This window comes from Phlebotomus papatasi, chromosome 2, assembly GCF_024763615.1.
Source record: "Phlebotomus papatasi isolate M1 chromosome 2, Ppap_2.1, whole genome shotgun sequence".
Classification (NCBI taxonomy): domain Eukaryota; kingdom Metazoa; phylum Arthropoda; class Insecta; order Diptera; family Psychodidae; genus Phlebotomus; species Phlebotomus papatasi.
Genome location: NC_077223.1, coordinates 99790629 through 100078986, shown reverse-complemented (window position 1 = coordinate 100078986; position 288358 = coordinate 99790629). Strand labels below are relative to the sequence as shown.

The following is a 288358-nucleotide window of genomic DNA, read 5'->3' as shown; positions in this document are numbered from 1 at the left end:
ATAGAGTATATTTCTTCTTTTGAAACATTAAAATTTTAATTAATTTTTATTGTTTTATTTAATAACGATTGCGAACTGGGTGCTGGCTTGGTGCTGGCTGTGATATCCTTGAATTGTGTGATGAATTGTGCACTGGCGGACTAATCCTTTTACTCGTTGAAAAATGTAGTAAAGTTTCTGTGAAAATTTTTTCCTTAGACCACAAAAGAAAATCCACTATTTCCTTTTCTTTCAAAGGACATGGAGGTTTAGCACTTGAAATCAACTCATCAACTGACATTACAGGAAATCTAATAAAGTAGATCAAATTTCCTAATTCCTGTCTAATTTTTTCTGAAAATTTTTTTTCGGATTTACATTTCTTTGTCATCATCTGCATAATGGCTCTATACAGCTCATATTCTGAACAAGCAAGGTACGGTGATTTAAGAATCATCTTCAAGATGCGTTTGTGAGGCTTTGAGTCATTTAGATTTTTTATAACAATTAGGGGATTTTCTACACAAATTTCCCACATTTTTTCATTTACGGCTTTAAGACCAAAATTTTCAATAAATTCATAATGATCGGTCAAGTTATCCCGATTCATGAAGCCCAGAATGAAGTCCATAACCTTGTGGATTAGTTCAAAAATAAAGTATTTCTTAGCAGCATAGAGAACTTCCAGATAATTTCCTTCGTAGATATCAATATGGCCATTATATATAAAATTGAGCATACTATTAAATGTATCAAATGTTATGTCTGCAATGGCTATTTGCTCATTTTTATTTCCATCAGAAAATCCGCTAGAAAACTGCTTTTCGAAAACTTCACTTATTTTCACAAGTTCGTGTTTCTCGGCCTTCAAAATAGATCCTTCGTTGTTTGGAAAAATAAATATTATGTTAGGTTGCGTTCCAAATTCCTTGCGATTTGAATTCAAATTATTGTTGCTAGTGACATTTGCTAAATTTTGTGATAATGCTTTCCTCAGCGCCATACTGATAAAAAATTTATTTAATAGATTTGTGCAGTTTTTTTTAGTGTGATTTAAGAAGACTCACTTATTTAATAGATTTTTAAATCAATTTTTAACGCACTTTCGCAAACTAAAATTTTAAAGTAGATACCAGTAGTCTCACAATACTAATTCTTTCAGTAATTTCTGTTTTACTTTTAATCACCCAAAGGCTATTTCGAAACTGATTCACTTTAAAATAATACACTAGGTTACAAATTATTGAACGGAAGTGCGATAAGATAAACATAACAAGAAAAATAACATCAAATAAATGATAAGATACGCATATTAATAAAAATATACCCATTCTCAGAATAAATAAAAAGAGTAAGATAAAAATCACTCAAGTGTCGATTAAGAATTCTTCATAGATAGAGAAAAAACTCAAGTGTTCGGCTTGAATTGTGGCTTGTGTTCTGGATTGCTTTATGCCCAACACACAATAATTTTTGTTTAGTAAACATGTTTTTGACATTTCAGTGAGAGTGAGTGAGATCTAGATCTAGTCATCTCGCTCATTCTCATGGAAAATTTTGAAAGCATGTTTATAAAACAAAAGTTATTGTGCGGTGGTCATTATATGTTGAATGAAAGGAGTGCCTCTGCAGGATTTGCAGAGTTTTTAGAATTTGTCACCTGTAGGGGAGACCGGGGTACTTTTAGCCAGCAAATGAGGCTTTTTTTTGCGTATGATTTGTGAAAAAATGTTAAGGTTTGTCTAATATTATTATGTTTTATAAGTAGCCTTAGGATATTGGCTGTATAAAACCGTGTAGTTCAAAGTTCTAAAATCCTTACCTTTTTCTAGAGAGGATAATGAAAAAAGTATGATACATTGGCTACACCTGCCCCGGCCTGGGTAGATACAGCCACTTTTGGGGTACTAATTGCCACCAGTTTCCAGACGAGATTTCAAACTGGAGATAAGGGAAGAGTACCAGCGATCGGCAGTGTTTCTCGGATCGTCAGGTTATTACAATATTGTTGCACCAATTCAAATGAATTTTTAAAAAATATTAGTAACTTTTTACCATTTTACTCTCAAAAGAATTCAGCGCATTAGCTCAGATTTTATTTATAAAATCAATTTTTCGTGAGACACTTCGTGACGATCCGAGGTACAAAGTACTATAGTTGCAATTACGCCTATTTATTATCAAATTATTGTAAAAATTCAAAATTCAAATGCACAAATATAGTTAACTGGATAACTAATATACCGATTAGTATAAACAAAAATACCAAATAGTATTTTGAGGCTTATATTTTCAACTAAATATCGAGCATGTCTCTTAACATTCCGATCCGGGGTGCTCTTCCCTTACCAAATATTGTTTCGCTTGATACACTGAAGCCCACTGATGCTAAATATGTCATTTAAACCTAAATAAAAAGGCATTTTTGTAATTACGGTAAAATAGATGAAAATATCCTGAAAAAATCTATTTCACAAATTTTTCATCCGAATGGCAATATTGTTTGGAATATCAATAGTACTTTCTTATTTAACAATTATCCATATATTAGCGAAAAATCATTGATAGTTTTATCCCGCCATAGAAGAGTGGCTACAATTGCCCCGAGGGCTGTTTCAGTGTTCATCATCTTATTTAAAAAATTGGATAATTATTATCCAAGTGAAAAATATTTTTTAATTAGGTTTATTAAACCAGAAACGAGGTAAAACTATGAAATCTTGACTAGAAACTCAGAAAACCAAATGCTGATCTAAAAACTGTACCATCAAAATTACAATTTTATACCCATTTTATAAAAATGCTTCTAAATTGTAGGATAACAGGATCAGAGTTATAAATATTTCTGGAAATATGGGGATGTGTTCCTACTTTCATTAAAAAATACTTTGCTCGATGGACATTTTAAGAAAAACGAGAAAAATCCACTGTCTACTTCTACCCCTGGCTATAGGTACCCCGGTCTCCCCTACTAACTATAGAACACAGGAAATATCGAGTCGTGCGGAACATCCGTCATTCGAAGATTGAAAGCCTTCTCCTACAACTTTATAATAATTCTTTATAAGCGTCCGTTATGGATCTTCTAGAAAATACATAGTTCTTACATTTTCAACATCGGTATTTTTGATTGACTCCAATCTTCACAAATAATCTTAGTTTCTTCTGTACTACCCTATTATTTCTTTTACAAAGTGGTACAAAAATTTCTTTCGAATGGTACAAAATATCCGTCATTGGAAGTTTGAAAGCCTTCTCCTACAACTGTAACAGTTTTCCTGTAAGATTAGGGGAGACTGGGGCAAAAAGTCACAAATCGAAAATTTTAAAATTCAATATCTTCCAAGATAAATAAGATAGCGGCTTAAAATTTTTTCCATAGATAGCCTCCATAGGTCTTCTTTAATGTCGTAAGTTTGTTAGAATTTGAACAAGGAATTTAGAAAATAAAAAATATCGAAAGTTTTAGCCCCATTTTTCAAATATTTTCCTAACAGAAGATATCAATTATTAGCTACTTATATTAAATTTGATGCACTGGTGAATATTTCCCAAACTATCTGGATATTCTTTGAATACGAATCCGCTATCTATTCTAGAATTTTGCAAAGATTCTTTTCTCCAGAAATCCTTTTATTGAAAACGACCACTTGGGGTAAAAAGTAACAAAAGCTATGGAGCAAAAAGTAACAAAAATCGAAACAATTTCTGATGTCAAACGGTGAAAAGAAACGATAATGCTATGTGTCGCCTCTTGTTGTTTGCATTGGTCAAACGATTTGCAGTATTTTGTGCGTTTTTTGGAAAATAGCTTAAAATGCACTTTTCTCGCTCAGATAGAGAAAACGGCGTTTTACAAAGATGTAGAAGAATAAATTTTCTATGATAATATGTCATCTAGGTATTTTACTTAAATTTACGGAATCCCGTAATAAAGCGAAACAAAAAGTGATAGTATCTCACGCCTGATACTATTTGCCCCAGCATTTTTGAGAATGATCATAAAATTACCTTTTAGAAAGCGGCTCGATAAATATATTTCCTTACAAAATAGAAGAAAATAACTTTCACAGAGTTGTGGAGCGGTAAATTTCCTATAAAACTGTGCTAATTAGAAATTTTGGAGGTGCTCGGGGAGCTTGTAAAAAAAATAAAATATCCATTTTGTGACTTTTTGCCCCAGTCTCCCCTATAATTTATAATTTTGATTTCTAATTTTAATAGGGTGAAAGGAACGTCTATTGACACTTTAAGAACTCGTGTCAGCACTTATTGACACCCTACTCTGTACCATTTGGGATATGAAATTTTAACATCTCTGTTTATAGTAAAAGGTAGGGGAAATGCTTCTAATTTTGTCCAGTTTCTTATTTTGGACACTTTGAGGATAACATTGGACACTAAAAATAAATTGATTAAAATGATGGATTTTTATTCCAATACTTGATGAATAATGAATTCTATCTAAATATTTGTCCTTTTTGGAATATTTTAACACTAAATACGTTAAAATTTGAATATGTTTTGAGTTGAAATTGCTTTGTTGAAAATTCAATGTGAGCAATTGCTTACGAGAAATATGACAGAACTTCGTGGCTTACTTCAGTCTTATTTAGATTTGGTGAAGTACTAACAAAGTTTGTTCGCTGTTTTTGAGTGATATTATTGAATATTCATTGAATATTGTGTTGATTCACGTTACTGATGATTTGTACATTTGACCTGAAGTGAGATTTGCCTTGTGAATTATATTTTTCATGTGAAAAATGGGAAATTTTTTAAGACATTCACCAGTGAGGTGATGATTCTTATTTTGGACAGGTGTTTTTCTCACGAAATTTCGTGAAGTTTTAGCTTTTGTGATGACTAGGTTGGACAAATGCCTGGAGAAATGAAGGAGCATCATCTCTGCGAAAGAGATGCAGTGAGAAATGCCTTGAAAGGCTCCCGGAAAGGGCAGGGAATGAGCGAATCCGCACGTACTTGGAGTACCGAAGTCAACTCACTTTAATGAATGATATGGAAAGTTTCTGGGCTTCTTGTGACATTCCACGTTTCCCTTACATGACCAGGAAGAGGACTTGGTAAGATTGGTTCATAAAATGAAGAACAATGGGCATCCTGTTGAAGCGGATTATCTGTCCAAATTTACAGACAAGTTGTAAAAATTAATAACCAAGTTGTCCAAAATAAGAGTCAAATTCACCTCTACATATCAATTCATTTTTAAACGTATTAAAACTAATTTTAGTAAAAATGAGATGATAAATAGCTTGCCAAGTTTCTAAACAATCCTTCTGAAAAGAGAGTAACAAGAAAAGTCAATTAGTATTGAAAATATGGCACTTCAAACTTAGGATATCGATGCTTATATGCAGACTGTCCAAAATTATAAGCACTTCCCCTATATTATAGAAAAAACGTTATATTATATTTTACCAGATACATTAAATAATTTTCAACAATTTGACAAAAGTGTCAATAGCGGTTCCCTGTCGAACAGACGTTCCTCCGACCCTACCATTACTTTGCTTAATTTTTTGATCTTTTTTTTTCTTTGAAAATTGGTTAAGGACTGCTTCAGAATTTGTAACAGTGTTGTACAACCAAATTGAAGCTTAACCAATCTTGCCCTATAAGAAAAATCCGGCGCGATCCAATGGAAATTCCATTGGTAACAGAATGGAATGTTCCACGTGTCCACTTGGTGAAATCCACCCTTTATCCCCCTGGATTCCCCTGTAGAAGTACATTGTAATTTTGCATTGGCGCGTCACGCAATTTCCATGGGAATCTACCAGCCTCGGTGGTGGTGTTATCCAGTGGAAATCCATGGGCATTCCCGTTGAAATTCTAAAGCTGCCGCATGGTAATTTCCACTGGTACTCTATGGGAAATCCATGAGTACTCTCGGAAAATTGGCCGGTATTTTCCCATGGGACACCAAGGGAATTCCTGTGGTAACTTCCGTACCTGAGAGGGGTAATTTCCACTGGTACTCCACTGGCACTCCATGGGTGATCTCGGAAAACCAGCCGGTATTTTCCCATGGGACACCAAGGGAATTCCTGTGGTAAGTTCCGTACCTGGGAGGGGTAATTTCCACTGGTACTCCACTGGCACTCCATGGGCGATCTCGGAAAACCAGCCGGTATTTTCCCATGGGACACCAAGGGAATTCCTGTGGTAAGTTCCGTACCTGGGAGGGGTAATTTCCACTGGTACTCCACTGGCACTCCATGGGCGATCTCGGAAAACCAGCCGGTATTTTCGCATGGGATACCAATGGAATCCACATGGTAAGAGCTGTACCATGTCATTCCACTGGCAGACCATTGCGTTGGCAATTCATGGATGTTAAGAAATGTTTCCTCTTGATGACTTGGTGCTGGAAGAGAGCGATGGCGATGCAACAGAAGATCCTCTTTTAGCACTATACTCTTCGAATGCGGCGAAAGTATTGTCATATCGATGATACTAAGAATCTCTTGGAGTTGACATGTCAATTCTATGCGACCTTCTTTTTTTTATGCCTAATGAAATATCTCCATTCTATTAAAGAATATACTTTTCTGTAAGCGTTCAGGCAATTTTTGTACTTCAGATTATCGTTCAAGCTTGAGACTAAAGTAATAACACTGGTCATATATAGCAGAGAACATTTTATTTCATGTATTAACTTCACTTTTTTAATAAAATTAAAAAAAAAATAATACATTTAATTTAAAAAAAAAATCTAATTAAACTTCAAATTAATTTAATGTTCAGATACATATATAAAAAATATTGACGTGATTGAAAAATTATTTACATTATAATGAATTACAAAAGAAGCAGGAATCGTTGATCACCTAGAAAGAAAAGTTGAAAAAAAGTAACCGTTACTAGCCACTCATCCAAATTTTCATGAGCATGACTTGATTTTTAGAGATAGGTATGCCTAGCTAATTTACGTAAATAAATGTGCACGCTGAAATTCCCCATTGACTAATAATAAATAATGCTGGCGCGACATTCCATGAAGGAACTGGGCCTTCCCGCAAGGAGATTTCTAGACATGCTATATTATTTTTTCTTGTACGGGATGAGGTTGCCAGTTCCATGCCCCGTGGAGTCAAGTGCAGTGAAGCTCACTGGATGCAATCCGAACACCTTTAACGCCAGAAAACTTCCTGGTGACCTAAAGGGGATTCGAAACCGGGACACTTGCATCATAGAGCGAGTGCTCTACCACTTGACCCATTGAGTGCCAAATATTCCATTGAATAATGGCTCTGAAAAATTACCCACAACATATAAAAAATACAAATATTTACGGAAATATAATTTTATTGGGATTTCTCTGAAATTTTGGTTCTTTTTTAGACCAATGGCTTCTCGCCGCATTTTTTTTTAATATTCCCTTCATTAAGGAGTTGACGACAAAGCCCTTTCCACGATAATGGATCGTTTTCTTCCACTTCCTCGCAAAATCCGCCGAATTTTCGGCTGTCTGGCCTGCTTCCTGAGATTTGTCTTCAAAATTACCCAGTATTTCTCAATCTTCCGGACTGCAGGACAGGTTAAACATCTTTCCCACAGCCTTAGAATTGGAATCCTTTGAAAAGATGATCGTTGTGTTTCCGGGACCTTGTTTTAGTACGTTGATGATGTTTGCCGGTTCGATGGGGAGCAGCCTAAGTTTTATAGGTTATGAAACCATTCCTCTTTTTGTTTTTATAGACCAAGCTCCATAAAAAAAGAATAATGCTGGAACCCACCTCTTTCCATCTGCAAAGCTTCTCAAAACACATTCATATGTTGTCTAATGATGAATATGAAAATAAATATGGCCTATACAACGAGTGATTCGGGATTTTCTGCCGTCTTGCCCGATGAGGTCGGTCTTGAAGTCGGTGGCAGCCGCAGATGTTTTAAGAGAAAATAAATCTATCTATCTATCTATAAAAAAGGTATATATTAAAGAGTAAAAGAGTATTTAGTAGAGTAAAATAGGAAAAAGGATACTTACTAAAAAAAAAATCAAAATGTTCACTTAATTTCACTTCGAAAGTACAAATCGACAGGTCCGGAGGCGTCGATAAGCTAGTGGCGAAAAAATGACATCGACGAAAAAAAACGAAGTCCGAATCCTTCTGAATTTGACTGCATATCATACGAATCGAAAATTCATCGTGCACACGCTACTTTAATTTACTACAATAGTGCTATTGTATGTTTTTTTTATAATTTGGTAGACTACAAATTATTAAAGACACTCACCTTACACAGCTTACGATTTAGACGATAGATAGATGTATGAGTAGATTCAGACGATTTCAAATCTCGCTGAGTATATGGCCCAGGTACTGCTGAAGTGTTCTTTGGTAATGGAATTGCTGGCGTTGCCTTCTTACGCTTTCTGCATGGCTTATTGCTGTCTTTGATTTGACCGACTATTTTGGCACAGGACTTCATCGCCTTATCGTGTATAATATGGTCTATAAAATATGAAAAGCTTATTTATTTTATTTGTTTATACAAATAATACAAATCCATTTCTATACAAGGAGCCCACATTGCTCAGGGCTTCTCTCCTATTTCTTCCAGAAAATCGTAGATATTGTATAGGATTTCCTTGATCATTTTATTGAATGTACCCAAAATACTAACGCTGATCAGATTATTCTTCATACTTTCACAAGGAAATCCCCTAAATTCTTAGGATTGTGTTGTAAATTTTCAGAAATACCCAAGATAAAAGTGTTTGTTGTAAGATTTACCAGAGAAGGGAAGCAGTATGAGCCTCCTTATCAACATGGGTGTCTATAATATATTTAACAAAATATACAAGAAAATCCCAAAAATCTCACGTTTTCTGCGGAAGCGCAGTAAAAATCTTCTGAACAATAAAATAAAATTAAAAAAAAAGAGAATATTTTACAAAATATATAAGAAAAATCTAAGAAAATCTTTGCATTTTTGGAGGAAGTAGGTAAAATCTCTTGTTCATTATAGCTTTCTTGGGTATTTTCAACAAAATATACAAGAAAAAATTTTGCATGACTTTCCGGAAAGCGAATAAACAGCAATAAAATGGATTTTATGTGCTGTTGAATTGTGAATATATAAGAAAAATCGGCGCGATCCAATGGAAATTCTACTGGTAACAGAATGGAATTATCCACGTGTCCACTTGGTGAATTCCACCCTTAATCCCCTTGGATTCCACTGGTGAAGTATATTGTAATTTTGTATTGACGCGTCACGCAATTTCCATGGGAATCTACCAGCCTCGGTGGCGGTATTACCCACTGGATATTCAAATATCTCAACTAATTTGGAAAATATTCAAGAAAAACTTGTGACTCAAAGTTGATTTGACGGTATTTTCTTTTCTAAATGGCGTCTTACCTTGTCAACACAAAGAATGAGACGGAGAAGATGATTTTTTTGTGTTTCGCGCACTAAATTTCTTTATTTCGCATTGAAAACCGTGTCACTTTATTTAACTAGTTCTATTGTTCATCCCGCACACTTGTCACTGGTTTTTCAAAGTTTTAATTGTATTTTTTTCACAAATAACTGCACAAGAACGAATTCACTACGACTTCCAGAAAAATCCGTGAGCAATGCGCGTGCGCTGAAATGGCGTTATTTACTCATCGAACGCACCATCGACTCGTCGATTACATTTGAAATACAGAGACCGTTGTGATAAATTCTTTCGATTAATATTAAAATAGACATATCGCAGAGTGAAATCTTTTTTTTTTTTTAATAAAATAGAACACTGGAACTTTCCATGGTGCTCCACACAAATTCTTCTGGAATTTTCCACCTGGAAGTAGGAATTCACCACTTTGAAGTTTCTATGGGAAAACCTTCGGAGTGCCCATGGTGATTTCCATCCATCACCAGGGAAAATTTCACTGTTGTTTCACTCATATAACCGTGGTGAGAAACCACAGGATTACCAGTGGATATTACCATGTGTATGAGTGTATATAACCGTGGGAGAACCAAGGGTCTTCCACTGGATGTTTACACTGGAATATTCCACTGGTACTCCACATGAATTCCTTTGGGATTTTCCATCTGAAAGATGGAATTTTCCACCTGGAACTTTCTACGGGAAAACCCTTGGACTACCCATGGTGATATCCACTCATCACCCTGGAAATTTCCACTGTCATTCCACTCATATAACCATGGTGGAAAACCAGAGGATTACCAGTGGAAATTTCCGGGGGTATCACTGAAAAATCCCTTGGGAAACCCCATGGACTACCACTGGATATTGCTGCTGGAAATTTCCACTGGTATTCCGCACGGATTCCATGGGAGTCTACCCGTGGTATATCTCAAAGGGAAAACCACTGGATTAACCCTGGTGTTTTCCACCCATATAAAGGGAAATTTCCGTCCTTATTCCATGCGGAACACCAAGGGTAAGAATCCAGGTGGAAAGCTAAGGGATCTCCAGTGGTTATTTCCATGGGCACTCATGGAAATATCCGGTCTGTCATCCGTGGCTGGATCCATTTCTTATAGGGTGGTCTAAGAACTCAATTCAATATCTGGAGATAAATAATCTATTGCTGAGAAGAAAATATACTTTCCTTGGTGACTTGGAGAAACAAAAGTGTCACCAATTGGAAAAGAAGGATGGACAGAGATGCGAAAATGTGATTTAATATTCTGTACAGACATTGTCTGGCTGTTTTGCTAAGGAAGAGTGTCAGAGAGTTCGGTTGTGTCCATTATTTAGGGATGTGAAGATCCAATAAAGCGATAAGATTTACTTCTTCGCCTTCAGAGGCTACCTCCCCCATCTCCCGGATGACCCCAACTGAGTGGCAGAAAAAGGTTTGGCCAGAGCATCCAAAATGACAGCACATAAAAGATGAATGAAATACGGTTAATATCAACACATCCCGTGGAAGGGATGAATGATCTCTTCCCAAATTTTTGGGGTTGATAGTCTCGCTGTCCAGTAGTGGTGAAGGTGAAAATTCTGAGGATTTCGGACAGAGAATGTTGTGCAAGATTCTGAAGGAGTTTGAGGAGGGAGAGTTCTTTCATAATTGATGGGGCTGGACAGCTTTTGGGCGAGAGTGTGAAATGTGAGTGTGACAAATATAAAAATGATCTCATTTTATGTTATTCTCTCCCATACTTCGCTCACAAAACAGTTCTCCAGTGGGAGTTGTGGGTGGATGGGGAGAAAAGTTTTCTCACCAGCCACATCACAAGGAGATAGATGATTACATTTTGCTGGTCGCTTTTCTCCAGGGAATGTCGACGACGTTGTCATCGAATGATGTCAGCGCAGAGGAAAAGAAAAATGAAACACAGAAAAACGTGTTGTTGAGATCCATCCAACAATATTAACTTCCCCATCCCCTAGCCTCCGGGAAAACTTTCTATCCTTGGGGTAGATTCGTGGGTTGAGTGAAAAACATCCCCCAAAGTACAGACCCTTCTCTGCCGAGACAAAAGACACTCCTCTGCGCATGAAGTCTCCAAAAAGGCACTTTCTTGCAATTTGTTAGTGTGAGAAGGATGCTCAACAACCATGTTTGAGAGACTCCTATCCTCGGGGAGAGAGCTCCTTGTGGGGGGTGTTTGGGTGGCATTTCTTGGTGCCGTCGAAACGATCAAACATGTCGAGTCGGTGACAGAGGTCAGAGAGTGACCAGAGAAAGCCAAATGGATGACACGATAAAGTGAAAAGGGATGTGTTTACAGGACAGTCAACACCCAAGGATTATTTTCATAGCTCCACTACATGGAGCACTAACTTCATTTAAACTTCCACCACATGTCTCGCTGAAAACTTACGAAAACAACTCCTGAGAAAAACAATTGATTCTGAAAATTTTATCTAGCGACATGGCGTCAATTCCTTATTAGAGTTGGAATTAAAGGAGGAACAGGAGGAAGGACAATGTTGAAAAATTATCCTAATTTTAGGATGCTTTATTATCTCTCCGTCTCAATACTATATTCAATTTATTTTTTCTTAAGAGTTTAAAGAAGTCAATATATGACATTAAGTAGGGGAGACTGGGGCAAAATGTCACAAATCGAAAATTTAAAAATTCAATATATTCCAAGATAAAAAAAAGATAGCGGCTTCAAATTTTCCATAGATAGTCTCCATACCCAATCCGCAAAAAATCACTCTGACTCAAAAATGACTGGTTTTTGGTGTACAAGAAATAGTCAAAAAGATTACTCCTAATTGGAATCTTAAAAATTAGTCGTATTCGCGTCGTATTTTGGTCACAGCATTACTCAAGACTGAATTAGTAATATTATCGTTATTTTACGGTTCTAAAGTTTACTCTACCATGCAGTAACAAAAGCGTCTCAAAACGACGGTCTCTTTCCGTACAAAAAATGACGCGCAAAAAATAATGCATGTGGCGTCCTTCTCTATACCGCATAGGTACGAAATCGACGTACGCACTTTGAATGAAGACGTTGAGTACACTTCACTACTTTTTATTGCACTACCACCGTAGACACTATTTTCTCAACAATTCAACACATTTTCTGTCGTTTTCTACTACGTTCTATGTAAATTTCTCTATTTTTTCCCTCATTCACTACTCACATTTGCGAAGATTTTTGCCATTCGACTATTGCTGAATGATGCATCCGACATGTTGAAAATTTTCCAACTGAATAGCAACAACACAAAAAAAAATCTTTTAAAATTTTCACTAAATAGGTCTTTTCGACACAAAATTTTAATCACAGGATACTACAGAAACTGGAGCAAACTCCTGAACCACAAAATTTCATTTTACAGAAAAATGTTTGTGTGTTTATCATGCAAAAAATTGCCTAATTTTCACTTAATACCTGTCGGCACTGTACTTTTTCGAATCACAACGCACATGTCTACCGGTAGAGCTTTTCCTCCCAATGCGCACTATAATATTGTTGGGAAAACACACGAAAATATCAATTACTTTGCGAATTTACTGCATTAAGTAATTCTATTTGCCATTTGACAAGTTAAATTACCCCTCAGATATACCTAGTGAGGGGAAGATATTTTATAGGGACACTGGAAGTTACTGGAAGTCGGCGTCATATTTTAGTCGTGAGCGAGTAATTTCAGAGTTATTATGACGCCAAATGACTTCCGTAATTACCGTCATATTATTCCCCACTTGCCGTCATTCGACTCTCTGACGACCGTCATAGGACCCGATTTTGGAATCCAGAATACATACATCCAACGGTAATCTTACTCCAAATTGCTATTTGGGTAGATCTTCTTCAATGTCGTAAGTTTCTTAGAATTCAGACAAGGAATTTAGAAAATAAAAAAATATTGAAATTTTCAGCCCTACTTTTGAAATATTTTCCTCGCAGAAGATATCAATTATTACCTACTTGTCTTCTAAAATTGATACACTGGGAAATATTTCCTAAATCATCTGGATTCTCTGAATAATCCGCTATGTATTTTAGAATTTTACAAAGATTCTTTTCTCCCGAAATTTCTTTATTGAAAACGACCACTTGGGGTAAAAAGTAACAAAAGGTATGTAGCAGAAAGTAACAAAAAGCGAAGCATTTTTTGATGCCTCACGGCGAAAAGAAACGTAAATAATCATGTAAATGTGCAAAAAAATGCTTGGATTATTCTGCTATGCATTTCATTTATTATATTAAATTAATATAAGTTTATTTATTTTTTATTAAAACTAACTAGTTGTAAAAAAATCCTACTATACAGCCTAATTTATTGCTAATTCTCCATAATGACACTAAAATAAAAAAAAATGATTTCAAAATTCCAATAGATAAATAGAAAATCGCATCCTTTAGATTAAAGTTATTTTAAGCTCCTTGTGAAGCATTTTTGCCAAAAATCCTCTTTCATTCAGAATTAATTTCCATTTGCTGTCTCAAAGTACACGACAAAAGCTCCATTTACATGAAGCTCTAAAAATTCCACAACTGATATTTATCTCTTACGCGCGGTTGTAATTTACATGGCTGTTTTTCTCTCACATTTTCATTTTGTACATTATTATGTTAAATATAAAATCCACGATTGAACATAGCTTATCTCTCAAGTCTTGTCCATATTTTGTGCCAATAAATTTCATAATATAATATCATCCACTGAAGCATTGAAAATAATTACTGGGTATTGGAATATGACTAATAAATTTCTCTTTTGAACGTATTCAGGTGCCAAGTGGGAGTTTGATGACAAATTTTGCCATCAGTGATTGTTTCAAAATACTAATTACTTTTAATTTCTCTAAAATTGACAATTCAATAGAATTTGGGCGAATTTTGAATACCAAATGTAATAGAAATTCCATTTATTAAATGCATGAATACCCCAGGAAACAAAATGAAGGAGGGATGATATTTTTTACGCTTTCATAACACGAAAAGGTATGTGTTAGCAAGAAAGTTTAGAAAATAGTAAAATTTAGGTAATAATGATGTTAAATTTACCTAATTTTTTTTTATTAAATAGCTTTTCTACGTCTTATGGTAGTGGGAATAAAAGAAAGGACAACAAAAGTAAATATTAAATAATTATTTCGTTCATGGTTATTATTACTTTATCTTAAAATTTCCCATTCAAATAATAATTATTTTCCAAATAATAATGGAGTGTTTCCTATATGTAAGCACTGATGGGGCGGATGGGGCTCTCTTAAATAAAATTAAAAACTTATAGAAGGAAATTGGAAAACTGGAAATGCCACCCATTTTTCACTTCATGAGAGTGAACCGTTCACGACAATTAATGCTGTATGGTTAGTTACCTTACTACCTAACAATACAACACAATAAGGATGGCAGGGATTGGATGAGTCAAAGGAATAAAGGAGTAGGATTGGTGGGATACGACCGTCGACTGGGTTGAAATGTTTCGAATAGGTCGTACGCTCTACATTTAAGTACCTTAGGGGGAAGTGGGGCTACTTTGAGCTGTGGGGCTACATTGTTATACGATTTTATCGCATATTTCTAATGGAAACTGAGTTTTAACTTGATATAATTTGGATAGACAAAATAATTGTGGATCTAAAAAAAATAATTGTAAGGAACAGCCTCATTGGGAAATAGGCGAAAAAGTCGTATAACAATCTAGCCCCACAGCTCAAAGTAGCCCCACCTCCCCCTATCTGTTTTTAATTTTAATTAAAAAATCATTTCTAATATTGAAAAATCTACCGAAACTGTATTTAAATTAAGTTTAATTAATACATATCTTGGTAAATTTTGGTACAGTACGACTCAAATAGAGTAAACTCCTAAAAACTTTAAACGCCATGAAAAAATCTGTAAAATTCCAGGTTTAATGTCAAATTTTTAAACTAAATTTGTTAAGTAAGAACTTGAGAAATTTTTTATTGAGCGAAATAGTATCTACAGCAACTAAAAATTAAGAATATTGCAGATATACAAGAATCAGATGTTTTGACTCTATCGGAGTCGTACTGTATATCCTATCCATTATATGTTTTATTAAATAACAATAAGTAAAAATAGAGAGAAAATATTAGGTTATCATTTATTTCACAAAATACGAGGTAGTTTTCACAAATTTGTGATATATGAAATGAAATGAAATATATGATATGAAATTTGTGGTATAAAAAAGAATAAAAAAGGATAATGAACCAAAAATGTAGTAAAATGAAATTAAGAATTTGAATTAAAAAAGGCGAAAAAAGGAATTAGTCAGGTTCATTTTGGAAGTCCTTTCGAATAATGTCAGGCGAACTACGCTTCTTAGGGGCATATTATTAGGGTAAATTAAGCTAATTCAAAACCTGCTGCAAATGGAAATTTTTCGCTACTCCAAATAGAAACGTCATTATTTTCATGATAAATACAGTACTAAATTATTATATTTATATATTTTCTATACCATAGTTTCATTATTTAGTTAATTTTGCTCCAAATAGTGCGAAAATCCATTCATATTCACAAATTTTAATTTGTTAATTTCTCATAAAAATGAAAAGTGTACCTTTTCACCATCGAATTTTTCATCGATCGACCATGTTTTCCAATGAAAAACACATTGAGGTGATAAAAATGTTGCACTCAAGAGCAACTCAACAAGGTTTTGGAAGTCTGTCGTCGCGGTTTCACTAATACTGTTTGTCTCCAATTAGAAACTTTCCTTGTCTCCATTTGGATTAATGTTTCCAATAGAAGCATTTTGCGCTCGCGCATTTTTCATGTAATTAAGAAGTTTTCAAATTATATCTAAAGAATTTTCACTAAACAGTAACATTCTAGAAGAGTCAAGGAGCAAATTTATGTAATTCTCTTCAGAAAAATATGAATTTATTATGTTGAATCTTCTGTCAAAGTTAAAGCATCTGGAAATGGTTTTGAATTAGGACATTTACCCTAGTATATAGAATCAATAAACAAAATAAAATTGATCAGAAAGCATTTCTAATCATCTCAGAGATGAATAAGTATGTTTTTTTTTTTGGAATATTTCACTTATTTTAAGCTTTAATAAAACTTTTTATTTTGTTTTTAGTTATCTATAGGGGAAGGCGCGCTATTTTCCGATGGCTCAAGCTTCGAAAAGTTATTTGTTTTGTCAACATGTTTTTAATGAATTTCACGCATTCTAATATTATATTTTAATAGCTAGTATTGTGCTTCAATTTTTTGAAAAAACCATGGGTTAAATCCATTAGTAATATAGAAAAAAATAATCTATTCGAAACTTAAACTCTCCGAAGGTAGTGCGCTTTCCCCTATATTTGTGAAGTTTGATTTTTTTTTGGGTAATTTACTGAAATACTAATAAAAACACTGACGTTTTTATGTCAAAGAAATTACTACGAAAATGTCGTAAGTTTTTGGAGTAAAAACTTCGTAATATTAACGTCAGCTTTGGACACATTCTTTATCATAAATACATTAAATTAGTCAATAAAATTTTTATCATCAGGCTAAAGTAGAAATTATTTAAAATTTACGTAAGTTTAGTTACTTATGGCGCTGGCACACCTTTTCAATTGAGTGAAATTCAATCTATTGAAATTTTACCTCTCACTCTTTCAAACTGAAATTAGATATAGTTGTCTCTGTCTGCTAAATGAAATTTGAAATTGAAATTTCAATTTCAAATTTCATTTGGCAGCCAGAGACAACTATATCTGATTTCAGTTTTTAAAGAGTGAGAGGTAAAATTTCAATCAATTGAATTTCACTCAATTGAAAAGGCGTGCCAGCGCCATTAGTACTTAAGTAATTTTAATAAGACGACAGTTTGTTCGTAATGTTAATGAACTAAGTTATTTATTCTAATATATTTTATTTTCAATTAATAAAAATTCGCAAAGTAACTCATCTTTCAATTAACCTTAAATACTTAAGATTGATCATTTAATTTTTTTATAAATATTTATTAGTTAAAAATAAGAGAAAAGTTTAATGGCGCTGGCACACCTTTTCAATTGAGTGAAATTCAATCGATTGAAATTTTACTTCTTACTCTTTCAAACTGAAGTCAGATATAGCTGTCTCTTTTCTTTCAAATGGAAATTGAAATTGAAATTTCAATTTTAAATTTCATTTGGCTGAAAGAGACAACTATATCTGATTTCAGTTTGAAAGAGTGAGGGGTAAAATTTCAATCGATTAAATTTCACTCAATTTAAAAGGTGTGCCAGCGTCATAAGCATTGAGATTCTGATTATTTCAATTTCAATTTGGTTTAGCAGAAATAATATTTGCCCTTCGAGCTGAAAACTTATAAGTTACCGGAAAATCAATGACAATAGCAAACTTTTCTCGCGTGATCACGCTGTTTTCTCCCTAGCATAGCCCCTAGAAACTGTTTTTTTTAATCTGTTTTTAAATTTCTTTTTATAGTTTCTCGCGGTAAATTTCCGGAAGCTTTTCTAAATTTTTATTTTTTTTCTATAATTAGTTTAGAGATTTTGCATAAATATTTAAATAAATATCGTTCATTTGAATATGTCATAACTTTCTAATTTGCTAATAAAATGTTTATGGGGTACAATTCCTTTGGAAGGCTTACTCATAAATTTGCATACAAAGTCGTGTCGGGAAAGTGTAGTTTTCGTGTAATTAAAGTGTTCATGTGTCGTGTAAAAAATAGTAAAGTGCTGGGAAATTCATTTTCATTAGTTGATGCTTTTTTCTCTCTCTCAGAGGTAAAAGAGAGGCTTGGTGAAAGTTACTCGATGAGATGAATGGGATGCCGAGGGCGGCTTTTTAGGGGAGGGATTGGTTAGAAGAGTGACTGTGGGGAGATTGAAGTGGATCAAATCGACATCACACAAACACTTAATGGCTTTTTATTCAATCCTCCCACAAGTGACGAAGCGCTATAATATCGTCATTGAAAATAAAGGATCCAATAAGGGTTTCTCTCTGTCGCACTCATTTTGCCATTCGTGGAAAAAGGAGCAACTACCAGGATATGGTGTATCTATGTGGAAAGCTTATTTGAGTCTTCCACTCCACTAAAACATCCATTGATATATGCATTTACTTACCACATACCCATCCTTCCCCAGTTTACTTCACCCCCCAAAACGGTATTCCTCCGATATTGAGTGGCTTTGAGCCTTGGATTAACTTATTCTGTATTTTATTACTCGGGGTGATGTTGTTTACACAATACACAAGGGTTTCAAATTGTATACTGTATGTCTCTCTCCTCCCTTCTGACAAAGGACAGGATGGCAAAAAAGCCCAGGGTTGAGGGCTAGTCTTGAGTGGATGGTGTGATACAAAATATATATTGAGAATAATAATGTAAGCTATTGGGGAAGACAGTGAAAATATCCTTGTGACACAAATAACACCCCACCAAAAGTACTGAAGTAATGGGCAAAATTTCTGGTTAGAGAACGGTGTTCACAGGATATTTCGATATGAAAGTATATAACCAAAGAATCTCCTCCACAAATAACATGAGAAAATTTCACCAAATTTCCCCTCAATAGACTTCCATTTGAAGTGGATACCAAATTAAATGTAATATCGTACCACTCTGCAGGATTCAGGCGATTTGTGGGTGGATTGTGGATCAAGGGGCTTCTCAAGTGGCTGTATTAATTGATATTTCAGAGTGGATGAAGTGGAAGAAGGTGTCTTACGAGGGTTCAAATGGTGTTGCAGATTTCAAAAGGCAAACAATTGAAAAAAATTTCTAGGTCTATTAGGAGGTGGAATTTGATTTTTGATAGGGTAAACCGGGCAAACGCCAGGGTATATTAACTATATTTAAGAGGCATTCACTATATTTAGGAAGACATCCATATTCACTGGAATTACCTATCGGTTTAATCTAAAAGGATTTTTCATTGGCATTTCTACATTTTTAATCCTTAAAATTTTTTTAATATAAATAGATCTAAAGGTAAAGGAAATAATACTTCCACTTAGTTTAACACATTCGTTGTCTAATAAACAAAATCACTCATTACTTCGTGACACAGATGATCCATTAAATTTCTAATAGGGGAAAGTACTCTGCCTTCGAAGGTTCATGCCTTCGAATGAAGTGAGTTTCTCTTATTTTTCCTAAGAGATTTACACAAATTTATCACATATCAATAAATTGATAATAAGCTAACAAATATTTAGTAAAAATGTGTAAGTCTCTTAGGAAAAATAGAAAAAAATCACATTATCCGAAGGTACGAGCGCTTGAAGGGAGAGTACTTTGCCCTACATCTAATACAGGCTTCAGACCTAAGGCTTAGCCATAAGGGAGACTGGGGCAAAACTTGTCAAAACGCATTATTTAATTCTTTTACGAGCTCTGAGAAAACTTAAACGTTTTATATTGTGCATATTCTTATAGGAAATTTACTGCTTTACAACATTGCAGAAGACTATTTTCCTCTATTTCGAAAGAAAAGTGATTTTCGAATCATTTTTTAAAAGTCGATTTTATGGAGATTCTCAAAATTACTGGGGCAAATTTTGTCAGTCTTCGGATAATTTGTGACGTTTCACTCTCGCAAACGTAAAAAATATCAAATAGACATATTTTTATAAGAAATTGATTCCTCTACAACTTTGTCAAAGATAATTTGTCTCTATCTTAACGAGAAATGTGCTTAAATTAAGCTAATCAGTATTGATATTTTCTGTAAGCCAAATATTCCAAAAATAGGGCTCAAAATTTCATTATTTTTTATTTTACATAATCCTTCCTCGAATCCCTTGAAACTTTGTAAGTTTGAGAAGGTTCATGAAGGCTATCTATAATAAAAATTTCGAGCCTCAGTCTCTTTTATTTTAGAAAATAGTGAATATTGAAATTTTCGTTTTGACAAAATTTGCCCCAGTCTCCCTTATGGCTTATCTTCTCTAATTTCTTATCAATCAAGATGTTTTGTAAAATTATCACTTAAGATTGGAAAATATGGGCAAGCCATCCATTAAAAATCCTTTTTAAAAATCAATAAACTTGGTTGGTACTTTGAATTTCGAGATCATCGGGAACCTGGCTAAACCTTAGATCTGAAGCCGGCATAATATTTTAAAAACCAAAAATTTCGAAATTTGCATTTGTGAACCATGTGAACTAATTTAAGTTTCGTTCCAAAATATTTCTACATGTCTGTACTAAATTTAGTACCTCTTTTAATTTATTTGTAGTTTGATCAATTTTAAAGCATAAAAGTACAAGGCTTTTAACTGTGACGATTTGAAATAAGAGATACTTTGCTAGTGATTTTTGGGTAACGTAAATGCGGGTGAATTTACCCTCCGGGCATGACTTTGCCCCCTTACTGTTCGTAAGTTTCTCTCGAATTCCAGCACTTAACAGATCCGATCGGATATTGTAAAATGAATCATAGAAGACCATCCGTTAGTACTAGAATTGGAGAAAAGCTTACAATTAGCAAAGGGATAAAGTTACCCGAATCTAGAGTAATTAAATAATTTTAGAATATTCTACATGTAAGTTTAGTACTCAAATGAGTATAATATCAAAAACATAAAATCACGTTACTAAAAAAAATTGCTTATTCTCTTGGAACAATTTTAAGACACCAAAATTCAGGGCATTCAATAACTGTATTAACATGTTATAAGAGATAGATATGTCAAGTAATATATAAAGCAATTAAACAAATTTCGTTCTCATCAGTGTAATGCAACTTGCAAGTTGGTCTTCAAAAACTATAAATTTGTATTAAAGGGTCTTACAACAGATTTATTTCCTTTAAAAAATTAGTTTAGATCTTACTTTATATTGGGTTATAACTTAAAATTAGAATTTCAATAAAATATTTATTTATTTTCCTCTTTTAATATTTTTTCAAAGCTTTATTCTCTAAATTTAATACCCGGAGTGCTAATTCATGTAAAATAATATTTAAAAATTGTAAAACTGTTTAATTTTGATTAAGAAACATTTTTGAAGTTTGATAAAATATTTCACGAAACTTTTATTGCAATTGCAAGTAAGATTTTATTAGTAGCTTTTATTAATTTTAAACAATTTTTTTTTGGTTCGGAAAACCAATGGACCAATCATACAAAAAATAAAAAAAAATACATTAAATTCACAATGCTTTTTATTTTTTAGTTTTTTTTGGACAGGGACAGAAAAACGAGTAGTTTTTGTTTTCTTAAAATGAAATTGGATTGTCAAGTTATTGGTAAAACATTTTTGGTAAGTAAATAAGTAAACTTGGTGAGTAAATTGGTAAATTTGTTTTGTCAAAAGTTAAAATTGGTAAGTAAATTAGAAAAATTTGGTAAGTAAAAAATCCATTTTGGTAATTAAAATGTAAAAATAGTACGTAACTTCCTAATTTTTCCTTAATTTACTTTCCTAACTTACTTAATTTAATTTCCTAAATTTACTTATTATTTTTATTTTTACCAAAATACTGACTAATATGCTGCAGTCTAAAATTGTACTTAAACTTATTCAGGGGGAAGTGGGGCACCGTTGAAATTCGAATTTTTCTTCTATGTTTAAGTGGAATTAAGCCATTATCAAAATGTAATTTAGCTTCGCAATATCATGATAAGACTCAATTTTATTTAAAAATAAGTGAAAACATCCCAATTTCAAATGTACTCCACTTTCAAAGTTGCCCCACTTTCTTCTAGATTGTTAACAATAGCAAAGTATTTTTTTTAAAGATTTCTCTCGATTGATTTAATTTAAGGCCTTAAAGGGTTTTTTGAAAAGCTATTGTTTTCGTATCTCCATTACTGTTTTTCCCTTTCTATCATTGCTTTATTTAATAATTATTTATTTTTCTTGCACTAAGGCATTATTGGTGAATTTTTAAGACTTATAAAAAATGTTATTATATAGGGTAAGTGTGCCAAATTTCGGTATAATTGCATGCAAGCGCCAAAATCTCAAGTTTGAAATGTAATATCTTTAATAGAAATTGATTTTTTTCATTCCGTTAACTTAAGGAGTGTTGCATAGAACCTTGTAGACAGTTTATCGCCTTTATTTACTTTTAAATCATTCTTAATACATTTTAAAATGAATAAAAATGTAGACATAGCTTTGGTGCCCTATTTCGGACACCTTCATTCTCATAGTTGCTTGTCCTTCGGGAATTCTTCCAATATCTTTTTCACGTCATCTCGTTTGTCGAAGCTACATTTTTTGTTATTCTTTTGCATTGTATAATCTCTGGAGTATGTAAAAACTAAAAATTTATAAATATTCGAGGAACGAAAAAGGTGGCCGGAATTGCAAGCTGGCCGGAATTTGACACACTTACCCTACTCTGATAAAAATCGCTCGTAAAAGTTTTGTAAAATCTCGTTGCCCCATATAGAAAAGTAACGAGATGTTTGGCTACCCCTGTCTCCATAGGGATTTTTGAAAAATCTTTTCATTTTCAACAAGATATCTTGTTGATACCGGATACTGCACATTTTTTACTAATAATATACAAAATCTTGTAAAATTTTTGTCAGTATTCTTTTTTTTATTCACCAAAAAATGAAGATTTTGTAGTCGGAACTGGTCTCTAAAGTCCTATTTAACCATTTCCTGTAGACAGCATACCGGCGTATAATTGCTATATATAACGCAAAGTATGAAAATCGTGATTATTATATCCACCAAATTGATAAACAATTTGACAGAAAATATTCCAAGACCATTTTGAGAGAGAGGGATAAAAATGAAAGAGAAAACGATATATTTTGCAACGCCATCTCTTGAGAAATTCCCATGAAAACCAGATTTTGAGAAAACTTTTACAAGAATTTTGTTAATTAATTTTGGTGGATTCGGTTTTAACAGGAAATCATGTTGAAAATAAAAAGATTTTACGAGAATCCCTATGGCGACAGGGGTAGCCAAGCATCTTGTTACTTTTCCATATAAATTGACTTATTTTACAAATTTTTTACGAGATTATTTATGAGATATTTTTTTCAGAGTACCCATAAGTTTTTTGATAGTTCAATTGTAAAAATTATATCTAACATTGTCTTGTTGGCCTTCGTAATAAGTTTAGAACAACTGTACTAAAATCTTCCAAATTGACTTTTATCGAATATAACGGTTAGTCGTTGGTTGAATTGTGAAACAGTATACAGTTATTTTCACAGCTTCTTAACCCCTTGGTTTGGGGGTGAAGGAGAACGAGGAGTGTTGCAATCGCATTTCACTCCCTTGGAATATTAATAAGGGCTTACGTTTTGTGGCTGCGATACAATTCACCCACGATATAATAAAAGAGGCAGGAAAAATGGGGGTGTAGATGGTCGACAGTGTATTTTGGATACTCTGCACGTAGCCCTGCGATGGGGGTTATTTTTCCTGGTCCTCTCACCAACTACCCAATGAACAAGTCACCACCCAGTGAGCGTGATAAGGGCGAGAGAACTTGTAAATGTATTTGTTTTTGGCGTGTTTTCACCATGATAACACCGAAAATATATTTTTCCATTGAACCACCATTCTCCCCTTATGGGATGGAAAATAACGAATGGAGGATTCCGTTGTATTATTTCATCGCGATTTTATTTAGATTTTTTTTCCCAGTTATTCAGGGGGTTGTATTATTTCACTCTTCACCATGTTATAACTTTTTTTTTTGGCTTTTGGAGACGGGTATTTTCACATAAAAGTGTCGGGAATATATAGAGTAAATTTTAACACCCCAGCTCAGGATGGAGTAGCACACAAAAAAAAAATTCACCAAACAGAAAATTGTGATGGGTTGATGGTATGAAAAAGGAAGATTTTTCTTGCTCATCCAATTTTTATTAACTAATTGGAATTTGTTGTGGGGAATTTTGATGGTTTTAGCTGTGGATTATGTGAGAGGCAGTTTGTGATTGAATTAAATGCATTTGAATTTTTTTTCTCCTCACCAACCCCCTTCACAATTTTTCATGTGACTGAAGAATTAATTTTACTGATGGACTCTATGGAGAAAATCCGCTTTCCAATAAAATCTTTAGTGATAATTCCCTGAAATTTCTCTGAGTAACAGCAATTGGTGTCTGTCAGTCAAGAAGTGCATTTGCACACCCCTTTGTCAATTCAATTTTTGGCCAAAAGAGAACATCCCTTTGTTGCTGCTCTCGGGGGTGTCGTATTAATTTTTCCAGTGTGTAATAACTTGTGTTGCTGATGTTTATTAATAATTATTATTATTTGCGACGGACACATTTACAGCAGTCTGTGCCAACGATGGTTGAATTAACCCCTGGAGGAGGGAAAAAAGACTCCCATTGAAGCATTAGGATGTGTTTAAATAATTTTCTGCGCATAAGGAGAGTAGTGTCTGGTGTTGATTGCAAAGAAGTGCCGAACAATGGGTGGGTGGGATTAATTCTGATACCATGCGATAAACATCAAATTCTTCTATTTCCACCATACTCAAATCACTTTCAGCAAATCCCCGTCTCAATGACACTCCAATAAATGCGAAATTGGATGCAGAATGATAGAAAGAGATAATAAATTAAATTTACGAAAAATTTGACATGCTCTATTGAAGGAAAATTTCTCTCTCATTCTTGAATAAATTGAACTCAGTGAATGTTGACAAATTTCTGACTTTTTATGTTTTAGCGAAATTGGAAATATCTTAAAGCAAAGGAATGAAATTTGTACCCACATTGAGAGAAATCCGAAAAAGTTTAAATAACATTCCGGAAATGTGAATTTTACCATGCAGTATTGATCCTAAATCGGTGTAAATATTACCCTTTCCAGGTGTATTAGGGGTTAAAATTACTCTTTTCATGTTAATTTTACCCCTAAAAAGGTGTAAAATTAACATTAAAAAATGTTAATATATTTTTACACCTAAAAAGTGTTAAAATTATCAGGAAAAAAAGTTAATCGCACCCTCTTTTTTTCTCAGTGCAGAAGAAAGATAAAACATGGGCTGTTGTTTCAATTGTACGCATGATACCGTTTCTCAAGACTCATAGTGAGTCGAAAACGAGTTGAAGTGCACATGGCAATTGGTTAAAATGAGTGGCAAAGACAATTAGAGTCAGTGCCCCTATAGCTCAGTTGGTAGAGCATTCGCCTACACTGAGAAAAAAAATCGGGGGTGCGATTAACTTTTTTCCTCATAACTTTAACACTTTTTAGGTGGAAAAATATATCAACATTTTTTTAATGTTAATTTTACACCTTTTTAAGGGTAAAATTAACATGAAAAAGGGTAACTTTAACTTCTAATACACCTAGAAAGCATAATATTTAAACCGATTTGGGATCAATACTGCAGGATTAAATAAACATTTCCGGAATGTTATTTTAATTTTTTCGGATTTCTCTCAGTGAGATAACGAAAGGCTCCTGCACTGAGAAAAATCCGAAAAAGTTAAAATAACATTCCGGAAATGTTTATTTTACCCTGCAGTTTTGATCCGAAATCGGTGTTAATATTATGCTTTTTAGGAGTATTTGGGGTTAAAGTTACACTTTTTCATGTTAATTTTACACTTAAAATGGTGTAAAATTAACATTAAAAAATGTTGATATATTTTTACACCTAAAATGTGTTAAAGTTATGAGGAAAAATAGTTAATCGCACCCCCTTTTTTTCTCAATGTGGTTCAAGCCTGGGTAGAGGCAGGAATTTTTTCTTGTCTCTATGTGGGTTAAATTTGTGGGTTGGAAATAACTTGTTATAATTGTCGTTCTCCGTGCTCGAACACAAAATTTCTTGTTATTTCATACCGAGCGAACAGAAGTATGTTCAATCACTTTCAGAAGAAAGATAAGGGGAATTTGCAGTGTTTAAACTAACGCATCTTTATGGGTAAAAGTAATACCTGATCTGAAAGGAAAACTCAGTCAATCAAGCAACTCAACCCGTTGAACATATGCTTACATGTTACTGAGTACAGAAAATATTGATACCTTACTGGATTTTGTATGTTTTTTTTTGGAAATTGTGTTTATTTCAAAGGATTGAGTTCTATAATCAGAAGAACAGTGAAGTGATTCGGAATTACTCATCGTGATGGGTAATATTAATACATGTTGTCTAAAAAAAAATCTAGCCAGTTTAGCAACACAGCATTCTTAACTTTACACGGAATTAAATAAAATTAACTTATATTTAAACTGAATAGGGGAAGTGGGGCTGTTTTGGGCTGTGAGGCTACGTATGCGATATTTTCACGTATTTTTTAAAGGAAACTTGGCTTTAACGTAATGCAATTAGCTCCACAAAACAATGACAGAACTAAATAAAATAATTGTAGGGCCCAACTTCCTTTAGAAATATACGAAAAAATCGTATATCAATGTAGCCCCACTGCTCAAAATAGCCCCGCCTCTCCCTAATACACTTAAATGAATGATATAGTAAACTGAAAGGATAGCTTAAATATTTAAGCAACTAAAATGATTTATATAAAAATAGAGTCTAACATGATCTAGGTGACAATCACTTTTAAGCCACGCCCACTTTCAATCTGTTACTAACAAAACTTCAGATTTGTTAAATGTTATGATTTTCTGGTTTTTCTTATAGTTAAACTTAACATTTTTCTGTCAGATTTAAATCTGATATTTGAAATACTACCATAATTCTTTTTAATTCAATTTTTAATACAGATGCTAGTGATTTGACTTATAATGTGTAAACTACGCCTTCCAAAAGATCTGTAACAAAATAAACAGATACAACAGATAAAGTTTGAAAAATATTCTAATTTTAAATTTGTTCAAGTAGTAGAAAAGATAAACGTGCTCTGTTTTTATAATTTTTATTAAAGCGCATTTTTAAAAAGGCGTGGTTTACTTTATGATATCTACACATTAAAGAAGCATAGGCAATTTGCTTTTATGGAGATAAATTTCTCCAGTGTGTATAGAAGCTATTACCAGGAAGCATTGCTATCCGATCTTTCTAAAATTAAAATAGGGTGAAAGGAACACCTATTGACACTTTAAGAACTCGTGTCAGCACCTATTGATACCCTACTCTGTACTATTTGGAATATGAAATTTGAATCCTTGTCCTTATCGAAAAACGTAGATTAATGAAAAAGTGCCATATTACTTACATTTTATTAGAGACATTAAATAAATTTCAAGATTTTGACAAAAGTGTCAATAGGGGTTCCCTGTCGATGAGGTGTTTATTAGACTCTATATGATAAATTGCATAGATATTTCAAGTATTTAATAATCTAAGGATACATCACTCACTAATTTTGTATAAGGCGTATTTAATTTTTTTTGTAATTCTATTCAAGTACCATTTTAAATTAATTTACTATTTTTAAATAATGCAATAACTACTGTGTATATGAAAAGTTCACTGACTGATTAAATTAGTTCAAAGTACAGTCTGTTTAGGACGTGGTCTATTATAACATGGCCTTTCGGTATTGTCTATGATTAAAATTTTTAAAGAATTTGTGCTAATGGTCATTTGTACGTTAATTAAAACATATAACAAAAAGAATCATTATAAGCTAATCCTTCTTGTAGCGACATTTTGTACAAGGCGTGGCCTATTTTTTCATGTGCAAGGCTTTTAATTACCTTAATCTTATCTATGTGATGACTGCTGCTTAAATGTTTTATAATATTACTGGGCAATGAAAGTCTCATAAATCTTTAAATTTTTTTCTAGGAAATATTATTTGGGGCGTGGTCTATTTTTCTTAACGGACGATGCTTTTCTATTTCGTATAAGACTAAAATTGATATAAAGCCTTTAGATAAATGGTGTTTTTGTAACGAATAATATATCACTGAGAGAAATCCGAAAAAGTTAAAATAACATTTCGGGAATGTTAATTTTACCCTGCAGTATTTATATGAAATCGGTGTAAATATTACCCTTTTTAGGTGTATTGGGGGTTAAAGTTACCCTTTTTCATGTTAATTTTACCCTTAGAAAGGTGTAAAATTAACATTAAAAATATTGATATAATTTTACACGTAAAAAGTGTTAAAATTATGAGGAAAAAATGTTAAACGCACCCTCTTTTTTTTCTCAGTGATCTAATAAAGTCGCATAATCCTTTCCAAGTATTATTTTTAAAATTAATGTGTAATTCGGGGCAAATTTTTAATGCCCCGGCTTTTAAAATAATTAAAAACATGCTAACAATTTACTCTACAAAATATTTCTAGAACTTTTAAATGTTTTTATACCTGAAATAGTATTTTCTAAGAGTGTTTTATATCCTTACAAAAATTTAATGCTTTAAGTATCCCAGGAAGCTGAGTCCAATATATACATTTTTATTGTAATTTGATTAACTTACGACACTCATTCGGATGTCGCCCCAACTTCCTTATATACGAATTTATTGACCAACCTACCTGTTCAGAAATATAATCCATATAGCAAATTTTCTTCGTGACACAAAAAAAAACATAATTTAGTGCTTCCACTTGAGGAAATATTGCCCACCTTTTGCCGTAAGAAATCAAAAGCATGTTCTTCGAATTACATTATTCCATCATGAACATGTTTATTGTCCGAAAATCTTTGGTGCTTTATGGTGATATTTTTTTTGAACGGCCATAAAAGCAAATACAGCTTGTCCAGTTGTGGGGTGAATTTGAGGATTGAGAAAAAGTGAAGCTTATGGGGACGAGAATTGCTGACCTCTGGTGAATATTCCGCAGGGCTTTTCCGAGCTTATGCTTGGCACAAAGTTCAAGGCATATGGGCAGGAGGGTATCTGGGATGGCCAAGAAAGAGGAAATTGGTCATGGGTCCGTTAAATCTGATCAGCGAAACGTATGGCAATGGGTATTACAATGTCGTTATATTTATTTCATACCACCATCACCTTCCTCCTTGGCATTTTGTCCATTTTCTAGAAAAGGCGATTGGTGTCCAACAGAAGGAGAAATCAATATGTCCATTCTATATCGGATTTATTTTTGGACTCTTACGGGATTTTGTTAGTCACCTTTTTGCGCCTTATGGAAAAAAGAATTTATATCAATTGTATTATTACGACACATCAATTCAGTTGCATCTGCAACCTCCAACTGATCTCTATTCTTCAGCACTTAATCCGATTTCATGTCATAACTCACAAATAAAGAAGGGTCCAGGGTATTATTTATATGTATAAAAAAAATCCAATATCCTCTTCCAAAATAACTAAAGTCATGGAGTTCCTGGAACGTGTTGTATCTTTCTTAAAATTGAGAAGAACAAAAACCAATAAAACTTTTTGCAATGGATATTTTTATGTTGGATGCAACAATGAGAGAAATTCATTATTTAAAAGTGTGGTCAATAATGTTGTATTAATATGAGTTCTGTTTTATTTAATTTTCTAATTTTATTGAACTTCTTTAATCGTGCCTACACTGTGAGAGAAATTCGAAAAAGTTAAAATAACATTCCGGAAATGTTAATTTTATCCTGCATTATTGATCCGAAATTGGTGTAAATATTATACTTTTTAGGTGTATTAGGGGTTAATGTTACCCTTTTTCATGTTAATTTTATCCTAAAAAAGGTCTAAAATAAACAATAAAAAATGTTGATATATTTTTACACCATAAAAGTGTTAAAGTTATGAGGAAAAAAAGTTAATCGCACCTCAATTTTTTTCTCAGTGTATAATCAAGGAGTACATCTTCTGAATTTGAATGTCTCAAACACCGAAAATGATCAACTGATCAACTAAAATTTTCGTGTTTGACTTATTGTCCGTCCATTTGTTGAATAGTATGCAATATCTTCAATTAGAAAAGAGACTCCTTTATAAATTTATTTTTAAATTATAAAATTTTATTATATACACTTGGACCATATCAATTTGAAAAACTGATTTCAAACCGTTTTTATTTTAAAGACACTATATAATATTTCCAAATATTAACAGTAAAACTTTAAACATTTTAAGAATAGTGAATTTTTACTGAGCGGGAGAATTTTGCTGTTATCGGAGAACTTTACTGTTTCCAAGAACAGTATAAGGGAAGGTACTCTCCCTTCGAACGTTCATGCTTTCGAATATGAATTTTCTTTTATTTTTCTTAAGAGACTTGTGCATTTTTATTAAATATTAGTTAGATTTTCATCAATTATTATTAATTATGTGAAATTCTCTTAGGAAAAATAGAAGAAATTCATATTATTAGTCATTAGAAGGCATGAACGTTCGAACACTACTGAGAAAAAACGGGAGTGCGATTAATTTTTTTCCTCATAAATTTAACACTTTTTAGGTGTAAAAATATATCAACATTTTTTAATGTTAATTTTACACCTTTTTAAGGGTAAAATTAACACGAAGAAGGTTAACTTTAACCCCTAATACACCTAAAAAGCATAATATTTACACAGATTTCGGATCAATAATGCAGGGTAAAATAAACATTTCAGGAATATTATTTTAACTTTTTCGGATTTCGCTCAGTGAAGGGAGAGCACTTTCCCCTAAATTTGCAGTTTACAGATACGGTAAAATTCACTTAAATTTTTAATCAATTTTATTTTTTTAATCTCTTAAATTTGTAAAGTAAATCATTATCCATCAGCATTTTCAACCGATTTTATCGTTATTGAGGTCGCAAACCGATGACATTCAGATTTTGGGAAGATATTCGGGTTCGATCTCACGGTGGTATAAGGCAAGATCCTGAATTAGACTCAGCCACCTTATCCTAGGTCTGCCCTGAGATCGAGGTATCCTCTCACTGACTTACATAGCTTTTCTGGGGAGTATGGAAAGTAAAGCAATTCTAAAATAAATTATTTTTTTTAAATATGGCTAAATAATAAAACAAAATGTCTACTCTTTTGAATTATTCAATCCAGAGCATTGAGCTTCAATCCAAAAGAAAATCAAAAGTTTCGAATTTTGCAGTAATTTAAAAGAAATATGTATTAAATTTTAAGAAATTAAAAAAAAAACTGTTTTTTATAAAGCTTGTATAATTTTAAATTTTAAAAAATGTATATAGAGCAGGTTTAGCATGATCTCACATCGCAAAAGTTATTTTTATTTAGTTGAATGATAAATTCAGATCCATTTTATATTTGTTCCATTTTATTTTTATTTTTTACTTTATGGCATTCTTTTGTGGATTTCTTTTTGTTTTTAAAATATCTATAAAAATAAATTTTCACATTTTAATTTATACTATTTATACAATATATCCATGTTTGCTTCCATTGAGAAAAAAACGGGGGTGTGATTAACTTTTATTCCTCATAACTTTAACATTTTTAGGTGTAAAAATATATCAACATTTTTTAATGTTAATTTTACACCTTTTTAGGGTAGAATTAACATGAAAAAGGGTAACTTTAGCCCCTAATACACCTAAAAAGCATAATATTTACACCAATTTCGGATCAATACTGCAGGGTAAAATAAACATTTCCGGAATGTTATTTTAACTTTTTCGGATTTCTCTCAATGTAGGCATTAGGAACTGACTGTCTTTTCTTTACAAATAAATCAACATATTTCAGCTTTAGGTACAATTAATGGAGTACTAATTTAATTATGTACAGTATTTGCATATTTTACGATCATCCCAATTAAATTGAAGGTACGTAAAATAACCAAGTAAATAACTTAATTTAACAACATTGGAAGTCACCTAAACTCTTCGGGATGTGCTAGTGCCTTCAATAGTTTAATGTTATTTCGAACCAGGCGATCAAATTTTTATGACTTTGAGAAAAAATGCTCCAGAATTAGCAAAAAACAGTGACAGAGTTCAGAAGACGAAACCCCATAAAAATTTAATTTAAGACTACTTGTGAACAAGTATTTTCTCAACTTTAATACCTTTTGAGAGATGCAAAAGAAATGGCGTCGAAAAAGGAGTGGAACTCAATAAAGCAATTGCAATTAGTGTTTTTCGCGTGAAAATGCAATAAAAAGGCACCTTGTGGCGTGCGGCAAATAAAATAAATTGGGACATTTGTTCAAATGAAATGTTTAATACATATTAAAAAAAAAAGAGTACCAGGCACTTCTTATGGCGGCAGTCATTAACAATTTTTTCTGCACAGCACTATACCCAAAGTCTAAGAAATCTAAGGGACAGGGAGGGAATGTTTTAGTGTGAAAAAACGCGAAAAAACAGTGACTTCAATATGGAACAAGAAAATGATCGCGTGCTGATTGAAATTGTTGAACCTCCATTAAAAAATGTTATTATTCTGCAAAAGTTTTCGTATGCTTATAATACTCCACATGTATCTGGCAATTTCCATCGTCAGTGAAAATGAATTGCTATTCTTCTTTGAGTCCAAAACAACACCTTTAATACCTGTTGTGATTATCTAAAAATGTGTTCAACACAGAAATTGCATTTTGGCAACGGTAAAAGAAATAATCCAATGCTTCTTTGAACATTTAATTGTATATTTATTCAATTGTTTATTAGCTTGAGCGTCTAAATCGGTGGAAAAAGAAACGAAGTTTGCAGAGAAGACATTATAAGAAGTTGAATTAAAAGATCAGCAATTTATCTCTCATAACTCTGTATGGCATAATCATTGTTAGGTGTCTCATCGAATATCCCTGTAAAAATGCAATCTGCACTGATTAGAGTGATATGGACATTATCAAAGAACTTTCAAGGAATAAAGCGTGGAATCGTTAGAATTTCCCCAACACTTGATATGATTTTGATAGTTTCAACTATTCCCGTCAAATAATTTCGTCAGATATCTTGCAGATTTCCGCAGAAAATATCTACACCTCTGCCGAAAATCTGCCGAGAAATCTGTAGATATTCCTACGAATTTTATTTGGGCTTGGGACAAAATTCGTCAGAAATTTTTGCAGATTTTCGGACGAATCCTGGTGCATACTCTAACGAATTTCTGTAGATATTTTGCCGATTTTCTGTAGATTTTTCTGCATTCCAGACTTTCCAGACAGCTGTGTCAGAAAAGATGGAATATTTTTCATTTAATTTTGTTTGCAAAATTCATTAGAGTTATTCTTGGTGATATCACAGTGTTTATATAAAATAAAGAATTCTGGGACGCCGTGTTATAAGTAGAGAATAGTGAAGTGAAAACTTTAAGCAGAGTTTCGACCTAAATTTCGTGTTTTTGTATCATTTCATAGGCGATTTTTAAGAAATTAGTATTTTTGTCTTGAATCTTTTGACTCACGAAGTGACTCACGACTTTCAAATTACAACCGTTGTAATCTTGATAAAGGGGTTTACTTCTACATTATAAGATAAATAAAATTTTAGAGATGCAAAAGATGCTATCGAAATAATTACCTCAATGGGGAAACGTTGACAAAATATCTATTTTTTATACGAAATACATGATGCAGAGGAAGAATTTCACTCGGAATCTACAGAAGCATTCACTATTAACATAAACTGAAACAATCTTTAATCTAAATTAATCAATTTCATTGAACAACATCAAACGGAAATTCTTTGTACCTTACCACAAACCACAAAATTGCTAGCAGCACAAGTCATCTGTCATATTTTTTGTAAGACTCTCTCCTGTAGATGGCAGATTTTATGAAATTTCACCGTAGTCTCCATCTATAATAGGCGAAAAAACGTGAAATTTCATGAAATTTGCCATCTTGTCTCCACACTGAAGTTTGTGTAATTTAATTTTAATTCAAATTATACCCAAAACTTTACGATTTATGTGTTATTAGATTCTAAAAAAAATAAATATTTAAAACAAAAACAAATTTCATTGCCTATTCGAAGATTAAATCCATAATTTTAATTAATTTAGTTACTTGGCCGAAGTTACACTCAAAACGGCCGATATTTGAAGCTCACCGAAATTCGGCACACTTATCCTACTTTTTTGAATGAACCAGTAAAAACAATAAAAGGCGTCAGATTTGTGTTAATAACTTCTAAAAAGAATGAATATTTAGAAGTAAAAGATATTTCATTGACTGTTCGAAGATTAAATCAATAATTTTAATTAATTGAGTTGCTTGGCCGAAGTTTCACTCAAAGTGGTCGAAATTTAAAGCTGGCCGAAATTTGGCACACTTATCCTACTGTATTTAAATACACCAGTGCGAAAAACAAAGAAAGTTGCCAGATATTAATAGGGTAAGTGTGCCAAATTCCGGCCAGCTTGCAATTTCGGCCACCTTTTTTATTCCTGGAATTTCCATTAAGTTTTAGTTTTTACATACTCTAGAGATTATACAATGCAAAAGAATAACAAAAAATGTAGCTTCGACAAACGAGATGACGTGAAAAAGATATTGGAAGAATACCCGAAGGGCAAGGAACTATGAGAATAAAGGTGGCCGAAATAGGGCACCAAAGCTATGTCTATATTTCTATTCATTTTTAAATGTATTAAGAATGATTTTTGAGTAAATAAAGATGGTGAACTCTTTACAAGATTCCAAGCAACACTCTTTCAGAAGAAAGAATTAAAAAAATCAATTTGTATTTAAAATATTACATTTCAAACTTGGGACTTTGATGCTTGCATGCAACTATGCCGAAATTTGGCACACTTACCCTATTATATATTAAAAAGTAAAATTTAAAAATAGTTTACATTCCAATTGAGGCAAATTTACCCCCAAATGAAATTATGTTTGAGACAGCAAAGAATGTGAATTTTAATTTCACGATATTTTTCTGACATAGAATCTGTGCCGGAGCAATTAGTATATCCAATTCCGCAGAACGAATGGAATTTCGCGCTGAATTTCTAATGAAAATTCAACAGCTTTGGTTATGGGGTGATGTGCTTGAATAGATTCCATGGAAAATAAGAATTTTCTCAAAAGATGGACTGTAAATTCCAATTCATTCATTGGAGACTCCAAGAAAACTGAGTAAAGCTTCCTTTTGACTTTAAATCTCACACTCAAAGTACTATCGCCTTTCCACATTATCTACTTATCTATCGCCATAATATAACATTATAAATTGTGCAATTTAATTGGTTTTGTGGTGCGGAAAATGTGAAAGAGACTGTTGAAGAAAAAAAAAGAAGTGTCTTGCCACTAAAATAGAGTTTCAGTGTTTCAGTACGAAATCCAGAGGAATGGCGAAAGACAGAAATATAAATGTTAAAGGAGAAAAATCCGATGGAAAACACAAATTCAACATTGATTTCATGTTCAGTCTCATGTGCTACATTCACAACTTTAACATTCTCCTTTAGCCTCCTCCCCTTCTAATCGTCTCACATTTTGAGTTAATTACCGTGGTGAATTCTGTCAGATTTTTCCAACATTACTATGCACAAAAGGCACATTCACCGCCAATCCGCCAAAGACATTGGTCACAAGTACCATGAAAAACACTTACGAGCACAAATGATACAAATGGCAACGAGAACTTCCAGACACGAAACTCTTTAGATTATTATTAATTAACGTATCGACTTAATCCATGCCAAACACAATTATCGATTGATTTTCATGTCAAAGTGCTCTTTTCATTTGCAATTTGATACATTCTTTTTGCATTGAAATTTCTCTTGCATTTTATTGCTTTGGCATAGAAAATATAGAAAGATATTGAAAGAAAATAGCAGGAGAGGAATTTTACAAAAGAAACTCATTCTCCTTGTAAAGTGGTAATCTTAATAAACTGTAATTAGTTATTTTAAGTTCTTTACAGTCTTTATTTATTTCAAAATTTAATATTTTGTTACACTTTTATTCATTTATATCCTTTTATTGAGCCCCTTCCACAAGTTGGATCATAGAAGGATCGTTACACTTAATTTGATAGTTGGTTTTCTTCGCTTAATTCGGTCTTTGAATAGGCCATACCCTATTTGCAAATAGAGCTCTAAATATCATTTAATTCTCTTGAGTTATTCTTATAATATTTATTACGCCTAGGGAATGAACCAGAACCAGAGTAAGAATCAATGTAAGATTTTGGTTTTGAAATGGACATTTTTTTTTTATAAAATGTACAACACAAACCGACGCCATATAGGGTAAGTGTGCCAAATTTCGGCCAGCTTTATATTTCGGCCAAGTAATTAAATGAATTACAATTAGAGTAAGTGTGCCAAATTCCGGCCAGCTTGCAATTCCGTCCACATTTTTTGTTCCTCGAATTTCCATGAATTTTTAGTTTTTACATACTCTAGAGATTATACAATGCAAAAGAATAACAAAAAATGTAGCTTCGACAAACGAGATGACGTGAAAAAAATATTGGAAGAATTCCCGAAGGGCAAGAAACAATGACAATGAAGGTGGCCGAAATAGGGCACCAAAGCTATGTCTAGATTTTTATTCATTTTAAAATCTATTAGGAATAATTTTAAAGTGAATAAAGACGATAAACTGTCTACAAAGTCCTAAGTAACACTCCTAAAGTAGAAGGAATGAAAAAAATCAATTTCTATTCAAGATATTACATTTCAAACTTGAGACTTTGGCGCTTGCATGCAACTATGCCGAAATTTGGCACACTTACCCTATGGATTTAATTTTCGAATAGTCAGTGAATTTATTTTGCTTTTAAATATTTATTCACTTTATATGTGACAGATTACTTGTGAGGATAAGTTTATAAAATTTATGGTAGTCTTGCTATTTACACTCATAGTGGTGGATTTTAAGTGTGTGTAGTCCGTTTCTGTTATTTATTGAATATTTATTTATTTTTTTAAGTTATTGACAGTTTGATCCTTTTTAGGTTTTTTATTGGACAGGATTTCGGTCAAAATAGGCCTATGGCCTAAGACCTGAGCAAAGGGATTTAAGGGGGGGAACAAAAAAAAAAGATCGCTTGTGTTTCTAGCAGTCTTGTGATTTGTGGTGAAATACAGAGGGTTTTCCTTCGACATTTTTCATGAAAATTGATCAGTTTTAAGTTAATAGTGAATCATTCTTTAAATTTCCGGTAAAATTTCCCAGCTGGATCCTGTATTTCGTGTAAAAAAGTAGATTCTTTCTGAGCATCTTTTGGGTGAGACAATGTTGCCAATTCCGGCAACATTTTTTTGATCTCCTAAATTTTTTATTTATATTATTTTTTTCAAATTCTGAGTTCTACAATGTCCTTAGAGAAAAAGCATCGCCTCTATGAAAAAGTTGATGTGGAATAGGCCTTGGTAGAGTTCAGGAAGGGTAAACTGCTGCGGAAATCTGCTCGTAAATTTAGGATGATAATGTAACCTCTTCAGGTCTTCAGGACAAATTACACGGAAGATCTCAGGTCTTGTGGGTCATATAAACGTATTAAAGTAAATATTTTAAAACTCGTTCCGTATGACGTTTTAAAATTTTCTATCCATTGCTTCACAAAAGGTGGTCACAAACATGGTGGCCGGTATTTCCCTCAAAGTGGCCGGAATACTACCCAAAGCAATGTCTATATTTTTATTAATTTTTCAATATTTAAGGAACTGATTTAAAGAAAACAAAGATGATAAACAAAACTTAAAGTTTCCACACAACCCTCCTGAAAAGAAAGTAACAAAAAATATCAATATGAATTAAAAATATTGCATTTCAAACTTAGGACTTTGGTGATTATTTGCAACTATGACGAAATTTGGCACACTTACCCTAGTTAACGATATGGGGATTCCGGAAATCGTCGGGAAAATACAACTCACTCTGGAAAAATTCATCAACTTTTTCCAGAGCTTTCGGCTTGGTGTTTAAGCCTTCATCAGTGGTCACGTCTTTCAAATGTTCTCTGAGTGATATTCATTCATTAATTGGGTCAGGATATTCATAGGGCATGCAGAAATGCAGGGAATGGGGGCACTTTTTTTTACAATGTTCTAGAATTTCTCTAACACTATTTTTCACAATTTTCTTAACTTTTCTTCTTTCTTTTCGATGTATCCAGCAGCTTGTCTTTCATAAAATCTTTTTCTTAAAAAAGAACAGTTTCACTCAAATGAGTTTTGAAAACTATTTTTTAGATTTCTCCTTTACTTTGAGGAAAATTTCTTAATGTGTGTTTTTTCAAAGTAAATTTGAAGGTGTTTTTGCTATACTAAAAAAAACAACATCTTCAAATTTATTTGTCCAATGAAATTATTTCACTTGGTGAGTTTAGAAATTCCCACTCCTCTTGATCATTTCCGTAGAATTTGTGAAAATTTCTAATAATAAATTTTAGAGCATTCAAAAGAAGTTACATTCAATATCATCAAATGTATGACTTTGTTTGATTTTGCTTTAACTAATCGAACTACGTTAAGCATCTTGCAAATTCCTCTTAATTGGTCTCCTTTTCCATCGGCATCAATTACATTTTCAGTGAAACATAAAAACACCTTGTCGGCTAAGCAAAAGCCTCAAATTAGCCTCACATGTATGGAATTCCCTTTTACTCTCAGGTAAATATATGAAGGAAAGTTTCTTTTTATGTTTAATTACCATAAGAATTTCCCATTAATGTTCCTAATTTATTTTATTCTTGTTGAGATTTTCTGATTATCTCACCCTAAGCATTTTTTATGGACTCCACGACCTCGTAGGAGAGGAAAATTTTTCTCATCACCCATGAAAATTATAGAAAACTTATTGCTGTTGTACGGTGAGTTTAAGCATTTTTCATCACGAGAAAATGGCTTTTTCCCTCGGAAATTTTGTGTATTACCAAGAGGTCTCTATTTTTTTTTTCACCAAGAGTGAGATATTGAGAGAAAAATGCATGCCATCACGCAATAGTTACCACTGTATTCAATTAAGGTAACACAAATATACTGTAAACTCCTTGTTGTGCATGAAGTCACCTAAAAATTCAACTAAAACTTTAATATGAAGTTTTCCTTCGTGTCAGAAGAGATATTTTCCCCGCCCAGCAATTGAAATTAATGAGGTATTTTGCCAATTACCATTAATATTTCTACCAGTGTAATGTTTTGTGTTTATTAGATTTTTTTTTAAATAGAAAATTTCACAGTTTCTTTTTTTACTAGAAACTTGAGTTGAAATTGTGCAACAATCAACTTGTGAAAATCAATAAAGAAAACAGAGTTATTGTACATATTTAAATTTTTGTATATTGTATGGTGCAATAATCAATTTAGAAAACTATAGTAGGAAACAGAAGTATTTTTTTTGTTTCTTTAGAAAAGTACAAAAATATTACACATGTATGGAAAATCTCCACTAGTGGTTCTTACATAAGTAAGTACATCGTCTTTGTTTTTTTTTCCAAATTTCTAGAATTTTAGAGTTTAGGACATACAAAGAATACAAATATTTCAGTCATATATATATTGATTTTTTCTAAAAGAAATTGATAAATAAAGCGATTGAAGTGCGTAATGCAATTGGTTAAGGTCGTGTAGCAAGTCAAACAGAGCATGTGGCCTCTAATAGCTCAGTTGGTAGAGCACTCGTCTTGTTAACGAGAGGTCTCCAGTTCGATTCTGAGTGGAAGCAGGAATTTTTCCTGACTCCACTGAGAAAAAACTGGATGATTTGAGTGTCACTTGCTCTGATTGACGATTCTCTGTACATAAATACAGTTAACATTGAACTAAAGTTCGTAAAATTCTTACAATAAAAGAAATTGAATAAAATTTTGAATCTTATGGCTCTCGTACACCTTTTAGATCAGAAAAATTTCATAAAGTCGAAATTAACATCCATTTCGTTTTTTAAAACTTTGCATATGTCTATCCTATTCTTTCGCACTCTTCTTCTTCTTCTTCTTTTAAACATCACACCAAATTAAATTTAGATCAGTCCAATTTTGAGACCGAAAGAGTAGACTTATGCAAATCTATTTAAAAAAACGAACGCGAATTTCGATTTCATGAAATTATAGCGAAATAAAAGGTGTGCCGAAGGCATTATTATTAAAGTTTTTTTTTAACATTAGACCTACCAAGATCCGGTCAAATTGACGTTTTAAAACTTTTTAAAATTTAACACATATATTTAAACGGTACAATGCCACTATCAAACTTTATGAATTTCTTAAAATATGCATGTTGTATATTTTTCAGTGTTTAAATTTTGTTTTTTTCCTCTTTTCCAAGTATCCTACCCTACCCCGGTCTGCTATTTGACCGAGCGCGCTAGGAAAAACGACCAAAAACAGTCAGTAAGTTTAGTGTTAAGTCTTTTTTTTGGTTTATAATACTTTTGTTTTGTTTATAATACTTTTAAAATACATTGATGTTTATTTGATTGAATATTTATTGCTTTCTTTTAAATGCTTTTTTTTAAATTTCTAAAATTGTCGAATTTGAAAAGAAATATTTTAAATTCTTAAATATTTTTGGTCTTGACTTTATTTTAATTAATGTTCCTTTATTTTAAAAATGTATTTCTTGGCTTGTTTTTCCTATAATTGTTTTATTTCCTATTTCGAAAAAGAAGTTTAAAAAATGGTTTCTATTCTCCTGTTTAAATTTACGATTCTTTTTGAATCGTACTACTAAAGTAATTTTAGAATTTGATTTTCTAATAATATATTTTTATACATTTTAATTTTTCTGAATTATTAATATTTAATATTTTTTCCTGTTCTTCTTTTAATTTGTAGATTTTTGTAATAAAACACTTTTTTTTAACTTTCTTTTGGGTTTGAGCTCAAAAGATTTTATATGAGACTGCTTAATTTTATTTCGTTTAGTAATTTTGGATTGGTCGAACAAATTTTGAATATGTTGTTTATTTTGCTACTCTATTTTTCTTTTATTCCATCTGAATTTATGTCGAATTAATTAATATTTATTTTGATGTACTGGGCTATTTCAGCCATTCTGTACAGTGTATATTGAATTGTTCAGTTTACAAATTTATTATATACGGTTTACAATGTTTCGTAGAAGATGTCCGTCCATTCAGGCGTCGAATTATGTCGAATTATGTTGAATTATTATTCGTCTTTTTGATATCTCATAGTTGTGCATGATTTTACATTTTGATTTTCTTTAGTTGGACTTATTCTTACAAATGGTTTTACTTTTCGGTAATTATTTTTATATTGTTAATGTGCGTGGAAAAGTGGGATTTTTTATTTTTTATTTTCAGTGGCAGAGTCTTTGATTTTTTGTTACTTTTCGATAGCTTTTGGGTTTTTAATTTATTAGAGAACTCCAGGGGGTTTGAGGGCAATTGGGGTATGATTTTCAGGTGTAGTTTTATTATAAATCAACTTGGTTATAATAAGGATTGAAAGAGAGTTTTTCCTGATGGAATAAATATAACATTTTCTAATGTAAAACAAATTCAAAAAAACTATGGCTACAGGCACTTACAGTCTCCTTTAAGACCTTGAACTTTTTCCTACACCTAATTCCTTCCCTTTCCTCTCTTTCTTCTGGATTCCTATAAAAATTTAATCTCTTACATTTCATTTAATTTCTTTCTATAAAATAACTTACTTCTTTTGAATTTTTTATCCCTTTTTCACTAATTTACTTCTTCACTCTTCTCACGCATCTAATTCTGAGCTTAATGAGCTTCTTTTGAGCTTTTTTCCCCTTTTCTATGTCCATTATTGCAGCTGCAATAATGAACATAGAATCTATGAATATTAATTCTATCTTACTTGACAAGTGCCTTTGTTTACTAATTCAAATTTGATAAATTCACTGAACAGTTAAAGTAATCGTGCAAAGTATTAAAAATGTGATTTCCTTTAATATTTGTAATAATTGATTTTCGTTGCAAAATATTCTTAAATATTTTAAATATAAAATCAATTGAAATAAATATAAAAGGTGTTATGTTATTTAACATTACACTGAGAAAAAAAAGAGGCTGCGATTAACCTTTTTTCGTCATTACTTTAACATTTTTTGGGCGTCAAAATATATCAACATTTTTTAATGTTAATTTTACACCTTTTAAAGGGTAAGATTAATATAAAAAAGGGTTAATTTAACCCCTAATACACCTAAAAAGGGTAATATTTACATCGTTTTCGGATCAATACTGCAGGGTAAAATTAACATTTCCGGAATGTTATTTTAACTTTTTCGGATTTCTCTCAGTGTATAGATATTTTGGATATTTTATTGTCTTCCCATAGATTCTATATCTAAAAAGGATTTTAAATTTGACAAATTTATTTTTTTGTTTGACTGATTTGTTATATTTTAATTATTTTATTTATTTTTTAATATTTCTACTTCCTCCTAAACTTTTCTTTTAAATTTGATTATTTTTAACTTTAAGGTTATGTCTAAGAATTTCAGTAATCTAAATAAATATACAAAAGTTTTTTTGTTTCGAATTAAGTTAATAAGGGGACAATTATCATATGTTCGAAAATTAATGATAATTTACATTAAACAAAATATGAAAAAAATAATTAAAATTATACATATTTAAATATTTAAATAAAGTTATTATCAGAAGTTGTCGTTAATGTCCAAATTAATCATATTATTTTATATAATAAATTATTTAGAAATTTACGAATATCGATGTAATTGTTATTCTTTTTCGTTGTAAAATTTAGGAAATAAGTGTTGAAACAACTCTTCGTGCGAGTTGAATTAATTCGTCGGATATCGATGTTTATTACTCTTTTTCGATGTAAAATTTCATCTCGAATGAAGTATATGCTAAAGTGTTTTCGTTTTGTGAATATATTTCAGTCAAGAGGTTTTTCGTGTGACAAAGTTGAAACATCAACTAGTAATATGCCTAACAGTGTTTCATGAAGACATGTGCGTGCATCATACGTGATATTACACTCGGAATATTGGGAACTTGAGATCAAGAAAATATTAATACACAAAATGATGAAATAAAAAAAAACATAAAATTGCAAAATCTATCCATTTTGGGATTTGAAAGAGTTATTTGAACTCCAAAAAAGATTTTTTTAACTCTTGGAACGAGTTATTTTCAGTCTTAAAAAGAGTTATTTACACTCTTTTGTCATGTAAATTTTAGGAAAAAAAAGTTCAAACAACTCTTCAGAATATTACACCTAAATAGAAGTAAAATCAACTCTAAAATATAATTAATCGAAAATCACAACAAAAAAGAGTCAATTCAACATCGATTCGAGTAAATTTTACTCGATTATTTTTCTGAGTGTACTATAAGGCATCCCCTGAACAGATTCTGTTATATCTCCAAATGGTGTTTTAGGGATGCTTCTGCCTGGCACGAGTGCAAGAATACTGAATGGATATTCTCAGGAGAGATTCAAAAGGATGGCAGGATTTATGCTCTATTTTTTAAAACAATGTGCTACCTTTGTCACAATTTTCCTGTCCCTCGCACACAAAAAAAACGAGCTGCAAAGGAAATCTTTTGGGCAATATCTCAGAAAGTACAACAGTAAGGGAAACGCCATGTTTATTTATTGCCCATTTATTGAGTAAATGCGTGCACAGGGGATAAATTTTGGTTGGGTGCCTTTTCAATCTCCACCCACTAATGGGAAGGGGGGCCTCGTTCTCTAACGCAAAAATGTGCCCATTTTGCTTTGGCGTTTGCTTTTGTCGTCGTTAGTCACGGAAACATCATGTTTTCTTGCTATTTGCAATATTTTTCAATGGTATCCCAAGAATACAATTCATATGTCACAGGTTTATGCCCCATCCACCCAACCACCTACCCATATACTTTCCCACCAATTTTACTCAGGAGAAGAAGAGGCCTGCAATAATTTCCAACCAAATTGAAGGGTGGTATTTTTCGACTTTAAATTTTGGAGTTTCCAATGTTTATGCCCTGCTCGGAAAATTGTTTTCCGCCATTCTTTCATCTCTTTCACTTCAACATGTCCAACAGAGAAAGGCCTCGTGGCTGCGGGGGTGGTGGAATGGGTGAAAAGTTAAAATTTTCTCTGCGCCAAAATATAAATTTAACTTATTTCTGCATCGATGCATGACTTATGCGAAATTTGCATCAATTCTAGAAAATATTGGATGTATTTTTGATGCAGTTTTAAAACATTCACCACTTCAGTTTGAAAATTTGTTGTTTCGGGATAAAATACCAAAATGTCATTATTATCAATTTTCCCATTTTGATTGCCATGTTCTGTTCCAAAAGTCCTGAGTAAAATAAATACAATAAATTTTACAGTATGCAGCAGGATGGGAGAAAAAAAAGGAGAACTAAAAAGGATGGGAAAATGGTCTTTTGTGGAAAGCAGAAGCCACAGAATGTCTTTCTCTATTGAATGTCTCCGGTGTTTGGGACTTTCTGTTTTTATGGAGTTTTTCGTGATTTATTTATTGCTATTGTTGACTCCACTTTTTTGCCTTTTTCAATTGAAAGATATCAGAAAAATGATGTGTGTTGTGCAACAATATAAATCCAATTTTTCTGTAATGTGTGTGGCATCGAATCAATACACAAGCTCACGGTAATTTGATTACACGGAGTATCATCACAGGGGTCTGAGAAAGTCAGTTGAATGGTCAAAAATCAGTTACAAGTAACGTTGATTAAGCCAGTAGGGGAAAGTACTCTCCCTTCGAACGTTCATGCCTTCGTATAATGTGAATTTCTTTTGTTTTTCGTAAGAGATTTACACTAAATTATCACGGAATTATCAAAAATGGATGATAAGCCAACTAATATTTAATAGAAATGTGTAAGTTTCTTAGGAAAACTAAATGAAAATGCACATTATTCGAAGGCATGAACGTTCGAAGGGAGAGTACTTTCCCCTAGGGGAAGTCTGTAATTTTCGTGGCATTGTCACGCGTGAGTTCGAAACCTGACAATTCCAATCGAGCTTCTTTTTGTCATATCATATGAGTTCGAAAATATATTTCACTAAATTTTTAATGAAATGACTTTACATAGTGGGTATAAGCCGACGTTAATTGCAATCAATAATAGGGAAAACCGGAAGTCGTCGGGACGAGATAATCACTCAGGGAAACACATCAACTATCATCAGAGCTTTCGGCTCGGTCTCCAAGCCTTCATCAGTGGTCAAGTCTTGCAATCAAAACGAGTCTCAGAGAAAGATTGCAAGACTTGACCACAGATGAAGGCTTGGAGACCGAGCCGAAAGCTCTGATGATAGTTGATGTGTTTCCCTGAGTGATTATCTCGTCCCGACGACTTCCGGTTTTCCCTATTATTGATGACTTTACATAGTAATATTATGCAAATACAGTCTGTCTTGGTTGATTTGTTTAAAAACATTCATTGTCATTTTAATTGACAGAAAACTTAAATATGTGACTTCTGACAATGTCACGTGAGCATAAATGGCAATGCCACGGTTACAGAATCGCATTTTCGAAAAAGCTCTCCTGAGATTCAACCCAATTTGTCATATGGCATTGCCAGAGCGTTGCAGAATTACCCTCCTGGACACATGTCTTTTTGTCTTTTGACATTTTACTATTTTTTTTTAATAAGTAATGGAATAATGATAATCAGTATTGATAATTTTTTTTAATATGAATTTCAATGTTAGTTCCATATTGGAAACACAAGTAGATTTTGATTCTAGAATAGTGTCTTGGATAAAAGGCAAATGGAACTCTCTATTTGCACAAAAATTTGTTGATGTTCGAAGAATTCAAATTCAATTTCGCATTTACATACTCAATTTTCGAATCAGCTGGGGAAAATTTATCAAATATCACACTAGAAAGCTCACAAAAGAGTTACTCAGTGATTATAAAGTGATTAAATAATGGGACAAGAACAGTAACTTACCATCCACAAATATATTCCTAGAAAAATTAGAAAATCTATTTGAAGAGACTTTTTTACTTCTTGATAATTCCTCAAGGTGGCTGATGCACATCTTGTTCGAATTTCGAAGTGCTCAAGTGTCAAAATGTGTTGGTCTCACTTTGTTGTGAGGAAAAACACTAAGCAACAACGTTTATTTTTTCTGTTCCATTATTTAATCACACCATAATTACTAAGTAGCTCTTTTCCGAACCTTTTTGTCCAATATTTTATAAATTTTCCCCACCTAGTTCGAAAATTTAGTATGAACATTTTTCGAACATCAACGACTTTTTGTGCAAATAGATTTCCATTTTCCTTTTATCCAAGACACTTTTGGAGAATCAAAATCCTAGCGTCGTTGTTCTGTTTTTTTTTCTTCACAATAATGTGAAGACTGTCACTTTTTGACACTTAAGCACTTCGAAATTCGAATAGGATGTACTTCAGCCACCTTGAGAAAGTATCAAGAAGTAAGAAAGTCTCTTTTTTGGCTTTACAAATAGATTTTCGAATGCCTTTTTTCTTTGCCAAACTCTACTTCTGTACCAAAATATTCCCTTCTTCCATTAATTTAATAAAGTAAAACCGAAAACAAATACGCAAAGACGGTTTGTGTCTTGACTAAATTAAATGAATCATTTTGTTCATTCGCAGCTTTAGTTTTTTACTCCAATATTTTCTTAGTTTAAAGGTAAATGAAAATCTATCTTTCGCACAATATTGGAAACTTTATGAAATACATAGTTAATAAGCTAGGTAGTAAATAAACAGCAAGAAAGTTATTCAATGAGTGAATGAAGTGAAGACTGACACTCGAGATATGTACTTCAAAATTCGAACAAGAAGCACTTCATTCATCACCCGGATGAAACTAGAAGTAAGAATGACTTTTGTTTGGCTTTCGAAAACGATGTTAGAATTTTTTTTTCTCTTTGGCAAACTCTGGTTGTGGAATGCTGATACATATTCCAAGACAGCAGGTAAAATAAGATACAATGCAAGGTAACGAATATTAATAATTTTACAATTATCATTTTATTAATTCTAAATTTTATTAATTATTTTCTTTTAATTTATTATATGTTATAAAATATTTGTATAATTACTTATATAATTTATATATTTTTATTTATTAAAAATATATAAATTATGTTTTTTTTTATTTTATCTTTTTGGTAGATTTACTGTCGACAATTAGCAGAAGAAGGTCAAGGTCACAAAATTTTTTGCCAAAGAATTTTGTGTTTTTCTGTCCTGAAAGTATTGCACCCCTTGACGCATCCGGAGGAAGTTCATCTCCTAATTATATCATTCTTTTCAAACTTTATCCCAGGTTTAATATACATACGCCTGGGCTCAAAATTACAAAACCGAAATTTCAAAATCTGTTTAGATGTGTTTTCTTTAGAGTTCTGTTGCATAGCAGAACTGAACTGTTGCTTACTGAACTTACTGTTACCATATTTGAGGAGCTCGGAGCAAAAAAACTCTAAGTTGTATGCATTTCCCTATTAAAATAGCGTTTTTTTTGCTTTGAGCTCCTCATTTAAAACAAAAGATTATGTTTTTTATACTAATATTCAATGTAGTCAACTCATGTATATCTTTACAATTTAAATTAAATTATAACAATAAAAACCTGAAGAAATTGTATGAATATTTTACTGTTTAAGCTTAAAGAGAGAGCAGCTATATAATCCACTTTTTTCAACTTATGACACGGCTAGAGGCCAAGCGGTAAGATGACTTCCGGTCTTCGACGACCGCCCTCCTCCTCAAAAGTCAACATTATCTAGGATAGCCTTTGTTTCTTTTCCCTAAGTCCCCTTTTTCCTCGCCAAAACCATATCCTATGACTATGGATGACTGCCCTATCCTTGGACACCTATGATCGAAAACCATTTCGATATCGAATTTTCGAAAAGCAAGGTTGTAGTGTAGGGCCTATTTTACAACCGATTTGCTTAAATTTGGTTTTTTTCTTGAAAGTTCTTGAAATTTCTAACCCGAATCCATCGGACTTAATCGGTCATGAATCGTTATTGTACCCGAAAATGATTTAGCTTTCTCAGATTTACTTTTATATGTTCGCATGCTTGTATCAGCGGATTATATAAGCGGAATATATCAAAAAATTATGCGAAAAGATAATACACAGATAGCTCTTTCTATTGAGTTCAAGCACTCAGCAAAGCTGAGACGCTTTGTCATTTATTGGTTTATCAGCGATTATTAAATAATTAAATTAAAATGAAAATTATTAGGGTAACGTTCATAAAACCTATATCCATATCTTTATCTTATATCCATACCTATATCTTATAATATTTCTTATTCTTAATATTATGCAGGTATATATAGACGAGTTTTTGCATAAATGTCGAAGATAAAAAAGGCATATCTTCTCATACAAGGGGTGAATTAGTGGCTCTCAGAATGGACCGTGGGCGACGATCGGTAAAATTTTGATCATCTGGTCCTAAAGATTTACAGATCGGCACATGTTTTGCTAATAAATCGACAGATTGGCACAATCTGGCCAGTAATCGACATATCGGTATGTTCATTAGCAGAAATCGGCAGTGATCTTAGCGATGATCTTAGCGAAGAATCAGCAGTTTTAAATGTCAGTTCGCTGTTATGAAGAATCACGTTCGTTTGAACTCGTGCAATAGTTTCCGAAATTCTACGAAATTTTGCGGAAATTCTGCAGAAATTCTTCCGAATCTTCAGGCCGGCACATTTTTTACGAAAAATCGGCAGATCGGCATGCGATGATCCATGAGCGGCACATTTATCTACCCCTTATTCCGATATTTGTTCTTAACGTGACAAAAAAATTATTTTAATCAAATTTATTTAATTATTCACTGTATTTCAATATTTACTTCACAAAAATCACAATATTCAATAAATTTTCGCGATATTTACAGTTTTTAATCAGTATTTACGAATGAATGAAAATACTACTAGCATAGGGGGAGGTGGGGCTACTTTGAGCTGTGGAGCTAGATTGTTATGCGATTTTTTTTTGGCTAATTCTAAATGAAGCTGGTCTTTACAATTATTTTATTTAACCCATTCAGTCAATGTACCAGAAATACTTGAGATATAATGTTCATATTTTGGGATTAGTTTCCTACAGATTAGTAGATGAATTTTTTGAAAAGAAAAAAAAATTATCTCAGATGGGGGCGCGGGGAGCCTCTGTCAAAAACACGTCTTTACGATCACTGAATTTAAATTCTGTGCATTAATTCATTACAAACTCTATTTCTCTAGATAGAGTGACTATCCAAGAACACCAATTGGAAACTGGAATTCAAATCAGGAAAGAGGCCAATTTTAACAAATTCGACGGGATGTCGTATTTTCCGTCCGCCATTTTGAGCAAAACTTTTGCATGACCTTCCGCGAAGCAAGAAAATAATAACAAAATGTATTTTCATCTCTGTCGGACTATTTTTCTCAAGTAATTGAATAACTAACGTTACTAAAAATCCATTCCCGACAGCAATTCTGATAAAAATTGCCCAGAAATAAATCATCAAAAATCACTCAATTTGCGTATGATGTATAATACCATGGTAAGGAATGGGTTAAATCCACAAATATTTTGTCTACCTAAATTACATCATGTTAAAGGCCAGTTTTCGTTAGAAATATGCGAAAAAATCGTATAACAATCTAGCCCCACAGCTCAAAGTGGCCCCACCTCCCCCTAGATGAGTTAGGAATTTAGGTTCGCTAATTGCTTATCCGGTAGTTAATATCTTGCACTTTTACCTCTTTCACGATGACAATTTTGTCATCGTTTTCGTCATCGATATTTGGACATTTTCTACATTTTTATTCCTTACAGTAAAAAATTGTCCACTTTAATCCGGTATCAATTCATTCTACATTTAATAAGATTTTACCTGCCCTACTCTATGTGATACTAAGAAATGTTCAACATAAACAAATACTGAGACCACCCCATGTTCCTAGTCATCTGTAAATCCAAAAAGCCATTGGAACTGGAGTAGAAAAGCTGTTGGGTTGATTTCATTGTTAAATGTGGTGCTGATTGTATTAAATAGATTTCTCAAAGATAGAAAAACGTAGGGAAGAAAACGATCATGGAGGATTTGAGGGTGAGAATATGAGAAAAGAAGGTATATAATTTCCTGGAGTTTCTCTATGGCAAATGTGACACTGAAATGAGGACAATATATCATGAATACAACTCCTTGTTTGACAAGGAGAATCATCTTAGTGCCTTCCTCTTTGACTCACATCATTCTTATCCCTTTTTCATCTTTTTTTTTTCAGGGATATCTTCTTTGACTCTTGAGGGAAGGTAAATACTAAAAATACATGGTGTGAAATCATGAAATTTTATCCCAACCGCCTTCTTAGAGTCCTGACCTCATGTCAACAGGAAGAAGGATTTTGAGAAACTTTTATTCTTCTATATATTTGGGTTTTCTGGGTCTAAGATAGACAATTTAATTGATTTTCAAAGGATTCTCTGCATGATCAATTGTGGTCCAAAATTAAAGGCTATTGATATGGTGCTGGAGATGATATAAATAAATGACTTAGTGGGACAGTTAAATCTTTAATACATGACAAAAATGTCTCTATCGAGGTTTCCAGAGGGCGATCCGGCAAAAAAAAAGATGCTGCATTGGGAATTCTTAGCAGGAGGTCCTCCATTTGTATCAAACGAAAACATGGTCAAGAATGGGATACAATCTGTTCCTTTCAGACGAATATTATTACAATGTTCGTTTGTAAATTTTCATGTCATAACATAAAATATATCAGTGTCTTTTTTATGCAATTCAGCAAAAATGTTGCTCTTTTTTATTTATTCTTAACCATCGTATTCATTGTCTCTCATTCGATCTTCATAAAATATTTGTATTGTTGAACTTGCTTTTTTAACTTGCACAAGAAACAATGCTCGCTAAGAATCTGTAAATAATAATTCTCTGATAAAATGAATTAGATACGAATGGGACGATAGGGAATCGCAAAAGAATAAAGTTTTCAGATCAAATTGAATTTATTCACTGAAAAAGAAAAGAAAGAAAAGAGAGCCCTTTCTTTTTCATAGGACGCAAGAAACACGAGTTTTTGGGAGAAAATCTCAAAAGAAAATCTGCCAGATAAATCAAAATCACTGAGGATTTTCCAATTTTTTTTTCGCATGCCCCTTACGAATCTTATAACCCAGAATCACCCCCATGTTTTAATAAAAATGTGATAAATCATCTCCATGCAAAATGGGGAGTGAAATCGAAATGTTCTATCGTTTGAATCTCCATTGACTTTCTGCCCTGCTTTTCCATCATCTTTGTCCACTTTCCATCGAGATAATATTCATGGGTATTTATCGAAAATTTCCCAAAAGAAAATGAATAAAATTCACATCCCTCAGTACTGATTTATTTTAAGGATTATTCCTCAAGAAACCTGAAAAATTGTCTCAAGAATTTACTAAATACAACTCCCAAAGCCTATCAAAATTTTATATTTCTTGTGATTGATGGATTTTCCACCATTTAGAGTCATTTCTCTCTCCAAAGGCGTTAACAGAATATCTGTGACTTGAATTTAAAGTAAACCCTCCCCATGGGATAAGTGGTCAAGAACCTGTGATATAAAAGGACCAAAAGGATTTTATTCACGAAGATTATTGACATGATTTCGATATTAGATAAAGTACAGGCAATAAATATGGATATTGGCTTATTTTTATTTCACAATGGGAAATGTGCAAATAATAAAACTTCCTTCAGGTAGAAATCCAGGAAAGCGTTTTACCTCAGTTGAATTTTTAAAAAAATAAAAATCACATTATAGAAAATTCGGAGGCATAATGGATATACTGCAGCCAATCTGTGCATTTTTCAGGATTTTAATGAGTCTATCTTTAATATAAAATTAGTATGCTTATTGGGAAAAAATCTTAAAGCAAAAAGCTACTCTAATATGATAATTGTGGACTTCACTTTATTCTATTTGTGGATAATTACCTCAATTCTTGTGTGGGTTCCCGAAAAGCTTTTTTATGCATTTTTCGCTGAGTGTGCGACTTTTGAGTTTTTTAAAAGTAAATCCATTAAATATTTATTTCCAGGAAAATTTTTGGAGTCATTATTAAGTCAGAGTTCGCGATGGAACTAAAATATATGATGAGATTAGTTTTTACTTACATGTCAGAAGTACTTTATATTTTTGTTTAATATAGTTGATTTGAAAGAGTAATGTTGTATCTAAAAGACCGATGGATAAGGGAGACTGGGGCAAAACTTGTCTAAACGTAATATTTAATTCTTTCACGAGCTCTGAGAAAACTTAAACGTTTTATAATGAGCATATTCTTATAGGAAATTTACTGCTCTACAACATTGCAGAAGACTATTTTCCTCTATTTCGAAAGAAATGTGATTTTCGAATCATTTTCTAAGGGAGCATCTAAACGGGGGGATTTTATTTCGAAACCGCCATTTTGACACAAAAATCCCCCACTGAGCTTTAGACCGGTGCATTTTTGCCTATCTTTCGGCGCTTGAAATCTCCCTCTTCGAAAGCTCAATTTATTTATGTGGGAATGAATTTGGAATTTGGAATGATTTCACTGGGAACGTAGTACCCGATCAGTAGAACAAATAGTATTATAGAGTTCTGTTCAAGGGAGGAGACGTGATGAAGTTGCATAGTACTGAATTAAACCATTTATTAAATTAAAAGGAGAGTTTTCCCTCAATATCCTCCTTTTTGAATCCTACATGGGGGCTCAACCGGGATGGGGATAGAATATTGCTGGGAAAAACAAAAAAGACGTGGAATTTTGAGGAGGCCGATAAAAAAAATGAGTGGAGAAAAACGATGAAAAATTAGTGAAAAGACGTGATATGAAGTAGAAGACGTGAAAAGAACAATTATAGGTGAAAAGACGGTGCAAAAGCACAAGAAGTGAGAACGAAGAGTTACGAAGACGAAAGACGGCAACTGCTGAAGAGTTACAAGAAGACGAAAGACGGTAACTGCTAAAGAGTTGCAAGAAGACGAAAGACGGTATCTACTGAAGAGTTACAAGAAGACGAAAGACGGTAACTGCTAAAGAGTTGCAAGAAGACGAAAGACGGTATCTGCTGAAGAGGTACAAGAAGACGAAAGACGGCAACTGCTGAAGAGTTACAAGAAGACGAAAGACGGTAACTGCTAAAGAGTTGCAAGAAGACGAAAGACGGTATCTACTGAAGAGGTACAAGAAGACGAAGGATAGTAACTGCTGAAGAGTTACAAGAAGACGAAAGACCGTAACTGCGGAAGAGTTACGAAGACGAAAGACGGCAACTGCTGAAGAGTTACAAGAAGACGAAAGACGGTAACTGCTAAAGAGTTGTAAGAAGATGAAAGACGGTATCTGCTGAAGAGGTACAAGAAGACGAAGGATAGTAACGGCAAAAGAGTTACAAGAACACGAAAGACGATAACTGTAGAACGAATGACGAAAGATGAGAAGCTTTAAGGAATTGGTTACTTGCCTTACCAAGTGTGGACTTGTGAAAGAATGTGAGAAGAGAAATTTGCCTTGCAATGGGAAGAAAATGGATCTTGCACGACGAATTGTGCAATACGACGAATTATTGGACTTTTTGACGAAGAAAGGACTTATCAATCAATGCGTGAAGAGAAATTTGTCTTGTGTTGGAAGTGAAAAAGAGCTTGCACTGCGCATTGTGCAACATGATGAAGCTTTAATTGATTTCCAGAAGAGTGAACTAAAGATCAATAAAGAAAAGGGTGTCCCAAGGATGCTTCAAATGTTGGTTCAGGACAAGGATGGAGACGAAACTCCAAATATGGAAAATACGAAGGAAGAAATCTTTGATGATGACAATTGGATTATGCAGATTCGATGTGACGAATATGTGAATGATAAGGAGAAATTGGTTGATGAAGATGAAACTAAAGATGTCTACGACGAGTGTGAAGATGAAACTAATAAGACGGAAATGACGAAAAAAGATGACTCTGAAGATGAGAATTGGATCAAACTGATACCATACGAAGAATATGAGTCTGAAGTAGTGGAAAAATTACATGCAGAAGTTGAAGACGAGATCGCCTCATGTTCACCAAAGAAGACGAGATCAAGAAACAGAAGATGCGAGCGTAAGGACATCTCAAATAAGATACAGCTGAAGACGAAACAGCGAAAGAATGGAAAAACTTTGAATATTTCAAGAAGGAAGGACACAAGACGAGTAATCTACCGAAAGGACACAAGATCGTTAAAAATTACCAAAATGGACAGAAGACGAAAGAAGAAGTGGGGAGTGATCTTTTCATGCTTGGGAATTGCTGTAACACCATGCAACGCTGGAGACTCGATGATTGCTTTTGATGATGATAAAAGTTTAATGAGGATTGACTCTGAAGTTGTCCGGGGGTCAACTTATTGTCAGGAAGGGCCGTGTGGGAATGAATTTGGAATTTGGAATGATTTCACTGGGAACGTAGTACCCGATCAGTAGAACAAATAGTATTATAGAGTTCTGTTCAAGGGAGGAGACGTGATGAAGTTGCATAGTACTGAATTAAACCATTTATTAAATTAAAAGGAGAGTTTTCCCTCGACATCCCCCTTTCTCAAATCCTACATTTATGTTCGAATATTTTGACATTTCAAACGATTTTAAATCTTGTTTTTGTATTTCAAGAGATGTTTTACTCATGAACTATTTTCAAAGTTATCAAGAGTCGAAAAACAGATGAAATGGGGACACGATATCGATCACTCTTCTGAATGCATCGTTTAATCTTCATTAATGGTCGAATTGTTAAACTTGATTTATAGGAAAATAAAAACTTACGATATTTTCTTAATTTAGCAATAATATTAGGATAAAATCCTGCGGTAGGACGGTTTTAATATAGAGGATGTGTGCCCCATCTCCTCTTCCTTATAAAGTGTTCGTCACCAAGCATAAATATTAACTTTACCTATCTTTAACAAATTCTTTGATTGTAAAACATTGTGTGATTGACGTTCGAAACATTTCAAAATAAAATAGAAAGTCTTCCAGACTATCTATTTTAGTTAGAGCACACTTGGAGAATTTATAACAGAGGATGGAGAAAATTTATCTTAGGCATGAACCACTAGGGGAGATTTCCCGAGACTCATCGGTGCATAGCACAGTGGGTTGCATTTCGAAATCCCCCCGTATAGAAGACGCCTAAAAGTCGATTTTGTGGAGATTCTCAAGATTGCTGGGGCAAATTTTGTCAGTCTTCGGATAATTTGTGACGTTTTACTCCCGGAAACGTTAAAAATATCAAATAGACATATTTTTATAGGAAATTTATTACTCTATAACTTTGTCGAAGATAATTTTTCTCTATCTTAACGAGAAATGTGCTTAAATTGAGCTAAAACGGTATTGATATTTTCTGTACGCCAAATATTCCAAAAATATGCTCAAAATTTCATTATTTTTTATTTTACATAATCCTTCCTCGAATCCTTTCAAACTTTGTAAGTTGAAGAAGGTTCATGAAGGCTATCTATAATAAAAATTTCAAGCCTGAGTCTCTTTTATTTTAGAAAATAGTGAATATTGAATTTTTCGTTTTGACAAATTTTGCCCCAGTCTCCCCTACATTCATTCATTTTCAACCGCTTATCCCTATTGGGGTCGCGGGCCCATGACATCCAATCTAGCAGCCCACGCCTGTCGGTCCTCCGCCACTTCAGGAAGATGTTCGGGTTCGATCCCGAGGCGTTCCAAGGCAAGATTCTGAATTTGATTCAGCCACCTTGTCCTAGGTCTGCCTCGAGGCCGAGGTCTCCTCACAATGGCTTGCATAGCTTTTCTGGGGAATCTTTCTTCATTCATGCGTTGAACATGTCCATACCATCGAAGTTGTGATCTCTCAACCCGAAGAAGCAGCTCCTCGACTCTTAGTTCCTCACGAACGGCCACATTCCTCACTCGATCTCTACGAGTGATTCCCTTTACCGCTCGAAGGTACCTCATCTCGGCAGCTTGTACTCGCGATCTTACCCTTTCGGTCATTACCCAAATCTCATGACCATAGGTGAGAATAGGAATGAACACAGCTTTGAAAACCGATAATTTAGCCGATCGACTAAGCTCGACCTTCCTCAACACGCTTCTGCCAAGCTCCCTCATTACTGCAGAAGCCTGACCGATTCGCGACGAGAGTTCTGCCTCCATCCTACCATCACTCGTGAATAACACCCCGAGATACTTGAACTTCTCCACCTGTGTCAATGAGTCTCCACTAACATGTAGAGTGCATTTCACAGATTGTCGGGAAATCACCATTACCTCCGACTTTTTGTCGTTCACCTTCATACCTGTTTCGGCACAAACATTTACAAATCGGTCAAGTGTGCGCTGAAGCTCTTCTTCGGAAGATCCAAAAAGAACCAAATCATCTGCATAGAGGAGATGGCTCACCCTGAAATCCCCAATACGAATCGCATTCCGCCCCCGACTGCGTTCCATAATCTTGTCCATGTATATTATGAACAACAATGGTGATAGAACACACCCTTGGCGCAGTCCAACACTCACTTGAAAACCTTCCGATTTGGATCCGTTTACACGAACACAGCTACTACAGTCTCTGTACAATGACTGAATGGCTCCTACCAATTCTTCATCCAGTCCGTACTCGTGCAGTACATCCCAAAGTTGTTCTCTCGGTACTCGGTCATATGCTTTTTCCAAATCTATGAAACAAGCATAGAGTGGAATTGCATACTCCCAAGCCTTTTCGACAATCATCCTCAGGGTAAAAAGCTGATCCGTGGTGCTTCTACCAGGTCTGAAACCGCATTGTTCCTCACCCAGTCTGGGTTCGACTATTTCTCGACATCTTCTCTCAAGGATTTTGGCATACACTTTGCCGGGCAAACTCAGAAGGGAAATTCCCCTATAATTGGAGCAATCTTTCTTGTTTCCCTTCTTGAATATGGGTACAATGACACCAACTTGCCAGTCCTTTGGTGCTCTCCCACTTTGCCAAGCCACCTTAAAGACACGCGTGAGCCAATTGACACCCGCTATACCCATGAGTTTTAGCATTTCGGGACGTATTTCGTCAATTCCTGCAGCTTTTCCATCCTTCAATTTACTAATCGCATACAGGACTTCACTCTCTGAAGGACTACTTTCCTCCCTGCCTTTACTCCTGGGTACGTCATCATCAGTGCCTTGCTGAGGATTGAGCAATTCTGAGAAGTACTCTTTCCAGCGATTTAAAACCTCTTCCTCTTTGGTCAGAAGATTCCCTTCCTTGGATGTTACTCCTTGGATGGAATTGCTCTTCTTCCCTCGGAGTCTTCGGACTGTTTGCCAGAAAGTTTTGTTTGCCGTCCTATAGTCAAGCTCCAGCTTTTCACCGAACTTTTTCCACGCCTCCTCTCTAGCGGCTTTAACTGCGAGCTTTGCAGCCTTTCGCGCCTCAACATAACGATCACGAGAATCAGAATCCTTACGTTGTATGTACAACTTGTAAGCCTTCTTTTTCTCTCCAACGGCTTCTTTTACTCCCGGTGTTCCCCACCAAGATGACCGTTTCACGTTGTTCGTCACATTAATGCGCTTAACGCCACAAGCTTCTGTAGCCGAGGCCAAAATGGCTGTTTGGAAGCAGGCCCATTCAGCCTCTATGTCAGAAGGAGACTGTGGAATTTGTTCAAACCTTTCCTGTATGCCCTTCACAAATTTTTCCTCAACGTCTTTCTTCTTGAGACTCTCCCACCTAATGCATTTAAGCACTTTGCTCTTACCCTTAGGTAGAGCGGGAGGATCTTCGTTGAGGTTAATTTTTGCAAAGAGCAGGTGGTGATCAGTTGACAGTTCAGCACTGTTAAAAACTCGAACGTCTTGGACAATTCTTCTATCAACACCGGGAACCAGGACAAAGTCAATTATTGACTTAAGTCCTCGTTTTGTGTCTTCCCAGGTGTATTTATGAATCTCCTTGTGCTGGAAAAAGGTATTCATGATCGAATAACCTTTGATTGCGCAGAAATCCAGCAACATTTTACCGTTCGGGTTCTCACTCTTATCCCCGTTCTTCCCAATCACACCCCTCCATGTCTCAGAGTCAACACCAACATGGGCATTGAAATCCCCAAACAACACAACTGAATCCGCTTCAGAAGATGCCTTATTCAGGACTTCCTCCACTTCATCTAGGAAAGCTGGGTACTCTGACGATGCGTTCGGTGCGTACACCTGCAACACCGCCAGGGAAGATCTCTCAAGTTTGATCTTGATACCCATCACTCTCCCACTGTGTGTCCAGACATCACAAACCCTGTCTGACAGCCGAGGGCTTGTGAGTATCCCCACACCCGCCTGTGCAGACATTTCCGGTGCCACTCCGGACAGGAAAAGTTGCCACCCTTCCTCAAGATCCACAGTTCCACTACCTCTTTGCTTAGTAGACGAAACACCAATTATATCTAATTGGAATCTTTTTGCTTCGCTCTTAAGCTCCTGGTGCTTCCCTGTGAGTGAAAAGATATTCCATGTAGCCATTCTGAAGTGCCGTTGTCGTCGTGGTAGGCTTGTCAAACCTGATGTCACTCCAGAGCCTCTTCCGTTACTCTGGTGCCCTCCGACCCCGGGACCAGCGGTTGAAGCAACAGCTTGTCCATTGTCTCGCGTAGGTCGTTTCCGGTGCAATCCGTCCGACATCCGAGGCTCTTTGTTGTGTTTTTTTGCTGACAGGTTACTGTGACAACAGGGTGCAAACCTGATGCACAGGCCTCCTTACCCAGGAGACACGGGTTTTGGGGTGGTCCGCGGTTTAGTATTCACTAAGGACTTCTCGTAGACGCAAAGATGCCGATACGTGCCTATAGCTATTTCCAAACAAACTATAGCCAGTTCTAAAACCAACTACAGCCATTCCCTATCCGCCACCTGGGACGCGCCCGATGGGTACCCCAACCACACGGGCAGTCTCCCCTACTCTGGATAAAATAATCTAGTGAACAATCTCCTAGAAATTTTGTGATATATTTGCCGATTTGTATGTAAAAATAACAAAATGTGAAACAAAATCACACTTGCACATTAAAATTTTAATGTGATTCACATTAATTGTCGCTTGTGAGCGTCCAAATATCTTATTTGTGTCTTTGAGTCACTTAATATTTGGGGTTTTTCTATTTATTGATAAAGAAGTGGACTTGACCTGTACAAATAAGTTTAAACTTACCTAAAGCATAAATATTTTTCACATTGAAAAATAAAAGAGGAAATCGCATTAATTTTCCGAATTAATGCTATAAATCAATTTATATCAAATTTTGCGGGCCAAGTCTACCTTTTTATCAACAAATAGATCAAATTTTGAATATAAAATGATAGAAACACACAAATTACACATTTGGACTCTCACCAGCGACAATTAATGTGAATCATATTAAAATTTTACTGTGCAAGTGTGATAACACAGTAATTCTAAGTGTTAACTTTCTATTTAAAAATACTTTGGCGAATTTTTAACGAAATATTTAATTTTTGTTGCGTAATTTTCGTGAACATTGTGAGATTAAATTACTCACAACTTTTGTGGATAAGCCCATTTCAGAGAGTTACTAGTAATTTCACGGTATTTACTACAAAGCATAAAGTTGTAAATATTGTTGGTGGAAGAGGCAATAAAGCTACTGTGGCAAAAAGTACTAACAAGAAAATGATGGTGATTAAGGAGATTCTAATATAAATCTCAGCCAAGGAGACAATTTTTAATAAGAACTCTTGAAGCATGAGTAAATGCACTTGACAATAAATTTACGTACAAATCCAACAGTGGATCATAAAGTGCTCCTCACTGAGCCACGAAAAAAGCATTAAAAGCTCCCATTTTAGCCTCAAGTGGCGTGTCACCATCAAAGCTTTTGCTTGGTGGTGACGAAAAATGAGCCAACGACTCATTGTGGATGCTGATGAAATTGCTTCATGTGGCTTAAGATGATTTTATAGAAATTTTTTACGCATCTCAAATCCACCCCTCTGGTTTTCTTGTGGGGCCAAAGGGAGTTGGGGGATGTGGCCTGTATGGGGGTGGTACAGCAAAAAAAAAGATATAGAAAGGAGACAAGGGGTCTTCCTTGAGATTTCTCTCCTCATTTCATTTCCACACCGCATGGAATTTATTCCATCAAGTGGAGGATGTTTTAAGAGCGTCGAATATACATGAGAATTTTCTCTCTTTTCCTTGTATTATGTATTTATTCGTCGTCATTATGTATGTATGAAGAGTGGAATCATTTGCGATGGGAGCTTTCAACCGTCGAGCCATCTCTGCTTCTACGCCTTCAACCTACCCCCGTCCGTGAAACCACCCGGAAAATACACACATATCCAACCCCTCGTGAAAGATCCCAATAAACGTTTTGTGAAGTTCTCTCGGTCGGTTGCTTTTGATGATTTCTCACCCAAACTCCTCTCCTCTACCCAGACTTCATCCAAGGGGCTGCTGGAGTATAACATAATCTTCGCATAGAGACATAAACGCCCTGTTTTACATATTATTATTATTTGTGCCTCTTGTGCGTTCCTCGAGGATTTTGATGAAATTCCCATTCCTTAGGCACTATGGTCCGGGGTGATAGAAATGAGATTTTTGGGGGGATGGAAATCGATTTTGGAATTTTTCTTACACCACCGCACCCAACAACCCGCACAATCATCTTGGTCATTTTCAGGTTTTCGGAATTCATCCCTCGTGCAGACAAATAATCTGGGAAAAAAAGGAAGGAGCCATCAGTTGGAGTCTCTTGAGGGATTTTCCTGGCATGTTTTCTACCTTGTAACACCATCGATTCCTATTAGGCGAGTTCACTATTTTTACCAAGTGGAATTGATATTGATGAGGCAATCGGATTGGCTTAGAACATTCTTCAATTCACCCACAATTCATTGATTTTTCTGTCTCTATTTTGCAGAATTTGATTAATTGATGCTTGAAGAGGTGCATTTAAAACATACACTATTTAAGTCTCATTTCTCTAGTGAATATGTTTGTGTGCCGAAATTAATAGATTCATTTAAGCTGATTTTTGCATTTAAAATATAAGATCAAATTGGTTAATCATTTTATGATTAGAGTTTTGGAATTTTGAATGAGAAAAAATTCCGTTCAAAATCCCGAATGAGTCGTAATGAGTTCTTATTATTAATCTTGTCGAGAATTGGAAGAATCTGCTGATCGTAGATCGCCCAGGAACGCCTTTTCCATGGTGAATACTTCTTCCATGCTCCTGAAGTTTTTTGGGTAAAGACAGTGGGTTTTATTACAATGAAAATGTTTTTTTCTGACATTCTGTTGCTTGCACCGTGCGGGATTCGAACTCACAACTTTTGAGAATCGAACCAGAGATCTCATCGCCCAAGACCCAAACGGTTTTCGTCTTGCGTCACTGAGATCCCCGAAATGGATCCTGAAATGACTGAATTCCGAATGAGTCGAAATGAGTCTTGAAGTGATTGAATTCCGAATCTGTTGAAATTTGCTAATATCTAAAATCCCAGATGGGTCGAAATATCGAATGGGGTGGAATCTCGATATAAACCTCTAGCCTTAAGACGGACTAATTTATATGAGCTTCAGATGTGAGACTTAGCCATATGGATTAATTGCTCTAATTTTTCAATAATCAAGATTTTTTGGAATTATTTGTCTTAGTATTGGATTATTAAGGACAAATGACCTATAAAATTCTGAAACGGCAATAAAATTTGTTGCTATTGAGGATTTTGATACCGTCGGGAACTGGGCTAAACCTCTAAATTTAGGGTCTGAAGACCGCTTTAATTCCGTAAGCGTAAGTGTGAGCTTAATTTTCCCTAATTCAATCTGTACTCTTCAATATATATTTTTTATTGATATGAGGTATTTTTAACGACTTTTATCAATTCTAAATTTATAAAGCGTGTCCGGGATTTAAATTCCAAGTTTTCGACATGATGATAGTCACAATAGGAATTGAGTTTTGCTTTGATTTTTTTTTTTTAACTTTTCAAGAGAATTGCGTCAGCTTTTCATTTCTGAAAAAAATATTGAAAAAGGTTGTGTTTTGGCTGAAAAAAGTGATAAAAATGGAGAACCTGCGCAAATTGATCGTGGACACGTACCTAAAGAATCCAAAAGCGAGCTATTCTGAAATCGAAAGGATCACCGGAAAGTATCCATCCACGGTGCGAAGGGTTATATTACGCTTCAAGGAACTCAAGACTGTTGTTCGAAAGCCAGGATGTGGCAGAAAGCCTGGAGCTGTAGACAAGAGGATGGAGAAGAGAGTGTTGGCGCTTTCCAGAAGTAACCTTGCCTTTCAGTCAGAGATGTGGGCAAAAAGCTGGGTATCTCCAAGAGTTTAGTGCAGAAAATCAAAGAGAATAACGGATTGATAACGTACAAAGCTCAAGCTGCTCCCCATCGCACGGACAAGCAGAAGCAAAGTGCCAAAACGTGGTCGATAAATCTGAGTGATCGAGTTTTGAAAAGCTTTCAATGATGCATTTTGATGGACGACAAAACTGTTTAGTTAATTAATATTTCATTTTATATTATTTTTATATAAAAATGAGACATGGCGAAAAGTGGTAATATTCTGGAATTGATTTTACCACCTGTCGCCATCTCTTTTCAATAGGTGACGCCAACTTCACTACGTAGATTCTCAGTTATCAAATCTGCATTGATTACTTTCTGAAATGGTTCTAGAGGTCCTATAATTTTATTCCTCAAATTAAAGTGAAGAAAAATCATTTAAAGTGAGTAATAATAAAGTGATCATGAGGAAGAAGAAATGTTGAATGTGTACTTTTCATAACATTTTCCGAAAATAATCGAGTTTGAGCCTTTCAAATGGGTGGCGATAAGTGGTTATAAAACTGGCGAAAAGTGGTTGAAAGTGGCGACGAAGTGGTTATTTTTGCATTGTTAATAAAAATCAGTTTTTTAAGTAGTCCAGCGTTAAAATGTAGGACTATTATTTCCACGAATCTAGAGCCAATACATCTAAGTAACTTTGTATCAAATTTAAGTTATCTTATAATAAGGGTTCAAAAGTTATAATAAAATTAATTCCTTTTTTTTCTAAACATAGCGATTAGTGGTTACTCCACCCTAATGATTTTCACTTAAGAAGTACATGTTGAAATTGTTGAAAGCGTTCCGATTTTGGGCGGTGTGTCCCCTGAGGTTGTGTAAGTCGAGTCCCGACTATAAATCGAATAAAAAAAAACGTAAAATAAATAAATATATCTTCTAAATATCAAAACAATCAGGAACATCAATATCAATAAATAAAAAACGCTTATGTCGGTAAATTAGGCTTATCTTTAGAGTTTTTTGTTTTTAAATGTTTTTAATAGTTGTTTAAAGTCATAAAGACCGAGAAACATTTCAAAAGCGAATGCAGGACACTAATAATAATAATAATAATAATTCTGGCACAACATTCCATGTAGGAACAAGGCCTTCCCGAAAGGGGATTTCTAGACACGCATTATTATTTTTTCTTGTACGGGATGGGGTTGTCAGTCCCATGCACCGTGGAATCAAGTGCAGTGAAGCTCACTGGATGCAATTCGAAAACCTTTAACGCCAGAAAAATTCCTGGTGACCTAAAGGAGATTCGAACCCGGGACACTTGCATCATAGAGCGACTGCTTTACCACTTGACCCATTGAGTGCCCTGCAGGACACTAATACCGGTTTAAATCGGTTTTGAACCGGTAAAAGGGGTAAAAGCATTCCATAAACCTTGTTCTCATGCCGAGTTTCGGCTTAATACCTTTTCTCAGAGAGGAGTTGTAGTGGAAAAAGTTCTGATTTTGTATGGGGAGTGCTGGAAGGAGTAGTGAGGGGAGTTGTATAAATACATTGTTAAAAAACCTTCCCTTAACCTTGATCCTATGCCAAGTTTTTGATTTCTACTCCTTTTTACAAAGGAGTTATAGTAGTAAAAGTCATTATTTTGTTTGAGCGTCTCGAGTGTAAGTCCCCACTTTATTGTAGGGAAAATCAAAGTGAGAAACTTGTAAATTTCTACACTTTCTATCTTAAAAAAAATTTTAGAATTTAATTGTTCAATGATTAAAGTTTTATAACAGCCTAACGCTTGTGATTGAGTATTGTACTCATGATTTTGAGCATTTGGTTAAGTCATTTAACCTATATCCAAGGAGTAATTTAGGTAACTCATTCCCATGTTTATTGATTAGGATTTCTGGTTTCTTGCACTTCTCGATGCAATTTTTCCGTGTCTCGAATTTAGTGACGCATTTCTCGGACAATTGACTAGGGTTTTTTAATATAAAGTTGGACCCCAGATTTTACTTACCAAAATAATAAAATAAATAAATAAATAAAATTGCGATGAAGATAAAGTATTATGAATAAATTGCAAAGTTTAAGGCTGAGTTATAGCATTTTCTTAAATTTTCCAAAGCCCCTTCAAACCTTGCCTTAATTTTCAATTTTCTTCCTCTTCCCGCGGTTCCATAAAATCACTCAATCACAAATCTTGGCTTGTTCTGTCTACACAAACGTGAAGATGAGGTTTTCACTCAAGTCACTTATTTATTCAATGAAATATTCATTGTGAAATAAGTTGGAATATCTTGAGGGAAAATCCCAATAGATTGGCGGTTTTATTTTAGCAATTTAGAGGTGGCTTCTATTAACGCCCTCCATTTCCTCAAGTCAATTTGCAATTCTGCAACTTGATTTTCTGAGAGCTATTTCGGTTTCTGTGGTATGGAGCCTCTGAGGTTTGGAAGGAACATGACCAAGACACAAGTATTTGGGGATTCTGTGATGAAAATGTGTTGAGGAAATGATGAGATTGTGGAGCCAGTTTCTTATAGGAGCCCCTCTAGAAATCCTATTTAATATGATTTCTTTTATTTCGAAGCATCTATAAACTATTATCTAAATTTGAAGAGTCATGCTAAACAATTCATACCATTCAACTTCCTTACCCATTGAAATTAACAACTTGATTTTTGCACATTTTCTAGAATTGTGCCAGGAAATTTCTTTTTCTGCATTTCTTTGGCATTTTTTTCCTTTTCCTGAAAGTCTGTGGAAGTCTGTGGGGGAGAAGATGGCAAAAGGCAAAAATAGTCCAAGAATACTTCAATTGAGGCATTTTATTAATGTTTATGAATGGCACAAATAACACAAGGAGTGTGTGTGAGGAGAAAGAAATGAAAACATCAACTGCAGATGTTTTAATTTCAAATGACTTTTCTTGGTTTCCTCTTGAGGCGATTACTTAAAGACGCTTTAAGATATTATATTTTATTTTTTTTATTGAAATGCAGTGAGAAGAGATTTGTTGCCCGCTGTGCTATTCATGTTTTCCTCATTCTCTGCCTGAAAAATTACACGATGAAGATATGTTAATATATATGAAATTGTTTGGTGCCAGAAATGACAGTGTCCTATTAAGCAGTGATCATTTAGGAGAAACTGTGATTTTTACGATAACAATTTAAATAAAATATGACTACAAAATTGGGGAGACAAAATGATTTTGCTCTAAAAATATGTATACTTTCATGAAGTTTAAATGTAATTAAATTGCTCCTTTTAGTACACTGAGAAAAAAAAAGAGGCTGCGATTAACTTTTTTTCCTCACAAATTTAACACTTTTTAGGTGTAAAAATATATCGACATTTTTTAATGTTAATTTTACATCTTTTTAAGGATAAAATGAACATGATAAAGGGTAGCTTTAACCCATAATACACCTAAAAAGAGTAATATTTACACCAATTTTGGATCAATGCAGGGTGAAATTGACATTTCCGGAATGTTATTTTGACCTTTTCGAATTTCTCTTAGTGTATGATAAAAAAGAATAATCTACTTGATTTCCGGGTATACTTATGCAATAAATAATTAAAAATAAATCAATACAAAGATCATGCTAATTTTATATTTAAAAAAATGCAATATCTTTACATAATTTTATAATGAAAAACAATCATAAAATATATCGGTACACACTAGCAATATTATTAATATTTAATATATTTAAAATATATTTTACATTAATTTGCATTTGAATTTTTAAATAAGTCCTATCCTTGGAATTTTTCTGATAAGACCTCATACATGGATGGAATCAGGGGTCTCTCGACATTCATTTTTCCATTCGTTTTTGTATAGGAGCACTGAAATCTAATGGCAACTTTTTACCTAAAGAGAATTGACTCATCAGTCTGATACATTTCGAAATTGTACATTAAAATCTATCAAAAAATACATATTTCATAATGTTCGCTGAAATAAAACAAGAATTACGAGCGAATTTATTTAAATCGCGGTGCAATAGGGTAGAGTCAGTACTTTTCGCCAACATTAAGCTTTAGGGGCCTCGTGAGGTGTGATATTTTCGTCAGACTAAAATGAATTTTTGTATAAAGATTTCTTTGAAGCAATATCTATCTATATATCTAGGATACGTCTCGAGAATTTTAGAGAATGCATTTTCCCCAATTATGCTGGTTTCAGTACTTTTCGCCACCTATTTTAAAACAAATTTCAATTAATTAAGAGACGTAATAACGTATTGGGATATTAGAACAGAACATAATATATGTGTTGAAATGCTACTTATTCTTAAATGCCTTAAATTAGTTGTTTTATATTTGGTGGCAAAAAAGTGCTTACATGGCGAAAAGGGCTGACTCTACCCTACCTGCAAAATTTTCAGAAGGAGAAGAAAAAAATAGTTTAACTTTTTAATAGGCTTGATGGGCCCTGGATGGAATACTATCTAACTATAATTAATTATGTTTTTTACTTTACAAGTGGGAGGGGTATAAATTTCTGGTACAAATTGGTCACGCCTTCTTCACAAAATAAAATGTAAATATGTGAAGCGATTCGTAAAATAACAACTTTTGCTCTTAAAAAAATATTTCTCTTTTTATTTAATATATTTAAAAATTGATTTTTGGTTTGTCACTATAATTTCTTTCTTTAGCAGTATAAGCAATACCAATACATTTTTTCAAAGATAAGATACTATTAAATAGTGCTTAATCCTCAGAAAAATTCGTTGTATATTTTATGCAATAAATCTGTAAAAAATTTATAAAAATATAGAGATCGCGTATTATCCTTTCAAAACAGAAAGGTCTGTCAGTGTTCACAAATGTTCGTAAAATGTTTGACAGTACGAACAAATGACAAAATTTTACGAACATTTTTTTGTGTGTTTAAGAATATTTACGAACAAATGTTTGTAAAAGTACAAAAAATGCTCGTCAAGTGATCATGTTACGAACAATGTTTGTGAAAAAAGTACAAACTTTTACGAACTAGTTTGTGGGTTATACGATTCACGAACATTTTGTAACTCCCCCATAGAAATTCACAAACATTTACATACTTTTACAAAATATTTTTTTCTGTGTAGAGTTACTGGCAATATCTGTGATTTTCACTAAAGAAACATAGTGTTAAAAATCAGTTTCTTTTTCCTTTTCTGTCTCATTGAGCATCCAATGCATTTCTTGGGTCTCAATTGCAAATGTGGAATAGATATGTCCAGGAGGAGAAAAAAGTGCGAGAGTTGGACGAAAAAGTCAATTTCAAATGTCCTTTCCATGCTCACAGGGTGTAAAAATTCAAGAGCCACGGGGTGTCCTAAAAACTAATTCAACCCCGTGGTGACTTCATCCCCTTTTCTCCTTCTTTCCAATGGGATCGACTGGTATAGCAGATAGACCACCAAAGTGAACAGTGAATCATTTAATGTCCATCAGTGGATGTCCTATTGAGAGCAATGGATGAGGAGCAGAAAGGACGACGTGGTAGACAAACTCAACAATGGGTGTTGGGAAGTTCAATGGGTGCAGGGACAAGGGCATCTTCAGGGTGGAAAAAAGATGCGGTTCCAAAAGGAATTGTCATCGTAAATAAATTCTTAAATGTTTGTTTGTTTGTAAACACACTTGGGAACATCGTTAGAGGATCCTAATGTGTCTTCTTCGTTTTCGTATGAAGAAAGACCAAAAAAAAAAGACAGCCCCTCATCCATTGAGACCCTCTTTTGAACACACTTTGGAGGAGAGAACTTTGGGCAATCCCACAGGGGTTGACAAACACTCTGGATATCCATTGAAAAGCGTAAAGGAAATAAAGAAACCAAACTCAATACAATGTAATAATATTGGAAGTTTACCGGAAATAGGATATGATAAATCATCATTTACCCCCTCCGTGTATTGCCACAGAAATTATATTTCAATTTATAATTTCAGGCCGCAATTTCAACAAAGTTTAGCATTTTGTGCACACACTGTGCATATGGCTTTATTTGCGACGCTCCTCTCACTTTTGGGAGATAAATAAATATGAAATGAAGGGCAGGAGTACCTTTGGAAAAAAATGCTACATTTGCAAAAGAGATGGCACAAAAAAAAACGAATGAGCAACATTCATATGCACAATGCCATGTACTACCTCAATAAATTCTTAAATTGTTCGTTCAATCAACGGGTGGTCGATGCGTAAATTCAATGGTGAGATAGTCTCTAAAAGGAGCGTGTTCAGAAAGACGATAAAAACGCATCTTTTGGGCACTTAGGGCTCCGCTAAAGGAAGGGGTGACTTGTGCTTCTTCTCGTGAAAGTCGCACTTTAACAGCATTTCCAAGAATATACTAAAGAAGCTTATGAACAATATTTTTAATACAAGTTTTCAATATGTTATACACGCAGGACAATTTGCAAAAAAAATCATGAGGTTATTCAATTTAGCAATTGCAATGAAAAATAACTAAAATTTAAGTTTAAAAGCATCAAATAGGGGAAGTGTGCCAAAATCCGGCCAGCTTGCAATTTCGGCCACCTTTTTTATTCCTCGAATTTCCATGAACTTTTAGATTTTACGTACTCTAGAGATTATACAATGCAAAAGAATAACAAAAAATGTAGCTTCGACAAACGAGATAAAGTGAAAAAGATATTGGAAGAATTCCCGAAGGGCAAGGAACTATGAGAATGAAGGTGGCCGAAATAGGGCACCAAAGCTATGTCTATATTTTAATTCATTTTAAAATGTTTTAAGAATAATTTTAGAGTAAATAAAGACGGTAAACTCTTTACAAGGTTCCAAGCAACACTCTTTCAGAAAAAAAATAAAAAAATCAATTTGAATTTAAAATATTACATTTCAAACTTAAGACTTTGACGCTTGCATGCAACCATACCGAAATTTGGCACACTTACCCTAAGTCTTTTCTCTTTTACGATTTAACATTTGTTCCTGAAAACCTAGCGGAAAGCATGCTATTTTCGGACGACTCAAGTTTCGGACAAATTATTTTTATTTCCCTATGGATTTCACCAAAATCTCTTTTCTGCAAAATTGAGGCATTGAACTAGCTATTAAAATATAATATTATAATGGCCCAAATTCATTTAAAAGACATTGAAAAAAACCTGAACTGTCCGAAGCTTGAGTTGTCCGAAGATAGCGCGTTTTCCGCTACAGAATTATAATCGAGCAATTAGTAGGGACATTTTGGTTTCTGAATTATATTTGTTCAAAGAGATTTTCTGATTTAAAAATTTGTCAAGGGCTTTAGATTGCTTCACCTGGCGTCTACAGACTAGAAGCAATTTTCGTCAAAAATTGCCTTTTTTAAAAAATTCTGACGTTTCTGCTTACAAGGATAGGGGAAATTATCTTTAAAAATGCATTTTTTATAGAAATTGCTCCTAATGTATAAAGGCCTTAACATTAGACATATTCTCCTCTCTTTTATTCAAGCGAAATTAGCTACGTGATATCACAGATTCCGTAGATTATAATTATATCTACAATTTGTTCTATGTACTATACCTTGGAAAGAAAGTGAAATATTTTTAAAATCCAATTTAATGGAGCATATTAAATAAGTTCGAGAAAATTTGCAAAATCGAAATCAACCAGTTGTGACAATCTACGATGTAAAAGATAGATCAGCAGTAGATGAAATCGTTAGGCCCGTTAGACCTCATGCCATTGGTCCTGCGAAATTTTGACTTTTCGGTATTTCGATCAAAGGTAAATAGTGTCCTATTTCCATGTCGTTGATTTTCGAAAGTTTAAACTAATTTTCGAATTTTCAAACTTAATTTTTGCACAAGTTATAAAAATTTATAAAGTATCACACCTTGAAATTGTAAGAAAAGTAATAATGAAATAAGAGTTTTCTTGGATTTTCTCCTCAAACGAAGTAAAAACAAATATATTTTGACACCTGGCGAATCTTCGAATTTCGAACAGGAATTAATTTGGCTACCATGTGGACAATCTGAGAAATAAAACTATTTTTTCTCTGATTTTTGAAACGGATCATGGAATGACCAGCTGCTTATGAAGAATTTTGGGGTTTTGAACCATTTGGAAAGTTAAAATGATCGTTTGATCTATAATTTACATAATCTATGAATTTTATTTTATTATCACAGCATTTTAGTATAAATAAAGAAAAAAAAAAGAATAAAGTCAGACAACCGGAAAACGTGGAAATAATTGGAAAAATATAATAAGAGAGTTACAAAAAAAATTTTATTTGAATTTAGTGGAGACTTAGGTAAGGTTTTTTGTAAACCCTTTAAGGACGATTGGAACACCGGTGTCACATAAAGAAAATAATTTTTTTTAACTACCTAAAGTTATTTTTTTCTTATGTCTGTACACAATTGTAAAGTAGAAGGTTGACGGAATCTAGAATATTTTTTGCTATTTAGCTATTTGCTATGTAGTAAATATTTAAGCTCAAAAATGGCGAATTTTTAAATACTCAAATTCATAATTGATTTTATTTACTTTTTATACTTCCAATTTTTTTTTAAACAAAAGCCTTTTGGCAATAAAAACTACAATACTCATACGTAATATTTTTAAAGCGAAAAATATTATTCATTGCTAGGGTAGCGACATTAGTTGTGGCCTCTGTCTTTACTTATGGCCTCCTCGCAAAAAACTTTACAAAGTCACAAAATGATTTTGAAAACCTCAAAATTGAAAATATTTTATAAGTTTCAATAGTATATTGCATGTTTTTTTGGTTTTCTGAATCGTTTTCTGACAAAAATGCGACGTGGCCATAAGTAGAGACAGGCCACAAGTAGTGCCATCACCCTATTGTCAGAAGAATTACTTAAATTTTTGGGCCATTTTGGTCCCTATCGTTCATAGAAGCACAAAATACACCAAATCAGACTCTGTTGGACTTTATAAGGTTAGAGGTAAGACTTATCATTATGTTTCTAAGTTTAATTTTTATTGTTTATTTTCAGTCCGTAAAAAGTGTATCGTCGTTAAAAGGTTAAATATGTATGTTTTCAATATTTTAGTGAAAGGCTGCTTAAGCGTGCCAGCAGGCTTCATTTAAATGTCAATATATTGATTTGTATGGGTAGAAAAACTGAAGCACTTGCTCAGTACTCAATGTACTTGAAAATTACATACTTCATTACTCCTCGCACAAGTATGGAATTTAAAATCAATCACTAATATTTCTCACATTCTGTGTCAGTCCATTATTGGATAGTGAACATCAGAGTGCAGAATTGTGAAAAAGTCCAAGTGCAGTGCAGTAGCAGATTTTCTCACCTGTACGTGATTCTTCCTACATATTCGAAACCTGATGAAGAGGACAACCATCCTCGAAACTTCATGAATAATTAAAGAGAAGAAATCAAGAAAGGTTTATTTTTCCGTTCACTATCTGCTACTAGGGGAAACTGGGGCACCACCAAACACGGGGTATCACCAAACACTAATTTTTATTTCTAAATTACTTGGACTATCTCGACCATTTCTTCAATGGACAAGCATCCCTATAGTGCCTATAAATTCCTATAGGCCTTGTCCTCAGAAGTCGAATATCTGATTTAAAATCGCAGTGTTTGGTGGTACCCCGTGTTTGGTGGTGTCCCAGTTTCCCCTACCGCTACAACCCACTAGCCTGAAAATTCCTCCAAAACAAATTTTTCTATTCTATAAAATGTGATTCTTATTGGAATAGAAGGGTATTTCACGCACATGAAGTTTCTTTCATGACTCGTTTAATAAAGGCTTATGAATTATTATCTTTAAGCTAAATACGACCAACTAGTTTTATTTGTAGCAGCACATTTCCCAATAATACTTTATTATCAAAAACTTTTATACTTTCTAAAGTCGTGCAAGAAGAGTGAAACTGCTTTATTTCTTTTGAATTATAATTTATTAAACTTTGCTAAAAAAAATATTAAATTTCTAATTCTTTTTTTCTTTTGGTATCTTTTTGAAATTGATAAAAATGATATTTTAGTAATTATATTTGTGAGGTTTGAAAATGTATTGAAATGTGAAGTTGCAAAAGGAAAATATGTAGATCCGAATAATTGATAAATGGAAGGAATAATAATTACACTAAATTTGTAAATTTGCATTTTCTGCATATGTAGTTTCATTTATCTATTTGGAAAATTTCAGTGAGAAAATTCCCCAAACCCTAAAGCTATCGAGGTGCTATGTTATATAACCATTGAGTTAATTTTGGGTGAAATATCTGTCAATTCATAAGCACATGGAAACCACCAATGGCAAGTTTCTCATTCACGGTAACATTATCACATATTAAACAGTACGATAAGAGCTGCTTTTCGTCCGTGTGGGGTAAAGTCTGTCGATTATTAATTAAATTGGCTGACTCGTCTGAATGGTTCGTACGATGAGTAATTCAGACGGTATAGTATTTGCTGAATATGGTTTCAGTTTTATTACATTTGTATTGCCAAACACTCGAGCCGTCTGTTTGTTTGCTTGATTGTACATCCCAGTGCATGGGACGACGTCAATCCGCTCATGGAGATTTTCCATGCTGAGAGTTGCATCCTCTGATTTCACCATCATCGTCACAGGAGACAACTCTGGGAGGTCAGAGGGTGAGTTATGATGTGAAAAGGATGGGTGAAATGCGACGTCCACAAACTTTTCAAGAGGAACAAACCACCCACTTTGAGTATCAAAATGGAATTCTACTCTAATGAAACATTTCATTTCCTCCTTGTCTGAGCATTCCCGACCACTTTTCCTCCCCGCGAACACTGCAAGAAGCCACAGAAACTTTCCTAATAACTCCAGCACTCTCCCTGGAGCATTTTCCTTTTGCCAAGGAGTCTTCATGGCAGACGGAAGAGTGGAAAAATATATTCCAAAAATTTCATACCATCTCACAAGGAAGATCCAACTTCTTGTGTCTGTCACGACAAAATTAAGCATCCAACTGGGGAGCCCCCCCCCCACCTTTCTCATAAGACACAAGATTAGGTCGAGGAAGTGAACAGATGTTTCATCCAGAGAAACATCCACGTCAAATGTTATTGTGATAAGTTGCATATTCCAATATTATTGCACCATTCTGTATTGACAAATTATTACGGAAATTTCATTTTATATAGAAGAAAAAAACCCTATATATAAATTATGGGCGAATGGACAATAAACGGGGAAATCGCACTACCTTCGGACGACTTAAGCTTCGGACACCACAATTAATAATAATAATAATTTATCATCTGCGGCTGCCGCCGACTTCACAATCGACTTCATCGGGCAAGACGGCAGAAAATCCCGAATCATTAGTCGTATAGGCCGTTACATAATTTGTACAATTTAATGAATTTAAGAAAAAAATACAATAATTATATATCATACAGTACAAATATGAATCAGTGAAATGCTTTGCAGATGAGAAAAGATAAGTCGCAGCAAGGACTCCTAAGAGGAGTACGTATTCGCTGCAGCTGTTTTGGAAGGATAGAATTAGGAAAGGCGGTAGGATTTTTCGCAATGTTCCTAATCGATTTGACATATGGCTTTTTTCAAAAAATTTTAGACATTGAATTAGCTATTAAAATATAATATTATAATGGATCAATTTCATTAAAAACTTATTGAAAAAAAATGAATTGTTTGAACCTTAAGTTGTTCAAAAGTAGTGCGCTTTACCCTATATAACTTTCAAAAATATAAAAAGTTTAAATAACAAATTAATTTATGAGAAATATGCTGTAAATTTTCAATTAGCCAATAATCAGGGGAAACTAGATCGGCTTAAGGTGCTATGCACAGAAACCAGCTTACTTATTTATTTATTATTGCTAATTATTAATAATATCGGAATACTTTATTACAATGTAATCTTATTATATTACTGTTGTATTCCCTGATGAAAGAACGCACCAAGTACATTATGTAGTGTAGACCGCCCAGGTGCGGCTTCCCCGTACACAGTAAAAACTTTTGGACACTGACCAAAATATTTGAACAAATTATTATTATTATTATTATTGTATTGTCCTACCCAACATGTTACTTTTAGTATCCTGGGCATGAATCAATAAATTTATTATTATTATTATTTTCTTTGGAAATTTTTTTTAGAACAAATATGTACCTGCAGAAGATATTTCTTTGTTCCAATATTTTTTCTTTACGGTTTTGTTACGAAATATAGTGACAACTGTGTTAAAGTCTTCTTTTTAAAACGGTTTAGATATGGTAGAATATCTAAAAATTTGAGTCGACTTCGTTTTATATAAATTTGTTTCTAAAGGTTAGAACCGAATATAGACATTTTGTTCCCATTGCTGGGAATAAACTTGTGTAATTTAAAAGATTTCGTCCATTGCGTCTTACAGTTAAGGCGTATACTTCAGTCGAGATGGATTTCGGTGGTGGAAGTTTGCAAGGAACATTAAATAAAAGTCAATTTAACAGTGTTTTATACAGACGCGTGCATTACAAAATCATTTGCAAGTACTGGAAGCAGGAGGGGAAGGGAATCTCGGGAATCTCGAATTAGAAAAAAAATTGAAACCATCAATATTGTAACTCGAAAAGTTTCACAAATTTGGCGTCCTCCTCGCTCCGATGTTGGCTTTCGGAACAAATTCGTTACTAATATTGGATGTCTTTTTGCTTCTCCTAGAAGATACAAAATTTGTTCCAAAAATGTTCTATGTCCATGAACAAGCTAATTTTTGGAACAAATTCGTTACTAATGTTGAGTATCTTCATGAGTCTCCAAAAAGAAACAAGATTGTGCCAAAAATTTGGGTGTCCGTGGACGAGCTAATTTTTGGAACAAATATGTTTCGAATTTTTTTACCGTGTAATGTGGATGCTTCTTCCATGATCCCGGAGTTACTTATAAAAAAACCGTTAAAAGACCTCCATGGCAAGTTCTCTTTTTTATATGGAGCTATTTGAAGCCAGCTCCTTTACTCAGCTCACAGAACTGATAGAGAAAAATTATTTAGACAGAAATGTAGTATATTTATCCCTCCACAGGGATCAGTAACTTCCAAGAGGGAAACAGTCTCCACTTTTAAGTTATTTTGCGTAACGGTTGCAAAAGCAGAGAAATTCCCATACGTGTTTGCACGTAAGAATGCGCTTTTGCTTCAACTTTATAGGCCACATTCCAGGGGGGTGCGTTAAAAGCCTAATTTCAAATTAAAAAAAAACTTTTTGTTACTAATTGATTTTTTTTGATTTATAATACCTTCGAGATGAGCTAATTACATTTATTATCGTCAAATTAAGAAGGAAAAAATTCAATAAATAAATTTGATGTCGCATATTGCAATTAAAAAATTATATGCTATGGTGATTGATTTGAAGGCAAGCAAAAATCACTGATGAAACACTTTAAGAATTCAGACCTAAGGCTGAGCAGTATGGCTTAACTTCTTTAATTTCTTCTCGGTAAAGAATTTTTAAAAAAATTGGATTTAAGATTCGATTTATTAAGGGCAAATGATCAATTAAATTCTGAAAAATCATTATAATTAATTGTTATTTAGGATTTTGAGACTTTCGGGAACTGGACTAAACCTCTAGTCTGAAGACCACTTTACTTACATTTTGTAAAGAAGCTTGTATTTTAACCGCCTTTGGCGAAAATTTAATGAACAGGTGAAACTCATTCGGCAAAAAAATAGTCTCTTGTAGTGATTTTTTTACTGTTGAAACGTGGAAAATACTTACTATTAGTCGAGATCTTGACTGTTTACGAGAGTTTTCCGAGTTCTCGAGGATTTTTTTGAATGTCATGAGTTCACGAAGGTTTCCTGTATTGCCGACGTGTTTTGAAAGTTTCTTGGGCTCCCGTAAGTTTTCCAGATTTAAGAAGAAACGCTGTCCAATCGTATACTGGTAAAAATAAAATGATCAAATTTATCGTTTTGCAAAGGATGGATCAAATTAACATGTTCTATTATGATAAATGTACATTCAGAGTTCGAAATTTGATCCATCCTTTGCAAAAGGATCAAATTTGGATCAATTTGATCCTTTTATTTTTATCAGTGTTACCGTACACGCTTCCGTCATTCATTCGAATTTATACCGTATAACATTACGTCAAATTAATTACTACACATGTTTAGTTTACACATTTTTCTGAAGTACATATTTGTGTAATTTTGCAAGAACAATCGTCATACTAAAGCAAGTCAACGATTCTTGTAGTCCTTGTAATCATTTTTTTTTTTACAAATATTACATAACACCTGATGCATAAGATTAATGAAATTGAAGAGACAACGGCGTTATCACACTTGTACATTAAAATTTTAATGTGATTCACATTAATTGTCGCTTGTGAGCGTCCAAATATGTTATTTGTGTCTTTGAGTTATTTAATATTTGGGGTTTTTCTATTTATTGATAAAAAAGCGGACTTGGCCTGCAAAAATAAGTTTAAATTTACCTAAAGCATAAATATTTTTCACATTAAAAATTTAAAGAGAAAATCGCATTAATTTTTCGCATTAATGCTATAAATCAATTTATATCAAATTTTGCGGGCCAAGTCTATCTTTTTATCAACAAATAGATCAAATTTTGAATATAAAATTATTCAAACACACAAATTACACATTTGGACTCTCACCAGCGACAATTAATGTGAATCATATTAAAATTTTAATGTGCAAGTGTGATAACACAGTTAAATTAGAAGGTAATGGTTCATATTCATTACTTTGTTAGTGATAAATGTTGGTATTAGGGGAAATTATTCTCCCTTCGAACGTTCATGCCTTCGAATAATGTAAATATCTTATATTTTTCGTAAAAGACTTGCATTTGATTATCACTTTATCAATAATTAATAATAAACTAACGAATATTAGAAATATGTGTAAGTTTCTTAGAAAAAACAAAAGAAAATTCAGATTATTCGAAGGCATGAACGTTCGAAGGGAGAGTACTTTCCCCTATTACGTTTTTTTGTGAAACTTTTTACACCCATCAAAAATATTAGTTAGAAAAAATTCAAAAATATCATAGAAATCAAATATTAAAATAAATATTGAATATTTCAGTATCACAATTCCATCATGTTTTCTAAATAACTAAAGCATTGCATGCATTCAAATTCCAGCTAATAAAAATTGGAATGAGAATATAATTCAAATTTTGATATTTATTATTTTAATATTTTAAAATGTACGTATTAGGGGTTTGGTGATTGAATTTACCTTTTAATAAGCATCTTACCACTGAAATATAAATTTGTAATTATAGTTGTATAAGCCCCTCGTTTTTTAGCGATTCTATAAAAGAGATTTCTTGCAAATCTTGGGTAATAGATTCTGACGGAGTCAAGCTGAATGGCTTCACTGATTGTGTACATTGGGGTTAATTCATAGAAGTTTTTAATCACAACACCAAACAGGATCTTCAACCCTGACTTCGTGATTAAATGACTTCCTGTCGGATAATCTTCATTTCAGTATGACTGATTGTATGTTCTTGTCCTTCTTTTTCACACATACATCCTCTCTCATCCTTCCTGTTCCTCCTTTCTGCATGCTAATTATTAATTTGTCTCTTGTTAAAAATTCATCACTGATCCGGATTAAGGTGGCCAGTGGTTGATGAGCAAAATACCACACAAAAAAAAAAGGTTGACGTCGAGGCTTCCATTTCAGCAAAGTTTTTATTTATTTTTGCGGCCAAAATCCGGGTGGGAAAAATTTCAGGCTGCACCACGAGCCATATGAAAGTTTTTGAGGAAGATGAAGAACCTAGTGCAAAAAAAAATCAGGAAAAATCCTTTTTTTTTGGGTATCCTGGGCGGATATTTCTTTGTGTAGAGATCTCCTTTCTTTCCCTCATTTACACATTTTAATACAATTTATGCAAATTCACACAAATGAACATAATCGTCTAATGTTTATTCAAAATTCGGATTAGGTTTTTGCCGTCGTGTGATGTCATTATACAAATTACATGGATTTAAGCAAGTCTCCGAGAAGTGTGGTTGCCACATATGAGTCTCGTTTCCATGTGTTTTAGATTTACTCCTTTTGATGAGATTGCCTGTTGACAGGATGTTTTTCGGGGTGGATGAAGTGGAGACAAGAACTCAAGAAGAGGAAGTTAATTCAATCAAATTTGACAAATTTTCAACAGACTTTTGCGGGAAACAATCTTTCAGGGGGTTGTGATAAAATGCCTTATGGAGCTTAAAAATGTTGGGAATGAATCTAAATAATAATATTTTTAACAATAATTTTCTATGAAATTCATATTTTTTGTGTTAACGAATAATACCGAAAGAAATTTCCATGATATAGTTATTAAATTTTCGTTTTAGTTACGTAATACATTATTTAGCTCATGCATGTACTAATTCCATTACCTAAATTTAACACTAAACCTACCGACCATTTTTGGTCGTTTTTCGGTCAAATGACAAACCGCGATAGGGTAGGATACTCAATAAATTTGTCTTGGAAAAGAGCAAAAAATTAAAATTTAAACACTGAGGAATATATTGCATGAATATTTTAAGAAATTCATAATGTTTGATAGTAACATTGTACCGTTTAAATATGTGTTAATTTTAAACCGGTCTATTTGACCAGTTCTTGGTAGGTTTAGTATTAAAAACCTCCAACGAAAAATAGAGATTAAGATTAAAAGGCATCTTAAAATAATTTAGATTTTCCTGAACACATTTTTTTAAAAATAAAACTGTGTTCTTATGTTTGTACTAAAAGAGTGTGTAATATTTTTTTTTATTTTAAATTACAATTATTTAAGAGGTTTCTTATTTTATTAGTTTTCAGAGAGTGTAAAAACTAATGATATCCGTAATATGTGTGTTTAGCACATGGATGTGCAAAATATTAATGTGTAAAAAATTTTAAGAAAGCATTTTACTTAAAGTAAAAGAAAATGAAAATAATTTAGCAAAGATTTAAAACCGTAGCATATGAATGCCCTATATAACCTTGAGACAAAGATTTTAATTTTTACTATAAGAATATAATTAATCTATGAATAAAATGCGAAAAATTTTAGTATTTAGCTAAGAATTAGGTGTCATACTTGTACTAAAAAAATCTATTTCTTCACAATTTAAATTGTAAAGTGTTTTTATGAATTTGGTTTATTTTATCAGTATTTCTATTTATTTACATTATTATTTATATGAAAATTGTGAATTCCATTGCACATTGATTTAGTACATGCCTGTACTAAATGATGAATTTCTATTTTTGCAGTTTTTTGGCTTTTTGAATATATGATATAAAGATGTTTCACTAAAAAAATTATAAATGGTTTAGTACAAATGTACCAAGTGAAGTATTTGTAGTTTAATTTTTTCAGTGAAATGTAGCTTGTATTTCAACAGTTTTTCTTCGAGCTTTTATTATATACAATTAAAATTGCAAATCCCATCACAGGTTGGTTTATAGCATACTTGTAATACAAAATGTTTATATTCAGTTTTTATATAATATAAGTAGTTATAACTATGATGTTTATGATATTTATGAAAAATTTGAAACAGTTGCACTGAAAGTATATTAATATTTCACTTTTTATTTAGAAATCTTCTAAATTAAGTGTGTAGGGGAGATCGGGGTAGAATTAGCCACGTATAGTATTAGATAATGGTATCTTATAGTTTGTCTTTGAAGGAATATTGAGGAAACCACTCTTTATTCTAAATATATAATTCCCTTACTGTTCATTGAAATATTTATCAGCCTCATACAAACATTTTTTGTACAAATTATACGCAATGAAAAATTTCATTTGGTGGCTAATCTACCCAGGTCTCCCCTACCAAAGTAATTATACTTTAAAGTAAAAGGATATGTATTTTTTCCTAAAAAAATAGAGATTTACAGTGTTATCATATAAGTTAGTTCATAGTGGAACCTGTGCTAAAAATATAATTTGTATGCAAAGATGAATGGTATTTTAGTACAAACCAGAGGGAAATTAATTAATTAGCAAGGGGGTGATATTTGGGTGAAAATGTGTACACCACTTCTAAGCACTTCCAATATTTGTATGGAAGAGGCTTTCGCACTTCCAAAACTTCGCAACACTCTCGAAAATGTTGCAATACTTCCAGCACTTCCTGCACTTGATGCACTTCTCATACTTAGAAATTAATAATTTATTTAATCTGATGAAAAATCTAATTAGGACAACTTTTAAAAAATCTGAAGATATTTATTTTTACACATATTTTTAACATTTTGTTTAATAAACCCCTAAAATGTTTTTTTCATGGAAGTCTATCACTTAGACCTTTCCAAAATCAGTCTAACATTAAATATTACAAATCCACCTTTTCGTTCCTTATTTTGTATATAAGTCATCAAAATCATAAATGGACTTTTTTGAAGACTATTTTTACTATTGAAGAGATGTAAGACACTAAAACCTTTCCAGTATATGCAAAAAGGCAAACAAACAAATTATGGAAGTAACCCCTGGGATACAACTTAACGACATTCACGATAAAGTCCCACGAATTTATACAATCATTCAGTACATACATATTTAAGATAAATTAGAAAAAAATAATAAAATTGATATAAAGTCAACTGCAATAGCTATGTTATTATTTGCGAGACACTACATGAATTGGAAATTCCTGTAAAAATTAAGAAAAATTATTATTCAACTGAATGTTTCCTCGGAAAAATTACAACAGAAGTTAAGCTATCATAAATTTGAGCGTATTTGCTCAATTTTATTGTCATAAAAAAAACTTCAAAAAGAATCAAACGAAAAAGACTTTATATTCGAGTACTCCCACTTCCAAAGACTTCCAAGCACTTCATTTTCAGCTGTACACCACTTCCGACCCTAATATCTCCCCCTTGTTAATTAGAAAATTCAAGGTCCATCCGAAACGAAGAGACATCTAATCATCGCTTAATCCTCAAGTATCAAGGGAAAACCTCTGAATTTTCCGACAGAATATTCATTGCATCAATATCTAAGATTGAATTTTCCACACCCTCAACTATAAGCAATAAAAAGAAATAAAAGAGATTTAAGATTCTGTTCTGTGCCTTGTTTGATTTGGATATTTATGAGTGACACACGTGTTGGGAATTGGTTTTTGAAACTCTCCAGCATCCCCTGCTACGAAGGGGTTCCTGTGCTAACATATTCTCTGTTACAAGAGTGCCTTAAACACATTTCCTCTCATCCAGAAAATTTACAAATGCCAACATTTAATAAATTTCCAGTATTGTGAAAAATTTGCAATCAATATTTTCACCCTTTTTATGGCATTTTGTGTCTATTCTGGAAGATAGTTTTTCGAGGGGTTGTCAATTGCGGAGCTGAGAAACTTCCTTCCGACGAATGGTACAATATTCTACCATTTCCTTCCTAATAAATCCCCATTTCAAAGTTGTTAATCAAGGGGGTGGTTTTCATTTTAATTCGCTGAATTTCGGTTGTGATTGTGGCTGTTTTTTACGCTTCTAAATTTCACACTTGATAAATTCTTCTTAGAATTTGATGGTTCTTTTGAGAAGGAATAGGGCTTCCCTCATTAATAAATCATTCTGTGAACAATAGGGTCGAGTTCACAGCTCTTTGACTTGCGATTTCCGTGTGAACTTTGCCAAAAACTCCGATTTAGAATCTCTTCTATGAGAAGCATCTAGTTTTTTTCGTGAATATTTATTGGGTGTTATTGTCTATCGACAGGAGACACACCTGATGGAAAAATTCTTGCATCGCGAAAGAAGTAGCTCCTCGAGAGATTTTAGCTGGGATTTGTTCAAAATCACAGCTACTGTAATAGTGGAGTTTAGTTTATCATTTATGATTGGGCTTGAACTTGATCTTTTAGGCAACATTTATTTGCTAAACAAATTATTAACCGTATTCAAATTAAAAAGGTCAGGTTAGGATATTTTGCGATCTAGCTATTTGAAAATATTCAGGACTGTTCTTAAATATTTATTTATTATCCCAAAATGTGTATATAAAAGTATCAAATTAACATGTTCTATTATGATAAATGCGCATTCAAAGTTTGAAATTTGATCCATCCTTTGCAAAAGGATCAGATTTGAATCAATTTGATCCCTTTACTTTTACCAGTATGTGTTAAACTCTCCCATATTTCCTCTCTCTGTCCCTTGCGAAATAGACTAGTTGTTAAAATTAGTGTGGCCTAATTGGTATCATTGCCTTTGTACTTTATAAATACTTTTTGGAAAAATTTTCTTGACCGTTTCTTTTTAAACATAGAGTTTACTTGTATGCACACTGAGAAAAAAGAGGCTACAATTAACATTTTTTCGTCATAACTTTAACACTTTCCGGGTGTAAAAATATATCAACATTTTTTAATGTTACACCTTTTTAGGGGTAAAATTAACATGGAAAAGGGTAACTTTAACCCCCAATACACCTAAAAAGGGTAATATTTACACCGATTTTGGATCAATGCTGGGTAAAATTAACATTTCCGGAATGTTATTTTGACTTTTTCGGATTTCTCTCAATGTAGTCTTAATTATAAGTGTGATAGGGAGTGTATCTGGTGTCCGCCACAGTAGAAAAGTGGTCACTGTCAAGAAGGTCCATATCGAGACCGAAAGCTCTGGAGAAGACCAAAAAAGTATTTTCCTTAGGGTGACTACTTTTTCATTGGCGAACACCGGATACACTCCCAATCAAGAAAATCGCGCCAGTTGCCATTGTTAGATTATAGTCTGTTGTTTAAAATACTATATAAGAAATTTATGAAATCGGGTACAAACCTTTTTTTTTAACAAATTCGAATGTATAAAAATGAAACTACACATAGGGTAAGAGCTCATAATTTTAAATAGTTCCTAAATTTGGACACTTTGAGGATAAAATTGGACACTAAAAATATATTAATTAAATTATGGTTTTTTGTTCAAATATTTCATGAATAATGAATTCTATCTAAATATTTGTTCTTTTTGAAAGATTTTAACACTTACTTAATACGTTAAGTTTATATACATCCAAGGTGCCCAAATTTACAAACAGTGTCTCCAAAATTTGAGTTAAATTCACTTCTACATATCAATTAATTTTTAAATCTATTAAAACTTATTTTAGTAAAAATAAAGACGATAAACAGCTTTCCAAATTTCTAACACTGTGAGAGAGATCCGAAAAAGTTAAAATAACATTCCGAAAATGTTAATTTTACCCTGCAGTTTTGATCTAAAATCGGTGTAAATATTATCCTTTTTAGGTGTATAAGGAGTTAAAGGTATCTTTTTTCATGTTAATTTTACCCGTAATAAGGTGTAAAATTAACATAACAAATTAACGTAACAAATTAATATGTTGATATATTTTTACACCTAAAAAGTATTAAATTTATGAGGAAAAAATGTTAATCGCACCCTCTTTTTTTCACAGTGAAGCAATCCTTCTGAGTAACTGCGTAGCAAAAATATTAATCAGTTTTGAAAATATCGCACTTCAAACTTGGAACATTGACGCTTATAAGCACCTTGTCCGAAATTATGAGCCTTTCCCCTAAACAATTTGTATGTTTAGAAAGAAATGGTTAGGGAAATTTTGGTAAGACGGTTTTATCATTTTATAAATTAGAATTTGTTAAAAAAAGTAGTTTTAAAACCTATTTTTAAAATTTTCTATATTGCATGTCAAAAACCAGATTAATAGTATAAAAGCTCCTTTTAAATGTTCCGAATGTAAAATATTTCGGGAACGATAATTTAAATATTTTAAAAAAAATATTTCAATATGGCGTTTCAAAATTTATTTAAAAAAATCAAACACAGAATTTCAAAAATCAGTTTTAAATCTGGTTTTAAAAACTTTTATCATACACCTAATGAAAGAACGGATGAGCATATCATCCAGCCCGACCATCCCGTACTACTAATTTCTCAAAATGTAAGAATTTTCCTGAAATTCTGTCTTGGAATTGTATATTTAAGACCAATTGACGTATTCGATTAAGAAAAATTGCATCAATTCTTGCTTCAATTCGTTGTTTCTAAAAAATTTCAAACTTTTGAAATTTAGATGAAGACGCCGTTTTTAGTACATGGAACCTAAAGTCCATGGAATTATTCATAAGATTCCGATAGTATCTCAAATGGAATTATTTGGAGTATTCTTAAAATCAGAAGGAATCATAAAATCTAATTTCTGTTGCATAGTCATGGATAACGCTAGAATTGCCTAAGATTGATCAGTAATTTATGGTCGAGTGTTCCTATTTCGCTGTATATGGCAACGTTTAAAATTTGCAAAATTCGAAACAGAAATAAACAGAATGACAAATGATATAATTGGGAATCACTGTATATCATTTTGAACCACTAAAGAATCATACACTTTAAATACATGGCAATTTCATGAACTAACGTAATTCTATTAAACATTTTCGATCTTGGTTTCCCCATTGTAGTCAATAAAGTACAAGACTGATCGCTCTTGTACGGTTTTATTCGTATTTTTGAGCAGATTTAAAAAAAAATATGCGCTAACCTTACCCTATTGTTATATTAAAATATTAGATTGTCAGAGTCGAAAACTAATATCTAAAAATCATCCATTTGAAAACACTTTAGAATCACTTGGAGTAATGGAATACCTAAAATAATTTTCAACCTCGTTTACCCCTTTAGTTTGGTCCAACTATAGATATTTAATTTTCAAAAATTGTTCTTAAAGTAGCGAAAAGTTTAATATAATTATTCGAATTCATTTACCGATGACATAATACAGATTATGATTATAATAGAAATTTCACATTATTAAGGTTTTTTAATTGCAACTAACACGATCAAAAAACATAATGTCGTTTTCCTGAGGTATTTTAAAGAAAAACACCAATTAACTCACTTTATGTGCATACAGTGTTTATATACTTGAGCTATACTTTGATTCAAGTAACAAGATTTTATCTAATTAAGCACAGGTTAGTTTGATTTCGAACATGAATCTGACAAGATTGAGTTTGAGAAATCGCCATGTGCTTCTTAAAGTGGCCGAAAAAAGTGATTTCGATAGAATTTTGAGTTTTCTACGGAAACACTTCTATCCGTACGATATTTTTAGCAAAGGAGGAACGCAATCGCGTGAGGATGAATTAAACGAAATGCGAGCCATTGATTCTGGTGGTTCAATCCTTGCTGTAACAGATGATGCTAAGAAGGAGTTGATAGGAGTGGCACTTGGAAAAGCTTTCAACGAAGTTGATGGTTTCCGAACTCTGAGAAGATTTCAAACACTTTCGAAAATCTACGGCAATACAAATAATTTGAATGGATTAATCTCTTTAGAAGATATGAAATTGCGTGCAGCTGTTTGCCATAGATTCGACTTGGAATTTGCTTGGTATTCATCTATAATTGCTGTTCATGAGGATTTTCAAAGACTTGGACTATCCAATCTTCTCATAGAAAAAAGCTTTCAGCGTGTAAGCGAAATAGGCTTTCGTCTGATCTTTGGAATATGTATTACTGGTTCGCAACAATTTCAAAAACCTAGTCACGGAAATTATGAGGGCCATCTCATTTACTCCACCAAACTTATAGACTACCAAGATTTTCGAGGTATCAATGTTTTTAGTCACTTTTCACCAGATATTACAGCAGAAGTAACAGCTTTTAAATTATCTTAAATTAAGTTTGAAAAAAACTAATCATAATAAAAGTTTAGTACATATTTTCACTATCCAAGGCAAGGTTTCCATACTACACAGGAAGTTTGATGAAGAAAGAGTTTCATGGATTTCCATCAAGTAATTAGAATTTATTATGCAAACCGTATCTTAATGTAGATTGGAAAGAAAATAATTAAATGGTGTGCTTATGTTGAACTAAAAATCAAGTTTTTGTTCAGCATTCTGAGAGTATCTGAGGTAATATTCAACAGTTTCGGTTTCGGTACTTCTTATGTTAGATAAATCGTCGGCCGGATTAGCAAATATGCTAACTGCATTTTCTTTGTGTCTGTATTCGTTGTAAACTACTAGACACAAAATAAATATAGTTAGCACAGTTGCTGAGCCAACCGACACAATACTGGAACATTTATTTCATAAATAAGAAATATATCAAATAAAAAAGCAATGGTTAATGCCCAGGACACAATAACTCTTGTTTAGTAAACACGTTTTTGACATTTCTATGAGAGTAAGAGAGACGTAGATCTAGTCGTCTCGTTCACTCACAGAGAAATTTTGAAAACATGTTTAAAAAACAAAAATTATTGTGCGCTAGGCATTATGCCCAGCGCATAATAACTTTGGTTTTGTAAACATGTTTTTGACTTTCCTATAAGAGTGAATGAAATCGAGATTTAGTCATCTCGTTCACTCTCACAGAAATTATACAGAAATTATGAAAACATATTTACAAAGCCAAAGTTATTGTGCGTTGGGCATTATAATGTAGTAAATAGTTTTATAAACCTTTCTATTAGAACTAATTCAAATTTTCGTGATAATATTTTTTAAAAAGGCTCTTCTATATTGTTCAATAATTATTTTTTGTCATATTTTGATAAGTATACTGTAATATTTTTTAAGATTCCGCTGCTTAATATGATTTAGATTTAGTAAAAATCTTTTCAAAAACGTGCCTTATATAACATAAATCATTTGATATGTTTTCGAAATATAATAATTTAGTGTATTATTTTTAATTTTTCAAAGATATGGTTGCATGTTAATTTGTAATACAAATTATTTCGCCATAAGGTAAATTTATCAAACAAATAAAATCGGTTTTATTTTTCAGAAAGTTCCAATAGGGTAAAGTGATACAAGTTGTACATAGTGTTACAAGTTGGACAATTCGCCGGTACAAGTTGGACAGGGATTTTTTCTTGATAAATACAGTACTAATTTCTTTTAAGCACAAGGAACCAAATTATGAAACTAAAGCATTAAAAATATACAAATAAAAAATGAAGTACTAAATTTATCAAGAAAAAAGCCTTGTCCAACATGTACCATGGTTCAACTTGTACCACTTCACCCTAAGCGGTTTTAGTCTTATTTTTCAATTTATATACATAATTTGTTATTTTTTATTTAAAACTATAATCGTGATTCATAAGTTAATAATGTAAGTTTTTAAAAATAAAATTTGATTAAAAAAACTAATGGAGTTAAATTTTTAAGAATATGACAACCTTGAAGTCTTTTATTTAATTCTAAAAAAAGGATGTTCCTCAGATAGGTTTTCATACACTCTTCCTTTAGCAAAAGTTTTATAAAATTCCGAGAATCTCTATTCTGTTTTATTTTACGATTTAAATATTATTCTATATATGTACTTAAAAAAATAAGAGAACCTAATTCGTTATTAACGTATTTTGAATTTCTAAAATTCATTAGATGTATTATGTTTGTCTCATTAAACGCCCAAAAGATTATAAAGTTTCAAAAATTAGATAGTGTTATTTTTTAATTTGAATATATTTATTTATTTCTTTTATTTGAAATAGAGTTAATTATTGAAATCAAACGAACATTTTAAATTAAAATATATCGGAAAATCCGGGGCAAAATACTTCAAATGCAAGAAAGAAAAGTTTCAGAATACCACGAAAATTAAATTTAGATGTAAAGCATAATTCTTACTTTAAATTTGCAGTTAATTCGTAATTTGTTTCTAAAAATAAAATACTGGGATCTCTTGTTATGTAAGGGAAGTTATTGTTTCAAATACAATTTTTCGGTCTTGTTTTTTTCGGAAATTCATGCCGAAAGTAAGTATGCATCTGAAAATTTATCAAGTAGTTTTCCTATGTATACAATGGGGTTGGTAATTCGATTCCTGTATTTGGTTAATATCTCGGATTTGAAGTTCGAATCTCTTTCAGGTCACCAAAAGTGTTCCAATATTAAAAGAAGACTTTATTGTCATTTCTAGGATACCATTAATTAAGTATGAATAAGTTCTTAACTCAATAACTTAATTTTTGAGGAGTTGTAGCTGTTGTGAAAAGTAGCAAAAATAATATGGCACAATTTAGTCTTAACACTAAGTATACTTAATTTTAACTTTTGGGAAAGTACTTAATTAAGTTGTTCGAATTAAGGACATGAAAAGTACTTTTAACTAAGCATTTTATTAAGCACTTCCGTCTCAAATTCTCTATTACAGAATCCACTTTTGCCGTCAAATGACACTATTATAACCCAACACATTCATTCATAAGGACTTACTACAGTGGGACCTCGATAGAGTCAACTAATTTTTTCAGAACTGTTGACTCGAATCTTATCATAATATTACCATGTCCTTACATAAATATGTTTTCTTGTGTTCAAAGTGTTACGTTGATACACAAAAAGACTGGTATTAATTTCGAAAAGATCATAATAAAATAAATAAAATATTGTTAGTTCAATAAAAAAAGAAAAGTTTACTCTATCGGAGGCAATTTGGGTCCAAGTTAAGACTATCGAAGTGCGGAAAAAATAGCTGTTGCCTCTACTGGAGATTGATTCTATCGGAGGTTGACTCTATCGAGGTCCCACTGTAATTACTTGTTAAGGACCTTTTTTATGTAAATGGTTGAAGTCCTTATTTAAAAGCATTGATGAGGCTTTTGATTATAGCATTGCACAGTATCAACTAACCTTGCGTTGGCCGAGCTTTTATGATAAGCTTCACAATACCTACTTCCACAAAGCAGAAGATCAACAATCTTGTTTTTCAAAAACTCTAAATCAAAACTCGTGTTAAAGAATCATAATTCCCATAAACTAAAACAAGCTTCTCACTCGCTGTTGAAAAGTCCCTTGGGGAAGAACATGTTTTGCAGAATTTTTGGAATACTTTTAGTGAATCTCCCAGAGAATTTTGCCACACCAGAAGGTTCTAGACAAAGGATGGTATGGGCAAAAAAGTCCTTCATTTCAGTCTTCGTTGGTGGGAAATTGTCTTAAGAAAAATGGTCGTTTTTGCTACTTTTTGATCTACAAGTCGCATTGATGGCATTGATCGATTGTTCCTCCAAAGTGGCAAAAGTTTTACTCGATCCCGTATCCCATGCGATATGGTGTCTTATCTCCCAACCTCACGAAGGTGAGAGGAGATTCAGAATAAAAAAGTCACCCAAGACGAAACGGAAATAATAAGCTATAAAACATGCCGCTTCGGACTCATAGAAAGAACATGCTTAAGAGTGTTGTATTTCTCTTTTATATAATTTTTACTCAAAGCCAGCATTAGTAATACAAACGGCATACTTTTGGGCCATGGCTATCAATTAAAATAAATCTGAGTTTGTTTTCAACACCAATGAATTCTTATTCCCTCCACCTTCGAGACATCCCGTATTTCCTCTCCTGATTCTTACCTTTCCTCGCATTAATGAATGAGTGTGTGCCAAAAATATTTACGACTGTCCCCATGCCATTTTCAAACTGTTCTCTTGTCTTGCACCTTAAGCTCCTTCCACTTGGATCTCTCTTATAAACTTGATTTTTGGGTAAGAATCAACGTCAACGAAATAAATTAATTTTAATTGGATAGATATGAGTAGCTCTTCCACCCACTCAGACTCTTGTTAGTCACCGATCTTCAATCTCTCCTTCTCTCTTTGCTTCATTTTCACTGCATGGCTAAGGGGTTAATAATTAGGATCTCTTGGGGTAGATATAAGAAAAATAATATTGACAGAAAAAAAAATTACGTAGGGTAAAGTGGTAGAAGTTGGACTGTGGTACAAGTTGGACAATGGTACAATTTGGACAGGGCTTTTCGTCTTGATAAATTTAATACTTCATTTTTATTTGTATATTTTTAATGCTTTAGTTTTATAATTTGGTTTCTTGTGCTTAGAATCAAATTTTGTACTGTATTTATCAAGAAAAAAGCCATGTCCAACTTGTACCGGCGAATTGTCCAACTTGTAACACTAATTCCAAATTATACACTTTACCCTATGTAAATAAGTTAGATAAATTTCCAAAATGAGAAGATAAAAAATATATACAGTTGCCTTCTTTCGGAAAGAAATACTTTCCGGGAAGTAACGTACACAGTAATAAAAATTAACACTATTATAGTGTGTAATCTTTCACACTACTATTTTATAGTGTTAAATTTGGAAAAAGTGTTTCATTTAAAATTGTTTAATTTAAAATTGTTGAATTTCAAGATGTTGAATTTGGAATTGTTGAATTTAAAAATTGTTGAATTTGAATTTTCTTTTCATTTCGAAGATTTTGATTTTTTTTGCCTTTTTAGACATTTTTATTGGTTTTACCTGTTACTCGGGATCCCCTAATGCGAAATAATTACATCTGATGCTCGGATCTTCACGATATACAAATGCATATAAATATTTGATGTTCTATATGACTTTTGCCCAATGAAAAGCATCTCGACTGAAGTATAAGTCATAATTGGAAATTCAACAATTTTTACACAACTCTTGTTTAAAAATTCAACAACTATTGCATCAAAATTCAACAACTTTTGTTTAAAAATTCAACAACTTTGTTTAAAAATTCAACAAATTTGATTGAAATACACAAGGTTTCACACTATAATAGTGTTAATTTTTGATCATGTGACAAAAAATACCATAAAGTTGTGTATTTTTTCACACTATAATAATGAGAAAAAATAATCATACTATAATAGTGGTAATTTTTGGATTTTTTCAACAGTTTAAAATTCCAGAACATTGTTGTAAAATTTTCATGATTATAACAGTGAGAAATTTTACACAGATCGTAATTAAATAATTAATTTATCCGATTTCACACTATTATAGAGTTAAAATTTTACACATTTTCAAATTAAACAACATTGTTGAAAACTTTTCAACTATAATAGCGGTAATTTTCAATCACATGACAATAAATTACCAAAATGTTGTGCATTTTTTAAACATTTTTAAATTAAACGTCTAAAATGGTCGATTTTGCACTATTGTAGTAGTAAAATTTTACACATTTTTTACTGTGTAAGAGAATCATTTAATTAATTAATTAATTATTTATTTATTTATTTTCTTTTTGTAAAAACTATAACGTTGTGCTGACAATATTTTGTTTTACTAAGTTTTACAGATGTTTTAGGAATTGATCCTTAAACTATTTTGCAATGCCATTGAAATATTTCTCAAAATTTTGAAAATTTTCATCTAATTGTGAATGATTTTCGTAATTTTTGACGAAACTTATTAATTAAAAAAAAAACTTAATTTGTTTAGAAATATCTTCGACGTTACATTATTGTATAATATTTTTTAATCATTAAATAAAAATTATGAAATTTAACGAAATGTCATGAAATTTTGTAAAATTACAGTTTTTTGAGGTTTAATAATACAAAAGAAATTTTAAAGCAACTTTAATAGTTTTTAAACAGTATTTCGAGCAACCATAGTTTCTTATACTTCCGAAATACCTGCCAGATCCCTCTAAAAAGAACTTGATAGCCTCTTAGAACTCAACGGGAAATTTATACACTGTGGATGGAATAAGATAGAAAACTCTCGAATCTTTTGTACTTTTTCATGTAGCAGTTCTTTATTTTTTTTATTTAGTCACACCCGCCCGCGCTTTTTGGTGCAACATCACATTCATTTCTTTTTCGCCACCTTTATCACCCGCCACTTGGTTGTTATTTGATTTGCCACATGGTGGTTTGGGCTCCTTGTCGATTTGTGAACACTGTGTTACCTGCAATTGTAAGACAAACGCGATGCGATTCACAAACTTCTTTTTTTTTTGCCCAACATCCTAAAGCAAAAAAAAAGCATCTCAACACCTCATTCTATTGCAAAATATATGAAACTTTATTCCACTGTTTGAATTTGCAATAAAATAAAGTTGGTACCGAGGCTGTCTCTTGTAAGGCACACTGAAGCGGATGCAGACGATGCCAAAGAGATACAATCATGTGAGTTTTATTGGCGGGAGGAACATCTTTAACACTGTAGCAAATTTAATTCATTGAGAGTTGGCTTTTTGATGGGAAAAATCAACGGATTAGGTAATTTTTTATTGCTCGAACTCCACAGAAAGAGGGATATACATTGATCCCTGAATTTTTGACCAAATGAAATTTTAATCTTTTACCGCTGAGGAATTTATTTTTTGATATATTTTCAAGAATACAACGATTTTTGAAATAGTAAACGTCATGGTCTTTGTCCATGTAGTCGTTATCAAAGCGAGAGACTAAACGGTAAGAAACAGAGACTTGGCATTTTCGGAATAACCCACCATAAAACCCATCTTAAGTATTATTCAAATGATCCTCACTGTTCCGTTTTATTTTTAAATAACTTGTGGAGTTTAATTTACCATACATTTCGTATATAAACGAACATGACCTTGAATTATTCTTTTTAAATATTTTTAAAGGTCAAATTGCCGTTAATATTGATCGTGAATAAAGTTTCTGCACAAGTCTATTTACGTGGTTAACGTAGTTGTAACACTTACGGGAATTTTTGATAGATATCAATCTAAATATGTACGTGGAAGTGTAACTTGCTTTTTTAATGTTATATGTACTTAAACTCTAGAGATCGATCTCTTCTCCTCTCAATTTATTCGGGAATTATCCCGAATATGTGTTTAATTTTGCGTACTGTCGAACTCCCTATCTTTTCTCCATCCGATCACTTTGTTATAAGTCCCTAATCAGTGCACTAATGTCTCTTTAATTTTGTGTAACAGTGCAGTGGGAGGTGTCCAGGTGGAGCAATTTTATTAAACGTTTTCGTTTAAAATAAAATCTTAATAGAGGTTTTAAGATGTTACGAGAAAAACTTTGCATTCCAATAATAATAATAATAAATATAAACGGAATATTAAGCAGATACGGATTCATTTAAAAGGTCTTGGTATTCTGCACAAATTTTCACTTATTGCAACAGATTGTGGGTCAGTAATGGTACTACTAATAATCATTTTTTATAAGAAATTCAATTCAGGTATATTCCAAGGATTAATTAATTTAATTAATTTTCAACTGGTTATCCCTATCGCGGTCGTGGATTTAGAGGGTATCTAACTTTAGCAGCTTACTCCTGTCGATCCTCCGTGATCACAAAAACGTTTTCGGGACCGATCAAAAGAAAAGCTTGAATGTCTGACAAATCTGAATCGGTTCCAATTGGTAGTGAACTGGGAATGAACCGGTTATAAACCAATGAGTAGTATATGTTCGAAAATCAATTTAATGACTCTTAAACTATTTTGGTTTGTAGCGATTCATGAATTGATTCAAATCAGTTAAGAACCGATAAAGGGCAAATAATGTAAAAGTTTTTTTTAAAGATATAGTATCTAAATTGTAAATTCGAGCATTCTGCAAAGCATGGCACGCTTTGCCACATATTTTTATTTTGCACGTCATAATCAAGTCATTGCGACTTCAGAACTTGGTCACTAAACTTACATTTATGCAGACGTAGCACTAAAAACGGTTAAACAACATCACATTGTCATGTTGTGCCTTTTGGGATGCTAATAGGAAAATCTTTACGATATTCTTCGACTGATTATCGTGGCACTTTTCCTCATAATTTGAACTTCTAAAGAATTTTACATATAGGGTAACGTGTGGTATTTCGGGACACATTTTAGCACTTTCAAATTTTAAACAGTTTAACGATTTCTCAAATTATTTTTTTCTTTATTAATATAAATATTTATGTTACTTGTCCTATTCGGAATAGAATTATTACCGAAAAATGTTGAAAAATGCATTATTTTTTATACGAAATAGCAACACATGTCAAGAAGTAAGAATGGTATATTTCGGTACAATATGGTATTTCGGGACAGATAAAAGTGGCTATTATGCAAATAAATTTCACTGAGCCTAATTATTTACCTTCGAGTAGAAGGTCCGAACTTCACTCTTTTATAAAAAAAAATTATTTAAATTTCACTTGTAAAGTGGCTTAAATCGAAAAAAAACTCAGCACTGTTTGTGTTGATATCTGCAAAATTGACGAACTAAAGATTTCGCAAAATGTGGAATGTGATACTTACAATTCACGCGTATTTTATACTTTAAATTAAATAAAAGTTCAGAAATTGTATGTGTATCTAATACGTAAAGAGCTTAATATTTCATATAGTACTTAAAAATAATAAGAAAATAAATATGTATATGATTTTTTATGTGTCCAAAAATACCCGTGTTATTTGCCGAAAAGCACCTTAATAACAATTATTATCACGAGTTCGAGCATTTCGCAAAGCTTGGTCACTTTGTCATCTGTTTTTTTTTGTGTGTGCTTATGCTTAAAATGGTTTTGGAGAGAAATCACATTGATTTCTGTTTGTATAGCAAAATGTATAAAATTCCCCGTTTAATTAATTAATCACTCATTTAGGTAAAGTTGAAAACATTCCAACTTAGAACTAACTGATTCATTTTAAGTGACTTTGTCGTGAGAAAGTCTGGACAAGGGTATACATAATTGGCGGGAAAAGTTCTCAACATCAAAATTTCTCATATCAATAAAAATTTCACAAGCTATACTTTGGGATTATTTAAAGTGGATTTCTGCTTAAATCACACAATATAACTTTTATCCAAAATTAAATATTAACCCAGTGCGAGGTAAAGTGAGATTTTTCCCTCGGCAGAAGCTGAGAAAAAAAAGAGCTAACATCCCATGAAATATTTACATTTGCTTTACTTTTTCCACCATCATTCTCGCACTCTTTTGGCAATTTTTTTTTACGAAATATAAAATATATATGTACCAACCGACAAAAAAAAACATATTCAAATTGAAAGGGACAGATAATCCTAACCGGCTTATGTAGGTGAGATTCTTAACGTGAGATAACTCGGAGTGCATGCAAATTCGATTTGGAGCTGAAGTTGGGAGACGCCATTCAGTTATCTTGAATCAAATTCGTGAAATTATGCAAATTTTGTATTTAAACCAAAATATCAAGGATTTGAATGAACTGATAGAAAAGTGATATATGAATGAAATGTAGACCAGAATGTTCTCTATAATTTTGCTGTAGAACTTGAACTCATCGATTACTCAGAAGCCAAGATAAGCGAGGTTTTTTGTTTCTTAACTCGTTTTTTCATCCAGAGTGCCCCAAGTAGTCATTTGTTGAGCTTCAACTATTTCAAAGAATTGTTGTATTTTGTGGGACTTTCCATTTAAAACCCTATTTTAAGTGTCTTGGTGGAGTAGAGGCAGTCAAATTGGCATCTGAGTGATTTCGAAGCGTTATTATGGGAAAAATCAATTTTTTCACACTTAAACGGCAAAATCGGAGTGATAGCGTAGTCTGAGCGGAAAATGATGTATGGACGAAATGTAGAGACAAATGTGTTCTACAATTGTGTCGAAGTAATCATCAAAATCGGTTTAGCGACAGTCGAGATAATTGAGGTTATGTGATATTGAAATTGGTTTTTCGACTGTGGCGCCCCTGGTGTTGGTCCCACGAAGTTCAAATATTCTAGAAAGTTGTAGCATTTGGTGAGATCTTTCGTTTAAGCCCTCACTCATCAAAATCGGTCACATAGAACCGGAGATATGATTTTTTGAATTTCGTGAACTTTGACCCCTCATATCTCCGGTTCTATTGAAACCACAGCGCGCATACGCACCATTTTGGAAACGTCCTAGACTGGACTACAACATACTAAAATTTCATTAACTTGCACAATGCCGTTTTTGAGAAAAGTGACTTTGAATTTCGATGAATTTTGACGCTATCACAGCGCCACCTGTGGTGACTTTTTGAACTTCCATCTGAAAGTGCTCATCGAGACGAAACCAAAAAGGTAAAATTTAGGTCGATATGTTAATTAGAACCGGAGATAGAGGCCGGTCAATGTTCGAACTTTGACCCCTTATAGCTCGGGTCAGGGGTTATGGATCGACTTAAGGTTTTTTTTGTTTGATAGGTATAATCAACGGCTACAACATACTAAATTTTCAGCCCGATGCACAATGGAATTTTTGAGTTATTTAACTTTTAAGATTTAAAAATTTTCTTTTTAAAAAAAGCGCCCCTAGCGGTGGTTTTATGAACTTGCGATGTTAGAAGGGGAAGTGGCATTTCACGAGAGCTTTCCAAAAAGCCCTCACTTTTTAAATTCTGACAATTAGAACCGGAGTTATGGCCATTTTAAGAAATTTTTTTTGGACCCTTATAGCTCGGGTCAGGGGGGTCGGGGGACCTTAAGTTTGGTATTGATGGAAAGCTCTAAGGCCCAGCTATAACATACTAAAATTTGAGTCCGCTGAATGCCATAGGGGCGGAGCTATTGAGAAAACAAAAAAAGGGGGGTCTTCAAAATGGCGGAAGGAGGGGTGGGGGGTGGGGGGTCTATGCACCAAGTTGCAATTTTCACCCGATATATAACCTTTGCCGAAAACCGCAAGTCGATATCTTTTTTAGTTTAGGAGCTATTAAGCTCCAAAGAGCGGCCGGCCGGCCGGCCGGCCGGCCGGCCGGCCGGCCGGCCGGGAACGTAACTTAGCCACATATATATTCGGAATCAGGAAGTGGCGAAACACATTTTGGCCAAATTTGAGGTCGATCGGACGACATGAAATTTTGTTAGGATTATAGTAGGTGAGATTTTGTTAAGAATCTCACCTAATACAGTTGCTATCTTGCTATATATTGTAAAAATTCCATGGGTTCCGCCTTTCCTCAATTCACCACTCTTCTGTCTCCCCTTCTGTTTTACCCAAAAGTAAAAATTTCAATTTATAAATCTCCATTACTTCCTTGCTCCAGCAAACAATTACTCAACGACGACTCTTGCGCGTTTTTTCTCCTTATTTGCCTCCCTTCAACATCTTTTTTTTTTCCTTGAATAATAAAAATATACCATCTCTTACGTAGTTCTATGCATCCTCAGCAAGTTCATTTTGCTCACTTGTCTGCTTGGCGTGGATATGGAGGATTTCCAAATCAGACCTCCAAAAAGAAGGACCAAATAAATCACACTGATAAGCAATTCAATTGCCAAATGAAGGAAATTTTCTACCGCAAGAAATTCAAATTACATGAATGGGAATATGCGTATTAAAATTAGGATTGAGATTAAAATAAACCTGAGGAGAACTTATATTAAATTCACAGACTTTATTTGCGAGGGATACTTTGAAAAATATTTAAATATTCTAATAGAATTTTCCCAGGTTATAGTGGAAACACATTAACGTTTAATTTCCAAGTAACCAATAATACTGCTAAGGGATAGAATAATTTTAATTTTTCCGTGCTGCAGAATTTTATTTTATTTTTATTTCAAAAGCGACGTAAATCCTAGTACTGAAGTTTTTGAGATTTTTGGAATTATTTGTAGGGTAAAGTGTATAATTTGGAATTAGTGTTACAAGTTGGACAATTCGCCGGTACAAGTTGGACATGGCTTTTTTCTTGATAAATACAGTATAAAATTTGTTTTTAAGCACTAGAAACCAAATTTTAAAACTAAAGCATTAAAAATATACAAATAAAAATGCAGTACTAAATTTATCAAGATAAAAAGCCGTGTCCAAATTGTACCATTGTCCAACTTGTACCACTGTCCAACTTGTACCACTTTACCCTAATACAATCGGAGAAAGAGAGAGGTTATTGCAATTTTTTATCTTAGAAATATAGTTACATATAGATAGGCTGCAGCAGAATGGTAAGTATTTTGGTAAAATGGTAAGTAAAAAATCAAAATTGGTATAAGTAAAAACTCAAAATTGGTTAGTAAAACAGCAAAATTGGTAAGTACAAATTCAAAATTGCTGAGTAAAAAATCAAAATTGGGAAGTAAAACATCAAAATTGGTAAGTAAAACCTCAAAATTGGTAAGTAAAAATCAAAAATTGGTAAGTGAAATAATCAAAAATGGTAAGTAAGAAAATCTAAAATGGTAAGTAAAAAAATCAAAATTGGTACGTAAAAAATCAAAAATGGTAAAATGTTTCATTGTTAGGGCAATGGAAATTTTTTGTGTTTATAGGAATTTATCAGTAACGCCTGTTGGGGCAAAGGAAAATCTTCTATGTTTTGTAAAGTTATTAGTTCCCTTTAGGGCAAAGAGTAATTATTCGGGAAATTTTCTGTATTTTGAGAAATTATTAGTTTCACCCTGTAAAGCAAAGGCAAATTTCCTGGGAAAAGGGAAATTTTTGAGAAGTTTACATTTTATGTACTTGTACCATCCGTACCATTTTTTATTTTTTACTTACTATTTTGGAAGTTTTTACTTAGGGTAAGTGTGCCGAATTTTGGCATAGTTGCATACAAACGTTTTAAATTTAACATTTTTAATACAAATTGATTTTTTTTGATACTCTTTTATAAGGAGTGTTGTTTGGAACCTTGTAGACAGTTTATCGTCTTTATTTTTTCTAAAATCATTTTAATACATTTTAAAATGATTGAAATTGTAGACATAGCTTTGGTGGCCTATTCCGGCCACTTTCATTCTCATAGTTACTTGCCCTTCCGGAATTTTTTCAATCCATTTTTCAGATCATCTTGCTCGTCGAAGCGATATTTTTTGTTATTTTTTGCATTATACAATCTCTAGAGTATGCAAAAACTAGAAGTTCATGAAAATTTGGGAAACAAAAAATATGGCCGGAATTGCAAGCTCGCCGGAATTTGGTACACTTACCCTACCATTTTTAATTTTTATACCTACCATTTTTGATTTTTTTCTTGTCAATTTGATTTTTTTACTTACTAAAATTGATGTTTTTACTTATCAATTTTGATTTTTTCAATCAATAATGAATTTCTTACTTACAGTTTTTACCAAAATATTTACCAAAAATGTTTTAGCCTATATAGATATAGTGAGGACATACCAGAAAACGATGGAAGGAAGTAGTGGATAGTATCCTGAAACAGCTGGGTGTGATGAGATGAGATGCTGGAGGGAGATGTCGGAGTCGCCAGGACTGAAGGAGTTTATAGCGTGAGGCCTGGTCCTATAAAGGGATGTTGCAGACACCTTGCACCTAGCTGTCCGAAATTACAAGCAAAGTGTCCAAATTTACAACCAAGGTGTCCAAAGTTAAAGTCAAATTCAACTCTACGTATCAACATTTTTAAACGTATCGAGACTAATTTTAGTAAAAACAGAGACGATAAACAGCTTGTCAAGTTACTAAACAACCCTTCGGAAAAGAGCACCCTGTCCAAAATTATGTGCTCTTTCCCTAAATAATTCGAATTCTCAGTCTAAAATACCTCTGAGTAGGAAAATCATCAAATCTACGTGAATATTTGCGCAAAAATCGGCAATAGCAAGGAAGGAAATGGAATAACATCAACAGAACGCCGCATGTATGAACTATTTAATCGTCCTTTGTTATAAAAATTCATATGAAATATATCATTTTAAGAGGATGAAGAAAATACCTGTCTTTTATGGAAATTGCCTTATTCTTAAATACGGTCTTCAAATCTATAGGGGGAAGTGGGGCACATTTGAAAGTGGTGCAGCCTTGAAATTGGGATTTTTCATCTATGTTTAAGTAGTAGAACTGAGCCATATCATAATGTTATTTAACCTATCAATCTGTTTGAGCATTTAAATCATATCAAGGCTCAGTTTTATTTAAAAATAGGTGAAATATTCAAATTTCAAAGCTGTCCCACTTTACCCTAATAAGTGTTCTGTATGAGTGGTTTAATTTTCCTAAATTTTATTTAGTAAAGATTTTTTTTTGGAAATATTGACTTTGGGTTGGATAATAAAGGTAAATGATTGATTTATATGAAAAACTAATAAAATGGTTTGTTATTTAAACTTCTGATTTAAAGATAATTTTAGACTAGTCTCCTTATTTCTAATATTTATATTTATTTAAATGTATCTATGTATCAAGGTGAATGTTACAAATACTTCTATCAGTGTGAGTATAAATTCTTAAAATTTTAAATTTGATTTATTTAATGACACTGTTTCTTGAAAATTCCCAAAATCCTCCCCTCATAAGGTCCGTCTCTGTGTTACTTACCAGCATAGTAATGTTACTTCGGTATTATGTAAATTTTTCGAGGGTTATGTGCCCAATCCTTTTGAATATGTGTAACAGACAAAAGACTAAGGAGCAATTTCACAAAAGAGTGATCACCTCCTTCCTTCCCACTCCATCTCAGAACGATCACTTACAAATGATAATTTTGGAGACAGTGAAAGCTCCCAATGCCAATTTGAAGACTCCTGATGTCTCAGTTGGTGTCATATTCATTTTGAGAAAGGCCAAACACATGGGGCGAACAGAAGGGATTAAGTCATTGTTATTGTTGTTAATTAGTATACAAGAACATAAGAGCTTAATTTACACACATTCTCTCCCTTGTCCTCTGGCATCAAACCCTCCTCCAATGGGGGGAAAGAAAACTCTTGTATCTATTCTGGGTGAAAATTTCCATTCATTCGCCTTGTTGGACCAATACAGAAGACAACATCGTTGAGGAAAGTGTCTCTGTCGCCTCATTTTGAGGGTAGAACTTCTCTAAAGCTCTAAATAAATTTGTTGAATATTGTTTTGCCACATTAATGCTCCACCATTGAGTCCCATATTGGACACTGTCTTATCTGTTTTCACGCCGTTTTCCCCCAGGAAACTTTCACAGGGACTTTGCCAAAATAAATCTTTCGGTTCACAGAGAAAATTTTTCAAGTATCCAGATTCAATACCCATGGTATTGATTTTAATCCCACCATTTCAATACCAAAATTATCCCAAATTTTCTTGAAAATAGGTGCATATTGGGATTGATTTTAATTTCTAGAACAAAGTTAAGAAATATTGGGATTACTTTTAGGACATATTGGTATTAAATTTATGAAATTAATTTTTTGAGGAGGAAATGGTATTGTTTCTATCTCAATTTGAGATTGAATTTTAGAATTCGTGGGATTAATTTAATCCCATTGCAGCATTGATTTTTGAAAGTCATTATTTATTAGGAAACAGTATTAATTCTATCCCATTCTGGTATTGATTCTATCCTATTTTGGTATTGATTCTATCCCATTTTGGTATCGATTCTATCCCATTCTGGGATTGATTCTATCCCATTCTGGGATTGATTCTATCCCATTTTGGGATTGATTCTATCCCACTCTGGGATTGATTCTATCCCATTTTGGAATTGATTCTATCCCACTCTGGGATTGATTCTATCCCATTTTGGGATTGATTCTATCCCATTTTGGGATTGATTCTATCCCACTCTGGGAATTATTCTATCCCACTCTGGGATTGATTCTATCCCACTTTGGGATTGATTCTATCCCATTCTGGGATTGATTCTATCCCATTTTGGGATTGATTCTATCCCGCTCTGGGATTGATTCTATCCCATTCTGGGATTGATTCTATCCCATTCTGGGATTAATTCTATCCCATTCTGGGTTTAATTCTATCCCATTCTGGGATTGATTCTATCCCATTTTGGGATTGATTCTATCCCACTCTGGGATTGATTCTATCCCACTGTGGGATTAATTCTATCCCACTCTGGGATTGATTCTATCCCACTCTGGGATTGATTCTATCTCATTTTGGGATTGATTCTATCCCACTCTGGGATTGATTCTATCCCATTCTGGGATTGATTCTATCCCACTCTGGGATTGATTCTATCCCATTCTGGGATTGATTCTATCCCATTCTGGGATTAATTCTATCCCATTCTGGGATTGATTCTATCCTATTTTGGGATTGATTCTACCCCACTCTGGGATTGATTCTATCCCACTCTGGGATTAATTCTATCCCACTCTGGGATTGATTCTATCCCACTCTGGGATTGATTCTATCCCACTTTGGGATTGATTCTATCCCACTCTGGGATTAATTCTATCCCATTCTGGGATTGATTCTATCCCATTCTGGGATTGATTCTATCCCATTTTGGGATTGTCTCTATCCCACTCTGGGATTGATTCTATCCCATTTTGGGACTGATTCTATCCCACTCTGGGATTGATTCTATCCCATTTTGGTATTGACTACCCCATTTTGGTATTTTGGTGTGTACACTGTATCCACTGCAGCCCTTTTGCACTAATAACCAGGCAAAAGACAGCATACACTCAGACTTCACTTTAAATACAAAACACTCGCACAAGACACGTCATTACCATCTTCCTTCCCAAACCGATTCCAAAAGGACTATAGGGTATTGATTTTATCCCACTGAGGTATATATTCTACTATACTATGGTATCAGTTTTATATTATTAAGGTATCATTCTCATTCCCGATGGGATAGAATCAATCCCAGAGTGGGATTGAATCAATCTCAGAGTGGCATAAAATCAATCCCAAAATGGTATAGAATGAATCCCAAAATGGGATAGAATCAATCCCAGAGTGGGATAGATTCAATCCCAGAGTGGGATAGAATCAATCCCAGAGTGGGATAGAATCAATCCCACAGTGGGATAGAATCAATCCCAGAGTGGGATAAAATCAATCCCAGAGTGGGATAGAATCAATCCCAGAGTGGGATAGAATCAATCCCACAGTGGGATAGAATCAATCCCAGAGTGGGATAGAATCAATCCCAGAGTGGGATAGAATCAATCCCAAAATGGGATAGAATCAATCCCAAAGTGGGATAGAATCAATCCCAGAGTGGGATAGAATTAATCCCAGAGTGGGATAGAATCAATCCCAAAATGGGATAGAATTAATCCCAGAGTGGGATAAAATCAATCCCAGAGTGGGATAGAATCAATCCCAAAATGGGATAGAATCAATCCCAGAGTGGGATAAAATCAATCCCAGAGTGGGATAGAATCAATCCCAGAGTGGGATAAAATCAATCCCAGAGTGGGATAGAATCAATCCCACAGTGGGATAGAATCAATCCCAGAGTGGGATAGATTCAATCCCAGAGTGGGATAGAATCAATCCCAGAGTGGGATAGAATCAATCCCACAGTGGGATAGAATCAATCCCAGAGTGGGATAGAATCAATCCCAGAGTGGGATAGAATCAATCCCAAAATGGGATAGAATCAATCCCAAAGTGGGATAGAATCAATCCCAGAGTGGGATAGAATTAATCCCAGAGTGGGATAGAATCAATCCCAAAATGGGATAGAATTAATCCCAGAGTGGGATAAAATCAATCCCAGAGTGGGATAGAATCAATCCCAAAATGGGATAGAATCAATCCCAGAGTGGGATAAAATCAATCCCAGAGTGGGATAGAATCAATCCCAGAGTGGGGTAGGATCAATCCCAGAGTGGGATAGAATCAATCCCAAAATGGGATAGAATCAATCCCAGAGTGGGATAAAATCAATCCCAGAGTGGGATAGAATCAATCCCAGAGTGGGATAGAATCAATCCCAGAGTGGGATAGAATTAATCCCAGAGTGGGATAGAATCAATCCCAAAATGGGATAGAATCAATCCCAGAGTGGGATAAAATCAATCCCAGAGTGGGATAGAATCAATCCCAAAATGGGATAGAATCAATCCCAGAGTGGGATAAAATCAATCCCAGAGTGGGATAGAATCAATCCCAGAGTGGGATAGAATCAATACTGGAGTACCCTAAAGTCAATACTGAAATTATATGAAATTAATCCCACAATGGGATGAAATTAGAAACTCATTGTGCTGTAATAAAGGAAATTCAAGCAGTCCCGTGGCGCAACTGGCTAAGGCGTCGACTCTCAAGTGAAGATTTGCTGAAAAGTTGTGAGATCGAATCTCGGCCGATGCAAAAAAATGGATTCTTGGTTGGACTTTGCGAAAATCAATACTACATTGGAATGAAATTAATACCAAAATGGGATGAAAAAATCAATACTTGGAGTACTCCAAAATCAATACCAAATGGGGATGAAAATCAATACAAAAAATAGGATGAAAATACCCTAAAATCAATACGAAAATTGGGATAAAAATATCCTGAAATCAATACGGAAAATGGGATAAAAACACCCTAAAATCAATACCAAGATGGGATAAAATTAATACCACAATACCCTAAAATCAATACTAACGAGGTATTGATTCCAAGGAATATTTTTTTAATCAATACCTAAATACCCTAAAATCAATCCCAGAATGGGATAGAATCAATCCCAAAATGGGATAGAATCAATCCCAGAGTGGGATAGAATCAATCCCAGAGTGGGATAGAATCAATCCCAAAATGGGATAGAATCAATACCAGAATGGGATAGAATCAATACCAAAATGGGATAGAATCAATACTCATTGCGATTGAAATTTAATGATTTTATGGTATTAAATCAATGACAGAGATTTTCTTGAATTTAATCCCAAAATACCCTAGAATTTAATACCACGAGGTATTGGAGCCCTTTTAATACCAAAAGTATCCCAAAAAAGTATTGATTCTAGGGTATTTTTTTTCTCTGTGTTAAGTTGTGTGATAGTTTGTGTTACAAGTTTTCCTACAACATGAAAGATGAGGAAGGTGATACCAGTATTTTTCTTCCAGGAGAAGAGGACTAGTCTGGATGATATTTTATTTGAGGATTTGAAAGAGATTTATAAAATTGATGAAGGTATTTAAAAATAATTTTTGACACTATTTTATCATTTAGTTGATTTTATAGAAAATATGAATAATTAAAACAAAGGCGATAAATTGTTTTTCAATGTCCAAAATAACACTTCTGAAAAGAAAGTAATAAAATGAGTTTGAAGCTTTCAGCATTGATGCTTACTCTGATAAAAATCGCTCGTAAAAATCTGGTGGAATTTTGTAAAATCTTATTTTTTCTCGTTTTCCAGAATATTACAAGAAATATTTTGTTTAAATCTTGGTACCTTTCTGTTTTCTTGTTTATTATGCAAGACTTTACAAGAATTTATCAAAAAGTATACCTTGTTATTCTTTAATCAAACATAATTTTACAAGAACAAATCAAGAAAAAATCAACATATTTTGTTGTACTCTGAATAAAAAAGATTTTCCAAACATTATACAAGTTTTTGGTTTAATCTTCTAATACGTTTCTCATTCGGCACACTTCGGGTGGAAATCGCGTTGAGAGAATGCGACAGTGAATGTGGTACATGTGCAACTGCGATGGCGTATCTCAAGTGAATTAAAGGGAAAATTTTCGTTCTTTACCGTGCTATGAATTAAAAAACTTGATTTTTTGATGCAATGGCTGTATCTGATGAATCTTCTGCATCAATTGATGATGAAGAATTGAAGGAGTTTAGTGAGAAAATCAATCTACCGGAGGCATACCATTTCTTGTGGAGTAAGTGTGTTTTAGAAGATATAACTTCAACTTTTCATTTCACAATTTTGTTTTCATTATTTTTTTGTTATTCCCAATAACATGTTTCATGATCGAAAAGCTCTCAGATGCTATTCAGGAAATCTTTCAATCAAAATTGAAATTTCCACACAGAAATTCATTTTTTGAACTTGCTTTGATTAAGGTGATCAGTTAGAACTCAGTTTCATCACGCCAAGTGGCATATGCTATTGCGGAATTTGCAAAAATTTTCAGATTCAGACTTGAAAAAATTGTCGTGAATATCCGGAACCTCTAAGAAATATAAATAATTATAAAAATGTTTCAAAATCCAATCCCAAACTTTCAAGAATTCACGTAGAAAATGTATTTAACTTGGTTTACAATTATCACATCACTGATATAATTTGTATTCTGATTTGACACATGATCTCCTAAAAGGCTTAGTTCACTATGTCCTTATAGCATTTCTATGGTAAATAGTTTATAGTTTTAACTTTGTCTACCTTAAATAAATTTATGCAAGAATTCAATTATTTTTAAACAGACGATCCACCAACTACTGAAATTACAAAAGAACATTGAACAAATCGAAAATTTAAAATGTCTGCTTTAGAAATAAATACTTTTGTAAAGACAATAACGTTCTTAATCGGAGAGTTCATTCCTGAGACAAGTGCTGAGTAGAATTTAATTATAACTTTACAAAAAAAATGAGAATTTGATGAAGGTTCTCTAAATTATGTGCAAGGTGCGATTGCGATTGATAATAATTTAATTTTTAAAAATAATATTCTAGGAAAAATCTATAAAATTCTTAAAATTGGTCTGCTTTGTCAAAAATATTGTGTTTATACTGTCATGAAATGCATTGATTCTATTTATGTAAGATAAAAATGTAAGATGTAAGATTAAATAAAATATTTTTTTTAGAAAAAAAATCTTTTAATAATCAAATTTTCTACAAGACGTACAAAACTTATACAAGATATTTGGCTTTGTTACTTCTTATAATATAATATTCTTATGAGATATTTGGATTAGTTATTATTATGTAAAACGAGATTATTACGCAGCTTCTACAATATCTTGTATAAATTTTGGATAATCCGGTTCCAACAAGAAATCTTGTTGAAAAATAACGAGACTTTACGAGAATCCTTATGGCGACAGGGGTAGCCAAACATCTCGTTACTTTTCTATATGGGCCAACGAGATTTTACAAAATTTTTACGAGTGATTTTTTTCAGAGTATATGTAACCTACCCGAAATATTGATCACTTCCCCTAGGGGGAGGTTGAGCTGTGGGGCTAAATTGTTATACGACTTTTTCGCCTATTATTTTATTTAGATCCACAATTTTTTTGTCTATCCGAATTACATCATGTTTAAACCCAGATTCCATTAGAAATATGCGAAAAAATCGTATAACAATGTAGCCCCACTGCTCAAAGTAGCCCCACCTCCCCCTACAGTGCTAAAAAGAACGAAGTTAATTTGAATAAAAATTCAAGAAAAAAAGTCCATCTTGCTCAATCAAATTTGAAAAAAAAATCCCTGTTTTTCAGAATTGTTTAACATGAATCAACGTGAAAAAAATAAAATTTAAATAAAATCCAATTTGACATTAAAAATTTTATTGCACGAACCATGTATAAATGGTCTATTAAAGATTCGCAGAAAATGCTATATGTTAAAATTAATTGTCCTCAAATGCAGATAAGCCTTTCCCGCCAAAAGTGGAATCGTCAACACAATCATGCGGGCTTCTGAAGAACACCTGTCCAGTTAACCTTCAAGTGTTGCAGCATATCGCAATGAAAATGCACTTAAAATCCACCTAAAAACCTATGTTAATAAACCATTTGGAGAACTTCTTAAAGAGCCTGAAAAAAAAAGACGAAAAGGTGAAAAAACAAGAGAGCAAGACGAGTAGTAAAATGAAGAAGCATCCTAATCAAAATGTTGATGAATATGTATGACGGATGAGTTTCTCACTCCGACGCTGATTCACGCAAATCTGCCAAAATGATTTCCGGTGACTTGGCTGCATTTCTTTGACGTGCAAATACGAGAAAAAAAATGAAGAATGACGAACAAAACTTGTGCGATTGTGATCGGTTGGCCTCTGACTTCCTCCCAGGGCTTTTCTTGGAGGATGACCCAAGAAGGTAAGAAGTTGGTGTATATTGCATTCTCGTCTGGAATTGCCGGCGTGTGTATTTAATCTATTATTAAATTAACTGGTCAGCCCATCAACTGTGTTGAGAAAACAATGAAATAAATGTCAGTTTTTATAGTTTATTATGTGATGGACAACATTTCATCGTAAAACGCTTGGGATGTCTTATCTGATCGCTAGGGTGACTGATGTGAAATGATGGGTTCGTGGCTGGAACAATGGGATGATGGGCATGAGAGGGCGAAAAAAAAGAGAAGTGAGAAAAGAAGATTTCTTTTAACTTTATTGGGTCACTTTTCAAGCTTCACAGCCAAATCACAATTTATCATCATTTTCATTCATCCACCTTCCCTTTGTGCATTCATGTGCAGAAATCTCAGCTGAAAATCGCACTAACAAAAAAAAAGAATTATGAAAATGCAAGTAAAGCAATTTTCCACCGGAATTTTATTACTTGCAGTTATTAAATGAGATTTTAATAATTGGTTTGTCGATGCAGAATTAATTATGTGTGGATGTGAAATTTTACAAAATATTTATTTTCTGATTGACCAACTTCCTCTTTCACTCTGATGGTAATTCACCTCAAACTACGTGGACTTTCATTTTATTCTTTTCCACCGAGACGTCCAATACCTTATTAGCATTCCTGGCATCAATCTTATGTAAACATCTTTTGGGAATAAAATTGAATGAATCCACCGAAATAATAATTAGAGAATTGTTACGCGTGTAATTCATGCAAATAAGTTTCCAAACTTGTTGAAATTTCTCAAATTTTTAACATTCTATCCTAAATTAAGTTGTTTGCATTTAAAATATTTCACCTAAAATTATGCGGGAAAATTATTTTTGGAACAGATGCCTTATAGAGATTAAATTTTAAGAATCTTTCAATGCAAACCTAAGAGTATACCTTCTTCTTGAAATATTATGCAATGATAAGTAAATTCTAAAATAAAATTGTTTCCTGGGTGAATAAAATTTGATTACGTACTTATGTAGAAGAACAATATAATCTGAGTTACTTTAGAAATTCTTTAGATTACATATAAAAATTAAAATAATAAAGAGTTAAGATTTAGAATTCATTGTATTTCTAGCTCACCTCATAATTTTCATATTAAAGAAAAACATAAAATTATTTTAAAATTTAAAAAACTTTAACAGGAATGATGATATAAATTTTAAAATAGTTCCTGACATGTTGTCTACGTTTTATTATAAAAGCTTAAGAAAATTTGAATTTAAAATTTAGGATCTTAATCTGTATAAACAGATCAGCATTAAGCCTTTAAAGGTTTATGTGCATTACGCAGACTGAAAAAAACAGTATAAGGTAAATTTCCCTCAAGTCGACCGGTTCCTCAATTCGATCGATAGAGTTATTTATTCAATTTATTTATATTTGCACTAATATTTGGCGTATGATCTATTCTATCATAAATAGGTGAATTATTATTCCATAAATAAATACGAATCAGTGACAATTTTATAGAAATACACCATCAAACATTCAAATATTGACTACCGGTCGACTCGAGGAACCGGTCAAATCGGGGGCACTTTACCTTATTTTATTTAACAGTATTACTGGAACTCAATGAGTCAAGTGGTAGAGCAGTCGTTCTATAATGGAACTGTCTCGGGTTCTAATACCCTTTAGGCTACTAGGAATTTTTCGGGCTATTAAGGAATTTGAACTATATCCAATGCATTTGCTTTTAAAGAGTTTGGAACATAATTCATCGCCCTTTTTTCTCTTAAATAATTATTAATATATATTTGAAATTGAATAAAATTAATGGTTATTGCCTTTTGTACAATTTGAATCTCAAAGTTTCTTGAAATTGCTTTCTTTTCTTAACTTTCTAAGGCTTTTTTCAGAAACATCTTATTGGTAGAGGTGAGGCATTCAAATTCAGTCAGGAAACATTTAAAACAAGAACTGACTAAGTTCATAATTTTAAAAATATCGTGGAAGTTTTAAATTTTCTTAATACAATGACATCATTATTTATTTAAAGGAGACCTGACATGTTTAAGACACTTTTTTATATTTTGAATTTAAGGCATTATTTCCAAAACTCAGAAAATTATCTTAGAATTTTGTTTAACGCTTGGTATACTCACTAGTATAGACTTTATTTTTAACAAACTAGTATTTTTATCAAATTTATTTAAATAATCAAAGAATAATCTATCGCGTCTCAAACTACCTGCGCTTCAAACATGCAAGCTTTGCCCTTCCAGTTTTTTATTTATTTATTTATTTATTTATTTATTTATTTATTCACTCTCCAAAAATATCTACAATGTACAGTATTGCGTCCACCGCCGTCTTAGCGTTGGTGACCAACCTCCAGAGGCAAACGGTGGAAATCCTCTTTCATAGGTTGTATAAGCTGAAAATTTATGGAACTCTCATGATAAAAACCCCATCATTACAAATGATTGAAGGTTTTTTTTTTAGGATAATTTTTTCCCAAATTTAAAGATTTAAACAAACTTTAATTATTCTCAAAAGTAATTAAAGTTTTTTTTAAACACTTCATTTAATTAATTAAAGGTAGGTCTCTTTCGTCACTTCAAATATTTTTCGGTATGTATCTATTGGTACTCTAAAAAAAACATGTCTTTAACGGCGAAAATTAGAATTTATGTATTTTGGAAAATGGAAAAATATCTATGATATTAAAAAAAAATTAACTCTTTCATGGCCTCTACACACTAGAGAAATTTATGTCCATATTGAGAAGTTTCTTTTGCACAAGCATAATGAATTTGCTTCAAGGACGAGAAAGTTTTCACTGATTTAAAATCAAGAATAAAAAAAAACAACAAAAAAAAAACAATGAAAAGCATGAAAAGTCTAACCTCAAACCTTATAGTAAATCTAACAGAGCCGTATTTAGTGTTTTCGTTTTATAAAATGGATGGGACGTACAAAATCCATGAAATTAAAAAAAATGATCCTGAAAATACCATTGAATGACAATTTTTATTGAATAATAAAAATATTATATATGGTCAGTGTCTAATACAAATAAATTTTTGCATTTAAAAAATGGGTATCAGAAAAAAAATGATAAAATTAAATTATCAATGCGATAATTTAGTGATTCTTTAATATGGAGATTAGAAAAGATAGCAAATAGCTGGAGATTAAAAAAATATCCTAGATTTTTACATCCGTCTACTCTGTGATTATGTACAAAGTACAAGTTAATTAAATTAAAAAATAATTTTAAATACTTGGAAAAAAAATTTATCCATGGGATAACGGTGACCAAATCCTCCTTTAAAGGTTAACTTAAGTTTCTAATCCAATTAAAATTCGAGAATTTTGAAATCTGGAAGTTTGATTGAAGTTACGGCTCGAAGAAGGGTTACTCAACCGATAGTGAGCCCAAAGTCCAGCTGAGATGGAACATAATTTTTAATCAAGATAATCGATTCATAAGGGCTTGAGAATATTCATTATGCCCATAGCTACTTTGCATTCTTACTTAGGGGAAAGGCTCATAATTTTGTCCAGTTTCTTATTTTGGACACTTTGAGGATAAAATTGGACACTAAAAATAAATTGATGAAAATTATAGATTTTATTCCAATATTTGATGACTAATGAATTCTATCTAAATATTTGTTCTTTAAACGTTAAACTTTGAATATGATTTGAGTTAAAATTGCTTTGTTGAAAATTCAGTGTGAGCAATTGCTTACGAGAAATATGACAGAACTTCGTGTTTACTTCAGTCTTATTTAGTTTTGGTGAAGTACTAACAAAGTTTATTCGCTGTTTTTGAGTGATATTATTGAATATTCATTGAATATTGTGTTGATTCACGTTACTGATGATTTGTACATTTGACCTGAAGTGAGATTTGCCTTGTGAATTATATTTTTCGTGTGAAAAATGGGAAATTTTTTAAGACATTCACCAGTGAGGTGATACTCCTTATTTTGGACAGTTGTGTTTGACTAGGTTGGACAAATGCCTGGAGAACCAAAGGAGCATCATCTCTACGAAAGATATGTAGCGAGAAATACCTTGTAAGGCTCCCGGAGAGGGCAGGGAATGAGCGAATCCGCACGTACTTGGAGTACCGAAGTCAACTCACTTTAATGAATGATATGGAAAGTTTCCGGGCTTCTTGTGACATTCTACGTTTCTCTTACATGAACAGGAAGATGACTTGGTAAGATTGGTTCATGAAATGAAGAACAATGGGCATCCTGTTGAGGTGGATTAGCTGTCCAAATTTACAGCCAAGTTGGACAAATTAATAACCAAGTTGTCCAAAATAAGAGCCAAAGTCACTTCTACATATCAATTCATTTTTAAACGTATTAAAACTAATTTTAGTAAAAATAAGATGATAAATAGCTTGACAAGTTTCTAAACAACCCTTCTGAAAAGCAATTAACAAAAAATTCAATTAGTATTGAAAATATCGCACTTCAAACTTGGAACATCGATGCTTATAAGCAGACTGTCCAAAATTATGAGCCCTTACCCTAAAACAATATAAATTAATTTAATTTGATTAACCTAGTTCAATTTAATACAACTTTTTAATATGTAAAAGAATAGCATTGTGAGATTGAAACTACTAATTTGTCTAAAAGTTAAAAGCAATTATCACCATGATTTACTGAAAATCACAAACACGTGTACGCTGTAAAAAAAATTATAAAAATTAAATTGCAAAAATCTTCGGATCATAAATTTCTTTGTGATATTTACAATGGCAAGATCTCCTTACACTTAATTCTTTTTAGTAAATACCACGTTTAAATGCAACTAAGCTACATACACTTCTCAACATTTTTCTAGTCTGATGGATGCCGCTACACAAATACTCCAAATGCTGATATAATCGCGATTTAAAGCGAGGGAGTTTCATAAATTGTAATCACAGTGATTGAGCGAGGGAAAAAAAGTTGGAAATACCTTCTGAACAATTATTTTTTTCGTTCACAATATTGAGAAGTCTGGTAAAACATGCTGGATGGACTCATAAAATGTTAATCCAAAGTGCAACTGATGTGTTGAAGGTGGAAAAAAGGGTTAATAAAATTGAGAAGAGGATGAAAATGAATGGTGAAGAATGAATATTCGTCGTCAACTTTACAATTTATTCACATTTAAAGTGAATTTGAATTCAAAAACACTTTGTCAGAAGCAATTACTTCCATTTGACTGACACTGAATAATGTTTCGTTGTTGTTGGCACAACGAGACGAAAAGACAACATACAAGAACCAGAGCATCCAACTTGTTTGAATTTCCCGCCAAGATCAAAAGGTGATGGCTTAAGGTGTCTACACATTATAAGAAATTTCTATCAAAAATGAGCTTCAAGAAGTGTTCTTCAAGAAAATTGCCTACACATTGGTGAGAATTTTTGACAAAAAGGTGGATTTTTGAAGAAAATTTGTCTAATGTGTAGACAAATTTCTTCAAAAATCATATCCAATTGAAGGTAATTTCTATCAAGAATTTTTGAAAGAAATTACCCGCTACACATTGGAATAAAATTCATCAAAGTCATTCTTGACAGAATTCTTGAAGGAAACCATCACGATTCAAGATTGTTTTTCACGAAAATTTGTTATTTTCTGCTGGAAAAAGTGAGAAAAACGTTTGGTGAAGTTCCTTGGGACAGTATTTAGTGAATTTCTGAAGAAAATCTTCTAAATATGCAAGGGAGTAGTATTTTCCGGAGATGTCGTTCCTGGTGGAATCCAACCCAGCCTTTGAAGGAACATTTCCTGTGATTTTCCTCCAGAAATTGCCTGAAGTTAATCCATCTGTGTATTCTTGAGGTGTTCCACAGTACAGTGGCCTCGTACTCCATGGATTGCAAGACGGATGGAAAGGAGAAAATTTACGGGCACTTTGGAATCTCTATATGCCTTGGTTACCAAGGTTTTAAGGTTTTAAGGATTTTACTTTAGATTTTTTTTTATTTCTCACCACCTTTTCATGCACTACTACTCAAACTGGGAGCCCCACGGAGGAATCGAAGGCCTGTGGTTATCCAGTTCTTGTGTTCTCGAAAGGAAGCAATCCCACATAGTTCCTAGTGATTGAGAAAGTGAATGATATAAAAGATCATTCTGATGTTCTTCTGGGGGTTCAAGTGATGGCTTCTGGTAGCTCCGCACAGCTCTCATTTGCATTGAGATCTCCTCGGTGGCTCTGGTTAGCTCTTGTTTTAATTGGTAACCAAGGCATATAGACCATATAGAGATTGGAAAGTGCCCGTAAATTTTCTCCTTTCCATCCATCTTGCAATCCATGGAGTACGAGGCTACTGTACTGTGGAACACCTCAAGAATACACAGATGGATTAACTTCCGGCAATTTCTGGAGGAAAATCACAGGAAATGTTCCTTCAAAGGCTGGGTTGGATTCCACCAGGAACGACATCTCCAGAAAAACACTATTCCCTTGCATATTTAGAAGATTTTCTTCAGAAATTCACTAAATACTATCCCAAGGAACTTTACCAAACGCTTTTCTCACTTTTTCCAGCAGTGAAATAACAAATTTTCGTGAAAAACAGTCAGAAGAGCAAGAGACTTGGAAATGATGGCAATCTGTCAAAAAATTTTTGATGGAAAATAAAAAACCCAGTGTGTAGGCATTTTTCTTCAAAAATTCCTTCAAAAATATGAATTTTTCTTTAAAAAATTTTTGAAATAATTCTTGATGAAATCAGCTCCAATGTGTAGACACCTTTAGTGAGGAAGATGAGACGACAGAAAGGTGAAAATTTTTATTTGACGAATTGACAATATGCCTTTCGGTCAAATACAAAATAAAAAAAAAGAGAAACGAGTGTCGAAAGCTTCCATTGCCAATTAATTATTTGATTAATTATTGAGATATCATCCGTCCCGGAGTTTCAATTCTCACCATAATGACGTGGTAGAACAAATAAATCCTAAAAAGTCAAACACACCATTTATTGAGCAAGAAGTGCAAAAATAAACAACTAATGCAATTCACTGTGCCAGATGGTGGAAAAATATTGTTGAAAGAGGAAAATTTTGCTTTGGTGGTCGCCTCTTATCGACAGCGATTGGTTTGTTTTCACGATTTCAAGCGGATGTTTATAGAGTTGCAATTGTAATCAACAAAATATAAGATGTCCGAGGTGATATTTCGCGCGCCCACACACGAATTAAACACCATTTGTGCTTCTTGAATTGGATTTCCATTCTTCAAACACTCTTAGTGAAAAATAGAGAGATGAGGAAGAAAAAATCGAGAAATAATTCACAATGACTAGTTCGTAAACTGATGACCCGAGTTGCATTTTGTCTAAATGAAAAATTGGGATTAAAGACCAAAACACATTGTCCCACATATTGATACAGTGGGTGTCAAAAGTTTGCTGCCTAATGTAGAAGATGATAGAAAAAATATTTTTTTTTTAATTTTCTTTTTGCAAATGAGTAGCCTGCAATCCGTAGATATTATTTATTCTAAAAACAATTTTATGTAAAAAATAATTGTGTTCGAAAAGTTGATCACTTTTGATTTGTCAAAAGTTTGTTGCCTCATTTTAAAAAGTAATTCAAAATTATCAATAACATGTAACTTAATGTGATCGCACTATATTTTAAAGCTATGTAATTTCAAAGGCAAATAGTGGGTTCGCACATTTCTAATACTTTCAATGAGCAATATTGGGGAAAGGCTCATAATTTTGGACAGTTTCTAAATTTGGACACTTTGAGGATAAAATTGGACACTAAAAATAAATTGAATAAAATTATGAATTTTTATTCCAATATTTGATGAATAATGGATTTTATATAAATATTTGTTCTTTTTGGAAGATTTTGAAACTAAATTCGGTAAATTTAAAAAAAGGGAAATCGTCCAGAGATACTGACGGAATGAATCTGAATCATCAATTGCCAAATTTCATGGTGATAAGATACGAGTACATTCGAAAAACGCGACAGGAAGATCCATACGGATTCGAATCAGAAGGTTGATTATAAGTATCTCGGATAGTGACCCCATAATGTCTGCTCCACAAATTCAGAGTCAATTGGTTACAGGAGGAACACATCCCTCAAATGTTACCAATATAAGCCGCAAATTGGAAAAAATCGGTAAGAATGGTTGCTTGCCTTGCAAGATACCGTACATAAACATGACCAATCTTATTTGTTACACTGAGAAAAAAAAAGAGGCTGCGATTAACTTTTTTTCGTCATAACTTTAACACTTTTTGGGTGTAAAAATATATCAACATTTTTTATGTTAATTTTACACCTTTTAAGGGTAAAATCAACATGAAAGAAGGGTAACTTTAACCCATAATACACCTAAAAAGGGTAATATTTACACCGTTTTCGGATCAATAATGCAGGGTAAAACTAACATTTCCAGAATGTTATTTTGACTTTTTCGGATTTCTCTCAGTCTCAGTGTATTTATCTTATAATCTTGTTTTATCTTATTTAAGGGGAATCAGTGGCGCAATAGGCAAGACCATTGGCTCTTGGGCGGATCGATTCCCTGGCTCGACTTACTGTTGTAAGTTTGAGTCCTGCCCGGTGCAGAGATCTGAATCTCTAATTTAGACAATTTTCATATATTAATAATGTAATAAAATGCACCGCCTACGCCCAACACCTCTGAGAGCATGAAAGAAGCATCTACAATGCGGGAAGGTGCTCCCTTCGGCGAGTCTACAAACGGACTAGCAGATTCTTCTAACACGGGATATGGACATTGTAAAAATGATTACCTTTGTAATGAATATATCTCGATACTATTAATCTTATTTAAAATTTAGGAGTCACACAAAGACGGATAATTAAAATTAAGACTGGTCAAATAGACCACTAAAGGAAAAGGAGAAGGAAATTGATAAAGAAACTAGGTCTTTTCTCAATTGAAGTTTTAAGTTATAAGATAACAAAAGCGAATAACAATTAAGCAGCTCGAATGGTCCGGTTTACTGGACGGATAGCCTCCCCGTAATGAAACGGATTTATAAAAAAATACTACTAAGTACAGATTCAATTATTTCGTTGTTTTTTTTTGTAATATATAACTAATATTTCGTTATTGACCTCTCACTTATAATTTATTTACTCCAGGACGATCTCTCCTTCACCTGATTTTAAATGGATGATGGGGTATGCATACACAGTAAAAAATGTGTAAAATTTTACTACTATAATAGTGCAAAATCGACCATTTTAGATGTTTAATTTAAAAATGTATAAGAAATGCACAATAATTTGGTAATTTATTGTCACGTGATTGAAAATTACTACCATTATAGTTGAAAAATTTTCAACAACGTTTTTTAATTTGAAAATGTGTAAAATTTTTGCACTATAATAGTGTGAAATCGGATAAATTAATTATTTAATTGCGATCTGTTTAAAATTTTTCACTATTACAGTCATAAAAAATTTTCAACAATGTTTTGTAATTTAAAACTATTAAAAAATACTAAAAATTCACACTATTATAGTTTGATCATAATTTTTCACACTATTATAGTGCGAAGCCTTGTGTATTTCAACCAAAGTTTTTGAATTTTTACACAAAAGTTATTGAATTTTCAGACAAAAGTTGTTGAATTTTGAGACAAAATTTGTGTAAAAATTGTTGAATTTTCATTTAAGACATATACTTCAGTCGAGATGCTTTTCATTGGGCAAAAGTCATATAGAACATCAAATATTAATATGCATAATAAGTATATCGTGAAGATCCGAGCATCAGATGTAATTATTTCGCATTAGAAAGGATCCCGAGTACAGGAAAAAACATTACAAATGTCTAAAAAGGCAAAAAAAAACTAAAATAAATGAAATGAAATGAAGGTTCAACAATTTTTGAATTTACACACAAAAAACAATTTTAAATTAATCATTTTATCCAAATTTAACACTATAATATTGGTGTGAAAGATTACACACTATAATTGTGTTAATTTTTTTTACTGTGTAGTACATGGTTGCTATTACAACTGTTCATACATTAGGCGAGATTCTTAATAATCTCATATATTTGTCTAAATAATAAGCAAAATGGTTTAAACTTTCTTAGCCAAACGATCTATACATCGCTTATCACAGAATTTTTTCTAGATCTATTTACTATTTTATCGAAACTTTCTATAAATGAGGAAAGAAAAAAAGTATTATAACGATTTCAAAACTTCTCAAATACGCAAAGTTCGTCAATTTCAATCCTATCTAGAAAATTCTTCAGCATCAACCATACCACTCTATAGGCAAGTTGAATGAGACGAAGGATGGAGGAGAACAGAATACGTTTCTTACAAAGAGAGGCCACAATAAGAACCACCAACGAAGAGTCCAACTTTAAACATAATAAACATCGACACAATAAACTTATGGTTGACAACAAATTTGAAATTGAATACCATCTTGAATGGAGAAATATCGTGGCTGCGGCATGGAGGAGAGTTGCAGAGAATGCCGCGAAGTCTCTTGTATCCATAGAGACTTGTCTTCTCCTGTGGCTGGTGGACAATTGTTATCTGTCTTTCCCACCGTCCAGCCCAAGAATATCTCTCCCCAAAGTGACTAAGAATGAGACGCGGAGGCGGCAAATTGAGTCAAGGGAGTGACGCCAAATCTGCTGACGTCCAGAAACTGGCCAGATGCCATGGCGGTGTGAAATTGTACACAAGAAGCCAATGAATTCATTTTCTTATCGACAACAAACCGTTTATGCCACACTCTCTCTATGGAGATGAGAAAACTTTGGCACTGCCATACAATTTAATTCTTCAGCACCACCCACTGTTCTCCGTCACATGTGTCAACAGCTTGAATTGAAAAGCGCTGTTTTATGCAAATTTCTAGATGCACATTCTAGTCTCCCTCAACTTCTCAATGAGACCTTAATCATATTAAATGTGTTCACTTGTTACACGAGATGTAATTGTAGCTTGAGGAATTTCTGTTATGATAAGAAAAAGAAAAAAAAATGCAAAGGACACCATACACCATAAACATCTTGCATTTCACATTTGCTTTTCTGCTTATTTGACGAGATTCTCGATGGAGATGTAGAACAAGTCAGACGGAGGACAAAATGAATAAATCACAAAAACAAGTGATACGATATCAGGGGATTGGATTATTACTTTTCGTAAAAAAATGAGTATTTGGGTGGCATTATATTGTCAAGCAGGAAGCTCAGGAAAAAGAGATAATTTGAACTTTAACCGTTTTTCAATTGCCTCGTACACAATCGTTGTCTATTCAAGTAAATATCGTAAATCGGTGGCAGCCAAAATCCCGAAAGCCAAAATCCCGAGTGTTCAAAATCCTGAAAGGGATAAAATTATACGGGGGAAAATGTTTAGAATAATTTTCTAAGACACAGAAGATTTCCCTTTGCCTCCAAGAAGCGCGGGTGCCATCGTGGGACTGACACTTTTAAGACTTTGGGATTTTGGCTTTCGGGATTTTGACCGGAACCTGTGTAAAGTAAAATAATGATTTAATTAATAGAATTATTTTAAATTAATTTAATTATTTTAAAAGTCATATAATTATATCGGGTTTAAATATATTTATATTCAAAAATCCTAAAGTGTTTTGTAAAAAATCAAACTTCATATTTCTCCTATTTTTTTAAAGATCGATTATTACGTAATATTAGACAGATATGAGATTTACGATGGGTCACTACGAAACACTACTATTTTTGAATATAAATATATTAAAACCCGATATAATTTAATGACTTTTAAAATAATTAAAATTCATTATTTTACTTTACATATATTTAGCCACTGTATCGAACAAACTGATTTCAATGTTGAAATCAAATCAACTTGGCCTAACGCAATTCTTTACTCGAAGACTAAATTTATAATCGAATTTTCACGAATTTCTAGTTGAAAGTGCTCCAAGATCCTCTGTAAAGGATCTCAGTTATCATAAGCTCAACTGGGTTTATCACTCATTTTATATTCTAAATAGCTTTGAAGGAGCAAGGTCAATTGCAGAAAGCCATTTGCTGTATGATAACTGGGATCCTTTACAGAGGATCTTGAAGTATTTTCAACTCGAAATTCGTGCAAATTCGATTATATAAATCTAGTTTTCGATTAAAGAATTGCATTAGGTAAAGTTAATCTGATTTCAGCATCGAAATCAGTTTAGTTTGTTCGATCCAGGGACTAAATAGATGTAGAAATAGTGAATTTTAATTATTTTAAAAGTTATATAATTATGTCGGGTTTTAATATATTTATATTCAAAAATCGTAAAACGTTTTGTAAAAAATCAAACTTCATATTTCTCTCATTTTTTTTAAAGATCAATTATTACATAAGATTGCATAGATACGAGAATGTTCACAGAAATTAATTTCTAGGGTAACATGGGGTAATTTGGAATCATTTCTATTTTGGAATTTTGGGATTCTTTTACTATTTCAGAGTGTCAAAGGGAAAAAGAAAACTACGAAGAAGTACAAGACTCTACATTTAGGAGTACTTCTTCCTTCTTTGTTGTTGCTACCGTTTGCCATCTAAAACGGTTAGGGAATTTCACAATTCCAAATTAGACATGATTCCAAATTACCCCATCTTGCCCTAAACGCCAAAGATAGAGTATGATCACTTTTGTTATATTAATGGTTTAGGTTTAGGTTCAGCGAGGTGAAGTCAATAGGGGTGTGATCTATCGTTAGAAAGTCCTCTATCTCAGATCCAACATATTAAAACTTAATTAAAAAATCATTAAATAAATCTATTTCTTGACTCTTCATAACCCGGGTCAAAAGATTCAAAGGATTCAGAGGATAAATCTAATATCACCATCTTTCGTCGTTTACCTGATATTGTTAGCCCTTGCCGAAAACCACTTGTCGATATCTCCTTCGGTTCTCTCCTCAGAAATTTTTGTAATACAGCAGACGGATGGAACGGACTGAACAGGGGAGGGCTCTGACTGGATGAGTTGAACGAGACGGAGGGCATTGACGGGACGGTCAAGACTGAATCTGTGGAGATAAAGGGGATAGACAAGAAGAACAGAACAGAACGGAAAGCTCGGAAAAGACGAATGTATAGAATTATAGAATTTAATTATAGAATTTTCTTATACTATTGTTAATGTTGAGGAGTTTGAATATCATAGGGGAAACTGGGGCAAAAAGTCACAAATCGAAAATTTCAAAATTCAATTTCTGCCAAGATAAATAAGATAGCGGCTTAAAATTTTTCCGTAGATAGCCTCCATAGGTCTTCAATGTCGTAAGTTTGTTAGAATTTGAACAAGAAATTTAGAAAAAAAAAATATCGAAATTTTTAGCCCTATTTTTGAAATATTTTCCGTGCAGGAGATATCAATTATTAGCTACTTATTTTAAATTTGATGCACTGGGGAATATTTCCCAAATTCCCTGGATATTCTTTGAATACGAATCCGATTTTTATTTTAGAATTTTACAAAGATTCTTTTCTACAGAAATGCTTTTATTAAAAACGACCACTTGGGGTAAAAAGTAACAAAAACCGAAACAATTTCTTATGTTCCACGGTGAAAAGAAACGTCAATGCTATGTGTCGCCGCTTGTTGTTTGCATTGGTCAAACGATTTGCAGTCTTTTCTGTGTTTTTTTTTTGTGAAATAGCTTAAAATGCGCTTTTCTCGCTCAGATAGAGAAAACAGTGTTTTACAAAGGTGTAGAAGAATAAATTTCCTATTAAAATATGTTATCTAGGTATTTTATTTAAATTTACGGAATCATGTAATAAAGCGAAACAAAATGCGATAGTATCTCATGCCTGATACTATTTGCCCCACCATTTTTGAGAATGATCACAAAATTACCTTTTAGAAAACGGCTCGATAAATGTATTTCCTTACAAAATAGAGGAAAATTACTTTCTCAGATTTGTAGAGCGGTAAATTTCCTATAAAACTGTGCTAATTAGGTTTTGGAAGCGCTCGAGTAGCTTGTAACAAAATAAAATATCCGTTTTGTGACCTTTTGCTCAAGTCTCCCCTAAAGTTTCACAAGAAAATGAGAAAGTCCTTTGAATATTTTGGCAGAATAAAGTGGGTTATTTAGAAGCTCTTCATAAGTTTCTTTTTCGTATTTCAGAAATATATCTGACATAGATACTTCATCATACAGTTGCTTAATTCTTGTCACGCACAAAGGATCAGTCTTTCCGTAGTTCTCCTTAAATATTTTCTTCTGATCGGGCGAAGCCACCTCTAGAAATTTAATGGCCAACCATGTGCACTTGCCTTCTTCAATGTCCGTTCCTACCTTCCCAATGTCCTTTGGGTCGCCGTAACAATCGGTGAAATCGTTCTGAACTTGACATAAGTAACCAAATTTGTAGCACAAGGCCCTGGCTTGCTCAATACAAACAGGATCAGTGACACCACAGAAAGCATATCCTAAAAGAACTTTAGTATAACCAATATGACCTGTTTTCATATTTGTTATTTTTTTGTATTGTTCGATTGTAAAAGTCGTGGGATCTTGTCGCCGTGTCTGCATGTCTGCATATTGTCCAATACTGCCGACCAAAACTGATTCTCTGAATAAATCAAGGATCGTAGTGTAGCACTCAAGATGACTAAAATGCTTCTTTAGCACTCCAAAAGTAGCTGCTTCAAGCATAAATGCATCATTAATGGCATTAAGCTGAACATCTTTTAACGTGTGCCAGCAAGGTTTCTTTCGTCTAGTGGTGCTGCCATCGATAATATCATCTGCAATATAAGCCACTCCCTTAAACTGAAGTATGACAATTTTAGTAGAAGTAATTCGTCAGCAAAACCGAGTATTAATTTCTATATACCATTTCGATACAGCATCCCAAATATATGGCTAATTTGAAATTCTCTTCTGTTTGTTCTTCTTTTGGTACGTATGACTCGTAAAAATGTATTACACCAATGCCAAAGTATAATCTTCCCTCTGGTTCTGCAACATTGTAATAAAAAATCTGAAAAGTCACATATTGAAAAGTTTACAGTTGTGAAATTAATCTGTGAAACGTTCATCTTACGCTCTCAATGTGCTTTTCAGCTTTCCCAGAAGAATCATGAGTTCTAACCTCTTCTTTTATTTCCTCAATGATATCTAGCAAAGTCAAAAAGTTTTAATAAATCGACATCCAAACAAGCAATTTATATTAAATTCATTAGATTTTAGAAAGAGGATAAAAACTGAAAAAAATTACCATTCAAATGTCGAATCAACTGTTCCTTTTTATCCTTGATATCAAGTATTTGATGAGACATTCTGAAATCATATTTAAATTTAATTTGTCCAAGATTAATTCATTGGACGACTGAAAACATAAATGAGCAGTGATAAGCCCAGATAAGATTATGGTAGCTGAGATTCTTTACAGGTGATCTCGAAATGTGTGCAACTCAGGGTATATGCAATATATGCTAAAATTTCATCGAAATCCCTTCATAAACACAGAAAATGCAATCCGGGCAAGACATTTTTGGTTATAGCTCGTGTCAGGGAACATCGATTATTAAACATTAGAGATAGAGTCCGGTCAATTTCGATATAGTAAGGGTCAGGGTACAGTGGGTTGGGGTCGGTTGCGACCTATCGTCAGAAAAGTCTCGATCTCAGATACGATGTAATAAAATTTCATCGAAATCGTTTCATAAACACTGAAGATATAGTCCGATCAGGTTATTTTCCTTCATAGTCCGGGTTAGAGTAGAGCTAGGACAAAGTGCGATTCACAGTTGGAAAGGTTTCGACCTCAGCTACAACATACTAAAATTTTAAGAAAAAACATCGTCTAGTTTTTGAAATATTCGAGATTGATTAATCGAAAATCGATTTTTCGATTAATCGGATTGTCAATTAAATCGGATGAAATTGTGGTGTCATGAAAGTTATACTACTCCACGAGGGCTTTCCAACACACTGAAATTTTTCCAAATCCCATAATTAAAAGCAGAGATATGACCATTTGAAAATTGAATTTTTGACCCCCTATAGCTCGGGTCAGGGTGGGTCGGAGGGGTTTAAGTTTGGTAGGTATCGATCGAAAGGTCTTGGGCCCAGCTATAACATACTAAAATTTGAACCCGGTCGATGCTATAGGGACTGAGTTATTGAGGAAACAAAATTTTGGGGTATCGCAAAATCGCGGAAGGGGGGGGGGGGTCTGACATCATCAACTTCTAGCCACTCATCGATATTTAACCTTTGCCGAAAACCGCTTGTCGATATCTCTTTCCGTTCTCTCTCCAGAAGCGTTTGTTCTCCGGACGGGACGGACGGGACGGACGGGACGTCCACGAAAATCGATTTTTAGCACACATGATATTCGTGATCTATGAGTGTCAAAATATGTAAATCCAAAATTTGGGCTCGATCTGACGAGATCGGATTTCACCTGTGACCACAAAAGCTGAATTTGTAGAGAATCTCAGCTAACTCAACTCTTCTCCAGAGCTTTTAATACATTTCGTATCTTGCTCACTGGTTGAATGATATGAAAGATCACTGGGTTTCGTTAGACGGGGAATCTTACAATATTGATGGAAAGGTACTAGGATGCTCACACAAAAATCTAGGAGTCACAGCCTCAAACACTTTCCAGTCTTCAGGGATTTGGGGCACCACCAAACACGGGGTAGCACCAAACACTGCAATTTTTTAATAGGATATTCGACTTCAGAGGACAAGACTTATACAAGTTTTTAGGCATTACAGGGATGCTTGTCCACTGAATAACTGGTTGAGATAGTCCAAGTAGTTTAGAAATAAAAATTAGTGTTACCCCGTGTTTGGTGGTGCCCCAGTTTCCCCTATATCTCAATCAATGATCTTTAGATGGTGAATTCTTCACAGTCAGATTGGCTAAATCAATATTATCAGGGAAATTGACCGAAATAATCACTATACCTTGATCCCACAATAATTTTTGTCAACAACTTCTAAAGACTGTTAGTATTCCTTCTCCGATTGCTTTATATATGGTTAAAATCTGAAGATTTTTTGGTGTTAGATATAAAATAGGAATAAAAATATCTAACAAAAATATATAATTAAGAGCCGAATTTATTTTTTTTTAGAAAGAATTATGACACACGAGAAAAAGATTTAATTATCACTATTTCTTTTTCATTCTTTAGCAACCGTCCTAATGGGTTCATCCATTTTTATTTGATTTGAAGTGAAATCTGTTTCAAACAAATTGCAAACGAGTGGTGGTAAAATGTTCTAACTTTGTAAAATGCTGGAATTCGTGATTTAGATTCTATACTCCAAAATTCAAAAGGGGAAACTGGGGCACCACCAAACACGGGGTAGCATCAAACACTGCGATTTTTTAATCAGATATTCGACTTCTAAGGACAAGGCCTATAGGAATTTATAGGCACTATAGGGATGCTTGTCTACTAAAGAAATGGTTGAGATAGTCCAAGTAGTTAAGAAATAAAAATTAGTGTTAGGTGCTACCCCGTGTTTAGTGGTGGCCTAGTTTCCCCTACGTCAATTTAAGAAGAAAGGCACAATATTCAAGAATTAGAGTTTAGCAAGGTTTTGTTCACAACTGAGGTAATAATGTCTACCGATAATGTACACTCAGTCCCGGGATTATGCACATTTTCAGGACCGAAAAAAACGAGCGAAATGGCATTACGCATCGAGAAAATTAGTATACCCGGATGGGCTTTCTTTTGAGTAAATCGGCCGTAGAACGAATTTTGCGTGGAGTATAATTAGTCAGAGCAAAAAGATTCAAGAATTTAAAAGAAATTCATCAACAAACAGTATTCTTTGGCCCAGAGTTCCTTAATACATTGTTAGAATATTTAAATTTTTTACCTTAATAAAAGAAATTAAAGTTTTATACTGAAAAATAGGCATAGTGTCTTCAAATTTCCCGCGTATCAAATAATATGCATGAAGGCGTATTTCAAAATTGATTATATAAATTGACTCCCAAAGATAGGCAAACTTGCATAATTGTATGTGCATAATCTCATTAGGTGCATAATCCCGAAGTGCATAATGCCGGGACAGAGTGTATCACAGCTTTAGAAGTGTTTAACTGAATTGGAATATTAATGTTTCCACATGATAATTTCTGCATTTTAGGTAGTAAGAAATGCTATGTTTATAGTTATAGCTATGATTGGTTATTACTAATTGTATCGAGATATTTGTTGTACAAGATGAACAGTTTTTACGATGTCATATCCCGTTGTGGAAGAATCTGCTAACTCCATTGTAGACCGCTTAGGCAAGACCGCTCAGTTCCCGTAACATGGATTCTTCTTCCGTTCTTCCAGAGTTGTCATATATGTAATAAGTTTCATTTCAGGGGATAAAGAAAAATATTGACTAACGATCAATGTGAATTGTAATAGTTGCTATAATTTTGATAAAATTACATTGATTAGGGGAAGGTCCATGGTAGGGGCATGATATTTTCTGTATGTTGGATATAATTTCCAACGTGCCAAATAAAACTACTGAATGCAGGGGCTGATACTGTTTGTGTGACGAATTAGTAATAATGATAATACTCATTGGAAATGAATGCCAAGTTAATATTGAGTAATTTGAGAAAATTTTTGCTTTCCTAGTCAGGAAAAAATTGTCAAACTAACGAAAAAAAAAGTTGCTCAAAAACGTTCCAACAAAAGGAATACGGAAAAGTTTTGTTAAATTTGCGACGAACTAAATCCTATTAAAAGTTTGTGAAAAGAATGTTGACTTACTATAATGAAATGTGAGAAAAAAATTATCAAATTGAAAAGCAGCATCCTTTTGAGAAAAATTTAATACGTTTCATTTGTCTGATTAACAAATTATTTTTTTTAAATGCGACAGACATATTGCAGGTACTATGTTAAATACGTACGAAAGCAGAAAAAATCTAAACTAAAATTGCTCATCATTTTCAGACCTAATGTCACGTTGCAGGATCCGTGGACTTTGTTGCCATATTATTACCGGATCTCGGTCAAAATCCCGAAAGTTAAAATCCCGAAAGCCAAAATCCCGAAAACCAAATCCTGAATGAGCCATAATCTCGAATTATTAAAAGTGTCATAGCTACTCTCACTTATTACATCCGCGTTTGCTCTGGAGGAAAGGAAAATTTTCTGTATCTTGGGAAATTATTCTACACACTATCCTTCATATAATTTCATCCCTTTCAGGATTTTAATCATTCTGGATTTTGGTTTTCGGGATTTTGGCTTCCTTCGATTATTGCCATAGGGGCGTTTCTAATACACTCTTTCAGTACAAAGTATAGCATTCATAATTCTTTATTCATAATCACAGACACTATTTTTAAATTAAAAAAAAAATAATAATAAGAAAAGAAATTTTAGTTTTAAGAGACTTTTTTTTTAGCTTTTTAACGTTTTGAAGGGATAAGCTGTTTTCGGATTTGCAAAGAAAACTGTACAGACTTTCTTAAATAAATTCCTTACATTGATACTATTTGGAATTATCTATTTATTATAATATTTTCAATTTAATAGAGCATTTTCGTAAATATTTGAAGAACTCCTAGATTAATTGCTGTGCCTCACTTATAACGGTCATTGCGAACGAGTAAGGACGAATATTATCAGGTCGAATATTTTAAGAGTGCTACAGGGAGTTCTGGCTAAAGTGAAAACAAATTGAAAGAATTTGATATGAATTTCCTACTATAGTAAAGTAGGGTAACTGGATCGTTTTCCGAAGAGTGCTACTTAAACGCTTGTTTTTGGACTGATCAAATTCTTTTTTGGTTCTTCTAAATCCATAGAATTATTCACTGTTTCATTCAGAAACATAATATAAAAAAAATATCAAAAATATTAAAGAAAATTTATAAAATAATGATAATACTGAAATAAGTCAGCATGCACTAACTGGGTCGCTTTCTCGCTAATTCACTTTTAATTAAACCTTTGGATTTAAAATACTTTTTTCACAAGAAAAGGACAATAAGTGTTTTCAATCAACCAGCTGTCATTAGCGAAAATATCACTGCTAGAAAATTTTTAGTGAGGAACCCAGCTTGCACAAGATTGAAATGAGTCGATTACACTCACTTATTTAATGGATAAAAATATTATTTTTACCTTTTCTCAAATTTGAATAGTTACATTATGTTACTGTTGTCACGATATTACGGAAATAAAAATAAAAATATTATTTTAAGTGGATTAGTCATAAACGATCCAGATAGCGAAGCGCCCGGATTAGCACACTTGACTTTATTTAGAGCTCATTTATTTGAAATATTTTTTATGAACTGTTGGCGCTGAAAATAGGCTGAAAAATTGACTCCGAAAATGTTTTGCATACAACACGGCGTTTCCATACCTTATTCTAAAGACCTCTCCTGAGGGTATGCAATTTTTCTGTGTCACTCAAGTGAATTCACGGGTATTTTTTCGGCCCTGAGATTTTTTTTGAAAGCGGAACTCCCTGTAATAGGTTCCATAACGGCTTGCTCAGAGAATTCTACAAGATGTTATGGAGACTAACATTCTTCTTTCGTACATTGTTGCCTGGAAAGACAATGTTTCAGAGGATCATGTGTGAGAAAGAAGGTACAAGAAGTGGATGGAAATTTATTCGAAATAGACTGGATTTAGATGAGAGAGACTATATCAGGAGGATTGGTAGAGGGGTGTGTTTGGTAGAAAAATGAAACTTATCAACTTAATAGTATTGTATTCACTCTCTATCAATCAACTGGAGAAAATCCCTTAAAAGCCATTTAGGCTTCCTCACTCTCCAACCCCTAAAATTTGGTGTATATTTCGCGAGTGTTCAGTTGTAGCAAAACACAATTTTTATATGTCTTCTAGCCTCCGCCATATATACCATCTCTATTCACCCCCCGACAACAATGGTGAACAAATTTTCACAACTGCATTTTCAAGTGCCGGGGATACCCTTGGTAGAAAAATGGTAGAGCGAAAGAGAGATTCGCATTATATTCAATTTCAATTCAATTCTGTTACCCCAGCTTTTTATGGAACAAACCCGAGGATTTGTTGTGACACTCCCACTAAATACCAATCTCATGCATAAAATTTGTATTAACGCACATGGCGTCCTACTTCCTCACTCACTCTCTGGCCACCATAGTCAATTGGATGGAGTTCCAGGGGCGATTGCATCCATGTAAAACCACCCGCATTGTGTATCACCAAGGGGATGGGAACCCCTCCAACGGAGTGACATTTTATCGAGCACTGAACTTCAATTGAGTCCATTGAGTCCTCAGTAATGGATATTATTTGGAATAATTGCGATTGATTTATTGGGATTTGCAGATTTAGGCAAATCTCCACTAAATTAATTTATTTATGAAGAATTATGTTGCATTCGTTATGTTTTTATCTACTCCCTGGCAAGTGGACTTCAAAGTTGAAGCCACTTTCTCACATTCACGTACAGATTCGTATGGAAATTTTTCTGCATTCGTGACCGTTACACGATATATGTCACAATTGAGGTGTGCCTTGTACACAGGACTCTGTGCCTTGTAAAGATTGATAAATATTCTATATTTCCATCTAAAAAGTTTTTCGAAACTCGAAGTATAAGCTGAGTTTGGAAGCAATTTATGAGTTGGCTTCAAACAGCTCCATATAAAAAAAGTTTTTGCCAGGGGGTAAGTTTTTATTTATTTATTCAATTTTTTTAAGTTTTCAGTTTTATTTCAATTTTTTTTGTTTGGTTAAGGCTTTGCTCAACAATGTTAAGACGGCGGTGGACGCGGAACTATAAATTCTTCACAATTATCAAATTCAGTACCTACAGTACTTCACTCCAAAATCAAAGATGATGAAATAAACTATCTATCAAACCAAGTAATTTGAACTTAAATACAAACTTTAATTAACTTTTTAAAGATCGCTTCTAAGACCTGATGAAATATCAGTCCCATAAAAACAGCCAAAGCCAATTTCCTTCCTTGGAAATATTATAGAAAATGGTACATCTAGAATCTGACATTAAATTTATCAGTCAATTTATTGGCAACAGTTGCTTAATTAATAAAAATTCAATAATCCCCAGTCTGTATAATCACCAACATGCACGGTGTCAATGGCAATACTTTTATTGAACGATCTATTTCCAATGCTAGAATATTTATATTATTTTAGTGTTTTTAGATGATGCGGGAAATGAACCACCAGTTCAATGATAATAAATTAATTGATGAATTAGGATAGTGAGGAGGGGAAGAGGGCAACCAACAAAATAAGCTCACAATACGAGTATAAGCTTCAGAATTGTGTTTGCAAACGAGATTATTTCAGCCCATGAATATTGTTTAATTAATTGAACAAACATAATTTCACGATACTTTTTATTGTACACCACATACAATTGGATTGTTTTGTCATAAAAATACACCATAAAATATAAATGTAGGTATAACCCACCAACAAACAATATTTTTATCCAAATGTGGATTATTATTGGTGAGGGTGGAGTTGCTACATGGGAATATTTGAAAAAAAAAAGAATTGTGTAGTAAATTTTATTGCTGCAATATAGAAATTTTGTGAGGAAAATAATATTAAATTTTCTGATAAGCTCTATGAGTAGGTGATAATTTTTTCTTGGTAGGTCACATATTGAGAAGCAAATAACTCACAGAAGCATAAGAAAAGTATGAAATTGGCAATAAAAATTAAATTTGTGAATTTGGTATGACCAGACTTCTGTAAGATTGAAATTAACAAGCTTAAATATGGAAAATAATAGCAACGTTAGAGCAGATACACTGGTAAAAATAAAAGGATCAAATTGATCCTTTTGCAAAGGATGGATCAAATTTTGAACCCTGAATGTAAATTTTTCATAAGAACGTTAATATAATCCATCCCTTGCAAAAGGATCAATTCGATCCTTTTATTTTTACCAGTGTATAACTATCGTTTTCTTTAAACCTTGATTCCATTGTAAAATTTCAAAAAATTTAATTCAACGATAGGGGAGACTGGGGCAAAAGTCACAAAACGGATATTTTTTTTTTTACAAGTTACTCGAGCGCTTCAAAAGTTTCTAATTACCGCAGTTTTATAGGAAATTTACTGCTCTACAACTTTGTGAAAGTAATGCTGGGGCAAATAGTACCAGACATTGGGTATTATCATATTTTGATTCGCTTCATTACGGGCTTCCGTAAATTTGAAAAAATACCTAGAGGACATATTTTCATAGAAAATTTATTCATCTACACCTTTGTAAAACACCGTTTTCTCTACGAGAAAAGTGGCAAAACGAGAAAAGCACTTTTCAAGCTATTTTAGAAAAAACACACAAAAGACTGCAAACCGTTTGACCAATGCAAACAACAAGCGGCGAGACATGATAATTACGTTTCTTTTCGCCGTGAGACATAAGAAATTGCTTCGTTTTTTTGCTACTTTTTGGTCTATACCTTTTGTTACTTTTTACCCCAAGTGGCCATTTTTAATAAAAGGATTTTTGGAGAAAAAAACTTTTGTGAAATTCTAAAATAGCGGATTCGTATTCACCGAATCCAAATTATTTAGAAAATATTCACCAGTTCATCAATTTTGGAAAATAAGTAGGGGAAACTGGGGCACCACCAAACACAGGGTACCACCAAACACTAATTTTTATTTCTAAACTACTTGGACTATCTCGACCATTACTTCAGTGGACAAGCATCCCTATAGTGCCTATAAATTCCTATAGGTCTTATCCTCTGAAGTCGAATATCTGATTAAAAAATCGCAGTGTTTGGTGGTACCCCGTGTTTTGTGGTGCCCCAGCTTCCCCTAGGTAATAATTGTTATTTTCTGCAAGGAAAATATTTCAAAAATGGGGCTAAAAATTTCGATATTTTTTATTTTCTAAATTCATTGTTAGAATTCTAAGAAACTTACGACAATGAAGGTCTATGGAGGCTATCTATAAAAAAAATTTGAGCCGCTATCTTTTTTACCTTGGAAGATATTGAATTTTGAATTTTTCGATTTGTGACTTTTTGCCCCAGTCTCCCCTACTAAATGAGAAAAATTAAATTTTCATTGAAGATCGATATTAAACTTTATGGATTGTAATTATATGAATTAATATAATTATTTTGATAAGTAAAACATCAAAAAATTACTGTTAAACTTGACACTATATCGACATTTTATGATCCACTAAAAAAATTTCCCACAATTTAAAGTTATGTTTTCTTCTAAATAGCCATAGATATTTTTTTTCTTAGGTGACCTAATGAAAGACCTTACATGCTCTAATGAGGTTAAGTTAGTTTTTTAAGAACTGGAGATAAACATACTTGAGTCAGACAATACTTGAGTGTTGTATTTTTTTAAGAGCACAATCTAAAAAGAAAGTGGTGATTAGATTCGATTAGATAATCGCTTTTATAACAGTCAATGGTACAATGATATTTTTATTTTCTATTGGTATATCATTTATGCTAAATAATGTTTCGAAAATTCTGAGAAAATAAAACATTCGGATGAATTCAAATAGAACGATTGCAATATGGGATAAATATCTAAAATCAAAGAAAGGCTAATTTAAATTCATTCAGGTGAAATACTAAGTAACTTTTTTTCTAACTTTACTGAAAAACCCTATGTGATTTTCCATGACAAACTAAAGCTTAACTTCATTTCTTGACTTGTTCGTGTTCAAATTCAAAATCAAGATACTTGACTTTAAAAATGAAGATTGTGACTTTAAAAATAAAACTTTATAATAAAGAATAAATATGTAATACTGTTTTTCATTTTTAAGAATAAACTCTTCATATATATTAAGTATGTTGGGTTTTTTTTTTAAATCAATCGGAAACACTGTATATAAAAACTGTGACTTTATTTTACACAATTGACCATAAGTTTTTAACACCGCCTTGCTTAGTAATGCTTTTGAATATACGTAATAGTATATTTAATAGGTTTGGGATAAAAAGTCTTAGTATTCATGATTTTAAATGTCATGCTTACGGAACCAAATAGGACTGCGTTAAAAATTTATATCCACCTTTATAAAATTTTTTTCAACCGTTTTTTCTTGTATTTCTCTTTTTTGCTTCATTGACGTATGAAACATGTTAAAAATAATGAAGGGAATGATCTATTGAAAAGAATTTTTTATGTGTCCTAAAACGACAAAGTTTTAAAACAATTCCGAACGAAGGCTATCAAACATTAAAAGCGTTTTTGACTGGAAATTTTCAGGCTAGCCGTTGAGATAGGCTCTCTAGAGATGTACATAAAGACGATTATAAAAATTGTTGTTGATTAAAATTGCAAAAATCAACTTTTTTTCAAATATGAGGGTGTATTTGTATAGTTTCCATTGCTCCAGTTATAATTGATGATGACTTTTTCTTTTACTGCTAACCGCGGAGCGCCTGAAAATGTTTGACCTGCTCGACCCTAAAGCAATCTTCAGACTAGAGGTTTAGCCCATTTCCCGAAGGTCCTAAAATCCTAAATAGCTAGCAATTGTATTGGTTTTTGAGAACCTAACAAGACATTATCTTTTTATAATCCAAGCCTAAGCTAATTTTTTTCAAGTCGTGATTGATAATAAATTAACCCTCTAACAGTGTTTTTTTTTAATATACGAAAAAAAAAGTTGTAAGAAAATGTTTTCTAGGATAATTATGATCCAATAAAGTTGTGAAAATAATCCATTCTTCATTATCTCTTATAGTTTGGGCACTAGGTGAGAAAATATTTTTTTTTGAAACTCTTTCACATTTTAACTTTTTTAAAATTTCGTCAGTTAAATCAGCATTTATCGTAACTTCATTTTATTCGATTTTGAGATATATACATATTTGGAATCGGCGTAATTTTGTTTATTAAACGCACTTGTGAAAAAGAAACTTTTATAAGCCCAATAAAAATTATTTTAAACAAAAATTATCGTAAGTGCCCTTAATTAAGAAAAATTTATCAGAATTTGTCGTAACTTCCATTTTTGGGCAAGTTATGACAAATTTTCATACAAAATTTTCAATAATCAGCATTTGCCGTAACTTCTTTTAGCTCGCTTGCGTGGCTTGTAATTTGCAGCAAAATTGCAATATTTCTCAATAAAACGTTTATAACCTCTTCCAAATATCGAAAGACAGTGCGAATAGTGTAACATGAAATCATTTTAATTCAATATTTGCGAGAAAGAAGTGAGAAAAAATCCCTACCCATCTGTCATTAATTCAAAACAAAACAAGCGACGTGGCGAACAAAATTTATTCAATAAAACTTATGAAATAAAAGGTTTTAGGGACAGGGATAACAGTATTATTATCTAATTTAGTCAAATAAAGGCGCTTATTATCACTAGAATAATTCAAATTGATATAATGCATTTTAGAAAATTGTCGTAACTTCCAGAATCTCCATACATTGGAAGTTACGGCTTTATAAACGATGGAAGTTACGATAAAATATTATTGTGTTTCTTCTAACATATTTCTCAATATTGCAGCTTTTAAATAATTTTATAAAGATTTTCTCGAGTTAATTTACAGTTTATTAGTGCCACTTTTATTATTTTGACTCAAAAGTATCGCATTCGGGGCTCATTTTTAAGAAAAATAATATTGAACTGAAAATTTCGTCTCCTGAAAAGTTGTCAAAAGGAAGTTACGACAAATGCTGATTTAACTGACGATTTGTAAAACAAAATACACAAAGTAGAATGACATATCTTTCAGTAAAAAAATAAATTTATTTTAGTCAGATAACACTTTAGATCTGTATTAGGTGAGATTCTTAACGATCTCACCTACTTTTTTCTTGAAATTGGAAATGAGTGTTTTTGCACAAATATTTTTTGTTGTTTTTTCTCTGACCTGTCACACAAAACTCGGGGATAGCAACTAAACGAAGAGTCAAAATGAGTTCAAACTTTCAAGAGATGTTTATAAGACTATTACCGAGGAAATTATAGCACTTTTAAATAAATAAAAACATTAGCCGTACTCACTATGGCGCTGTTATCTTGTAATATCGTTATCTCGTTATCTCGTTATGTTCTCGTAATGTATTTTATAAATGAAAAATTATAACAAGATAACAGATTACGGAGATTACGAGATAACAACGCCATAGTGAGTACGGCTATTGTAATCTCAGTAAATGTGATTTTTCTGAAGACCGTCTTGAGACGGTCTTACCTGTTAGAGGGTTAACCCTTTAAGGACGATTGAGTCATCCACATATTATGCCCGGAAGATAGCGATGATGCCGACAATCTTGTCCTGAACGAAAGCGACATAATATATTTGGAACAAGACGTGGATGAAGTGGACTTTGAAGTCTTCATCGAGAACGCATCAAATCCGAAAGAACTCCCGGATCCACAGCAATGTGCAATTGTACGTCAGAAATTCCCACAGGAAAGCAACATTGCACCTACCCATTACCATCAAACATGTTTCGAAGAAAACTGAGGTGCACATGGTGCTAACAGAAAAAAAGGATTATAAGACCAATTGTATTTGTGAGGCATGCGAAATGAAGTAAACAATAATACATTTTTTCATAAATATTATTGTTTTTGTGTACCAGTCTTCAAGATTCTTTGAGACCAAAAATTGAATGAGTTTTTTTTTTAAATTAATTTTTGATCGTTTTAATTTTTACTCGTACTCTAAATATTTTTTTATTATTACAAATACATTCAAGTTATTTATTCTTCAAAAATAACAGAGCAAACAAGTAAACTAGTCGTCTGGAAAATTTTGTGCTTTTTACCTTTATGGGCGATTGGGTCATATATGACCCATAGTTTTCCAGGACTCCTAGGGATGGGAATATTTCTTTTTAACCATAAATCTCTTATTTAGGCTAAAATATCGAGGGAAACTTGATTTCGTTGAATTTCACTTAGCGGAAAGCTTCTCATCCTTAAAGGGTTAAAGCAGTAAGCCATATGGCTAAGCATTGGTCTGAAGCTTGCTAATTCCGTAGACAGTTTTACGGCTAAAGCTGAGAAACAGCTTAGTGGGAAGCTTTTTTTTAATCGTATCGAGACACTTCATTTGTATTACAGGTGATTACAAATGATTGTATTACAATGTAATCTTTACAATGTGCTCTTGTTGGAAGAATCTGCTGATCGTAGATCACTGAAGGGCGTCTTCCTGGTAGTGTGGATGCTTCTTCTACGTTCCCGGAGTTTTTGTGCAGAGGCGGTGCATTTTTATTACAACGATAATCCGGTGTTCGTCGGATGGGAGCGGACTATCCCAGAATAAAAGCCTTTTCTTCCCAGAGCTTTCGGTGCACTACGCACTTTCTGGGAAGAAAAGGCTTTTATTCTGGGCTAGTTAACTTCCACCCGACGAACACCGGATTATCGTTTAAAAATTGAGAATACGTCGGTTCTTCTTATTGTCATTTTTATTACGTTTAATCGGAGTGAAAATGACTTTTTCTAGACATTGAGGTCTTCGCACCGGGCGGGACTCGAACTCACAACACTGTAGGTCAAGACGGGGATCTATCTGCCCAAGCTTCAAGACCGTCTTCAGACTAGAGGTTTAGCCCAGTTCCGGAGGGTCTCAAAACCTTAAATAGCAACCGATTTTATTGATTTTTCAAAATGTAATAGGTCATTTGCCCTTAATAATCCAATCGTAAGTCAAAATTTTCAAAAAAAATCTTGACTGATAAGAAATTAGAGAAGTTAAGCCATATGGCAAATGTCGGCTTCAGACTGGAGACTTAGCCCAGTTTCCGAAGGTCTCAAAAATCTAAATAATAAACGATTTTATTGATTTTTCAAAATCTAATGAATCATTTGCCCTTATAATCCAATCCTAAATAACAATTTTCTAAAGAATTGTGCCTGATTAAGAACTAGAGGAGTTAAGCCAGATGGCTAAGGGCCTTGACAAACATGAGGATTAGCCGAGAGACGGCTTAGCGTAATTATATTAGAAATAATGGTTAAAGTGAATTTCCACCATTTTCCACTAAGTCGTCTCTCGGCTTAAGTCGCAAGTGTGTCTACGGCATAAGTCTTAGGTCTGAAGCTCGTATAAGCCTTAGGTCTGAAGCCCGTACAACGGTCTTGCCTATTGCGCCACTGAGATCCCCACTGGGAGACTGATGGAAATGTAGCCGAATCATTAATTTCCTTGTAATTGTATTAAGTCGTCTCTCGGCTTAAGTCGTAAGTGTGTCCAGCGCATTACATTGTTATCTCATAGTCCCCCTTTTTGCAAATTCTTGATTTAGATTTAAAAGAATTTGTTACGGTTTTAAGCATAATATATCTTCCGAGGTTATGACGCAGGTTATAATTAAATTCATACATAATTTGTTAATTTATTAAACAAAATGAACAAGGTGTGTAAATAGCTAAGAACACGGAAATCTTTTCAGTTTCTGAAGCAATTCTCCTTAGCATTTTTTTTTTTGGAAACTGTAAATCACCAAAAGCTTTGTTATTTGCAGCTAAGATTTGCATATGAATGCTACTTGTCCAATAAATTAACTAATGCCATTGTCAAAATCGTGAGTGAATCGCGTCCAATACTTGAAAGTCTTCTCAGGGACTTTATCAGAAATATTTTAATTGGCATATTAAAAGTAATCTGACTGTGTTTGGTGTTTTTTTTTTCGGGAACCATTGAATTGATTACATGGCATTGCTATTGCAAAAGCCACCAATAAAATGTTATCTCTATTTGAATTGAAAGGCATAAAGCTTGTAAAAAGTTCTTTAACAAGTTTGGAGTGTTTTGAATGATAGATAGAATGAATTTACATAAATGTCTCTGATTTTAGTATTCGCGGCATTCGATGATGCGGTTTGATTTTTATGGTTTTTTGAAAGAAAAGAGTATGTTGGACATTGTTGTTTTTTTTCTCAATCTCAATGTTTTGTCTTCTATTCCTTTTGATTTCTAATTCTAACCAATAAATTTTTATGACAAAGTCTCATTCATAGTGCGAGAGGGAGAGAGATATTTAAGAATTTTAATCGATAATTAAAGTTGATAGATTCTTTCTAAAAAATGAAAATGTTCTTACGCCGGATGAATTGAGAACATTTATGTTGAATTTGTTAATGGTGTTCTTGTTGGGAAAATTGTATGTCTTCTTCCCTTTTGGTATTTGGTGTCTCAATATTGCCTGTTAAAATTGAAATCCATGTGAGTATGTGAGGATTAAGTCATGTAATCCACTTCTTGTTCTCCTTCTTGCTCTGTGATTTTGATTGCCGTATCATTGAATTAAATAAAACAGAAACATTTTGGGATTTTGCGGTGGGTGTTAGTCACTGGGTTGATGGTATTATAAATATATGGATTAGAACCATGAGGAATTTACTCAGAGAGAGAGATTTTAGCTTTAATAATAAACATGTGCTCAAAAACCGAATGCCGCATATATTTATGCTTGATTTGGGAGCAATAAATCCATCAGACAATTTTGCCGTGCCTTCAAGACTTGCGATCATCAAAAGATGAAGATTGCGCGTAGAAAATTGGTGTCGAGGTAATTAGAAGAGTCTTCTATATATATTTTTTTCTGCTTGACACAAAATACCAAAAGAAGAAATTCATCAAAGAAACATATTTGATTCGTTGTTGGATCATCTTGGCGGCATATAAAATTAATTCACACTTTATTATTACACGCAAAAGTGACTTGAGAGCGATGATCGATCACCTCTTGGAGACACTCTTTGATCTTTGGAAGATCTTCTTATACTTGTCGATGGATTTATTTCAATGGATTCAGGGGAAAAAGATTTTTCTTGGGACACACAACTCGTGACAATAAAAAACAATGAGTTGATGAAAAAACGAACGGAATGGCTTATTTTTTCCGGATGGAAATTAAATCTTCCTCTGCAGGATTTTTATTCAGTGGAATTTATCTGGGAATTCTTAACATATGTAGACTATAATACAGTCCTGTGCAACATATTTTGATACAAATTTAAATTAAACCAGTGACAAGAACGATTAAAATACGCCGAAAAGAAATCCAACTTATAAGATATGAACTGATTTCAATCAATGTTTACACACTGAGAAAAAAAGAGGGTGCGATTAACATTTTTTCCACAGAAATTTAACACTTTTTAGGTGTAAAAATATATCAACAATTTTAATGTTAATTTTACACCTTATTAAGGGTAGAATTAACATGAAAAGGGTACCTTTAACCCCTTATACACCTAAAAAGGGTAATATTTACACCGATTTTGGATCAATACTGCAGGGTAAAATTAATTCCGGAATGTTATTTTGACTCTTTCGGATTTCTCTCAGTGCATATATCATCTGAAAACCTATCGATAACCTTATATGTACTTATAATTAATATGTCTTTTGGAAATTAAATAAAGGGTTTACGTCCGACATGTTACGCATTTATATCCTTTGGAAATTCTTCAGAATTGCCAAGACATTTACCTAAACTTGATAAGAAAAAAGCCCTATAGGGGGCACCTTTGTCTAATGAAACAGTGCCAGTGGTAGTATACTTATAATAGTTTGTCTTGGATTTTTTTACCAAAATGAAAAAATATGTATTGAAGAATTTTGATAACATTCCTCTAGTTTTATACGATTGGGTTCTAGTCAAAATCCCAAAATCCAAAGCGCAGAACGCCAAAATCTCGATCGCTGTAATCTAGAAAAGCTAAAATCTCGCTAAATTAAGATATATCGAGATTCAAAACACTTCGAAATTCGAACAGAAAATTGCATGAAACGGAAAAGACCTGGTCAAAATCCTGAAAAACCTGGTCAAATTGCATTTCCGCGCTTTTTGAAGCCAAAGGCAAATTTACGGTGCGTTGGGAAATTATTCTACACATTATATTCTACACACAGGTTACCAACGCTAAGACGGCGGTGGCCGCTATCACACAAACATTGAAGTCTTTGTACATCTATATCTCTGTCTTAATTTTTGCTTTCAAAAGCTCTAGCTCAAAAGCAGTACTTGAAATAAATGAAATGAAATTATGCCCAATGCACAATAACTTTTGTTTAGTAAACATGTTTTTGACATTTCAATAAGAGTGAATGAGGTTTAGATCTAGTCATCTCGCTCATTCTCGTGAGAAATTTTGAAAACATGTTTACAAACAAAAGTTATTGTGCGCGTCATTATCCTTCAAGTAATTTCGCCTTTTTAGGATATTGACCATTAATAATATTGGCTTTTCGGGATTTCGCTGTTTGGGATTTTGAATTTTTGAGATTTTGACCCATTCGAAATTTTGGCATTCCGGAATTCGATCGAACCGGGATTTTGTCTCTTCGAGCTTTTGATCCGTTTGGGATTTTGACTTTCGGCATTTCAACCTATTCGAGATTTTACCTTTTCGATATTTTGGCTTTTCGGGAATTTGGTCAGCACCGGAATTTATATAAATTCTTTCACATTCAGAGCTATAATAATGCTACTGTGAGTCTTGCAAAAAAAAACTTCAGCTGCCTGAAGCCGCCGAACTAAATAAAATACTTAAACTATTGTACAAAAGAGAAACTATCACAGAATATCATTTAAAAACGAGTTAGACAAAAATTTTTCTTTAGAAAACATGTGTACATAAAAATATATTTTAGTATTAACACTAATTATTATAATTTACCAGGAATGAACCGGCCCAAAAAATTAATACTTAATGTATATATCTAATTCTAAAATTAATTTTTATCAGTATAATAACTAATATTTCTTGTCTAACAATAAGAAACCCAATTTATGAAAATTCCCTGTGGTTTTGTTTCTCACTGTTGTTTAATTTATATTTTATTATATTTCAGTTTATTTAAAATAAGAGAGGCAGGTATATTTTCGTTAACTTTTCATAACCTTAAACGGAATAGTTTAAATTATGTTTTCAATGTTAAAGTTTTTTTTTAAATACAATAAAAATAAATTTAATTTTTACTGTCCAAAATCAAAGAGAGAGCCAGTTTACACTATCCTGCTGTTTCAGGACAAAATTGTCCTTCCGGAGAGCGTCGGTGATGTGGTTTAATCCAAAATTAAAACACTCAAGGTTCCAGAGCTTTCGACACTATATCGTGTCTTCTTCAGTGGTTCTTGGTTAGCCTATTATCTTGGATATTGTCACTATTTTTGTCTAAATTTACACTGATCAGATTGGAAACAACGGTTGGGAGCTATTAATGAACAAATCACAAAAATTATTACTAACAATTTCTCTGTGTTTTTTCTGCAAAACGGCTTGCTACTCGAATGTCTATATAGTGTCGAAAGCTCTGGAACCTTGAGTGTTTTAATTTTGAATTAAACCATCTCACCGACGCTCACCGAAAGGACAATTTTGTCCTGAAGCAGCAGAATAGAAGTCTCACCGTCGTTTTCACCTACCAGAAATTAGTTTACACTATCGACTTTTTTTTTCAACTTGTCACCGTTCTAGAGCTTAAACTGTAAGAGATATCAACTTCCGGTCTGCGATGACCCTCAATAAAAAACGATATCTCTACACTTTTTTTTGTTTTCTCCCCCTCCAACTCCTCCAAAATCATGTTTTTTTTGTTTTCTTTCTCGAAAACGGCTCTTACGATTTTTTTCATTTTCAAATATGTGTAGAAGTTTTAAGGTGATTTCGTCCAAACATACCTATGACCTAAAAAAATATCCATCTTGAATTTTTGAAGGAACAAATTTTTACTACATTAGAGAGTCATTCTTCAACCGGTTTGGACAAATTTGGATTTTTTGGAAAGGTCTTGAAATTTCCAACCCGATTGCATCGGTCGCAATCGGTAATGAATCGGGTAAGTACTCATAAAAAGTCAATCTTTTTTTTTAATATTCTGTTTACCTTTCCGTAAACTTGCTACTCATGTTCATAAATTATTTAATCGCTAGTAGATTAGTAAGCACCAAAAAAATTATGTGAAAAACTAATTCGCGGAGAGCTCTATTTCGTGAGTTCGAACATTCCGCAAAGCTGTGACGCTTTGCCATCTCTTAAATGTTAATTTAAATTTTTTCTCTAAAATAAATGAGTAAATTGAATTCCAACCTTTTTTTGCAAAATAAAATCTTCGTACAAAAGTTCTTATTTAATATTGTTTATATTATTTAAAAAAAAAAATATCTGTAGTCCATTTCAGTGCTCCACAATTCTCAGCACTAAGCTGTGCCATCTCACTTTCAACATAACTTCTGCATCCTAATTTATTTACATAGACAAATTCGGCTAAATGTTTCTATTTGTAAGTTAGAATCCCAAGCAGAAAAAGAAACATTCTGTGAATTATGTGAGTAAATATTAGATAATTTTATTGTAGAGCATATAGAGAAATTTGTTGGTGAAATTTGATCACTTTCTACTAACACTTATCCCTCGTGCATTGAAAACGATAATCGTGCATGATATTTTATGAGCTGGAAGAAGCCAAGAAAATGTAGAATAAATATTTCAACGAGCGATTTGTCCTCGACATCGTCAAGAAGCTAATTGTGTGGACTTTTATGCTATTCTCGTCAACTCTGGATTTTTTGAATAAAATACTGAATCACACAAATGACTTCACGGCAACAATAAATGAAAATTACAATAAATGCAAGAAGGCAAAAAAAAAACAATTCCGAATGTACTGAGGAATAATAATAATAAAAAGAGTCAAAGAAGACCTTAAACGATAAACTATTAACTTGTAATTCTTGTTCTATTGTTTATTGTCTTATTTTAATGCTGACGATTTCTTTTTATACCAAGTCGCCCTCCTGTTAACGAATAAAATGTTTTGTCGTCTGAAACAAGCAACTTTTTCGTGACTGGAAGGATTGCACGATGTTACTGGTATTGTATGCGCCTCTTTTACCAACTTCTTCGAGAATTTGCCTCAAAATTCAGTACTGAAAGTCCATTTGAAAGAAAATTCATTCAATAACTCCCATCAAGGGGTCAATAGATATCATCAAAGCTCAACTTCTTCATTGCAAAATAATGCAAATTTGATATACTTTGTAAGTTCCCAACACTTGGTTTAGATAAGTATTTTAAACTTTAAAATGAAGTTCGTGAAAATTTCATTTATCATATTAAACTAAAAGTTGGTAAAGTTAAAGCTTGTTGATAATTTAAATCTGGAATTTTGTGATGAAATCCTCAATAATCTTTGAATTAAATTAAATTACACTGTATTTGAATCACTACTATAAATTTATATTATTTTAATAATTAAAATATTTTATTAAATCTTTGCAAAATTTGCTTTAAAGGTCTCTACACATTTGGAGCAATTTTCGTCAAAAAATGTATTTTTGACAGAATTTTGACATTTTTACCTACACATTTGTAGGTAATTTTCTTCGAAAAAGCATTTTTTTTAACGAAAACTGCTCCAGATGTGTAGATGCCTTAAAAGTAATTTAAAAAGTGTATTTTTGTTACATTTTAATTTTTTTAAGGTTTTTTCTTTAATAAAATATTAAAAAAAATTTGTCATATTTTCTAATATTCTAAATATTTTACTTTGTTAAATTTTCTCGTTCTTGGTCGATGAGTATACTTAGTTGGCATTTTAATAAAGAATTTTAGTAAAAGATTTTCTGTCATTTTAGGGTGGAGTAACCACTTGCCGCAATTTTAAAATAAAAGTGATATTAATTTAGTTATAACTTGTGAAGCCTCATCATAAAGTATCTCCAATTTGACCTAAAACTTCTTATATATGGAAATCAGTCCTGCAATTTAATGCTGGACTGATTAAAAACTGATTTTAATTAACAATAAAAAATAACTATTTTTTACCACTTTTTGCCATACTCTATAACCACGACTCACCACTTATTTGAATTTGTCAACTCTCAATTATTTGTATTGTATTGTTTTTATTTTTATATTAAAGGGTAACGTTTGTCAGAAGCACTGGAAAATATACCATATTCTCTCTAATGTTTTTTTTTTTCAATATAATAATTTTTTAAATTTCAGTTTATAATCGTATAAAAGTACAACATTTGAACTATATTTTCTGAAATTTTTTTAAAATGAAAATTGGAAATTGGAAATCCTGCTGGTGATGATCTGGATCCCCATGAACTACACGATCCCTAAAGAAGGCTTGGAAACACAATTTAGTTGAGTGAGTTAAAAAATGAAATGTTAAAAAGAATTTCGTATTAAATTAAATAATTTTAATGCCCTTTCAGCCACAAAAGACGATCCCCATCGGAATCGTAAGCTCTGGGCAAAACCAAAAAAGTATGGAAATTTAATAACACGGATTATGACCTGGATCAGAATTTATTCCTTCTATAGCTTCGCACTACTTTTCGGGGATGTTTGTCCTCTTCTTCAGGTATGGAGATACTTGGGATAAATTTGGTCAGAGGGATTTTTTGCTACCACTTCACATAACCCAGAGCAAGTGAACACCATGATCGTCAAATTGCAGTGCATTCAAGTGCAAATCAAAAATAAGGCATTTAGAGGTATCAGAGCAGGATGTCTTATGGCAAAAAAATAGTCTTATGTGGAGTCTATTGTGTGCTGAAGAGAGTACATTAATATTTAGTTTAGTTTAGTTTATATGATTTTTCAAAAGTTGCTTTCTTAGGTCATTTTTGAGAAATTTTTGTTTGATTTTGATTTTCCGCCCCCAAGGATTTTTTTGGAAAAATATCACATAATTTTCAAGTTGAAGCACAACTACTAACCTTTCCAACGGATGTCCATTTATTAAGTTCTGTATACTAGAACCGGAGGAATAATTGATAATATGAGACAAAACAGCAAAAACAAAAAAAAATAATTAAAGGAAATTGTGAAGTATAGAAGAAAAACCAAGAACAGATTCTTGATTAGGGGACTCGATTCTACCAAACGTACCATGTGCGATCCGTGCGCCAAGAATCGTGTTGCATAGTGTAATGGACTATCTAATGGCCCCTAGACACTAGAGAAATTTATTCCCATATCGACTTGCCAAAATGTAAGTCGAACAGCTCGATTGTTTACAAAAATCGTTTTATTAGCTTTTTGGATACTTCTTTATACCCTCCACCTTCCCTGTGAATATCATACTTGAAAGTTTATTTTTTCAAAGTTATAGAGATTTTAAATACCAAAAATCCTATACACTCTGCTTGTTAAAATCTGAGCTTAAAATCACTCTCCTGTAAAATTCACCTACTGGGTTATTCCTTTCTTATTCTGAGCGGTCGATAGGGGAGGGTGGGGCAGATTAACGACGGGGCAGTTTCAATTTTTGCATATTCTTCTTATTCCTTTGAAAAGAATGGGATAGAACCATTATGTTATTGAAGAGATAACTGAGATCCATATTCATAAAAATAGTTAATTTCGTGACGCTTCGCGTTTGAATTCTGTAATTGATTTTATAAAACTGCATCAAAATGAAACTTTTTGTAATGTTTTATTTTCAACAATTTCTGAACTATTGAACTTATCTATCGAAGTAACATATTTGTATTAAATTACCAGTGGTTTTATGATTATTATTATAAGGCACTTAACGTTGAATGAAATCTAAAACGGTTCTGACAATTTTAATTTGAGTTTCGAAAGTACGTGAGGGGCAGTTTCATGCAAGCACACGGAGAAGTTTCCAGTGTCTAACAATTTACTTTTTTAATTAAAATTAACTTAAAATGATCATTGAAAACGTTTTGCAGCTGTTTTGTCGATAAAGTTCGAAATTATGGCAAGTAGTATTTCCTAAAAGATCATAATAAAAATTAAAAAAAAATAATCTTTCATTGTTCTTTAAGAGCTTAAAAATGATGAATTTAATTGTTTTAATATATTTTCAAAATGTTTTCAGCAAGATATTGTAAATTTTTTTTGTATTATAAAAATTAAAGACTTTAAAATACTATTATAAAACTGTTATACTAAAAAGGACATGTTTTAAAGCGATATAATGACCCAACAATGTACAGAATTAGCTTAGCACTACAAAAGACATTTCATTCGTATACAAAATCAAAGAAAACTGCTCAATTAATGAGAAATAGACTTGGAATCTCTAGCGATATTTTATTTTCTCTGTATGATCAATTAGTGTTCAAATTCTGTTATGATGTTCTTGTTTGATTATATTTTTAGATTTTAGAGTCTTAGAAGACTTTAAAATAGTAATTTTAATCAATTCTGGTATCGCAAGTTTCCTATAAACACGTTTTATTTTTCTCAAAAATTGCCTCATATTTATCTTGAAAGTGCCCCGCAATGGGGGACTTTCACACATTCTGCCTTTCAAGTGAAATGAATTTCTCCACAATAGACTAATGAAATTTAGGGATTATTGTTATTATTTTTATTAACCCTAAACACAACTGTAATTCACAGAACATACAAAGTTTTACTTCTGTTTATTATCTTTTTGTTTATCATCAAAATCCATTTTGCAATTTAGGGGTGAAACTGCCCCACCCTCCCCTATAGAGTTTTTCCTACACAAGCGTAGGGAATTTGCTTCAGTATAGACATAAATTTCCCTAGTGCGTAGAGGTTATAATTCTTCAACTAGGAAAATAATTCAAAACTAACGAAAGAATATCATCAATAGAGGGAGACCGGGGCAGAATTAGACAGAAAAATAAATTTTTCTTTGCCTGTTATTATTCTATAATTATTCTGAATATATAGGAATTTGCTCAATACTTTTTCTAAGGAAAACTTTAACAGCTGAATGTTGAAACGAAGAATAACTTCAGTTAAACCTCAGATTAGCGTTGATCTAGAGTTAAAATTAAGCTAGGTTTAATTTTTTTTCGTATGCAGAAACGAGGAATAGTGCTTTGACGTAAGCTGTTTTTGTCATACGGCAACCCCATATTTTGGCTTTTCTGGCATGCCAGAAAATGTCAATTCGTCAATGTTTTCGTTCGATTTAGCAAGATTCCACGGCTTTTCTCGTCATTTGGTAATCTTGGACCACCAGACTTGCTAAAAATTCTCTAAAATAAAATAGGAATCAATATTGTGGATGTGAAAGAATGTGCATGTTTTCTGGGTGCAAAAAAAAAGCGCGACTCCCGCGACTCCTACTTCAGTGGCGACTCATTGAAGTTGCATATGGTGAATGTTTCTTTTTATTTCAGGTAAAATTGGCTTTTTAAGAAGCTGTAAATAGAGTGAAAGCCTTATTTCTTTTCATTAAATCCACTAAACTGCAGATTATATCAATTTTGTATCATTTAACAGTATTTTCGAGAAGAATTTACGGATAGCTGTGGACAGGTTTATTCCATCTTTAAGCCAAAAATTATACCTCCGAAATTGGGGGTCTAATTTTTGGCTTAAATGTTAATCCACTACTGTTTAAATTTATTCTATTTCTCGTTCAAACATTAGAAAACGGTGGATCATCCTCGAATTATCTTTATACTTCGATTCAACATTCAGCTGTAAAACTTTTCCACTGTCTAATTCTATCGTTGGATAGTTCTACCCGGGTCTCCCCTAATAATAATATGGGCATGGTCTATAGTTTCTTTTAAAGGAAGAACCTAGAGAGGAAGAAAATATAACCCCCCAGTGAAATTATGTTACAGTTTGTCTCTAGATCCCTTTTCGTCATCAAAGGGTTAATACTTCCTAAACTTCATTAGAATGACTTTGATGTCTTTTCACGCAACTCTCACAGTGATTGATTTTGAGGAAAATATGCCCTAAAAGCCCATTTAAACCTTTCTGTGTTTCTTTGAGCAATCATGTGCCTATTTAACCTTTTCATCCTTCACTTCTACAACTGCCCGGGTGTTTTGGGCCTAATGGTGAGGGACTGAAGATGATTTGACGAGGGCTCGGGAGCGTTAATAAGGAAATCAATCATCCTCAGGAGGTGTTCCTGTGTCAGTCACTTGGTGTTAAACACGCCTCTCCCGGGGATCTCATTCACAGTGTGGCTTCTTGGAGGTCGGATCTTCCTGTGTTTAAAATTAAACGTGACACATTTAGCGTGATTAGGCTGAGAAATTGTCTCTTGGTGTTGAACAACTACCTTTCCAAAAATGACTATTGCAATAGGAATTTTTTTTTCGTCAACTTCTGTTTTTGGTATTTGGATGTGGGAAAATCAGAGGGAGAAAATATTGATAAATCTTCTATTTATTTTCACTTAAGATGCCATCGTGAGCCTCAACACAGGAGACTCAATGTCTTCGCCATGGGAGATGGAATCTGTTGACTTGTCTCCAACTTAACTGGGCGAGAAGACACAATTTTGCTTTTTACGGTACATTAGAAGTACATAATTAAGTGAGAGATGTGACATAAACATCAGACAATTTTTAAACATGAATTCATTTGGAAATAAATAGATAGAAATTTTTCATAAAATTTCAGAATTTTCTCAGTCATCAATCCTTTCTAACTAACAATTTCTACCAAAAGAGTTAGTATTGTATGAGGATTTAGGAAATCTTCTGTGAATAAATTCTTCGAATTATTTCACTTCATTGCTAAAAAGGTTATTTTTTTTTTCGAGGACAATTGGAAGAATTCTGTGAGCGATGTGACGGTGAATATTGTAAAATAGACGTAGAAATTAAATAAGAAGCTGGAAAAAAATATGTTTCCTCCATTGAATGGATCTTCTATTGAGATGAAAATCTGTTAAGCTGTTGCTCAAGCCTCAAAACAAATTTCTAATAAATGGAATGCTGCTACTTAATAAATCATTCATTCTCATTTCAACCATCTCTTTCATACGCTAATTCCATGCTCTTTGCGCACATTTGTTCATCCCAAAAGAATTAAGTCTTGGAGCATTTCAAGCCTCTGAAGGCACCAAACAGCAACAACAAAAAGAGAAGCCACAGTCTTATTCATCAGCCACAACTTATAATCTACGTCTTCTTGTGATTATTGCTCTTGCGCCCACGTACAAATCTTCAATCCTCTCCTACCACCATCCCGTAGTATAACAACATGATACATTACAATATAGCAATAATAAGAAGATGAAAAGCGAGAGGAAGAGGTAAATAGTTTGAAGAGATTCATGACAACAATACAAATAAATAAATTTCTATATATTTGTAATGCGCGCCTTTTTATTCATCTTCCCAGATCTTCTTTTTTTTTCTGTGTCCGCATGTCTTTGAAGATTTATCTTCAGGCCTAAGAAGAAATGATCCTCTGTTGAGGTGCTGCTGCCTTGGAAAAAAATACCGTATTTGTTGATCGTCATCCCAGGAGAAAGAAAAAGAAGAGATTTTTGTACACTCATTGTGATTGGATATTTACATCTAATTAATGCTCTTGTAAGCATCTACTTGCGCCAGATGAATGACGATTCATGCCATCCCTCTAAATTGCTAATCACACACCAATTGTGTCAATCACAAATTCCACCGAATCAATCCAGAAAATCAAACGAGAGGTGACTCTTAACCATCAAGTGGTGAACTTTTGTTAATGAGATCATCAGAAATTGAAGAGGATTTACCATGAAAAGGGTTACTGTTCTTTCAGTTGGTCAGTTGAAAAACGGTTTATTAATTTGAATTTTGGTAATTGCTCTGACCCGCGAAAAATCACGAACAATGACGAAGTAAAGGTGTCTACACATTGAGCACAATTTTCGTCAAAAATTGCTTTTTTTTTTAAGGAAATTGGCTGCAGTGTTGTAGGCAGAAACGTCAAAATTCTGTCAAAAATGCAATTTTTGACAAAAATTGCTCCCAATGTGTAGAGGCCTTAAGAGAGAGCATCCTACACTGAGAGAAATCCGAAAAAGTTAAAATAACATTCCGGAAATGTTAATTTTACCCTGCAGTATTTATCCAAAATATGTGTAGATATTACTCTTTTTAGGTGTATTGGGGGTTAAAATTACCCTTTTTCGTGTTAATTTTACCTTTAATAAGGTGTAAAATTAACATTAAAAAATGTTGATATATTTTTACACCTAAAAAGTGTTAAAATTATGAGGAAAAGAAGTTAATCGCACCCTCTTTTTTTCTCAGTGTAGTAACAATCTGTCAGACTGGGTATCTATATAAATATCAATACAGTAGACTCTCACTTATCCGTGGACTCTTTTTCCGGATGACATAAAAAAATCGGTGAGACATTTGAATTTTAAAAATTTTGTTGACATATTGTCCCCGTTTTGGGGTTTTTTTTGTTAAAATAAATATGTTTTATCTACTCACTGAGAAAAAAAAGAGGGTGCGATTAACTTCTTTTCCTCATAACTTTAACACTTTTTAGGTGTAAAAATATATCAACATTTTTTAATGTTCATTTTACACCTTTTTAAGGATAAAATTAACATGAAAAGGGTAACTTTAACCCTCAATACACCTCAAAAGGGTAATATTTACACAGATTTTGGATCAATACAGCAGGGTAAAATTAACATTTCCGGAATGTTATTTTAACTTTTTCGGATTTCTCTCAGTGCTGTAATTCTTTCTCACTGTATAGGGTAAATGTCCTAATTCAAAACCATTTCCAGATGCTTTAACTTTAACAGAAGATTCAACACATTAAGTTCATATCTTTTCTGAAGAGAATTACATAAATTTGCTCCTTGACTAGAATGTTACAGTTTAGTGAAAATTCTTTAGATATAATTTGAAAACTTCTCAAATACAAGAAAAATACGCAAGCGTAAAATGCTTCTATTGGAAACATATTAATCCAAATGGAGACAAGGGAAAGTTTCTAATTGGAGACAAACAGTGTAAGTGAAACCGCGACGAAAGGCTTCCAAAACCTGGTTGAGTGCAGAATTTGTTCTCATTCTTGGTCTTTTCTCTCTTACCATCTAAAACAATAAGAAAATCTATCAAAAAAAAATCATATTTCCGGGGTTTCCTATTGAAGCATTTCCAGGCACTTCAGAAAAACCCTTTTTGTTCACGAAATAGGTAATTATTTCCTTTGAAAACTTCACGTACCGTTAACAATAAAGATTAGCACTTAATTTAACTAAAACTATCCAGAAATATGACATAAATGTAAAACAAAACGAATAAACAATAATCACCTTATTGTGTTTTTCATTGGAAAACATGGTCGATCGATGAAAAATTCGATGACGAAAAGGTACACTTTTAATTTTTCTGAGAAATTAACATATTAAAATTTGTGAATATGAATGGATTTTTGCTTTATTTGGAGAAAAATTAACTAAATAATGAAACTGTGGTATAGAAAATATCTAAATATAACAATTTAGTACTGCATTTATCATGAGAACAATGACGTTTCCATTTGGAGTAGCGAAAAATTACCATTTGGAGCAGGTTTTGAAATAGCTTAATTTACCCTAACTTTTTTTTGACAGTACACAAATTAATAGAGGAATGTCGATTTAGTCAGGTAAGGATTCACTCCACAAATTTTCAATGTAAATAAGAAAGTAATTAGATTTCGAACAATCGATCAATCGCAAAATCCGTATGACATTTTGTTCCTGCTCTCACGGATAAGCGAGAGTCTACTGTAAGTAGGGTCGAATGAACACCTCTTCGACAGGGAACCCCTATTGACACTTTTGTCAAATTATTGAAATTTATTTAATGTATCTAATAAGATGTAAGTAATATGACATTTTTTCATTAATCTACGATTTTCTATAAGGATAAGTATTCAAATTTCGTATCCCAAATGGTACAGAAGATTGTCAATAGGTACTGACACGAGTTCTTAAAGTGTCAATAGGTGTTCCTTTCACCCTATATCTGCTGTCATCCGAAAAATCACGAAAGTTATCGAATTCATATTGAAAATTCTAGAAGTAATTATAAAGCTACTCTAAAGTGATAAGGGAAAAGCACCCCGCATCGGAATGTTAAGAGACATGCCCGATATTTAGTTGAAAATATAAGCCTCAAAATACTATTTGGTATTTTTGTGTATGTTAATCGGTATAATAGTGATCCATTTAACTATATCTGTGCATTTTAATTTTACATTTTAATAATAACTTAATAAAAAATAGGTGTAATTACAACTATGTATCCTGTACCTCGGATCGTCACGAATTTAATCAGGTGTCTCACGGAAAATTGATTTTATAAATTAAATCTGAGCTAATCCATTACATTCTTGTGAGAGTTAAATGGTAAAAAGTAGCCAATAATTTTGAAAAATTCATTTGAATTGGTGCAACAATATGGTAATAACCTGACGATCCGAGGAACACTGTTGATCGCTGGTGCTCTTCCCTTATCTTTATCTTAAGATCCCTCTTTAATTTTTAAATAAATTTCTAATTAAAATAAAGTTAGTTATTACGTATGAGAGTGTTCATAAAATGCTTTTTCCGTTCAATTAAATGATCGGTTAAGAAACAATCATCTAGGCAGGTATCCAGGTTGATTTTTGACGTATTCAGCCGATTCAGTCGAAAGAAAAGTTTCTCAAACAAACCAAAACGATTCATTCACATTGTTTTTAGATCCTGAAAAATGTGCAATATTTTGTAAATATATTATTTGATCTTTAATAATTTTAATCTTTGATAATTATTTGAATTTAAACGTTTTTTTATTTGAATATTGGCGTTACACAAAGATTAAAGAAAAGAGGCTTATATGAGAAATCATGAAAAAAGTAATCAAGGTTACTGCCTTCTATTGAAATAGTCGAATCTGTCGATCAATTATCGGTTTGACATTTTAAAATTTTGACATTTTCTGTCATTCAGGTCACACGATCATGAGCCGAAGTCAAAAACAAGTTTTCGGAAGCACTTAGCCAGTTAATTCCGTTCAAATTTTCTTATCGAATTCCTCCAAATGATTAATTCCTCATTCACTGATCTTGTTCACTGCCTCTGAAATACAGCCTGAAATTGGGGATTAGTTGGAATCAATGACAAGGTGAAAAGAGATGAAATAGTAAGAAGTATTCGTTCTACACAACACAAAAAAAAGGCTAACCACCAAAGAGGATTATATGAAACGTCTCCGATTTTTCGATGATGAATTCAACACAGTGTTGTTGACAAGTCCCCCCATGTTCATCATCATTATTCACCAATAATTTTATAAATTTATGTCTATTGACTGCCCTCTGGGGCACGCATATGAATTTTTGATGAGAAGTTTGCCGCGCAAGAGAAATGCACTATGAAACATATTTTTCCGTCATGTTTCAGATCCATGCTTTCGCCCTCAATGTTGCTGCAAAAAAAAACAGGAGACTCCTAACCGCCCTTTGCTCTCCCACAGGAGTACACATAAAAATTTATGTTGCCTTTCAATAACCGACAGATTGATAATGCATTCATAATTTTACATCTTCATTAAGTCACCAATGTCCTCCGTGTTGGGGCTCTCATGCTGCCATCATCGTCTGCTTTGGGGCCTCTTTCTTCACATATCGGCCCTCGTTTTAGAGATGCATTTGATGAATCGCCGCTGAGACTTGGAAGAGCTCAAGGAGGATTTATCTGATGCTACCTGAAGGGGAATTCTGTAACCGTATGACAATGTCATATGGCAATTTTGAAGTTTTTCATGTGGAAAATTCAGAAAAAAACTACCGTCGTTGCGGGTGACTTTGCACTCGGGGGGTGACTTTGCACTCGGCTGTTCGTGAGACTTTGAACAATTCTAGCACTTATTGATAGTCTTCGCCGATCTGGTCTACCATGTCAAAGTATATAGGGATATGTTAAGTACCAAGTAAGGTACAATGATCCTCAAAAGGATTCTTGTAGTTTCAGTAATAGTCAATGAAATGCTAGTATAGGTATTTTGTCAAAAAACGCCTCCGTGAAAAAGTTATCTGAAGATGCAATTCCAAAACCGATTTCAGAGAAGTAAATTGCCCAAATCTATTCTAAATTTATCTGGCTAGAATAATCCACTTCGATTTTGTTCATTATTTTTATTAAAATACTTTTTTTCACTATAATCTTCCTAAGAACGCATGATTTATGTTATAAAATTGCATTTAATGGTCTTTCTTAAGCTTTATTATATAAGTATTTGGCTAAAAATTATCCAATTTTTTGATAATTTAAGATAAAATGACCGAGATCTACAAGATGATGTGGTCGCCATCTTGGTTTGACGTTTCTGTCCGCCATTTTGAATAACTGTCAAAACAAAAATCTCACCCGATTGAGCTGAAATTTTAGTATGTTCTAGCTGATGTCAAAACCTTTTCAGAACATATATAACATCCGACCTAAGTCAAGCGATTGTCTGGATACTGGGGCTCTAAGTTCAAAATTTTGACACTTTCATGAAAACAGAACTACGGAGGGCTTCTTTTATCGAAACCGCCTCAAAAAAGACAGTACTATCGTTAGGCGATGAGATCTAAATAACAAACAAAAAGAAAAGTAATGTTTTTCTTTATAACAGCATATTATTTGAAGATCTGAAAAACTGTTTTTGCAAAGATGAAAAAATAAAAAAATAAATAAATGCACTTTCCATTTATTTATTTTTATTATGTAAGAGTAAATAAATATAAAAAATAAAAGCCTCAACCATTTTTTATGGTTACTGAGGCATTTCGCTTAGGTTTTAAAATTAAGGATTAGAAAATAAAGATCGCCAAAATATGAATATTCCAAAATTTTAAAATTTAAGCCTCTGTATCTAGGTAAATACTTGACGTAGACTGGAACATAGATACGTTCTGAAAAGGTCTCGACATCAGCTACAACATACTAAAATTTCAACCCAATCGGACCAGTTTTAGGTTTTGACAGTTATTCAAAATGGCGGACAGAAATGTCAAATCAAGATGGCGATCATGTCATCTTGTAGATCTCGTGCATCTTACCCTTAGATGTGAAGATCTTTATTGTCGTTTATTATCAGAAATTGTTAATTTTTTAGTATTTATTAAAAAGTGCAAAGTCACCCGCACCTTATCCCAAGTGCAAGCCTTTTTTCTTGATTTTTTTAAACATAATAAAATTTTGTAAAATTAATGCTAATGGCACAAAATCCATTCATTAACAACTGAATACAAATAATTTTACTCAAAAACCCCCCTCCCTTCACTTTAACTATCCACTTTTAGAGGGCAAAGTTGAAAAACAGCGAAAAAACGTGCAAAGTCACCCGCAACGACGGTATGTAAAAATGCATTTCATATCAATCACTGACTGAGAGCTTCATAAAGGCCCTAATAATGGACATTCGATCCTCATTGGTCTTTATTAATGATGTACTCGAGTTATCGTGAAAATTTGTCATATGACATTGTCATTTGTTATAGTACCAAATTTCGGCACAGTTGCATGCAAGCGCCAAAGTCTTATATTTGAAATGTAATATTTTTAATACAAATTTAATTTATTTGTTACTTTTTTTATAAAGAGTGTTCCTTGGAACTTTGTAGACAGTCTATCGTCTTTATTTTCTCTAAATTCACTCTTAATACATTTTAAAATGAATAACAATGCAGGCATAGCATTGGTGGCTTATTTCGGCCAACTTCATTCTCATAGTTCCGTGCCCTTCCGGAATTCTTCTAATGTCTTTTTTAGATCATCTTGTTCGTCGAAGCGACATTTATTGTTATTTTTTCCTTGTATTATTTCTAGAGTATACAAAAACTAAAAATTCAATGAAATTCGAGTAACAAAAAATGTGGCCGAAATTACAAGCTGGCCGGAATTTGGCACACTTACCTTAAGTCTTTGCTAGCAAATATTTCTCTGAATATGAAAAATTAATTTCAGTTGCTTCCAGTATATTAGAGGGGCGTGGCCTATTTATCTTATAATGCGATTTCATTAAAACAAATCTAATTCTATTCTTTAACCTAAAATAGTATTTCTTTTTTGTTTAAAATTGCCTAAATTTGTATTAAAGAAAAATTTTATATAATATTTCCTTGAATGGTGACCACGCACTGACTTTATTCATTCATTTAACTAAATGGTAAAATATTCCACTCCAAATGACTGAGAGATGACCAAAGAAAGAGTTCAGGAGACATTGTTGCTTAAGGAAAAAAATCAGTGATCTCTATAAATCACCAGGAGGGAGATGTTCATATTATTCAGATTTGTTTGTAATATTTTCTTGTAATATGTTTGTTGAAGCCAACGATTATGATGAATACCAATCTCTCCTGGGCAACAGCCATCCAAGTCTTTTTTGAGATCTCTCTTGTGACCGCGCTTTTTCCTGAGGAGCACACTCCTTCACCCTCTCCTTTATGTTGATGGTCAAGAAAATCTTTCAGAATGTCATCACATGAAATGTTTATATCCACAGCATTCAACTGAGTCATTTGATAAATGCATTCTCAAATTCCACAACATAATATTTGATTATTATGGTAAGCGGAGAGAGGCAAAAACATAAACATTTTAGAGGTGCATTTGAGATGCAATTCAATTCTTCCTTGCCATGCACTTGATGTCATCTTCCGACCAGCTGCGACAATTGTCTCAGGAGAACTTTATTACAGAACAGCTTTTATGCAGAAGAACTAACTCAAAGAAATTTTGGTTTCTCATGAGAAATCTTTCCCTCTGTCGAACTTGATGCCCAAAAAAAAAATCAGCGGAAATATCTGTTCAGTGTCTCATTTTTCTGGGTGAGACTCCTCAATAAGGCTCCCTGGGTGATAAATCTGATTGATAAATCTTTATTAATGACATGTTTTCTTGTGGTGCAACAAAAGAAATCCCTCATGTGTTCGATGAAGAATGAGAGGAGATTCCCCCGAAAAAAAAGCGATAGGGGAATGTAAGCAGGCTTCGCACGTGTGAGCTTTCGAACGATGCGAATTTTCTCTTTATTTCCAAAGGGTTGGTTCCGCATTTCTTAGCCATAAGTTAAGTATTTATGAACCTTATCTTCATTATAAAAATAGGCAGCCAAGCCCTTCTTTCCTAGGTGCTAGGATCACAAATAGAAAATTGGCCCAAAGTGGGTAATTTTGATGGCGCATATTTCATTTGATTTCTCATAGTTAAACTCATTTCTAAAAAAAATCACTTACACAGTGGATGAAGAGTATACTTGAGATGATATTTGCGTAATAATTTTTTGCATCGGAGGGAAATTATTTTCACGGTGGCGGAAAATTCGCAAGTACTACACTGTTGTGGTTTCAAACACTGAATGTGTGAGCGTTCGCACATCCAACAGACAAACTCCAGCTTGAAAATCATAACCTCACTAAAGCCTCATAAGCCACAGTGAGTCATTCGTGGTCATTTCCTCTTCGACAGGCATATAGTCTCCTTCCCATCTCCATGAGACGACGCTTATTGACAGTGTGAACCGTGTGAACATATTCATAGTCGATTTTTCGATATTCATTTGGATGAAAAAACAGTGCTCCAGAAAGTGTGAAAAAAGGTGTTTTAAAAATCTTCTTTTAGTGCAGTGATAGCTTCCGCGGGTTCACGGGGGTACAGTATAACAATCGGAAAATAATTTTTAATTGTAGATAAAATTTATTTCGAGAAAAAAAGCAATGACGAACCCAAACTCCCATCGTGTGAACGCTGCCCCCGGGGGCAAGAATCGCACAAATCGTCATATTTTTTTCATTTTTCTGTCCAGGAAAAACCAACAATTCTGTGATAGTGAACTAGGCATGCATAAAAACCTAAAAGATCAGAGAACTTTTTGGTGTAGTGCAATTCACTGCCCATTTTACAGTTTAGTCAGAAAAAAGTCCTGAATATGAAGCACGAAAAAATGTGCGAAGGCTTCCTACAGTCCCTTAAATTTTATCATTCTTTAGAAGAAGATCTCTTTTGCACGATCAGGCTATTTTAAGGACAGTAGAAGTATGCTTTACGCTTCCTTTTTCTATACACCTTGTTCAATTAACACAGTTTTATTCCCACTCATTTCAGTCAATTTCCTCAGCAATCACCTGCAATAAAGATGAATCATAAAAGAATGAAATTTTTCGTGTGTTTAGGAACAACAAAAAAAAGCTCATTCACTAATGTGAGCTTGTCGCCATATGAATTGTTTATTGGTCAGGGAATCCGAGGGGTTTATCAATTGATAAATTAAAACTACATAGAAAAATCGGAAAATGTAAAATAGCTTACAAATACCGATAAACTATAAAGCATAATATAATGCAATAGGGAGATGACCTCCTTCCAGGTGCGTCAGGGATGCTGATCCTTTTAGAGACCAAACAACAATGTTTTCTCGCCAAAATTTTGGTCTCGGAAAGAATCAGCATCCTTGACGCAACCAGAGGGAGGTCATCTCCCTATTGAATTATACATATTCTTTGTCAGTATTCTATTAATATAAAGCATAATCAAGATACTTTCTTAAATTCTAATTGGCAAATATACAACTAATTGTAATTTTCTCAAAGAGATTATCATAGGGTGGAGTAAGTACTTTTGGCCACTTTAAGGTTTCATGTGCTTGTAATTTTTATAATCTTTATTTAAATAAAATGAAATTTTGTACAAAAATACCTTAAAGCCGTTTCTTCCTACTAATCCAAGAGAATTCCCAAAAATTTTTTGGATATTTTAGTGAAACATTGATTTTAAGCAACTATGCATGTTTCAGTACTTTTAGCCACTTTATAAGCACTTTTGGCCACTTGTTTCCAGTAGAATTTTAATAAAATAACAGAAGAAATAGCTCTCACAAATACACAGCACAAGTCCTATTCGTATTTAACACAAATTTTATGTAATTATTAGAGTATTTTAAACGACTTTTTGCACATTATCTATTTGATGTAAAAATCGGTCAAAAGTCACGATTGTTTTTACTGAAATCCGCGAGGTGTGCCACGTGTAAAAAATGTATGGGAAAATGAATGGCCAAAAGTACATACACAGCCGAAGAAAGTAAGTTCTTTTAGCCACATCCGATTTTCATTTAATTTGTTAGAAAATCTTATTAAGGATGATATCACAATAAAATTTACTTAATTGAGAAATGGACTTTCATTGAATAACACCAAATATTTTCATCAAAAGTATGAAATAATTCAAAACAATTTCTCTTAACATTAACAAGTTTCTTAAGAATCCCATGTTTTTTTTAGTGATTGTTTACCTTGTCGAGAATTTCTTTCAATAACTTAGAATTAATCAAGTCGATACAAAATCAAATATGGTTTTCTGATTCGTTAGATTAGAGGTCACGAAATAAGACCCATTTTCCTGTTGTAAATAAACGCATAATTGCCTTACAATGTGATTTTACTTTAGGTGGCCAAAAGTGCTTACATGGCCAAAAGGGCTGACTCTACCCTATTTATTTAATATAAGAAATCAGAAAATAAAATAAATAGGTCAACTTGCATTGATTTTAAGAGAAGTTACAGATTTATCCATTTTTAAACGCCTGAATATCTCAAATCTGTCTTTAAATAAGGCTTTCATATTCCCTAGAAAAGACCGTTACCCCTTTAAGGATAAGAGAGTCATAACCATAACATAACCTTATACGGGCTTCAGACCTAAATTCCTCATCAAGCATGATTTCTTAGGAAATTATTGTTTAGGATTGAATATTAAAGGCAAATGATTTATTAGATTTTGAAAAATTAATAAAATTGCTTAAGATTAAGATTAAGATTTTTGAGACCTTCAGGAACTGGGTTAAACCTTCAGTCTAAAGCCAGCCTTAGAGAATACAGCCGTAGGAAAATTTCTTTTGGGTCAATAATGATCAAACCTTCCTTAATGGTTAAGTCGTTTTAGGCCTTTTATTTATACTCCGAGAGTTATATTATTCCTGAGATCGTACGATCTGATAAAAATTTGGTGATCATCTGACGTCAGGGTGACGAGATAATCAATTTTCTCGAAAAAAAATTACACGGTTAGCATAGAAATTTGCCAATTACAAATGGCTTTCTTGAAAAGTTATCATTAACAGTTAGCATAGTATGGAATGGAACTCTCGATATTAAATATCGTTAATGGGACTTTAAATAATTAGAGTGTTTGAATCACTAAAAATATAGAATTTGACCTATTTATTGATAAAAAAATATAGACTTGGCCGACAAAAATTGATTTAAATTAAACTTATAGCCTTAATGCGAGAAATTAATGCGATTCACATTATTTTTATGATTAAAACATAAAAACATAAATAAAAAACATAAATATTAATGTTTTGGTCAATTTAAAACTCTTTTTGGACAAAATCTATCACAGCAAAAAATATAATGACTCTTTTACGATGATTTTAATTGTAGAATTTACATGAATATATAATTTTTGTACTGATACAGATTTATGTAATTTGTACAAATTTTTATGTACAACAACGGTACAATCAGACATAAATTGCCAACACGCAACACCGTATTCCATTTTTTTTAAATTTGGGCTAAAAACAATTAAATTAATGGAAATAATAAGTTATTATTGTTATTTGTCTCTGAATAGTTCCATATATTGCGAATTTCAAAATTTGAATAGATATTCAAATCAATCATATAATAACTTCTTAACATTATATTGCTCTTTCGAAATTACAAGGGGTTAAATCACTTTCTTGCAATTTTGAGATTTTAATGCACTTAACTCTTTCGCGTCTTTAGGGTCATATATGACCCGGGGAAAAAAGTTTCTTTTTGGCTATTTACATTAATTGAAATCTAACTGGAGTCTTGAGAAAATGAGCCAAGAATCTTACATCCTTCTATTATGATGTCGTGCACGAACAGATAGATTTCAATTAATGTAAATACCCAAAAAAAACTTTTTTCCCCGAGTCATGACATTACCCTAAAGACGCGAAAGAGTTAAAGAAGAATTTACAGTAGACTCTCACTCAATCGTCTCTTTTTCAATCGGGTGAAAATTTTTGTTATCAATTTTCACGTTTAAATATTAAGCAAATTTGCTCAAATTTGCTGTAGTTCCTCTTATTTGATCATGATTCTTTATAATTGAGCGCTTTTTGTGGAATTTACAATGACTTTGACACCCAAATCTATCGATAATTTGAATGAAATTTTGCCCCATATGCCCGATTGAGAGAGATTCTACTGTAATAAATTTACAGATGATATTTTCATGCATTTGTAAAACCGAGAACTAACTCTAGCAAGGTAATTCCTTGTCATTCTTATTTCACGAAAATTTTCGCATTATTTAGAATAATACGCTGCTAATAAAAAAAAACAATAATAAAAACACATTTTGAAAGTTATAATATGTTGGATAATGAGCTGGCGTGATAGGATACTCTTGAGGCGAAACAAAATTTCAACTGGCGATTACCAAAGTCTTCATAGAGTTAAAAATATGTATGTTTTGATGTTTATATTAATCCTCATTCAAATAGAAAAGAATTGTTTTTATCCAGAGATTTAATAAGGATAATTATTTATAGAATATTGAATCTTTCACAATGTCTCAAAAAACTTTCTGAAAATAAATTAACTTCTTGTAATTTCCAAGGAGCAGTATAAAAAGTTCAATATTTTCAATGAAATCAATAAAAAGTTCAGTTGTAAAATAAACTTTACAACAATAATCATGGTAAAAAAGAAAACCAACGATTATCGTTGTTAGTGATTTAAAACCACAAGTCACACTTTATAATGCTTATTTGTGATACTTAATGTGAACTTCATAAAGCTTCTAATGTACAAGTAAGTTTTTATAATTGAATCACTTCTGATATTGAAAAATTCTTTTACTGATAAATAGATTAAATAGGGTAAAATCTGTAATTCCGGACAAATTAATTTGGTTTTTTCAACTTTGAGAACCAAGACATAACAATATTTAGAATATTATATTTTGAAAATTAATTATAGGGGAAAGTGGCATGCCTTTTAATGGGTCAGCCTTTGAAACTTTACAAATTTTCTCTAATTTTCCAAAGCAAAAATTTTATTTCATTAATCTAAAATTATAAGAAAATAGTTAATAGTATTATCTGTAATTTGTAGAATAAAATTTTTACTTTGGGAAATTAGAGAAAAAATGAAATATACAAAGGCTGACTCATTCAAAGCAGGGTCACTTTCATTTAATTGGATTTGTTACCAAGTTTTAAGAGAGTTCTTAACATTAGGTAACATAAATTGGTTTGTCTGAAATACCTATTTTTGTTCCAATCTATTAGCTTTTACAGAATTAAAATTCTCATTCTAAGTATGAAATGGAAAGTTAAGTTGTAGGATATTGTAGAACTACTTATTTGTTTATTAGGGGAGACTGGGGCAAAAAGTCACAAACCGAAAATTTTAAAATTCAATATCTTCCAAGATAAATTAGATAGTGGCTCGAATTTTTTTCCATAGATAGCCTCCATAGGTCTTCTTCAATGTCGTAAGTTTGTTAGAATTTGAACAAGGAATTTAGAAAATAAAAAATATCGAAATATTTAGTCTTATTTTTGAAATATTTTGCGTGCAGCTATTAGCTACTTATTTTAAATTTGATGCACTGGTAAATATTTTCCAAATTATCTGGATATTCTTTGAATACGAATCTGATATCTATTTTAGAATTTTAAAGATTCTTTTCTCCAGAAATCCTTTTATTAAGAACTACCACTTGGGGTAAAAAGTAACAAAAGCTATGGAGCAAAAAGTAATAAAAACCGTAACAATTTCTTATGTTCCACGGTGAAAAGAAACGTCAATGCTATGTGTCGCCGCTTGTTGTTTGCATTGGTCAAACGATTTGCAGTCTTTTGTGTGTTTTTTTTTGTAAAATAGTTTAAAATGCGCTTTTCTCGCACAGATAGAGAAAACAGTGTTTTACAAAGGTGTAGAAGAATAAATTTCCTATGAAAATATGTAATCTAGGTATTTTACTTAGATTTACGGAATCCCGTAATAAAGCGAATCAAAATGTGATAGTATACCATGCCTGATACTATTTGCCCCAGCATTTTTTAAAATGATCACAAAATTACCTTTTAGAAAACGGCTCGATAAATATATTCCCTTACAAAATAGAAGAAAATGACTTTCACAGAGTTGTAGAGCAGGAAATTTCCTACGAAACTGTGCTAATTAGAAATTTTGGAGGTGCTCGGGTAGTTTGTAAAAAAATAAAATATCCGTTTTGTGACTTTTTGCCCCAGTCTCCCCTACTTATTACTACATTTTTAAAATAGAGTTTTTCTCTTATTCTTAAAGGAACTGTTTCTAATTGTGATGTAATTTAGTTTCTCTTGCTAAGTGTAAGGCATGACATTATAATTGTAAATATCGGTTTTATGCCTTGGTCACGCTTACGACTTAAGCCGAGAGATGACTTAATGGAAAATGATGGTAATGTAGTTTAACGAGTTTAACCATTATTTCGAATATAATTACGCTAAACCGTCTCTCAGCTAATCCTCAGGTATATCAATACTCTTCCATTTAAACCGCAACAATTAGGATTTGAAAATTGATGTCATTCTCTATTGGAAACGGAGATAATAACTGGTATATAATCCTTGCAGATGGCTTCAGCCGAGTTCTTTTCGAGGGAGTGAAGGTTGAGAATTCGTGGTTCTGTGCTTTTGAGGAGTATATAGGGTAAAGTGATATAATTTGGAATTAGTGTTATAAATTGGAAAATTCGCCGGTACAAATTGGACATGGCTTTTTCTTGATAAATACAGTACAAAATTTGTCTTTAAGCACAAGGTACAATTAAAAATGAAGTACTAAATTTATCAAGACAAAAAGCCCTGTCCAAATTGTACCATTGTCCAACTTGTACTACTGTCCAACTTGTACCACTTTACCCTAGCGCGATGTTTTGGGACCCGGAGCAACATAATAAGGCTAAGTTTAATTTAAAAATTAGAGAATAAAGCCCTGTTTCAAAGGTACTGCAATTCAAAGGTGTATCACTTCACTTTATCCCAATATTTTTGATATCAAAAAATTATAATCTACTTACCGAATTTGATTTTCGCTATCCATGTTTACCAAAATTCTGCAGAGTTCGCACCATCCATTTAAATTGTGTTTCTCAATCTCAAATAAGATCATCTTCTAACCTTTCGATCAACCCCTAGATTTAGCAACAAATTAACTTTTCTGGCAATCTGATATGAAGATCACCGGCCAACAAGAATGGGTGTGATGGAATAGGACCAGAAAAGAAGTATAAAAGCTGATTATTGGTTTCTGGTTAGACTTTTTAGGTGACTCCAAATGGAATTTTTACGACTTTATGGAGCTGCTGTAAAATTAAGAACTTTTCTGTCCATTATCTATGAATTCACCTTCCTTTTATTCGTCTTATGCTTTTCGTGTGTCTCTAAAGTATGCATCAGGTGTGAGAGGCTAGGAAAAAAAGAATAGACTAAGGGTACTGATGCCTACAAGACCGAAAACTTTTACTGCTTGCAATTAACTTTTGTCGGAAGCCGAAAAGTGTGTACAATTGCTCTATTGCATACTCCATCTAGAAATGAGACAATAATTTGTCTCAGGGATTCTTTTGTTGCTGGCCTTTGGTTCTCTCACCTGAGTAATTTGAGATGCTGAATTCTTCCTTTGGCTCTGAAGCCAAGGTGTTTCTTTTTTTTTTGTGTCATTTTGGCCTCTGTCAAAGGTACAATCGAACAGAAGAGGAGACAACGGAGCTGCAGAGGAGATTGAAGACGCTGATGCCAGAAGACATGGAAATGTATTTAAAATTGTAAATGATATCAGGATTCATAGTAATTTTTATCTCGAGTTTTTTTTGTCTTGTATCTTCTCATTTCATATATTTTAATATTTTTTTTATTGCAACTAGACTTTAACATTACGTTCTTTCTAAATGATATTTAATTATACAGAATTATGTAAATATCTATACACAATATTTTCATTAGTACATTTTCATTTAACTGTTACTGTATTCCATATTCTTATTATTTTCTTCTTTTTCTCATTATTAATTAACGTCTCTCTTAATTAATTTTATTGATACTATGTACAAACTTTTTTTTTCTTGCTGTTACTCTTTGCATTTTTCTCCTTGTCTTCATTCACAAATTCCATTCTTTTCTACTTTTTTACTTTGTTTCTGTTCTTCTGTGAATTTTTAATATTTGTGTGTTTCTGTTCTGTGGAAAAATTGGAGAAATATATTTTAATTTCATTTTTTTATCTATCAAATTTACTAAAGAAAAAGTTTCCTGAAGTGACATTGTTATCGATTTATTTTCCAAACGTTTTTGCTGCTTTTTTTTGTTCCATACATTTTTAAAATTCTGTTCTAAATTCCATAAGTAAAATAAAACAAATGTTTGCATTTTCCTGTTTTTTTGAAAAGAACACAAAAAACTCAATTTCCACCCGAATAAACCTTGAAATGATTGGGAAAAAACGGCAAAATAAAAAATTCAGTGTATAATCAAATCGATAAATTAATAGAAAATTTTATTGGAATATTTGCATTAAAATTTACAAAGTATCAATTTTCTCTTATTTTCCAGCTCACATACACTCTTGTACATTTTTTTTTCACACGAATTGATGTACAAAAATTATTTCTCTTTTCGATACATTTGTGCTCAATTTTAGGTTATTTTGTGGTTGTTTTTCATGTCACATCAAATGAATTTTATCCGACTGATTCACCCTGTGTATTCCATCGGCATTCCATAGTATAAATTTTATTATCGGTTTTTATTTGGTCACAATTTCAACGAATTTCTCAGCATTTTCATGGTGTCTTCGTGAGTTACTTGCATGATACAATAAATCCATTTTATATCCATCGAATAAGACAGATAAATATCGAAGGGTTTTATGCATTTCTCTCTCTTCGTTTGTTTGGAAACACAAATGCAATGTTGCTAAAATATCTGTCGTTTATTTTTCAGTGAATGCAGAGACATTCAAATTCTTTCGCATTTCAGAAAGTGTCAAACTTAAATTTAAAATAAAATTATTTTCAGAGTTCATTCCAAACTCATAGACGATTTTAAATTTAAATTTTAACTGATTTTTAAATTTTCTGATCGCTAAATAAATTTCTGATAAAGATAGAGCGACATAAAGTTACAAATGTCAAAATTCACGATGGAAAAGGATTATAAAATAAAATATTCCAAATGAATTGAATTGAAAACTATTTTCAGAAATTAATTTTAATAGACATGAATTTTGATTAAGAGGCCATTTTTATGGCTTCGGCACACCTTTTAGATCAGGAAAATTTCATAAAATCGAAATTCACATCCCTTTCTATCTCAAAAGTTTAGCATATATCTGTCCTACTCTCTTGCACTCTTCCTCTTCTTCTTCTGAACTTCACACCAAATTAAACTTAGTTCAGTCCAATTTTTAGTCGACAGAGTAGGATTGACTTCTGCAAAAATTTTGAAAAAGGACACGAATTTTGATTTCATAAAATTTTACCGAACTAAATGGTATGCCAGAAGTATTAGGAACAATAAATTATTTAGAACTAGTAATTTTATTTAGAAATTATTTAGAAATTATTTATTATTTCTTTTTCATTTAAACATCACATCAATTTCAATTTAGCTCCATCGAATTTGAAGAGTAAAAGAATGAGAGAGACATTGCAAAATGTGTGAGAAAGAAAGGGAGGCGAATTTCGACTTCACGAAATTTTCCTGATCTAAAAGGTGTGCCCGAGTCATAAAAATTAAATTTATGGAGCTAAATTTGTATGGTTCCAGCACATCTTTTAGATCAGGAAAACTTCATAAAGTCAAAATTTCAATTTCTTTCTGTCTCACACGCTTTGCATATGTCCATCTCATTCTCTCGTACTCTTCTTCTTCTTTTAAACATCACACCAAATTCAATTTAGTTCAATCGAATTTGAAGAGTAGAAGAATAAGATAGACATTGCAAAATGTGTGAGAAAGAAAGGGATGCGAATTTCAATTTCAAGAAATTTTCCTGATCTAAAAGGTGTGCCGGAGCCATAAACATTAAATTTATGGAGCTAAATTTATATTGTTCCAGGGTTCCAGCATATCTTTTAGATCAGGAAATCTTCATGAATTCGAAATTCCAATTTCTTTCTGTCTCACACGCTTTGCATATGACTATCTCATTCTTTCGCACTCTTCTTCTTCTTTTAGTTATCACAACATATTTAATTTAGCTTAATCGAATTTAGAGAGCGAAAGAATGAAATGGACATATTCAAAATGTGTGAGAAGGAACGAGATGTGAATTTTGATTTCATGAAATTTAGAGCCAAATAGAAACTTATTTTGTCGATAGAAAATTAAAGTCGTCACGCATGAGACTACATGAGACAAAACAAAAACAATTACGCAATATAAATTTAAAACTTTTAATTTTTTGAATTGAAAATCAAATTGTACAATACAAGAAATGTCAAGTTTAGTGCCTCTGTCATACTATTTATGAAATCAAAATTCATCTCGCTTTCAAAATTGGATTGAACTACATTGATTTTTTTTATGATGTTCAGAAGAAAAAGAAGAAGAGCAATGCGTACGAGTAGGATTGACATTTCTAGAATTTAAAAAAAAGAAATAGCAGAAAGTGCCCATGCTTTGCACGGTCCCAAGCTTCATAATGACTAAATTTTTGCCTGTTTTTCATTAAATGTGACTTATCGCATCTATATTTCAAGAACTAAAGGAAAGTGTCGTGTTTTTTTTAATATATTGCAGAGTCACATTTATTCTGAAACATAGGAAAAATTTAGTCATTATGAAACTTGGGACCGTGTAAAGCATGGGTACTTTCCCCTAAATGTCAATTTTCAGTCAATCAAATTTTTCTAATCTGAAATGTGTGCCGGAGTCATAAAGATTAATTTGTAGATATTTTTTGTTTATAAAGTATTTGTTCATAAGTGTAAATACTGAAACTAAAATTACGATCTATAAGAAATCATTAATTTTCCATACCAAACAGTTACAGCATTGTCAAATTTTGACATTCATAAATGATTTAAATTTAAATTTATCCAGAAATTTATCTCTACGGACTTTACGGGTTTTTACGGATTTAAAATGAAATTTATATTACTACAAATTGAGTGATTTGAGAACAAAGGAAATTTGAGTTTTTTTTAACCAAACTATCACTGTCAAATTTTGACAGATGAATGGAATGATTTTGAAAATTGATACTGTAAAAAACGTCAAATCTAAGTGATGTGATAAATAAGAAAACTGCAATCAGTGTAAAATTTTGCCAAGTGAAAAGGATTTGAATACAAATTCAACTAGAAATTGGTCTTCAATATGCTTCTGAATTTGAGTGAAATTAAATTGACAAAACACAAATGTCACTTTAAATTCAAATGTCAACCGATAATTTTAATCTGTTTCTAAAAACTTGTAGACACATGAATGTGATTTAAATTCAAATTCAACATGAAATTTTCAATTTCAATTTGAAATTTCATTTGACAGAAAGAGTCAGCTGTATCTGATTTCAGTTTGAAAGAGTAAGACAGGTAAAATTTCAATCGATTGAATTTCACTAAATTGAAAAGCTGTGCCAGGGCCATTAGTTTTTAAATTTGACACTCCAAGAAACGTCAATTGAATTAACAACAGATAATTTTATTCTTTTCAATTTCTTGCAGAAAAAAATTATTTCGAGAAACAGGGTATTGACAGTTCTCAAATGAAATACTGTCACTGTGAAAATTTACAAACACTGTCAAATTCAAAAATTCAAAAGGGAATTCGTTGATATTTTCCTTTGCGATTAATTTAGTTTTTCATTTTTGTATATTGAGAGACGACAATAAATTATATTTTTTTTTCCTTTTCTGCCTTTTAAATAAAGACTTATTTTTTTAGTCGAAATGAAACTTGTATTATTCAGGTTTTTTGGGGTGAGAAGAAATCTTCTCAAAAGAAAGAATTCACTATATTTGTTTATTTTTTCTTTTTGTCTTACTTACAGTGAAAATCAATGAGTCCATTATCACATTTAACACTATTTTTACTCACTTCTTTTCCTCTATTGTAATTAATTTACATTTACTATGTATAGTTGTGTTTTTTTTCTTGTTGCTCTATAAATACTTCACACACTTTCCTCACATGATAAATTCTTACATGGAATTTTCATCTTGAATTATCCTTTAGTTTTTTTCTCAGTCCCCATTCTTCACTCTCAGTCACTTCTTCTTGAGACACTTTGTTCTTGCGCCCTCGCGTGCTCCTGTCCTTTTTTTTTGCCTATTTTCCCAAGAGGAGAAAATACTATTTGGTTTCATCACTTCAGCACACCATTTGGTTATTAATTTTTTTTTATTTTATATTTTTCCTTAATTAATTTGCAATAATTTAGTGAAATCTGCATTAATTGTCCAAGAGAGTTCAAGACACGCGAAAACACTTCTTCAGCTGGATTTCCTCTCCTTTCAGCTTCAAGTTCACCTTCTAAAAGCTTTTATTTATTTTTTTAATTCTTTGTAAACACTTTGCATATTATAATGAAGAATGCACCGGATTTCGTACCCTGATTTTTATTTTCTCAATTTCCTAACGTTTAAGGTTTTTTTCTCGCAAATTCTTCTCCCCATTCAAAAAAAATATCGCGGCCCATTTTCTTTCATTTTTTTCGCGTTTCGGCCTCGAATTTTTTAAGCACGTGCTTTTTAAGAGTTCTGTTCAATCACATTTTTTTATTGTCCGAAATTGTGTGGGTGTGTTGAGGGTGTCTCCGAGTGCGCCCCTTGTAGGGGGGCACTTCGTGGAAGAGTTTCCGGGGGGGTTGGTTGGGAATCACGGTCGAATGAGCACTTGCTGGTCGCTAATGAAATCCAATGGTCATGGTTTGGAGGTGTGCGCCGAACCAGGTGATAATTTGGAAGCCGTGGCGTCGCCCGAGGAGGTGCTGGAGGCGGATGGAGAGGCGCCAGGAGGTGGAGCAGTGTTCACGTTGCCAACATTGGAGGTGGTTAGGCTGAGCGGCGCAAATGGTGGCTGACCACCGCCTGCCGCCGCTTTGGAGATCATGGAAGTGAGGGGATGGTTCATAGGGAGGCCATTGTGGGCTAGACTAGCACCGAAGGTCCGTTGGTAGGATTCGATGAGAGCGACATCCTGAGGCGCCGTCAGATGTGACGGTGCATAGAAGGTGCGGTAGAAGTCTGGCCGGACGTACGGCGACGGATGGTGGTGCATTCGAGCGGCCAGAGGCGACATAAGTTTGCCTGGGCCGGCGGGTACATAGAGTGCTGCCGCCGCGGCGGCAGCTGCTGAGGGCGGGGGTGGTTCTGGGGACTGGTCTTTGCTCTCCTTGCTAGCCATATCTGCCAGCGACCAAATCCGCGGCTTACTGATAACGCTGGGATTGGTGCTGGCGCCCGGCGGTGGGCCGCCATCGGGTGGTGAACTCGTGGGAGGGCGGAAGTGCAGGGCAGCTGGATGGAGGAGGGGATGATTGACGGTGGATCGGTCGAACATTTCAGGAGAACCAGGACCACTGCCTGGTCGTGATTCTGACCATTCGCTATCTCGTCCATCGCCGGCGCCCGATCTGTCCAACATTTCTAGCCGGTTGGACGGTCGATCGCCGTCTTCACTGGAGCCTGTTCCTGAGTCCTTAGAATCTTAAAAAAAAAAGAGAGAGAAAGAAACATGATTTTGTGGTCAGGATTAAGTGATGCAGAGAAGAATCGAGAAATGAGCATTGAGGGAAATTAATTCAAGACATTTCATTAGAGCTTCACTTTGCGCCATCATAAACTACTAAAGCAATCAACATGTATTAAGTTTGCGGTCAATAAAGTTGCAAGAACATAACAAAACATTAGCTATTGAATTACTCTTAAGCAGAGAGCTTAGACTTAGTTTCTTCTAAGTCTGGGAAAGAGAGAGATTGAATATTCATTTTATAGCGAGTGTTGTTAATAAATTAAATTGAATATTTACTTAAAAAGTATATTTTTTACATTATTATTTTTTTCTTTTTTCTGAAGATACTGAAAAATGCATCACAGTTTTTACACCGTGTCATATTTATCGTAATCAAAAGGGGTGGCAAAGCGTCCCAGGCTTTGCGAAGTGCTCGAACTTGAGACTTAAATACTCTCCCTCAAAAGTATTTTCACATCGTTTACCGTTTACTGCTTCTGAACCGATTTAAGTCAATTTGTAAATCACTTAAAAGACTCCACAAAATAATTTTAAGTGTAATAAAATTGATTTTCGGGCTAAAATTACTTATCTGTTCATAATCGTATCATTACCGGTTCAAAATCGATTTGAACGAATTTATAAATCACTCAACATGGAATAACAAGTTACAAATTTACTAATTCAACTATGCAAATATTGTAATAAAGATTTACTTTTAAAAATAAGAATCTATTTACAATTTAAACAATATTTAAAATAAAATACCCCATAAGAACAAGATATCTAATGGATTTTCCAAATCAGAATTTTTCAAAATCTTATAAAATCAAAAATCTTGAAGTATAGCATCAAAATCCCTATTGACCTAGTAAAAATCAAACCCCTCTGAGATCTTATAGAATTAAAAAATTTAAAACCGTATAAAACAAAAACAAATATTTTATAGATCTAAATCTAAAACTTTTAAAAGTGTTTTAAAATCAAACTCTAAACCATTTTACAAAAGATCGTTAAAGTTTTAACCTTGGGTTTAACAAAATCAAAAATTCAACGCTTTATAAGGTGTCGCATAAATTACGCAAGATTTAAATTAAATAAAAAACACATTTTTCTCAATTAAATTTTTTTATAAATTAAAAAACAAAGTGCATAGGGTTTATGAATTAAAAATCGCATGTAGTAATTAACCTTCATAGCTCTGCTGGCATATGAATCCTTTCGTCGAAGGTTTCCATGACCTTTATGGACAAATTATCCTAAATTTCAATGATGCAGTGTTACAGTGTTATCACACTTGCACATTAAAATTTTAATATGATTCACATTAATGGTCGCTGGTGAGAGTCCAAACGTGTAATTTGTGTGTTTGAATCATTTTATATTCAAAATTTCATCGATTTGTTGATAAAAAGGTAGACTTGGCCCGCAAAATTTGATATAAATTGATTTATAGCATTAATGCGAAAAATTAATGCGATTTCCTCTTAATTTTTTAATGTGAAAAATATTTATGCTTTAGGTAAATTTAAACTTATTTTTGCAGGCCAAGTCCACTTCTTTATCAATAAATAGAAAAACTCAAAATATTAAGTGACTCAAAGACACAAATAACATATTTGGACGCTCAGAAGCGACAATTAATGTGAATCACATTAAAATTTTAATGTGCAAGTGTGATAACGCCGTGCTCTTTTAATGCACAGATGTGGATGTAGGCCTATTGGCTTAGGCTTGTGACTTCGAATAACCGAATAAAAAAAATGTAATGGTCTAAAATTACATGATCTAAGGGACCAATTCTGATCACCAATAGAGAAAATTACAATCAGGAAATGTCTTATGCAGGAATTGCATTATTTCACAGGCTATTTGACATGTCACACTGTCCTGCTAAAACCACATGTTCTCAATATTAATGAATTCATAATTAATTAATTTATTAATGAACAAATCTTCCAATTTAGGCTTCATAAACTCGGTAATGTTAATCAGCTTAATCATTTGAAGGGCTAGTTCTTGGATGGCAAATGTGTTGAGCCTCCCCAATTGATTCAGTTCTGTGATTTTATATTACTAATTTTAAATTATTTCATTATTTTTAAAATATTTTTTAATAACAAAAAAGCGTTGGTCTGTCATTTAGTGATGGATTTTTTAAAAACCCTAATCTATAAACTGTCACGTAGTAGTATTTTTATTATTTGTTGGGGATCTTTATTTCAGAAATTGTGGTCTAAAAGGATAGCCGACGGTGCTGTAACTGAGCTAGGTTTTTCAGGACAATCTGTCCTTCCGGTGAGCGTCGGAATTTGTTGATCAAATTGTATGAATCAAACACACAATTTTACCAGAGCTTTCGACACTTTTCGTGTCTTCCTCAGTGGTTATTGGTTGGTCATTTCTTTAGGATTTTTGTTACTAATTCCTCTCTTTTCTTATGCATCAGTTTAGCATTATCTTTAGCTTCTAACCAAATTCAAAACTGATGCATAAGAAAAGAGAGGAATTAGTGACAAAAATCCTAAAGAAAAGACCAACCAATATCCACTGAGGAAGACACGAAAAGTGTCGAAAGCTCTGGTAAAATTGTGTGTTTGATTCATAGGATTTGATCAACAAATTACGACGTTCACCGGAAGGACAGATTGTCCTGAAAAACCTAGCTTTATTTCAGAAATGCCGCTAAATTTAAATCTTGCGTGATTGGGACACCCTTTAGAAAGTCCTTTGATCTACTTTTCAATAGACTATAACGTGATTTTTGAGTTTAAAAATTCTTGTATATAAGGCTCCAGATAAGGGAAGACCTTCAAGCGATGCATAACACATACTTTGGCTTCGAACATTTCAAATTTGTTCCAATGTTTCTTTTAATGAATCTCACCTAATCTTTTCAGGAAATGTGCGCCTCAAGACTGGATATTAAAATATATTGCTATTAGGTCAGATTCATTAAAAGAATATGGGAAAAATATGAAGTGTTCGAAGCCAGAGAATGTGTGAAGCTTGAAAGCCTTTACCTAATTTATCAGTACCTTTTATCATTATGAATATAAGGTTCACTGCAACTAAATAATCAGCGACACAAGCAAGGATTTTGTATTCATGGTACAGAAATTGGGTATGGCCATAAGTGTAGACTAATTTGACAAGTTTCCACACTTTAGGCCACCGCCTTGGAGAGTGGCGTCTGCGAGCGATATAATTTTGTGAATCATTGGTTAGTCTTCCTGATAATTACTTTCACTGCCGGATTATGTTTCAGAAAGAATAAAAGCTATTCATTTACTAGATAAAAAATCGTTATTTCGCTATTTGAGAGAGTAACAAAACCTTTTAAAGGTTCTATTGGTTTCCACTCTCCGTACTTGTTAATCTCCATCTCCAATCATTCATTTGCTGGAAATTGCTAAAAGTGCCGAGCTTCTACTTCATCACTTCGTGTATAACATATTTATATCCGCCAGGGAATAGGACAGCAATGTCCGAAAAAAAAACTGGGAAGTTCTGGGGGACAGGAATCCCCCATCAGTTCTTTGGGATGCAGGCAGTTTACAACTCACCTAATAAGTCTTTCCCATCGGTGCTCTTCCTGTCATCATCATCGACATTGGCGTCATCGTCATCAACGCGATTCCGTGGTTCCCACGTCATCTTGTTCTCCTTCTTCAATCTCCGTCGGGCATTGGCAAACCACGTCGACACCTGCGTCAGTGTCATTTTGGTGATGATCGCCAGCATGATCTTTTCACCCTTCGTGGGATAGGGATTCTTCTTGTGCTCATTGAGCCACGCTTTGAGGGTACTTGTGGTCTCTCTCGTTGCATTCTTCCGGCGGGCACCATTGAGGTCCATGCCATAGCTGCAAAATCACCAATAAATTGATACTCGAATTAAGATGGGGTGGTAAACAATTGTCTCTATCTTTTGGATTAAATTGCGGAGACAGGAGCGATATGAGAAAAGTTCTTGCAGGGGAACAGTGAAACTTTAACAATATCCCATTTGGAAACAGACGGTCATGATTGGAATTTAATTTCTTTCAATTTCTCTTTCACTTGCTACTTCAGTCTCTTCTTCCAGAGCTTTTTTTGGAGAAGGGGGAATGGGAGGGTTAAAAATATTTTTGCATAGAAAGGTCAGAGTTCAACCAGTATCCAATTGGTAAAGTTTAATGAAGTCTTGTGGTTGCTTCTATAATCCGCCCATCTTCTCATACCCAAGAAGATCACGCACTTGTTTTTTTCACTCTGACGCCTCCCACTGTCGTGACAAAACATTTTTTATTTGAAAATTCTCAGTGTTTTTATTTCTGAGCCCAGTGCTTTGTGAACGAGAAGAGATGGTGTTGGAGCACAAACTGGATGATTTTGATAAATTTTGCGCGAATTCAGTGATGCAGACGTGATCGCGTTATTTTAGCGAATGTTGCTGAACGAGGTGCTTAACGCTCTTTTCTCTCCTAACTCGAGGGGGAGCCAACAAGGGGGCTTGATTTAGTCACCATGACGACGATTAATCCATTCGAGTGAACTTCCATATAACCAAATCATACGGCGCGTTTTAACACAAAATAACACACTGCACTACACCTCTGACTCAATTCTAGCACACACCCCATCCACTCACACCCCAAAGAGGAGCCAAAAGGGAAAGAGCTTGTATCTCTCAGCATCATCCCCATTAACTACAACAGAACTTGCACAATTTAATGGAGAAGCAGATGGTGACTTTGGCCACATATTTTGCAGAGAGGGTAATACAACCCTACAATCAGATTGCATGAGACTTTTTTGGTGGCAATTTCAACAGTTCTCATTTTTTTTCTACGACCGAAGAACCTTCTATCTCATACCCCAGGAAAAAAATCCTGTGGTGACACTTTAGCCCACAGAATGGGCTTTTTTGTAGGCCCCAATTGCAATGGGGGAGTCATTATTAATTTTTCAGTGTTGCCATTTAGCACCACAATTCCCCAATGAACATTTCCAATGGAACCTCTAATTGTTCCCCATCAATGCAACATCCTGTGCAGTCCTTTCCTAATTCAATTAACTGACCTATTCATTCTATCGACAATTTTCCTGTAATTAATTTATTGAGGATTCACAATCATTGAAATATTTAGTCTATGACATGTCAGTCTAGTCGAGTCTATAAAATTAAGTAGTTATTGAACTAAATGGCTATGACCAAGAGGCAAACATATTTGGAAGTAGTGTAGAGATAATTATAGTAGAGGGATGTAGGCCTACATTGGAAACGCTATATTTTCAGCAAATTTCTAAAGGAAATATGACCTAAACATATTTTAATTTAGATCCTTAATTGTATTGTCTGTCTAAGTTACATTACGTTAAAGCCAAGTTTCCTTTAGAAATTGGTAAAAAAATGGCGTTAACAATAAAGCCCCAGCTCAATATAACCCTACCTTCCCCTCTGTAATGAAGTTTCAAGAAGTGACAGTGAAAGCCTAAAACTAATTCTACAATTTTTTAATTTATCTTTCAATTAGAGATGACTAAAAATTTTTAAGGCACCGACACACGCTCGTTTTTGTAACTGTAGGGACCTGTGTTCCTTCAGTAACCAACTATCTGTTAATTTATGAAGCAGACATCATTGGATCACTATCAGAGATACTTAAAATGCTGTTATCACCCCTCTGAGTCGATACCCTAGGTCTGCCAGTAGCGTTTTTTAGATGTACTCGTACCTCATTAATATAATATTTGAATATTTTATGTCTAACCTTTCGTAATTTTCTATTAAATTTGGCAATTAATGACCCAGATTCATTCCGGCAGTATCTCTGGACGATTTTCCACCTTTTAACTCCGTCTAACATGCCATTTTAACCTAATTTATGAATTATCAAAAAAAAAAAGATTATTTCTTGTTATTTATTATCACTTTTAAACACATGTATTTATCATATACAACTTTAGAAATGTCCAAACGCACCATTGGCCTCCCAAATGAGATAAACTCAAAATATGGTCGGTTTATTTTAAGTTAGTTGCATGATTTTGACCCTTTTGAGTAACTTTTCAAATGAGGCAACAAACTTTTGATTTTTCAAAAATAAACAACTTTTGTAAAACAATATTTTTTTATATGAAATAAAATGCAATAATTTTTTCGAAATATATAAATGAGATCTACGGAAAACAGGCTACTAATTTTCAAAAAGAAAAATTTTAAAAAGTAATTTTTTCTATCATTTTTTACACCTGTTTTCCCAAACATACATGAGGCAACAAACTTTTGACACCCACTGTATGCAGGACACTGTTTTACGTTCATGATGATAATAAATATGCAACACTGTGTTTCGTGTAAGAAAAAGTGTAGTGATAACATTGAACAAGTTACCACCCTAAAATACGTGTTTTTATTTCTTTTTCGTGAGTATTTTTAGGAGAAATTTTTTTTACGCAATGATTTTTTATTTTCTAAAGTGTTAAATCAATTCAATTCAATTCAATTTGAAGTTTATTTCATGCCTAAAGGATACAATGTTTCCTAAGTATAAGGCTATATATAACTTACAAAAGTTTATTTATTTTTGTTTTTGTGACGTGAGTTGCAACCGATCCTAGCCTAACAGAATGACGACGTTCAAAAAAAATTCATTGAGTAATCTCTTAATCTCTTTAACAGTTTGGTTTTTTAAATTTGATTTTAGTGTTTGTGGTAAATTATTATAATTTTTTATGGCATTAAATGTAATAGATTTTGTTCCATATTTTGTTGTTTTAGGACGTATGTTTATTATATCACCTTGCTGTCTTCTTTCCTGTGTATTAATTTCTAATTGACTTTGTGTGTGAATTAATTTATTTTTTATTTTGTGTATGTGTAAGATTTGCTGTACCGTAATAATTTGTCTTATTGGAAGTACCTTTGTCTCTTTGTATAAAGTCTCAGTTTTTGTGTACTTATTATAGTTGAATAGAATTTTTACAATTTTATTTTGTGTTCTTTTAAGTTTGTTTAGGAATTTTTTGTTTGTGTTGCCCCAGATCATAGATCCGTAGCTCAATATTGACTCACACAGTGAGTAATATATCGTTTTTCTAATTTCTTTAGGTAAGTTTCTATACTTGTTTCTTGCTATACTCCCCATAAGAGCCGACATTTTCTTGATAACTAATTTAATGTGACTTTCAAAATTTAACTTTTCATCTAACGTAACACCCAAATACTTAAAATTTTCTACAAGTTCAATACTTTCATTTTTGTACTCTAGTTTGATATTAATATTTTTCCTCCCGAAGTACATATATTTAGTCTTTCGTTCATTTATAGTAATTTTGTTTGCATCTGCCCATAGACTGAGCTTATTTAAGTCATTTTGTGAGTTTTCAATGATATTTTCTTTATTTTTGCCTACATTTAAGATGCAAATGTCATCGGCATAAATGAACAGCCTTCCATTGATTCCAATTTCCTCAATATCATTTATAAAAAGAGTGAATAACATTGGCCCTAACCGACTACCCTGTGGCACGCCCGCCTTGCAGACAATTTCATCCGACCGTAGTTCTCCATACCGCACACTCTGCTTCCTTTCCCTCAGATAATCACTCATCCAATCCAACGTTACACCCACGAAACCATATCCATGCAGCTTCCTTAGAAGGATTTCGTGGTCTACTGAATCAAAAGCCTTACGAATATCAACGAAGATTGTAAGAGCTTCCATGCCCCCGTCTCTAGCAGATTGTAAATCACTAACCAGATCATGCAGAGCTGCAGTCGTGGATGAGTTCGGCCGGAATCCATATTGATGCTTGGAAAGTATGCTGTGTACCTCGAGGTGATGTCGGAGTTGATCTGCTACCACTGCTTCCAGTATTTTTGCTATTACAGAGATCACGTTGATGGGTCTATAGTTAGACCAATCGTTTTCATTACCCCCCTTATATATAGGTGTTATGACGGAGGTTTTCAGCATTTGAGGCACTCTTCCCGTGGTTAGGCTGTCATTGATAATCACACATATGTTTCTTGATAGGTGTTCACTACATCTTTTAATAAGTGAAGTATTAATCCCATCAGGGCCAACCGATTGTGTATTTTTTAGGTTTTTTATAATTTTTTTCACTTCACTTTCTTCAATTGTTTGAAATCTGAATACGTTGTAGGCAGGAGTCACATATTTTAGCAAAGAATTATTAAAAGATTTTATTAGATTATATCCCATGTTGGCAAAGTATTCATTTACATTATTTAGGATTTCAATTTTATTCAAATTAGTTTTCGCATGGTCTATTAGTTTAATAGAATTTCTAGTTTTATTTTTGTTTTTTAGCAATTCATTTAAGGTTGCCCAAGACTTTTTAATATTTTTTTTGTTTTTTTCAAATTTATTATTATAATATTTAGCTTTACATTTTTGTCCATATAATTTCACTTCTTTTTTCCAATACTCATATTCAAGTTTTGACGCAAAATTTTGCTTGTCTTTTTTCCACTTGCCGTACCACACTTGTTTTCTTAATATTAACTCTTTATACCTTGCATCAATCCATGTGTTATTAGAATTTTCCTTGCGTTCAATAACTTTTGTATTTTTAAATTGCACATTCTGAACATAATTTATAAATTCCGTAGTTTTCCCTTCAATTTCAACTTCACTTATTTTTATTGGATATTTTTTTAAATTATTAACGATTTTATTGAAATTAATAATTTTACTGTGATAAATTTTTCCACTTTTCTCCTTACACAAGACGTTCTTTTTTCCAAAGGTACCCAAAATCACCAAGTGATCGGACATGTCCATTTCGATGTATAGAAGGTCGAGCTTTAAGTTTAATTCATTCGTATATATATGATCGAGCAGTGCATTGTTTTGAGTCCTAGTTGCTGGACCACCATTACACAAGACAAATCCTTTTCTCATTAGTGTGTTGGAAACTTCATCGGTAGCACTTTTTATTTTCTTATCACTTGAATTTAAATCAATATTAAAATCACCAACAATTAGCGTTTTTTTAGAATTCAGTTTATCACACTCATTTTTTAATATTTTTTGAAATAATTCAATTTGACGTCTGCTGTACCCTGGAGGTCTGTAGACTGATATTATGTTCCATTTTTCATGTTCTCGTTCAACCTCCACTGTTAACACACTTGTTTTCTCATCGCAAAAGATTGAAATTAACTTACTATTAAGACTTTTATGCACAAGTACTGAGGATCCACCCCCTGTTCGATTGCTTCTCCCTGCGTTGTAAAAATCATAGTCCTGTATTTTAACATATTTTTCATCAAGCACTTTCACCCACGATTCCGCAATTATTATTATGTCTATTTTTATTTCACCAATTCTTGTAAGAGATTCAATTTCATCTGCTTTATTTTTCATACTTCTTGCATTAAGATACACGAAATTCCATGCATCTTTTTCTAACACTATTTCATTTATTGCCTTATTTGTTTCGATGTTTGGTTCACGAGTGAGACTTAAACTACATGCAATATCATTACTTAAATCTTTCCAAATCATATTGGTGTTTTATCTGGAAAATGCGACTCCTTTCTTCCTTCCTGGCAAGTAGCATACCCCCACTCGTCCAAACAAAAGCCAAATGGCCTTTTCGTCTCAAATCCCTGGCTTTTTTGAAAAGCAATTGGAAGTAACCTGTCAGCGATTCGTTAATGTATATTGGCTTTTTATCGCCTCCATCCACCAGATCACCAGCTACAAGAGGAGATCTCTTCTTTCTGGCCTCTCTATATTTTTTGATGATCATAGTTGATATATCCAAATCAAGATTATTTACCTCCAATTTTTGCTCTTTCACTGTTTTGTTTTCAACTTTTATAACCCTCCAACATGGTGCAATATTGGAGAGAGTACTCGAATCGACATCAAGTTTTTTGCACATTTTATCAAAAACTCGTTCTGGATCTATTTTAGCTTCCACTGGGAGTCCACAGATAATAAAATCACCCGTCCTCCTCTTCTGTTTGTCTATTTCAAGAGATATTTTCATAGAAACAAATTCATTTTTTAATCTCTCGTTTTCATTCCGTTGTTCCACAAGCGAGTTCTCTAACTGTGCAATTCTTCGATCTTGATCTCTTATGGTTTTTTGTAGTGCCACTAACTCGTCCCTCAACTCATCAACCTTTTTACCGATCATCCTCCATTTATTGTCTTTGACAGGATCGTCGAGGAGCTCCTTCACACCAGCTTCTTCACGTTCTTCCACGGCTTTTTTCACTACACTTAATTTGCCTTGCATTTGCTGCAATTCCTCGAGTATCAGATCCTCTGATGATTTCTCCATGCACAAGTTGTGAATTTTATCATCAGATACAGACTTTGCCCGCACTATTTTATCTTTGCTCATACTCTGGCTCCTACAACTATCACAGAACCATGAGATATGTTTAGAAATTATCTCACCAAATCTTTTAGGATCCAAACCAGAACATTTCATATGATATGGTTTGGCACACTTTTTACAATGAACCGACTTTGACGCCTTCTCCCTGTCTCTCACAGATCGATCGCAAAGACCACAAATATCCACATCCTCACTCTCTGGCATCGTGATAGCAACTGATCGTTAATACCAATTAAATAAACATATCATTATCCTTGCAGCTTCTGTAGTTTGTATAATATTCTGAAGTGAAATCAGCCATTGATGTACGTGGCAAAATTCAGTCCTTAATTCGGGCCTACCAGTTAGATCTTGTCGATGAGGGCTAAAAAAGTGTCTGAAGCTGGGTGTTAATTAATGGTTCAACGCTGGGTCCCTTACCCTGTGTCAGACGGGAGACACTGATCGAATTTGAGTCAGAACAGTTCTTGTGCTTTATGCCAAATTTTTAAATATTTTACGACAATTTAGGATAATAAAAGTTTTTTTTTAAAAAAGCTAATCAATGAAAATTGAAGATTATCGCAAAAACCATTTATAAATACAAAGAAGTACTTATAAGTATAGAAGTACAAAGAAGTGTTAAAGTGATTCTTTAAACCTGAGGTGAGTAAGAACCGTTTGAAACAAGATAAACGGCAAATAAGTTTGTCCAGGTAGTGTTTTGACCAGGGGCGTGACGTTTCCTATGTTTCCCACATATTCCTGGAGTGCCGAAAAAACTTTTGAGTTTATTAGCTGTATTCTGTCATTGTAGAGTGAATTAGTAAATAATACTAATACAAAATAAAAGAAAATTTAATAACTAAAACGCAACCGAAAACCCCAAATTCGCAACCTACGTAGTTTTGGAGATATCTCGCGAAATGTGTAAGAAAACAGGGTAAAATTTACACCAAAACTGGTCGCATTTTTCAGAGTTTGTTTAGTTTCAAAGGGTTTTTGCTCAGTTCTGCTTGAAACACTTTGGAAGTGTTGGAAGCAGGGGCCTCTCGACATTCATTTTTTTATACGTTTTTCCACAGAGGTTCTGAAACCTAATGGCAAGTTTTTTCCTAAAGAGAATTGACTTATCAGTCTGATATATTTCGAAACAGTGCGTTAAAAACTATTTAAAAATATATCACTACATGACGAGCTCCAGGGCAGTGAAGTGTTGCCTGAGGGTTGTCCTCATGTGTTCGCACAACAAAAGCCTCGATTTCTCTGATTTCGGTTAACATCATTAAGAAATTTGCTCATGATAGCTTCAATATTTTAAGTTTTTTTTTGGTAATATCGAACTTCACTGTCCTGTCAACTTTACATGAATTTTTAATAAATTAATGAAGAACTTGGGTATGGCCATAAGTATAGACAAATTTGAGAAGTTTTCACACTTTAGGCCACCACTTTGGAGAGTGGCGTCTGCGAGCGATATGATCTTGTGAATCATTGGTTAATCTTCCTAAGAATTACTTTCACTGCCGGATTATGTTTCAGAAAGAATAAAAGCTATTCTTTTACCAGATAAAAAATCGCTATTTCGCTATTTGAGAGAGTAATAAAACCTTTTAAAGGTTCTATTGGTTTCCACTCTCCATACTTGGTAATCTCCATCTCCAATCATTCATTTGCTGGAAATTGCTAAAAGTGCCGAGCTTCTACTTCATCACTTCGTGTATAACATATTTATATCCGCCAGGGGTTAGGACAGCAATGTCCGAAAAAAAAACTGGGAAGTTCTGGGGGACAGGAATAGAGATTTCGTGACGATGTCACAACGAATGGGGAATTAGAAGAGAACGACAGAGTTCCAGATTGTGGTGTACATAGAGAGAAGTTGGTGGAAAAAATCAGCGAAACAGCAGGTGAAGCTCGTTATCTAATTGGACGTCGGATTTATAATTCACTCACTTGTCCCTCTTTTGCCATGGGATTGTGTCAAGTGCCAAGAGTTCATTGTCGCTCTCCCATGGGCCTCAAAATCCCTCGCGATTTTCCGTGGAAAAGTCTCCTGATTTTGCGGGGGGTTAAGAGCAACTGACGCTTTCACCGTCTCGTCAAGATCTCATATACACATCACAATTCCACCCTCCAATTGGGTGGCAAAAAGTTTCCCCTAGCAAAAAGCTCTTCCACCTCAAACAAAAAGCGCGGAAGTGGGGCAGAAATTCAATTGAGGCGTCTGAAAGCTCTCTCAGTATCGTGTTTTAGGGTGATTTTTTTTGGTGCCTCTGCACACCACAACTCACAATGGGGGATTTATTTGGACATTTACTAGACACTACAGCGATTGATTTTTTTGCCGACCCTCCTCAAACACCCCACATATATATATGTATGTGCAATTTGAGCACAAGTTTTATTTCACGTGAGCTTTTGTGCTAGAATAAGAAAGCACAGCAATTTTCTGAAATCACTTTCCACTTGTACCATGGAGTCTCCTCATTGATTTTTATGGAACAGATAGATGTCTTTTTTATGATAAAAAAAGTTCTTTCGAGGTTATGCATATCCTGACTTTAAAAATTGTATTTACTGAATGCAGAACTATGCAGCAACAATGTTATGATAATTAAGGAAGAAAAGCTTTTAGTAGAGATCAAGTAAAGCATTGTCCATATGTCTTTTAAATATTTAAGCATATAAAATAATTTGATCTGTATGCATTATCTCATTAGAGCTTAAATACTCGACCCATTCGACAATCTGTTCATGAAGGGCCTATAAAATCTATTATTTAAATGATCATAATTCCGTTTCTTATTGTCAATAATGCATATGAAAACTACAATTCTTCGGAACAATACAACTTTATATGACCACTGCCAGGGGCGATTAAAATCGAGAATTGGTATTAGAAGCTTTGGTGTCGGATATCCTGATATCCCAAGTTCCAATTGTTATGAAACTTTATTCGCACGTTTAGTGTTAAGAGACCAAAATATTTCTAACGATAGGTTGGTCGCTTTGTAACCCTTTTTTTCTGTAGCTTGACCAAATTATACCTAAGTAGCAAAACCAAGTCAGCATAACGTTATTTTTATTGCAAGGTCATGTTAATTGTTTTGTTATCTGCTCGTCACATTTTCGAAGTAGTGAATAGGCAAATAATTACTCCGACTCAAAAATGACTGTGTTTCGTTCTACAAGAAATGGTCAAAAAATTACTCCTAATTGGAATATTAAAAATTAGTCGTATTCGCGTCGAATTTTAGTCAGAGTATTACTCAAAATTGAGTTAGTAATACATTAGTTATTTTACGGGCTTGAAATTTACTCTAACATGAAGTAATAAAAGCGACTCCAAGGGCCGATCCTTTTACGTAAGGAAAAATGACGCGCCAAAAACAGTGCACCTGCCGTCCTTCTCTACCGCATATGTGCGAAATCGACGTACGTACTCTCAATGAAAAAGTCAAATGCACCTTAGACACCGTTTTCTCATTAATTCTTCACATATTTTATTGTTTTTTGCTACTTTTTATGGAATTTTGGTCAATTTTTTCCCTCTTTCACTACTCACATTTGCGAACATTTTTCTCATTCGACTATTGCTGAATGAGCCGCCCGACATGTCAAAAATATTCCAGCTGGATGGCAACAACACACAAAAATCTTTTAAAATTTTCACTAAATAGGATTTTTAGAGACAAGATTTTTATCACACAATACTCCTGAAACAGGAGCAAACCCTTAAAACCTAAGGCCTGCTTCAGACCTAAGGTTTAGCCCAGTTCCCGATGGGCTAGAAATTCAAAATAGCAACCAATTTAATTGGCTTTTTTTTATTTAAAGGATAAATTGCCCATGTTGTTCAACCTTAAGTGATAATTTTCCAAAAAATCTTGATTGATAAGAAATTAGAGAAGTTAAGGCACATGGCTAAGCCTTAGGTCTGAAGCCCGTATAAACTTAATTTTCCATAAAAATTGTCCGGGTATTTAACAACCAAAACATTACCTAATTTTTGCTTAATTTTTGTCGGCACTGTCTTTTTCTAAATCACACCACATTTCCTTACTGGAGGAGCTTTTCCTCCTAATGTTACATTACAATATTATTGAGAAAACACGCAAAATTGCCAACTACTTTGCAAATTCACTGGACTGAGTAATTGTATTTGCCATTTGACAAGTGAAATTTCCCCTCAGACATACCCAGCGAGGGGAAGATTATTTATAGGGACACTGGAAGTCACTGAAAGAGTCCATTTTGGCGTGTCATATTTTAGTCGTGGGCGAGTAATCTCAGAGTTACTATGACGCCAAGTGACTTTCGTAACAACCGTCATATTATTCCCCACTTTCGGTCATTCGACGCTCTGACGACCGTCACAGGACCCATTTTGGATCCAAAATACATACATCCAACAGTAATCTTCTTCAAAATTGCCGTTTGAGCGGTATAATTATGTAATTATTAAAATAAAAATTACCATAAAGAAAGTTTCATTAGATCTTCCGGCAATCGAGATTTCTATTCAAGCAATATTATTTTGCTTATATGGATGAAGCTATCAGTCCTATGCCCTGTGAAATTAAACAAATTTAAGTTCATAGCATGCAATTCAAACACCTTTAATTCTAAAAAAAATATCTGGTGACGTAAAGGGGATTTGAACCAGAGATACTTGCATCAGGCGGAGGTATCTAATACCATTTGATATCTTCACTCCTTTACAAAACAATTATTTTTTGATGATTCTACAGATGTCACATGATCATAATCATAAAAATTTGATTAAAGATGATGCAAATATTGAAGAATATTCATTGAACTTCAGCGGGAATTCGTACGCAGGAAAATATAGCGTCTTGCTAATCGAACTAGCAACTTACGTTTTACTGACGTAAATCTTTCTCGGGAAAATTAGGTAGTTCCCTAAGGAAAGTCATTACGTCAGTTTTGTCGTAGTTATTTCAAAAAAAGTTATGAAATTTTGAGAAAAAGAGAACAGCTAGAACTGACGACCATTTCAAGTCATTTTGATAACGTTCTAGTAACGTTTTCATTGCCTAGTTTGGACACCCCTGTACAAATTTACTATCTGAGTGACTTAAGTAATCATGTAATCATATTACTTTAAGGTAAAAGAGTATCTCTCAGGACTATTCCAAATTATTTCAATGACGCTCAAGAAACATTTTTATTATCTAGTTTTCACACTGTAGCAAAATTTTGCTACTTGGGTAACTTATTTCTTAACCAATATGATCTTAGTTTTTTTGTCTCATAAAATGTGATGTTTTTTGACTAAATTTTATAGTATACTTTAGTCAGGGGCATGACATTTCCCATATATTTCTAGCGAGCCGAAAAAACTTTTGGGTTTATTAGCTGTTTTCTGTCATTGTAGAATGAATTAGCAAAAAATACTAATACAAAATAAAAGCTAATTTAATAACGAAGAGGCAACTGAAAACCCTAAATATGCAACCTACGTAGTTTTGGAGATATCTCGTGAAATGTGTACGAAAACAGGAAGAAAATTACACTAAAACTGGTCACATTTTACAGAGCTAATGTCACGCTTTAGTATTAGACCCAGTCGTTAACTAGTACGATTTTTAAATTTGTATTGTTTTATTGAATATACTAAACTAAGATTTTCTCTTATACATAAAATGGAAGTCATTAACCCTAAAACGTCCAGCCTATTTTTTTTTCTAAAAGAAGACAATGATCGCTACAAGTTGACATCGTTGATCCCATGCTGTCTTCTATTGTAACCAATGTTGTGTTCTTGTCTTTGACTGAAAACAACGAACCATTTAATTTACGCTCTCTTAATTCTCTTTGCTCATCCACCAACCACTGAAAATTGTAACTCATAATTCTTAACCACTAAGTATCTTTGTGGTTAGGAGGAGGAATTTGAGTGAATTAATAGTTGGTGAACTCGAGTTTGATATCGATGGTGAAAGAGAGAGAAAGAAAGAGAAAATGGTCAAATAAATTAATACAAGACACGAAAGTTCATTGAATGTCGAGCATTGACCATCAAACAAAACCACTCCTTTTAGACTTGAAGCAGACACATAAAAAAGGTAGCGAACTGGACAAAGTATCCAGTGGACAAGAGCGCCACAACTTCTTGCAAATACAATTGCTGTCCATTTGAGGGAAAAGATGCAGAATCTCCTCTTATCGTAGAATGTGGCAAAAGCTTGTGCTTATGTACAGTGGGGATTGGCTCTGGGTGAGGAGGATGGGTTGTGAGATTAAAAGCTCCAGCGGCGAATGGATTTGAGTGAATGAGTGCAACATGCGCAAAGTTTTCCCCCCTTTTTCGGACCAAACACTCGCGAGAATCACCAAGCTCCCTCTTCTTTTGCCATCAACTGTCCGCTCTGTTCCGATTGCGAGGATTATGTTGCGACACACAACATCATCCCAGTGTTACTTGTACAACATCCAAACGACAGCCCGCCGGCATTATTGTCCATCTCCGTTCGCCATGCTCAGTGCTTGGGAAGCTCATGGGGTTCTAGTTGATGGGCGAGCGAGCGAGACCTTTCGGCTGTCCCAACTTGTACATGTTTCGTTGCTCATTCAATTGAAAAATTCAGTATGGCGTTGCGTTGAGCGGACATCGTGGGCTTTTTCTCATGCCCCAACCCCCTTTGGACGCCGACAAGTGCCCTCCTTCGCCCATTTCACCGCGCCATTCCCGGAAATCTCTCTGGCCAGCAGACGAATCACCCGGCGTCTCCATTGTCCTTATTCTTGTAATTTTCACAAGATACATAATTTACCACAAATTGGTCTGGGAGGAATTTTCAACCGACACATTGCAATGCATTTTTCTTCTTTATCATCAATAAAAGTAATTTTTAATTACTGTGGCATTTATTAGTTAAATGCTATACAGTTTTATAATATTTCCACATTGATTGTGAGAAAATTATGACAAAATTTGCGGTCGGGAACCAAATCTCTTGGATTCATCAGTGATTTGCCGATTAATAGAGGCCTTTTTAAAAAAAAAAACTTAAAGAATAGGGGAAAGCGCGCTAGCTTAGGTCGATTTATGTTTCGCACAAATATATCTTTTTTCAATGTGTTATTAATGAATTTGGTCCATTATAACATTATATTTTAATAGGTAGTACAATGCCTCAAATTTTCAGAAAAAAGCTATGGGTGAAATCTATAAGGAACATAGAGAAAAAAATTAATTGTCCGAAGCTTGAGTCATCCGAAGATAGCGCGCTTTCCCCTATTTCTTAGTGCAAGCGCCTGGAAATTTAGCCTTATTATATGGAGCTAGTTGAAGCCAATTCCTAAATTGATCTCGGACTCAGCTCACAGTGTTCCGAGGAAAAAATGTATTTAAACAAAAATGTAGTATATTTATCCCTCCATACGGAAAGGTATCTTATAATACGGAAAAACTTCTCACCTTTTAGATATTTAGCGTAACGGTCGCGAGTGTAAAAAAAATCCCATATAAATTTAAATTGAAATATGAGAAAGTGGCTTCAAATTTCAGGCAACCTGCCAGGAGTTGTCTTTGTGAATTTCAAATATCTTAAGCTTTATTTTTCTTAAATCTCCTAACCCTTTCTATTACTGATGATAGATCTTCTTATCTCAAATGCAATTGACAAATTCAAATAATTTATAACACTTAAAAAAAGAGAATTGAAAGTGAATTTCGAAATTTGAAACAAATTGTTTCGAACTAAATTCGCAGGCACAGGACAATTAAACAAAAGCCAAAATTAACAGATATTATTTTTTTAGACAAATGCTAATCCATTCTGAATAGACGACTAATCGTTTTACTATTATGTTGATAGATAGATAGAAATTTAATTAATTAACAATGATTTGAGATCAGCTGGATTAGAATATAGACAGATAATCTGTCAAGATCTTAAATTAAACTGTATATTCTTTGCAGATATACGGCTTAATCTATGAAATGACTTAACCCTTTAACGACAAGACAGTTTTCGCTGACCGAAAATCAGCAATAAAAATAAAACCGATAAACAAAACTTGTAAAACCGAAACAAGTACATCTAACCTTCGAAAAGCCAACAGAGTCTGATTTGGTGTACTTTTTGTCTCTATGGACGATAAGGACAAAAATAGCCCAATAAATTAAGCAATTTTTCTAACGATACCAATGACGGATAATTTTCACTCTATTGGAAAATATTATGTTTGAGTATTGTAGTTTTCTTTTCTAAAACGGTTTTGTTTAAAAAAAAAAAAGTTGGAAGTATGAAAAATAATTAAAATCAATTTTCAATATGGGAATTTCAAAATTCGTCATTTTTAAGCTTAAATATTTACTATATAGCAAATAGCTGGAGACTTGCAAAAAATATCCTAGAATCCTTCAACCTTCTACTTTGCAATTGCCTACAAACATAAGAAAAAAATAACTTTCAGCAGTCAGAAAAAATTATTTTTTTTATGGGACACCGGTGTTCCAATCGTCCTTAAAGGAAAAATCCATCAAAAAGAGTTTAATCATTATTTTGATTATAAATTATACTAATCTGTCTCTTTGATAATCCTTGGCTTGGAACTTCAGAGCAATAATTCCAGTAATTCCACTTTGATTTCTATCAATTGATAAAACTCAATTAATAAATGTTACAAATTATAAAAATAAACTCCATTCGTTATTTCTAGTCTAAATATAGTTTTAAATTAAAGAAATAATTTAAAAGTTTGAATATCAGAACCGTACGGCCTTTTAGGCTTTGGCATTAAGCATTTCAGAATATACATTATACAAGTTAGAACATACAGAAGTTTTATCCTAAATAAGAATTAGTTAAAAATTCTGAGATTACTAACTAGCGATGGGAACTAAAAAAAAACTGTAACGGGGATGTGGAGCACCTTTGAAAGTGGAACAGCTTTGATTTTGGAATTTTTCACATATTTTTATATACAATTGAGCCTTATCATGATATAACTTAGCTGCACAAACAAATTGAGAAACTAAATTACATTATGATATGGCTCAGTTCCATATAAGCAAAGGAGAAAAATCTCAATTTCAAAGCTGCCCCACACTCCCCTATATTATTAATTTGATTCTTAAGTGAGAAAAAATAAAATATCTAGATTGAGCGCAATTGTTCTTCTAGTTAATATGAAGAATTATATTCATTTTGATCATATCGAGAACTATTCATTCAGACAAACCAAAAACTTCACTATCTCTTATTCTCCCTCCGTTAGAGGGAAGTGGGACACCTTTGAAATTGGGACACTTTTGAAATTGGGATTTTTTCCTATTTTTAAATAAAATTAAAGCCTCTACACATTGGGAGCAATTTTCGTCAAAAATTGCATTTTTGAAGAAGATTGTCTGCACTTCTGTAGGTGAAAACGTCAAAATTCCGTCAAAATACGACTTTTGACGATTTTTTTTGTCAAAAAACTTCATTTTTGACAGAATTTTGACATTCCCATTTACAGCGATGCAAGCAATTTCCTTTAAAAAAGCAATTTTTGACGAAAATTGCTCCTAATGTGTAGAGGTCGTTAAGTCTTATCATGATATAATTTAGCTGCACAAATAGATTGAGAAGCTAAATTACATTGTGATATGGCTCAGTTTCATTTAAAGATAGGAGAAAAATCCCAATTTCAAAGGTGCCCCACTTCCCCCTAACCCTATTTAGTTGGTCTAATTTGAAACTTGACACTGAAATTTGCATTACTAATTTAAGACATTGTAACTGAATTTGAAAACGATATTTTAAATAAGCATAAGGCTAGTGAAATATGGGTCATATATTTTTCATGTAGAAATTGTCAGAATTTTTCTCGTCTAAATTGAAATTTTGGCAGTTAAAACTTTGTCTACAATAATGTTAACTAAGTGTTAGAACTGAAGGATATGACTTCATCAACTTCTTTAACACAATTAAGTATTTTTGAAAGTTAACGATATGTAACTTCCTATCCATCACCAACAAACAGCAATAAAGTCCCTAAAATATGACTTACAAAAACCTGACAACAATAAAGCTTCGAGCGAAAGAGTAGCTAATGCACTTTGGTTAAAGAATATACAAAAAGATATCGGAATGCCCATTACTTTGAAATTTTATTTCTTGTGCATGCAGCTCCTTGAATAACTTTTGAGCTTCTTTAGCTTTTGTGGCGATTTCGTATGGATTTTATGTTGCGTTAAAATTGTAATTAATGTAATATGTGTTTTATCACCGGAAAATCTCCGTGATGTCTCATATTCCGTATACTTTTTTTTTACACCACTCCTCTTTCAGCATTCCATTTCCTATGTTATTCTCTCTGGGTATTATTAGGTGAGATTCTTAACAATCTCACCTACTATAATCCTAACAAAATTTCATGTCGTCCGATCGAGCTCAAACTTGGCCAAAACGTGTTTCAGCACTTCCTGATCACGAATATATATGTGGCTAATTTACGTTCCCGGCCGGCCGGCCGGCCGGCCGCTCTTTGGAGCTTAATAGCTCCTAAACTAAAAAAGATATCGACTTGCGGTTTTCGGCAAAGGTTATATATCGGGTGAAAATTGCAACTTGGTGCATTGACCCCCCACCCCCCACCCCTCCTTCCGCCATTTTGAAGACCCCCCTTTTTTTATTTTCTCAATAGCTCCGCCCCTATGGCATCGAGCGGGCTCAAATTTTAGTATGTTATAGCTGGGCATTAGAGCTTTCCATCAATACCAAACTTAAGGTCCCCCGACCCCCCTGACCCGAGCTATAAGGGTCCAAAAAAAATTTCTTAAAATGGCCATAACTCCGGTTCTAATTGTCATAATTTAAAAAGTGAGGGCTTTTTGGAAAGCTCTCGTGAAATGCCACTTCCCTTTCTAACATCGGAAGTTCATAAAACCACCGCTAGGGGCGCTATTATTAAAAAGAAAATTTTTAAATCTTATAAGTTAAATAACTCAAAAATTCCTTATGCAATCGGGCTGAAATTTTAGTATGTTGTAGCCGTTGATTATACCTATCAAACAAAAAAAACCTTAAGTCGATCTAAAACCCCTGACCCGAGCTATAAGAGGTCAAAGTTCGAACATTGACCGGCCTCTATCTCCGGTTCTAACTAACATAGCGACCTAAATTTTACCTTTTTGGTTTCGCCTCGATAAGCACTTTCAGATGGAAGTTCAAAAAGTCACCACAGGTGGCGCTGTGATAGCGCTAAAATTCATCGAAATTCAAAGTCACTTTTCTCAAAAACGGCATTGTGCAAGTTAATGAAATTTTAGTATGTTGTAGTCCAGTCTAGGACGTTTCCAAAATGGTGCAAATGTGCGCTGTGGTTAAAACAGAACCGGAGATATGAGGGGTCAAAGTTCACGAAATTCAAAAAATCATATCTCCGGTTCTATGTGACCGATTTTGATGAATGAGGGCTTAAACGAAAGATCTCACCAAATGCTACAACTTTCTAAAATATTTGAACTTCGTGGGACCAACACCAGGGGCGCCACAGTCGAAAAACCAATTTCAATATCACATAACCTCAATTATCTCGACTGTCGCTGAACCGATTTTGATGATTACTTCGACATAATTGTAGAGGACATTTGTCTCTACATTTCGTCCATACATCATTTTCCGCTCAGACTACGCTATCACTCCGATTTTGCCGTTTAAGTGTGAAAAAATTGATTTTTCCCATAATACCGCTTTGAAATCCCTCAGATGCCAATTTGACTGCCTCTGCTCCACAAAGACACTTAAAATATGGTTTTAAATGGAAAGTCCCACAAAATACAACAATTCTTTGATATAGTTGAAGTTCAACAAATGAACACTGGGGGCACTCTGGATGAAAAAACGAGTTAAGAAACAAGAAATCTCGCTTATCTTGGCTTCTGAGTAATCGATGAGATCATGTTCTATAGGAAAATTATAGAGTACATTCTGGTCTACATTTCACCCATATATCACTTTTGTGCCAGTTCATCCCAATCCTTGATATTTTGGTTTAAATACAAAATTTGTATAATTTCACGAATTTGATTCAAGATAACTGAATGGCGACTCACAATTTCAGCTCTAAATCGAATTTGCATGCACTCCGAGTTAGTTCACGTTAAGAATCTCACCTACATAAGCCGGTTAGGATTATCTGTCCCTTTCATTTTCTGTTCATCTCTCCTTTTGTCAATGTTGCTTGTAATTCATAATCAGAACAGTTTGGTTCCCATAGGAAGAAAACACCGGTGTCTTAAGTAACTTCCCAAGAGAGTGAGAGTCAAAGTTGAGACCATATAGAGCAGGTGGTTTCATAAGAATGTCATCAGTCAGCTTATTTGTCGCCTTACAACGTCAATATCTATGTATAATGTCTCAGACTCTAATTAATAACAATTCTTGCGCAATAAAAATTAATAAATTTGCCGATATTACATGATATTGGGTAATAAATTTCAATTAAGCGACACTCGAAAGGAACTTGCAAAGACACTTTGCAATTGTGGACTATGGAAATCAATTCCATTTGCCACAAGAATTTTTGCTTAAAAGCATCTTGTTAATTCTTCAAATCACTTTAGATCATTATCAACTTCAATCTTTCTGCCACAAGTTGCACGATAAATTTTTCCTCGGGGGTTTATTGCTAAAAGAGTTCTTGTGAGAAAAAAGTTCCCCCAAAAACAAGCTCTTTCATTTCATTTTCACTCAGAAAAATACAATTACATATGTCAAAATATCTAAGAAAAAGGGTGAAAAAGTCAAACAAACTTTGCGGAATGCTTGAATACGACAGGTAAATATGAAGTTCCTAAAATTAATTTTGTATAATTCTTTTTATTCGAAAATGTTATTAAGCTCATAAGGGGAATAAATTGTAACATCTTTGATATACTAAGATTACTTTAAACTTTAAACATAACCTGAAAGAAATCCCTGATAGTTCTTAGGTCAGTCCCAAAATGTACAAGATCTATATTATCAATCCCAATGTGTTTTCTAAAGTTAATGCCAATACCATTCCATCATAAAAACGGTACTAAATCTTAGTTAAAAATTAAGATATTGTGAGCCCTGATGGGGCTCACTTAATTAAAATTGGAATCTTAGATGGAAATTGGAGAACAAAAGCTGCAACCCATTTTTTACTTCACGAGAGTGAACCGCCCACGGCGACTGATGCTCATTCATTGAAGACTGAGGACATTTACCTAACAATAAGAGCCCCAAAGCAACCTTTCAGCACATATAAGGGTGGTAAGGGTTAAGCGTGATAAAGGAATAAAGGATTAGGATTGGTGGGTTATGGCCGTCGACTGGGTTGACATATGTCGAATAGGCCACACGCTCTACAACATGTTTGGTATTGGATGAATGACAGAGAAAAGTTCCTAAGAATCAATCTAAAGAGCTCTTTTACAAGCTTCCGACCTAATACTTATCCATGTGGCTTAACTTCTCTAGTTCCTTATCAATCAAATTTTCTGGAAAATTTTCAATTGGGATTGGATTATTTTAGGTAAATGATCTATTAGATTCTTAATAGCCTTAAAAGCCAATTAAATTGGTTGTTATTTGGAATTTATAGACCTTAGTGAATTGGGCTAAACCTCTAGTTTGAAAACCATTTTTTACTCCCATAAAATATAGCTACAATGTTATAGAAGTAAAGCCTATCTTAAAATGTTCTAAATTAATACTATGGTACGACGAAAATCAATACGCATTACGTTGTAAAATCAATTTCACAATGTTCCAAAGACCAATCCCAAAATGTTTTACAAAGTGATTATCAATACCACCACGAAAATGATATCAAACCGTGATTAGGAACTGTTATATCGAATTTATGGTATTGACTTAGGGATCGATAAATTACAAGAATTCATTCCGATTAGTTACAAAATCAATCTTTTTAATCCTATAAATATAGAAAAAATATCTTGATTTTAGAACATTAACTCACGAGTTTTTCGTATTTACCGGTTCAAAACCGTTTCGAACTTCGAATAGAATTCGTCCCTAGAATTGCAAATTTATTAATATTACTTGTTTACTATCAATTTTCTCTGGTGATTTGTTGATAACCAATATCAGTAACAATACCGGTAGGAATATCAGTAACAATGCCAATACCAAAACCAGTTAATTTACATCAATACCAATTCGAAACTAAACGATGGTATTGTTTAAAGGAGAGAAAATTAAGTGGGATTCAATTCAATCCAAATATACCTTTAAGCTATTCAGCAGAATAAGGTAAAGTGCCCTCACTCGACGGGGTTCCTCAACTCGATCGGTGGGTCAATTTTTGAATGTTTGATCGGTGTGATGGTCAATTTCTATGAAATTGTCACTGATTCGTATTATTTATGTAATAATTGTCCTATTAGTGTTAGATCATACGTTAAAATTACAGCAAATATAAATAAATTGAATAAATAACTCTGCCGGTCGAGACGAGGAACCGGCCAGGCGAGGTCACTTTACTTTACAAGTTTTTTTTAAATCAATTCATTTATCAAATTCTCAGAAATATGCGAAAAATCCTATTTTAATATTAGAAATCCCAGTAAAATTTTTGAAATTCAACGACTTTTTCTTCTTTTTACCGAATGGTTGTAAAAACTACCCAAGAAGCAAAATAGCTGCCTTATAGAACCAACTATTAAACAAGTGTTTTAGTGCACTTTTAAAAGACTTAAAGTTAGAATTTTCTGTTGAAATTCCTATAGAAGCTCTTAAGATCCTTAGGAGTGCGCCACTTTACTTATAGTAATCTCAATGATGGGAACAAGAGCGTTATAAGCAAATAAAAAGATTTTTGGTTCTATAGTGTCTTACTTAAGGAATTCTACAACACTATATTAAGCAAAAATTGTTTCTTGGGTACTTTTGTGAACAGGCGGATTACATGTTGCTCCTTCTATAGAGTTCGAGCAATAAAACCGAGAAAAAGAACTTTCTGCTTGTAAAAACTAAATGTAATACCATCATAATCATTTCTGTCAATCTCCCCGGGAAGGAAAGTGGTAAGAAGATGGATTGTAGGTGACGTGAATTGTATTTCATTTAAGCTCATTTGCTTAACTCCCTCACCTCGATCGTTCGAATTCCAAGTCAGAAAGTTCAATTTGGCAAATTTTATTCCTATCGGATCAAAGAATTGAAAGAGTTACAAGCAAAATTTCCAATTCAAAATCAAATAAATTACCGTCAAATCGATTAACGGACAAAAAGTCTGTTTTATGTTAGAAGAACCAGAGTTCGAGGCTGTATAGCTTTTTTTTTCCTATGAATAAATTTTCTAGACGATATTGTCTCTTCGTCGATCACAAAAGTCTCCTCCAGCTACTACATAGCACTTCTTCTTCATAAAGAGGCGTTAAAAATATAAAAGGTGTGTAATTTTTTTTTCTTCTCTTCCTATAAGTAGATGAGTGATTAATAAATCAAGTGAGAGAGACAACCTCACGCTCCAAGTCACTTTAATAAGCACCAAATGTATGGGCTCTGAAATGTAGAGAAATATAAATGTCTCCCCATTTTAAGTTACACACCATACAACAATGTGTGTCATTATTAAATAGCTATAACATCACACCTGCACCTCCAATGTGAATACAAAATGTACAACTATTTAAATTTACATACTAACAAATGTCTTCAGAAGCAAGTTTAATTCGTCGTCTAATTGATTTTAAGGCTAAATTAATTAATATAACTTTGCCATTTACATCAATTCACATTGAAATTGAGAATTTTAATTATGACTCCAGTACTCAGAGCATGAAATTTTTTATTGTCCTCTAGACCATTGAATGTGATAGTAGTTTTTTTTGGTGCAAATACTTCAGAGATAAGAACATTTTAGGAAGACTTTTATTGGAGCGACAATCAAAATTTTAAATGCGAAATAAAAATTTTGTAAAACAACCGAAGACCAGTGTAACCACTTTAAAAATGTTTCCTAAATGTTTATAGTTGTTCATGACGTAGCTTTAGGTTGTAAAATTTAAACATTTGCAAGATATACGGTCTACATCCAGCAACTTTTTTTATCAGCCAATGATATATGTAATGTTACCCAAGAAGCAAAATATAGCAAATTTCAGGTTATTGTGTCACCTAAGGTGTACCTTGGTTCATCCCCGAAAGATAAATTACTTCAGCATAAAATTACATATTTCTGGGGAAAATTTTGATTAAAAACTTATTGTGATACAGGTTATTAAAATATGTGATATTTTACGGTCATATTACAGTCATAATGACGAGTAAGTTAAAAATGACTAAAAATAACGATGCATTTTAAAAATTTTCTCTGCCGCACTAAAACACATTTGACGTATGTTTCTTTAATGGTAGCACTCATTAGATGAGATACTAAACCATCTAACCTACAATTTCTAACAAAGTAAAATTCTTAGATTTCATTGATTTCTCTTGAATTTTGTTTTGACTACTTCCTCATCAGACATCGCATTTTTCTTGAAATTGTGATACAAAAGAAATGCAGACATGACAACGATCGATGCAGGGGCCCATCAAGCCTAATAAAAAGTGTAGCTATTTTTTACTTTTTCTTTGCACCGCGACTTAAATAAATTTGCTCGTAGTTCTTGTATTATTTCGGCGAACATTACGAAACATGTATTTTTAAATATATTTTAATGCCCTATTTCGAAATATATCAGACTGATATGTCAATTCTCTTTAAGAAAAAAACTTGGAATTAGTCTTCAGTGCCTCTATGCAAAAACATATAGAAAAATGAATGTCGAGAGGCCTCTGTTCGATGTAACCAACAATTCAGTGATAAAGGAACCCAATGAATAATACGCGCTTTATTTTTAATTTTTTAGTCAGATATGAGATTAATTTTTTTGTCGAGTAATTTGAATGAGAAATAATTTACAAATTAACCTTACAGATTTTTTTCGACTTTGTGTAATCTGACTTTCAGATGACACGCTAACTCATTCTTTTTTGGAATCGATCATTGTGTTATACAATCGATTTAATACAAAAAATCGTTACTATTAAATAATTTTCGCAAGGGACTTTTTTAATGAATTAAACAATTTGAATGAGTTGTGAATCAATAAACATAGAAAAAAGAAACAATAAGAATATTTTCAAGAATATTGAATAATTTGATTATTAAGCAGTATTCAGATTAAGATTAGAGATTTAGTCCAGTTTCAGAAGATTTCAAAATTCTAACAATAATTTTTTATTTAGTTCTTCAGAATTACTTATCATTATCTCTTAATATTTAATTGTCAAAATTTTCCAACAATTTTTGATTCAGTGTTTGGAGAAGGTAAACTATATGACTAAACCTTAGGTCTAAAACCGGAATTAATGAGAATTATTTTAGAGACTTGAGTTTTGTTTATCGTATCAAGACAGTGACAAATATTCCTGTGATATTTTGGGTTACTAAACGTGCATTTTCATGTCTCAAAGAAAATTATTGTTTTCCTTAATTAATAATAATAATAATTAATGTCTGTTCTCCTAGAGAAAGGTCATGCATTGTTACCTAATTAATACTTTGAAATATATTGTAATCCTGGAGAATAATGTTCCAACAACCTAAATACGTTTCGAAAACAAAGCGATGATTTTCGAATTAAAAGAAACTGATTTTTGTGCAAAATGATCATGTTTTGCTACGTGGGTAAGCATGAGCATATATGTAACAAATCTTAAATTGAGTATCAAAAATTCTTTTTCTGTAACCTATCGTTTGTCTTCACGGTGGTTTAATTTGAATACTTTTAACTTAAATCTTTATTTATTTTTATCTTAAACTTCAGAGTGTAGACTTCAAGAAAAATCACTTTGATTGAAATGCATAGACTTAGAAATTCTTTTAAAAGACCTATTAATTAATTTAAATTAACTTTAGAATAATCATGCCTTATACAGAAATTTTAGATAAAGTCATCACGAAAACTTTCATTCTTTTATCCCAAAATTTTAGCATAATTCATACCCCACAGATAGTACACTTAATTATTTTGTAAAATATATTAATTAGTGAGTCTAAAATAAAAATGAAAGGCATTAATTCTGAAATTCATTTGTGGAACGTAAATTATGACAAAATGCGATTATCTCTTGCGAAATTGTACACTTTTGCTAGCGTCTGGAGATATTCATCTCCTAAATGGTAATTTTGGAGCTTCCGAATTTTAATGAGATCATTTTTCACGAATCTCCCGCCAGTAAAAATGTGCGAAGAAGAGACAATATGGACAGTAAGAAAAAAAGTGATTTCAATTTCTTCTACCTTTTGTCGTTTACCATCTATTGCATCATCACCATTGCAAACTTAATGATAATTTTGGCATATTTGCCAGGGATTTTTCTGTGGGTGGGTGGGCTGAGGATGGCCGAGGGGGAGTGATTGGTTGGGTGGTATTGGTGAAAACATTGAGTTGAACATGAGGTACGTGCTGGAGAATTCTTTGGAAAGCCACCCGACACGTCCCGAGGTATTCGCGCATAGAAGCCACTTATGGGACTCAATTTCCGGTCACATAAGTACCCGATGAGTAAATGTAATGTGCTCAACTGCCACCTTTGGACAACAAATGCCAGCAAAAATCAATGTTGACACGCAAAAGCAGCAATAATAATTTTTTATTGTGTTCCGTTTTCAGTGAATTTTCTAATTAAACCTGTCTTGCACAAAATCTATAAAGCATCGTGTTCAGATTAGTTTTTGGGCATAAGGCACAAGAGGATGGTGATGAATAATGATTGGGACTCTCTCTCTCTCTTTTCCAGTGTCTCCACTTTTGACAACGCATAAACAATTACAAGGAATTGATTATTAATTCACGCAGAGTAGTGCTAATAATAAGAAATGCAGAGTCACAAGTACAAAATTGGTGGTGCAGTTTAAATTTCTTCTACTGACCAGTAAATCACAGGAAGGTGGATAAATGTTCAAAAAGAGTGACTCTAAATTGCCAGTGATTTTTTATTGCTATCAAAAATATTTAAAACAGTTGAGAGTTTGCACTTGAATTTGAATTTTAAATGCTCTTTTTGCTTATACAGTAGAACCTCGCTATAGGCCATCGCTCTATAGTCCACAATTTATCGTCCGTTGATTTCAAAACACTGATTTTAAGTTATGTTATATTTTTTAGTACGCGACATGAAATGTCGTCATAATTATTTTAATATTTTTCGCAAACTTTATTGAATAGTTGTGATAATTGTGATCCATAATGAAGAGAGCGAGGACAAGTACCACAATCGCAAAGAAAGTGGAAGCCGTCGAGCAATTTCAATATTAAAAGTCGTTGATAATTTTAAGAAATGACATGGACTATAGTGCGACCCAAGTGTCAAATCTGGAACCAAATATGGACTAGAGCGAGGCTCGACTGTAATGCCATCAACAGACAAATCTATGGAATGTGTTATAATTTTTCTGAAAGATATCTTAGCCATATTACTTCAAGGTTTTCTAACTGATAAGAGATATAAAATTCAAAATATTAAAAACAAATAAAAAGTAAAATAATGACACTGTTGTTTATATTAATAATTCTTTAAACAAAAGACAGCATAATTTTAGTCAATAATTTAGTAAATTTACTCCGTAAAAATCATAGGGGAAAGTACTCTTCCTTCGAACGTTCATGCCTTCGAATACTGTGAATTTTCTTTTATTTTTCCCATGAGACTTCCTCATTTTTTTAAATATTAGTTAGCTCATTATCTGTAAGTCTCTTAGGAAAAGTAAAAGAAAATCACATTATTCGAAGGCATGAACTTTCGAAGGGAGTGTACTTTCTCGACTTTCTCCTATACAGCTATTGCCTAGGATATGCGAAATTTTTATATTTGAAAATAGTAAAATATTCTTGACGAAATGAAAATAAAGAATGTATAGATCATTTTAGCATAAAAGGTGTAATGGTTCAAAGTGATTGACAATTAATTTTGCGTTATTTAGCGGACAAAGTAAAATATTTTATTAATCAACTCAGTTTATTTGCTGATCTACAAAAATTTTTACTGACGAGAATGATAATTTATTGTTCAAAAATGTTTATATCGAATTAATGCAAAAATATTGAAGGATTTAGATAGCTCAAGTAAAGTACAATAAACAAGCAATCAGTTGTGAGCAGTATCACGCATTATTTTATTTAATTAGATTATTAAAACTTAAATTAAAAAAAAAACAGAAAGTCGCCGATAAGTATTGATTATTGACAAGCATAAATACATCTTTTAAGGATTAATAGTTTTTAGGTGTATTTTGGTCAGTAAAAAATTAAATTACTCAATAAATCATTCAAAATGGTTGAAAAAATATCAGTTTAAGTCAGTAAAAAAAATTAATTTAGTTACAAAAAAAATGATCAGAAATCACTTTAATCAAACCGACGATTTGATGAACATAGAGAAAAAAATTGAATTGTCCGAGGCTTAAGTTGTCCGAAGGTAGCGCGCTTTCCCCTACTACCTAAATTAATTAAGTTTAAAAAAGGAGAATGGTCAAATCCGGTCCCGGAATCGCCACAAACGGGACTTATGTCATTGGATAGACATTAGTATAGGTAACAACTTTTGTTCTGGGATCAATGTTCTAAACCATGGAGGAACAGTTCTAGAGCACAAAAACTATTTTTCACAATGATGAAGAATGATCAAAAGTATATGGGCGCTGGTTCATCTTCATACAAACATTAGAGTAGACGCATTTTAAAGATATTGATATAAGGTTGAGAAAAATGCCGGGACCCAGGACGATAAACGTTGGAAGTCCTTGTAAAAGAGGCCCTTATCCTTCCGAAAAATCATTGTTTTGACTACGAATTACGCAAGAACGACTAAAGCGATCTTGATGAAATTCGGTATAGAGTCAGTGTATGACTTAAAGTTTTTATTCATGCATAACACCCTTTCCCCCCACCCTCCATTCTGACAGCCCCCATACAAAATGGAGGCACTTTACCTTATAACTCCTTTCTAAGACGATGTAGAAAGCTGATATTCAACAAGGGAACAAAACTTATGGACGACTTTTCAACTATACATGTTAACCCGCTCCTCCACCACCCCTTCTAGTAATCCCATACAAAATGAGAACATTTTGACCTCCTTTCTGAGAAGAAGTAGTTGGTTTGTAAAAGAATGAAAAAAATGAATAACTAATAACGTTAACAATAATTTTCTAGATTTTATATGCATTTATAGACATCTAGTCGAATTACAGCTTTCTGCCTCCTCTTAGAAAGGAGTTATAAGGTGAAATGCTCTCATTTTGTATGGAGGTTACCAGAAGGGGTGATGGACGAAGAGTTTGGGCAGTATGGTTAAAAAGTCTTCTTTAAGACTTGTTCCCAAGCTGTATTTCAACTTTCTATCTTTTCTCAGAAAGGAGTTATAAGGTGAAATGCTCTCATTTTGTATGAGGGCTACCAGAAAGGGGGACAGAGGAGGGAGATATTATACATGGTTTAAAAGTCTTCCCTAAGCTTTGTTCCCTTGTCGAATTTCAGCTTTCTACATCGTCTTACAAAGGAGTTATAAGGTAAAGTGCCCCCATTTTGTATGGGGGCTGTCAGAATGGAGGGTGGGGGGAGAGGGTGTTATGCATGGATAAAAACTTTAAGTCATATACTGACTCTATACCGAATTTCATCAAGATCGCTTTAGTCGTTCTTGCGTAATTCGTAGTCAAAACAGCGATTTTTCGGAAGGATAAAGGCCATTTTAGAAGGACTCCCAACGTTTATCGTCCTGGGTCCCGGCAATTTTTCAATCTTATATCAGTACCTACAAAATGCGCCTACTCTCGTTTGTGGCGATTCCGGGACCAGCGCCCATATACTTTTGACCATTCTCCTTTGTGAGTCTTGAAATTGTTAGGGATTCTATTTTGGAATTTTAAAATACTTCAGGGTAAATGTACCAAATTCCGGTCAGTTTGTAATTTCGGACACTTTTTTGTTCCTCAAATTTCCATGAATTTTTAGTTTTTGCATACTCCAAAAATTGTAAGAAAAAAGAAATGTAAAAAAATTACAAGAAATGTCGCTCCGATAAATAAGATGATGTGAAACAGACATTGTATTGGAAGAATTCCGGAAGGACAAGAAACTAAGAGAATGAAGGTGACCGAAATAGGCCACCAAAGCTGTGCCTACATTTTATATATTTCAAAATGTATTAAGAATGATTTAAGAGAAAATAAAGACGGTAAACTGTCTATAAGGTTTCAAACAACACTCTTTAAAAACAAGTAACAAGAAAATCAATTTGTATCAAAAATATTACATTTCAAACTTGAGACTTTTGCGCTTGGATGCAACTTATGCCGAAATTTGGCACACTTACCCTATATTTTAGTAAAAATGTTTTAGATTAACTTACAGTTATTTTCTTTTTAAATCGTTTTCATATTTCTGTTGCATGCATATAACTCAAATAAGGGCTCTATTTCCAAAATTTGTATTTTAATGATACTTAGTTCAAGTAACTAAATTTAGGGATGATTAAAATGTTTTTGTCTTAAGATATTGTTGATAACAACTAAATATTTTATGAATTTCTTATGGGAAAGTTCAAACGTTCAAACTTTTAAATAGAAGTTATCAGCCCTTGAAATAAATCAATAAAACATACAAACTTTGGCAATATTTCGTCGATATTGCCAAATATTTCAACTATCTAAATAGACATTCAAATCACGGATTTTAGTATTATATGAAAGAAATTTGGAAATAATTATAATGGTTGGATCCATAGTCATTCGTCTTTTAGTCAAATCTCTCAATAATTTATTTCTCATCACCTCCTGTCGTGTGGATATAATATTTATCGCATATACAAAAGAAATCATTTCGTTTATTACAAACAGACGTGACAGATTTTATCGTACATCCTGCAACTTTTCTTCATCGCCAACAATAAAATATTATTCGTCTCATGAATTACCACGAAGAGAGTCTTCAAGTGACTCATTGGTGACATAAATTCATGTTCCAATGCCTTGTGTATCTTCTCTTTTTTACCATGAGACCCCAAGAATCGATATTGCATGTACAAATGGTAAGAAAATACACAAGTTTTCTCCCAAAAGACTTACGGGGAGTAGAAAAAAAGACCAGGCAAAAAGGAAAAAAAGAACCTCCCTCCCCAAGTAATATGATGAGTTGAAAACCCAAATCAATCCACACCAATTTGTTATTTTCACACACAAATGTTTCCGCAATTAAAAGAACATTTTCAACAATAATTTTTCAGCATTTTTTTCTCCATCGCTCTTTTGCCTCACAATTCAAGTTGGACCAGAAAAAAAATCGAAATGTGTCTTGGCGATAGAGAATGTAAAAATAACTTCCTAAAATACACGATTTCGGTAGACAATTTTCTATCTTAAGCGAAGCCCAGTGGAAGTCAATGAGTCTGCCCTGGTGTGGCTAGGAAAATCTTTTTGAATGGAAAATTGATACACTTACCCATTGAAGGGGTATCCGGCAAACGCCGCTTCGTAGGAATGATAAACCGCAGGGTAGGGCCATGGAGTTCCTCCAGCTGCTAAATTTTCTTTCAGTTCCAGAGCTCCTGCCTAGAAAACGAATAAGACCCTTACGTTAGGTTTGAAACATTTAAGAAACTTTTTGGTTCTAAAGAGTTATAAATCCACTTGAAATTATATTTCAAGAGTGTTCGGAAAACCGAAAGTATATGTATTTGTTGCTTGATCATTGGCGATACTTTAGTTTCAAATTTCGATTTTCGGTAAGTCTCCAAGAAGTTGAAACTCGCAAATCGAAGTGGACAAATTGGAATTTAAATGGAAACTAAACTTGCAAAAGGAATAATTCGAATTCGAAACTTTTTTTCGAAAGTTAATCTAAATTAAAAGCACTTGTTTTTGTATAATTTTTTGAAGGTTAAAACTTATCTGTATAGAAATTTTATTATTTTTGAAAATATTTCGAACATGGGGTTACAAGAGGGTTTTTTATTAAAGATTTTATAAAACAAGATAAGTATGAATTATTCGAAATAATGATGACTGGGAATTTTCTCAATATCGAAATTTTGAAACAAATTTTGAAACCGTAAATTAAACGAAATTAAAAGCATTTGTTTTTGTTTTTGTGTTTTAAATTTTTTGAAAGTTTAAAATTTATTATGTCTATGGCAATTTTATTGTTTTCGAAAATATTTCGCACATGAAACCACAAGAGAAAAAATTATAAAATGAATTTATAAAATGTTTTATAGCACAAAATAACTAAATATGAATTGTTCGGAATAAAGTTGAATAGGGATTTTCTCAATTAAGAACTTTCGATACAAATTATCTAGGTTTAAATGTGTTTAGCGTGATTTTATTTTTAGCAAATATTTAGGATTAGAATTTTTAATTTGCATTAAACTTTATTAGCTATACGTTTTTTAAGTAAAGACAATATCTAAATATTTCGAACATATTTTACTTTGTTATATTTTATTTTTTTTTGTTTTTGTTAAAATATATTTGAAAATATTGTTAAAGTTAAAATGTTGATATACTCCAAAAAGCAAGGGGGAGATATTAGGGTGAAAATGTGTACACCACTTCCAGGCACTTCCACAATTTGCATTGAATAGCCCTGCGCACTTCCAAAAATTCGCAACAATCTCGAAAATGCTGCAATACTTCCAGCACTTCATGCACTTCTTACACTTACTAATCAATAATTTATTTAATATTATGAGAAATCTAATTGGGAAAACTTGAAAAAAAATATCTCAAGAAATTTATTATTCCGCATACTTCTAACATTTTGCTTATATTATATTTTGAATTTCTAGCGACAGATATTCTTGCACTTGCATACTTTCAGTACTTTAATATTATCTTTGTTTTACGAAAGGGTATCAACATATTTTGAATTTTCCTAATAGACCAGTGAAGCTACTTTTGGAAGATAGAGTCTCTAAAAAAATGTATTGTCGTTTGCAATTATTGATGCTGTGCTGAAAAGTCTGTAAGAATCCAAAAGTACGAGTGCAACAACTAATTCAGCATTTCAGATGTATCTTCACATTTTATTAAGCTTGATTCTCTCCCTGGTTCCAAAATTCTTTAGAATTGAAACGTTTTGCACTCTTGGGAAAGGTTTTTAGTGATTGCTAATTAACTTTTGCTACACGCTTGGCTATTTTTTGCAGGACTTTTTCCGTTACTGTTGTATTAGAGAAATTTTTCCAAAATTATTTTCCAGGATATTAATAATCTCTTCAATTGTTATCGAAAAATTTTCCTCCACTAGGATACTCACACTATGGCCATAAATATTAGAGACCGTTTAAAATAGAATTAATATTTCGAAGGATAAATCCCTATTTCGAAATTTTCAAAGCCACTTTTAATCATCTTTAGAGCAAGGACACGATCTAAATAAACCTCTAAAATGTTTTTTTTACGGAAGTCCATCACTTAGATTTATTTAAAATTATGCAAACATTAAATATTACAAATGTTCCTTTTCGTTTCTCATTTTGTGAAAGTTCTCAAAAGCACAAATCGACCTTTTTGAAGAATACTTTTGAAGAGACGTAAATACACTTAAAATCTTACAAAAAATGGTGGATATGTTCTATGGGATACCCCTTAACTACATTTGCGAAAAAGTCCCACGAATTTATGCAATCATCCAATACATATTACAATAAATTATTAAAAAAAATATATGTCAAATTTTTTCAAAGTCAGAAAACTATTATTCAGCTGAATATTTCCTCGGAAAAATTACAACACAAATTAAGCTGTAATAAATTTGAGCATATTTGCTCCATTTCATAGCCATAACCGAATTTGTAAAATGTCAAAAAAGATCTTTTCAAATTACACTGCCATTCGAATTAAAAATCTTAACTAAGAGTAGCGTAGTCTGAAAAATATGGAATTAAGCAGAAAAGACTTTATAATCGGGCACTTCCACTTCCAAAGACTTCCAAGCACTTCATTTTCAACTGTACACCACTTCCAACCCCAATATCTCCCCCTTGCCAAAAAGTAAAATACTTTTAAAAACAGCTGTACCCTGGGGTTCGCATCTTCAACAAATTTTTCACATGGAATTTAGAATCAGAATTATTTACTGAACTTTCGAATAGTTTCTATAGTGAATCGTTCTCTATTATTTAGAAAGAAAAACACAAATCTCGGCATTTCATCACATAAATCATTTGACTGGGAGACATTCTTTTTCTCCCAAACATCGGGAATTTAATCAAATGTTCCACCCATGTAATTTTCGATGTAATTTAAAATAATCTTCATAAATTTTCTCTTGCCTACAAAACCACCAGAAAAAAAGGCACCGAAATGGAAAGACTGTGAGTAAAAGTGGTGTTTGGTGAGACAAGTGTCAAGAGGTCAAGCTGTGTGTTATCGTAATGTTGGTATGTCTGAAAAGAATGTTTGTGATTTATTTCAATGAACGCTGACTTATGGAAATCAATTTGAAGCCGAATAACAAATTTCATTACAAGTTAACATTTATTTTCACGATAGTACGCTTCTACCACATGGTCTATTGGGACTTTTTTTTTCCTTCATATCTTCTCTCTTATGTGCCATTTAACATTACTGGAGGAGAGTATCAAAAGTTGCATGTAAATGAGTGATAGAGTGGTGGAGAAGGAAAGACGACACTGGGCTGGTATTGCCTATCACCAGTTTCTTGTTAATGGAAAATATTATAGGAGAGACACTTCTTATCTTGTGTTTTTTTTTCATTGGATTTCACACACAGTGGAGAAAATTAATCCAAAATGCAAGAAATACTCCACAGTTCGAAGGCAACAGTGTTCGACGATACAGCAAAGGAAGTATATTGTACTCTATTAACATGCCTTTTCTGTGTTTATTTGAATAAACAGGGTCTCAAGATCACAAGCTGAAAAAAAAACTTTCAATAAGAAGCTCAATTTCCCGGAAAATAGAAAGAAGACAAAGTAGAAAACAATAAATTTTCATTGCATTGATAAGAAATATTCCTAAAAGTTGACTGTTAGATGTATAAACAATTGTTGTATCTGCTGTTGTTTAGAAAAGCGCACTGAGAAAAGAAACTTAAGGGGCGAATTGGGACACTTTTGAAAGTGGGGCACCTTTGAAATTAGAATTTTTCTCCTATATTTATGAGGAACTGAGCCATATCATAATGCAATTTAGCTTCTCAATCTGTCTGTGCTGCTAAATTATATCATGATAAGGCTCAATTTTATTTAAAAATATGTGAAAAAAATCCAATTTTAAAGGTGCCCCGCTTCCCCCTATAGGCAATTTTTAATATTTTTCTAAGTTGAATTAAAAATTTCTACCATTATTGGAATTCTCTATTGTTCTTTTGATATTTCATTCACCATTGAGATCCCTATGGGATTGATTTGGTTTTGCTTACACTCCATTATTGGTATCCCCATTGAGAAACCTGGGAACCATTTGGGATTACAATATCTTTTGGGATTCCCATTGGGATCCTTTAGGATAGTTGTGCTACAGGGGCTACAGGTATTGAAATATTGGATTAAAAATATTATTTACATCGATCATGAGATTTCTTTTATTATTTCAGCATTTTGTTTTTAAATGTCGAAACCATAACAGACATGAAATACCATAGTACGTAATATATTTATTACAAAAAAACAACTTTGTTTCTGACATATTTTTAATAATATAAAGATTTTAATAATTTTGATTTTTTTATATTAAAAAAAACTTTTTAAATATAAAGAATAAGGAAGTTAAATAAAGTTTCCATTAACAGGACTCTTTTTATTTCCAGGCTTAGATTTCATAAGCATTATTTGGTTTTAAAGGATAGAAAAAATCGTTAAATTAAATAGAATTCTACGTGGTTTGTCTTATTTTTTCAATAATAAATTCTATTCATTTTTAATTTAAATAAATCACACCAGGCTGTTGGAACAGATAAAAACCCGACAAGCTCCAAGAAGAATATAAAGGACCTAGAAGCTTTTTGGGTTTTAATTTGATTTATTTTAGTTTAATAACTTGATTGATAGATTCAATTTAATAATATAAAAATTATTATCTGTTTTTGTTAGAGAATTTTCATAATTAATAAGCCAAGTTTATGATTTAAAAATATTAATTTCAAATATTTTAGAGAAAAACACTTTCAAATAAATTTTATTTGTTTTTTTTTAAGTAGATTATTATTTTTTTTCACTGCAGATATAGCAATGTTTAATGTTATTGACTTGTACATTGTCTCTAAAAGAAGATTCTCTCCCAGTTCGGCACTGGTGTTTCGTTCAACACCATCAGCAACATTTATGGTCGGACTTTTAATCAGAAAAGTGCAAATTTAACAAAATATAAAATCACTATTTTACAATCTTATACAACAGCTAACAACGACTCCCTCTTATCAGTATCGAGTGTCAGGTAGTATATTTTATTGTGTTTAATTTATTGAAAAATAAATAAATGCTGAATAACCCCAATCGCGCGATATTCGTGCAAGAAGTTGCTCAAAGTGACGCTAAAAGATGTGCTATTTCTTATATGAATGTCTCTTGTCTCTGGCGAAACAACACTTAAAACTTGACTCTCTTGGGGATCAAATAATAGCTACCAATTTCAACATTGTATTGAAATGATATTTTATAATGAAAATCTTTTAATGAAATGCGTGGTATCGAGCGATGAGTAATGAAATAAAATCACCATATGGAGATATCAAAAGTGCCTGTTGAGAGATCCGAGATGTGAATACCAAATTGAGTCAATTAATTGGATATAGTAATCAATTACTTCTATTTCTGCTGCCCTCATATCATCACTAAGATATCCTCCCGCCTATGCCTCATACTTAATTCAACTTGAAGGACCAAGATAGAGGTGTTTTTACTTTGTAATAGATGGGATTCTAATTATGACCAGATTCAAAATTCATCAACAATCACTGTTGAATTTATTCTTTCACTGGTAAAAATAAAAGGATCAAATTGATCCAAATTTGATCCTTTTGCAAGAGGTGGATCAAATTCCGAACTCTGAATGCACATTTATCATAATAGAACATTGGAGATGCTAATGTTGCCATGCGTCAACAAACATGTTAATTTGATCCATCCTTTGCAAAAGGATAAATTTGATCCTATTATTTTTCCAGTGTTACTATGCACATTCACAATCAAAATTAAAAAAAAAAGACAGTAAGCAAAGACACAAATCAGAAAACCGTATAGAAATCACAATAGGATAAATTCGTTATGTGGTGTTTAGTGTGAATCAAAACTTTTGTACATTCCTATTTTTTCCATTTTTATGAGTTTTGAGTAAAGAAAATGTTCAATATTTCAGTTTTTATGGAAAATATATACATAGACAACTATGTAAATGACTGTTTTTTATGGTATATGTCTTAGATAATCGCAAAGACTTTGATTTGAAGTTTTTCTACCTATTATTGTTCCATACGATTTGATGTAGTACTTCAGAATACGCAATGAATACTTTAAATAATTAGATTTATTTTTTTTTTTAATATTTTTAGTTCATTATTTAATTCTGTATCATTAGATTTTTTACTATATAAATGTAAATACAATATTAAGAAAATACGTATTAATTTACCTTTTAATAAAACACAAATAATAATAAGTATAAAAAAGATAAATTTAAAAATAATAAATAGTCAGAAAATAAATCTTATTAGCTAAGACACGCACCATGAGCTCTAGTCATCAGTGCTAACTCAATTTTTATTAATAAATTATTAAAAACACAGAAGTATAAAATACAATACATGGAAAAATATTATTTGAATTGAAGATCAAGTTTAATATTTTCTGGTTTGTGTCTCAACTCACTCTTTTGACAGCCAATCTGCATTAACCATTAAAGATTTATGCCCGGCATACAACAACATTTGTTTGCAAATTTGCTTTCAAAATTATCTATGAGAGCGAGCGAGATACCTAGATCTAGATCTCACTTACTCTCATTGAAATTTCAAAAACATGTTTACAAAACAAAAATTATTGTGCGTTAGGCATTAAGCGAATTTCGTGAACTTTATGTTCAATATTCATTGTATTTATATACAGAGAATTGTCAATCAGAGAAAATGACACTCAAATCATTCAGTTTTCTCCGGAGTAGAGATAGGAAAAATTCATGCCTCCACACAGGATCTAGACGAATACTCTACCAATTGAGTTTATTATTAAGTAGAACAGCGTACAGACCCAAATAGACCCAGGCTGATCCTCGAGAGTATTTAGTTTTTAAAATTCAATAATGAATAATATTCTCGAGGGTCAGCCTGAGTCAATTTAGGCCTTAATACAGATGAGAAGGATTAGTGCCCAAATAGACTCAGGTTGATCCTCGAGAATATTTAACATGTGAAATGTAGCTGTAAATGATCAGCTAAAGCAAACTTATGGAAAGGACCTCTAATCAGTGAACATAAGCCCTCAGTCAGTGCATGATAGTTTTAAATAAATATTTATTGCTAAATTTTACGTTAACTAGACGAGTGCTCCACCAATTGAGCTTATTATTAAGAAGAACAGCGTACAGACCTAAATAGACCCAGGCTGATCCTCGAGAGTATTTAGTTTTTAAAATTCGATAATAAATAATATTCTCGTTAATATACTCGAGGATCAGCCTGAGTCTATTTGGGCCCTAATATACAGATGATAAGGTTTAGTGCCCAAATCGACTCAGACTGATCCTCGAAAATATTTAACATGTGAAATATGGCTGTAAAGGATCAAGTAAAGCAAATTTATGGAAAATGCCTTTACAGTGATCATAAGCCTTCAGTGCATGATAGTTTTAAATAAATATTTATTGCTAAATTTTACAGACTTAATACTCTCGAGTCCATTTGAATCTTTAGAATACTTGAAACCATTTATTCAGTTTCTTAAGTGCATCGGCTAAATGTAAATCCTTGACATATTGGTTTAATTCCAAGGTTAATGGATGTTAATAGTCATCGTAATGTCCCATTGTCTTATTATTTGTTACATTATTCTAGTTGAACATGTCAGATTTTAACCAAGTTTGTTAAAATAATTCATTTTATCTGTATTTAGAATATTGTAAGAGAAAAATAGTCGTTTTTTCACTAGTAATATATACTCTTTTTAGATGGTATTTGAATTCTAAATTTAATTTTAAAACATTTTTGAAGTCATTACCAACTAAACTGGATATCGAAGAGCATTCTAAATCTAGACGCAAATGTAATTTTATCGTGTTTAGCTAGGGTTGAACGAACTTTTACTGAAAACTTGCAAAACATACATTATGTCGACTTGTCAGAATATAAGTCGAATAAGTCGATTTTTGGCAAAATTTGCTTTTTCGCTATTCGGTTACTTCTTGACACCCTCTACCTTCCCTGTGAATATTATACCAGAAAGTTAATTATTCTCAAAGTTATAGGGGTTTCAAATCTTAAAAATCCTATAGGGGAAAGTGACCATGCTTGATACTGTAAAATGATGTCCAACGTTTGTGATTTTTTTCTGATTAACACACAAACCGAAGCGATTCCTCCACTATGACAAAAAAATGTCTCACTTATTAGGTTCATAATCCAACCTCTGAAAGTTCTTGGAAATTCTTAGATTTTCCTCAAGAAGAAAATGAAAATTCAGTGGCGACTTTTATACAAGTCGGGTCCGGGGCCTTCCTGTATAATAATTGATTCGACAAATCGGAGGCCTATTTTCACTGCAAAAATTTCACTGGATACAAAAAATTGCACATCAATATTTAGACTGAACTCTAATCTATCTGCTTAAATCGTTTGTACGACTGGTTATTAGTTTTAAAATCACTTTTATGTAATTTTTCTAAGCCGTGTTTTTATGACATTAGGGCACTAGCGAAAACCATTTTTTCACTTTGAGTCCATGAAAATGTCACTCTGCAACCTTAAAATTCAGGCAACAGGGTTGAAGGCTATGTCAATTGTCGATAAAATTGGCGGATTATAATAGGTGTAATTATGAAAGAATCACATCTAATGATAGAGTTGCCACAATTAAATTATCATTCATAGACCCTTTTTAAAATATAGGATGGACACAGGTAGAATTTATGAATTTGTCACCACCCACAAAAACAGTGTCCCCAAGTAAAAATATTTTTACGTAAATATTAATACTGATGAACCCTCTATGTGCCTATGATAGTAGTTTTCCTGAACAGCGACATTAATTAATAAATACTTATAAAATATCATGTATCAAAATTACAGTTTTGCACCTATTTTTGATTTTTGCTTCGTGAAACTAGGAAAAAAGAGCTAGGATCCTAATTTTTTTAGGAAATGTGATGCTTAGCACCAGCTATTGAAATATATTGCGATAAGTCATAACTATTGATTAACATAGAAAATAAATAGTTATTATCAAGCTTGGATCGTATCAAGCATGGTCACTTTCCCCTACTCGGCATGTAAAATCTGAACTTGAAATCGCTCTCCTGTAAAATTGACCATTCGCGATCTATTCGTTTTTTAATCTGAGCCGTCGATTTAGTATATTACGGGCAAATAATGCGAAATCATTTTTTATGTTTTTGTTTTAGAAAAATTGAGTAAATAAACAAATAATAATAATAATAAATTATTTGTTTTTAATATAGTTATTTAACGATTTCTTTACCGGGTTTTGTCTAAGTGGTATAGAATTTTACTTGAAAGATCTACTTTTAAGATAAAATTAACTTTCAAAATGTTAAGAGTTAAATAAGGTAAAGTGCCCTCAAGTCGACCGGTAGAGTTATTTATTCAATTTATTTATATTTGCACTAATATTTGGCGTATGATCTATCATTAATAGGTCAATTATTCCATAAATCAATACGAATCTGTGACAATTTTATATAAATTCACCATCAAACATTCAAATATTGACCACCGGTCGACTCGAGAGCACTTTACCTTAAGTAAAACGAAGAGCATAAGTAACGAAATTAACTGACTTTTTGAATATCAAGAATTAAAATTTTATGCATATAAATCTATCTCTGGCATTTAAGTTATTCTAAGCTGAGATGCAACTTTGTATACTTCAGTTGCAGTTCCAATTAAAAGATAAGATTGTATTATGTAAGTCAAAAGCAATATCTGTGACTTTTTAACCCAACAAATGGCAATGGTTGAAGCTTTTATCTACAAGTTATGTATCTCTCATATCGCATCTTTTAATCTAATAACACAGACTACACTTGAGGTGTTTCACTTATGTGCAATAAATTGTCTTCTATATGCAAAAATTCTGCAAATGGAAGGCTCTTTCTCTCACACACTAATATTAAACATGAGATGGTTGAGAAAGATTGCAAAAAAGGTGGAAAATATTTATGTCTTATGTATGTCATTCGTCGATAACATGTTTGTCTTACGAATGTATAGTAATTTCTATGAATGTTTCCCATTATCATTGCAATGTGTTGTTCTATCCCAGAATTCTTCAATGTTTTCTTGCATAGAAATTCACTTATTTGGCGCCAAGATTCTCCATCAAAATTTCTATGCACAGTATTCCTGTACAATTAACTATGGTGTTTTTTTTTATAATAAATTATTTAGAAGGCAAAACACTGAGAAAAGAGCACCTTTTCTAGAGAGTTTGCTGGTTGGTGGTCAATTTGGATATATAAAAATTTTATTTAATTCTTTTAATTGTCCCAATAGCAAAGCCCACCATCAGCGACGTGCAAGGAAATTGATCTAAAAAGAAATTTATTAATCCCATCTCCACGAGACTTGATACAATAAAAGAGAACATTTCGAAAAAAAAAGTCCAAACGAAAAGACCTAAAAGGCGAAACAAATTTGAAAGAGAATTTCTCTCTAATAATGGCAATAATGGTTTAGATCGTAAATTTGAGTTAATTTGATAAATCTATTAAGATCAATTGGGAATCTCTTGATGGGCAACAATGTGAGGAGAGTGGATGTTTTCCATAACAATAACCACACAAATATTTTCCTTCACACCCTCAAAATACCATGTTACGTTTCTCATGAGATGACGATAATCTCTAATTTACAATCATCTTCATTTTCATGCCTCAGGGGCGAAAAAATTTATCTATTTGGGGTGACCACACCCGACTTAACAGTCTCTTTCTCGAATACCTTGGCTGAGCTACCTTTTTGGCCTGGGAGAGTGCTTTTATTACAGCTACCGCTAAGACAATTTATTACAGTCATTTATTCATTAATTCTCACAAAAATGCTTTACTTTAATGTTTATGGGTTCAAAAAAAATATATCGTTATTTATTTTAAAACATAATGGAGCTATCACACTAAAATATGTTAAACAATAATGTAATGTAATTCAGCATTAGTCATTTGATTCCATTATGTCTTTCACTTCAATAATAGTTTTATATATCTTGCACCTTAATTGACTTGTATACAAAACAGCAATAGTACAATTTAGCTATAACATTTAGGTCAGAACTTTTGTAAAATTGGTCATTAAAAATAAGATTTAATAAATAGATAATTAAAATGGAAACCATAAATTTTTAATTCATCATTACCATTAAATGTTCTTGGTAAAAAGAATATTAAGAATTAAGACATGAACCATCGTGACTGCTCAAGAATAATTTAAAATGATTTATGAAAAATTTGCTGTATTTACGGACCGAAAATGTTTATTCCATTTGTGTTTTTCTTTCAAGATAAATGCTAAAAATAAGTTATTTTGTTAACATTGTAATGTTCAACATATCTTACAGAAAGCCGAAAAAATTATAATGATTCTCTTAATAAATTTATTTAAAGAAAATGAGGCTATTTACACCGCCGCATTAGATTGGGATTGAAGTGTTCTAAAACCGGATTTAGGATACTTAAGTCTTAATCTAAGGCTGCAATCTAAACGATTTCATTGAGGTCATTTAGACTGTCGTATTAGATTCTGACTGAATTGTCCCAAAAACCGATTTTAGGACAATTCAATCTCAATCCAATACGGCGGTGTAAATGGCCTCAATGAAATTTATTTACCAAACAATTTTTAGCAAATGCATGTACTAAATACATAAGTAATGCATATTTTTAAGTTTATTTTAAAATAAAAATACAATAGAATTCTAGATGTTTTTATAGAAATTTTTAACTATGTAAATGATTTTTCATTATAAAAATCAATTTTGAAGGAAGAATAAATTTAGTACAAGCATGTACTAAAGAATATTTAATTTATAACTTTTTGTATTTAATCTTCTTATACTTTAATAATTATTTTCTTTACCAAATAAATAGAACCTCTTCTCAAATAACATAATATTAAGTTAAAAGAGTTACTAGATCGCAGGGCTGTTCTAAATAATTTCAATTTATTGTACACTATAATATAATTTGTATCTCAGGCTTAATACGCACATGAAAAAATTACCTTTTTCACAAAAACTATTTAATTTGATAATGAAAAGAGTCAAATCGACCTTAAGATATTCGAATAAAAAGCAATGACTTTAATTCAAATGTAAGTAAAACATTAAACTTTACAGAGAAGAATTCGATCTGCATTATTATAATATAATGCTAATTGGTAGAATTTAATTTTTATAGAGAATCACTCTAATTTTCTAAGCCAAATGCAAAAAGAATTATAATAAAATATGATTTTTTATTCATGAAATTGAATTATTAATTTTGAGTTAGTACATAAATGTTCTAAAAGATATTTAACTCCTACAGCACAGATATTTTACAAGATTTTGAAAAACTATTACTTATTGTATTTTTTATATGATTTTTGCAGTATTTCTAGTTTATTTATTTTTATATTGTTTCTCTCAAGCCTGAAATTTATTTTAGTACATGACTGTGCTAAATATTTTACTGTATTTTTTTTTATTTTCCTTTATTAATATTATTATTTCGAAGCACCTTTATTTCTTTTAAGTTTTTTTGTCAATATTTTACAAAAATTTTTAAATCCCTTTAAGAAATATTGAATAAGTGTTTTATGTTTATCGATTTTAAATTCATTAATGTTTTGTAAATTTATTACTAGCATAAGAAATATGGTTTCGTTCTTAAATTTTTCGTACCGTCTTTCCTTTTTATTGCTTTAAAGCCTATACTTAACATATCTTAGTATTATACTTTTAGTACATGAATGTACTAAAATTAGATTTCAAGTAGTATTAAAATATTTTCTTAACTGTAATTGTGTCAATCCGCAATTTATAGTCTTTAAACAGTTTTAGATAGTTTGTTAATTGATTTATTTGAATTCTAAACCCTTTTGCAGGCAACCCAAAAAAGTTTGACTTGTAATTGTAATATGGTGAAAAAGATACAAAGGGACTTGAAAATCATGAAAATTTCAGGAATCACTTTGTACTTTCCAAGTAAAACCATCAATGAAAATTGAATGAAGTGCTTTTGAGGGAGATAGGAGTGGGAGTACGTGTGATTAAATCAAATCACATTCAACACAATTGTCGCAGTTTTTGGGGAGAAGAAAAAGGGAATAGTCAGGAATATATCTGACTTTGAATTTGAATCTCATGCATATGTCAATTGGGGAGCATGTCGCACAGAATCCCCGCACAATGTATCAGCAAATCGATGTGCGTGCGAGAGGAAAACTGTATCGAGGAGATGGAGAAGGGATCTGGAAAATCCTCCAGCCACCATGAAAATAGGAATTTTCCCCAATAGAAGTACGACATGTGCTCCCATGGATTGTATCCCAGCGAGTGACTCTGGTTGAGTGAAACTTGTAACATTTTCGATGGTGTATTTATATTCCCGCAGTCGACATGCCACCAAACCTCCCCAAACTCCCAACATGAAAGCCCTACCACCCCCAATAGTTGTACTCAGTTGAGGTGGCACATATCAAGGCTCCTCTCGCACGGGAGATACTTTTTGGGGGGGTTTTGGGGTTTGGGTGACATTCAGGAGATGTGGAGATCCTCCACAATGTAGCAATGATTTGGTTTTGTAACCTACCAACCTCAAACCACTGACAAAATACACTCTGGGTACAAATTTCCACCCTCACACGACAATTTCCCTTGGGGAGCTTTTCGCCACTCTCCATGGGTGAACAAAGTGGAATATTTTCCAACTCCCCGTCGCAGTCACTCATATGTTCTACACACATTATTTCCACGCTTCTCCCAATGTTTAACATCCCATGTGGTATGTTGAGCTTTTGCACTTCAACCAGAAACTTGGCCATCACAACCCAACCCTAAGGCAACCCCCCTTCATCAACTCATACACTTCAATTTGGGTGTGACTTCCACTTGGGCTGGATGGTAAAACTTCCAACAGAAACACAATACACTCTGTCTTTGCACCCTTGTCATCCTCAATGCACTTTCAGAAACTAATCATGAAGACTTTGTAGAAATTAGTTGAATTACAGAAGAACTTTTGTATATTATCAAGGTTTATATCATGAAATTGATAAAGTGCATAAAAAGGTATCGAAATAAATAATTCATAGATAGTCAAATACGTAAAGTCATTGCATACCTATAATCTGGTTGCAACTCCTGGCGACTTAACAATATCGGCCTCTTCAAGACACAAGGCCGTGAGCAGAACTTGGAATTTTGAACTTTGTGAGAGAACTGCAATTAGGTGCTTTATAGGACAGGAGATATTCAAAGAAAGCTTAACTCTTTTAGTATTCTAAAATATTCAAATACACCGAACCGGGAAGAAAAGTTCATTTAAAATAAGAAGCATTAAGAGTTAAATATTTCTCCACTGAAGTATATGGTTAAGTTGAAAATTTTTAAGTAAATCACAGATTTGCAGAGCCACATTAACCCTCTAACGGGTAAGACCGCCTCCAGGCGGTCTTCACAAAAATCACATTTACAGCGAAAATAAAGGTTTTATTTACTTAAAAGTGCTTTAGTGTCCTCGGTAATAGTCTTATAAACATCTCTTGAAAGTTTGAACTCATTTTGACTCTTCGTTTTGTTGCTATTCCCAGTTTTGTGTGACAGGTCAGAGAAAAAGCAACAAAAAATATTTGTGCAAAAAAACTCATTTCCAATTTCCATAAAAATATCGATTTAAAGTTATCTGATTAAAATAAATTTATTTTTTACTGAAAGATATGTCATTCTACTTTGTATATTTTATTTAAAAAATTTGAAAAAACTAAAAATGTAAATTTTAGAAGCAAAAAGAGTTTCAAAAAATTTTTATATTTTTTCACCTAGCGCCTAAACTAAAAGAGATAATGAAGAATGGATGGTTTTTCCGACTTTATTGGATCATAATTATCCTAGAAAACATTGTTTTAGAACTTTTTTTTTGCATATTAAAGAAAACATCGTTAGAGGGTTAACAAAATAAATTACTTTTCTAGGAGATACTAAGATACTTATTAGAAAGCGTGAAAGCTATAGATTCGGAATTACGAATTATGAATACTGAATGGGTCCGGTCAGTAATAACCTTTCAAAGAGATAAAGATATTCCAAAGCCGAACCAAACCCAATCGAAAATCTACCAGAAACGTAAAGTGCAAGTTCACGTAGTCGCCACTTTAGCGCTGATTGTTCTGCCCTTTAGAATTTAGGTACAGTAGACTTTCGCTCAATCGGCTCTTTTTCAATCGGGCGTAAAGTTTTGTTGACAATTTTCACGTTTAAGTATGAAGCTAATTTGCTTAAATTCGCTGTAGTTCTTACTATTTTATCGTGATTCTTTATAATTGAGCGCTTTTTGTGAAATTTGCAAAGGCTTTGACGCCCAAATCTATCGATAAACCGGATGACATTTCGCCCTAAATGCCCATTTGAGAGAGAGAGAGTCTACTGTATTCTTGACCGTGGTGTCAAATATAAGATTAATACCAAGAGTAAGAAAAGACGGAAAGAGAGGTATATGGTGTGCAAAATGTCAAATGGAAAATCACGTGTGTTAGAAAGAGTACACTCTAGTGGAGCAATACGATGAGTAAGATATTACTGTTCGTATTAATTGTTTTCTGAATCGTATTACAGTTTTTAGATAAGGGGTTTTTAGATAAGTTCTCTCTGATATATACCTTTGAATCGGTACAGAAAAAACCTCAATCGGAGAAGAGCTCTCGGATCGGGAAAGTTATTTCTGAACTAAGGGAACATGGTGATTTGTAGTCCATATACGGGAAGACCTATAGTACAAATAACCACAGGCTGATCCTCGAGAATATTTTGTTTGTAAAATTTGTCAGTAAAGGATTGGGTAAAAAATGAACAGGCCCTCTAATCAATGACTCTAAGCTCTCAGGGTATGACATTTTGGAATAAGTCTTCACTATCAATTTTAAAAGCTAAGTATTCTTGAGGATTAGACTTGGTTTAATCATATTGCTAAAGCAATATCACTACAATTCCTTGTTGTGTTTAGAAAATTCGACACTTCGGGAACTGTATTAAACTTCTAGTATGAAGACCGTTTTATATACTTTTCAGACAAAAGGTTTAACCCTCTTTCCGGGTGCTTTTAATTGTCGGAGAGAAAGGGCATCAAAAATTTTATACAATCTTAAACAACAATAAATAAAAAATCATTTCCCATTAAATTAATAATAAAAATCAATCAGATCAACTCTAATAATTAAAAAGATCATTATGAATCTTTCAAAATACTCTACGACATTAGCAAAATTTTGAATGATTGATTATAAAGGGAATTTTCTGTCTAAATTTCTTTTGAAAAATCGTTGAAGATAAGCTTTATTAAAAATTTATTTAAAGAAAAACCTATTTTTTTTATTTTGGAAAGAGTTCCTATAAAAACGGTTAATTTCTTTCATATTTATATTTCCTAGTTGTTTCTAATGAAAAGCTAAAGTAAAGGAAACGATATTGTAAGGTTATTAGAATTAAATACTAAGTAAGGGTATTGACAGACCTGAGGATTAGCCGAGAGACGGATTAGCGTAATTATATTAGAAATAAAGGTCGAACTACATTTCCATCATTTTTCACTAAATCGTCTCTGGCCTTAAGTCGTAAGTGTGTCTAGGGCATAACGAAATATAAACTTTTTTTGGAATTAACATCAAATGTAAATGCTTGAACTTTGAAAAAATTGATTTAAATGAAATTAAACTACAAAAATTATTTAAAAAAAAACTTTTTGACAGAGTTAGAAATCTCGTGAATTCGTTCAATGCCTTGGTACGTTAACCCTTTAAGGACGATTGGAACACCGGTGCCCCATAAGGGAAATAATTTTTCCTGACTACCTAAAGTTATTTTCTTCTTATGTTTATACGTAATTGCAAAGTAGAAGGTTGAAGGAATCTAGATCTAGGATATTTTTGCAAGTCTCTAGCTATTTGCTATGTAGTAAATATTTAAGCTCAAAAATGGCGAATTTTTAAACTCTCAAATTCATAATTGATTTTATTTATTTTTTATACTTCCAATTTTTTTTAAGCAAAAACCTTTCGGCAATATAAACTACAATACTCATACGTAATATTTTTCATTAAAGCGAAAAATATTATTCATTGGAATTGTCACAAAAATTAATTAAATTTTTGGGCTATTTTTGTCCCTATCGTTCATAGAGGCACAAAACACACAGAATCAGACTCTTTTGGACTTTCCAAGGTTAGATGTAAGACTTATCATTGATTATGTTTCTCAGTTTAAGTTTTATTATTGATTTTCAGTCTGTAAAAAGTGTCTCGTCGTTAAATGGTTAAGCAATCTTCAAACCAGTGATAGACCTTTAAAATTCTTAAATAACAAGCCATTGCATTGTTTTAATTTTGTTTTTGCTTGAACAATTGTCTTTAACATTTAATCCTATATTTAAAAAAATGTCATTAAGAAATTTGAGAGTTGAAGCCATATTTGTTAAGGTTAAAAATTATTTTAAATTTTAGTTTACTAATTTTCCAATTTTTTACTTTCCCAAAATTAACGTCAAAAATTGAAAAAGTAAAATGAGATCTCATAACTTTATTATTGCCCTTAAAGAGTAATTAAAACCCGAATATTTCAATTACTACGACTTTAGATAAAACTCTCAATCATTTCCTAACAGTGTAAGAATAACAAGATCACAGCATTTTGAACTCTCAGTAGATTTCTCACTTTTTGTCAACACATAAGTGAAAGCTCAAGTGGGAAAAGCTTTGGTTTGGATCCCTTTCTCCCATTTGGCGCCTTTTTAATCAAGAGCCACTGAGAACAAGGAAGCAACCATGAGACAAGCCACTGGAATAATGTTGCTGGGTAGAAGTTGGAAATCCACAGAGCATTGAGTAGAATGACATGAGGGTGTGTAAAACATAGCGACACTCATGTTCCCAAGCTCCAACTTGCTCTCACTCTCGGTCAAGTGTTAAGTGCTCTGGAGGTGTCTATTCGGTGTTCAACATTGTGTTCAAAATGCAGAAGAGAGTAAGACGCAAGAAGGCGTCTCCGTTAACTTACCGGTGTTGAGTAGAACGGCGCCTGGTCCGCTCCTAAGGTGGGTAGGTAGGCGGGGAAGCCCTCGGGGTATGTGTTACCGTACATTGACAGGGGAACGCCACCGGGAATTCCCGCAAGGCGTTGGTATCCCATCAGATCGTACTGGCAGGAGCAGACTGTCTGGCCCGTGATGGGGTCCGTGAACAGGGGTCGGCCCGTGTCGCAACATCGCGACGTAGGGGGTCCAGATGCCGCGGAACAGGGGGAGGAACTACGAGCGCCTGGTGGAACGGTCGATGTGACAGCCATGGCGACGGGGGCGGCGGGTGGAGATGGCGGAGCGGAGGAAACGGCGTTCTGCAAAAGAAGAAACATCGAAGTTTATTTAAACCCGAAGTTTCAATAAGATTTCAGATATCATTTTTCATGTTTTTTTTGGTCTTGCAACAATTTTTTTTAACATTCCTTTTTGCGAGCGAACTTAAAATTAAAACAAGAAAAACTCTTATAGAAATTATTCAAGACTTTCTATATCTTTCATATTTATGTTCATCTTGCAACTTGAAGTTTCATCTCTGTTTCATACTTCATAATTATAAGTAAAGCACACATAATTATAAGAATTAATTAAAAATTCTCAGATATTGAATTCATACCTGTGTTAGATAGTATTCTAACCACTTGTGACAATATTTTCCTAAAACATTGCATTATCATTAAAAGAAATATCGTGTGAATGGCACAAAAGCATCGAGCTAATGAAAATGAACACCATCGGTTGGAACATGGGTCTGGATGTGTACACACATATTTGCAGAAAATATTGAGGATATTTTTAGATCATCAATAACATGATTTTCCTGTTGGCACAGCCGCAAATTGACATTGTTCAGTGCCTAATAATGTAATTACATTTGTTACCATTCGTCGCAACTAAATAATGTGTGTAATATTACGCTGGAGAACAGCACAATTGACACACAAGTTTTGAGTAAACAATTCGATTGGCATCAAAGTGCCGAATAGTGTTTCTGGCAATTATCGCATCATGTCAATTTTCTTATCGACATCAAATACGATTGAATATGGGGCTTTTGGGGGGTGACTGGGGGAATGTGGTGCCCCTCAATTTGTATAATTGTTCACTCTCCATGCGACCTGGTGTCCGCACTTATGATAAGAGAAACACTCCGAAAGGTTGAATGGAGACAACTTTTCTGTGTCACTTTAGAGCACCTTGAATTTGCTCAATTTCACGGCAGGTTTGAGATGTCGGTGCTTTCTTTGCAAAGGAAAACCATTTGGCTTTTGACCGGTTCAAGGGGTAGTTATCTAGAGTTTTCAAAAAGAATTTACAGAAATATTAATAAGAATAATTACTTTAAATTGAACTAGAAGAGATTAAGCTAGTTAAGGAAAAATTTCTTAGAAACATAAATAACTTTTGTTGATAATATTGCTACTGAAATTTATGTATTGATTTATTCAGGTGAAGCGTACTTGGTTCAAACTACTCAACTTAGCGTAAAAAAAAGATGTTACGATTTTTATTCAAACTGGCACTGCACAAAACTTACGACTATAAGCTAAAACATAAAATAACAGTTTACAGCGCCTCCCGTGGAAGAAAACACTGCCCTCTAGGGGTGGAAAACACTTCCTTAGGAAGGTCTTCAAACAATCTGACAAGAGTGGAATCAGTTCCGAGTGATCCTGAACCAGTAGTGAAACGTTTAATGATATTTAATCTGAAATTAAATTAGTATACAGGGAGTTCCGGCTTAAGTGAAAACGGATTGAAAGAATTTGATATTAATTGCCTACTATTGGGAGCTCATTTATAAAATAATTTTTGAACTTCTTCTAAATGTATGCAAATATTTTTCACGCGGTAAATTTAAAATGCATTTTGTAGGAACTGTTGACACTGAAAAATTGGCGCCAAAAATTTTTGCATACATCACAGCGTTTCCTTATTTTATTGCAAAGACAACTCCTGAAGGTATGCAAATTTTCAGTGTCACTGGAGTGAATTCATGGGCTGTTTTTCGATGCCGAAAATTTCATTCAAAGCGGAACTCTCTGTACTTTGAATTTCAGATGAACAGTTTCTTTTACGAGAAAGCTTTTTGAATATGTATTACCGTTAAATAACGTTTCTTGGGGAATATAGCGATCTTTAGAGATATCACCTCCTTGTGATAATATTTATTTAAGAAATTTACCAGCATTTTCGATCTGTGGGATGTTCTTTTGCTTTGTTCCCAGCATCCTCCAGCTGCACAAATCACCAATATGTGATCCCCAGAGAACTCTAGAGGTGAAGGAAGAGGTACAAGAGCAATATTTGAGAGCCACTTCAGGGTTGTTTGTCAAGTGCCAGAAAATGTTCATGCTCATTTTTTTTTTCTGCACCACCAGTTTGTGGCCAGCAGAAGATGGTTCTCTTTGGGTGTCAATTTTCATACGATGGATGGTCGGTTGTGTTTGATCATCATCATCGATTTGATGGCATCTTCGCGAGGCGTTCCCTTCGACCACAAAAACCAAATGGATTATCTCTTGATTGGTGAGCAAGAGACTGGTGCAAGAGAGATGCCCCAGGAAATACAACACCATCCCAATCGCTTTTATGCATAATCCAAAAGAAACAATTTTACTCCAATTCTTTGAATTAATAAGTTTTTTTTGTTTACTTTCACGGAGACTCTTTTGTCACAATGTCTTCTGCCAGAGGCCCTTCATTGGGTCATCAGTGTGTAAAATTCATGCTGTCACACTTAATCAGATTACCAGAAAGTTGCACAGTTTATTTGTGGGAACAAGAAAAGGTATTAAAAGATATATTTTTGTTGGGTTGAAGCTTTTTTTTTTGGGCATTTGCAGCCTTGGATGCAGGTCAGGGTATTCGTTAAATTACAGAACAGGGTCAACTGGAATGATTGTGGTTTCAAATCGATCTAAAAATGCTTTTGGTTCAAATGGTACACTGAGAAAAAATCGGTTTGTATTTTCTGGGGTATAACAATTACAAAAAAATAGTAGTATTTAGTAGATGTTTAAAAATTGTGAAATGCTGTTAATTAGAATTTATTTTTTAAAATCTGGCGTCCAACATTTTTAAATAAAATTAATGTAATTATCAGGTCTATAAAAAAGGGAAATTAAGTAATGCCATGTCTTCTTCACTGAGAAAAATCCGAAAAAGTTAAAATAACATTCCAGAAATGTTTATTTTACCCTGCAGTATTGATTCGAAATCGGTGTAAATATTATGCTTTTTAGGTGTATTAGGGGTTAAAGTTACCCTTTTTCATGTTAATTTTACCTTGAAAAAGGGTGTAAAATTAATATTAAAAAATGTTGATATATTTTTACACCTAAAAGGTATTAATGTTATGAGTAAAAAAAGTTAGTCGCACCCCCGTATTTTTTCAGTGTTGGAACCTAGTCCCCGGCGAGTGGCCTTCAAAGTTGAAGCCAATTTCTTACTTTCACATACAAATGCGTATGAGAATTTTACTGCACTCGTGATCGTTATGCTAAATATTTAAAAAGTGAGAATTTTTTCCTTATTATAAGATACCTTTAGGTATGGAGGGATAAATATACTAAATTTTTGTTTAAATAAATTTTTTCCATGAAGCACTGTGAGCTGAGTTCGAGATCAATTTAGGAATTGGCTTCAAATAGCTCCATATAAAAAGGCTACCTTGCCAGGCGTTTGGTTGGAGCCCACGCCTCTCTATTTGCACATAACGTCCCTACCCAAATCTACAATTTTAATCAACAACGAATTATTCATATTTAAAGCAATATAAAATTGATTGCCATATTTTTGCTAAATAAAGTTTTCTGATTGGATAGAGCTGTCACAGCATTAAAGCCCTGATCATTCAGAGATCACGATGTAACCAAAATATTTTAAAAAAAATTCAATAATTCACAAGATTTAAAATACTCCAACCTGATATCTTGTTAGAAGTACTTAGAAAAACGCATAATTTCCATTTTAAAAATCTAATTTTTATAAAGGGGCGTGGCTTATTTTACCAGGCAGAGAGTATTAGATTTTTGAATACAATTTCAATTAAAAATTCTGTACATTAATTTACTAAGGTAGTAAATTGTGCGTTACAACTTGTTATTTGATATTAAAAACTCTTTAGTCTTAACCTTAATCGGTCAGAAATTCTGTATGGGGCGTGGCCTAAAAATATTCGGTGGGAAATTTTACCAAGCAAAATACGGGATTTAAGGATAAAATAAAGTAGTTATTTGGCACTGTTTGCAATCTAAAATTCAACTCTAAGGTCTCAAATGGACCAGTCTAATGCCTTAGACACACTTACAACTTAAGCCGAGAGACAGCTTAACGTAATTATAATCAAAATAATGATTAGACTAAATTCCTATCAGTTTCCCAATAACTAAGCCATTTCTCGGCTTAACTCGAGAGACAGATTAGTGAGAAATTGATTGAAATGTAATCTGATCATTATTTTCATTATAATTACGTTAAGCCGTTACTCGACTTAAGTCCTAAGTGCGTCTAGAGCATAATGCTTGAAAATATTCAGCCTCGGAAATTGGGTAGGAAAGGATTAAAAATCTAATCGATGATCCTAAGCCCTCCGTGTATAACAGTTTTATATAAATCGTTAGTCAAACTTTACGGGCTAAATGATCTCGAGGGTCAACCTAAGTCTATTTGGGTCATAACCTCCCGTTTAATACAATTTACTATGCGTATTGGTATTTTCTACTAGCCTATTTTTTCAATGTACAAACAACAAAATGTTTCATTTAAATATGCTGCTGTTCCTATATGTTAGACCACCAACTTTCACGTAGAAACTTGTCATAGAGGAAGGGTCTTATTTAGTCGCATTGCTCAATTGAAATTTGTCAGTCGACTTAAGCTGATTAAAGTTTGCAACTGACACATAATGTTTTGTTACCTTGCTTAACAAACAATCCCCGAAAAAAAAGGTCAAAAAAAGATCACAGATGGTCATTTCTTTTTCACATCATCTCTCTGGATTAGCAGAAGTTACTTCCGACTGAGGGAAAAAATTGCTTTTTTCCAAGTACCTTTGCAAAAGAGGAAGTAACAATTAAAAAGAATATATGCTCCATATCTGTATCCAGTATTCAGTCAACTTTTTACCGTTTGTATACTATCCATTAAGAAAGCCAAAGGGGTAATAGTAGGAATTTATAATTTCAATATTGAGGTATTTCTCATCAATCTCACATGGTGAATAAATTATTAATTTACACCAGTTTGAGAGGATTGCAAGGAAAAAAAGAAGTGAGTTAATGAATAAAACGAGATACAAACAAACAATCTTGCTAACAAATTGACGCAATTAAAAGTTATTTCTGCAGACGAGTGTTTTTTCAAGAGCTCAAAAGAAACAAAGTTCTCCCATATCATTTGATTTTTTTTGTGCCTTTCTGTCTTCTTTTAATTCAACAATATATTTGCCTCCACATAATTTTTCTTCAGTGCCTCCAACTGGACGAATGGATCTTGCCCAGGGAGGCCCCAGCAAGAAAAGAAGTTTTATTTTCATATTTTATACAGAAATTCCATTCAATTGTTGTATTATACTAGCTCACAGAAGCGTTTCTTTGACACACGCAACATATAATTGAATTTTCTCATTTATTGCATTTGCTCTTGGAGATATTTAGAGAAAATTCATCTCCCCCCTAACAATTATCATATTAGTTCCCATACTGAAGAATCTACCTTCTTTTCCAGTCTCTTTCACATAATTCATATCTTTTGTACAACACAACTTCCCCCATCTCCATAAAGTTGCTAATATTCTTGTCAATATTAACGCAAATTAACATGACAGGTCAAGTACATCTGTATTTTCTGAATTTTCGGTTAATACACTGCTGAAAAACGGCTGCGGAGTTGTAGTTCTCAAGATAATCTCAAAGTCACGTGAGAGAAAACACCGTTAATAATGTAAACTTGCAAAACCTTTACGAAAAAAATGGTAAATAACATATTGTTTACGTAGGAAATAAAAATAAGACTTTAACCAAATTTTCGATGTTTTTCGATGTTTTTGCTTTAATTCGTATTTATGAAATGTACTAAAAACCTTGATGTTTCGAATAAAGAAAATATTAAAACGCTTTTCTGAAACGAAAAACACTGTGCGCAAATTTGTGATATTTTGCGATGTTTTTTCACATAGCAAAATATCGAAAAACACTAAATATGTTTAATTAACAAACATATAAAGAAAAGTGAGCAAAAATGTATTATAGAATTTACTATGCATCTACTCAGGGGCATGACATTTCCTATGTTTCTCATATGTTTCTAGTGCGCCGAAAAAACTTTTGAGTTTATTAGCTGTTTTCTGTCATTGTAGAATAAATTAGCAAAAACTTCTAATAGAAAATAAAAGCCAATTTAATAACGAAGGGGCAACCGAAAACCCCAAATTGGTAACCTACGTAATTTTAAAGATATCTCGTGAAATGTGTACGAAAACAGGAAAATATTTACACTAAAACTGGTCACATTTTTCAGAGCTAATGTCACCTCCCTTCATCTACTATTAAAAATTAAATTGATTTCAAATTTTTCGATGTTTGATTAATATAAGAAATTCGTAAGGTAAATTAATATATAATAGAATAGAGCAAAAATAAGCAATCTGGACATATAAAGTTGGATGTCCGGACTTTGATAATCTATTAATAATTCAGGTATCGTGGAATAATTTGAAGATCTTAATTTATTTGTTTTATCAAGTTTTAGAAGTTGTCCAAACTTGAGTTTGTCCGGAGTTCCGCTTATATCAGATTTGATTCTAACACCTAAAAAAGCTTAAAAGGTTTTAGCATATTTATTTCGTAAATTTTATATTTGTCACGTTTTGAGTATAATACAAAATCATTCCGGTCCCTTAGATAAAATATTGTTTTTAGAAATTACCAAGTTTTTATGATTTTATTAGGGGAAAACGTGCTATCTTCGAATGACCCAAGCTTCGGACAACCCAATTTTTTTCTATGTTCCTCATGGATTTCACTGTTTGATTTCACCGATGTTCCTCATGGATTTCTGGAATTTTGAGGCATTGGATTACGTATTTAAATATAATATTAAAATGTGCCAAATTTATTTAAAACGCATTGAAAAAATGAATTGTTCGAAGCTTGATTTATCCGAAGTTAGCGCTCTTTCCCTTATTATAATCACAACGTTTTTCCGTGCTTTTGCTAATTATTTTCTGATGTTTTTAAGTGCTTAGAACGTGATTGCAACTCGAAATCATCTCGAACGATTTCATAATATATTGTTTTGCAAAAAGAATATTTAAAATAAATAGTCACAACACTTCTATTTTTTTGGGATATTTCCCAGAATGTAAATATAGAAATATTTTCTATGTTTTTTTTTATTTTATTCAAACTTTAATTTAGACCGTTTAGATACTTCCAATCAAAATCTTCCAAAATTATAATTAAGCTAATAATTATGAAGACCAATTCTATTACGCACTGTCTTTTCTATGTTCCAAAGAGATAATTTATATTTATAATAATTTTTGATGTTTTCATCAATGGTGTGCGATTCTTTTAAAGAAACTAATACAAAATTAATATTATGCATGTTCATTACTTGATTCATTAAGGTCAATAAAGTTTATTGATTATGTTATTTGTACGAAATATCGAAAAACATCGAAAATTAGTACAGTCTCTATTTCAGTTCAGGTAAGGACAGTTTAGAGCTACGATGGTTTAATAATTAATTTGTAGCAATTAATTTTAGGAAATGATATATATTATCTATATAGGGGAAACTGGGGCACCACCAAACACGGGGTAGCACCAAACACTGCGATTTTTTAATAGGACATTCGACTTCAGAGGACAAGATTTATACAAATTTTTAGGTATTATAGAGATGCTTGTTCACTGAAGAAATGGTCAAGATAGTCCAAGTAGTTTAGAAATAAAAATAAGTGTTTGGTGCTACCCCGTGTTTGGTGGTGCCCCAGTTTCTCCTATTACGCTGTTATAAATTGACTGTTCTATTTTATAACAGTGTAATGTATCTTCATTGAAATTTAGAGTTTCTTTTGAAATTTACTGATTTCTTAGCAGACCCAACGCAATTCTTGCTCATTTTGTAGTGCAGTTGCCGAATGTCAAGAATGAAAATCATCACGAAAGTGACACAATTGCTGACACAGTAAAAATTGAAGAGGGATATTTGACCATTTGTTGGACCGAAATGAATTTCTAAAGTTTTGCATTATATTCTATCCTCTCGTTCCATGTTCTTCTGCAAACTAAAATCCAAACACTGGGGTGGAAAAAAAAAGTATAACAAGAGAAAATCACTGTAATACAAATAATGAAAATGGGATTGACATGTGTTGTTGTTATTGGATTATTCAGTAATGCGATTAATATTTTTGAGGTGTCGACATGTCATGGAGCTTGTTACCCATTCTCAATGCCAATCTATTCTCATACAAAGCACTGGCTGCTGGCAAATCCACTGAGGTCACCCATTTCTGCATTGATGAATTCAATCAAATGTTGCTCTTTTTGCCAAAATACCAATCTTTACCATAAAGCACTTTTATTTCACCGAGGGTGGATTTTGGATTTTGTGACAAAAATTGCCTTACTTTCTATATTGTTTGGGTTTTGTTAGTTAAATTTCTTTTACAAACGTGTGTGGTTCAAATCCGTAAGATTTTCGTTTTTCAAACGTCTTGAAGTGTTTTTATAGGATTTCTTTGACACCTTTTTCCTGGCATTCACATGGATATTTTTTTAAATATTTATTGTGGAGTATTTAACTAATCAAAATATGTTTTTGTGTTAATACACAGAGAAAAAACAGGGGTGCAATTATCTTTTTTTTGCTCATAACTTTAACACTTTTTAGGTGTAAAAAAGGAATTGATAGTGATAGTGAATTCTTTGGATAACTTACATCATTCATTTCATTTATTTCAAGTACTGCTTTTGAGCTAGAGCTCTTAAAAGCTATATAGGGGAAAGTTCCCATGCTTGTTACTGTAAAATGATTTCCAAGGTTTGTGATTATTTTCTGAGTATCACACAGACCGAAGCGCTTCCACCAATATGACAAAAAAATGTCTCACTTATTAGGTTCATAATCCCACCTCAAATAGTTCCTGAAAAATCTTAGATTTTCTTTAAGAAGAAAATGGAAATTCAGTGGCGATTTTTATACAAGTTGGGTCCGGGGCCTTCCTGTATAATAATTGATTCGACAATTCGGAGGCCCATTTTCACTGTAAAAATTTCACCGGATACAAAAAAATGCACATCAATATTTAGACGGAACTCTAATCTATCTGCTTAAATCGTTTGTACGACTGGTTATTAGTTTTAAAATCACTTTTATGTAATTTTTCTAAGCCATGTTTTTATGACATTAGGGCGCTAGCGAAAACCATTTTTTCACTTTGAGTCCATGAAAATGTCACTCTGCAACCTTAAAATTCACGCAACAGGGTTGAAGGCTATGTCAATTGTCGATAAAATTGGAGGATTACAATAGGCGTAATTATGAAATAATCACATCTAATGATAGAGTTGCTACATTTAAATTATCATTCATGGACCCTTCTTAAAATATAGGATGGACACAGGTAGAATTTATGAATTTGTCACCACCATCAAAAACAGTGTCCCTAAGTAAAAATATTTTTACATAAATATTAATACTGATGAACCCTCTATGTGCCTATGATAGTAGTTTTCCTAAACAGCGACATTAATTGAGAAATACTTATGAAATATCAGGTATCGAAATTACAGTTTTGGACCCATTTTTAATTTTTGCTTCCTGAAACTAGGGAAAAAGAGCTAGGATCCTAATTTTTTTTAGGAAATGTGAGGCTCAGGACCAGCTATTAAAATATATTTCTGTGAGTCATAATTATTGATTAACGTAGGAAAAAATAGTTATTATCAAGCTTGGATCGTATCAAGCATGGTCACTTTCCCCTATTAACATTTTTTAATGTTAATTTTACACCTTTTTAAGGGTAAAATTAACATGAAAAAGGGTAACTTTAACCCCTATACACCTAAAAAGCATAATATTTACACCGATTTCGGGTCAATACTGTAGGGTAAAATAAACATTTTCGGAATGTTATTATAACTTTAACACTGAGAGAAATCCGAAAAAGTTAAAATAACATTCCGGAAATGTTTATTTTACCCTGCAGTATTGATCCGAAATCGGTGTAAATATTATGCTTTTTAGGTGTATTATGGGTTAAAGTTACCCTTTTTCATGTTAATTTTACCCTTAAAAAGGTGTAAAATTAACATTAAAAAATGTTGATATATTTTTACACCTAAAAAGTGTTAAAGTTATAAGGAAAGAAAGTTACACATTATATAGGGGAGATTGGGGCAGTAGTTAAGAGAGGTAGCATGAGACACTGATATTTATGTCTAGATTTATTTAGTAAAAAAGGATCCTTATTGTAGGGGAAAATGTCCATGCTTTTCACGGTCCCAAGCTTTATAATGATTAAATTTTTCCTACGTTTCTCAATAAATGTATCTCCGCAATATATTTTTAAAACAGGACACTTTCCCCTAGATTTTAAAATATGAGTGCGATGAGTCATATTTATTAAAAAATATAGGAAAAATTTAGTCATTATAAAGCTTGGAACCGTGCAAAGCATGGGCACTTTCCCCTATCTATTGGTAAAGATCTCGTCCTTTAAAGTCTAACAACCTCAACTACCTCGTGCTGCCCAGTATCCCCTATAACCTTAGTTAACCTCTCTTTTCATTGTCTTGTTATAACTAATCACCAGGTGGCGCTGTAAACGAGTGAAAACTTCAAAGGCATGCGTATTTTGAATTTGAATTTCGGTTAAGAAATCCGTAAAATAAAACCGTCATAGATATTTCATTTCGCTAAAAAAGCTTTACCGTATTAAATTTTAGTGCATCGTGCATTATAAGACCAATCCAAATCAGGCAATAAATATGCCCGGGACAGTTTATAAAAATCAATAAATCGATCCCTAATATCCGTTGCAAATTTCTGCTGATGTTTCATGTGCATCCATTTCCTAGTTTTACTTCGAAAAGAGCTATTTATCAATATTATTTGCAATGGTACAACACAAAATGTCAACAAGAGAAGCCTCCACTGGGACAACAGGGATTCCCAGTGGAACGAGGATAAAAGGATTTTTCCTCTAAATCGCCTCTGTGGCATTTTTTTCACACTCATCTGCTCTTTTTCTTTGCACGTCTATGCCCAAATATTTATCCATGTCACAATAAATGGATTAAATTTTATTTATGATCTTCTTGTACCAACTCTGTTTCACAACATCTTCTCCTTCGACCATTTTTGATATTTGAAAAAATCCCACCCCTGATGCACTCTCCGGCATGCAATTAAGGTGAGAATTTAGTGTTCTGATTCGTCCTGAACAAACATTTTTGGTGAGGATTGAAATAATATTGATAGAAAGCCATTGTCTTTGGTCTTTTTTTTTCTCTTTTGGAGTGGTATATGTGAGAGTCCCTTTTTGGGCCTTGGATAGGGACATTGAGGAGGAAATAAAATAGAGACCATCCCCTTTTGAAGCCCTAAGAGGGGTCCTAACTCACTGAATTAAATACATTTAGCTGACTGTGTAAATAACCCTCGTGTTTTTTACCCAACCCCAATTTTACACGAATGTTTCAGTGACATTCACAGTAAATTGTCAGTAGAGTATGTTATGGTACGGTATAGACAAAATGGGATTCTCCGTTTTTCACCATCAATGATTAATAAAATAACATAATGCAATATACGAGGAAAATGGATATTGGTAGTTAAACATTGTCTATGTTTCCCTTTTGCACTTCAGGAGATAAAAGAGTGGCAATTTGAGCATGAAAATATGTTTTGATGCATTTTTAGCGAGAGGACACACAATGATGGAACATTCCTTATGTATATGCAGCTGTTAATGGGTCGTTTCTTTTATGCTACAACCCCAATTCGTTTTTTTTGGGATGGGAGAGAAAGGGTGAAGATTTTGAGAGAACTATCACAGAGATTTTACTGGAAATTACACTAAATACCATTTATAAAACCGAAATTCGCTTCTGGTAAATAAAAATCTGTCTTAAAGAATATTTAAAATTTATTTCCTTTATTTTTTTCTTTTACTTCGTCTAGTATTTTATGTGTTTTCATTTAATTCTGTGATCATATGATTTTTTTTTAAATTGAATAGGGGATAACGGGGTCGTGTCGTGCCTTCAGATCTTTCTTTTGATAATAAATTAAAACCATTAAAACTTTCGAACTATATTACATGTTTTTAATGAAAGCAAGATACGGTCAGTTTGAGTACAGTTCATACTTGAAAATAAATTGGGTTCATTTTGCTTTGTAGGTATGTCATCATCGGTAAGACGGCGATGAGCGAGATTTTGACTTTCTGATCGCAACGGTCGTAAACTATTCCTCGATCAGTAATAAAATCATAAGTAAAGAAACTTCCTCTATTTATAAATTTGAAATAATTTTGTTAGATCCGTCAGGGAATTTGTAAGGGCGGAGCCCTTAAAGCATCGCATAGATGAACGCCTTGGTCGTTAGAGGTTTCTTCCAAAACCCTCAGCGTTCCTCCTAACGATCTATTCCCTACGACGATCCAACATGAACTATTGTGGGAATTTTTACGAACTTTCAATGTTAACTGTATTTATGTACAGGAAATCGTCAATCAGAGCAAGTGACACTCAAATCATCCAGTTTTTTCTCAGTGGAGATAGGAAAAATGCCTGCCTCCACCCAGAATCGAACTGGAGACCTCTCGTTAACTAGACGAGTGCTCTACCAACTGAACTATTAGAGGCCACATGCTCTGCTTGACTTGCTACACGACCTTAACCAATTGCATTGTGCACTTCAATCGCTTACTCTCGGGGTTGCGAGATTTGGAAACGAGGTTATGCGTACAATTGAGCTGGCAGCTCATGGTGTTCATGATTTTTGGTTTTTTGTGACACAATAAACCAATTTTCACGAACTTTAGTTCAATGTTAATTGCATTTATGTACAGAGAATCGTAAATCAGAGCAAGTGACACTCAAATCATCCAGTTTTTTCTCAGTGGAGATAGGAAAAATTCCTGCCTCTACCCCTAATAGGGGCCAAGGCCCTATTACTAAAATTTGTTAATAAAAAGGATATTAAAGAAAAATTTTTATTATCAAAAAATTAGTTTATTAAAATTTACCGATTAATTATACTTTTTTTACTGAAGGAAATGAACCGGTCAACCCAAAACTATTAAATTTTATTATTTTTTTTTGTGGATTATTTTCTTTAAAGTTTAATTTGTAAGTCTAAGTCATGTTCCAGAACAAAACAAGCAGTATAAAAAGACGCAGTGCGAATTGCAATTTGTAAAAAAAATATCTTATACTGATTCCAATTAGACTTTGCTTTATTGCTACATGACTATATCTCGTAAATCAAGAGAACAATTACTTTATATAAATAAAGTTGATACTCTTTAGTGTGAAAACGAATATAAAGGAAGTTAGCTTTATATTTTTTCTGTTTTCTAAGATTTAATTTACTAATTTCTTAAGTTTATTTCTATTTTCACTACCATAAATTTAAAAAGAAATTAGTTACTTAGATACAAATTGTTGGTTTAAAATACTGATCATTTAGTCACAGATAATCTTAAAAAAAAAAACTAAACAAAATAGGAGGAAGCGCGCTACCTTCGGACGATTTATGCTTAATTTGGATTATTATAATATTATATTTTAATAGCTAGTCCAATGCCTCAAATTTTCAGAAAAGAGAAATGGCTGAAATCCATAAGGAACATAGAGAAAAAATTGACTTGTGCGAAGCTTGAGTCGTCCGAAGGTACCGTGCTTTCCCCTAATAACCTATGAATAGTTTTAATTTATGTCCCAAATATTTTTCTAAAATAGAACTTCACAAAATTGAACTGGATCAAAATCAGTCACCGGTTCAATCGATACATTACCGGTACATTAGAGAATTCAAGACATCAACAATGACTTCAAACTTGATATAGAAAAATCTTGATAAAAAAACAATAAAAATGGACTTTCGAAAAATAAAAAATAATTAAAATAAAATCATATCAGAAGCAAAAAATCTTAATTAACAAGTTTTCTATTTTAATTTCTTTCTCTTAGATTTTACCTTTAAAAGTGCAGAAACTACCCATAAAATTTTTCTCGATGTACAAGGCATTAAAAAATCAGTTTTCAAAAACACTTTCTATGTTAGTGATTTTAATTACAAAACTTCGCTACAGAATCCATTCAAAAATAGCACAAACACAATTTTCTTCAGCAAAAACTGTGATGAAAATTTTGTGACCATTGTGCATAAATTTTCTCTTCATCATCCAAAGCTAACAATAGATGCAGAGGAATTAATGAAAGTTTTGATGAGATGTTCCGCGTTCTCTTGTTATTTTCCTCTTATGTTCTGTTCGCAAGTTTTTTTTCGGACACTTTTAGAGAGCACTTTGCGTGCAAAAGAGCAATAATAAAAGGTGGGCGAGCTGTTGAGGTGCGAATGAGCAGAAATTCACAAAAGATCCCCTATGAGCCGTTAATATCAAAATAATAATAATAATAAAAAAGAAGTATTCGTTCATCATCGATAATTTCATCTTCAATACTCCGTTTTTTTTGCATAAATTTCTGTCACGCGAAAAATAAAAGGTATCAATAAATGAGATTATGAAATTCTTTTAAAGGAATATGGGGTAACACTTGTTTGATTGATTAATAGAGGAGGTGTGGAAAAAAGCAATGACTGAAGGAATGTTTAAAGTTATTAATCCATTTTGTGTACATCATTCTCTCGACGGGTTTCACCTTCGAGCACGAAGGGAATTTGAGAGTTTGGATGAATTGAGTAATTACTGTAAGTCATAATTAATTTGCAGTACAAGAGGTGTTACCATTGAGGCATAAAATTTAACACTCCAAAAGACTAACAAGAACACTGTGGACAATCGAACAGCATGTTCCCAATAAATATGAGCCAATTTTTGAATATTCCAGCAACAAATATATACCCGAATCTCCTCAAACATGAAAAAGGTTTACACAAGAGACAAGGAACATTTGTTGGATCTGTCTATAAATCAATGCATATGATGCATTTCCTGTGATGACCACCGCTCATGATGACCAACAATTCCCTGCAGAAGGTCTCCTATTTGCCTTTCTGTTGCATCCATCTCACCGCCACAAAATGGATTATAAATTTGTGGCTCTTTAGTGCCAAACAGGCCGTTTAATGTTCTGCAAATATTTATCGAATGACCACAAACAGGATCGTTTATTTTAACACCGCAAAAACTGAGACACTCGGAAATCTTCAAGGAATATGTAGGGGAAAGTGCCCATGCTTGATACCATTGGAAGCTTCGTAATAACTAAATTTTCTATGTTTCACAATATATGTGACTCATCAAAAAAATATTTTAAAAACTATGGGAATGTGGCCAGTTTTTAAAATATATTACGGAGTCACATTTATTGAGAAACATTGGGAAAATTTAGTCATTACGAAGCTTCCAATGGTATCAAGCATGGGCACTTTCCGCTACTAAAAGACTTTAGGAGATCTTGTTATATCCAAAAGGAATATATTTTTTCTCTATCAATTCTCTATCCATATCCTGCTTTTAAATCAAAAAGAAGCTGTGGAAAAAATAAATGATCAGTAAAAAGTTAAAAGTGGTTAGCAAAAAATTAAATTTGAACAGCAAAAAATTCGAAATGATCAGTAAAAATATTCAATTTTGTCAGTAAAAAGTTAAATTTCTACTGCTAATTTTTAATTTTGTGATGACCACTTTTTATTTTTTACTGACCACTTTTCACTTTTTACTGATCATCTTTTACTTTTTACTGATCAGGTTTTATGTTTTGCTGATCACTTTATATTTTTTGCTGATCATGTTTCACTCTTTACTGACCACTTTTCACTTTTTACTGACCGCTTTCAATAAAATACTCTTTTTTTTAAATTTTTTACTGCCCTCTTTTAACTTTACACTGCCTTTTTTATTTTTTACTGGCCATTTTTTTTATATTTTACTGATCATTTCGAATTTTTCGCTGATCAAAATTAACTTTTCATTGCTCATTTATTTAAAGCCAAAAAAAAACACATTTAGATATATATTTTTTTAATAATGTCGATTTAATGTGCTTTAAGTTTTCTCTATTCCCTTAAACACAAAAATTGCAGATTTTCATTCATTTTTTTTAGTACATGCATGTACTAAATACTAAATTGGTCACAGTGGGTAATAAATTCTAAAATAAATTTGTAAAAAAATATGTCTGATCTAAAGAAATTTTTGGAGAATTTTCTTTAAGTTTGTCTATCATTTAATTTCAATCTTATCCGTTTTAGTACACTTTAATTTTCAAGTACTTTAATATTTTTTTTTTTATTTACAATGCTTTACACTTTAGTATAAGGAATCTTATCTTGAATATTTTTGTATACAATGAGGTATTTTTTAGTACATGAATATGCTAAGTTTTATAAATATCTAAGCTATGTTGAGAATAATTCCTAAATTTTTAAATATTCGAAAATTCAATGTGTTTGGGAATTGAGTTTAGCATATCGAGCGTGAACAATACTAAACTAATTCGGAACATAATTTATGATTTTTTTTCTGATCAATAGCACAAAATCTGACGAAATACTTTTTTAATTATTTTTCTTTAGCTAAAAAAAATGATGCTCTGTAAAAACAATATCTATCTATCTAAAAACAATATTTCTGTACTGAATACTTATTATAAAGGCATACAAGAATACTGTACCCTACGTATAACATTTCGAATATTCATATACTAAACCAAGTACTAAAAATAGAAATGGTTTTCTTTTTCTTTTCTTCTGTAAACCGAAAGAATTACAAAAAAAGTAAATAAGAAAAATACAAACCATTAGCTGCAAGTATTACGAAAATATTTTAATTGAATTAATAATCTTGCGGATTGCTGAAAGATTTCTTCTCCAAAAACATTGAAATTTCAAAAAGTCACAATCTGCTTAATGAATTGTTACAAACATTATACATAATGAAGCCGTATAACAAGAAGCTCGACCGTTTTTAGCGCAAGTTAATTTATAAAATTATATTATTCTGTACTAAAATATAGAAAACTTTATTTAAATTAAACAAGTCAACTAATCAATGAGAAATTGAGAGATATAAATCAATTTAGAAATATAACGCTTATTTTTTCAGTACTTTAAAACATTCTTGAGGGCTACAGTTTTAGTTTAGAATTTAGTACAAAAAAAAACTTTTGATGTCATACTCTAAAAAATCTAGAATTCTGAAGCAATAAACGTATAACTGAGGAAAGCTTTTCATATTCCTTCTACACTCTAAACAAAAAGATAGCATCACTTGAGTACTAATTGTAATCTTAGTACACAAAAAACCATTTCTTGCAGTGTACTATAAAATCAATTTATTGCTTTTTGGTTCTGTTTAAAATTTTATAATTGTCCGAACGGCTTGATGCTCAAGTTATTGCGATTTTTTATGTTAAAAGTGTGATAAAAACAAGCCAAATGAGTAATTTAAGTAAGAACAAATTTCCAATTAAATACCCTTTTCGAGATCTCTAGTTCCCCTCCTATATTCAATGGAACGCTGATGTGTTGTAACATTTTTCAGGAATTTTAATAAATTGCTAAATTCCATACACTGTGTCACTGTGTCAATTAGCCTGAATGTCCAAATGGGAGCATTTTTCAGGAATTATTTAGTTTTTTGTAATAGTTAGTCCTTCCTGGAGGGATTTTGGGTGAAACGTTATTCGTCAACTGCTAAGAAAGCGAAATGCATGTCTTTGAACATTCATCAAAGCATTGCGGAGTGTGTGAGACGCACTGTTGGCATCAAACCGACAGTTGTTTGTTAAATTTAATTAATATAATTGTTGAAACAATTATCCGACATAATGCGTGCAAGTTGCTTTTACTTGTATTGTGGTAATTATTACAATAAATAAATATTTTAGAAATTTACATAATAAATACAACAATCGCAAGACTTTCTTGGATGAACTTTAAAACGTCTTTGCATTCTTCTTACTTATCTTCTTCGTGCCCATCGCAACACTATATATATATATTTGTATGTTTCTTTTTTTATTATTGAATTTTTATGCCTCAGTTTTCAATGCACCGGCAAAGTATTTTTCAATGAGCACCACCAAAGAGGCGGATGGTGCACGAAAGAATGCAAAAGAGCCGCATTTTTACACTTTTCCTCACACTGGGCGAATTATTTCTAATTCATTTACTTCTATCCAAATCATTTTTGTTCGAATTATTTGCATTAATCGAACAATTAAAGAATTTGAGGCATTTTTTCCTAATGAGTTGGGGAATTTTTATTGATTAGGAAGTGAAATCGGAATTAAGTCAAGAGTTTTCCGTCTTATACCGAAGAAGAAAAGTGTATATTTTGTTAAATTAATTTTTTTTTAAGATTTTGTGGGTTTAGTGAACTTCAGATGGCTCGATTTCAGGACCATTGCATCATAGATCGAACACTATACCACTTGATTCACCGAAAACTTAAATTTTAAACATAGTCCCTAATTCATACATAGAAAAAAGATAGAAACGAAGAAATATAAACATAGATAAAAACATAGAAATGATTGAGATGCTATAAAGAATAGAACTAAAATCTTTAAATGCACTATAAGTATTCTATTAGTAGAAGATTTCCCCATGTTCAGGATTAACACAAAATAGCCTCAAATAAATCCTTCAGAACGGAATAAAACACATAATTGAAGCAATTGTGTTAAATTTAAGAATTATACTTGTAGAATACTACAAGAATTTTACAAAACCGTATTTGAAAGAAAAATCTTCCTTGGAAAATTCCATTCGAATCACTCATGTAAATTTATTTAACTCATGTGCCTATTAAGTTCTTTTTTTTTGTTAAAAATTAATTAGCATTAAATATTTAGTCAGCAAACTACTCGATTGTATGAGTGACATAAACGGACTATAATCCAGGGTTTCTGCCGTTTACCTGGTGAGGCCGGTATTGGTAAGTCGGCGGCAGACAAAAGCCAAGTTACAGATTGGAAATAAGAATACCTATCTATATCATTAACTTAATAAAAAATCAAACAGTTGGAAAGTATACTGATATTTCATAAAATTTAGATTATTGTGAAAAAATAATTTTGTGCGCAGCGCATTACATATTATTCCCGCAACTTTTTTCACTACGAATATGTTAAAATTTTGTCAAACATGGAGGTCCTTTTTGCCTTTAATCTTCCCGGCATACGACCGCTAATGCGAATTACCTGGGCAATATTTTGGTGGTCTCTGCTGAAATATGAACACCTTTGGACAAATACCATGCGTGCGGTTATTTTTATTATTTAATACTTTATTAATGATCCATTTAGAGAAAGAAAAAAGCCTGTTTTATGGGTCAGTCTGTCGTTATTTTACCCAACTCCCTCTGAGGTCTCTCTCTCATTTTTTTTACCAATAAAAAGCCCATTGAAATTGATATAAATTTCAAATGAAATCTCATCTTTTGCCTTGCTCTTTCTTTCTATACCCAAGACTCTACCTTAATATCTATGCTCCTATATCAATACTTAGACCGTAAATGTAACACGACAAAACCAGAAAGAGAAAGATATTAAAAACCAACAACTAAAATTTATTTTGACTATCGTGGAACAAGAGAAAAAAATGTAAAATTTATTCCGATTGTCTTTTTATTGCAGTTATCAATCAGTTGAGTTAGTTTTATCTACATAAATTTCGGTGGGTACGCTTTTTTTGTCTTGTCCCCAGTGATCTTTCTCTTTCGCAATCCCCCTTTGATATTTGAAGCCTCTGTCTTTGCCTATAACTCCTCCTTTTCGTGGTTTTTCGCAGGGAAATGTATGCCAATCGAGGGGTTAACAAATCCCAATTTTTCCAATCCAATAAGAGATTTTTTTCAAATCTCAATAAAAAGTAGTTTAGCAAGATAATACAGCTAGTACATAAAATTAATTTAAATTATTAAAAAAATATATACTTAAATTTGCCATCAAATAAAATGCATTGCAGATCGTCACATACTTAATTAATAATTAAAATTTAGTACGAAAAATATTAAGAAATCTTGTAGAAATTTGAGTAACTACGGTAAAATTCATTTTTTTAGAAATAGTTTAATTGATCATTGTCCATTTAATGCAGTAGCCTAAAAAATTAAAATTGAAAATTGAAAAATCCCGTAACGAATTGATTTAGTACAAGCATGAGCTAAAAGTAAACAGAGTCTAAAAATTTGAAGTGCTTCTCTATAAAGCCTTTCCTTTAATTATTTATTCTGCAATACATTTAAATTTTTAACTATAAAATTTTGAGCTTCTGTAACGAACTGGTTTAGTACATGCAAGTGCTAAATAAAACATTAATTTCAGCAAGAAAATTTAAGAATATTTTTTAATATAATTTTATACTAACTTTTTATTTTTTTCCCTATCGCATATAAAATTTATAAAGTATTGTGACGATTTGGTTTAATACATATCTGTACTAAACATTAATCTTACCGAAAAATCTTAACGGTTTTTAGTTCTATATTTCTGACTTTTTTCTTTAAATTTTCTCAAATCCACGGAAAAAATATTGTTTTTCTACACATCTGTTTAGTGTATGCATTTCCTGAATTATGAAAAGGTTCAATAGTTTATAAATATTTTTTTCAAACAATATTTTATAGTGTTCTTAATTATTTAAAAGTTTTAAACCCCAGTAATTTGCTACATTAGTACTTAACTACTTAATTTGATGAACGCTGATCTAAGAAAAAACGAAAAACACTTAATGGATTTTTTAAAACTCTATCGTTTTTCATGTTGTAATTTTCCTTTATTTCAAATAAAATTTATAAACTTCTGTAACATGATGGTTTAGTACATGCATGTGTATAATGTTGTATATGACGAAAAAATTTAGAAGGTTTTCTTAATCTGTGTAAATTCTCGTGTTAAAAATTACAGTTTTCTACTTAGTAATAATTTAGCACATGTCTGTACTAAAATGCATACCAAAAATTGTACTCCCTCCGTTCCGAAATAAGTCGTACGTTTGGGAAAAATTCTTGTTCCGAAATAAGTCGTACGTTTGGGAAAAAATTGGGATTAAGGGAAAGTTTGTCGGCAAATGTTTTGTGTATCAACAATTATCTCTTGTAAAGAACTATTGCTAATGTCCAGTACTAAAATTGGGGTCCAATCTTGATGGTATGTTGAGGAACGAATGTCTTAAAAATGTCTTATTTTTGGCGTTTTATTTTCAATATAAAATAGGTGCAAAATGGTGAGAGATACAGACTTGGGACCTTCAGGGGACCCCCCATAAGTTGACCCTGGGATCATTAATATGTCCTTCATTTTGCCGACACCCCTCCCATTCCCCTACAAAATCATGTTTTTTGGGATTGCTCGAAAACATGTCGTGCGATTTTTTTTCCAATTCTGGATATGTTTTAGAGAAACATATAAATGGTCCCAGGGTCAACTTGTGTGGGGTCCGCTGAAGCTCCCAAGTCCCTATTTCTCAACATTTTGCATCCAGATATTCGAACACATAAATAAAGATGTTCTTTTTATTGCTCATTCTGCAAAATTTGAGCAATAAAAAATGTCATAACGGTAATAACTGTTGAGTTCTACTTATGCATACTAAAAATTTAGAACAAATTCTAGCCTGTAATGTTAATCACAGTCCATTTTTTAGTAATTAACTATCTACCGGAGCTCTTTGAAAAAAAACGCGAAAAATGGACAACTTCAACATATGGATTCCTCAACTTACCATCGTGAAAGGATCCCCATATTATCCCTGAACATGGAGGATAGTTCATACATAAGATATTTGCAAATAACAAAAACATTCTCTGAAACAATTCCTTAATCCCTAATTTTTCGCCAAACGTACGACTTATTTCGGAACGGAGGGAGTAATATATTTCTTTGTATTTAAATATTTTCTTTGATTCTATACTATTGCAAGTATAAATTTTAAATTTCAGTAAGTCAGTGGTTTAGTACATACACGTGCTAAACCCGTCAATGAAATATTTTGCACTTTTTTATAATGTTTCAGTATTCCAAACAAAATTTATAAATTTATGTGTTGATTTAGTAGAAGCATGTGCTAAATTAGGTCAGATTCTTTTTCAAAGTCTTTTTTCAATATAATAGTTCCATTACCATCAGAGTAAATCTGAAAGCCAAGTGTCTTTTCTTATTGTGGATTTAATCATATTTAATGATAATTGACAGTGTTTAACACCCCCATTCGGAATAATGAGCTACAAATCGTACAGTAGCACCCGAAAGAGATCAAGTTGGTTGATCAAGCAGGGAAAGCACGTAGGGTGGGGGCGCCTGGTGATCAATCTGACTTGGTTGAGAATGATTCAGAAACTTCAGGAGAAAGGCAATAAATGGATTGGCAAAATAAATGAGATGCCGGCGGCTAAAACAGCCACATTTCTCGATGGGTATCCCATCTGATCACCAAGGTGGTCTCATATGAATGATGGTAAAAAGCTCACAGCACGTTCCCCGTTCAAACTGTGATTTCTTCACGCTCCCTCCAATTCGATTCAATTAAAAAAGTCAACGATATAATCACAATCTGTCTCTGGCACACACTCCAATCATCGAATATTTTTGGGTGGTGATCTTAACAATAAAAATTAAGGCCCTCGTGGCTCTTGGACATATTTTTATGAGCTTCTAGATGGCTGATTGAAGGTGTGCAAGAGAGTGTTAAGATCTCTGTCAATTTCTCAGCTGGTGGTTCTGCTCTCCTCGGATATCATTCTTTCAAAAAGAAAAAAAAAACCAATCGAAAGACTAAGAGGAAGAAAAAATAGTCGACATGAGGCTGAAATGGATAAAAAGCCTTCACATCCCAAGCACAATTTAAAGAAGCGGATGGATAGAAAGGTGATAAAGATCGCGGCTCTCCAGTTGACAACAGAGGACAAAAAATTCAACGTGTACCGGAGAAATAGTGGGCAAAAAGAAAGACTTTTTCAGAATTAAACAACAAAAAAAAGGCACGACAGAAAATTTAAATGGACACACCACTGATCATTCAACATCAACAGCAGTAATAAATGATATTCAGTGTTTGAAATATTCAAAACACTTCCGAAGTACATAAACATCTGTCTTGGTGTCTCCGCGGGCGCGTTCTCTGGCATTAATGTTGTGACTCTTTGGGCTTTATTCCATGTCGACGTTTTTTGACTCACACTGCATGCCAAAAATGTCCCAACCTTTTCTTCTTTGGCACACCATAAGGTCAATCACAGGGTCAATACTTCAATTCATTAATTAGAACTAGCTTGGAAGTCGAAGAAGACATTCCAAAATAAATTTATGAATAATTAAAGCAGTAGTTAACAAAATAAATTAACATTCAAGAAGGTAGAAACTTGTTTGGCCACTGCATTTACTACCTATGGCCACTTTTGCAAAAAGAAAAATACTAATATTCCCGTACCAAATCCGGATCAGCTAACTCTATAACTCGACCAAACTGATTGAATACCAGAGGGCGCTGTGCCCTGACGAAAGTTTATTCAGCGGGAATAAGGTAAAGTGCCCTTAAGTCGACCGGTAGAGTTATTTATTCAATTTATTTAGAATTGCACTAATATTTGGCGTATGATCTAACATTAATAGGTCAATTATTCCATAAATAAATACGAATTAGTGATAATTTTATAGAAATTCACCATTAAAACATTCAAATATTGACCACCGGTCGAGTCGAGGAACCGGTCGACTCGAGGGCACTTTACCTTATTCCCGCTGAATAAACTATCGCCAGGGCACAGCGCCCTCTGGTATTCAATCAGTTTGGTCGAGTTAAAGAGTTAGCTGATCCGGATTTGGTAAGGGAATCAGCAAATTCACGAAATTCGGTTAGAATTCACGTAATAAACAGTGCGAATTACAATAAAATCTTTCTGCACTTTCGAAAAAATCTAGAAAAATAACATTTTTGCAACACAGTGTAAAATGTGACGATGGGCTTGAAAGGGAGCTAAGAAGAGGTGCTAAAGGGGAAATTTCATTGTGCCTTTCAGAAATACATACAAACATAATCTTCCAGTGGAGAAGACGAATTGAAAATGGGAGGAAGAGAGAGAACAAATACGAAATGGAATTATATATGGAAACTAACACGGAAAGTCACGCTTTCAGAGTGACAAATGGATGAATTTCATATGCAACTCACAGGGGCGGATTAATTGACACATTTTCCACCTCATCACTGATCATGCAATCACTTTTTTCCTCCGGACTCCTGGCATTGAAAGGTATCATGGCTGGGTGGTTCAAGAGGATATTTCTGAGGAGAAAATACTTAGTTTTTTTTTCGGTACAGAAATGGAGGAGTTGATTTTGGAGCGGCTCTGGCGCCAACGAAGGAGAATAATGCTAACAACATGCGTCCACATGAAATTCAATTCTGCTTCCGATTACATATAATTGCGCTATGCATGCATTAATTGGTATGCATTACGCGAAGAGGAGGTATTATAAGAGGCTTATAATTGTTGACGTCAATCATCAGACAGTCGGCAATATTGAGACTTCTTCAAACCATTCATGTCTCTGAGGGTGGTGATGATTCTCCTTGACGATTTAGGAAATAAAGGAGGAAGTATTCCAAGAATCTAAAAATCGTATAAATTCGAAAATGGCACTGAAGTCGATTAGACAATAAAAATTAATAAATCCTGTATTTTAACATGAATAGAAAGTGTTATAATTGTAATAGAACAAATTACTAAGAATTATTTATAATTTGTACCTTTTTTCCAAAATATGAGACTTTTTTTTTAACTATTTCCAAGGTTTTAAGTGCCAAAACTCGTAATATAAACTTTACGAAATTCAAATTTATTATACATGATTAATTTTAAAATAAAAATATAAACTAATATTTATCTTTAATTTTAAATCAATAAGATTTTCAGCTGATACACTACAATATTAATTAATTTTATTTTTTTAATAATAATAATAATTACATTAATAAGAGATAAAAACCATAACATTATCTAATCCTTTAGAATTCCACGGAAAACACAACAAAATTTTTAAATATAAAATAATATTTGGTTTAATGTCCATCGGCGTTTTACTGTCTGTGACCAACGTTAAGAGTAAAACACCGGAAAATTATTTTCATAGATTTTATGATAATAAATCACTGACAAATTTGTTCAAGACGATTATCACTTAACCAAGATCTAAAACGTAAAAAAAAGAAGGTAAAAATAATTTATAAATTTGTATTATGAACTAAAAATCCATTGCAGCTAAAATTATTCCCGTACTAAGAATTATACAGAGTCTAAAGTCAATAAATTTCATTCTAAACTATTTTTAAAAAGAAAATGACGCTTTTGTATTTACTTAATATTTTAAGTCGAAACATAATTATGAGCATACATAATTAATTTTAATCAGAAGCTTTTTTAAAGAACGTTTTGTATAAGGAAAGCTTTCGCGCCTTATACACTAAGTCATTAGGGAAACATCGACAAATTAAAATTGGTTCATTTTAAAATATATCTAAAAATCTTAATAAAGATCGGATAATAATCTGAATGTTGCGTATTGCGTGAGAACTCGGCCGATCATTGTATATAATCGAGAAATAATCGGAAAGATCTTTGGAAATTTTGAAAACCTGACAAACATACACCCTGTGAACAGGTTGTCTATTGTGTTACCCTGGAGATTAGTAACCTAAGCTAAGACGGCGGTAGCCGCAAGAAAAGGTACTTGAGACATGAATAATTGTCAAAGCAAATGAAGTAATAAATATAATACAAATACAATACTTTAACTGATCAGCAGATCGACTTATCACGATTTTTGTGAAAAAGGAAACGATAGGTCGACACAATCTTTATCAAAGATCAGTATATTATAACAATCTTTGTAAAATCTTTAGAAAAGATTGAATAGTTTTCAGGTCGACATATCGAAATAATCTTTACAAAGAGATCAGTAGATCTACATGTCATTTGGATAAGAGGAAACTGGTGAATTGGAAAATCGACATTTGACATGGTTCTTAGCAAAGATTAGCGAAACTATTCTTCTTTAGTAAAATAAATAGGTCAAATCTGTAGATCGGCACTATGATATAACCATTCCAAAAGATCAGTAGATCGATTTAATATTTGTAGAGAATATCGGCTGATTCTCACAAGGACATTTCGATATGATCTTGGCAAAAAAATAGCAGATCGAAAGATCGACATGGTCATTTTGATCGACTAATCACCTAACAGACCTAGCGATCGACAAAATTTTATCTTCGTTAAAGAACTGCAGATTAGCAAATCGGAACGATTTTAGCACATGTCGATAGATCGGTACTCAAGTAAACCATGAGCAACATTGTTATGGTCAACTCCCGTTTATCTCGTTTATCAGTTTACTCGTCGTCCGGGTGACATAAAATATACCGGACAACAGTTAAATTTTAAAAAGATTTCTTGTTAAAGTAATAACGTGCTCTAGTCTTCTGTGGTTCTTTCTCACTGAGATTTTTTTTGTAAGTAAGCGTATTCAGAGAAAAAGTGAGTTGAGTCATATCAGGAGGGGAATTCTGTAACGCTCTGACAATGCCATATGACAAATTGGGTTCAAATCATAGGAGAGCTTTTTCGAAAATACGATTCTGTAGCCGTGACATTGCCATTTCAGTTCACGTGGCATTGTCACAAGTCGCACATATTTGTGATTTCTGGCAATTCAAATGACAATCAATTTTGTTCAACAAATCAACCAAGACGTACTGTATTTTCATAAAATTATCAAATAAAGGGATTTCATTAAAAATTCAGTGAATTGCATTTTCGAACTCATATCGTATGACAAAAAAAGCTCGATTGGCATTGTCAGGTTTCGAACTCACGCGTGACAATGCCACGAAAATTACAGAATTCCCCTACAGGATTCACAAACATGAATTTCCAATGTAAACTAACAAAGTCGTTGGATTTCAAACGGTTTGACGTTCTTGTCATTTTGGTGATAAGAGACAGTTCACAGTATCTACTCCTTGGTTTTATTCATCGGTTTGCTCGAAAATGCGTCTTGCGATTATTTTTAATTTTTTGGTATTTTTTAGAGATTGCTAGATAGTTTTCGGCCAGTAAACAGTCTTTGTTGGATGTTGTTGGAGAAATTGTCTCTCGTGCAAAGTCCGAATTGTGCTCAGTGTAACGATTTTTGTGACAATTTTTTCCCCAAAATTTCTATACCTGAAGAAGGAGGAAAACCCCTCCGAAACGTCGGCTTAGGAAATTAAAAGGAGAAAGGAGCCAAAGGTCAATACCGTGTTTCACTGTCCCTCATATTTTTTAGAGATTACCCAGGTGGGAAATTAACCATGTATGAAAATACCTTTGAATTATTCCTAATAACGGTTTTTGAAGGTCAAAGGTTAAAAAGGCTCTAGAGAGCGCATTTATCAGGATCATGTTTGGGCTCGTTGGAAAGGTCTTGGAATTTCCGACAAAATTGTACCGGTTCCAATCGGTTTTGAATCGGTAATGAACCAGTTTTGAACCGATAAGTAATTTTTGTTCCAAAATAAATTTTATTAGGGGAAAGTACTCTCCCTTCGAACGTTCATGCCTTCGAATAATGTGAATTTTCTTTTAGTTTTCCTAAGAGACTTACACATTTCTATTAAATTTTAGTTGGCTTATCATCAATTGTTGATAATTCCGTGATCATTTAGTGTAAATCTCTTCCGAAAACCAAAAGAAATTCACATTATTCGAAGGAATGAACGTTCGAAGGGAGAGCACTTTCCCCTACTCTTAAAATTATTTTGTGGGATGTTTCAAATAATTTACAAATCGATTTACATCAGTTGAGAAATGGTAAACGGTAAATGATGTGACAGTACTTGTAAGGGATAGTATCTAAGTCACAAGTTCGAGCACTCCGCAAAGCCTAGGTCGTTTTGCCACCCATTTTTTCGGAAAATAAAAAAAAGAACTTTATTTTGCATATTGTTAATTTTCCCAGATATCCGCCCCTTGATGTCAGTCAAAACAGTTTCAAAGTTGTGATCAAATTCACATTTTAAACATTGTCAAGCGATTAGTTTTAAATTAAATGATTGAATATTTTATTCAAGCAACTTGCATCACTCTCAAATCAATATTCATTTATTTCAAGTGCTGTTTTTTCCATCCAGGTTTGCATATATTTTTTTGTTGTCTCAAAGGCCTCAACAGCATGTTGACATGGCAAGAGACACTGAGAGAAATTGATGGATTTTCTGTGTCAGTTACCTTCACATAATTTTTATGTATTTATTAATTAATTAATTCAAATTTGCAATTAATTTTTCTAGTATTGAGGTTTTAATTCAAATTGAAAATGATTGCATTTAATGTTTTTTTTTATATTGTCAATGGGATTGTACGATGGAGGAAGGAGCTGGAAAAGTGAGAGAAAGATGTGAAAATGTATGTGAAAGAAGAAGAGTATACGAAAGATGTGAGGAAATAATGAAATTAAAATGACGTGTTAATATAAGAGTGGAGGGAAATAAAAAGAAGGAGTAATCATAAAGATATTGTATTTATATTAATGGGTAGAGGTCTCAAAAAGAGTGGCAAGGAGGAGAGATATGGATGAAACAAAAGGCCCCCGAGAAAGACGATGGAATAAGCCTGACCTTATTGGACGTTTTTAGTGCTTGCGGAAATGATAAATTGTCCAAGAAATGGTAGCGTGAATTTATATATTTTATTATTATGTTAAAAGACGACATCATTAGTTCATTCATTCCTTCTTGTTTGCTACATTTTCTCATTGCTCAATCTGCGGCTCTTGCAAACGCCTCATCTCACCTCTAAATGAATTCCATTGGGGCTATTTTAGCTTGAAAATTTATCAGTAAATTTTATGGAGTTACAAACTCTCAGTTCCAGCCCTTACAAAAACATGAAAAAGCAAAAAGGCTTTGGACAACAGCCCAAAAAGATGAAATAAAAGCCGAAGAATGAGAAATAGCCATTTCGTGTAAATTATTTACGAGGATTGCACTGAAATATTCGTCTTTTTTCTCGATGCCGTCAAAGTGGAAATAGCAGAGAATTAAATTACAATAAAAATCCAATTATTTAATCAAACAACCGAAAGACAAAAACAACGCAGAGGTGGAAAAGACGTAAAATCGAGGAGAAACAGCTGTTAAATTTAATATGAAAACACCTTGTCAATCTCATCTTCAACTCCTTCATTTCAGAAAATTGGTAACACTCTGTCACTTCATTTCAAATACTTATAATGCCACTTTCCAACTCAGACTTCAATGGACTTTAAACCTGGTTCTTGAGTTCTTTTCTTCTTTTTTTTGTTGAAGCACAAAATTCAACGACAAATATTCCATTTAAAAGGCGTTAAAGAATTTGGAAGGCAACGAGACTGTGTCTCCAAAAGTCCATAAATTGAGCCATTAATTTTATTTAATTCAATTTTTCATCAACCTTGTCGATTTAGATACTTTGTTGATCCTCACAGAAGCTTTAAGTCCATCCCAATTCTTGTTTTCTTTTATTTAGATCACACATTCCGCACAATCAAAGAGGGTTATTAAATCCCAAATATTAATGATTTTTACATTTCAAACAAATCTAAATTCCCTCAAAAGTCCAACTAAGAACCATACCTAATTTAATATTCATCATCAAAATCTTAGTATTTAAATTTGACAAAAATATTCTAAGATTGCTAAAACACTTGAATTTTCCAGTGATTGCCCCCCTGGGATTTAACAAAGTCAACGATAAGTGTGTATTTTGGAACACTTTTGTCCAGGTGAAGTCTCCGACTGAGGAGCAAGAAAGGCAAAAAAGAAATAAGAAAAATATGCATCACCTATAATTTATATCAACCTACGCATGGTTTTTTTCTTTCATCTGTTGTTTTTTCTAGCGTTGTAACAAGAAGGTATTTAGAGGTGATCTTAACACTGCCGACACTCTTAACGTGTTGATACAGTGGCGGAAATAATTATAGGTTCATTATAAGGGGGTAACACCGATGACGCCTTGAAGAACGAAAGTGAAACAGAAAACATTTTTGGTTTTATACAACATTTTTGGCGTAATCTTTTTTTTTTTTAATAGGAGACGGTGAGGTAGTTTCACGCAGCTGTTCATTTTTTCATGACTCATTTCCAAAACGAATATCAACTAATCTGAAAAACAGGAATTAATCTGAAAACAGGACAACTCCTTAATATTTTTCAACCCAAAAATCTTTATTTCCGAAAGTAATGCATGAGTGAAACTACCCCAATTTCCCCTAACTAGTTTTATTTGGAAACAAAGTGTAATTTCTTGGACAAAAGTACACATAAAAAATGTAATGGGAATTTTGTGTTATAGGGATCGTCACTGAAGACCGGCAGACGGTATCTTAAACCGTTTTATCTCTATATTCGTACACAGTAAAAAAGAATTTCAGATATTTTACCATGATTTTCATTGCGAATTTTACATAAACATACACAGTGTAGCCGGGCTTATGCCCTGAAAGATTCCTCATGGAGACCAAGGCTTATCGCGGCCAATTGCCCGGCAGCGACCCAGCTCTGTGCCCCCATCCGAACTCTTCCAGGCCATGTTACCGACTGACTGACAGTGTCGCCTGTCAGCCAATCTCCCCCACACGGCGGGCAACAGAACTATACCGCCAGTAAAAGGCCTTGCTTGGAGCGAGAGGCGGGAAATATGAATTTCCCGCGAACAGGGAAGGGAATCCACCAGCCGGGCTCTATTTCGCTATCAGGTGGAAAATCTCGACTACAACAGTAAAAAAATTTGGCTGCTTTACCATAATTTTCATTGTAACTTTTACATTAAACGTGTAATTATGTGTACTTGTACACATTCATGTAATTTCTTCACATTTTGTCTGAAAACTGTGTAATGTTACACGAAATCTGTAGCAAAATGTACACAGCTGTGTAATTATTCGCTAATTTCGACGTACGGTGAAAAAAGACGTAATATAAAACGAGAAAGTGAAATTTGATACCGTGAGACGTAAAAAACCACTTGCGTTACAGTATTCTCTCAATTTTTGCATTAGCAACAGAACATTACTTAAAAAGTACAATATGTCATCATTTAATTGATTACACAGATTACGATTACATTAAATTTAAATTACACATTTTCAGATTACTCGTTTTGCTCAAATACATAATTTGAGTAACATTACAAGAAGAATCATGGTAAAAAAGCAAACCAACGATTATTCTTGTAATTTTTTTTACTGTGTGTATTCGTGTGTACTGATACACATTTGTGTAATTTGTACACATTTTGTGTGAAAACTGTGTAATTTGTACTGATTTTGTCTGGAAACTGTGTAATTTTACACGAAATATGTAAAAAAAATGTACACAACTGTTTAATCATTTGCAGTTGGTTACACAGTTTACCATTACATAAAATTTAAATTACACATTTTCAGACTACGTATTTTGCTGAAATACATATTTGAGTCACTTTACTAGAATAATCGTGGTAAAAAAGCAAACCAACGATTATCCTTGTAATCTTTTTTTTTACCGTTTAGGAGACAGACAAAAAAACGGATAAGCACCAGAATAACAATTTTTGTTAAATTTTAGAATCCCAAAACTTCACTATGAAAATATTATACTATGATTCCTTGGGTAAGTAATTGATATACTGTAGATGCGGGTGAGTTTGACCTCCGAGAGAGACTTAGTCCTTGCTATTCGTAAGCTTTTCTTTAATTCTAACAATGAAGGATGGACTTCAGCATTCGGAACAGCGATATTTATGTTTAAACGACCGAAAACCTGGCAGATCTTATATTCAGAGTCTCAACCAGACCATCCTTAAGCATTAGAATTTAATCTCTAAAATCCAATTTAAGTCCGATTCCAAATTACCCCATTGTAATCAACAATAGGGAAATCCGGAAGTCGTCGGGAAGAGACAATTACTCAGGGAAACACATCAACTATCAGTGCTAACAAAGAAAAAATCCCAGCAAGACCCAAGACGAAGAAGAAGATCCGAAAATTGTGCCAAGTATTCCAAAAATTGTAAAAGCCAGTGTAAGAATTGTTTTTTTCCTTTTTCCTTTTTTCTGTTTTTTTTCATTTTTTAATTCTTTTTTCTCGCCACGCAATTGTAAGAGGGTTGTACCCTATTTGTTGTGGATTTTTGAAATAAAATTAAAAAAAAAATAAAATTAAAAGAATAGTGCCCCCATTCCCTCTTATGCCCTGTTATAATCCTGACCAAAACCCTGAACGAGTCTCAGAGAAAGGTTGCAAGACTTGACCACTGATGAAGGCTTGAAGACCGAGCCGAAAGCTCTGGAGATAGTTGGTGTTTTTCCCTGAGTGATTGTCTCTTCCCGACGACTTCCGGATTTCCCTATTGTTGATTGCAATATACGTCGGCTTATTCCCACAATACCCCATTGCACCCTGAGAAAATTTTTTTTAAGTAATATCCTTGGTAATATCTGAAATATTTTCAGTATTTTCCATATTTCTATATCTTAAAAGAATAGATTGGCTTAATTTATTCCGAATATTTAACGATACTGACAAACTTTTCTACCTATCCCGGTGAAAATCCCGAAAACCAAAATCCCGAATTCTTAAAAATGTCATAGCTACTCCCATGATTCAAAGAACAAATCCGATGATCGTCGGATGGCGGGAGGTTCAACTCAGAATAAAAATTCTTTTCTTCCCAGTGCTTTAACATACCTTAACACATTAAAAGAAATTTTCGTAAAAAACTGACCTTTTAAAAAAAATTGACGTTTTTGCCTACAATTATAGGGGAAATTTCTATTAGAAAAACAGTTTTTAAAAAATTGCTTCTAGTGTGTAGACGGCTTAAAGGAGTTTGAACGATGTGAATAAAAATTCACATTTTTTTTACCTTTTATTTGTATCAAATGGAATTGACAAAATTTTCACATGTCTTAAAAAGTTGTATTTTGAATTTAAGCATGCGATTCCCTATAACGTTTTATAATAAATTTATAATTTACTTTATAAAAAAAGAGAAAAAATCTTAATGGAAGTACTATGAAATTTAGTCCTTAAACACCAAAGAGCTTTTTAATTTCCTTTTTAAAACACTGGTAATAAATTACACACTTATTGTAATTAAATTTAAAATCTGCGTGTGTAAACTTGTATGAAGCACTGTTTTTACCAAATGGTCTCTAGCTATAAGCCATTCACTCCTGCAAAATGGTTTAAAGTGTCCTTTTAAAAAGCCAAACAACTCTATAGTGATTCAGGACGAAATATAAAAATGTTGAGCACGCCAGCGTAATTATTTAAAATTTATGAGCAAGTCTTAATTATTAATTAAATTAATTACAATTTCATTCCGTCCTTTTTTTCTTTGTAACTCCAGGTTTTTTTTTCTGTTCATTGGATGGGTTTTTATGGTAGCACCAAGGATCACACGAAGAAAGAAATGGCCAAAGCTTTAAGCTCAATTTTTTTTCAGCGTTTTGCTCTGTGACTCCTAAAAATGTGCAGCTTAAGTGGTATTACGTGGAGGTTGTTGGGTGAGTGGAAGAAGAAGAAAATCAATAAAAGAGTGGCGGTGTTGTTATAAAAAAAAATTGGCCGGGGTTCTTTGAAAGATTGAGAGTTGCGCGAAGGGGGTAATAAATTTTGGGACGAATCGCCCCTCATGGGAAGAGTCCACCCAAAAAACTAACACCCAATTAAATGGCTGTAACATATTAAGCTAATTTATCGAAGAGACCTCACAGTTTCATGAGGGATCTAAGAGGAAGAACCAGTCGAAGGAGAAAAATACCCAAGACGAGGGAGTCCCAGAGAGTGTTGGCAACCCATTTTACAATAATAAACATTTTTTTCCTTATCTCAACACCAAAATCGACATCCGCCCAATAAATAACGTCTCGCTCTAGCTTTTAAGAGAACTGGTGCCTGATGGTTTTTCTGTGGTGTTGTTTTCTTTTGTTGCAGAATGAAGGAGGACACAGTGGAGCAAAAAAAAAGAAGCAAAGAAAAGAAGCTCACACTTGTACCATATCCACCACCATCTAGGTAACAATTCAACTTCAACCGTCTCACGGTGCAAGAAGCCCATCCAGTTGATTCTTTAATACCCCAGTTCAACTCCCTGAAGACTCTGCTCCGTTGGTATTTCTTCCAGCTCATTTTTGCTGATTTGTCTCCTGTATCTTCTTTACTTTCCTCTCCAAGGCACGCGGTATTAAACTACATGGTGTAAATGTATTAATGCACATTTTTCTACACATGTTAAATTCATGTGCTTAAATATTTCTCAGTGGGGTCCATAGTGATAAGACGACAATAGACGAAATTTTAACAGATGGGAGAAAAATATCGAAAACCGTTTTCAATGATTCGAATATTCTGTTCAAATTAGAAAATGTTTTGATTTATCAATATTATTGACATCTTTATTTGATATCTTATTCTTAAATATTTATCAGTGGGGACTATAGTGATAAGACGGCGATGTGAATGATCCCTTAGCAAAACAAACCACTCGGAATTTACGAAAACCAACGACACTCTAATTTTAAATACTTTTTCATGTACTTTTTCGACGAAAAGCTTGAGAATTAAAGATTGAGAACAGTTGCCAGCGCCACCAGTGGTAGAAAGCAGTGCCCCCATGCGGTAAATGCAATTGCCAATAATGTCAAAAAAATCTCGTCAATTTGTTTACTTTCATTTCGCACTGACATATTCTTCTCTAAATTGAGGATGAAAATATTGCAAAACAATTAAAATGTTAAAAATAATTCATAAAAATTTCATAGCTCACCAAATTTTAATTATTTGTCAAGGAATATCCCAGAACAGAACCAAAATAATCAAATTTTACTGATATTTAAACTTAATTCAAAGGGAAGATTTTAATTAAAAAATTGGAATTTGCAATTATATCTATTCATGAGAAACCATAAATAAACCCTTATGTACCGACGGTTTAATATTTAAAGTCAAAAGTTGATTAAGTATTTCCCAATAAGCAAAACTTGGTCAAATCGACGAAATTAAATCGAAATCTCTGAATCTGTCGAGTGTATTTCGACAATATTTTGTCACATTTTCGAATTGGTCAGAAAATGCTCTTTGGGTTAGCTTTGATTTCTATCAAAATTTTAATTTAATAAATAAATGATTATTAAATGAAAACAAACCATCTTAAAAATGTATTACTTAAATCAGTGTAACACTTTTTTACAAATATGTTTAAAGTCGAAAGTTTTTAGCATTACACATTCACGTTTAAATTCAATTTAAAAAATTTGTTCATAAGTAAATTATCATATTTTCAATGTATATGAAACACAACACTAGACCAGTTAGGGTAAGATGGGGTAATTTGGAATAGTGTCTAATTGAGAACTGTGAGATTTTCTAACAGTTTCAAATGGGAAAATGAAAGAACAACGAAGAAGTAATCTCGAATGTAACTTGTACTGCTTCGTGGTTTTCTTATTCTTTTTGATCATCTGAAACAGTGAAAAAATCTCAAAATTCCAAAATAGACACGATTCCGAATTACCCGATGTTATACCGGCCTCAAACCTAAGACTTAGCTATATGGCCTAATTGCTCTAATTTCTTATCAATCACATCTTTTAGAAAAAATTAACTTAGGATTGGATTATTAAAGATAAATAATCTATTAGGCTTTCAAAAAGTAATCAAATTTAACGCTATTTAGGATTTTGAGACCTTTGGGAACTGGGCAGAACCTCTAGTCTGAAGACCGCTTTACCCTTCCAGAAGAAGTCGTTATTTTCAAAATTGTTTTGTACACTGCCACTTAACGTCGGAATAAGTGTTTCTTAAAATTTATGTATTCGTATGTTAAGTTTATTTTTATTAAAATTGTTTTTAATTTTTGCATATGAACCAGAAAATGGTCTAATAATATACTTATCATTATAAACCATGGGGTCTCGGTCAAAATCCTGAAAGCCTAAAACCCGTAAGACAAATTCCCGTAAGCCAAAATTCCGAAAGCCAAAATCCCGAATGAGCCCAAACAGAAGTAGATTTTGATTCTCCAATAGTGTCTTGGATAAAAGGTAAATGGAACTTTATTTGCACAAAAAGTCATTGAAGTTCGAAGAATTCAAATTCAATTTCGAATATTCATATTTAATTTTCGAACAAGGTGGGGAAAATTTATCAAATATCACACTAAAAAGATGGCAAAAGAGTTACTCAGTGATTATGGGGTGATTAAATACTGCGGCAAGAACAGTAAACGTCGTTGTTCTGTTTTTTTCCTCACAACAATGTGAAGACTGTCATATTTTGACACTTGAGCACTTCGAAATTCGAACAGGATGTATCTCAGCCACCTTGCGGAATTATCAAGAAGTAAGAAAATCTCTTTTTTGGATCTTCAAATAGATTTTCGAATTTTTCAAGATCTACTTCTGTGCGGAAAGAATAGGCCGAAATTCCGAATTCTTATAAGTGTCATAGTTACTTTAACGATTGCATCCGCGCCTGCTGGATGCAAAGGGATTTTTTTTGTGTTTCGGAAAATAATTCTACACATTATCCTCTATAATTTCATCCCTTTCAGGACTATGAATATTCGGGATTTTCGCTGCCTCCGAAACCAAGAATATCATGAAACGTAAAAAAATATCGTTATATTTAAAATTGCTGATTACACTAATTTTAAATGAATTTGCTGATTTTGAAATTATATTGAAAAATCATGTAATTTAAAATCACTGCTGTTAAGTCACCAGACAAATCCAGAAAACGTAGAAAATGCGAAACAAGACTCCCGAGATAAATTCTATAAGAATCACATTCACAAAATGGAATTTGAATAAGAAACCGAATACAAATTTCATTCATGAAAAGAGTGTTAAATACCAAGCGAGAATCGATGCATTTTTTGCACCTCTGTGGCAGCTAAAGAAATAGATTTTGGGGTGTGATAAGAGAAGAAATCTTCGAAATTCTCCTGGGACACAACAAAAAAATCTACCTTATGTGACTTCTGTTTCCCTTTTTTTCAACACATATGGAAGCCTCGTATTTTTTTTTGTTGTTGGCTCTGGAAGGTTTATTTGCTCTATTGCACCATGAATTTTTCGAATGTAGAAACACCAAAGTCGCATTTTTGCTACTTGCTCTCAGATTTTATTGCAAAAGCATCACCAAAAATATTTTAGAGATAAGAAATCAAAGTTGGGGGCTGTAGGGAGTTTAAGAGGTTTATGCAACTGAGTTTTGGCTTGTTTACTATGGATTTATCACCACTGGATTAAAAACAATTCAGGATTCAGGCTTATCTAAAATGTTTTACTGAATAATAAACAGTTTAGGAACGATTAAACAGAATTGAAGATGTTCGAAAACGTTGTTTGTTTAAAACAAAAGTCTGAAACTATCTGTTGGTTTTGAGTTTCAATTTGCATTTGCGCCCGTAAGGCAAAAACGGTTTTGCCATTTTTGACACATAAGTGTCCATAGATCTGATTCTACTGAATCGTTTTAGATCCTACTCAGGTAAACTTAAAGGTCTTTCGATAGCCTACAATTTTCTAAAATTAAATTGATAAAAACCATCACGAGAGGTACTGTAGCTTTAACATTTAAAAAAATTATTTTTTTGGTAAGTTAAAATGAAGATATCACGATATTAAAATGAATGATATTAAAATGAAGTTTTAAGGTTGATATTTTTAAGATTCTGCTGTTTGACTTCAAAGAAAAATTAACCGAAGTAGAAGAAACCTAATCTAATAGGAATACCTAAACTCAGGGTTACATTTCACAACTCAATTTAATTATAAGTTTTCACTTGGTTATTTTAAGGTTATTTTAACGTCACAAATTGGTTATTTGCGCAACTATAACCTATCAACATGACAAATTAACATACACATAGTGTTTTTAAAAGCATTTTAAGATGTTTCGAACAAAACTAATCACTCAAGTCATCCTCTGAAGATTTTAAATTGAATGTTCCTACCTCAGAGAATGCAAGAAATGAGCTCAATGGTAAACATCTCTTCAGATGTCCCAAAAGCAGCTGGTTGATTTTGCTTCATTCTTTCTTTATTCGTCTTCGTCTTTTGAGAATGTCGCGAAAATGAGCATCTTGTGCCAATTACACGGTCATCAGTCAATCAAAATTCCCGAGAAAATTGTCACTCTGAACCTCCTTCTGATGAGGCAAGAGGTAACGTCAAACCCTTTTTGCAGATTCACAACCCCAAATAAATCAATCTGGCACCAAGAGAATTGTTCCTAAGAGGTAATTAAATATCACTTTAGAGGCACCTTTTAACATTATTGATGGTGAATTGATGTGAGAGAATTTCCACATTGTCTTAGAATTTTAACAGAGAAGCTGCAGCATCTTCCAAAAGGGGATGAGACACTGTCTACACATGTTCCTTTGGGGTGGCTTTGGGATGGGGACAGAGGTGAAAGTGCTGTGTGAATGATGTGTAAATGAGAGTGAGAATAACCACATTTCTGGAAGGGTTTTCCATACCAGACACTTCTTAGACAATACACCAATTTTCAACTACTCCACTACTGTTTTATACGAACATCGTTAAGGAATTTCGAGGGTTTTTCACACCAGAAATGTCCAATTCCAAAGGTACTTCTTGTGAAGGTTTTTAATCAAATTAAACTTGAGACTGACTTAAAGTTATGCTTTTATTCGTAATGCTGAGAACAAGAATTTCTCCCTTAATTAAAATTCCTTGTCAAATAGTGCATTAAATAAGCGCAACAATGGAAGAGACAAGAGTATTACTCCTCCTAAACCTGCCGTATGTAAATTAAACATTGTTATTAGTTCGACATTTCGAAAATTATTAAGCCAAAATTCAGAAGTTCTAATTTCTTTTCAAAGATTTATCAACATACAACTATTTCCATAAGCCCTAAATTGAGAATAAATCATATTGAACTTATTTTTTTAAGTAATCGTTTAAGTTATTTGTTAGAGAGTTATTTTAAAAAATCTTTATAATTTTATGTTAGATTGATCGACCAATGAATCCTAGACAAAATTTAAATAAAAAATAAGGGTTAAAATTTAATGTAAAATCGAAAAACTACGTTCCTTTTTTAGATTATACATATGAATACGAAGAAGAATGAACGAAAACAATCTGTTATCCAATAAAATTCTGTAAAGAATATCTTCAGAAGCGAGAAGTTTTTTTTTCAAGAACTTAACGTATTTTAAAGATCTCTGAATAAGAGTTAATACATAGAAAAATCTTCTGTTTCAAATAACAAAGATGTGGTCTCAATTTTACTACTTCATTCAAAATGAATTTTAAGATAGAAACATATATTTTATATCTTAAAACACAAAATTGAACAAGTAAATCGTATGATTTGAAATCTTGAATTAGTGCACATATTTGAAATATTATTAAAATTGCCTTGCATAAATCAATATTTAAATATTATTTCGTCGTATTTAAGAAAGATTATTTTATATAGATTTTAATAACGACCATGATATTCGTGAGTGATTTAAATAAAATTAGTTAAATTATTGATTTCATTCAATCCAGTTTGTATACTTGAATACCGATAATTTCCTTAAACGGAATCCTTAACTATGTATGAGATCGTAAACTATGAGATCTTACGTTTAAATCCATTTTAATGCCTTTTAATAGCATTCCAAGTTCATGTTTTTAGTGTCTGGAAGAGTTCTTGAAAGAAATATTTAAAATAACAAAAACAAAATTTTCAAAGTGTTTTATCTATTTGGAAATTTTCGAATTTGGAATACTAGGGTAAAGTGGTACAAGTTGGACAATCAATGGTACAATTTGGACAGGGATTTTTGTCTTTATAAATTTAGTACTTCATTTTTATTTGTATATTTTTAATGCTTTAGCTTTATAATTTGGTTCCTTGTGCTTAAAAATAAATTTTGTACTGTATTTTTCAAGAAAAAAGCCATGTCCATGTATTTGTACCGGCGAATTGTCCAACTTCTAACATTAATTCCAAATTATATCACTTTACCCTAAGCTTAAAAGGTACTATTCCTTCTCATATAACAACAAATAAATGATTTTCTCTGTTTAATTAAAAATTAACAAAGTTATAAGTATTCTTTAGTAAAAATTTTGCTAAATTTCAACGAAGTATTTCTAGTATAATTCTTTGCCTGATAACACAGATCGGGTTTTGTATTTGATCGTTATCACATTTAACCTTTCAGTGTAAAGTTTTCAGTGTATTTTCATAATAAATGTCACTATTTTTTAATATTGCAACTATTAATCAAAGTTAATTGACAGTCAATTCGTCACTTTTGTCAACAATTTTTCTAATTGTATTCTTGCGATTTCCAGATTTCTGTATTCCTTGAATCTACTGCGTTTTCTTATATTTTTAAGCGTGTTTTTGAATGATAATTAGCATAAACAAATTCTGTAGTACACAAATTATTTATCATCATAACATTGATCAGAAGTAAAAAAAAAAGTGACCTATTAATGTGATAACAGAATGTATTTGGTTAAAAATCGCGAGCAAAAATAAATACATTAATTAGGGGAGAGCGAGAATGTTTATCACACGTGCGGAGAAATATTTTACTTTGTAGCTAAAAAATATATTCATTCATGTTCTTATGAAAATATAAATCTCCTAAGGAATTTCATATACTTTATACGGGAGTTATTTCTTAAATTTCTTGAAAAAAAGGATGATAAAAAATATCATAGTGTTTTTTATCTCACTGACTTATTTTCAATAAAAAATTCTAACGACTTTGTTTTTAAATCTGAGATTTAGGATTAGGATTTTTAGTATTTTTAAAGATATCATATCATTCTAAGATCAGTCTGTAGTCCTAAGTAATCATATCTTTCAAATTACAAAATTCACGTAAGCTTGACAACTATAAAAACGAGTAGGATGGAATACATTAGAAATTTAATAACTTAATAGTGATATTTACCGACAGAGTACTAAATTTGATTTAAAAAGCCTAAAACGGTCTTTAGGCTGAATATTTAGCACAGATTCCAAAGGGTCTCAAATTTCTATGCAACTGGTAATTGTACTAATGTATTAAAATCAAAACAAGAACAGTTAAGCCATATGGAAATACCTAGTCTGGAGATAATATAAGATTTAATTTAACATTTTCAATTATTTAATGAATAGAAACCCTAATAGAAACCCTTGAGATTGTGGTTTCTTAAAAGTAATTGTGTAATCTGTAATAATTTTTAGATCATTATCTGATTAGAGCATAAATAAATAATCATAAACCTCAGCCCCTTCTTCCGTTAATTTAGTACTAAATTAATATTTAAAAAAAAAACTTAAATTTAGAATTCCTTAGACTTCGCGAATGTGACTGCTGTTTATAGTACTCAAGGTTGATTAACCCTTTTAGAACTTGTGAATCACTGGTGCGATAGAAAAAAAATGTTTTGACTATATATAAAACAAACAAATAACTTTAAAAAGTTAGAAAAAAATTAAGCCATGACTGACCCATTCGTCCTTAAAAGAGTACGGTTTCAAACGCAAAATGCATTAAAATCGGTTTTTGTGCACATTCTACAAAGTCTTAAAAAAATAAATAAACACAAAAAGTTTTTTTTCTAATTCAACAGATGAGTTTCTTCTTCAAATCTTGCGAAATTAGAGAAGTTAACCCTTTAACGACGAGACACTTTTTACGGACTGAAAATCAACAATAAAAATTAAACTGAGAAACATAATCAATGATAAATCTTACATCTAACCTTGCAAAGTCCAACAGAGTCTAATTCAATGTATTTTGTGTTTCTATGAACGATAGGAACAAAAATAGCCCAAAAATTTGATTAATTTTTCTGACAATACCAATGAATAATATTTTTCGCTTTAATGAAAAATATTACGCAAGAGTATTGTAGTTTCTATTGTCAAAAAGGGTTTTGCTTAAAAAAAATTGGAAGTATAAAAAATAAATAAAATCAATTATGAATTTGAGAATTTAAAAATTCGCCATTTAAGCTCAAAGCTTAAATATTTACTACATAACGAATAACTAGAGACTTGCAAAAAATATTCTAGATTCCTTCAACCTTCTACTTTACAATTATGTACAGACATAAGAAAAAATAATTTTAGGTAGTCAGGAAACATTATTTTCTTTATAGGACACCGGTGTTCCAATCGTCCTTAAAAGGTTAAGCCATATGGCTAAATTTAACACCGGTTTCAGTCTGAACGTTTAACTCGTTTCCCGAAGATCTGATAATTCCAATATCTAGCAATTTCATTAATTTTTTTTTCGAATTTGACAGATCATTTGCCAAAGTATATTCAATTCTGAATTAAAATTTACCCAAAAAGCTTGCCTGAATTTAAAAAAATGAGCCATATGGCTAAACATTAAGTTTAAGTCCCGTATAAGATAAGAACCGTTTAAGTGAATTAAATTTCTCTACCTGAGATAATTCTAACAGGTTTCAGATTCAAAAAAGTAATAATCACAAAAATGTCTTACAATGTATGTTGAACAAGTCAAAATCGTATCGTGTTAGATCTCTTCGATTTTGAATTGGAAAAATATCTGTAGAACAATTTTTTTTTCATTTCCTTAACAAATAATTTTTTGAAAGGTGTCTTAATCGCATAAAAGTTTAGGAAGTTTAGTGCAGGAATACATTAAGTTTAGTGCAGTTGATTAGTCTTCACGTAGAATTATAATATTTATCATTTGTTTGTTATTTTATTTGCCTGACCATACGATAAAAAAGCGAATAAATCAATAGAATTTTTAATAATGAGACCAAAAGTAGGTTAACCCTTTAAGGACGATTGGAACACCGGTGTCCCATAAAGAAAATAATTTTTCCTGACTGAAGGAAGGTTGAAGGAATCTAGGATATTTTTTGCAAATTTCCAGCTATTGGCTATATAGTAAATTTTTAAGCTTAAAAATGACGAATTTTTAAATTCCCATATTGAAAAATTATTTTAATTATTTTTTATACTTCCAATTGTTTTTTAAACAAAACCATTTTGGTAAAGGAAACTACAATACTCAAACATAATATTTTTCATTAGAGTGAAAATTATCTCTCATTGGTATCGTCAGAAAAATTATTCAAATTTTTGGGCTATTTTTGTCCCTATCATTCACAGAGACAAAAAATACACCAAATCAGACTCTCTTGGCTTTTCGAAGTTTAGATGTAAGACTTTTTACTGATTTTGTTTATCGGTTTCATTTTAATTGCTGATTTTCGGTCAGCGAAAACTGTCTCGTCGTTAAAGGGTTAAATCACAAGATTTAACCTTACATAATCCCGGTGTAGCTAAGTTATCCCCAAAAATTGGTTTCTCCTTAGCAAGAAATCCCTTTCCTTCGCGCCGCGGAAAGTGTTTTCGAAGGGTTTTCCCGGTTTTCCCATGAAAATTCTCACCATGGTGGCTCAAGAGAAGATTTATAATGGTTCTGCATCTGTATACACAAATTGCCTTATTTATAATGCAGAAACGAAGAAAAGGGTTGAAAATGTGACACAAATGGAGTTCATGGAATTATTGGTGTGTGAGCTAAATGCAAAAGGGGCTTTTAAATGTTTTGCAACATTGGGGACCGACTAACAAATGAATTCATTGGATGACATCCACACATACATTTTCAGATCATCTGCAGCTGATGTTACCAGTTAGAAACATTCTCAAACAAGCTTTTTGCACCACCCCCAAAAAGGGGGGGTCTCTTTAATTCTCATATGAATTTTCCAGCTACAATTGTCTCAGATCTTTGGTTGGGGGACAGCACATTTTGCCATGTTAGACACAACGATGAATTTTTATTTGAAAATTTGGGATTTCCAAATTGGAAATGTGAGAATGAAAGAGGAGCACAAAAAAATGTCTTAAATATCCCATTTTCATTTTTATATTTGTCCAGAGAACACACACACAGTCCCAGAGAATGAACTCTAAAACGAGGCATTTTTCTTATGAATGGAAGTGGCATGAATGAAAGACCGGAGAGTGCAAAAAAAACCGTCGGACTTTATACTTTTCTGCAAACAAGAACTCAATAGGGCGAACGTGCGTCAATGAATTTTCCAAATTTTCACCTTTCTCACAATTTTGCCGAGATGGCAAATTTTCGAAGTTGAAAATTATTTGTGTCGCCGAAAGGGTTGACAAGGCACTATTTGGCGCGGATACCATCACGGGAAGAAGAAACCACTGACACGACTCAAAAAAAAATCCAAAGACCCTTGTGAACATTTTGCACACATCCAATAAAAAAAAGAGTTGCGTGAGCAAATTCAGTGAATATTTCCGTTAATGTTTTTTTTTCGCACTAAACGCTCTTTTTTTCTATGCAATATCCGGCCGGTATGTAGAGCAAGAGTGAGGTCAGCAAGAACGGTAAAATTCTTTTCCGAAGCCGTCGCGACAATTAGCGGCCATCACTGGATTAATATTTTCACTTTGATTGTAGGTTCTAACTTAAGAGATATGTACCTGAACAGTTGGCGATCCTCGGAAGGGAAAATGTGACATGTTTTTCGCTCCGGCAAAGTCAGATCGCCGATCGCGTATCACGGTCTCGATCATTCACTCAGATGATTTTGATGCACAGGCAGGAACCACATTATCTCGATTTTGTAAATTTGTTTTTATGGTTCAACAGTTAACTTTTATTGGGTCCAGGACCCATATATCAGACTCACTCAGAAGGTCAAATAATTCTTCCGGTTTGAACTTGGTTAAAGGAGTTAAGGTCACTATGAGCACTCTATACTAAGTTTTCTTCAAGCTTGACCGATTTTCTCAGTTACACAACACGGAACCACTTGTACGGATTTGTCTGGTAAATTGTCTGTATTTTTATTTCTCTTGTGTCTCAGCTGCCTATCCATTTCATCATTGCAAAATGGATCTGATCAACTTAAAAACCAAAAATTAAACAAAAAAGAAAATCACTTGTCTTGAGAACCTATATCGGCTAAGCTATAAATTCACATTCACGATTTTTTTTTCTCAGTAAATCCCGGCACTATATCTTCGATGTTCGTAAATCTCAAGATTCACAACTTTTGCCGAACTACGTGCAGCATCAACGGGAACCGTTGATGCGTTGTTGGAGTTTGATGGGAAAGTGTTGCAAAATCCCACAATGTTGGATGTGTAGCAGGAAAAATCGCGGTAGAGCATGGGGTCGTCGCGGACCTCAATTGGAATTGTGGGTAAAATGTGGTATAAAAATTGATTATGCTTTGAGAGACGCGATCGCGAACGGTAGCCAAAACTTTACTGCTTTACAGTTTTGTCTCTGTATGTCACCTGGCCAAGATAATTGCCACTACACAATATTCACACAATACAACAACAAAACACTGTTGTAAGTACATGAAATCGGCGGGAAGAGAGACGATGTACTGCGCGTTTTCCTTTTGGATTGCATCAATCCCTCTCACTCGCACACACTCTCCTTCTCCCACTTTTTTTTTTGCCAAATGTGTATACCTTTTCCTGTAGCACAAGTATACTACCGATTGTATTTTTTTTTTAGTCGATGTTTCTAGGGGGGAATCGAACACGATACCCCGAACGAGGAGAAAATACTACTCTTTACTGTGATTGTGGCCGTGTTGCTCTGGCCGCGCGCTTATCGTTCGACTTTTGTGTTAACAAACACCAAACTGGCTGTCTGGTAGCAAGGCAGAGGCTTGCCAACTCCTCTCTTAACGCCATCTCCCTCGACTACCATGTAGATATCTCATTCCCATCCACGTGCTTCTGTAGCAATAGAGTGCGACATTGTCGCTACATCTCACGCTCTCCCTCTCACTCACACGGCCGAATTGCAGGAAAAAGTGCGGTATTTTTTTTCGTAGTTCCGATGGATGGGTAGTGGTGGTAAGGTACAACACCCAGCCTCGTCACCGAGGGAGCGAGTCAGCGACACTCCTCCTTCAACTGGTCGGAGCATTGCCAGCCATCTGAGCCTCCTACCGTCAGCGGATTCTTTTCTTCTTTTCCATCTGCCGCATCATACTCCATGTCCCGTCCTCTTTCCTCACTACCACCGAACCCTCCGCGCCATCTATGCGAGTGCAAGTGAGATGCAACCACTAACTGTTTACTTCTTTCCCGTGGTTATGCTCCCAAAGAAAATCTCACACACATTCGGCAATTTTTACACTCCACTTCTCCTGATATTTTTCTCTACAAATCAAATGACTTCTTACCGGTCATGGACTTCTCTCTCTCCCTCATACACACACAACCACACCACTCACTACCACAATCATCCAATCGGTTCAACTTTTTACACAACTTTTCTCCAATTTGACTGATTCAGAAGTGGGATTGAGGGGTAAAAATACGAGAATGAACATATTACAATTCCTGGTATACCTACCATTTTTACACAACCCAATTCCACTATACACTATAAAACCCAAGTCATCAGTTAATTGGGAATATTTAGAAAATTAGCATGAAGTTTTCGGTGGTGTTTTGACAATGTTGTTCAGTTTTATTTATTTGGTCGTTAGAGTCTCCCCATAGGATGAAACTATCGTTCACCTTTTCTCGCACATAGGAAAATCTCAGTTCTCACTCACTCTGGCCCCCATCCTCGTTAGCCGTGGAAAGCTTCTTGTCGTCTTTTCACAAGAAGAGCTAAAAACGGATGTTCGACACGCCGTTTGAAAGCTCTCTCTCGTGCACATAAAACCATGTTGTTACACTGTGTTGGAGAAAATACATAAGACGCCGATGGGAGTGCGCCACCCAAGTGGGTGGCTGTGGGTTTAGGATTTGTCACCGACGCTATTTTGCCAAGAGTCGAGGGTTTGGGGCTGTAGAGAATTGTTTGCAGTTTAGAAACGATACAAAGTGTATTACACGGTTACACTCAATTCACAACAATAATTATATTTATTTGCCAAAATTTATATACCAAACATAGGGTGAGCTGGGATCCCTGACTATAGCTTTTAGAGGCTCCAAATGACTTTTATCATTATCACACCCCTATAGACATGATAATTTTAGGTTAGATAGGGTAAGTGTGCCAAATTCCGGCCAGCTTGCAATTTCGGCCACCTTTTTTGTTCCTCGAATGTCCATGAATTTTTAGTTTTTACATACTCTTGAGATTATACAATGCAAAAGAATACCAAAAAATGTAGCTTCGACAAACAAGATGACGTGAAAAAGGCATTGGAAGAATTCCCGAAAGGCAAGGAACTATGAGAATGAAGGTGGCCGAAATAGGGCACCAAAGCTATGTCTATATTTTTATTCATTTTAAAATGTATTAAGAATGATTTTTGAGTAAATAAAAACGATAAACTGTCTACAAGGTTCTAAGCAACACTCCTTAAGTAGAAGGAATAAAAAAATCAATTTCTTTTAAAGATATTGCATTTCAAACTTGAGATTTTGGCGCTTGCACGCAACTATGTCGAAATTTGGCACACTTACCCTATAGTATAATTATTTCACATTAAGCAAAATATTATGTTTCAAATTCGAAAATTTACCTCTAGCTTAGGTTTTCTTATATAAATTTCTATCTACATGTGAGCCAGTCAGAGCAAAAACAGGCTATTTTAATAAGGAAATGCATATAGACTGTTTATGCCTGCAACAACTATTATATTTCTAAAATTCTTTTTCTTTAACTAGATCTTCGAAATTACTTTAAAAATATCTTCCTACCTAGAGTCATTACAATTTTATTTTATGCTTTTTTTTAGTCTTCTTACCTTTTTGGAACACTTGTAGGGAGAAGTGGGGCACCTTTGAAATTGGCTTTATTCGCTTATTTTTAAATAAAATTGAGCCTTATCGTGATATAATTTAGCTTGTCAATCTGTTTGTGCAGCTAAATTGATAAGGCTCCATTTTATTTAAAAGTAGGTGAAAAATCCAAATTTTAAAGCTACCCCACGTTCAAAGGTGCCCCACTTCCCCCTACATTAAAATTTCAATATGCTTTGTTTTCATTTTTACAAATAAGCGTCCAAATGTGTTATTAGTATCTTTTAATCACATAATATTTAGAGTTTGTTTTATTTATTGATAAAAAAGTGAACTTTACCTTAATTAATAGATTTTTAACCGTTTAATTTGACTTATAGTGGATGTGGAGCACTTTTGAAATTGGGATTTTTTTACCTATTTTTAAATAAAATTGAGCCTTATTATGATATAATTTAGGTGCAAAAATAGATTGAGAAGCTAAATTACATTATGATATGACTCAGTTCCATATAAGCAAAGGAGAAATATTCTAATTTCAAAGGTGCCCTTACTTTCCCTTAAAGTATAAATCTGTTGCACATTAAAAAAAAATATGTGAAAGTCTGATTAATTTTCGCATTAATGCTATAAATAAACTTAAACCATTTTTTACGGGCCTAATCCACAATTTAAACTCATTACATGAAAATTTTAAATTTTGAGTGTTGATAAGGGCATTGACAGATCTGATGATTAGCCGAGAGATGACTTAGCGTAATTAGAAATAAAGCTTAAACTACATTCCCATCATTTTCCACTAAAAGTCGTCTCTCGGTTTAAGTCGTAAGTATGTCTAGGGCATAAAACCGTCATCCTAAGTTTGAAAACATGCACCTGATAAAGTTTGAGGTAGATTTCGGAATTTTATGTAGGTATACTTCCGTCCGATATTTTGGAACTCATATTTGAGTTCTTTAGACTCTCTAATTAACTAAGTCTAGCTTTTGAAATTTTATTTTTCAAGTTTTAAGATTATAAGTCTCTAAATCAGGGGTACACAAAAATCGTTTGAAACCAAATAAACGTCAAAATATATGTATTTTTTTCAGATAACGTCTTAGCCATTGACGTTCGATTTTCATTTGGCGTTTATTCGGTTTCAAACAGTTCTTGCTTACCTCTGCTCTAGATTGTTAATTTCAAATTGAGTAGATTTAGATTTTGTGAGATTACCTAATTGTGTTTCCTATAAGAAGATTTTAAGTTCCTTATTCAATAAGTCCAACGTTTATCTTCAGAATTCAAAATTTTAGATGTATTTGAAATATGACTTACATGCGTAAAACAGATTACAAAAATTCGGAATAGTCATATTTACTAAATGTATAATTTCCGAATTTAACTTGAACTAGGTCTGAAAATTCAATACCTGACTATACTTAATCGAACTTAATGCGGGATTTTCGGGTTATTTTTTAAAAGTGCCAACTCGGTATCACAGCTTTAACTAAATAATAAGAATTGTAAAATATAAAACAAAAACATCACATCCGGATTTGACTTCAATCCCGGAATCTAGGTGCAGATGTGTCACATAATAAAACGGTTCTGGAACCTAAAGAATCACTAAGAGGTTTTTATGACAATTTTAACTTAGATTTGTATATAAAAAGCGATTGATTTTTTAATAAATCGATACAATTGCTTATTCTCTAGAAATGAAATAATTAGGAAAATTTGACGGCAAACCTGCTGAATATTACTTTAGATTTCAAATTGTAAACTTGTAATTGTTTATTTATATTTATTGTATAACTATAATCTGAATTTTAGGAATTTAATAAATAAGATTTCAACTTAATGAATTAAAAAAAGCGTTCTTAAAACAAGGCTTTAATTTAGAGGTTTTAATCTAATCGTAATTTAAAGCAATTAAGTAAAATCTTGAAGTCTCTTTACAAATTATTTATGTATTATATATTTTTTTATTTTAGTTTAGAAATTTCCTAATATATGACATGTGCTTGTATAAAAACATAAGAAAACACACTGAGAGAAATCCGATAAAGTTAAAATAACATTCCGGAAATGTTTATTTTACCCTGCAATATTGATCTGAAATCGGTGTAAATATTATGCTTTTTGGGTGGATTAGGGGTTAAAGTTAGCCTTTTTCATGTTAATTTTATCCTAAAAAGGTGTAAAATTAACACAAAAAAATGTTGATATATTTTTACACCTAAAAATGTTAAAGTAATGAGGAAGAAAAGTTAATCACACCCCCGTTTTTTTCTCAGTGCACTGTTAATAGGGACTATAAGTCCGATTTAGAAATTTTGTATTTTAGAATTTGATTTAGTATTACTTTCCAATTAGTTTAAACCTCGAAAACTCTATAGATCTTAATTCTTAAGATACTAAATACCAGCTTTAGGATTCGATTTAGTAGGTGTAATATATATCTTTAGTTTGTGTATATTAAGATCGAAAACGTGCTCACAATAGGGCTTGAAACTCAATCCCTACAAGTTCAGAAGTTGATTTACTAAACTATTAGGCTTCGATTTCGAACTTGACAAATCAAATGCCTGATTCATTCTCATCCATTCGGTGTGTATGCCCTACCCAGAGTGACTAGAAGTACAAACAAGGAATTGTCGTGGGTGGTTGGAGGTTTTGGAGCTTGCGCGTCTTGATTTTTCCCTAAGGACCTGTGTTCTTCGTATAATGCCAATGTTAGTAGCATACTGAACAAATTTATCTCCTCTACTCACACACATCCTCAACCCCGTGGGTGTTTGGAACCACATCATAGGGATACCTATGCTCTGGGATATGTGTATCGGAGGGGTTATGCTCTCATTTTATGTTTTTTTTTTTGCTTCAAACAACACTCCAATGCCCTAAAGAGTCCTGTTTCTTTCTCTTTTTATCTCGTCGAGATAAAATGTTACGCTGTATCCGACGTGTAACCGTGTCTACCCTCAAGGGTTAAATAATTACTACACTTTTTGATGTATACTTGGAGATCTCTGTACTCTTTTAGCCTGAGTTTTCCCGAATGAGGCTAGAGTCTGTCTTGTGTTCCAGATCCCCTCTTTCTGTTTTCCCGCATTGAATTGATTTTTTTTCAGGGAATATACATCACCCTTGTTGTGGTGGTGGATAGAACGGAATTTAAATGAGAGGAAATTTGCTGAAGGAGTACATTTACTGTTTTCACCATGTTAGATTTTTTTTTTGGGAATTTAGCAAGGGGACCGTTCGGGTGGAAACACTTAAGATTATCCCCAATTTTGCCAATACAGCAGGAACACAAGTTCCTTGTTGCCTCGAGTCCTCAATATTAACTTCAGGAAGGGAATTGCGCTTTTCGGAGGATTATACCGTCGGAATCCCAAACTCCCGCAAAAACCTCGATGGGACTTTCTTCTGACTTAATCCACCTTAGAGTCCATCAAACGCGTACCTTTAGCATTAAACATGATGTTTGGATGTTGAGCCCGGTGTCTACCTCTTTTTCCGACGATGGTAGCGAGATGGCAAAAAAAGACCAGAGGAACATGGGTATGGGTGAGTCGTGTACTTCTCCTAAACTAACCACAGTGCCACGCCTTTTGGCTGCTTCTCGTCCAATCGCCAAGCAAAATGTTGATGGATTGAGAATCGCGCACTGGGCGCGCAATTCAAAACAATCAACGAGATTTTCCTCTCGCAATTGACGGCAACACAGAGAAAAAGATATTAGTACATGTACTTTAGGGGATTGAGGGGCTCTAAGGATGGGTAACGTTGTCCTGTTCTCTCGCGAAAATCCCCTTTTTATCCTTCTCTTGTGCCTCATCCACGCTCCTCTAACACTCACGATAATGATGACAATAAGTGGCGGTTTAACCGGCTCTAAATACGGGTTGACAATAAAAAAAAGATCATTGTGTTACATTCTCGCCTCTAAATTGGACAAATGAATCTCAATTTTAAATTCAACGTCAGTGGAGTGGTATTTTTTCTGGTCAATCGATAAAATGCTCATGATACCATAAACACAGACATTAAAATGGTAGTTACTTAATTTAACAACGTGAATAATTAATTTAAAACAAATTTCTCATATGATTTTGAATATTGCTTTAAATAAATGATACAGTTTCAATATTCAATTTATTTTCGTTAATTTAAGTGTTGAAAGAACTATACATTAGTAAAAAACAATATACATATTTTCTTATTAATAAATTGAAAATTAGAGAAACATTTTTAGAACATATGAAAATGTTCACAGACGTTTTGTGTTCATTCCGAACTTTTGCCGAACAGTTGAATAGCTTAACGTTTTCTTTCTGTCTTAGTCTGACTCTGACCTTATTTTTTTTAGATATTAGCAAAAGTGCGACATATTCTAAAAAAAAGTACATAACAACCCGGTAAGGCAATTTTCCATAATTTGGCCCTTGAACTATGAATCAACGCTAAGACGGCGATGGATGTTTGGGAAGTAAGAAAGGCCAAAAAGAATTTACTAACCGAAAATATATACTCTGAAAAAAATGTCTCGTTAAACGAACAAATGGATTTTGTTGAAATTTTGTCAAAAGGATGTTATTTACCAATTTGACAAAACTTTTTCTTGCATTTTATATGTAAAAACACCCATTTGACAAACTTTTAACATGATCCAATTGGCCGCCGATTTGACAAAACTTTTCCATATTGTGTATGGAAGAACATCCTTTTTACAAACTTGTCTTGTTAATTTGACAAAATATTTTTTTCAGAGTATTTGAGACTTTTATGTTAAAAGTGTTGTTAACAAAGTCAGTTCTTTGGACTATTCATAAGCTTTTCTAGCACGTTTACTTTGGAAAAAGCGTATCATAATGCAAACTTATGCGCTAGACAGATATACGGCTTAAGCCAAGAGACGGCTTAGTGGAAAACTGACGTAGACTCTCGCTAATTCGGCTCTTTTAAGATCGGATTACTTTTTAATTCGGGCATCAGTTAAATTTGAAAAAAGTTTATCGATATTTTTTAAGTTTTCGATTTCGAATGAAGATAATATTCTGAAATTTGGCATGTTTCGCCTTAGTTATGATGTAATTTGCATTATAAAGGGGGTTTCATGAAATTTACCATAAGTACAAGTATGTAAACTTAGTATGAGTATGCGGAAGAACAAAAAATCGTTGCATTTTAAACAATTTTATGCCCGAATTTCCCTCTAATTCGGGTGACATTTCGGTCCCAAATGCCCGAATTTGAGAGAGTCTACTGTATAATTACGTTAAGTCGTGGGTCTGTCCAACATATTACTTAATACTTAGAGTTACAATTTTCAAAAATTAGTAAAATTTTCAACTTCAGGTTAAAGAGAAACATGTTAGAAATTGAATAATTATTATTATTAAATACAATTGAAAATTATTTCTAAAATAATATATATATCAGCGAGAAAACTCGGCAATAAACCAGAATATTTCTAAAATTATTTCATATTTTCATGTTAATTAGGTTTTAAACATGAAACACATTTTTAGATAATTGAATCTTTTAAGAAAGTTACAATTTATTTGTAAAAAAATATTAAGTAAGATTTAAATATTAATTCACTTTAAAACCAGAGTAATTTTTCTTCAAAAATTTTATTTTCTCATTTTTGGTAGCATTCTTTGTAAAGTAATTTTGGTATAGTACGATTTGATTTAATAAAGTATATATTATAATTTTCTAAAAGGACTCCCTGACTTCTAATTCTTTTTAAATTAATTTTAGAAAATGTCGGAAAGATTTTAAAAGTTTTGTAAGACCAATTTTTGAAGCCTTATAAATTGGTTTAAAAAATACTAATTTATTTAAAATTACAAATTAAATAATTAAATAATTATTTAAAAATTATAAAATGATACTTAGTATGAAAAAAATCAATATTTTTATTTAAAGATTTTAGAATTAAAGGAATAAACATAAATTGTTTAAAAAAGGGAATACGGAGCTAATTTATCTAGGAAATAAGTTAATTTTCATGTATAAAAAAAATAATTATTATTAATTTTAATAATGTTTTTATTACTTCATTTATCATTTTTAAATTACCACTGAATAAATTTTATGTGAATTATTGCAGAGTTTGCTCAGAGCATTTTTTCACAGTTTTGCACAGTTTTTTTTATTAAAAGATTTTTTTATCGATGCTAAGCCGACGGTGGACGCAGTTAGAAATTTCTTAGACAGGGAGCTGAATGTTCTATCAATATTTCGTGTTATATATATTTTATTTATTTTATCACTGAGAAAAAAGAGGGTGCGATTAACTTTTTTTCCTCGTAACTTTAACACTTTTTAGGTGTAAAAATATATCAATATTATTTAATGTTAATTTTACACCTTTTTAAGGGTAAAATTAACATGAAAAAGAGTTAATTTAACCCCTAAGACACCTAAAAAGGTAATTTTTACACTGATTTCGGATGAGTCATTCAGGGTAAAATTAACATTTCCGGAATGTTATTTTAACTTTTCGGATTTCTCTCAGTGATTATATTGTATTTTATAGTATTTATTCTTCATCTTGTTTGTGATATTTCCAACCTCCCCTACGGCCATCACCGTCTTAGCGTTAGTGACCAACCTCAAGAATCAAGGCAATGAAAAAGCTCTATCACGGGTTGTATAAGCCAAAGTAACATTATTTGTTTGCAGATCTTTTATTAAAGCCTTTGAATAATATTTTTTACTGCTCATTTTACTGAGGTAAGCATTTTAGTTAATCATAAAATAATTAAAATTACCCACAAAATTGGTCCATTGCAGCATCATGTATACAACCATCCAAATAGCAATTTTCTATCAATTGGCCACTCTGTGCTACGAAACATTTGCTCTAACGAGATAATTCTCATGTACTACAAAGACAGATGACTACTCGTGTGGTATTCGAATTTAGGTGCCACTTGTGTGAAAATTATTTTAATGATTTATATCGCATTTCAGTGCCAAATTGCATTAGAATGCTTAGGATTTTTGTCGTAAAAAAAAATTGTACCTACTTTCCACACATAAAATATGTTTTTAATGAGAAAGCATAACCATTTAATTGAAAATGACTACCAACAGATGTGTTGAATCATCTTGCATCAAATGCCAGGCTCATTCTCTGCCAGTGTCAGAGGATAAAATGCGGGGAAATTAGGGGAATATTTTGAGCAGTTTCCTTTGCGCAAATATATCCATGTTTTTACCCACAGCATCTCCCTACAAAGGACTATAAATAAACACACAGTGTGAGAAAATACCTCTACAATTTCGTATTTTGTAAATGTGTTAATTAAAATGTTAAAGTACCTACCCGGCGTCCCCATGGCCAAATGGAGACGCCGGGTGATTCTTTGATTTATTTTTCTATCCGCAATTCCACCCACATCAACTCCGGTCTTTATTGATTTTTCCGTCATTTTTCGCGTCAACATTAGCCTTAAAAGTTGAATGTAGTAAACATCAATTTAACTATTGTATTATGTTCCCTTTTTTTTTGCAAAAAGCGAGGGGATTTAATGTCAGAATTTACATTTCATTATTTGCTGTTGCTTTTTAATTAACCATACAAAATATGTGTTGAACATTTTTAAGCACATACAAGCTACAGAAGGGGAACCAAAGGGGGAGACCAGGAGAAAAGCAGGGAAATGTATTTGGGGCCGCTAGAGTGCAATGAAATGTCGTGTCACGGAATAATAGTTTTGTTATTCGGTTTTTCTTCTTTTGGCTCTTTACTCCTTTACCATTCTTTGCCCATTTGGGCTTTTAGGAGTTTAGGAAGTGTGACACAGTGGTGACACGAAATAATGTTAGTTGATGGGTGACACTGAGGTCAATTCGGTATCAATGTCTCTTGTGATTTAATTTGCATGGTAATGGCAAGTTAAGTGTATTCAATTGAGTGGCCAGAAAACGGTAGACAAATTCTTCAGCACAGAGAAATTTGTCCAAAAGACTCTTAACAATTGTCGGATGTCTTGAGGTTCATGTAGCAATTTCTTAAGTATCTTGAACCAGGGAGATAATGCATGTTTAATTCTCAATTTGCATCACGAGAATGCAGCAAGAAATTTAAGTATTGTTGCGTTAGAATTAAGGTTAAGTTGTATTATAGCTGGAGTTTAGTAATTTTATGTAACAATTAAATAACTTAAATATTTCTCTTTATAAAATTCAGTTACCAATCCCTTGATCTGGAAATTATTTTTTTTATTAAATAGATAATTTTTAGCGAGTTATAGGCGACTTGAACTCGAAACACTGGCATCACGAAGCAAAATCTACTTATTTTTTCTTAACACTATGGTTATTAAATTAAGAATAATAATATAACACATTTTAGTTGACCACTGAAGAAGATCCCCATCGGGATCGAAAGCTCTGGGTAAAACCAAAAAAGTGTTTTCATCTTAGGGTGACTAACTTTTTCACTGGCAATCACCGGAGACATCCCTCTGAAATCAATTGCGCCAATTTATCGTTGAGAGAATTTAGTTAATAAGTAGTGACTAGTTCATTCAGTTTAGAAGTTCTTGAGCTAAATTGCATTCTAAAAATTACGTACGAAAAAATTGTAATAGTTTTTACCCTAAATGTACTGAACTAGTCCCCGGCGAGGGGCCTTCAAAGTTGAAGCCAATTTCTTACTTTCACATACAAATGCGTATGGGAATTTTTCTGCACTCGTGATCGTTATGCTAAATATTTAAAAAATGAGAAGTTTTACCGTATTACAAGATACCTTTCCGTATGGAGGGATAAATATACTAAATTTTTGTTTAAATAAAATTTTTCCTTGGAGCACTGTGAGCTGAGTCCGAGATCAATTTAGGAATTGGCTTCAAATAGCTCCATATAAAAGGCCAACTTGCCAGGCGCTTGGTACTGAATATTGTTATAAAATAGCGAACCTAATTTTTTCTCCTAATTTAAGAAATGGGCACTTAATAGGTCTAGTGATAGAGTACTTGCTCTGTGATGCAAGTATCTCGGAATCGAATCCCTTTGAGGTCACCAGGAATTTCTCGAACGTCAAAGGTGTTCGGATTTTATCCAGTGAACTTCACTATAAGTTGATTCCACGGGGCAATGCATTGAAAACCTTATCCTGTATAAGAAAAAATAATAATACGTAGAATTCCCCTTATGGAAAGGTCTAATATTGTGGAATATTGTTGCAGTTTATTGTTAAAGAACAAAGTTCTAGATTTTACTAAAGACTAACGAGTATAGTTTTAATAACATAAAGCAATAAATCTTTGATAGTTTTAGAATAGATTGATAAAAAGGTCTTTGTTTTGTAACTTTAAATATTTTTTTATTTATTTCGACTTAGAACGCTCTTAATAAAAAAAAGAAAATTGTCTCTTTTGAAGTTTTGACTAAAATAGAGAAAACACGAAATTTAGACCTGATTCTTCTTCTCCTTTATTTTCTAGCCAAAGTTTCGAGGAGGAGAAGAATCAGGTCGAAATTGCTTGTTTTCTCTGTTTGCATCAAGTTATCGGCTAAATTCCATGTAGTATTTGATTAAAGACAAATCACATTTACCAAAATATTACTGTCATATTGATTAAAAAAAAGTTATTTAAATTTATTATTTTTATTGTTAAAAGTTTCATTAAAAATATTTTATATGAAAGAGAACTAAGTAAATATAAATTTTATAAAAGTAATTTTCAAAGGAGAATGGTCAAAACTATATGGGCGCTGGTCCCGGAATCGCCACAAACGAGAGTAGGTGCATTTTGTAGGTACTGATATAAGATTAAAAAATTTCCGGAATCCAGGACAATAAACGCTGGGAGTCCTTGTAAAAAAGCGTTTATCCTTCCAAAATGTCGCTTTTTTGACAACGAATTATTTAAGAACGACTAAAGCGATTTTGATGAAATTCGGTATACGATCACTGTATAACTTAAACTTTTTATTCATGTATATACGACCCCCTCCCCCGACCCTCCATTCTTGTAGCCCCCATACGAAAAAAAACCTCTTCTCAGAAAGGAGTTATAAAGTAAAATGCTCTCTTTTTGTATGTGGGCTATCAAAATGGAGGGTGAGGGGAGGGGGTAGTATGCATGGATAAAAATGTTTTAGTAATACACTGACCCTATACCGAATTTCATCAAGATCGGTTTAGCAGTACCTACTCTCATCTCTGGATAAAGATGAACCGGTGCCCATATATACTTTTGACCATTCTTCCTTCTAAGAAATAGTTTTTATCCTTTAGAATTTTTCCTCCATAGTTTGGAAGATTGGTCCCAGAACAAAAGTAGTTACCTATATCCATTGACATAGGTCCCATTCGTGGCGATTCCGGAACCGGATTTGACCATTCTCTTTTTACGTTTGTGTGAGAAGACCACGAGTATTTTTTTTAGAATACATTACGAAAAATTAACGTTGCCCTGACGAAAGTTTATTTTAATGTCACTAAAGCATTTTTACACTTAAGAGAAATCCGAAAAAGATAAAAATAACATTCCGGACATGTTTATTTTACCCTGCAGTATTGATTGAATTTTCGTTTGGGTACGGTTTATAGATGTATTAGAGGTTAAAGTTACCTTTTTTCAAGTTAATTTTACCCTTAATGGTGTAAAATTAACCCCCGTTTTTTCTCAGTATAATACATGCTTTAAAAAGTAAACGAAATTTTTGTGTAAAATTATATTGGGAATAGTTCAAGTTTTACTTTAGTAAAGTAATCTACGCTCTACGCTCTTTCTAAATTTAATTCCTGAAGATTCTAGCATACCTTTTTGATTTTGTAAATTAACTGATTGATATAATACCCTTTGATTTAATGATTAGATTTTATTTTTGCCCAAGATTTTTATTTTTTTCTTTGATCTGAGTTTTGGCCTGACCTAGCCCCGTTTGGTCCAGAAAGTTGAAACCGACACTGACACTGAAACGGCAGTGGACGCATATGAGGTGGAAAAGTTTAAGACTGGGATGAAAGTGAATTCTATTTAATTCTTCAATAGTTTTATAAATATAAAAAACACTCAAAAAAATTATTTAAGTGAAGAAAAACGAAAAAAAATAAATAGGAAAAATTTAAATCTAGTTATATTAATCTAAACCAAAACTTGGGCAATAAAGTTTTTATGCTTTAAAGCGACTTTTCCCTACCATAAAGTACTTACTTTTGTGATAAATCATGTGCTTTACTGATCAAATTCGATTTTTTACTGTTAATAGTGCATTGCTATTCAGTATTACCTTCTCAAATTTGTGTTAATACTAATTTATTTTCCTCAATTATTAATAAATTTCTTATATTTCCTACACTTAGGTATAAATTTCCAATTGCTTTCTGACTTTAAAATTGTGAATTTTCAATACAATTTTATTTAAAGAGAAACATTTATGATCATAAAATTCTACAATACATTGTTGCAACCCTCATTGGCAAGAGGGTTGTGCATATCCAAAAGACACATTTCTTTGAACTCATGACCTCTCCCAGAGTATGAATATAAAATGTGCGACACGCAAGAATATTCAATTCTTTTACTCATCCATTCTTGAGCTATTTTATGCAAAGAGGCAAATGCCCTGAACATCTGCACATCCAATAAATAATCCACCGGCAATCGATTCGCTAATAAATTGCGAAATTTATTTTATAGAAAGTCAAAGAGTGTTCTAATAATAATTTTTAGTGGAAAATAGCGTTGAATTTTAAATGAAAACTTTGAAAGGTAAATGTTGGAGGACGTGGTGCATGTTGTACTCTTTCAAGGAATACGCGTGTACACCTCAATTCATCTACCTTCAGGCGATTTTGTTATTTATGTTGCGGGCTCAGCCATTCGAATGGGACTGGCGAATGCTCCACATGGGATTGGGATGGGGTCTGTATGGGCAGAAATTGCTATCAGTCAGACAAACCACATATAATTTGCATAATTAGATGTTTCGGGGTGGTGGCAGGGACAGGAGGTTTGAGTGAGAACGATGGACTTCATGTTGAACAAACTACTTAAAGTGGTTTGAATGAAACCTGTTGGATATATATTGTCAACTTCTTGTATTCTTCAGTCCAACGGACACGTGTTGTATTTGTAAAATTTTCCACATATCAATTCCTCGCAGCAGGACGACCATTGAGGGAAAGGTAGTCCAGGGAATTGCCACAAAAAATATCTACAAAAAAAAATTAAAACATTGTGGGGGAGTTAATTCCATTAAAAAACTGCCTCATTTGGTTTTGGGCTAAAGAGGCTCCTGGGTCATTTGTTTAATGGTCAGTTTGCTTGTGGAAGATTGTCAGTGAACACGGAAGTCGAATATAAATTCCTTGGCACAACTATCTCGACGCCATCTGCAGCCAACGAGAACCCAGGCTATAGCCTCACCCTCATCCTTCCTGGTCAATTGTAGACAAGGCATTGGAACAAGATGTCCTGCTGCGAAAGGACACCATACATTCACATTTTCCTGAGAACATGCGTTAAATTCCATCTCTACGCATATTTTGCTATGGCATTAAATTTTCCAAAATCGAACTCAATAAATAATCCCACGCAATACACCTGTTGGATTGACTTTTCCTGCGGGACTTGACCTCTCTCCAGCTCTGGGGTAGGGACCATGGGGAAAAGTCAAAGACCCCATGAAGACAAACTCAACGATCACTCGCCGCATGCCATTCATAAATCATGCGTGCAATTCGCCCAAGAACATGTCGATAGTTTTATTCAATTCACTAGCAATTTGCTCTCTTTTCGGGTACTCTATGTCCCAGTAATTATTCCACAGACGGGCTTGCCAGAGGCTTCACCAGGTGATTGTCGGCAAGAAATGTTGCTAGAATTTTGAAGAATATTAGCATATGATTTACTGCTTCAATTGATGGTTCTGAGAGGTCATACTCTATGTAGAGAATTTAAAAACAGCCAATTGATGCTCAATGATGGAAATGTTTACGAATATCAACGTATTTTGCTAAAATAGGGGCTATAAGGAACTATTGCACAATATCAGAATTTAAGAATCAATTATTACTTGTATAACTTTACACAGATTTTAAATACTGTCTTTCGAATAAGATTATGGCAATATCACATAGAAAAAAATCAGCATTTAAATAAACAAGAATAAGGCATTTTGAAACCTCGAAGAGCTAAAACCTTAAAAAGGTCAAGTCAAAATCTCGAAAGCCAAAATTCCGAATAGATCGAAAACCAGAATGGTCAAAATCCCGAAAAGACGATTTTAGTTATTCTGGATATTTAATCCATTCGGAATTAGTTCTTCGGGATTTCGATACATTTACAGGATTTTGGATTTTAACATTTAGGCTTTCCGGGATTTTGACTCTCTGACCATGTCAAAGATTAATGCTTTCTGAGCTGCGAGAATCAGCGAGAATGCCAACAAAGTGTTTTATCTTGCCTCTCTCTTCTATTTCGCTCGAAAACTGACCGAATCACATTTGGCACGCATGGAAAATTGCCCGAATTGCCTGTAATACGATTCAGAAAGCAATTAATACGAACAGTAATATCTTATACTCATTGTATTAATCCACTAGAGTGTACTCTTTCTAACACACGTGATATTCCATTTGAAATTTTGCATATATAAGGTAAGTGTGCCAAATTCCGGCCAGCTTGCAATTTCGGCCACCTTTTTTCTTCCTCGAATTTCCATGAACTTTTAGATTTTACGTACTCTAGAGATTATACAATGCAAAAGAATAACAAAAATGTAGCTTCGACGAACGAGATGATGTGAAAAAGACTTTGGAAGAGTTCCGGAATGGCAAGGAACTATGAGAATGAAGGTGGCCGAAATAGGGCACCAATGCTATGTCTATATTTTTATTCATTTTAAAATGTATTAAGAATGATTCTAGAGTAAATCAAGACGGTAAACTCTTTACAAGGTTCTAAGCAACACTCTCTCAGAAGAAAGAATAAAAAAAATCAATTTGTATTTAAAATATTACATTTCAAACTTGAGACTTCGACACTTGCATGCAACTATGCCGAAATTTGACACACTTACCCTATACCTCTCTCTATATACACATATATTAATCTTATATGTGACACCACGGTCTGGCATCTTGATTCTTTGGGACCTTGTCTTATCGTGAATTTGACTTATTTGGGATTTCAATATTCATTCGGCATTCTGGCTTTCGAGATTTTGATCCATCAGAAATTTTGACTTTTCAAGGTTTTGAACCATTCGATAATTCGACCCAATAAGAATTTTGGCCCTTGGAAATTTCAAAACATTCGGAATTTTAACTATTCGGAATTTCATTCCGAGCGGAATGAAAGGTTTCCAGTAATTTCACCAGTTCGGTATTTTGATCTATCCAGAGCAGTAATTTACGAGCGTAACCAAATAAGTTTTGACTGGTGACTCATTAATGTTTTATAAAAATAATATTGTCTCACTGCTTAAAAGAAGGGAAAGTGTTTTGAATTAATATAAAATGGAGTGTTGTACGAGATAATTAAATTTGGTCATGGCTAAATTTTCGATTAACCAGGCAATCGACAAATAAAATAGACAGTAACTAGTAGTGACTGGTTATTTTTAAGTATCTCAATTCAAAAGATTTAGTATTAAAAGGATATAAGATCTCAAAATTAATTACATAAAAAAGCTCTTGTGCACAGAAGAATATCGTAAAATTGTTTGTAAATGTGTTTGAGTTCCTATTGAGGACTTACAAAATCGTACTTAAATCGTATAACTCACTAACATGTTCGTAAAAGTTTGTAGTTTAGTAACAATCATTGTTCGTAGCATGAATAATTAAAGCATTTTTTGCTCTTTTTCAAACATTGTTCGTAAACATACGAAAAATGTTCGTAGAATTTTGTAATTTGTTTGTAAAATGTTGTCATACAAACAAGAATATATGAACAAACGTTTGTGAAAAGTACAAACTTTTACGAATATTTCAGTGGGTTATACGATTTACGAGCATTTCGAAAGTACCAGTAGGAATTCAAAAACATTTACAAACAATATAAAGAAATATTTTTCGGTGTATATAATAAATAAATTTGGAAAGGAATTCGAAAAAGATACGTAATAATAATAGTTGACCGATGACAGATACTAGTACATATTGGAGACTGGGGCAAATCGTATTAAAACGGATATTTTTTACGTACTGGGCTACCCGAGCCCCTCAGAAATTTTCAATCCGCGCGGTTTTATGGGAAATTTACCGTTCTACATCTTTGTGAAAATCATTTTAACTATTTTTTAAGGAAATTTTTTTATGGAGCCATTTCCTGAAAGGCAATTTTGTGGCCATTTTCAAAAATGCTGGGGCAAATAGTACCAGGCATGGTGTCAGAGGCCCATCAAGCCTAATAAAAAGTGAAGATATTTTTCATTTTTCCTTGTAAAAATTTTGCAGATATTGCACCGCGACTTAAACAAATTTCCTCGTAGTTCGGCGAGCACTATGAAATATGTATTTTTAGATAGCTCTTAATGCACAATTTTGAAATATATCAGACTGATAAGTCAATTCTCTTTAGGAAAAAACTTGCCAATAGTCTTCAGTGCCACTATGCAAAAACGTATGGAAAAATGAAATGTCGGGAGGCCCCTGCATGGTGTATTATCAAATTTTAATTTCCTTTATTACGTGCATCCGTAAAATTAAAAGAAATTCCTATATGACATATTTTTATAGGAAATTTATTCGTCTACACATTTGTAAAACACCGTTTTTTCTATCTATCGTATTCAAAGAATCCAAATCATATGGGAAATATTCACCAGTGCATTAATTTTTGATAATAAATAGGTAAAAATTTATATCTGCTGTAAGGAAAATATTTCAAAATTCCTTATTTAAAAAAAATCTAAGAAACTTACGACGTTGAAGAAGGTCTATGGAGGCTATCTATGACAAAATTTAAGCGGCTATCTTTTTTATCTTGGAAGATATTGAATTTTGAAATGTTCGATTTGTTACTTTTTGCCCCAGTCCCCTTATCCATTAAAAATTAGTTACCTTTTCCAAAATGGTTTTCATCAGTATCTGTATTTTCGGTCGTTTTGTCTTTAATCAATCTAATTTTGATTATTTCGCCTTATTGCCGAGTTTACATATATATATTTATTGTTAAATATTTATAAAATCTCCTGTAATACTTACACCAATTTCAGATCAATGTTAATTTAACTTTTTCGGATTTTTCTCAGTGTACTATATTATGTTTTGCTTATTATATTTCATAATCTATTCATGAAAGAATACTGTATTTTTATTTACTAAAACACGGGGGAGATTGGAATAGAATTCGGCATCAAATGAATTTTTTCTTTGTATAATTTGTGAAAAAGTGATTAAATCTGACTGATAAATATTTCAATTCAAGAGAGGATTTATTTTAGTATTAAAAATTATTTGCTCAATATTCATTTTAATGAAAACTATGACATTTCATTATCTAATTCTATACCTGGCATATTCTCCCTATTTCCTCATATTAACTAATACCTAGTAAATTAGTTCAGTTAAGTTTAATTGAAATTATTTAAGTTTAATCACTCACCCTTATTTTATATTAAAATGGTAATTAATTCTTTTGATTGACAATTGCATTGTAATTTGAAATTCAAAAGACGATCGGAATCCTCCTGAATTTTTCCGCTCATCGCTATATAGGGGCTATAGGGACATTTTTTTTAAAGACAAAGGATTTAGAAGAATCACCGACAAACGAGGTAAATTTGAAGAAACATGTAACATGATCTCCAACCCCTTTTTGATGGATACCAATAAATAAAAAAAAACTTCAGTACCAAAAGGTCAAATGAAATTCTCTCACTTGTCATCTTCACTCCAAAAGATCTTTTGGACAGAAATCTATCTTGTCCGATTGAGTTGAAGTAAGAAGCCGCCGATTTATTGATATTTGTGCGTTTTTTTAAGCATCTCAGGGTGTCGTTTTAGTACACACTTCATGAGTTTTGTGAGAGATTAAAAATAAGAAACAAAAAAAAAGAGAAGGGAACATCAAATAAAATTGAAGAATTTACCCGTCTATCTTTGCCCTTTTTTAATTGTGTCCCCGGGGTCTGGAGGACATGTTAACGATATTTCCGACGAATGAAAAATAATAATGAGGATTGGAAGAAGAAAACAAGTGCCGCCACTTTTCGCCTTGTTATTGATCCTCCAAACATGTTTAATGAATCATTTTGGGATCTGAGAGTGTCGTCTTGATTTTTTTCCGGTGATTCTCCTCATTGATTTTTTTTTGGGGAAATAAGAAGAAGCCGAAAAGGATTACCATCGCTTCTCTCACCCTTTCTGTTGATGAAAAGAAATCGTCCCTCTACGCAGGAGCCATAGTTTAAGTAAAAGTGTCCATCGAGCATTCAGTATTTATTTGAGATGCTATTTCTTTTGAAAGTCGCGATAAGAACTTCCAAACACAATAAAAAGAGAAATAAGTGTAGAATAGAGAAACATGTTTCAGAATTTGTCTATCTCTGAAGGAAATCTCATGCTTTTCTCCCCTCTTGCTCTCTAAGCTTTTCACTCAACGAGAGAAAATTAATTGAAATTGTATCAGGAGGCAGAATAAAAGAAAACACTTGGCTCTCGACAAGTCAGTAACAACAAAAAAAAACCCCAGAGACATTCTCAAGATAAGGGAAAAAGAACCAGCAAAATTGTGCGTAGGTGGACAAACAACGGTGGACAAATAGTCAAAAGAAAGATCGTTTTCCATGTCATCATCAATCAAATTCACTCTCGAGGTTGGAAGGTGAAACTTTAATCGCGACATGCTTCAAAATGACTCCATAAAAAATCCAACAATGGGCCTTTTATTGAATTTCAAGCAGTCCAAGATGTTTAGACACAATTGCAATTAATTTTTCTGCATGCCATTTGTGGGTGGTCCCATGAGAAATTTTTATATTTCGAAAGTCGTTAGAGGCCTAGGATGGGAAGAGTTTCAATGGAATTCATTTGAAGAGGAATAAGCAAGAAGTGCAACTGGTTGTGGACTATTGGGCGCAAATTTGTATAAGAATACAACTAACTGCCGTAAATATTATTAGGAATTTAAATTTTTATTCTAAATTATGA

The 288358-nt window shown here is 32.9% G+C and overlaps 2 protein-coding genes and 1 long non-coding RNA gene across 3 annotated transcripts in view; all 3 read right to left on the bottom strand.

Annotated features, from left to right (window-relative positions):
* The window catches only part of LOC129800391 (BTB/POZ domain-containing protein 2-like), a 1182-nt gene extending 9 nt beyond the window's left edge, over positions 1 to 1173 (bottom strand). The window contains exons 1-2 of the mRNA XM_055844732.1: positions 1047 to 1173; positions 1 to 983 (exon numbers count right to left, since the gene is read on the bottom strand). The exon at positions 1 to 983 is cut by the window's left edge and continues 9 nt beyond it. Of these exons, the coding sequence (XP_055700707.1) occupies positions 59 to 982 (924 nt within the window). The 5' untranslated portion in view covers position 983; positions 1047 to 1173 and the 3' untranslated portion in view covers positions 1 to 58. The remainder of the gene's footprint in view (positions 984 to 1046) is intronic.
* A 5451-nt stretch (positions 1174 to 6624) lies between these two features.
* LOC129800390 (uncharacterized) lies at positions 6625 to 9618 on the bottom strand. The gene is made up of 3 exons (XR_008751623.1): positions 9373 to 9618; positions 8242 to 8459; positions 6625 to 6830 (listed from the first exon to the last, which is right to left on the bottom strand). It is a non-coding gene; the product is annotated as an uncharacterized LOC129800390 (long non-coding RNA).
* Positions 9619 to 168895: 159277 nt separating this feature from the next.
* LOC129800389 (homeobox protein caupolican) lies at positions 168896 to 268171 on the bottom strand. The gene is made up of 5 exons (XM_055844731.1): positions 266986 to 268171; positions 222213 to 222548; positions 204221 to 204330; positions 173938 to 174236; positions 168896 to 170346 (listed from the first exon to the last, which is right to left on the bottom strand). The coding sequence occupies exons 1-5, from the start codon at positions 267076 to 267078 to the stop codon at positions 169562 to 169564; spliced, it is 1623 nt and encodes a 540-aa protein (XP_055700706.1). The 5' UTR covers positions 267079 to 268171; the 3' UTR covers positions 168896 to 169561.
* Positions 268172 to 288358: the final 20187 nt, after the last annotated feature.

Excerpts from the sequence above, each read along its gene's own strand:
- LOC129800389 (XM_055844731.1), bottom strand. The coding sequence starts at position 267,078 with ATGATCGAGACCGTGATACGCGATCGGCGATCTGACTTTGCCGGAGCG. Across the intron at positions 222,549-266,985 it reads GAGGATCGCCAACTGTTCAG|AACGCCGTTTCCTCCGCTCC; the intron begins GTACATATCTCT and ends CTTCTTTTGCAG. Across the intron at positions 170,347-173,937 it reads CGATGGGAAAGACTTATTAG|ATTCTAAGGACTCAGGAACA; the intron begins GTGAGTTGTAAA and ends TTTTTTTTTAAG.